Source organism: Lathyrus oleraceus, chromosome 3 (genome assembly GCF_024323335.1).
Source record: "Lathyrus oleraceus cultivar Zhongwan6 chromosome 3, CAAS_Psat_ZW6_1.0, whole genome shotgun sequence".
NCBI classification, from domain to species: Eukaryota; Viridiplantae; Streptophyta; class Magnoliopsida; order Fabales; family Fabaceae; genus Lathyrus; species Lathyrus oleraceus.
In genome coordinates, this window is record NC_066581.1 from 317695650 (window position 1) to 317984007 (window position 288358).

General features: G+C 37.1%; 3 protein-coding genes, 1 long non-coding RNA gene and 1 pseudogene across 7 annotated transcripts; 3 read left to right on the top strand and 2 right to left on the bottom strand.

Annotated features, from left to right (window-relative positions):
- Nucleotides 1–43847: 43847 nt before the first annotated feature.
- On the bottom strand, nt 43848–202213 carry LOC127127371 (uncharacterized; annotated as a pseudogene).
- Nucleotides 63713–67372, top strand: LOC127127374 (uncharacterized). Its single transcript, XM_051056548.1, has 4 exons — nt 63713–64188; nt 65337–65406; nt 65503–65589; nt 67024–67372. The coding sequence occupies exons 1-3, from the start codon at nt 64006–64008 to the stop codon at nt 65550–65552; spliced, it is 303 nt and encodes a 100-aa protein (XP_050912505.1). The 5' UTR covers nt 63713–64005; the 3' UTR covers nt 65553–65589; nt 67024–67372.
- LOC127127373 (putative GDP-L-fucose synthase 2) lies at nt 75106–78265 on the bottom strand. 4 transcript variants are annotated; one of them, XM_051056546.1, is made up of 4 exons: nt 78035–78265; nt 77860–77932; nt 76493–77489; nt 75106–75472 (listed from the first exon to the last, which is right to left on the bottom strand). In XM_051056546.1, exons 2-3 carry the CDS (start codon nt 77879–77881, stop codon nt 76534–76536), a joined length of 978 nt encoding a protein of 325 aa, XP_050912503.1. In that variant the 5' UTR covers nt 77882–77932; nt 78035–78265; the 3' UTR covers nt 75106–75472; nt 76493–76533. The 4 variants fall into 4 exon arrangements, with proteins under 4 accessions (XP_050912503.1, XP_050912504.1, XP_050912502.1 ...); XM_051056547.1 differs by having other exon boundaries at nt 75106–75544; XM_051056545.1 differs by having other exon boundaries at nt 75106–75586.
- On the top strand, nt 167485–169411 carry LOC127127372 (soyasapogenol B glucuronide galactosyltransferase). The gene has a single exon (XM_051056543.1). It carries the CDS (start codon nt 167552–167554, stop codon nt 169046–169048), a length of 1497 nt encoding a protein of 498 aa, XP_050912500.1. The 5' UTR covers nt 167485–167551; the 3' UTR covers nt 169049–169411.
- Nucleotides 178033–179279, top strand: LOC127127375 (uncharacterized). Its single transcript, XR_007805335.1, has 3 exons — nt 178033–178474; nt 178848–178971; nt 179092–179279. It is a non-coding gene; the product is annotated as an uncharacterized LOC127127375 (long non-coding RNA).
- Nucleotides 202214–288358: the final 86145 nt, after the last annotated feature.

A 288358-nucleotide genomic window follows, 5' to 3' on the forward strand; every position in this document is an offset into this window, starting at 1 on the left:
CTGGTATGTGGTAAGGTAGCTTGTGGTTATATGTGCCCTCCTTACAATCACGGGCTATTAACCGTGATAAAAATACAATAACGTGTAACATACCACATACCACTACAGTTGTTTAAAGCAACTGTAGTAAGAGATTGAGGTCAGGTGTTTGATTCCAAGTGTCTACATTATTTTCAAATTTCACACATTTTACCATGGTTCTAGAAACCATCCTTGATTACAACTGTGGTGATATGTTTACTTGAGTTTATTATAAATTATGTGGAATGTTTATTTCACCAATTGGTATAAAGTTGTATTAGAAGAACAAGTTATACTAATCAATGTTGTCCAAGTTTTCTATAGCCCATTATTTTCATTTCACTATTTAATCATTAGAACTTGTTTAAATACTTCTAGTTCTTCAACTACCCATTCCTTCACCTCTATTTTGTTTGCAAGTTATAATGGTTAAAGAGCGAAATATGGATAATGGGATGAAGAAATTCTATATAACATTGATTAGAGTAATTTGTTTTCTAATATAACTTAATATCTCATTATAATTTTCTAATTCAATTAGAAAGGTTACATATTCACTAAGGGGTTGGAAAAACACTCAAACCACATACATAGTAAACTCATCTTCTATGACATGTTGACCGAATGTAATGAAGCTGCAAATTAGAAGGCATATCATTTAACAAATCTTACCAACAACAAACCTTAAACAACATAGGGCATAAAACATATAACTTTATAACAAAAATAAAATCATCAACAACGTACAAATTTTATCACCCAACATACAATTTTATCAACAACAACATATAACATATATCAACCGAAACAAAATCATCAACAACATACAAAATACAACATACAACTATTATCAACAACAACATGCCTTAAACAACATAAAACATACACCTTTTACTAACAAAAACAAAATCATAAACAATATACCTTAAACAACATACAACATACATCATACATTACCATTAACATACAATTTTTTTCAACAACAACACACAACACACAACATAAAACATACAACTTTTATTAACAAACAAAAATCATCAACAACATACCTTAAACGACATACAACACACAACATAAATTACCAACAACATACAACTTTTATCAACAATAACATACAACATAAAACATACAATTTTTATTAACAAAAATAAAATCATCAACAACATACAACATACATTACTAACAACATACAACTTTTATCTACAACAACATACCTTAAACAATATACAACATAAAATATACATTTTTTATTAACAAAAACAAAATCATCAATAACATACAACATACAACATACATTATCAATAACATATAACTTTTATCAACAACAACTTACCTTAAACAACATACAATATATATCAACAAAAACAAAATCAACAACATAAAATGTGAAAACGTCTCACGTACCTGAAATGTGACGAGGAAGTGAAAGAAATGAGTTTCGTGTAACATATTCCCTTGATACATAAGAGATGAAGAAGATGTGTTGGAATTTTGTGAAAAAGTGGTATGTAACCATTCATGGATTTAGGATTAGGCGTGAGAGAGTGTTAGGGTTTATTTTTTAGAGAGACGAATGTGTTATGTCCTAAATGAGCGAACTTTCGCTTAAGTATATATTATGCTTTTCACCACGATTGATATAAATGACTATGATTACACACATGTACATATAACAATAGTTGCTATTCTAGACCATGGTGAAATGTATTTTAGTTTAAAAATAAATATTATGATTATAAGTGACACACCCATTTTGTAACAAAAAAATAAGGAAAACTACTGGTGTTGGGATTCGAAGCATGTATGCCTTAACATATCACTACATTTACTAATATAGACCGTGGTGAAATGGATTACTAATAAAAGAAAAAATATTACACGCGTCTAAATAAGAGCTCTTACTACGTTTGACTTAATGACCGAGATAATAACATCTTACGTTAGATACTTTTTATAATAGTGACGACACGTCTAAAAATAAAAAATATTCAAGCATCATTTGAAAAAAGTGCACATTGCATAGAGCATAGTAACAACAATCAATTTTACGAGAGATTGCATGGGTTTATATCAAGGAAGTACTTGTGTCATATTGCTGAAGAAGAAGGCTAAGTGAGCTTGGCATGCATTGGCAAAAAATCATGGTATTTCTTAATTAGAATAACACATATTTTACATTTTTCATGTGAATTGGAGCAATATACGATGGAGGGAATTCTTATCTCATTGGACATGGTTCATGTGCATTGGAGGAAATTTATGTTTAAAAGTAAACCATAGGATGGAGAGGTAGATAAAGTATTAAAGTTGGACATTAAGTCATATGTGGATGCATTGTGAAAACAATGAAATATAGATAATGTTATTGTTAAAAGGGTATTGACGAGAAATATATAAGAACCTACATATTCAAATACAAATTCTTTGTGTCCATCGACTAACAATGTAAAAACCAAAGGGGAAGTAAAAAAGAAAGGTAGAAAACCTCTGTATTGGGAGCATATGGATAAGCTTTGTTTAGATAATATAGGTTCACAAGAATCATGCAAGCAAGTACCCAAATTTCCATCCAAGTAAACCTTTAAGGATCCATCAAAGCAACCTTCTCATATATCCTCTAAACAAATCATTAAAATTACATCCAAGAAACTCAGTGGTAAAGTACTTGGCATAGTTTCCCAAACTTATTTGAGAATATGTTGATGACATAATCATGTAAGGTATGATATAAATTGTTGGTTTTGTGTCATTGCAACATTAGTTGAGATGACAGGGAAGTCTTGGTCAATTTTCTAACATCAATTGGATAATGAGATTAGTTCTCATGATGATATGTATGGTAAACTACTTGAGAGATGTGTTAAAGAAGTGAAATAATCTTTCAAGTGTGAAAATATGAGTTCCACCATATGGAGAAATGGATTAGTATATTGGATATGAGATATGTCATAACAACAAGGTTTAGTGTTGTTCTAGTCCCACTATTAACGATATTTAGTTTGATGTTCATTCTATTGAGAGGTTCACAATCCGAGCATAACTGAAGTGAACAAATCATTGCCATTAATTTTGTAAATATTGATCATTAGGTACATGCAATTGTCTTAAGTTTAATTAATATTATCCGTGCATTATTTTATTATGTTCTTAATATAAATAATCCATAAATTAACTATTGTGGTTTAGGTGAAATTGAGGGCAGACATCTGATGCCCCTACATCATGGTGTTGATATGATTTTTGTAGTCTATAGTCAACATCATGGTCAAATTATTGCATGTGGTGACTGCAACAATGGACATGGTTTGGTTTTTCCCAAGTGCTTGTCACTCTACCATCTACGCCCCTAACCATTTATTCCTCGACCATGTGTACCAGGTGGAGATTGTATTTCATTGTCCGATGATTGATTTATTTTATGGGATATACACTTTTTGTATGGTCGAAATTGCACCGACACTTTTGTATGGTCATAATTGCATAGACCTATTTTATATGGTCAGGTTCAAAAGGACCTCTATATAGATACATGTCTATAATTATTTACTTTTGTAATGTTTTTAACTTCCTATATTATTTAAATTTAGTCTACTTCAATAGAGGACATCAAAAAGAGTTTAAAGTGTGTGAGAATATAAAACTCTACGACCCAGAAAGAAAACTTAACAGTATCATTGATTATGGTGAATCTACGAGGATGGTACATATTATCTCTTTTAGTTCACCAATCGATGGTGATAATTGTCTTAATTTCACTAACCTCCATCTTTAAAATTGTGAAGATATAAAGGACATTTTCACCATATTCCATTATTGCAAAACAAAAAAATCTAGAGTTGGACGCAACATTAGTAAGATTTATCCATGTTATTTTGGATGACTTGATTCATACCATAAGTTTTGCTTAGATAATGGCATTCCTTGTTGAACTTGATGAAATTTTAACTAGCTTGGCTTGACCGTGTGACATCATTAAATTCTTATGCATTTAGAAAATTTTATTTTTTCGGTGTATTGTGATGATGGTCATTATGTAATATTTTTTAATATATTTTTCATTTATGTGTTTTAATTTTATGTTAATAAAGTGTGCATATAAAAATGATAATAACATTGGCCAACTTCTAACAAAATGCAAGGCATTAATATTGTGTTTGTAAAACTCATGATCAATTGACTACTTCCCTTAGCCATACAAGATCATATCTTTTACCGTCTATAAATTTGTCTTAATCAACGAGAGACAGTGCAACAAAAGTGGGTGGATTGTTGATGTGTGGATCTGCTCTTGAAAAACTAGAGGGGATGAGCATACCAAGCATCCTAAGTGGGAGAGCCAAATGCAGATGAAAAAATTGGTAGTACTCCAAAATATATTCCATATCACACTTATCTGCATGCGTTTTTTAACATGCTCTAATGCAAACTATGAAACACAGATTCTGATACATACACCGAGACACGATACAGACACTCCAACATGGATAATGTCAAAAATATAAGACATCGACATCGTTATATATACGATAATATTTGAACTTCATTTATTCATCTATTATTAAAAAAGTTAAAAATATCTTAATCAAAATTATCGTCTTTAATGTTTTTATTGGTAACACTGCTTCAATGCATGTTTAGTCCTTTTAAATGCGTGTGAGATGTGTTTAAAAAATGTATAAGGTGTGTTGGAGCAAAGAAAAAAACAAATTCTTTTTTAAACATTTATCTAAATTGTCTGACACGTGTTGTATGACTGGCAAACGAGTGTCGAATATCGATTTAAAAAAATATTCAAAGCAAAGATTTAAAATTAACATTTAAAATAAAAAATGTACCATAAATAGTGACAAATAATCTCCAAGATTCATACACATATGCATGACATCATATGAAAGATGATTGTTTAAGATTGTGAGAGCATTCACACCCCATGTGTAAGACCCAATTGTTTATATGCTAATGAATCGAGACAAATACTTGGCAAAAATCATTGTCCCTTTTATTTGTCCAAATCGTGCATCCTACTAGATTTATACATGCCTTCTCAAAGAATTTGTATCCCTCAACCTCACGATGTTCCACAAACAAATCTCGCACGCAATCTAGGTGATAACAAGCATTTCCAAGTTCATGGTCTCTATGTGCACTCGATCTTCGAAACAACCAAATAATCAATACCATATAAGTTTCTAAGTTGATATTCATATCTAGCTCTATAAATAACTAGCCTCAAAATGGTATAGTCACGAGACATGAAACTTTATCCAAAATGATAGATATTTCACTAAATGAAAGGTGAAATGAATCAATCTTTCGATACCATCTCTCAAAGAAAGTCGATAGGAAGTTTGCAATAATATATATAAAGTTACAAAATGCCACAAAGTTCAATATGTTCAAGATGATCAGTTAATTAGTCTCTATGAGGACATGGTTGAAGTGAAGTGCTTCAATGTATTACTAACACCATTTTCGAGAGAGAGTGTCATTGTCGAAATATTGTGTAAATTTTGTATAGATGTCGAAATGTCGAAGAATATCTCGACAGAACTTTAAACTTAACTCTAGTTTATAATTTTTTTGAGTTAGGTTAGTTGGATATTGTTTGGTGTACAAGAAATCTCAACCTATAAATGAGGAGGTACCCTATCATTGATTATATTGCAGTTGCATAGAAAAGATGAATAAAAAGTTTCAGTTTGAAAGCAGAGAAGTTCCTCTGCATAATCATTCTTCTTCTTCTTCTTCTTTCTCTTGTTGAAAACCTAATTTTTCTTTTCTTCCCCAATTCATATTTTCGATTCTTCTTCAATAATCATAGTGCATCGAAATCATCTTAAAACTAAGGTGTGATTGGTTCACTTGAGTGAAAAGTGAAGAACAAGATAATTAATCAATCATAAAGATTGATTCTTGTTCATCAAGATTGATTCGGAATTCTCCAAGATTTGGTGAAATTCCACATTATAATTCGTCATAATTTTAACAACTACCATGTGAGGCTAACTTGGATAGTGTGTTTCTTCATGAGATCATTTTCCCACTTAAAGAAAGAAACCCCCTTTTATGAACTCTCGAGTTGAGCCTCCATAATTTTCTTCTACTCAACACTAATAGAAGCCAAAACATCGACCATGTTATTCTCTTCATCCAAATAATGAGCATGATTTATAAGATATACTTTTGTCACTTAATGATTCTTGACAACCATTTTCTAAACTTTCATGAGAGCGACATAGCTATAGATCCCATTTAATTGATCGTTTGTTTGATTCTTCCAACTTAACCTGAACCGATCAAGAGAACCTCAATATCCCTCTGAGTCACCAACTTAGCTTGATTTAAATCACCACAAAGTAAATTTTCCCTTGATAACTGAACAACATCAGGTGCAAGAGAATGGCAAGTTAAATCCATTAACTTAGCCATATAAGGTGTACAGTTCACAAGAACGGATTGAAAACTAATGAGACTCAAATCACTACTCAATTTTCATGAATTTTTGGAACAAATGCCTGAATCTTCGATGAATTAGAGGGGACAGAAGTTGCAAATGAAAAAATAAACCAGGAATTACTCTCATCATCATAGATAATAACTTTTAGATGGTCCTTGGCAGACAAGATCAGACCTAGCTTGTTTGAAAGGTAGATAACTTCCTTTGTTCTGAAGATATCTGACATATTCCATAGTTTTTTAGAATTAACGGACATAGTTGATCGCAGTCTCTTAAAATCATAACTCAAAGATCCATATGTACACTCCATTATCCTTTTGAGAATATTTCCACCCATCATTCTAGCTACAAAACAACAAATAAAGAAACCATAAAAAAAGAAATCATATAGCTACACCTTCCCACATTGTAATGATCATTCATAAACACAACAAAAGTGAGTAACTATTAATTACGCCTCATACCTAGAATCCATATGAGTAGACCCATAGAGTATATTACATCTCACAAAATTTAAAAGGCCAAGAACAAAATAACCCAAAATATCCCTAACCAATGCAAAGGTTTTCTTATAACAACTTAACACGGGCCGAGATCCAACATCACTTGAAGGCCATTTAATATTCAACAAATGAAGGTTAACATCAAGGTATAACAAAGCCATGATATATGAATCACGGATGTGCTACGCCAAAAGAGTCGTCCAACATCCCACTAGTAAAGAAACATCCTTTTGAATCCTAATTTAGAAGAAAGACAATAACTAATGATTAAGCCCAAACAAATGAATTATGACCGACAAAGTCCATTGAGACATAAAGGCACAAGGAATAAGTGAGAAAAGATTGTCTAAGATTACAAGCCAAACCCCTGTTACATCAATCAAACTTGGCATGGGGCAATTGTTCCCATCTAGTCTGATGATATATTTAGTGGCCCAACAAAATGTCTGGCCCATAACAACATACGAGGCCCATTAATCACTACAGAGACTAAGGGGTCATATGGTCAAGAAGATAAGACCATTGTCCTGACATCAGGCAAATGACATAAGATAAAGATAGTGTTCCACCAACTATGGACCGAAACAAGGTTTTATGATCTCAAGAATAAGCGTGATTCTATCCTAGAAAAACACATGATCTAAGAAAATGATTGATAGATGTCTCTCAGATTGCAAAATGAATAATATTTCAACAATTATCCCTTTGTACAACTATCTTACACAAGATGGACCTAGGCCCTATAAACCTTATAATTCACTTGTAAAATTAGAAACAAATGTCAAATCTAAGTACACATTTTTGAAAACTCAAAAACATCCAATTACTTCCGATAAACACTTACTTTGAAGTCAAAGTACATATTGATACCATCTCGCCTGAAAATGCCGAACCAAATTCGCAGTCCACTTTTTCTCTTCATAAATCACCTGAACCTCATCATCTTCACATCCTTGTGAACAACTCCTTTCAATAATAATCACTAACTAAATACATAAATAATTTATTGAAAATTAATTAAGTATACAACTACCTAAATAATTAATTAAAGTATAAACTAATAAGACAACTGAATAAATAAATAAATATCTAATTAAATATCTAAATAAATAAATTATAAGTTAAATAAATAAGCACCTAAACAGGGGTGGAAATAGGCTAGACTATGCTTTAGGAGGCCTGAGTCTAGCTTACGATAGACTTACAAGGCCTGAGTTTGGCCTATGGCCTACTATAGACTTTTTTTTGTATGACCTGGCCTTATTAAAAGCATGGTCTGGCCTGAAAGCCTATTTAAAAGCTTGTTTCTTATTAAGGTTTTCAATTAATCCATATTACCTAGGAAGCCTTATACGTCGGTGATGACAGTTTGTCATTACATGACTTTTATGAGTATATGCAATGAATTCGATAAAATCTCAAGTTAAAGATGAGCTAAATATGAAGAGGTATGAAGAAAATGAAGAAGTCGAAGAAACATAGCGAAACCAAGAAATCGGGAAGAAATTATGAAGAAACGAGTAACTTTCAGCATAATTTACATCTTGACGTTTATCTAGTAAATTTATCATAACCGGGGTTTCGTAAGTCGTTTTAACGTAGGGTTTTTGCAAAATGAATATAAGAGAAATATATTCATTCTGGAATAATCACGCATGTGATGGAAAGTATCATGAGTGCTATGCAGCATGTTCAAAATCATGTGCGTGATGGAATAGTGATGCTCGCGATGGTACTTGTTTTGGCATTTTTCTGACGCGTTTATGATCCATTTTGACCGCTTTAAAAGGGGATTTTTTGCACTTTTTTAAGAGGAGAGAGCAAGGGTTACGAAAATTAGATATTGAAGCATGAATTAGAGAGCACAAGGTGTGAAGAAGATTTCTTCTTGTACTTGGTTATAATTTTGATGAAGACAAACACATCAACAAAAAGAAGAAGTCAAAGCTTGAAGACTAGAGCAATCAAGTTCAAATTACCAAAAAGCTTAGGAAAATTAATGGAAGAATCAAGTATATATATCTTAATTGCTCATAAAAATCATTCATATTCATCTTAAACCTTTCATGCATCTTTAAAATAATTTTGAAACTAACTTTCTGTTTTTGCTAAATTGTGGCATTTGAAACCGACCTAACAGAACCTTAAACCCGCCACAATTTTCACCATTTACTCAAAATGTAAAAATACCTTAATTTTTGAAAATGTGTGAAGTGTAACCGGTTACACCATTTCTAATAACTGGTTACACATTCAAAAATTTCAATTTTTGAGTACCGCTTCAGGTGTAACCAGTTACGCTCTTTTTGGTAACTAGTTACCACTGAAGTGGTGGCATTGGTTCACTCATTTTCTAATCCAAATGAGTTTTTGAATGCTATTATCAACCATGTCATCTTTTCATGCATACACTCACTTTCATAGATGTGTTAAGACACTATATATACCATGCACTTCAGAACATGAAACTGATCTCCTTTTCATAACAATTCAAACTCATTACACTCTTATTTTCAAAATAAGTGCCTTGTGACTTAACTTTTTGTTTGAAACTTTTTGCATACATTTTGATTCATCTATGAAAGTTTCAACACTATAATCACTAAGCACTTGTGTTATATATTGTGAATTACCTACTTGATAGAGAAGATCAATTCTTGGAATTGATATACATTGTTATACAACTTTAAACACTTGTAAAAATTCATATTGTTCTGATTTCCTTGTTATCCAGGATTGTTGGAAGCAAGAGAGTGAATAAGGGAGAATTGTTCTCTTGTTTCACTTTGTAAAGATCATAAAGGTATTTTCCTTATTTATTGTGTTGCTTATGTTAGAAGATTGTAGGATAGGTCTTGGTGGAAGACTTGTACAAAGATCTGACATAGTGGAAAATCTCTCACAAGGAGTGAGGGGACTAGAGTACTCTCAGGTTATGAAGGGAACCAATATACATCATTGTGTCCTTTACTTTATACACTTATTTTTCAGCATATTTACTTTCATATTATTTCTGAAAAATAACAAAACCAGTGATAACGCTTCAAATTGAGAAAAGTCCAATAAATCTAATTCACTTCCCCCTCTTAGAGACTGCACATAAACTTACAATTGGTATCATAGTAGGTTCAATTAATTTGCTCTTGTAATCCATAAATACTTCCGAAAACCCCGTGTTTAGAGATGGTGGGAACAATAACAAGCCTCCATTGTTTTGTGGTGAATACTTTAATTTTTGGAAAATTTGCATCAAGACTCATCTAGAAGCACAAGGAGAAGATATATGGGATGTTGTACAAAATGATCCATTTGTTCCTACTATTGTTGTTAATGGTGTTGAGACAACAAAGATTAAAAGTTCATGGAATGAAGATGATAAGAAAAATGTACTTTACAATAAGAAAACAATCAACATACTTCGAAATGCACTTAGTATGGATGAATTCTTTTGTGTCTCTCAATGTATAGCGACAAAACAAATATGGGATACATTGGTGGAAACTCATGAAGGAACCGTTGAAGTAAAGAGATCAAGATTGAATACGTTGACCCAAGAGTATGAGTTATTTAAAATGCATCCCAGAGAATCAATACTTGCTCTATAAAAGAGATTTGTTCACTTAACCTAACACCAGATTGCTCTCGGTAAGACTTTTATAAACAATAAATTAAATCTTAAAGTTCTTATGTCTTTAACCAGGGAATGACAACCAAATGTGACGGTAATATTAGAAAAGAAGAGTCTTTCTACCATGATGTTTGCTTCCTTGTTCGGAAAACTTCAAGAGCGTGAAATAGAACATGAAATATTATAGCAACATGAAATACAAGTAAAAGATTCAAAAGATGTTCTATTAAAGACAAGAGTCAAATTTCATGATAGCAATCAAGAGGAGGAATCCTCTGATGATGATCTTATTAAAAAGTTTGAAAAGTTCTTGAGTAAAGAAAGGAAAAGGGAGATCATTCACAAAGAATCACAAATAAGGAGAGTTACATGTTTTGAATATGGAAAAAGAGTACATGTCAAGACTGAATGTCCTACACTTGAAAATAAAGAAAAATTCAAAAACAAGAATCACAAAAAGGAAAATAAAGCATATGTAGCATGGGATGACAATGAAATAAGTTCATATTCAAATGAATACCATGCATGTAAGGTATTGATGGTCTCACATCATTCAAGTGATGAAGAACATCAGAAAATTGGGTCTCTAGATGTAACTAATTGTTTTTGTAGGTACTTGAAGGTCATATGCAAGCATTGTCAAATCAAGATTAATCCTTCCAGATACAAGATCATATGATATGGTAGTTTCTAAAAGTTTCATTAATTTAAAAGATGTTTTGAAGAAGCATCAACATTGATATCAACTTTGACATCAAATCCTTGAAGGAGATAAGTGTCTAATTTTGTGCTATTAATTTTCAATTATAATATACCCTTCCTATGTTATCACATTGCTTTGTACTTTATTCTACTTTGTCTTCTTTTTGATGATGTCAAAAGGGGGAGAAATAATAGGTATTGTATTTATTCTTGTTCATAACTCTTTTAGAGGATAATTCCTTGAATTGCAAAAGCAATGGGGAGATATACAAGAGAGTGGGAGATTCTAGTTGTTACTTAACATTTCAAAAAGTCACATATTGAAGCAACTCTTTGATGAACAAGTTAAATTTCAAAGGATGATTTATCATCATCAAAAAGGGGAGAATTTGAAGAAGAGTTCTTCTTGTCCTTAATTATAGTTTTGATGAAGACAAACACATCAATAAAAAGAAGAAGTCAAAACTTGAAGACTAGAACAATCAAGTTCAAATTATCAAAAAGCTTTGGAAAATTAATGGAAGAATCAAGATGGTTGAATATGCATTACAATTCAAGTATATATATCTTAATTACTTATAAAAATCATGAATATTGATCTTAAACCTTTAATTCATCTTTTAAAATGATTTTGAACTAACTATTCTGTTTTAGGCTAATTGTGGCATTTGAGACCCATGTAATAGCACTTTAAAACCTACATAATTTGCACCATTTACTCAAAATGTAAAAATCCTTAATTTTTGAAAATGTGTCGGGTGTAACCGGTTACACATTCGAAAATTTCAATTTTTGAGTACCGCTTCAGGTGCTACCGATTATGTTCTTTTTGGTAAGCAGTTACCAGTAAAGCAGTGGCAAGGGTTCACTCATTTTCTGATCCAAAATTTTTTTTGAATGATATTATCAACCATGACATCTTTTCATGCATACACACACTTTCAGAGATGTGTTAAGACACAATATATACCATGCATTTCAGAATTTGAAGTCGATCTCTCTTTCATAGCAATTCAAACTCATTACTCTCTCATTTTGAAAACAAGTACCTTGTGACTTAACTTTTTGTTTGAAACTTTTTGCATACATTTTCATTCATATCTGAAAGTTTCAACACTATAATCACTGAGCACTTGTGTTACATATTGTGAATTTCCTACTTGATAGAGAAGATTAATTCTAGGAATTGATATACATTGTTATACAACTTCAAACACTTGCAAAATTTTAGATTGTTGTGATTTCCTTGTTGTCCAGGATTGTTGGAAGCAAAAGAGTGAATAATGGAGGATTGTTCTCTTGTTGCACTTTGTAAAGATCATAAGGGGATTTTCCTTATTGACTGTGTTACTTATGTTAGAAGATTATAGGATAGGTCTTGGTGGAAGACTTGTACAAAGATCTGACATTATGAAAAATCTCTCACAAATAGTGAGGGACTGGAGTACTCTCGGATTGTGAGGGGAACCAGTATACATCATTCTGTCCTTTACTTTCTGCATTTATTTTTTTAGCATATTTACTTTAATATCATTTCTAAAAAATAACAAAACCAATGATAACGCTTCAAATTGAGAAAAGTCCAATAAATCTAATTCACTCCTCCCTCTTAAAGACTGTGTAACACCTCAAAATTTGCCCTCCTCTCTTGGGACTAGTTTAACATATTACATATCATTTTTAGGTCATTAGGCATTGCATATTGCATATCATGTGGTTACATTGTGCAAGTCATCCTCACAAGTCTTGATCAGAAGATGAAGAAGACAAAGTGCAAGCTAGGGTTTCATTGGACTGGTCATTAATCATCTGAGGATGTAGAGGTCCAAATTAGGGTTTCATGATTCTCAAAGGAGATTGGTCTTCATCTTGATTGCAATGATTCATCATCATCATCATGGTTTGATATCATCAAGTGTTGAAGCAGATTCCTTGAGATTAGGGTTTTGACCACTGGTCAACCCTAATCAGTTGCATTGGGCCAATCAGGGCATAATCAGGAGATGGGGTCTATGATGTATATGGGGATCATCACATGATTATATGGAGCTTATTGAGGCTAGGGTTCCATCCTTGAGCCATTTCATCAGAGGATTGGAGCTCAGTTGGATCAGTGCATGGCCAAATTCATCTATCAGTTGAAAAAGTCAACTGTGGTCAACTGTGCATGATTTTATGGATTTGGAGGTGGAAATGAGTTGGATACACTTCAATCATGTTGAAACAAGTGTTATTTGACATGTCAAAGCTCAAGAATGGATAAAATCAAGTCAGAACAGAAATTGCCAAAAATAGAAAGTGACTTGTAATGGAAGTTTCCAAAAATGGAAAGTTTTTCACCTCAAGACCACGTGTCCAAGGAAGCTTCAAATGAAAATTTGTTCAACATGAAAGTTGTAGATCTTGGTCTCACCTTTCCAAAAAGTCCAAGAACTTGAAAATCCCATGTATGGTTGACAAGTTATGGTCCATTCAATTTCAAAAATGACCCATAATCAGAGGGGCATAACTTCCACATGGAGTGTCCAAATTGGATGATCTTTTTATGCACAAACTCCATTTGACATGTACTTTCATGGTGCATAATTGGAATTCTTCAAAAATGGTCAATGCAAAAAGTCAAATTTCAAGTGTACAGTTAAAGATCCAGGGGCAAAATGGTCCAACTTGTGAAATAATGGGAATTTTTGAATGGGGATTTTTGTAACACCTCACAAATGCTATTTGGAAATGGTTTGAATCATCATAACAGGTCAAGGTGCAATGGTTGAAGAAGTCACTTTTGAAATGAACTTGAAAAATGAACAAAGTGCCATGACATGGTGAAAATCAAAATTACATGGCCAATGAAGATGGGACAAGTTGCAACAGCTCATGACAGATATTTTGAGAGTGTATGAGCTGGCAATGAGCTGTCACAAGGCCCATGGGAAAATACCATTTTGCCCTTGCCTTTGAAAGTGACATTTTGCTAATCATATTTCATTTTGCTAATTAAGGTGATTAAGGCTTGATTAATGGGAGGTATATATTCCTAATCATAACTAACTTCTAACAGAATCATCAATCACAAGAAATCACAACCTCTTTTCCCTCCAATTTCCCAAATTCTCTCAAGAACACATCAAGCAAAATTCCAAAAATCTCTTCCAATTCTTCATCAAATTCGAAATTTCTTTTTGCTGCTTCTTCCTTGGATCTCCTTCTTCAACTGTTTTGGTAGTTTGGATCCAAAGAGCATCAAATTCTCCACTGTCCAAATTATGCTCATCAATGCCATTTGGAGATTTCTTCCACTAGAAGCGAATTCGAGCCAAGCTACAAGTTGCATTCACCTTCTTATATCTTCTACTTGATCTGTTTTTGGAATTTGCACATCAAAACATCACGAATCACGGCTGTCATCAAACAAAGGTGCGAATTCGAATCTCATGGTTTTGTAAATTGTTATATGCATTGTGTAGATCGTTCATCGTAGGTTAGCGTGAAACTTGTGGTTTATGAAATGATTAAGTATTAAGAGAGATATCTTGATTTCAAGTTTTGTGTTCATTCCTTTCCAAGCTCGATTCGTGATGTACAGTGGAAATTAATAAAAATCGTTAGCATATTAGTGATGTGCGTTAGGAGACGAAGAGAATGGTATAGGATTTGCGCGTTTTGGTTGAGATTTGAGCGGAACCGCATTTGAAGAAGAAGAACACGTTAATGGCGCGGGAAAGACGATTTGCTGGAGCTGTTTTCTCTGTTTGATCCGTCACGTGGCCTGGAAATTTTGAAAAGTTGTTTCCCTCCATTACAAACCAATTACACACCGCCACGCAGTAAATGAGGCGCTGAGTTGGACCGGCTGGCTGGATAATTACGGGATTGCCATTACTTCTAATTAATTAAATATAACATCTAAATAATTATTTCATTTAATTAATCAAGCTTAGAAAATTCATAAAAAATAATTGGCTAATCCAAAAATTATGAGGATTTTTTTGATAGCTTCCATTTTTTCCTTAGAATTTTATGAGTATGATTTTAGAAGTTGTGCATGGTGAATTGTTGACTTGACCTATTAAACTTTGACTTATGTGTATTTTTTGTACATGTTGCCATTTTCAATGTGAAATGCTCATACCTTAAAAGAAATGTCTGAAATTTTTTGAGCTCATTCTAGACATGTTGATGGTGAATTACATATGAAGTTTGTGAATTTTGGATACCTGATGATTGAGTTATGAATTTTTGAATCTAGGTGTGACAATTTGTGTCACACCTAGCTAGGTCAACTTTCTGGATTTATTTTCATGACCTAGAGATGTTGGAATGGAGTGAAATTTTGCATGAATGTTTATGGATATGTTGAGGTGCTATGTGAATTTTTATGGATTTTTATGTGGCATTTTCAATTTGATTGATATTTTTCATCTCTGTATGTCAATTGTGCAAGCTCATGTGACACATGTTTGTGTTATCTTTGTGAAATGCTCATATGGTTTTAGATGAATGTGAAATTTGGTATGATGGTTGTAGACACATTGTAGGACATCCCTGTTTTGGTCCCATTCATTTCTTAATTGTTTTCATTGACTTATGAATTTTTGAAGTGAATGTATGTGTTGATGCTATGGTTTGGCTTGAATAATTGTGTCTGTTTTTCTTGATTTTCATTGACATAGTTCCGTTTGTCCAATTGAGCTGAAAATTGACATGATATACCTTGAATATGTCCTGTTTAGGTGTGAATTAATTGAGGATTTTTGGAATTGTTTTGGTATGCTTTTGATTGAAGTTATTCTGTTTGGACATTGGATGTTGCATTTGACCTAGTTTGTGATGTTTTGGTCATGAAATGAATATGGTGAATGGTATAAACATGGGATCAATTGCATTTGCTTTCTATTTGCATTAATTTGGTTTTGGTTGAGAATTGCTTGCTGTTTAGAATTTTTTCTCCCTTTTGGACCCTAGGCTTGGCCTAGTGGTCCAGTTTCTCACATTTGGTTTGACTTTTCAGGATGAAATGCACAAAGTTTAAGGAGAATGATTCAAGTCAATAAAATTGAGATTGTTGGATTGTTTTGAACTAACATGAATTTGTTTTGTAGGTTGTGAAGCTTGAGCTTGAGCTTGTAGCTTGCATTTATGTGCTTGCATTAATCTGTATAGTCTGACTGATTAACATTTGCTGTTTATTGTTGTCTGTCTGAGTGCTGATGATACTTGATTGATTTCAGGAACATTTAGTTGCTTACAGTTCTTTAAGAACTTGCTTGCTGCTGCTTGGTTTTTAAACCACTTGAGGTAGGACTTCTATTCTTCATGTAGTCTGGAGACCCGGCCTGTTACTTGGCCGGGCAAAATGTCTGAAGTCCTCCTTAAGAGGCGATGTTTGTGATTGTTTAACATTTGTGCCAAGCAGGTAAAGACCTCTATGAGGCAATTGGTGGATCAAAGGGATATGCAATCTATCCCCCACTATTCTGTGAGTCGTCCCTCTGCTCGCACGGCTGTGTGTTGATGCATTGGGACACAAGCCCAAGATCTCGTGTTGTTGCACAATCGAGTCAGAGTCTTTGAGCGTAGAAGGATCCCTCCATTCTGGACCCACGCTCCTTTGTCTAAAGCTCTCCCTGGTCAGGGATAAGAGCTGTGAGGTCTCATCCTCACTTCACCTTTTCATCTGCTTCACCTTAGCCTCGTAATGGCAAGGTTAAGAGCGAATAATACCCATGTACAGATGACTTGCTTCGGCAGTCAAACCCATTGTGTGAGCCTCACTTGATTGGTTATAGTGTGTGCTATGTGAATATTTGTTTGAAATGCTTGGGTTGTTTTGTTTGTATGCTTGTATGCTTGCTTCTTTCTTGGATAGGATTAGTTTGCAATTGTGCAAGTAGGTAGAAACCTGAACGTAGGGTAACGATGCATGACAACACTAGGCTCGAGTCCAGCTCCCTGGTAGTGTGTCTTCCCTCGGTTTCTGGCTAGATTTTCTTTCCCTTGAGGGGGAACTACATCGCCCTGATCCTTGTTCCAGACGAGGTATGTAGGCAGGTGGTCGTGCGAGACCACTCCGGGCACTTTTTTTCTTTTTTGTGTGTGTTTACCTGTTATCTGATTGCGTGTTTGGTTCGGATGCCGACGTAAGCCCAGTGATTGGCTGTCGGGCTCCACGTTTGCCCTTTTGAGTGTGTTTTGGTTCGGATGCTGACGTAATTCCATCGAGTGGTTGTCGGGCTCCATGTTTGCCATCTGTTTGTGCGTTTTGTGTTGTTTGGCGTGCGTAAGCCGAACTACAGTGGCTCTGATTCTCGTTCCAGACGAGATATGTAGGCATAGGACGCGACGTCCTATCGAGCTCCCTTCTCTTAACCCCACCTGCGTTCCCTTGTGTGTGTGTGTGATGTTTTAGCAACCTATTCTTTATTTTAGAACGTGGATCCCGTCGAGTACGACGGACGTGAGGGGTGCTAATACCTTCCCCTTGCGTAACCGACTCCCTTACCCTTTCTCTTTGGTCGCGAGACCATGTCCTTTCCAGGTTTCTCTGAGCGTTTCCTTTCCCTATCTTGGGATAAATAACGCGCAGTGGCGGCTCTGTGTTGTGTTTTTATTTGAGCCTCGCCGGTTGATTTTCGCAGGATGCGACAGCTGGCGACTCTGCTGGGGAAGCATCGGATGTAGACCTGTGCTGGTCCATCTTTCCTAAGCGAGTCCTTCCTAGCGTTTTAGGATAGTTTAGGTTGCTTGTTTTGTTATTTATTGCATTTATTATTCTAACCAGTGTATGTATTTGCATAAATATTTGCATGCATCATACTATCATGTTGTTGCCGTCCTCTGTGCAGGTGGTTCCTCTGTTTGGGGTGGGTGTTCTGAGTGGGGCTAAAACCCAGGCCCGAGTATACACCTAGGATTAGCGTGGTCTCGCGTCGCTCACATGTCGGTTGGGCATGATGTTGCGATGTGACATACCACAAGCCGGACGAGGTTCATCTGAGAAGTGCTCTTCCAGTGGGGTTTTCCACTTTGGTTGGGTTATCTCTTTTGAGCTATTGACTCCGGTGACCGATCATTTCCCGGATCTTTGGATTAGACGATCTCAGGAGAGCTACAATGGCACACCCGAAAGGGCAAACCCATTGAGTATCTCTGCCCGATTGTCGAGACTATTATCCGCCTTAGGATGACCTGTTTAGAATTTACCTGTGAGGGGAGGGTGATTCTTTCAGATGCATGTTCAGATGGTGACTTTTGTTCCGTGGATCAGAGTCATATTTATAAGTCGGATTTATGGCCATTTATTGCCGTGACGCCGTAGTGCTGTCCGAGTTATTTATCAGTGGGGATCCGTTTATTTCAGGATTCCCCGGGCCGATGTTATCAGTGGGGATCCGTTTATTTCAGGATTCCCCGGGCCGATTCAGAGGTTATGGGTATCTGATCAGAGATTGATGATGATGATGATGATGATGTATCTGTCTTCCGTTTATTTCGGAACCCTTGAGTTGGATTTGTGGTTACATTCTCCCTCGGATGGTTATGATCAGTTCAGAAACCAGGCTTCAGTACAGATGATCAGATGACTTGGAGGATGGCCCAGTGCATTGCATACATCTGCATCATTCTCATTTTGCATTCATCTGCATCGAACCTATGTCTAGCCATATGGGGAGTATTATTGATTGAGAATCGGGTTGAGAGACATCTTGAATTTCAGAATGTGGATGTCAAAATATTATCTGTCTCGATGAAGCCAGGATCAAAAGACAGAATCTTCCTCATATGGATAGACGTTGCATTCATGCATATTAACCCATTTGCTGTTTTGTAGGTGTCAACCGGTGCGCATAGCTTGTTTGCTCAGATATCCTGCTAGGGGCAACGAATCCAAACTGATGGATCCTCTCAACGCCGACATCCTCGAACTGAAAGAGATGGTGAGGGATTTGTTCAGTGTTGTGCAAGGGCTTTCCTTGGGGCAGAAAGTCATGGCCGAGAGATTAGAAAGGATTGAGGGCTGGTTGACAATGGATAAAGTCCAGGGAAAGGCTCCGTCATCCGAAGTAACAAATCCCTCTGGCTCTGTGGTGAAGAAATCCCTTGACAGTGGTCAGCCCAAGAAGAAGGTTGAATCGGGTGGTGCGCAGACTAAAAGAGAATGCGGTAAGGATCGTTACCACCCTTATGCTGCCACCGTAACCATTCCTGTTGGTAACTCATCTGCACCCCAGCGGCAACAGCCACCTCAACAGAGGACACAAAGAGCTGTGGGCCAATTGAGAAAGAGGATGACAGATCGTCATTTCAATAAGCCGCCCGTGACTTACGCCTCTCTGTTTAGAAGGTTGAAGGATCTTGGGTTGGTGCAGTCGAGGATGTTGACTCTGTTGAAACCTGATCAGAGGCCTGCCAGTTACGATGAGAATGTCAGGTGTGAGTTCCATGCTGGGGCACCCGGACATCATGTTGAGGATTGCAAAGCTTTTAAGCATGTGGTCCAGGACTTGGTGGACTCTAAGGCAATCAATTTTGCACCGACGACAGATGATAGTGCTAACCTCGTGACAAGGCATGGTCCTGTAAAAGTGAAACTGATGTCGAAGGACAAGAAAGGGATAGAGGTGACTGAGAAGGATCAGTCAAGAATGCCCATGTCTGTGGTCCCAAAACACCCGACGAAAAATGGAGCTTTCCCTCGTGTTGATGATTGTTGTGCGGCCATCGCTACAAAGGGGTGTGTAGTAATTGGGGAATCGGTCCAGAGAAAGATGAAAGCAGAAATGGATGATGTAAGACGTAACGCACCCAGTCTGGCCGCTGAAACCATCCAGGTGAAAAATGCCGTTGGTGTTGAGAAAGAGAAAAAGCCGTCCATTTCTTCTTACAAACAGGCGGTGGAAGTGGTGAGAAATGGAGGGATCCCAGGCTGGGGACAGATCATAGGCATTGTGGTAAAGGCGGATATGTTTGGGATTGGTTATCATCCAGGTCAAGACTCGTCTGAGCAGAACAGAGGACGTCGTCCGTCGTTCACCTTTGTCAGTGCTGGAATGCTAGATTCAGATCACGCCTATACAGTGGGTGAAGAGAGTGACAACGACCGCGAACTGGAATCGTGGATAAAATCGTGCGTACCAGGAAGCTGGAAGGCCTAACAGATCAGCACTGTCACTCTACTGAAAGAGTAATATTTCTTGTTTTTAGTTCTTATTTGCATGAAAGCCATACGTGTTGCCCGACACGTAATGGTTCATTGTAAGGGCCACCTCATGTTTAAATTGGCATTTTCTGCAGCATTAATAAATGGATGTTTTTCAGTCAAAAAGCGGTGTTCCCTGTTTTTCATTTATTTTTGCAGTTTAAAAACGAATAAAAATGGCAATGTTTATTTTCATTTTTCTCTTTTTGATTTGTCTCGTTTCGAATTCAAAAATAATTCTCCGGATCTCGTTGATAACAATTTGGTTACACCTCATATGACTTCGACAATCCAATCTATCTTGCTGAAGAAGAAGACGAAGAAGATTGTGATCTGCTGGAATTAGCCAGGTTGTTAAAACAAGAGGAGAAGGTGATTCAGCCGCTCGAGGGCGATGCGAGATTGTTACTCCAAATACCGCCGAGGTCAGAAAGGAAATGAAAATTGGAGCCGCTTCAGAGGCAAGTCGAGAGCAGAATGGTAGCCTTGTTGAAAGAGCATGTGGATGCCTTCACCTGGTCATGTCAGGATATGCCAGGGTCGGATACCGGTGTCGTTGTGCACAAGCTACCATGGAAAGGAGACTGTCCTCTAGAGAAGCAGAACGCCAGTGCTACTTATCAGAGAGCCATGGTGACTTTGTTTCATGATATGATTCATCATGAAATTGAATGCTATGTTGATGACATGATAGCAAAGTCCCAAGCAGAAGAGGGGCATCTGGTGGATCTGACCAAGCTGAGTAAACTGGTGGAGACAATTCAAACTGAGGTTGAATTCAGATAAGCGCACTATCAGAGTGCAGGCCGGTAAGCTGTTGGGGGTTCATTATAAGAGAGGAATCGAGGTTGATCCTGCTAAAAAAAAAAAAAAAAAAAAAAAAAAAAAAAAAAAAAAAAAGAAAAATGCCTGAACCGAGAAAGAGAGAGGTTCGTGGTTTCTTAGAAAGATTGAACTACCTGTCATGGTTCACATCTCATCTAACAGCCACGTGTGAACCCATATTCAGGATGTTGAAAAAAATCAAACGGTCAGGTGAAATAATGATTGCCAAGGGGCATTGAAAAATAAAAGAATATAAGTTGCAGGAACCTCTGATTCTGATACCTCATGTGGAGGGAGAAATTGTTAATCTGGTACTTGACGGCCTTCGAGGGGTCTGCGAGGTGTATTGGGTCAGCATGACTAGTCTTGTCGAAAAGAGCATGCAATTTACCTTAGCAAAAAGTTTACCGACTGTGAAACAATACATTCACTGCTCGGGGAACTTGATGTACTTTGGCATAGGCTGCTCGCCGACCGAGACAGTATATGCTGGTTCATACCACTTTGTGGATTTCGAGATGGATCCGATCAAGTATGTGTTTGAAGAACCAGCAATGACCGGTCGGGTTGCGAAAGGGCCAATGATTTTGATTGAATACGATATTCAGTACATCTCTCAGAAAGCAATCAAGGGGAGTGTATTGTCTGATTACCTCGCCCAACAACCCGTGGAGGATGATCAATCGATGAAGTTTGAGTTCCCTGATGAGGACATCTCGAGGTGCTCCAATCGAAAGATTGAGAGTAACCGATCCCGGAGGAGGGGCCTGACCCTGAATCCGAACGGATTCTGATGTCTGATGGGGAGGTTAAGGTGTATGAGCTTTTGTTGCCCGGATAACGTTTGAATGCACCGACGGTGTGATTGTGTAGAAAATAGTGGTAACCTACAGAGACTGGCATGAGATGTTGCCGTTTGCATTGCATGGGTATCGCACGTCGGTACGCACATATACTGGGGCAACTCCTTTCTCATTGATATATGGAATGGAGGTTGTGCTACCTGTTGAAGTTCAGATTCCCTCTTTGAGAGTCCTGATGGACGCGAAATTGCAAGAGGTTGAATGGGTAAGGACCCGATATGAAGAGTTGAGCCTGATTGAAGAAAAGAGGCTGGCAGCCATCTGTCATGGGCAATTATACCAGCAAAGAATGAAGCGTGCTTTTGACAAGAAGGTGCGACCTCGGGTGTATCACGTGGGTGATATGGTGCTGAAAAGGATCCTTCCTCCTCAAAATGATCGAAGGGGCAAATGGACACCGAATTATGAAGGTCCATTCGTGGTCAAGAAGGTTTTCTCCGACAAGAGCCTTGTTGTTAACGACCATGGAGGGCGAGGATTTTCCATCCCCTGTGAATGCGGACGCGGTTAAAAAATACTTCGTATAAAGAGACCCGCTGGACGAAAAGAATAAAATAGTCCAGGCAAAAATGGGTATCCCGGCGAACCAAAAAACAGAAAGAAAGGTTCGGGCAAAAATTAGGGATAAAAGAAAAAACTGTACACCCGGCAAGTCGAAAACCTGAAAAGGCGACTTGGGCAAAAAGGGGTATCCCGGTGGACTGAAAACCTGAAAGGGCGGTCCAGGCAAAAGAGGGATTGAAACGAACAACTGCGTCCAGCATGATCGTTTGCGCTTTGGTTAAAGCATCATGGATAATACCCGACAGGGATCAGTCAGAAACGTCTTGTTCAGAAGGCAGAAAGCACGGAGAGTCTGAGGACATAGGGGGTGTAACCGAGTTGGAACTCGATGAGATCACGGGTTTCACATTGCCACTAGGATAGATTTTTCCTTTTGTGCAATTACCTCTTTTCAGGAATTGCTTCCTTTGTATTGCTCATTTGAGCCACACTTTTCCAATCAATAAAATGCATATTCAGTCAAATAATTTTGTTTTGTTTTTCATTACCGCTTTGATTGCAAAAACATCCGATTATTTTGATAAAGAATCTTGCATTTTAATACATACAGGTTCCTTCCAATGCATGTTTATAAGATTGAAAACTTGAAATCTTATTTGGAAGGTCGAGTGACCCAAGTGTTGAAATCTTGACACGCCTGGGGCACGGTTTTATCTAATGATCTGTTTTGCAGGAACTGTTAGATATTTTCACTCACTTGTAGGTTGTGATGTGGAAGCTGGTGGAAAACAAATCCCCATGAGAGTTCAATCAAGGACGAGTGCACGAAAGAATGACAGAGACGTTGAGACGTACGACGATCCTTGAATGATATCAAGAAGACTCTTCAAAATCGGAAGATTGGAAAGTCTGTAGAAATTCCCCGCAGGGTCCAGTCAGGGACGTTTGAATGGGTAGAGAAGCGATGAGAATACGTCGAGACGTCCGACGGCCTTTGGGATTAATCAAGAAGACTCTTCAAAGTCGAAAGATTGAAATTTCTGTATAATCCCCAGGAGTACGCTTTCCGTCGAGCGCGGGGCGATTGGGAATACAAGATGATGGAGCAGAAAAGGTCCAGACGAGTCTGGGAGTTCTCAAAAGTGGAAAGCTGATACGAGATCGGGAGGTGGATACCGTGGTTCGACGAGTCGACGGGTGTTTTGTACCAATCTTTCTCATTTCCCAGCTAAGTCCCAAGCAGAATCATAGGACCAAAACTCCATGCAGATCCAAGATCTGTGACTTCTCCAGCCGAGTCGAGATGATTATCCCCGGCAGGTTTAGATGGTGTTTCTCAGCAGCCAGGCCAGAAGGTTGCCATTCCCCGAGTGGAGCGGGTTTCAATGAAATATATCTCCAGCAGTGTTCATCCTACCAGTGGATTGAATGGGTTCCCGTAGCAGACGGATATTTGCATCCCCAGCTGAGTTGATTCTACCTATGGATTGCATGAGTTGTCCCCAGCGGAGTAGCATTCGCTTCCCTAGCAGGGTCTGGATGGTTATCCCCAGCAGGTGTCAGATCGGTGCTTCCCCAGTTGACATGCCTGGAGGTTGCTGTTTCCCCAGCGGAGCCCTCTGCGAGCGCTTCCCCAGTAAAGTCGTCAGGTATCTGTGAGGGTTCCCAAAGCAGAGTTGGGATTGATATCCCCAGCAAGTCAAAAACTGTTGTATCCCCACAGAGTGTTGGTGGTGCTTATCCCCAGCAGTTTCTCGAGCGGATTGGGTGCAAAGGAGGTTCTTCCCCAGCAAGGGTTACCTTATCCCAGCAGCAGTGATATTCCCCAGCAGGGTAGAGATCGGAGATTGTCGAGTTCCTAAACAGAGTGTCTCGTGATCTTCAGGAGAGTCCCTTGAGGGGGACATTTTTTATACATTCATCATGAAAAAATAGCATAGCATGTTGCATAAAAGATAATAATAAGTCGCGTAGCATTTCCATAATTATGGAGCATTACGCAGAAAAAATCAATCATGCATCATGTTGCAAGCACAAGCTAGTATCGAGCCGTGGTTACCGTTTGAGAGGTGGTTTTACCAGAAGTAGAGGTGTTACTCCGAGGAGTTTGGCCTCATGATTTGATCAAGGGTATTTCCCCAGTAGTGCGATACTGGAGGAGTTTTTCCGTCGGGCAGAGATGGAAAGGTTACGTGATCAGCGCAATTCAAGCCGTGGTTACCGCTTGAGGATTGGTTTTGCCGGATAGTGAAGACGATACTCCGAGGAGTTCAGCATTGTGAGCAACAGTATTTCCCAGTCATCAGTAAGTGTCTGGTCGAGTTTTCTTTGGTGTCAGTAAACATCATTGATTCGATGTCCAGTAAACGTCGAGTTATTTCCCAGTCATTGTTTAATGTCGGGTCGATCATTGTTTGATGTCCTGTCAACATCATTGTTTGATGTCCTGTCAACATCATTGTTTGGTGCCTGTAAACATCATTGTTTGATGCCTGTAAACATCATCCTTCGATGTCCTGTCAACATCATTGTTTGATGTCCTGTCAACATCATTGTTCGATGTCCTGTCAACATCATTGTTTGATGTCCAGTCAACATCATTGTTCGATGTCCTGTCAACATCATTGTTCGATGTCCTGTCAACATCATTGTTTGATGTCCTGTCAACATCATTGTTCGATGTCCGGTAAACGTCGTGTTTCCTCTCAGTCATCTGTAAGTGTCTGGTCGAGCTTTCTTTGGTGTCAGGTAAACATCATTGTTCGATGTCCAGTAAACGTCGAGTTTCTTCCCAGTCATCAGTCAGTGTCTGGTTGAAAGTGTTACTCTGAGGAGTTTGGTATCATGACGTCAGATCAGCAGTGTTCCCCAGTAGTGCGATATTGGAGGAAATGTTTCCGTCGGACAGAGATGGAAGTGAAAACAAGGACGTTACGCGATCAGCGCGATTCCGAGGTTCAAATGGAGAAAAGGAAATGCTGAGGCATTTTCTGGGGTTCAAATAGAGATTGGAGTTGAAGATTACATCCGGGATGAGGTCCTTAGGATTTTCTTCTGTTCATGTGTTACCTTAGACTCTGGCTGAGGCCAATGGAGGTCGTTATAGGTGTCTTCTGAGGAAGAGATACACATGCTACCTTCCTTTGTGAAGGTATACCCTCTGACATGTCGCCCTCAAAGTGGTTGGTGTTATTTCCGACGTTGCCAGCGGAATTATCACGAGAGATTGGAGATCGGGGTTCAAATGGAGAAAAGAAGATGTTGAGGCATTTTCTGGAGATGGGGTTCAAATGGAGAAAAGGAGATGTTGCGGCATTTTCTGGAGAACGGGGTTCATATTGGCGATCGCAGGTTATCGTCAGGCGACTGGGGTTCAAATCGGAGAACGGGGTTCGTTATTTTGGCAAACAGGAGAACGGGGTTCAAATGCGGTGATTTGAGGATCATTGGCGCAAAAGAAAATTTCGGGGTTCAAGAAAATGAAAAAAGCGATTATCAAAAATTCGGGGTTCAAGAAAAGCATAAAAAAAAGAAAGGGATAATAATCCCGAGCGGATGAGTGGTGTTCAGGCCATAGTTATCCCTGTGTTACCATTTATTTTGGTATCCAGGTCGACAGTTTCATTTCGGTGATCAGGCCGACTTTCTCCGTACCAGATGGATTTTTTCTTTCAGAGGAGGTTCTCTGCCGATGCTGACAGGCGTTGGTAATTATTTTCCCATCAGAGTGCAAATTGTTCGTCTGTTCTTGGTATTCAATCACTCTTCATCCTGATCATCTGAAAGCCGAGGCTATTCATATCGACAGGTTCACAGTGGATTGAATAGGGGCAGCTGTAACACCTCAAAATTTGCCCTCCTCTCTTGGGACTAGTTTAACATATTACATATCATTTTTAGGTCATTAGGCATTGCATATTGCATATCATGTGGTTACATTGTGCAAGTCATCCTCACAAGTCTTGATCAGAAGATGAAGAAGACAAAGTGCAAGCTAGGGTTTCATTGGACTGGTCATTAATCATCTGAGGATGTGGAGGTCCAAATTAGGGTTTCATGATTCTCAAAGGAGATTGGTATTCATCTTGATTGCAATGATTCATCATCATCATCATGGTTTGATATCATCAAGTGTTGAAGCAGATTCCTTGAGATTAGGGTTTTGACCACTGGTCAACCCTAATCAGTTGCATTGGGCCAATCAGGGCATAATCAGGAGATGGGGTCTATGATGTATATGGGGATCATCACATGATTATATGGAGCTTATTGAGGCTAGGGTTCCATCCTTGAGCCATTTCATCAGAGGATTGGAGCTCAGTTGGATCAGTGCATGGCCAAATTCATCTATCAGTTGAAAAAGTCAACTGTGCATGATTTTATGGATTTGGAGGTGGAAATGAGTTGGATACACTTCAATCATGTTGAAACAAGTGTTATTTGACATATCAAAGCTCAAGAATGGATAAAATCAAGTCAGAACAGAAATTGCCAAAAATAGAAAGTGACTTGTAATGGAAGTTTCCAAAAATGGAAAGTTTTTCACCTCAAGACCACGTGTCCAAGGAAGCTTCAAATGAAAATTTGTTCAACATGAAAGTTGTAGATCTTGGTCTCACCTTTCCAAAAAGTCCAAGAACTTGAAAATCCCATGTATGGTTGACAAGTTATGGTCCATTCAATTTCAAAAATGACCCATAATCAGAGGGGCATAACTTCCACATGGAGTGTCCAAATTGGATGATCTTTTTATGCACAAACTCCATTTGACATGTACTTTCATGGTGCATAATTGGAATTCTTCAAAAATGGTCAATGCAAAAAGTCAAATTTCAAGTGTACAGTTAAAGATCCAGGGGCAAAATGGTCCAACTTGTGAAATAATGGGAATTTTTGAATGGGGATTTTTGTAACACCTCACAAATGCTATTTGGAAATGGTTTGAATCATCATAACAGGTCAAGGTGCAATGGTTGAAGAAGTCACTTTTGAAATGAACTTGAAAAATGTACAAAGTGCCATGACATGGTGAAAATCAAAATTACATGGCCAATGAAGATGGGACAAGTTGCAACAGCTCATGACAGATATTTTGAGAGTGTATGAGCTGGCAATGAGCTGTCACAAGGCCCATGGGAAAATACCATTTTGCCCTTGCCTTTGAAAGTGACATTTTGCTAATCATATTTCATTTTGCTAATTAAGGTGATTAAGGCTTGATTAATGGGAGGTATATATTCCTAATCATAACTAACTTCTAACAGAATCATCAATCACAAGAAATCACAACCTCTTTTCCCTCCAATTTCCCAAATTCTCTCAAGAACACATCAAGCAAAATTCCAAAAATCTCTTCCAATTCTTCATCAAATTCGAAATTTCTTTTTGCTGCTTCTTCCTTGGATCTCCTTCTTCAACTGTTTTGGTAGTTTGGATCCAAAGAGCATCAAATTCTCCACTGTCCAAATTATGCTCATCAATGCCATTTGGAGATTTCTTCCACTAGAAGCGAATTCGAGCCAAGCTACAAGTTGCATTCACCTTCTTATATCTTCTACTTGATCTGTTTTTGGAATTTGCACATCAAAACATCACGAATCACGGCTGTCATCAAACAAAGGTGCGAATTCGAATCTCATGGTTTTGTAAATTGTTATATGCATTGTGTAGATCGTTCATCGTAGGTTAGCGTGAAACTTGTGGTTTATGAAATGATTAAGTATTAAGAGAGATATCTTGATTTCAAGTTTTGTGTTCATTCCTTTCCAAGCTCGATTCGTGATGTACAGTGGAAATTAATAAAAATCGTTAGCATATTAGTGATGTGCGTTAGGAGACGAAGAGAATGGTATAGGATTTGCGCGTTTTGGTTGAGATTTGAGCGGAACCGCATTTGAAGAAGAAGAACACGTTAATGGCGCGGGAAAGACGATTTGCTGGAGCTGTTTTCTCTGTTTGATCCGTCACGTGGCCTGGAAATTTTGAAAAGTTGTTTCCCTCCATTACAAACCAATTACACACCGCCACGCAGTAAATGAGGCGCTGAGTTGGACCGGCTGGCTGGATAATTACGGGATTGCCATTACTTCTAATTAATTAAATATAACATCTAAATAATTATTTCATTTAATTAATCAAGCTTAGAAAATTCATAAAAAATAATTGGCTAATCCAAAAATTATGAGGATTTTTTTGATAGCTTCCATTTTTTCCTTAGAATTTTATGAGTATGATTTTAGAAGTTGTGCATGGTGAATTGTTGACTTGGCCTATTAAACTTTGACTTATGTGTATTTTTTGTACATGTTGCCATTTTCAATGTGAAATGCTCATACCTTAAAAGAAATGTCTGAAATTTTTTGAGCTCATTCTAGACATGTTGATGGTGAATTACATATGAAGTTTGTGAATTTTGGATACCTGATGATTGAGTTATGAATTTTTGAATCTAGGTGTGACAATTTGTGTCACACCTAGCTAGGTCAACTTTCTGGATTTATTTTCATGACCTAGAGATGTTGGAATGGAGTGAAATTTTGCATGAATGTTTATGGATATGTTGAGGTGCTATGTGAATTTTTCTGGATTTTTATGTGGCATTTTCAATTTGATTGATATTTTTCATCTCTGTATGTCAATTGTGCAAGCTCATGTGACACATGTTTGTGTTATCTTTGTGAAATGCTCATATGGTTTTAGATGAATGTGAAATTTGGTATGATGGTTGTAGACACATTGTAGGACATCCCTGTTTTGGTCCCATTCATTTCTTAATTGTTTTCATTGACTTATGAATTTTTGAAGTGAATGTATGTGTTGATGCTATGGTTTGGCTTGAATAATTGTGTCTGTTTTTCTTGATTTTCATTGACATAGTTCCTTTTGTCCAATTGAGCTGAAAATTGACATGATATACCTTGAATATGTCCTGTTTAGGTGTGAATTATTTGAGGATTTTTGGAATTGTTTTGGTATGCTTTTGATTGAAGTTATTCTGTTTGGACATTGGATGTTGCATTTGACCTAGTTTGTGATGTTTTGGTCATGAAATGAATATGGTGAATGGTATAAACATGGGATCAATTGCATTTGCTTTCTATTTGCATTAATTTGGTTTTGGTTGAGAATTGCTTGCTGTTTAGAATTTTTTTCTCCCTTTTGGACCCTAGGCTTGGCCTAGTGGTCCAGTTTCTCACATTTGGTTTGACTTTTCAGGATGAAATGCACAAAGCTTAAGGAGAATGATTCAAGTCAATAAAATTGAGATTGTTGGATTGTTTTGAACTAACATGAATTTATTTTGTAGGTTGTGAAGCTTGAGCTTGAGCTTGTAGCTTGCATTTATGTGCTTGCATTAATCTGTATAGTCTGACTGATTAACATTTGCTGTTTATTGTTGTCTGTCTGAGTGCTGATGATACTTGATTGATTTCAGGAACATTTAGTTGCTTACAGTTCTTTAAGAACTTGCTTGCTGCTGCTTGGTTTTTAAACCACTTGAGGTAGGACTTCTATTCTTCATGTAGTCTGGAGACCCGGCCTGTTACTTGGCCGGGCAAAATGTCTGAAGTCCTCCTTAAGAGGCGATGTTTGTGATTGTTTAACATTTGTGCCAAGCAGGTAAAGACCTCTATGAGGCAATTGGTGGATCAAAGGGATATGCAATCTATCCCCCACTATTCTGTGAGTCGTCCCTCTGCTCGCACGGCTGTGTGTTGATGCATTGGGACACAAACCCAAGATCTCGTGCTGTTGCACAATCGAGTCAGAGTCTTTGAGCGTAGAAGGATCCCTCCATTCTGGACCCACGCTCCTTTGTCTAAAGCTCTCCCTGGTCAGGGATAAGAGCTGTGAGGTCTCATCCTCACTTCACCTTTTCATCTGCTTCACCTTAGCCTCGTAATGGCAAGGTTAAGAGCGAATAATACCCATGTACAGATGACTTGCTTCGGCAGTCAAACCCATTGTGTGAGCCTCACTTGATTGGTTATAGTGTGTGCTATGTGAATATTTGTTTGAAATGCTTGGGTTGTTCTGTTTGTATGCTTGTATGCTTGCTTCTTTCCTGGATAGGATTAGTTTGCAATTGTGCAAGTAGGTAGAAACCTGAACGTAGGGTAACGATGCATGACAACACTAGGCTCGAGTCCAGCTCCCTGGTAGTGTGTCTTCCCTCGGTTTCTGGCTAGATTTTCTTTCCCTTGAGGGGGAACTACATCGCCCTGATCCTTGTTCCAGACGAGGTATGTAGGCAGGTGGTCGTGCGAGACCACTCCGGGCACTTTTTTTCTTTTTTGTGTGTGTTTACCTGTTATCTGATTGCGTGTTTGGTTCGGATGCCGACGTAAGCCCAGTGATTGGCTGTCGGGCTCCACGTTTGCCCTTTTGAGTGTGTTTTGGTTCGGATGCTGACGTAATTCCATCGAGTGGTTGTCGGGCTCCATGTTTGCCATCTGTTTGTGCGTTTTGTGTTGTTTGGCGTGCGTAAGCCGAACTACAGTGGCTCTGATTCTCGTTCCAGACAAGATATGTAGGCATAGGACGCGACGTCCTATCGAGCTCCCTTCTCTTAACCCCACCTGCGTTCCCTTGTGTGTGTGTGTGATGTTTTAGCAACCTATTCTTTATTTTAGAACGTGGATCCCGTCGAGTACGACGGACGTGAGGGGTGCTAATACCTTCCCCTTGCGTAACCGACTCCCTTACCCTTTCTCTTTGGTCGCGAGACCATGTCCTTTCCAGGTTTCTCTGAGCGCTTCCTTTCCCTATCTTGGGATAAATAACGCGCAGTGGCGGCTCTGTGTTGTGTTTTTATTTGAGCCTCGCCGGTTGATTTTCGCAGGATGCGACAGACTGCACATAAACTTACAGTTGGTATCAGAGCAGGTTCAAGTAATCTGCTCTTGTGATCCAAAATGGCTTCCACAAACCTCGTGTTTAGAGATGGTGGCAGCAATAACAAGTCTTAATTATTTTGGGGTGAATACTTCAATTTTTGGAAAATTTGCATGAAGGCTCATCTAGAAGCACAAGGAGAAGATATATGGGGTGTTGTACAAAATAATCCATTTGTTCCTACTATTGTTGTTGATGGTGTTGAGACAATAAAGATTAAAAGTTAATGGAATGAAGATGATAAGAAGAAGGTACTCTATAATAAGAAAGCAATCAACATACTTCGAAGTGAACTTAGTATGGATGATTTCTTTCGTGTCTCTCAATGTATAACGATAAAAAAAATATGGGATACATCGGTGTAAACTCATGAGGGAACCTCTGAAGTAAAGAGATCAAGATTGAATATGTTGACTCAAGAGAACGAGTTATTCATAATGCATCCCAGAGAATCAATACTTGCTATACAAAAGAGATTTATTCACTTAACCAATCACCATATTGCTCTCGGTAAGACTATTACAAAAAATGAATAAAATCTTAAAGTTCTTATGTCTTTAACTAGGGAATGGCAACCAAAGGTGACATCAATATTAGAAAAGAAGAGTCTTTCTACCATGATGTTCGCTTCCTTGTTCGGAAAACTTCAACAGCATGAAATAGAACTTGAAAGATTAGAGCAACATGAAATACAATGAAAATATTAAAAAGATGTTGTATTAAAGAGAAGAGTCAAATTTCATGATAGCAATCAAGAGGAGGAATCCACTGATGACGATGATGATCTTATTAAAAAGTTTGAAAAGTTCTTGAGTAAAGAAAGGAAAAAGGAGATCATTCACAAAGAAGCATCAACAAGGAGAGTTACATGTTTTGAATATGGAAAAAGAGGACATGTCAAGAGTGAATGTCCTACAATTGAAAATAAAGAAAAATTCAAAAAATAAGAATCACAAAAAGGAAAAGAAAGCATATGTAGCATGGGATGACAATTAAATAAGTTCATTTTCAAATGAAGACCATGCATGAAAGGCATTGATGGTCTCACATCATTCAAGTGATGAAGAACATTAGAAAATTGGGTATCTAGATGTAACTAATTATTTCGTAGGTACTTCAAGGTCATATGCAAGCATTGTCAAATCAAGATTGATCCTTCAAGACACAAGATCATATGATATGGTAGTTTCTAACAGTTTCATTAATTGAAAAGATGTTTTGAAGAAGCATCAACATTGATATCAACTTTGACATCAAATACTTGAAGGAGATAAGTGTCTAATTTTGTGCTATTAATTTTCAATTATAATATATCCTTCCTATGTTATCACATTACTTTGTACTTTATTCTATTTTTCTTCTTTTTGATGATGTCAAAAGGGGGAGAAATAGTAGGTATTGTATATGTTCTTGTTCATAAATCTTTTAGAGGATAATACCTTGAATTGCAAAATCAAGGGGGAGATATACAATATAGGGGGAGATTCTAGTTGTTACTCAACATTTCAAAAAGTCACATATTGAAGCAACTCTTTGATGAACAAGTTAAATTGCAAAGGATGGTTTGTCATCATCAAAAAATGGAAGAATGTGAAGAAGAGTTCTTCTTATCCTTGGTTATAGTTTTGATGAAGACAAACACGTCAACAAAAAGGAGAAGTCAAAGCTTGAAAACTAGAGCAATCAAGTTCAAATTATTAAAAAACTTTGGAAAATTAATGGAAGAATTGAGATGGTTGATTATGCATTACAATTCAAGTATATATATCTTAGTTACTCATAAAAATCAGGCATATTCATCTTAAACCTTCCATGCATCTTTTAAAATGATTTTGAAACTAACTATTTTGTTTTTGGTAAATTGTGGCATTTGAAATCGTCGTAACAAAACTTTAAAACCGTCAGAAGTTTCACCATTTCTGTTACACATTCAAAATTTTCACTTTTTAAGTATCGCTTCAGGTGTAACCGATTACGCTCTTTATGGTAACCGGTTACCACTGAAGCAGTGACAATGGTTCACTCATTTTCTGATCCAAACGAATTTTTGAATGCTATTATCAACCATGACATATTTTCATGCACACACACACACACACACACACACACACACACTTTTAGAGATTTGCTAAAACACTATATATTCCATACATTTCAGAATTTGAAACTGATATCTCTTCATAGAAATTCAAACTCATTACTCTCTTATTTTCAAAACAAGTGCCTTGTGACTTAACTTTTTGTTTGAAAGTTTCTGCATACATTTTCATTCATATCTGAAAGTTTCAACATTATAATCATTAAGCACTTGTGTTACATATTGTAAATTTCCTACTTGATAGAGAAGATCAATTCTAGGAATTGATATACATTGTTATACAACTTCAAACACTTGTAAAAATTCAAATTGTTGTGATTTCCTTACTGTCCAGGATTGTTGGAAGCAAGAGAGTAAATAAAGGATGATTATTCTCTTGTTGCATTTTGTAAAGATCATAAGGGGATTGTTCTTATTGATTAGGTTGCTTATGTTATAAGATTAAAGGACATGTCTTGGTGGAAGACTTGTACAAAGATCTGACATAGTGGAAAATACTCTCACGGGGGGTATGGGGACTAGAGTACTCTCGGATTGTAAGGGGAACCAACATACATCGTTGTGTCCTTTACTTTCTACATTTATTTTCCAGCATATTTACTTTCATATCATTTCTGATAAATAACAAAACCAGTGCTAACGCTTCAAATTGAGAAAAGTCCAATAAATCTAATTCACCCTCATCCCCTCTTAGAGACCGCGCATAAACATACACAAGGGGTAATTTTTGGAGCATTTGAAGTCATTGGAGGCCATCTCTTTAAGGGATTTCTTATGTTATCTTTGTCTATCAATTGTGGTATTTTTAATTGCACTATGAGTAGTTAAATTTCTCTAGGTTAGATTGTGTTAGGATGAACAAATTTCTATATTGTTGGATTCTATGTTGATTTGACCATTGTATGAACCTATTCATCTATAATCTTATTCAATTATTTCTTGTTCGTAATGCTTTTATGTAAGATACTCTTTTAATCTAATTTAGGGCAAATAGGGAATATTGATTATTAGTTTATGTGTTGTACCTAGGGCAATTGTTGTACTTAGGCTGGTTGAATAGGGATAGGAGACCCTGAGTAGTGACATAGAGAAATAACGTTCTATACATCGTCTAACCATGCTTACGCTGGTGGACTAGGGATAGAAAGCTCCGAGTAGTGGTTAGTGAGTTATTTCGTGAGGGATCAGCTATAACAGTTTTGTTAATTTGTCGTGGGGTTATATTGATTAGATCATCCATACAAGGCATCAAACTTCAATAATAGAGGAATATGGGGATTCTATAACACAACCTAACCACTTCCGTGACATTGTTTACTCGTTTATTTACTTTTCATACTGAAACTTGAAACCCCCTTTTTTTTACTAGTTTTTATACATTGCACATATTTTGTCTTACTTCGAGGCAGTTCTTGTGGATTCCATCTTTTTTTATTACTTCGGCATTATCAGTACACTTGTCGAGAAGTCATCAGTCGATCTATATATGCATATATAGGGAGACCTATTTATCCTTTTTTCTAATATATATGCATATGTAGTCCAAAATATTTAGCATTTTTTTCTAATATATATGCATATATAGGTCAATCTATTTAAATTATTTTTAATATATATGAAAATATAGGTTGACCTATAAGGCTTCATAGGATCTTTTAATAGCCTAAACCTGGCCTATTTAATTAAATAGGCTTTTAAAAAGTCTAAGCCTGACTTTTTTATTAAATAAGTTTGTCCTAACCTAACCTTAAATAGGCTAGGCTATAAGCCCTTGTAGGTCAGTCTTGCTTATTTCCCATCCCTACACCTAAATAAACATGCATATAAATAATTAACTAAATAAATAAATAACAAACTTACTTTTACACACTATATCTTTTTCCACAAGATGCTCCTGATAACATGTAAAGCACACACAAACTCTTAAGACCTTCCGAAATATAAGAGTTGTTGCTACCGCTGCATCGACTCTTGTTGCGGCTCCACATGCACCTCATAGGTGTGTTGGTCATACATATTCCCCGCTTATGACTCATATCTATGTTGTTCGTGTTGGGCATATGACTCCACACACAAGAAGGGAGAGTGAATTATGTGTTTCAGAAAAACTTGAGTTTGAAAAACATTTATAAATACTTTCAGAGTTTAAAAAACATTTTAAAATTGTTTTAGAAATTTACAATATAATGAATAATATGCAGAAAATAAAGAGTTAAGGGATATAGATAACACTAGAAATTATAGAGGTTCGATAAAAAAAAAACCTAATCATCTCCCTGACATTTTTTCTTGAGAGTATCTAGCAAATCTTAAGAGTTTTTAGTAGGTTGAACTCTCGAACCCCTTTATACAAGGAAAACAAAGTTTTTGGCTAACTTCCAACCAAACAACAAACAAGGAGAGATGTAGTGAGTCTTCATTCCAAATGACAAATTGAAGTGGTGAGTCTTCTTTCTAAACAACAACTTGAAGCGGTTAGTCTTCAAGTTTTAAGTCAAGATTTTACACAAGATGATATCCAACCCAGACCAGCTTTTAATATGGGCTTAACTCACGAACCAAACAAGGGTTTTGACAGGCTGACCACAAACCTATGAGATTTTAAATCGGGCTTATATACAACCTTAGTAAGCTATTAATCGGACTGAGCTTACAAATCAAATCGATGTTTTACATAGGATAACCACAAACCATATTGAGATTTTAATACGGGTTGATCTTGAAAAAATGAAAGCTTTTGAATAGGCCGAGCCTTCAAACTGAACCGGCGACTTAGTAACTAAATCCCCAAACCATAGCTTTTAAAGGCTTTAGCTTCAAACCCAAATAAACAATCCGTAATTGGATCAATTTTTAAACCAAGGTTAAAATGTTCCTTAGTGAACTTACAATACTATCCTTCCAGAATTACACAAATGTCTCACTTGCAAAAGACCTTTCTCAAAATACTATGACTCATTTCTAAGGTAGAGAAAGTGAGAAACAAAAATTTAGAAAGGAAGTGACAAGTGAGATATGAGAGCTCACAATTCTGGATGTGAAAATATAAGGGAAGGGACATATGTTTATATGCAAGATTTTGGCAAAAATAAAGAAAAAAAATTATGGCCAAAATTTGAGTCAATCGATTGACATCATGCTCCAATAGATTGGTTGACCTAAAATTAATTGTTTAAAAGGTTTTAAAAGGAAAGAATATATATATATATATATATATATATATATATATATATATATATATATATATATATATATATATATATTATATATATATATATATATATATATATATATATATATATATATATATATATATATATATATATATATATATATATATATATATATATATATATATATATATATATATATATATATATATATATATATATATATATATATATATATATATATAATATATATATATATATATATATATATATATATATATATATATATATATATATATATATATATATATATATATATATATATATATATATATATATATATATTATATATATATATATGTGTGTGTGTGTGTGTGCGCGCGCGCGTGCGCATCTTTGCACTAACTGTTGGAGACAGTTTTTAAGTGTCGGGTTTTGTTATCGTATCCACAGAGATTGTAAGATATCACTGCCGTTCAATGGTTGAATTAATCTTAACTTAATGTAACACTAGGGTTTTGGTTTTAATCAAGTTATCTTGCATACAAAGTAATTAATTGCGGTAAAAGTTATGTTTTGATTAATATGAGAAATATTGTCAAAGTTAGGTTTCAATGATTACATTTGCTTTGCATGTTTTTGCACGGTCAACAATATTATAAACTCCTTTAGATGATAAATTATTTCACAAGGTCCTCTCAATGCGTTTCTCTCGAACACCCATTGTGAGTTTTGTCATTTTGATCCATTGTTTCTCTCGAACACAATCTATCAAAAAGACAACGTTTTGGTTCAACCTTATGGTGAACAAAATCATTCGTTACTATCTCTAGCTAACAAACAAGTTTGGATGAAAACCTAGGTCAAGAATCGGTAAACATCTCTCGATCAAATACCAACACAAAGAGTTTTAAATAGAAACAAAGTTTTCATCATATATTTACCGTTAAAGAGTTTACAAATGAGGATCCTTACATTTACACACAAAGCTTGGAAATCACCTACATCTAACCTTGACAAATGGAGACTTAGCTACTCATTTTCATGGTAGCTTGGTCGGCAAGTAAGAAAAGAGGGTTGATCAACATCCAAGTCGAATGATCGAGGTTGGATGGGAATCCACCTTCTTTTTGTGGAAGATGGTTGCTAGATGAAGAGAAATGAAATTAGGGCATAAAAAATCCCTCCAAGCAATGCTGTAAAATATCTAAGAGAAAGTACAAAAAATGGAAAAGTTGGTAAAAAGTGGTATGGGCTCAAAAAGTGGCACCTGCTACTTATAGACAAGTGCAGAACTGTCACGCTCGCTAGGCGAGCAGAATGGCTCGCCTAGCGAAGGCCAAAAATGGGCACAAAATGCCCCTGCGCCCAGAGAAACTGGGCCTGTGGAACTGTCATGTTCGCCTAGCGAACAGACCTTCGCCTAGCGAAGAACTCGCTTCAACCTTCGCCCCAGCGAGGTTGAGAGGTTTTGCTACTGGAATGCTCGCTGGGGACTCGCTAGGACCTCGCCTAGCGAGCTAGTGCTGGCTGCTCTTTTCACCAAAACAGACTGAATTCGCTGCCACTTCGCCTTCAGTTCGCCTAGCGAATTAATTAACCAATTTACTGGAGCCTTTCGCCAGGAGCTCGCCTAGCGAAGGCTTTGCTTCGCCACAACCTCGCCTAGCGAGCTGGCAGATAGAATGCTTGTGAACTTGGTTCCTTTGCCAATTTTCTTGTGTCTTCATTTTCAATTAGTTCATGCCTTTTCCTGCACAATAACACACAAATCAAAGGCACCAAGCTTGTTTATCAATGTACGCATTCCATGTAAAATAAATGTGACTTTGACAATTTTAGCAGGGTAAAAGAGTGTTAGATGCCCACATATGATAGCTCAAATAAACACTTTTGGGCATCTAACAACTCTCCCCAACTAGATTCTTGCTTGTCCTCAAGCAAAGTATGCCTCTTGAAAGACAAGAGGATTTGCTTAAAGAAACAGTTTCTCCGAAGTTGGATAAACGGCTCAAACACAAGCGAAATCCGCAAATACACGTTTCCAACGGTTTTGAATGAAATAATACATAAGAACTAAAACTTAAATAGTAATGCAAAATATTTATCTATCTACAACAATGCTATTCTGAATGAATCATCCTATCTCTCCTCTTCGAATAAGGAATGAAGATTTTGCGCGTTTGCAACCGCGGGAATAATCTCACTCTCTAACAAATAATGAAGAAATCAAACAGATTCATACAATGTCTAACAATTATAAGTTGTACTGTGGAAGCAAAAAGATCACTAAGGGCTTTTCGGTTGAAGCTTGGTCAGGTTAACAAACAAGGGTCATTTCTAAGGCCATTGAAACGAAAGTGCCGATGCAAAAGAGACATTCACAGTATTATTCACACTACTCGACTTGTTTCATCTGTTTCTTATTTGTAACCTTCACAACACATATTCCACAACTCAACTCTTATTTTTCACTATTTTTCTTCCAAGCAAGCATTCATTTTCTATTTTTGTTCTTTTCTTTCACATCAAATATACAAAACAGATGTTTATTTTCTACATTTTCTATACATATCTTTTTCTATGCTTGCTCGGTTTTTCTTTTCTTTTTCAAGAGTTGTGGAATTTACCAATTCTTTTTCGTTCTCCCCAACTTATTTCTTCCACACCCTAAGTGAATGCTCTTAACTTTTTACAGCAAAAGAACAATAATCAAGATTTTTCGGGTTGTAAAAAAAATATTTTTGAGATCTCGCTTTATTTCAAGCCGAGATTCAACAGTTTAGGCTCAAAGGGGTTAACAAATACTCTCTCTGCTCACAGGTAAGTTGTTTTTGGATGTAGTTGTGCTCGAAAGAAAACAAGTGCCTTGATCATTTCTAATTGCTTCCACAATTTCACAATAATAAAAGACAAATAATGAATCAAATGAATCAACAAAACTTATTAGACTCCAGCATTTAAGTGTACAATGGAGGTTTCCTCACAATATATGGTTCTAAGTTCTAGATGAAACATTCATTCAATTATGTTGCAAAAAGACAATATTCTATTTACCAAAAAGAGTAAAGTTCCTAATGCATTCTAAAATTCTAGCCGACGGTAACCATGTACCTTAGCTTCATTCACTTGTTATTCTTATCATTGCCATCCAAGCTCGGATGCACCTTCATTGGGTACTTCTTGAGGAGCAACCAATCTAGAAGGGTTTGCCACTCATTCAACCAAAAATTTATTAAACACACAAAATTAAAAACATAATTAAATATCATTACTGAAAAATAAAATTTTGTTCGTGGGGGACAAAACACCCCAAAAGTACAACCCATGGTCAAAATACAAAATTCAAAAGTACAAATAAAAAATGCCATAATAAAAACTGAAATACAAAAACAAAAACTTAACCCACAAAGGGCTCAAGACTCCTCCTCACTACCGGCCTCAGAACCGGTCGCCTCATCATCATCCTCATCATCATCATCAGCGTCAGCTCCCACCCCCTCAGAATAGACTGGCACGTCCACGGGCCAATTTGCATTAGCCAGAAACTGCTCCCGTGTCATCAAAGCATGTGCACCACTACCCTGCAGCTGCAAACGCTGCATCGAGTCGTGCAAGTCAATCATAGCCCTCTGCGATGCTGCCATCCACTGGAAATTGAATTCACACGCAGCCCGCAGGTATGGATCGACCCTGGGAGTAGAAGCACTAGGACCATCAGAAACCCTAGTGCTTCCCGAGGCCGCACTGCTGCCGGTGGCCTTAGCTCTGCAGTATTTTGCCACATACCGGTCATCAATTGGAGCCGGGATCCTAACCTGACCCCGAGACGGAAGTCGCACTCGTGCCTTAATGCACAGACTCATAATCAAACAAGGGAATGCAAGGGGGCAATTCACCCGAGCCCCCGACTTCAGTCCGCTCTCTATTACCGTCTTCAACTCATTGGCAATGATCCTCGCCACATCAATCTCAACATTGGCGAGGATGGAATGTACTAAATGTGCCACTGGGATCGGCACAGTGGAGGTGTGGGATTTGGGTTGTATGTTGGTCAAAACCAGAAGAAGAATCAGCTGAGCCATGGGAGTCATGTCCTCCCGATGATATCTCATAGGAACCCCAGATGGGTTCGGCTCAACTGATTTCCCTGGTAAAAGCAGGGCGGCCGTAATTGCTGGGACATCCTTGTGCAGCCGGAGGTCAATATGGTACTGGTCTCTCTCATCAGCACCCAGCTGAAGCGGCTCCCCGAGGATTTGGTTGATTGTATCCCTGTCAAAAGGAACTGGCCGACCGGCCACTCTAGAGACCCAAGTGAAGGGCTCATCATCATCTGGCAATGCGTTAGCGTAGAACTCCCGCACTGTAGCGATGTCATAGTGTTCCAAGGGATTTATCAACCTATCCCATTTCTTTGTATCGATCAACCCGGCAAAACTCCGATACGTGCCCTGTGGGTTAATCAGAAAACGCTTCTCAGGCAAAATTTTTCGCTTCTCCAAAGCGATGTACCGTGCCGCTTGCTTTGCACCGACAAACTTGTCGGTATCGAATTGGATCGGCACGGTTCGTGAAGTAGTTGCCGCACCCTTTCTTTTCTTGCCAGCACTAGATCTTGACTCCATTCTGCAAAACAAGAGATAAAACAACAAACACGAAACAAACAGATTAGAACCAAAACAGTTTTTATAAGGGACTGGTTTGCTCGCTGCTGCTTCGCCTAGCGAAGTGGCAGCGAATGCTCGCCCCAGGTTCGCCTAGCGAGTGCTAGCGAACCTTACGGGTTTTGGGGTTTTCTGCATTTTCAAAATTGTTTCCCCCAAAACCTGTACATTCAAGGTTTCCACAGCAAAACCCAATGATTTCCCAAGACAATGAATTGTTCTATGCTATTGGGGATACCTAATTTCATGGAAAACCTAAGTAAGAGTAAATCCCCAATTTAAAAACCTAAATGCACAACATTGCAAACTCCCAAAATTGCATGCAACCTCAAGGTTCCTATCACACCTATCCTATTTACCATTCAAATTTGGAAATAAATAATGCAACAAAAGAAACATGCAATAGGGCAAACCTTGAGGTAAACGGATTTGGAAAGGAGAAGTGGGAAGTGTTTGCAATTGACCGACACACAAATGTTGTTGATATGGATGCACAGTAGAGAATTTGAGAAGGCAAATCGCACGCTTCAGCAGAGCAGTTTAGAAGAATTTTGAGGGTAAGGGCAAAACTGCCCTGCTGAACTGTTTAAATAGAACAGTACTGGTGCGCTCGCTACTGCCTCGCCTAGCGAGCAGCCAGCGAGAGCGCTCGCTGCAGCCTCGCCTAGCGAGCTGCAAGCGAGCATGACAGCAAGTGCTTTTGCAAATGCAGCACTTGCATGTCATCCAGCCTGAAAAAGCACACAATACTCATACAACATCAAACATAAAACAGGAAATACTTACAATGTTGGGGTGCCTCCCAACTAGCGCTTGTTTAACGTCGGCTAAGCTCGACGGTGCGATGCTCACAGAGGAGCATCGAGCGGCTGAGCACAACTCTCACGATCCACATGACCGCCGAGATATACTTTCAATCGTTGGCCGTTCACGGTCCAACTGTCTTTTTCGTCCATATCTTCAATGATAACGGCCCCGTACTCTTTGACTTCTTTCACCCGAAATGGCCTGGACCATTTCGATTTCAACTTCCCGGGAAACAACTTCAACCGGGAGTTGAACAATAAGACCAATTGTCCGGGCACGAATTCTTTGGTTCGGATCTTTTTGTCATGATACTTCTTGGCTTTTTCCTTGTACAACCAACTTGAGTGGTATGCGGCATTGCGCATCTCCTCCAACTCAAGAAGTTGTACTTTCCTTTTGTTACCGGCCGACTCATTCTCAAAATTTAAAAATTTTAGGGCCCACAAGGCCTTGTGCTCCAATTCAACCGGCAAATGGCAAGTTTTACCAAATACCAATTGAAACGGAGTTAGGCCAATTGGAGCTTTAAAGGCCGTACGGTAGGCCCACAATGCTTCGTCCAATTTTTGGGACCACTCTTTTTTAGAATTGGACACGGTTTTTTCTAGGATTCTCTTAATCTCTCGATTAGAGACCTCCGCTTGCCCGTTAGCCTGAGGGTGGTACGGAGTTGTCACCCTATGCGACACACCATAATGTTTTAGAATTGTTTCCAAAGGTGCATTGCAAAAGTGTGACCCTCCGTCACTTATCAACACTCGGGGTGTTCCAAAACGGGAAAAGATGTTTTTCTTTAAAAATTTTATCACCGTTTTGGCATCCGCCCGAGGTGAGGCAATCGCCTCAACCCACTTTGAGACATAATCAACAGCCACAAGCATGTACTCATTCCCGTAAGAGGGTGGGAAAGGTCCTACAAAATCTATGCCCCAACAATCGAACACTTCCACTTCTTGGATATTTTGGAGAGGCATCTCATCTCTCTTACCTATCCCACCACTTCTTTGGCAACTGTCACAACTTTGCGCATGGGTATGTGCGTCTTTGAAAATAGTTGGCCAATAAAATCCCGATTGAAGAATTTTAGTGGCCGTTCTAACCCCATTATAATGACCGCCATAAGGCGAGTTGTGACAATGCCAAAGGATGCTCTGGGCTTCATCACCAGTTACGCATCTCCTTAACAGGTTATCGCTACCCAACTTAAACAAGTATGGGTCATCCCAAACATAATACTTCGCATCCGAAAGGAACTTCCTCTTTTGGTTCGAAGTTAGATCGGCCGGCACACAACCACTAGCCTTGTGGTTTGCAAAGTCTGCAAACCACGGCCTAACTTGAACCTTAAACAATTTTTCATCAGGAAATTCTTCCCGGATTTCCTTTTCAGATGCGGTAACCTCGACATTAACCAAGCGGGATAAATGATCCGCTACCAAGTTTTCCGACCCCTTCTTGTCTATAATTTCGACATCGAATTCTTGTAACAAGAGGATCCAACGGATGAGCCTTTGCTTCGAATCCGGCTTGGTCAGCAGATATTTAATCGCCGCGTGGTCGGTGTACACCACGACTTTAGACCCTATAAGATAGGACCTAAACTTTTCTAGCGCATACACTATTGCGAGTAGTTCTTTTTCCGTTGTGGCATAATTTATTTGAGCCTCGTTAAGAACCTTGCTCGCATAATGTATAGCATGAAAAGTTTTGTCCTTTCTTTGGCCAAGTACCGCTCCAACGGCATAGTCACTCGCGTCACACATTAGTTCAAAATTTTCATTCCAATCGGGAGCGACTATTATTGGAGCGGTAACCAATTTTTCTTTTAAAACCTCGAAAGCTTGCAAACAATCGTCGGTGAAGAGAAATACCTGATCTTTGGCGAGTAAATTGCTCAAAGGTTTAGCCACCTTTGAGAAGTCCTTGATGAAGCGCCGGTAGAACCCCGTGTGCCCCAAAAAACTACGGATGCCCTTCACATTGACCGGAGGGGGTAATTTTTCAATTACATCAACCTTAGCTCTATCCACTTCAAGCCCCCTTTTAGAGACTTTGTGGCCTAGCACAATCCCCTCGGTCACCATAAAGTGACACTTTTCCCAATTCAGCACCAAATTAGTCTTCACACACCTTTCCAACACCGTCTTCAAATTTGCCAAGCATAGACTAAACGTCCCACCAAACACCGAGAAGTCATCCATGAAGACTTCCATTGTTTTCTCTATTAGATCGGCAAAAATAGCTTGGACACATCGTTGGAATGTCGCCGGCGCATTGCAAAGCCCAAAAGGCATTTTTCTGTATGCGAACACTCCAAACGGACACGTGAAAGCCGTCTTCTCATGATCAACCGGGTCAACCGCAATTTGGTTGTACCCGGAGTAGCCGTCTAAAAAACAGTAGTATTGTTGGCCCGATAGTCTTTCAAGCATTTGATCCATAAATGGGAGTGGAAAATGGTCCTTACGAGTCGCGGTATTCAACCGTCTATAATCTATACACATTCTCCATCCCGTGGCAACTTTAGTCGGGATCAATTCGTCTTTGTCATTACGGATTACGGTCATTCCACCCTTCTTCGGAACCACGTGCACGGGACTAACCCACGGACTATCCGAGATCGGGTAAATCATTCCCGCATCCAAAAGCTTCACCACTTCCTTTCTTACAACCTCTTTCATCGTAGGATTTAAGCGGCGTTGTGGTTGAGCCACCGGCTTGAAATCCTCCTCCATCAAAATCTTGTGCATACAATAGGATGGACTTATTCCTTTTAGATCGGAAAGAGTCCAACCCATAGCTTCTTGATTGGTTTTTAGCACAATGATTAGACGGGCTTCTTCTTCTTTGGTCAAAAGGTTGCTTATGATGACCGGCTTTGCCTCGGTCTCATCTAAAAACACATACTTTAAAGTCGAAGGTAACTCTTTTAATTCAATTGGCGCTTTCTCGTCAATGACCTCCTTCTTCAAGTTGTCTTCCTCTACTTCCCACGGTTGTAGGTCTTCCAAACTATCAAGTTCCTTTAAGCATTCCTCAAGAGCTAGCTCCTCTTCAACAGTGAAAACCTCCAATGAGTCGTCAAGAGCTAACTCCATAGGAGATATCTCATGAATGTGCTTTGAAACTTCCATAATAGCGTCTTCGATCACATCGATGCGAAAGCTATCATTTCGATCCTTGGAATGCTTCATCGCCTCGAATAGATCAAATGTGACCTCCTCATTTTGAACACGCACCTTCATTAAACCGTCATCAACATCAATCATCATTCTTGCGGTCTTCATGAATGGTCGGCCCAATATGAGCGGAGCATCATCATCTTCCTCCATATCAATTACAATAAAATCCACCGGGAAAAAGAATTTGTCGACCTTCACCAACACATCTTGGGCTACGCCATGAGGATGGGTCGTCGATTTATCCGCCAATTGCAATGTCATTCGGATGGACTTAATCTCGATGTTGCCAAGCCTTTTGATAATTGACAAAGGTATAAGATTTATGCTCGACCCCAAGTCAATAAGTCCCTTTCCAACATACACATCACCAATTTTAACCGGCAATGTAACTCTTCCCGGATCAACCTCTTTCTTAGGAAGCGTCCTTTGAATGATGGCACTACAGCTTGCATCAAGGACGATGGTCTCCGGTTCCGTATACCTCCGCTTTTTGGTTAGTATGTCCTTCATGAACTTGGCATACTTTGGCATTTGTTCCAAAGCTTCAGCAAACGGAATGTTTATTTGTAATTGCTTAAAAATATCCATGAACCGGGCGTAATGTCGTTCATTTTCCCTCTTTGAAGGAGCATGAGGGTAAGGAAGATTTTGGACCGGAGTAGCGCTCACTACCTCCTTTCCTTTTGCAATTCTCGCACTTTTCCATCGAGGCTTCTTCACTACCTCATCATTTTTATTTTCCTCAATCTCCACACCTTTTTCTTTTTCAACTTCACCATTCTTTTTATTATTTTCAACTACTTCCTCATCACTCCACACTCCTACTTCACCATCAACATTTTCATCCACCATTTCCTCCTCAATCTCCTTCTCTTTCTCTCTTTTTTCACTCTCCACTCTTTTTTCATTTTCGCTACCCAACTCCCTTCTACTTCTCGTCATAATCGCCTTACAATGCTCCTTAGGATTTGTTTGCGTATTAGCCGAAAAAGAAGGACCGGTTTGTTGTTCAGCGAGTTGCTTGGCAAGTTGCCCAACTTGAGTTTCAAGATTTTTTATGGCCGCGTCATTACTCTTTTGATTTGCCATTGACATTTGCATGAATTGCGTCAATGTCTCTTCCAATTTAGAATTGACGACCGGCGGTTGTTGAGGTTGATAGGGATTTTGGGGAGGGTTTTGACGGCTAGAAGAACCACCTCCATAACCTTGGTTATGATAATAGTTGCTTCTAGGTTGGAACCCTTGGTTCCCTTGGTATTGTTGTTGTTGTTGTTGTTGTTGAGGGTGCGGTTGATAAGGTTGTTGTTGTTGTTGTTGTCTCGGTTGATAGTCCCGTTGATTAGCCATGTAGTTTACTTCGTCAAAACCGGGAGGTGGACAAAATCCGGTGTCATGTTCACCTTTACAAAGTTCACAACAAGCTATTTGTTTAGCTTTTGACGGTTCTCTTAACTCTTTGATTTGTTGCGTTAAAAGTTCCACTTGTTGTGAGATGAGCTTGTTTTGGGCAAGTATGGCATCATTCGTCCCTAACTCAAGCACTCCCGCCTTCTTCAAAGAATTTCCACGACTTTGACTTTGAAGATCATTCAAAGCCATACGGTTGATAATGTTGGTGGCTTCTTCGGCACTCTTTGACATCAACGAGCCACCCGAGGTGGCATCCAACAACGTCTTACAGTTTGGTTGAAGTCCATTTCGGAAGATATGGATTTGAGTTAATTCATCAAATCCATGCCCTTTGCATTTCCTAAGCATGGACTTGAATCTCTCCCACGCTTCATTCAACGATTCACTGGTTCCTTGAGAAAACACCGAGATGGCCGTCTTTGATTCCATGAATCGGTTATGAGAGAAAAATCTTTCAATGAATTTCTCCTCTAACACATTCCAGTCGGTCATTACAGCAGGTGTTTGATCGAGATACCAATCCTTCGCTTTACCGAGCAAAGCGTGGGGAAATAAACGTCTGAACAACGGAAGCTCCTGAGCCTGATCCACTCCGGCAGCCAATGCTATCTCATAGAATTTTGTGAGAAAAGCAAATGGGTCTTCATGGTCCATTCCGGTGAATGGACTCCCATATAATAAATTCAGAGTTCCCGTCTTCATCTCAGCTTGCCTTCCTGTGTGGTTAGCAAACTGAGCGGTGTTCCTTGGACTGTTGATACATGGAGTAGAAATCGGTGGTGGTGGTTGTGGCTCCATGTTTGGTACGAATGTGTGTGGATTGGTGGTTGAAGAACTTTCTCCTTGCTCTTGGCGTTGCCTAGCCTGTTGCCTCCTACGTCTTGTTTTGCTATTGAGCCTCCTTGCGGTTCTCTCGATCTCAGGATCAAAAAGAAGTTCGTCCACAGGGATTTGTCCTCGCATAAAACGTAAGCTGCACACTAAACCAAACGAATTACAAGCACAAGTCAAAAATTCACAAGCTAAAACTTAAACTACCATTGCGATGCTTGCAATATCAATTACAATCCCCGGCAACGGCGCCATTTTTGTTGGAGACAGTTTTTAAGTGTCGGGTTTTGTTATCGTATCCACAGAGATTGTAAGATATCACTGCCGTTCAATGGTTGAATTAATCTTAACTTAATGTAACACTAGGGTTTTGGTTTTAATCAAGTTATCTTGCATACAAAGTAATTAATTGCGGTAAAAGTTATGTTTTGATTAATATGAGAAATATTGTCAAAGTTAGGTTTCAATGATTACATTTGCTTTGCATGTTTTTGCACGGTCAACAATATTATAAACTCCTTTAGATGATAAATTATTTCACAAGGTCCTCTCAATGCGTTTCTCTCGAACACCCATTGTGAGTTTTGTCATTTTGATCCATTGTTTCTCTCGAACACAATCTATCAAAAAGACAACGTTTTGGTTCAACCTTATGGTGAACAAAATCATTCGTTACTATCTCTAGCTAACAAACAAGTTTGGATGAAAACCTAGGTCAAGAATCGGTAAACATCTCTCGATCAAATACCAACACAAAGAGTTTTAAATAGAAACAAAGTTTTCATCATATATTTACCGTTAAAGAGTTTACAAATGAGGATCCTTACATTTACACACAAAGCTTGGAAATCACCTACATCTAACCTTGACAAATGGAGACTTAGCTACTCATTTTCATGGTAGCTTGGTCGGCAAGTAAGAAAAGAGGGTTGATCAACATCCAAGTCGAATGATCGAGGTTGGATGGGAATCCACCTTCTTTTTGTGGAAGATGGTTGCTAGATGAAGAGAAATGAAATTAGGGCATAAAAAATCCCTCCAAGCAATGCTGTAAAATATCTAAGAGAAAGTACAAAAAATGGAAAAGTTGGTAAAAAGTGGTATGGGCTCAAAAAGTGGCACCTGCTACTTATAGACAAGTGCAGAACTGTCACGCTCGCTAGGCGAGCAGAATGGCTCGCCTAGCGAAGGCCAAAAATGGGCACAAAATGCCCCTGCGCCCAGAGAAACTGGGCCTGTGGAACTGTCATGTTCGCCTAGCGAACAGACCTTCGCCTAGCGAAGAACTCGCTTCAACCTTCGCCCCAGCGAGGTTGAGAGGTTTTGCTACTGGAATGCTCGCTGGGGACTCGCTAGGACCTCGCCTAGCGAGCTAGTGCTGGCTGCTCTTTTCACCAAAACAGACTGAATTCGCTGCCACTTCGCCTTCAGTTCGCCTAGCGAATTAATTAACCAATTTACTGGAGCCTTTCGCCAGGAGCTCGCCTAGCGAAGGCTTTGCTTCGCCACAACCTCGCCTAGCGAGCTGGCAGATAGAATGCTTGTGAACTTGGTTCCTTTGCCAATTTTCTTGTGTCTTCATTTTCAATTAGTTCATGCCTTTTCCTGCACAATAACACACAAATCAAAGGCACCAAGCTTGTTTATCAATGTACGCATTCCATGTAAAATAAATGTGACTTTGACAATTTTAGCAGGGTAAAAGAGTGTTAGATGCCCACATATGATAGCTCAAATAAACACTTTTGGGCATCTAACACTAACCCAATCAATTGGATATAAGTGTCAATTGATTGGCCAGTATAAAAAGTTCTTAGAACTTTTCTGACAGCTCGTAATTCATCTGACATGAGAAAAACCTTATGCTTTTACAGTATATTGTTCGCTCAGACATATTAGGGCGAGCTTTCACACTTTGAAGCTTCAAGATTTTTCAGATAAATTAGTCATATAGACACTTGCTTGAATTCTTCTTGGAGATAAGGCTTGAGATATATTTCAAGTAAGTGTCATCATCATAGGATCAAACTCATCCAACCCTATTTAGTCAGCTTGCATCTTTAATCGCTTGACATTAATTGTTATCATCAAAAACTAGTTGTCATCATAAAAAATATTCATCTTCAAGAGAACTTTTTTTATTAATAGCCTACAAAAATGGTTCCATAACTCTACACAACATCTACATTTATATCTTATTGCACTAACTTATGTCGAGGCTTTGGTGGAGACATTCACTCTACCTATGGGAAGAAACACAATATCACATTGGTTAAAAATAAAATCTACAAAAGGTTAATATAGAATGACACTATCATCTTACAAGTTGATTTTATAGGGATATGTTATACAAAACTCTAATCTTAATATGGTATGAGTGTTAGATTAATTATTTAATTAATCAAATGTGAATTGACATAATTAATTATTAATAAATTATATTATGATCAATTCTATAAAATACTGATTATTTATGAATAACTTGATTGAATTTTGTAATTGAATTGATTATGATAGGTTGGACCATTCAATTAAGCCCAAAACCCAATGAGAGATCATGTCCTCAATCTTATTTAAACGTTGTCCATTACACGATTAATATAAAGTGAAAACTCTAAACGACAATTAGGATAATAATTTTCTGATATCCATGGAACTAAATCCCATATCATATGTGCTATCCATTATATTTCTCTGGATGCTATTTGTTACATTGGATTTATGGAGTATATTTTGGTATACATGTAATGAGTATAGTTAATTATTATTTGTTTGATACAAATTTTATGTAGATCAAATATACTGCAGCTAGTCTGGTTCAATATAATTTATGACTATTATTATTTTTGAAATCGAAATGAAATTGTGAATTGTTGATTTATTTTCAAAATCAGATTACAAGAAATGTGATCTTGAATATCAAGAACATTATATTTGTTTTTTTTTTCAAACGTTGATTCATGTTAACCTAGTTAATGCTAGTAAATTGTTCTAAGTGCTTCCTATTTTGTGTTGTTAAACAAATTATTATTCTTTTCCGTGCATCAACATGCTTTTAGTTAGTTTTAAAACAGTACTCTACATTCCGTAATTATCGGGAATATGATTGAGGGTTAATTATTGAGATCAACAAGTTGAACAAATAGGACCTCCTATTGGTATTTGCAACAAGTTTAAATAGTAGCACACAAATCTTCATTTTTTTTTTGCTAAATAATAGGCAACTACTAGTATTATTCTAATAATTTTGGCATTGAAATTTTGTAAAAAAGAAACATATTCTATAAAGATTAAAAATATTGATAATAAAATTATTAGTCTTTTAATTTATTATTTACATGAATTATATTGATTTATTATTAGAGTTTTATAGTATGATATAAGAATTCATTCTTGATTTAAAAACTATTTGGGAGAAGAATATGGACATTAACACCCAAATTACTGATTATTATTAATGAAATCAATTTATTTCTTGATTTTTACCTTTTACTCATGTAGATCCTGTTGTCAAATATAATACATGATAAATGTTATGATTAATTATAAATTCTTCATGGAATTATTGTCATTTATATTCCTGATTATTAGTTATTACTAATACAAATTATTGAGAATTATTTGATATAATTAAAACTATCATTACTTTAATTTGTTATTATATATTTTGATATAAAAATTTATTCTTGATTTATTAATCGCTGATATAAGAATTTAAAAAAATTATGGTGATTTATAGTTAGAGTCTTATAATATGATATAAAAGTTACTCTTTGACTATGAATCATTTTTTGAGATGATATTGCAATACTCTATAAATGATCAAAGACTCAAAGACTCTACAAAGGATAAAAGTCAAACTCTTCAAGGTTAGTCATATTTTTATTATCATTTTTTAAACCTCCTATAACATATTATATAATTGCATATATAGATAAATATGGATAATCTGTATATAATATTATTATCCATGATTTTCTAATTAAAATTGTGCAATTAATATAAATTAAATATTGTATTTTTCATATTATTCTAAAATTAAAACTCTATATCTATTTTCATAAATTGATTTCTTGGTATATACTCAAATAAATAAATATAAATCAAACTTTATGAGTATAGTAAAAAAATTATTAATTAAGAGTTTTATTATGGATAATTAAATAATCACTCTTAATTTGTATAATTGTAATCACATATATCGTGGGTGCAATTATACAAATTTTACTATTTTACATAAAATATAATCAATCTTAATTTGTGTGATTGTAACTGACGTATCCAGGATACAATTGTAAAAAATTTGTTTAGTAAAATAATTAAATTTATTTTATTTATAATAATATTATATTGATAATAATTATACCTTATCGGTGTGTTATTATTGATATAATTTATTTTGTTTAATGTATTTTATAATTTTATATTTATGTCAATTATGTTTCGAATACCCTATCAGTGTTTGATTTCTTTTTGACATAATATTTGTACGTTATTATATTTCTTATTTAATAATGTTAAAATTATTATTTAATAAATAAATAATCATTTTAAAGACATATAATATTTTATGAAATTTAATAATTTATTTTAATATTTTTATTAAAATAGATTTCAATTCTCTATGTATTATGTAAGTGATGAATATACCCTATTGGTGTGACGTTATTTGACATGATTATTGTGTGATAGGGAAAATAGTTGAATATTTGTTTAAATTTTTTTTAAAATTCTTAATCTTAGTTCAAATATCATTCTCTATTAGGTGGGAGAATTTAACATGTCAATTGTAAAAAATTGAGAAACAAATATTATTTATTTATAAATTTATAGAGACTTATGTTGAGGATATTATATTTTTATGTTAGTAATAAAGTTTATGACTATTTGTGATATGTATTCTTAATAATAGTTAAAATTGAGTCTCATATTTTATCACTGCGTATAAAATAATATATTTCTCAAATGTGTGTCATTATAATCGTAACATTGAGTTTTGAGTGAGTTATTAAGATATTGTATATAATCCTATATTTAAAATTTTAGGAATTTGATTTCACTCAAATGAAGATAAATCTTTTATATGACCATCATATTCTTTCATGTGAAATTATTTATAATATTCTATTAACGTGCAAAATATATGGTTGGATTCTAATAATGATAGTATTATACAACCACTTCTCTGTATAATTTTGCAATAAAAAAAAATTAGTATCTCATAATAATATATAATATTAGTACACTCTGATAAATCTTTTTCATACATGTTGTCATACATTCTCGCATGCAGTATAAAATATGACATATTTTAAGAAGACTTCAAAATATTAAATAACTTTAAGAAGTCTTATTCTATTATACTGAGATATATATTATTCTCTTAATCTCAAAAAATGTCATAATTTGATGTTTAGGTCGATATTGAAAAGATACAATAATTCTTTAGCATGCAATATATTATGTTATTTTATCTTCAATAGTCCATATTTGTCATGTCATAATATAAAAGTACAAGTAAATATCAATACTCCTATAGAGTATAATATTGTGTTATAAAGGTACTTATGATTAATGTAATTACTCTTATAATAGGGTGTGCTTATATGTAATTACTATTCTTAGACCTATGTGGATATTCTATGACATTTAATTTGAAAATTCATTAGTAAAATCATTAATGAGAGACTTATATGATAGAATAGTGTATATATATTCTATTCAGATAAATGAGAAGGACATGATTTCCATTATCTTACATTATACACATGAGTAAGTCTTATGGTATTTTGGGTTACTGGGAGTTTATCATTAGCATATTCATATGTATGGATCATTTTTAATAACACATTTCTCTTAACTTAAATATGTTACCCTAAATTCATCATTCTCTATATAATTTGTAAGTTATAACATGTACTCTTTTGATTAATTAGTGTTTTTGACAATTATTAATATTTTAATATTAAATTAATTTGATTTAATTAATTAAATATGAATTGACATAATTAATGAACTATATTATGTTCAATTCTTATAAAACACTAATTATTGATGAATCAATTGATTGAGTTTTGTGCTTGAATGGACTATGATGAGTTTAACCATTCGGTTAAGCCCAATGAGAGGTTTCTGGCCTCAGCCCTTTAGTTATTTAAGTGTTACTTCATTAGACGATTAACATACAGTGAAAATCCTAAACGACAATGAGGGTAGTAATTCTTTCATACTCACTATCATCGATGATAATCTCATTAACTTCTACAAGGTACACGGTTCTTATTATTATTGATTATTTTATAATATAACAATATGTTATAATTTGTATCTATAGATTATCAAAAGTTTATCTTAAATCCTTCAATCATAACATATCGATTCGGCCTACCCAACATTTATATTTGTACACCAAGTTTAATAGTGTTGAATTTGAAGAGGTGTATTGAGAAAAACTCAAATCCCACGTTGATTAAAATTAAAAATATCACATAGACACACATTTCACTTTACATGTCGATTTTATAAGAATGAGTTAGACTGAAGTCTAATTCTAATACTGCAACGTAGTATCATGATGCATAGATTAGCTATTTGAACCTCGTCATATCTCCTAATTACTAATGTCAATGTGATCGTGATGAGGAGCTAGAATTTTATAAATGACTCATATCCTTCTCTCTTTCTTAACACAATTAAAAAAACAAAAGTTATAATAAAAATATATTCATAAATTTCTATATGAATAAATGACTCATATCCTTCTCTCCTTTTGAACACGTTGATAAAAAAGGCAAAAATAAATGGATTCAAAATAAATAAAAATCGGGCGCAAAAGTGTCAGAAAAATTAAACTGAATGCACCAAAATGATCCGTGCGAAATAAACTTCTCGGAAACATACAAGTTTTGATCAAATTTTGAAATAAAAAATGACCAGATAAAAGGCTCAAACTGATCAAAATATGACTGAAAAAGTAGTCGAAAAAATAACACGAGCACGCCATATTAAACTACGTAAACCGTAGATTAACAAATTGACGTCTGCAAGCTCGATTTTGAAATTTTTTGCCCGCTAATTTCACGTACATTTGAGAATCAATTCAACCGGTTTACATGTAAATCCAAAAATTTATTTTGATCGATATTTTAGGTATTATGTAAGATGAAATGCATGATATGCTATACAAATGAGGTGAATGTCATGATAACTGTATCGATTTATTGAATTAGGGGCAAAATTGGAGTATTACAAAACTCATCATTAAAATAAGAACAGACACTTTCATACACCAAGAAAACATTTAAAACAAACCCATAAAATTCAATAGTGTTCATCAACACCTTCAAACAAGTTCATTTGTACCATGGAAATTTAACATTCATTTTCTCCATTTTCATTTATCTCTAGTGAACCGCCATTTACGATGCATGTAGAAGAAGGTAGATGCGTTTATGCAACTTCATCAGGCTATTGTTCATTGGTAATTGAGCAATCATCAACATCGTCATCACATGTTAAAGCTTCCATTAGAAGAAGATTCCTTAGATACTTTCTGCTTTCAAATTTCAGATTAAAAAAAATATTGATAAAAAATGAAAGATAAAAGTTGAATCGTGTGTTTTCTATACAAGAAATAAATTAAATTCGAATTAAAATTCAAGTCTCGCGACTAACACTCTTGAGATATGCAACGAACACAGATAATCAATCATTCATCAAAATACCTCCCAAAATGAGAGGAAACAGATCATGAAGTCTCAGTTTCACCCGAACTCTTCTTGGAAGACTTTCGCTTCCATAACCATCGCTTCTTATTTGTCATTACGTCTACAATTCCAACATTAACAACAACATATAAGAGCATTCATGTACACACATTAGTACAAAAAATGACCGTAAAACCCAATGCAAAATCCTGTTATTCCAAAATGTTTCAATACTATATAAAGAATTAAAACATGAACAAACCCAAGTCTTCAACTTGTTATTGAACAAACAGAAAACCAAAAACAAAACGCACTCCCTCTTCAAATATCTCAATGATTCATAGATCAACAGAAAAAATCCCAAAAATTTCAAAATTTATAAAATAAAAAAGTTCAATTTAGTATTACTCTCAACAACTTTCAAAGACACATATGTTTCATCATCATTGTTTTAATTGGGTTACTCAAACAATTTTCCACATGTTTAGAAACCTCATCTTCATATATCTAAATGGTGTTTTACAAATGGGAAGTTCATATGAATTGACCGAATACCCATTTTGAGATCTTTGAGATGAAGTGACTAAAGAATCAAATGGATCAAATCCATCACCAGGTTTACGAGCTTTTTCGATTTTGATATTATCTGAAATAATAAGTAGAATAGGTTTAGGTTTAAGATTAGAAATAGGATTGGAATTATGAGAAGGCGAAGGGTGAGGGGTAGAAATCGATTTGGCTGGTGTAAATGATGAAGAAGATGAAGAAAAGCATATGACTCTACCTTGGCCTTTGAATTTTCCAGAGGATGAGGATGAGAAAGGGTTGTTGACTTTCTTGATGAACCCTTTCATCTTGTCTTTTACATCGTCCTAAAAATCCACTATGGGAACTCCAAAAACTATCAACATAGCAAAAAAAAAAAATTGTACTGCCATGTCACCTTCTGTTACTCAGATCTAACACCAGGAACCAAAAGTGTGGACGACAAATATTAGGAGGGTGATTCTTTAATGAAATTATTTAGAGGAACAAAAAGTGGAAATGCCTAACTTTAGAGGGACTAAATACATATTTGACCCTTATATATTATATGAGAATAGTCAATTAAGAATTATAACACTCATTGACTGTCATTCACTTTATGAATGATTCCTTTCGCATTTACTTTATTAAAATTTAAACCAGGTATACCAAAAAGTGTTTCATCAAGTAGAACTTTCTGAACTACTCATGCACTATTATCAATGTAGATGGAAGTTGTAATGGAACACTAATTCAAACTAGCTTTGACATTAACTTTTATAGTTCATTTAGGACATGAGAATGTTGCTTTTATGGTTTCATCCTGAACTTTTCAAATATACTCCACATAGAACTTTAGGTCAAGGGCTTTCACTAGTCAAATATATTAGCATTATTGGTCTGATTTATTACGTAAAAAAATTCCTTAGTATCTCATTGAGACAATCTTTAACAAGCATCATAAACATGTGATTTTGATAAATAAAAAATATTAAAGATATGTTGCTGGAGAACACTCTTTTTAGAGTTATCCATACCATTTATAAAGGCACTTAAAGTGCATATTATATGGAAAATCAAGACACATCTACTAACGAGAATCTTCTAATTCACACACCTCTTCCTTCAGAATTCAGTGGACATCCTTATAATTGATGATGTAGGAACTTTATGTTTAAGAATCTAGTTTTTTCCCCACTTTATTTCTTAGTTTTGGTTTGTAATTGTACTTGTAAGGAGTACAATAATAGATGCTCTGCTAGTCATATGTGAATCTAGAGGTCTTTTATGGTTAGTGATATGTGAATACATGATCCTTAACCTAGCTCTTTGGATGGGTATATAAGAGTTATGTTCCCCTTGAGGATGTTGATCTTGTTGAATATATCATGACCACACAAAGTTAGAATTGTGCCTTAGTTTAATGTGGTGAGTGACTCACTCTTTCAATACATATGATATGTTATAGCCAACTTGAGACTTGGAATTGTTTGCTTCACATAGGGTGGTTTCACTAGTGTTGAAAAACGCTTGATGAGTCATTTTTGGCCGCGTCATATGATATGGTGAGCTCGAGGCTAACGTGGTAGACTGAAACAAATGATATCAAAATGAGCTTATGTTATGTTAGAACGATCCACAATTCCTAAACACGAGGTTTGCAAGGGCGAAGTGGTTTAAGAAAATAAATAGTAAGGGTGATGTCATGTATGACAATGATAAAATTGTGAGTTTAAGATTGAACTTAATCGTGTCCGCCTAAATATTCAAGATAGATGGTTTTCTAATAAATGGACCTAATTAGAAAACTAAGTCCATCATTAATGGTGGGTTTATTTTGGGTATTAGAAAACCAATTTTTGAAGAAAATCCTTGTGTTAAAATTGAAATTGGAAGAGATATATGGATAGTATCACAGGTAATGATAGCAATGAGCGTGTTCCTTTGACAAGTGTGGTAGTAGATTGTGTGAAGCGATGGTTTAAGGATACTCTAATGGAGGCTAAAGGTGGTGATGTTAATATACAAATTTTGGTTGGTGATATGTATTATAGTGGCTATGGTGTCCTAAAAGTTTCTCAAAAGGTAAGTTTTTTTGTTTTTTTGTGTGATTTGAATTGGTCTTTTTTAAATCAACTTTCATTGGATTATGGTTTGTTTGTTTGGTGATTATTTTTAGAGTTATCTTGTGATTAAATAAGTTAATATTGATTGATAATAGAGATAAGAACAAGTTGGTGACTATAAAAAGATTATGTTAGAATAACAACTAGTAGTAAAATAGAAAATAGAAACGCAAATCACGAATAATGAACATCATTGATTTCCTTTTTCAGAGAGATACATGTCTCACATGTTTCTCTTGAGTTTCTAATTTTATTTATTTCTATCTTGAATGATTTATTGATTTCCTCAAGATACTTTAAAGATTCCTTAAGAGCTAAGTTGTGTTCTTTCAATTTATCATTTTCTTTAATTAGTTGAGCAGTCGTTCTAAACATTTGTTCGTAAGATGATTTAGTTACCTGAATAGTATCTTTCTCGTAAGTTGCCTTTAAGAAAAATTGACTGGCTAAGACAAAAATTTGCTCAGAGCTAAGACAAAAAATTGCTCAGGGATAAGGTGCCAATCGATTGGCTAAGACAAAAAATTGCTCAGAGCTTTTCAAACAGCTTCCAACTCATCTGACATGACTTCAAGACATTTTGAAAATATTTTCTTGAGAAAAATCAGTTTGAAAAAGTGTTTTCATGTGTGCGTCATTTAGCCATCACTTTTATGAGAACGCCTTTAGGCTTTACAAATAATTCACTCAAACTAATTGAGGCAAAGATTTCTTGTACTTTAAGACATTATCAAATTCTTTCTTTCTTTTAGACACTTGCTTGAGTTAAATTTCATTTGGTTGCCATCATCGGATAGTCAAGTCCAACAAACCCTAATTATTTGGTTTGTATCTTTAACCTCTTAACCGCTTATACTTGACTTGTCATTAAGGACCAGTTGTTGCCATTAGACATTAGTTATTATCATCAAAAGTTGTTATCCTTGTTAAAAGCATATCACCTGTAAAATAGGGTTTCATACAATAAACTTCGAGGGAAGACCTCTCTAGTTTGCACAGAACCCAAAACTCTACACTCATGATCATACAAATATACCTCATACACATTATACAACACTTCATTATAAATATATGCACATATATTTTTCCATTACAAAACTACTTTACATATAGTACGCAAAAATGCAGGGCTACCCCGGTACTCCATCTTTGAGCTTTTGATCCGGTCAAACATACTCTCATAATACATGCAAGAGATGGTGAAAATGCTCCACTCACTGCAAGGCGTTCTCAAACGACTACAAAACCACCCTAAAGCTATAAGTCGTATAATCGGTCAAACACTAAGACAAAGAAGCATTCTCAAGGCACAAAGCCTCTAATTTCCTTGAGCTGCTAAAAGAGGCGTCTGAGTAGACTTCAAAGTGTCCCAAACAGAAGTTAGAGACTTGTCCTACCTTGCCACTCTCCTTACCAGAAGATTCTCTTGGTCGGCAAGAGAATCAGGGATGTTAAGGGGCAACAAAAAGTCCCTTATCCAAATAAGAAAGGTTTAAGTTGTTTGTATTTCTAGTGGATATGTATCTCGTTGAGGCTTTAGATTGCAAACACTTTCTTCCGACTGATGATTTTCATCACGTTGGTGGTCAAACTAAAGAGCATTTTAGTGATCAATTCCAATGAGGTCTAAAGCAGCATAGGCGCAATGAGTATATCATGTCGGAGTTGCCATTCCTTCCTCCAAGGCACATCCGAACATATTGGTAAGATACGAACAATCCTTCTTCGAAGGAGGAACCTTACGTTCCCTAGAGGAGTGTGGGCCTGAACCCATCATCAAGGGAAGTGCCAAAAGACCGAAACACTTTGTGACCTCTAAAGAGTATTTAAAGCAGCAACACTTCTGGAAGGCTCAAAAGTATTTAAAGGGCATGCCTCAGTTCCTACTAGCCATATTCCCCGCCTTAAAAGTTAAAGCATTACTTCATCCTTCACCGAATCTGCACACAATTATTATTAAAGCAACCATGTCATGAGTAAGCAAATTGAAACCAAAGAGACCAATAATATCCAAAACTTACTGAAATCAATATTCCTTTCTTCACGGGTATGGGCCTTCATCAACAATCATGTATCAATGAGGCGTTTAAAGCATTTCCGATCGGCCTCCTCCGGAGGAACATCACCCTCAAAGTAACCCAAGTCGTTGATGAAACTAACTAGCTACTTCTTCGGATACACTTCTTCTAGGGAAAGGTATTTCTCTGTATATACATATAGCTCATTTTCCATGCGAAAATGGCTCTCGGTCTAGTACTTGAGGAAAACTCAGCACATCCAATCTTTTCTAGATAAAAAAAAAACAAAATATCAAAAGGAAGAAGGATAACTGCAAACTGGGAAAGATAACTCAAAGAAATGTGAAGCCGACTCTTTAAGAATTGTATGCTAGTATGCAAAAGAAGGTAGACTCTATCAAACATGTCAATTCAATCACACGACACACTCAAGTGTTTTAGTTTCCAAAGTCAAAATGAGGGTACCATGAAGAATTAAAGGCGTGAATCCCCAAGAAACTAAAACATATCCTTTTTCTCTTCCAAGATAAATGAGAGAGCGATCGAAAACCAAGGCTAATACGACAAACCCTTACCTTGTTATGCATAAGCAAAGGGTTAAGGCAACTGTTATGGGTTGACCATATCGATCTCGTCCGACCAGTTTGAAGGAGATGCAATCCTTATAGAATCTTCTCAGCACAAAAGAAATATCCTCTGAATGAATACATAGGATCCAAACTTTAGGTGCCTTCAACGATTCTCCGCATTTCACGCCTAACAAATAACAAGTTTGTTATTTCCTCTTTACTTTACATTGAGAGCGCACCAATTCATGTACTCGATTTCAAATTCAATTTCAATTTACTTTCCTCCCTCATATATTAAATTGAGAATTATAGTGCTAACCTTGCAGGTCAACCCCTACTCTATCGCACTGAAAGCTCGTATTTGCCATTATATTTTATCCTCAATCTATTTTTGGTTCTAGTACGGAACAACAACCATATACGAGGATAACACTGCATGCACCCCTCAATTAAAAGATGGTTGGTTACATTAAAGCATTACTACAAATAATATATTTCATGATGACGATTTCACCTCACGTATTGAAATACTGAGGTCAAATACCTGAACGCATCCTGTATTTTTTTTATAAAAAAAATACAATATATTTCGTCGGTTATTTGGAAAATCGAGGGGTAAACCTATTTAGTCTACATGCTTCGAATCTCAGCAACCTTAGTTTATGTTTTTATCTCATTAAAAGTGGCACATTATTGAATATTTTATTTTTAATTTAAAGGTACCTACTTTTCACCTCAATTTTCTTACCAACCGATATGTATATGTTTCTCTAATATATATATATATATATATATATATATATATATATATATATATATATATATATATATATATATATATATATATATATATATATATATATATATATATATATATATATATATATATATATATATATCTTTAGCTTGTAGCATTCAGTTTCATTTGTCTAAACAACACAAATAGAACCCTAACGAAGAATCCTAAATAACGAGAGTCATAAACACATACCATCTTCAATACGAAGATGTTATATGTTTATGGCTCTCTTTTCTTCTTCATAGATCCAAATCATTTTCTTTTATTTCTTCTTCAGATATCTGGTACGTCAAACATCACTACTAATATTTTTATCATATTGTTGTTGTTGTTGAGATCCGATACCTTAAAGTTTTTGTTGTTATTATTGATGTTGTTTTTGTCGATGATGTTGTTCTTGTTGTTGAGACCCTAAACCCTAGAGGTTATTTATTGACGTTGTTGTTATTGATATTGTTGTTTTTTATTGATGTTGTTGTTCTTGATATTGTGTTTGGTGTTGTTGTTATTTTCTTGTTGTTTTTGTTGTTGATATTGAGATTATATTTTTTGTGATTCTTTGTGCAACTCTCATCTTGTTTTGTCTAGTTGAGTTTATTATATCTAATGTTGATTGTTTGTTTCACTAACCCATTTTTGAACATATAACATAGTAAATTGATTTTGAAAATAATCATATGCAAAATTATGTTGTATCTGAAACTTATCTTACATTGATTAATGATTTTCTAGCATTCTGCAATTCATCATTCATCTCAAGTTGTTTTATTGTTAAAATCTCTCAAATACTTCTAGTTTTCGTTCAACTTTCTTCCATATTTGTTCATTTTTTAAAGCAAATGTTGAATAAATAAGTTAAAATATTGGATAAATTTTAACCATAAAACAACGTGAGAAGAATGATGAGTTGCAGGATGCTTCAAAATCACAATCAATGTAAGTTGTTCTTCAAATATAATACAATTGTTCATATAATTATTTTTCTAACCAATTTTTAGAAGTTATATGTTCATTATAGGGTTTAGTGAAATGAGTCATCCACATTAGATTTAATAAACTCAAAATTGTTTTACCCCTCAGTTTCATGAGATGAACGAGGTGAAAATATGGTATATCCGTCGGTGACATTACAAAAATCGAGAGGATACGTGTTTTCGCCATTGCAGAATTCCAAAAAGGTCTCCATAGGGATCAAACTCGGATCTTTTCACATACCCGTCAATTTTTTAAAATCCGAGAGGTAAAATTTGCAATTTTCATGACTCCATTCGTTACATCGCTTTTGTAGTCGAGATTAAATGTATTTCGCGTCCGATGTTAAATGTGTTTTTTCTAATAGTGAAAGGGACCGAACAAAACGCATTACTTCAAAATTTTGTGTCACTCATGATCTTTAAAAGAGTAGTAATATAAACATCCAATAAATTTGCTCATGTGATAATCTTCCGGATCTTATCACGATGTCACTCCTAATTAAAACTTTTAGTTGATTAATACAAAAGATTGACCTTCAATGTCGAAGAAATGAGCGTTTCGTTGAAGGGAAGAAATAAATTTATTTAAAAAGATATTAAAAAAAATATTATACCTTTTTCTTTCATTAATTTTGTTTTTCACTCATTTTTTAGTAAAGTTTTAATGAGACATGTCTCAACAAATATTCAAAGAAAGTGTTATGAATAATGGATGTTGAATTCTTTTATCTTTTGGTCACCCAATGAATTTTCTCCACTTATTCATATTTATAATATTGTCTAATTTTTTCCTATAAATATGATTTATTTCATTGTATTATAATAAAATAATATTAAATTTCTTAATATTATACTAGCTTCTTGTGTCTATATGTTTTTTAAAGAATATTTATGCGAAAATATAAAGGATTTTTTTATGTATTTAGTTTTAATTATTTATAAAATAATATAAAATAATAAGATGAAAGAGATATATAAAGTTTTAAATAAAAATTAACAAGAGAGAAGTTTGTAAAACAAAAATGGAAGAGATAGGAGTAATTGAAAAAAATATATTACACCGAAATTATGTTTTCCCTGTATATAATATAGATTATAAACAAACTCAAGAGTTGGGAGTAACAAAAAGAGATTAAATATAAAACCAACGAAGCAACAACTTAACAAAATTAAGGTTAAAATCTCCATATGAATATTCATAAAACTTAAAAATAATAGATTTCTAATCGATAAATTTCGTAAATTGGTTTTCGCGTTAAAACTAACACAAAGTAAACAACTTTGCTATACGCCGAACTGCCTTTTTCTCCGATAGCGCTCTCTCTCTCTCTCTCTCTCTCTCTCTCTCTCTCAACCCTTTATAATTTCTCCATTGAAATCCTTCCATGTTCTCTATATAGCATCACTCACAGCTTCCAAAACCCTAGAAAGTTAACAATTTCACAATTTTTGGGTTTTTTTTAGGGTATTGGAAAACCAGTTTTTGAAGAAAACCCTCGTGCTGAAGTTGAAATTGGAAGAGATACATGGAGAGCAGCATAGGGAAAGATAGCAACGAACGTGTTCCTTTGTCAGGGGTGGTAGCTGATTGTGTGAAGCGTTGGTTTAAGGATACTCTAAGGGAAGCTAAAGGTGGTGATGTTAATATGCAGGTTTTGGTTGGTCAGATGTATTATAGTGGCTATGGTGTTCCTAAAGATGCTCAAAAGGTAGGGTTTTTCTTTGTTTTTCTGGTGATTTGAATTACTCAATACTTTTATTCAACTTGCATTGGAATGTGGTTTGTTTGTTTGGTGTTGATTTTTAGGGTTCTCTTGTGATTAAATAAGTTAATATTGCTTGATAATAGAGATAATACGAACAAGTTGGTGACTATAATATGTTAGAACAACAACTAGTAATAAAAGATAAAATAGAAACGCGAATAACGAAAAATGAACATGATATTTGTTTACTGTTGTTCGATTCAACCTGCTGTGACTAGGTCTTTGACTAGAGAGAAGCTGCACCGAAGCTCCGTGTTAATACTTCTATCCACATTACAAGAATACCTTTAAACCGCACGGGGGCGAGCTCGCGCAACAAGCAATTGGTCCTAACCACATTTAAGTCAAATGCTAGGGCTCCCTCACCCCTGCCTCTTTGGTTTGCATATGAAGCACAGACTCGGACAACACACTGACAAATAAACATAATGATAACTTTAGAAAATAAGTAGTGATTGTATGTAATTAAGAGTGTCGAGTGTCAGTAATGTGTTGGTCACAGAGGGGTGTCTTTAATCTATTGTGTCGGTGCTACATATGTGATTCTATCGTGTATATGCTAATAGTGTTATGCTTGGAATTGCATTGAGATGCAGTTGATAGGGCCACAATTGTGGTTGCGGTCGGGAAGCATAAAAGCTTCGATATCATGGCCTTGATTGCTGTTATGAACCGTTTATGAAAACATGTATACCAAAATTCACACACATGCATATGAATTTAATTGAAAGATTGTGTTCCTGTCTATATATGTGAAGAGCAACATTAGAAGTTCTCTTGTGGGTGGATGTGATAAGTCTTTTAAAGTTAAACATAAATTTATAAATCCAGTTAATTTTTTTAATAATGTTAAAACTTAATGCTTTGTGTTTTGGATTCCTTTAAATGTATAATATGCAGAGATTATATCAGAAATAGATGTGAATAGTTTCTATTGTAAAATATATTGATTTCATGAACCTCTCTTTGAATATAAAGAGTAATAGTGTGATTATGAAGTATGGACAATGATTGGATTCTCTGGAGTGTGGATATACTTGTTTGTCTGTCTTTTGGTTTGGGACGCTAATGTTCTTTGTTTCGAAATGAAGAGTAAATTTTGGCTAACGAAAGCATCAAGGGTTAGATCTTCAGTTTGGAAAGTTGGCGATAAGCGTCCTGGTAAACCCTCCGCTGTTGTTAGCAGCTTGTCAAAATTATCATCTCTCTTTTCCTTTGTAATTTTGCGTGACTTTTTTGTTTGGGGCGTTTTATTAGGTTATAATGCAAGTGATTCTGACTCTGACGAATTGGACGAGGACTCTTAACCAGACTAAATTTGGTCCCATCCCTAAATTCTGAATGGTGAGTTTATCCCATTCTTTTGAACACTCTTTGTGTTGTTTCTCATTAATTACTTGTTTTTTTGTGTCACATTACCTAATGGAAAATCTTGAGCCTTGAGCTTTATAAGATGTGATTTATATTGATGTGTTTTGTATCAGGTGCTTCAAATTTATTTTTGATTTGGAAATTTTATACCCCGCTTCTTATTGGTTTTGTTTGTGTAATAATTTAAGAATGGCGAGGGTTATTGAGATTTGAGCACTACTGTATCTTTTAAGCAACATGTGATTGATGAAATTTATGTTCTGTGATTCAGATTTTTTTTTGCTGTAATGAAACATGTGATTTGACTTCATGTAAAATTCAGTAGTTTGTGTCAAATCTAGTTGGAAAGGAGTTTCAGGAATTATAGATGTCAGAATTTTCTTTATTTTTACATGGTAACCTTTGGAGTTGAATTTGAAAGCTTAAAATAGCCTAATAGTTTGTTTGTTGTTCCATACTGCCTTACCGGAGTCTCATGCTTATAAAATGAAATGTTATTGCCACAGAGAATGTTAACATGCTAAGCTTATGCTTATTACTTTGAATCCTTAATTGCTTTGGTATCATCAGTTGACTGTTGTTGATGTCAACATTCTTGTGAGAGAAATCTTTCAATTCCTCATAAAATATATAGATAATAGTTCAAACTTCAAAGCAACACTTTGGTATTTGGTTTATGGCACTTTTCTTTTTAACCTAAAACTTAGGTAGTGTTTTTGGGAAAGTTCACTTAAAGTCTTAGTTACATTACTAGGCTTTGGGTGAACACACATTTCATTTATTTGCACAAAGGAAGAGAGTGGCAGCAGTGGATAACATTGGAAATGTAACACAGACTAGCTCTTGTTGCAGTGACGCAGTAAAGCTACATGTTAAAAATAATTTATTCATTCACTTGTGAATATATTGCAATATAGTATGAAAATATTTAATGGTGATTCTTCCATTTGGAAATGTAACATACATTGTTGTGAAATAGTGTGTATAATAACATAATGGAATTTCAACAAATTGCTAGTGTTCCGTAATATGCTTAGTTAGTACAAAGTGTTTCCAAGTAGTGGCGGCCATAGTACTATATTGTTGAGGAATTTGAGCAACCTGTTATTTTCTGCTATCTGTGATTAACAACATTGTTAGCATACTAATATGAAAATACTTGGTGAAAGGTGTAAGGGAAACCGATGTTGTACCATACAACAAACTAACTTTACTGCATACCCTGAAGTTGTGTTCCATAAGTCATATTTTTCAACAATTGATGTTTTTTGCTGCGAATTGATGGATTGGCTGAAATTTTTAACTACCTCAAGTCTTTGCATTACTGTCATTCACATTCAAAACAGACCATTCTTGATTTTCAGGTTAAATTTCCCTTTCTGATAGACCGATTCCTTTGTTTTGCAGGTATATGCATTGTGCGACATCATGCTTCTTCATAGGCACCATATGGATGTTTTTCCTGTTATACGTTTGCTTTGTGATTAATGTATGGTTTGCTACATTTTTTTTTATCAATCAATGAAAAAGAAAAGTGACATTATTGGATTGTTGAGCAAATTGTTTGATGGTAGTCGAGGTTTCTTTCGCACGTTCCATGATATGGCACCATATCATGCAAATAGAATAGGGACGAGTCTAGAATTATATAGTTTATATGATTTTTAAACTTGTACTATATATCATTTTATTTACTCATTTGTCTATGAAATGATGTAAAACCCTTCAGTTTTATAGACTCATTTGTCTGGCTTCATGGCATGTTCATTGTCATATGTTTTAGTTAATCTGTTACATTAAGTTTGGATATAAGCATATGTGGAGGCTTCATCGCACGTGGTGTGTAACTACACACCACCTGGTGATAACTATATGGAAATCCAAATATGCTCTTTGTCACTATTCAGATATAGAAATTTGGATGCACCATTATACATCAAATTTCTTCATCAGAACGACACTCGATTCAAGTAAAAAAATGTGTCCGAACTTATCCATAGAACAATATTCCCAATATGTTTTAGTTGTGTGTTAAACATACGAGTGAATTTAGATTTCAACAATGAGACATGTCTCTAGCCGAATTTTATGCATTGGTCGGGTCTTTATTTCAGAATAGTGGGGTAGATTTCAATTTCAAAATTCGGATAAACCAAATGACGTTATTATGAACCCCTTGACAATATTTAAGAAGAAATTTTCATATCATTTAACATTGCATACATTATTCACACAATAAATCAGTTTATAATTCATTCGGATATCATATATTAGTCATCCATAAAATATAACTAATCATACAAATTTTCAAATTATTTAAAAAATGCAAATAAAAATACCACTTCAACCGTCTATATCTAACACCATGGTTCCTCGTTTGCCTCTCTCTCTATATTGCAATGCATGTCAGACATATAATAAGATTGCCTATAGGACGACCTTCTAAAAGTGTATTCTTGAAATCTCCTTTAGATAAGACATTTCTCTTAATAACAATAATACACTAACATATCAGCAGTACATCCATAACATGGTCCGTCCTCACCTGTTCCTCTTCAAATAACTCTTGATAAACTGACATAGAGAGATCTCCTTGTGACTCTAGTGTCATATGAAACACGTTATAAAATCATTGGATGTAACTGTATATCATACTCCATGGACGAGGAGTTGACAAAATGCATACATCCTTTGATACCAGATGCTCATGGTAGTCCACAAGTATCACATCGACATCTCTGCAGAGGACAGTTGCATGAGCAACAACTATGGGGTCCCTAGGTATACCCTGCAAATATCCGAACTGCTGTGGTACTCACTCCAGTAAATGAAGGTACATAAGTCGAGATCCACAAGCCAACCATATATAGTACCAATATACCACCTCCAACGACTGTGTTTGACAGTGCTCACCGTCCAGTGTGAAATAGATATCATCCTCCAAGATGTGGTCAAGAGCAAGCATGTACGACTCAATCGCCATATTATCCCTGGGTGGGATAATCGAGCAGGCATGTGGTAAATCCTCAGAGTAGTCGTCAACACACTTCCAACCGATGATACCTGAAAATGCTGGAAGGTATATGACTAAAAATGGTTCAGATGAAATATTAGTAACTGTGTAGCATAAGTATTGTGAAATTAATATTAGTAAATGTATAAAAAAGTTACCTGAAATAGATAGTTGCTTCATGTCATTTGTCTTGTCTTCCATAAACTACCTTTTAACTAACTTGGAGTAGAGGTAAACTAAACAAAATGTCCCCCAGTTGTACTCGTGAGTCATTTCCAAGTCCGTGAAGTATTTAATGTAGACATCATCGACATAAGTCACACTTTTGTCCATAAAAATGCCAGTGCCAACCAAGACCCAGAAGTATGTCTTCAATGCACACACTCTATGATAGGAAACATGTTCCTCATCACCCGCAACATCCATAACCGCATTCAGCTGCTTAATATAATTTTTCGATAGGAATGAGAATCTAGCATAACATCCTCTGGTGTCTTCTATCTCCCCATGGGCTTTACCCGGATCAACACAAAATTGTGTCACCATCAAGTCGATGGCCTCAAGTCTACTAATTCTTGAGTGATCAAATAGTTTTCTTATGATCGACAAACGTAGGAGGCATGATACATCATCAAGGGTGATCGTCATCTCAACGATCGGAAGATGAAATGACAATGTCTCTGTGTGCCATCTCTCAACGAATGCAAACAATAGACCATGGTCTATTTAACCATATATAGTACTATTGAATTCTTCACTTGGGATAACTCTAAGACTTCGTGAAACCGTGGTTCATCAGGCTGCGACATCTTTGATATCTTATTGCCATGGTTTATACATTTCAATGTATCATAGTACTGCAAAAATGTATACATCAACGCCAGGAAGTTTAATTAGTATACAACAAATGTTTTAAAAATCATCAAAACATTTATGTTACCTCCCCCACCACCACCACCATCACACACACACATGGACTGCAACATGGTGTGCATATAAAGGAAGTAGTGAAGTGTCTTTAGGGTCTCCCACAAAACTAGAAGGTGTGGCATCATCAGATCCGAGTGCAGGATGTGGATCATGCACATGTACATCAACATGAATGGGAGCGACAAGTACTTCGCCATGAACCAAAGATACATTACCCCAGGAAGATGATCCATCAGCAATACGTGCATTGAAGTATGTTGGGCCACCCGACCATGCTTGCATTTGTGTTGTTCATCAGCCATTTTTTCTATAATCAAACAAGAAAAGAAATATCGAAATCAAAGAAGCGAAAATAGTGTTGTATCAGCAAACAAAATTACAGAACATAATGAAAAATAGAAAACTCCATATTTTTTTATCTGTACCAAGGGTTCAAATTTCAAAATTTGAACTAAAACACACCATAGCAAAATGCGTTCATGCAAATACTCTAATCCTCAAATATCTCAAATTCACACCAAATCATATTAAGAACAAACAACATGTACATTTCTATTTGAATGTTGTATCCTAATATAGTATAACTATAACCTTTAAGGAATTATATGCATCACAAATTTAAAAAAAAGTAAGGATATGAGAAACTTACCAAATGTGAGAGATGTTTATGCTTAACTTGAATCGAGAGGAGTATAAGTTGATAAAAGATCCTAGGTTTCAATGTACACGAGTAGAACTCAAGAGAAATTTTAGAACAATGTGAGAGATGATGAGAGATGATAGTTCTACTTCTGTTGGTTTTGTTTTGTTTCAAATGGAAGGGAAATAATATGGAAAGACAGAGTGCAACTACTTAAATGAAAGCGATTGAATTTTGAAATCCTTAAGTTGAATCTGAAGTTTGAAATCTAGACATTTTTTTACTTTGGTTTGGTCGTGGTTCTGAGGTTGGGTTTGTTTTGGTGAGTTGCGGTGCATTCAAATTCCAAAATCCATACATTTTTACTTGTATTTGACATGTTTTTTGGTATGTCCGGATTCCAAAATATGGATTTTAGGGGTATTTTAGAAATTTTGCCAGGGTTTGTGAGTAAGGCATGAGGTGTAGTGAACAATCTAGCTTTTATAGAAGTCAAATCGACTCATTAACCCTGCCATTTTAGGCTGAACAAGTTATAATCTTGAATTCGAGTATTGAAGTTGGTCCATTATTTATAATTTGCTAAAAAACCAGAGCGTTGATGTGGTGAGTTATAGTTTTTTTAAATGTGATACATTTTTATATCGATCTATTACATTTTTTGCCATGGTGTGTGAGTAAGGCCTATGGTGTAGTGAAGAATCCATTTTTTTATAGAAGTCAAACTGAATCATTAACCCTATCATTTTAGGTTGAACACTTTATAATTTTGAATTCAAGTATTCAAATTGGTCTATTCTTTATAATTTGTTAAAAAAATCGGAGCGTTGATATGGCGAGTTATAGTTTTTAAAATGTGATATTGTTTTACATTGATCAGATCACTTTTCGGATAATTTTTTTTTAATTTAAATATTCATTTTACTTTTTACAAATTAATTTTGTTTTAAGTTTATTTTGTTAGTTTATTTGATATTATTATTTTTACTTGTGATAAATATAATGACGTGAAACCCTGCTCACGTGTATGAATGCAATGAGGTTTTATGTATGCTCATTCTATAAAGAGTGAATCTCTCCACCAACACTAAGGATTGAGATATTTATAGCAACGATCCATGAGTCAAGTTGTGGCCGAATAACCGAATCTAACCCATTTGCTTGACTGAAACGTGGGGATAAGGAGATGCAATCCTCCCTCCTTCATAGGGAGAACATTTTTCTCCTTAAAGTTATGGTAATGACAGGTTTTCTCCTATGATGTGACATGACATGTTTTTGTGTACCTTCGGTTAGACCCATACAATATTAGGCTAGGTGACCCATACCCCAAGCAAAATGGTATGGATTAGGAACATTCATGTGCTTTTAGTGTGAGGTCGTCTGAGTTTTCCCTATGCCATTCTGAGGATGAATATGAAATGGGCCAGCCTCTTCATGAGTCTAATCAAAGTTATCTCAGTTCACAGTACCTTAAGCACAAGACCAAAGAAGGTCAAAGTGATTTAATCCAAGTAAATAATAATCCATTTTTGAAGGAACGAATACCTCAAGCGAGACTTGGAGGGCAAGTCCCCTCAAGCGTGACTTGGAGGGTGAGTCTCTTAAGCATGACTTGAACGGAAAGCGCCTCGAGCGGGAGAGGTATGTGAAACATTTAATGCTTTATTATGGTGAGTTTTTCTCAGGAAAATTTAAATGATGTGAGCCATCGATTAAAGTGCATGTGCAGAATCTGGGTCGTGATGTTCTGCCATCCATTAGTATCCACAAACGTATTGGCTAGTAATAATGACCTATTCGACCTAGGTGCCCGGATTCATAAATAGGTGAATCTCAAAGTTCTTTCGACTTCCTTTTCCACACGCATTCTACATTCCATAAATGAGATCTCTTCTTCATTTTCATCCTTAACATCATCATTAACTCACATATTCTGGCATTAAATACTTTCTTCTCATTTATCTTTTTTTGGGGAATGGTGATTATTAGAGAGCTAGATGAAAATAACGTTATAGAACTTACTATCCACGAGGGAGTTTTGGAGATGTGAAGACATTGTGTAGAGAATGTGAGGCGGTCAGATGGATGATTGAATATAATATTGTACAGTTAGGAATGTTTGAAAGTTATCAAAATAGTACCGATTCCATTTTTCCAGGTGATTCCATTTTTCCTATTCTCTCAGAACAAATAAAACTACTCTAATTCTTCAAAACGTTTGGGCATCAATGATTGTGAAACTCTTTATATAACTTGGAATAAGGCGATTTCCTTCCGTAAGAACATAAATCTATTTGGTTTAGGTGATGAAATAGATGTTGTACTAGAACACTGTTCCGAATAGGAAATGGTTAACATGGAGGCTCTTGCTCACTTTAAGGCGAGTTCTTATATATGCATCTACTCGTTATATATGACTTATGAGGGATACATATTCCTTTTACCATGTTTGAGTTTGAGGTCCTTAAGACCATTATTTTTTCCCTCCAAAATATGGCCCAATGAATGAGCCTTTATTAGGGAATTTGAGATCCTCTACAATCATCTCGAAGTCATGTCTATTGTAGGCATCTTCTTCTTGTTCTACGACCCTAAGACTGTCAACAATGGAGGATGGGTGACCTTAGGCGCCCTTCCTGAGAGGGTTCTCTTCACTCATCATTAAAAAAACTATAATAATTAGAAAGATATGCTTATGAGAGTACAATGGCAAACTAATCTTTCAACGGTGATAGTTTGAGGAGACCGATGAAAAATGATTTCTACAATAGATTTTAGAGGACTTATGTATTATGAGATCTAGGGAAATAGTGGAGTATGATTAAATAATTACAATGAGATGAAGATCAACGATTATTTGTGTAAGTTTGATGCACATCTGGGCATTGTATCAAACTATTTATTGTGATTAATGTTTTTTTTTGCTTGAAGGGAGGATGGTTCTAATGACCATTATTGAGAGGAGGGCTCTTCATGCTAGGAAGAAAGCTGAGTTGGGTAATGACAACTAGAGTCACCTCGATGATTTGTTGTACAAGGGAAAAAGTAGATCGACAAAAGGGGAAATTATTTTTTCTTCCAAGCCTATGAAGACTAATAAGTCCGACTTGGTTGAAAATTTGTGTGTGTGTGTGGGGGGGGGGGGGGGGGGGTCATCTTCTATTCAAGGTAAAAAGATATAAATACATCCAGTCATATGAGACTATAGATCTGGATGCCCAGAAAATCTTGAACCTCGATGGAACACCCGCGATAGGAACCACTTCCTCGACTCATTATGGGATCAAGGCACTTTCATCCATATATAATGATGACTTTGATGCCAAGAGTTATGTGCGGGGGACTTCAACTTTCCAGCCAATTTACTCAATGATCATAATATGACAACTCAACTAGGATATGGACAAATGGACAATGTAATAAAGACCCATCATCTACTAAGAGGGATCGTGATGGAGCGTCTAATGTTTGATACCTACAACCAGTCAGATAGATTTGTTGTGGGTCTAAAGACTAAAGCTGAACATCGAGCGAGAGACGCTCACCTGAATCCATATATCATTGAAGTTCACTACTAAAGAGCGTGATGAGGCACAACAATCTTTAGACAAGCTGGAAGAGTCACAAAAGAAGATAGATGAAGTAACCAAGAAGCTTGGAGAGGAAATCTCCCAGGTGAAAGACGAGTTTAAAACATTGAAAAAGTCCACATAGGCTCTCCTCAAGAAAAAAACTGGAAAAGGATTTGGCTATTGCCAAGCTCGAGGTAGTTGATACTTTTGATAAGATATCTGAGAGAGCCAAATCACAAGTATCTCACCTCTACCCATACCTGAATTAAGCGAGCTTAACTTGTTCAAAATCTTGAAGGATGGTCAACTAATGGATAAGGAGGATGAGTCGGTTTAGGAAGTAGTCCTCTCCCATGAAAAGGAGAATTACAATACCCCGAAGACTAATATTATTAATAAGGAGGGGCTCACTCAAGAAGAAGACAAGTCCACCTTGTCCAACTCATAGGTCTTGCTTTGTTGTTGTAATTTGGCCCGTATAAAATCCTTCTGTATTTTTATAATTTACTTGTATTGTTGCCATTTAGAGGTATTTTTTGTAATATTTCTCTTTGGGATTTTCAAGTAAAAATGTTTTCTCTTTCAGGCAATATGTTTACCAAGCCTTGGTGTTATTGCTTTCCTATTATTTGTAGGATCCTTAAATCGTCGATGACATTTGATAGAACGTAGCCCTGAGAGGCGGTGTGAACTTTCATTCTAATAACATTTCCCTTTAGGGAGGCCTCGTCTCCTTGTCAGAAACCCAACAAGATAGCCTATTGAGTCAACAATGATTTCTCATCGGGATTCAACTGAAATAGCCTACTAAAGGGGTAATGATTCTTCATTAGAAATCAAGCAAAGTAGCCTAATAAGACAAAAACAATTCCTCACTGAGAATCAAGTGAAATGTCCTAATAAAACTTCAATGACTCATCATAGGGAATAAAGAAGAATAGCATATTGAGGCAACATTGATTCCTCATTGGGAATCAAGCAAAATAGCCTATTGAAGCGACAATGATTTCTCATTGAGAATCGGGAAAAATAGCCTATTGAGGTGATAATGACTCCTCATTGAGAATCAAGCAAGATAACATATTGAGATGACAATGATTCTTCATTAGGAATCAAACAAGATACTATTGAGGTGACAATGACTCCCCATTGAAAATCAAGTAAGATAGCTTATTAAAGTAGCAATGACTCCTCATTGGGAATCAATCAAAATAACATATTGAGGCGACAATAACTCCTTCTTAGAAATCAAGTAAAATTATGCAACATATAAAGAATTTATCAGACAAGTTAAAACAATAGGACACCTCACTAAAAATCCATGCCCCTACAGAGAAAAGAGTGTCATCCTACTTATGTTATTTATTGAACGAGTTTTGGAAACACTTACATTGACCGGATGAATGTCATTGCCTTATTTGATCAACAAGAAATAAAATATTAACTATAGTAATGCTTATGATTCACTAAGTTTCATGTTTTAGGAACGACTCGTCCATCCAACTCTTCTAGCTTGTATATGCCATGATGAACTATGTATGGACCTTTCTATTTAGGGAATAATTTTTTAATCATGATAAGTTCAACCACATGCTTGAGCATAAAGTCACCCTTCTTGAGCATAAAGTCGCCCTTCTTCGTATCACTTGAGACTACTTTGGAGTTCTTTCTCATGACAACTCTTTATTTGGTTGCAAACTATTCAAATTGTTAAATGACATTCTTCCTCATAACAACTCTTCATTTGATTGCTAACTCTTCACTATCAAACTATTCAAATTGTTGAATGACATTACCATACATGGTTTGGTTCTGATAAAACAAAATCAAACATTACTAGACATGGTTTGGTTCTTATAAGACCAAGTCAAACAGTGATTTAGATTTTTTTAACTTATGAGATTTTCTTAATTAAAATAAGTAGGTTTAAATAATCTTTTGATTTCTGGTATCTTTTTCCGTCTCTATATTTTTTTTTAAGTCTTTAAATGTTGAATTTCATTTAATTTTAATTTCTCAAGTTAAAATCCATAAATTTCTTGCAAATATTTCTTCGATTTTTCCTATGGATTTTAACTTTAAAGACTTAAATAAATAAAAAATCTTTTAACATTCAGGAATTATTTTCAAAAAAAAATACAGAGACAAAAAAAACTATTTAATGTTCTACTTATTTATGAAGAAGTCCTAACTTTAAAGACTAAAATCAAATAAAATTTAACATTCAAAAATTATTTTTAAAAAAAAATACTATATAAAAAAACTATTTAATATTTTACTTATTTATGAAGAAGTACTTATAAGCACTAGGAGTTTACGAAAAACACTAAATGAGATTACTGATTCCTAACATATGAGAAATTATTTATTGTAAAACTCTTCTACTATTTACTGCTGTAGATTTCAACATCAAAACTAAAATGACTCAAACTAAGCAACAAATGGCACATGAATAATTTGGTAGAACAGAACACCAAAAAACTGCTAATGGAAACACACTTTTGAAACAAAAACCATATGAACATGAAATAACTTCTGTTCATGGTCTTTAACAATGGCTCTTCATTACCATGATATCTTAAACAAGAAAACCAAAAACAAAAATAGCACTGAACTATTCATCCCACATAATTGGTACAGAAAAATTGTTCATACACTGTTACCGAATAATAATTATTTTATAAAAATAACTCTTCATCATAGTGAAAAATGACATACCTATAAAATATAATATGACACATTCTGCTTAACCAGGAGAATCATTGTTTGACATTCTGTAAATACCATTTATAGGTATCCACAAGCCCGTCCTTGAGAGAGACTTTTGGTGTCCAACCAACGGCTGCAAGTTTCGAGCTATCCATCAGTTTTCTTGGTGTTCCGTCCGGCTTAGTACTATCCCAAACAAGATCGCCTTCAAATCCTACCACTTCCTTCATCGACTCCGCCAATTCCTTAATAGTAACCTCTTTTCCACTCCCTACATTCAAATGCTCAAGTCCACTATACTTTTCCATCATAAAGACAACTGCATCAGCCAAATCGTCAACGTGCAAAAACTCCCTCAATGGACTCCCCGTACCCCACACCACTACCTCCTTGGCATTGTTGACTTTCGCTTCGTGAAACCTCCTCATCAAAGCAGGTAAAACATGAGAATTCTCAGGATGGAAATTGTCATTTGGTCCATATAAGTTGGTCGGCATCCCTGAAATTGCATCCCACTTATGCTGAATTCTGTAAGCTTGGCACATTTTGATCCCGGCAATCTTGGCAATTGCATACCATTCATTTGTGGGCTCCAATGGGCCGGTAAGCAAAGCGTCCTCCGGGATCGGTTGTGGTGCAAATTTTGGGTAAATGCAAGAGGAACCCAAAAACAATAGCTTCTTAGCACCATTATGATAGGCAGAATCGATGACATTGGTCTGGATTTGGAGGTTGATGGCAATGAAATCAGCAGGATAGGTGTTGTTGGCATGAATTCCACCAACTTTAGCAGCAGCTACAATCACAAACTCAGGCTTTGTGGATGCAAAAAAGGCTTCAACATCAGATTGTCGAGTGAGATCAAGCTCCGCATGAGATCTCACGATAAGATTACTGAACCCAAGTTGAGTCAGCTTGCGAACAATGGCCGAGCCAACAAGACCCCGGTGACCGGAAACAAAAACCTTGGCAGATTTGTCATCTAGAAATGAACTTGATGACAATGCTGCAGCAAATACATACACAAAAACCACAAATTCAGATACCAGAATTCTAAGTAATAATTTACTTTCTCTTTTTTCTTTTTATAGGGTTAGAACCTATGAAGCAGCACACAGACACCGGAAACACGACACCGGCACTATTTTTCCAAAGGTGTCGGTGCTACCAAGGTTAGAACTTTTGCCAGAATGAGTTAGCATTGTTATTGATTCTTGGATCACTATGATTCATCTAAACAATCACTTCTGAATCTGGTAAAACTCAGCATTACTATTACTAATTACTAATCTAAGAATGAAAGGATTCAAACAGTTTCAGTTTTCAATAAACAGAATCAACTAGAGGAAACACATGAATAAGAGAAAAATAATAACCGTTGTTGTCTTGGCTACCCATTTGTGAAGATTGATATAAAGCTATTCCCGCTTCCAAATTCCAAATCAAATCCTGAAAAGAATCAATTTTTGATTACCATTACAAACTTTAACAAAAACCCACTTCCAAAATAACGAAACAACAAGAGGGGTGAAGAAAAAATTGAAACTTCACCTAAAATTTGAAGCGAGCAAAAGGAACTGATAGGCCAAAATGAACGAATCGATGGATTGTTGGGTAAGAGAGAATCCGATCCAACGGCTGAACTAAACTCCGGTGAATCGGACTCAGCTAGTGGAAGCTTAGATCTGACTGATTCCGATTTCCCTTTCTCTCAGTTTTATAGTTTTATGCTATTGTGTTCAACTGTGTAAATTGGATTTACTTGGCTTATCAATTTTTTGTGTTGGGTGAATAAGAATTGTGAATTCTTATTTACCTTAACATTTCCTATTCCTATTGATTCCATGGTTAAAAAAACAAATAAATCAATTTGATCTTTATATAGTAGTACTATATTTAATTTCTAATACTACAATATTATATATAATATATGATTGGATCTTTTACTTAATGAAGATGGTGATAATAAGCATCTTAGTTTTGGAGGAATTCTATCTGCAAACACTTTAACGATCAAATTAAGGGAGATGGTGAGTGTGATGTTTAAGATTTTGAATAATTTATATATTTGTCTTAGGATTTAAAGATTATATAATCGTTTTTGAGACATATGTCATATCCGAAGGTCTCCAGAGGCTGGTCAACATTGATTTGAGATGTCTTTAAAGAGTTTCTATTTTCTGATCTATTTTGTTTCCTAAGACTTTGGTGACCCGATTTTCTACGGCTTCAGCCTTAACTTAGTTCTAAACAGTTTTCTCCAAGTCTTAGCTAACTAAGTCAGATTATGGCCTATCATCGACTTCATGGCAGTAATGTGTCCATCGACATATATGGACATGCTTATCTTTCATTGCAGGTTAGGACTAGCTGTTAAGGACTCACATTTAATAATCTAACACATCAAATTTAAATTGTTTAGAATATAATTCTTGGAGTTTCATATTGATAGAGGATAATTGAAATTACATTACTTCATGTATTACATGTTGTAAATTCTAACTTGAAAAATAAAATGTTTACACTTGACTAATTCATTAGCTCAAGATTCACAAAAGATATTACAACTAATGTACGAGATACATAAGTTCCACGGTAAATGGTTCAAAGAACCTTTTGCACAAAAAAACTTAAATAGTAATACAAAAGTTGGATCATAAAGATTCTCCGCTCCAATGAGTTTAACTAATGAATTTCTTACCCTTTGAAACCTGCTTATCTAAAGAGAAAACTTAAACGAAATGGGATGAGATTACATCTCAGTGGATTCCCTACTAAAAAACCATAAATGATCTCCACCAAAGAATCTCATTTTTACATTTGTCACGACGACTCACTCAACGTAAGCATGGTCCTAAATTTCAGTAATCATAAGATCATATATTTTTCACCACTGATAATCATAACCATATATTAACACTTATGCAACCAACCATAACTAGATAAATACATAATAAAATAGGTTTCTTTTAATTAAATTATGCAAATATTGTCAAGAGTGAGAAACTCAACAATGTGAGTTGCAATTTGGGTTGTTGGTCATAACCACTGCTTTATCACAAGATTCGTCCATTGCTTTTAGAAGCTTATGTGATAGATGCCACATGTTTCTCGCCCTTTAAAATTTGTGGGACTCGAATGCCACATTTGCTTCTTCCTCCATGCCTATTTTTGTTCATCATCAAAGCATGATATGGACTTATCTCGACCTTTAGGTCTTCCCCTTCTACCACATTGCTCCTAGCTCGGAGTTCATGTGTCCTAGGGTGAGGCGCACAATAATTAATTTACAGAGGTTAATCTGTGATGAGGATTTCTACGAAAATTAAAATTTCTTTTTGGAAATGACACATCATCAATGTATTGGGCCTTTGCGGACTTTTGAACTCTTAGTCTCATAATTATTGAATCTTTTGGCTTTTGATATTATTGGATCAGTTGGGAATGTGTATAACACGGGGATCCTTCCTACGTTATTCCTTTTTCCTTTGTTTTTGTCTTAATCATTTCTTATATTTCTGCTATTTTATTACAGAGAGCTTCAGCTCACACCGAGTTTGTTTGTTGCTTAGATAATTCCATTGTGCAACAAAATTTCATCTTTCTTTAACTGATAAATTCTTTTCTTTGAAATTCTTAATCTATTACGCATACTAACTTTGTTGTGTTTTTGCTATACTACCATCATTTTTCCTTTGCTTCCGTCTTCAGCATTTCTTGTATTTTGTCATTTTATTACAGAGAGCTTCAGTTAACATCGAGTTTGTTTGTTGCCTAGATAATTCCATTGTGCAAAAAAACTCCGTCTTTCTTTAATTGCTCAATTATTTTCTTTTAAATCCTTGATCTATTACTCATAGTAACTTTGTTGTGTTTATTTATGTATGATATACTACCATTTTTTAGCTATATTTTGTTTATCACCTATAGTGGTGTTTATTCATAGCCATAGGTATTCCTATGTTGTATGGTATTATGATATGAACGTTAGTTGGCTACTTATGCTTTAATAGTTGGTATTTCTACCCTAGGTGGTGATAAACTAAATGCATGTTGGTTGCGTCTGGCTGAATAGATGGTGGCGCTACCCTAGGTGCTAACACCAAATCTGAGGGATGAGAGTGATCAACTAATGTTGATTGTAAAATCTTTGGAATAACCCGGTTAAATTTATGATTCGTGTAATGGGAAAGTAGGTTCTAGGATCCTAAAGGGTGGGTAGATGGAACCTTTCCTTGGACTCGCCCATTCTTTGTGTGAACAAATTAGAAATAGGAAAAGTGTTCAAATACCCCCTAGTGGAGCGATCATGAACCCATGAATGGTTATCCTTCGTCTTCACATACACAAAAATATTTGAGGACACCCTATATATAGTATGAACCATTTGAACATTACCTGTATAGTTCCTTCTTGGAATTGGGGAACCTTGCAGACTAGGGTGTAGACATTACAACAATTGGTGAGCGTATATGCAGTTGATACCCAAATTGTGTATTCCCTTTGTACAATATTATCTTTTGCGAGATGATGTACTTATATCCCCTCTTGAAATTAGAATGAGAGACTCTTGAAACATATTTCTCATGCACTTCCTTAGTTGTTACCTAATTGTTGGGGGTTTATATCCATGCCTTTTAATACCTTCACGCGTACTTCAAAATTTTAAAACATCTTCTCGTCTTCTTTAAAATTTTATTTTGAAAATCCATTTAAGATCTTCTAGGATTTCAGTGACTCCCTTGAGGATTTCAAATATCACTACATTATCATCAAACCCTTAAAGGCAATGACCCATTAGGTGGTATGTGTTTAGACTATGTTATCAACTACTGAAGTAACTTTTTCTTTCCTGTTCAGGCAAAGGTTCCCATAGTTCTGGTCAGGGACTACTTTAGGTGGTGTCAGAGAAGGATGACTTATGAGGAAATAAATTTATGTGAGTATCATCGGACCTACAGAAGCATGATTAAGGAACTTAGAAAATATTTTGATAAAACATCTTCTATTATAAATAAATAAGTAATGTGGTGATGAAAGATATCTATATAGATACCCAAAATCTAGTGATTATTGTGAATTATGACAAAGCAAACTCCATTCTTGTTCTGCAATATGTTGTGAACTCATGCTTCACGATATATTATAGATCAACATATTGAATGTCTTCTTTCACCACCACTTTATTTATTTTTAGGATATATCTAGAAGAAGGAGGTGGAGGGCAGGGAGGTGCAACAAACTTTTACAATGATGTTTGCCTCATAGTGTGGATTATATGCTCAACAATACTATTTGTAATTTAAACATTTAACCAAGATAGATCCTAATCATTAAAACCAAACCAATTGAGTTTGTACTTCACCATATTCAACTCTAATCGACCACTATATATTAGTATCAATATCATTTATGAGCATATGATCAATCACATCATCACTATCATGGTATTTTTTCAAAGCCTCATTGTACTTAAATGGAAACCAAGTTTTGCAACATCTAATGTTCTAGGACTGCATAAAAAAAGGCAAACATGTAACAAACGGTGTCGCCGCCCCTTTTTGAATGGTAAAATCAAACATCTTAAACACTACGTCTATAGTCCTAGGAGACACAACATTGTTATGCATGAGCCTTTGGATACTCTATAAAATATCCACTGCATATGGTGGTAGGAAACTAAAAATGTAGAATGAAAAAGGTATAAAATGATATTGATTGTCAAAACATGTTCTTTCATGTTTGGCCACTTCATTTAAAGCGAATTTGAGGAATTATTTCCCCATAGTAAAACCTTTTGTCCTCAGTCATTCAAGTTGGTAAACCTTAGCAAAGTTTACATATGAATGTTTCTCTATTATTCACTCGTACACGAGAACATCTGTCGGCCTAAGTGTTGATTTTCCCTCTCGTGGGCCGATCAAGAATTTAGCAGGTGTCTATTTCTTCATAGATACTCATTCCTTATGAAAAAGAACACCCTTAACAAATTTATTCAGGTATTTGAAGCTCGAAAGCTCCCTAGAATTAATTGAGTGTTCCCTAAAGGTATCTAAGCGCTCCTTGTGAAAAACAAGACATAACTCATCAATTAAAAATAGGATTATCATAAGGTGATATCTAACGATAATATGATACTCTACCATTGATATATACTGGCTTAACCCATCAATAGAAATATATAGAGGGGGGATTCTAATCATGTGTTATTTGCAAACAACAAAAAACTGATTTTAGTCTTATGGTCATGTTAGACTTTACTTCCATGTTCTGAACACTTTTATTAAAAAAGGGCACTCGACAAAACATTTTGAACTTTAAGGGTGATAATGTGCTTTCTAGAAAAACTACTAAGGTCAAAAATTGGAATGATACCATTAAGACCATCCAAAACTATGAAGTTTATACCATATATTTCTTTGTCTCTCAATATCAAGCATCAACTACTTATATGCTCAAAATTACCCTAATTACGTTCAAACTCAATATTTTAATGGTAAGCAACTATATATTTGGTGTTTGTGTTCCATATCTCTTCCACCACTTAACAACAACCAAAATTAACTCTATAACTGATCTTAAATCAAGGGCATAATTATATTTAGGGACAATGATGGTTGTAGAGGCCCATTTATTTTGTCCTATATACGATTCAGACCACTCTCACCTCTACATTAATCGAAGAGGCACTAACTTCATTAATCAAAGATGTACTAAAGCATATTAAGGAAAAAGACATTTGTTTCACTCCAACACTATCACGACTGTTTTGCCCACTAATGATGCCAAATGATATTCTTACTTGTAAAGCTAAAGTTATACCTTTTATTTTGACAAAAAAAATAAAGTTGGATAAATAGAATAAGTTATATAGTCATTATACTAGTATATGATAGATCTCAAGCATATGATTATACAAGAGTAGTAAAAATATCGTTCTGCTAGAGATTGTTTGGATTATTGATTTTTACTTATTCTATGACTTACTCATGTAAACTCTCATTTTTTCTCTATAACGAGAACTCAAAAACTCCAGAAATAAAATAGATTAAAATAACCACATCTTCTTTCAGAGCATGTGATTGTACTCTAAACCAATGAATAACCTACTTTCATAACGTTGATTCATTCGTCTATAATTCTTAAGAAAAGTTATCTTTTTAAAAGTATATATTTTTTCTCGATCAAATCAGAGACACTATTGTGGCTCTGATTTAATTGTTCGACCTTTTAGCTCGAATATTAGTCCTCACCTTTCATAATATCGACTAATATCTTACGCTTTTCTACTTTCATATAGATATATGTGAAAAACACTAAAAGTTCAAAGAAATCGTGTATTTTCTAATAACATAATTCGAACTAAAAGTCTGCATGATGTCCATTGTTTGGACAATCCTCATGATCCTAAGTCTATAATGAAATTACTCACTCGTGGTAATAGGAAATGTAAAACTAATTATAAGCTTACACATTTTGCATAAAGTAAAAGACCAAGTAAATAAAGGAAAGAATTATATAACTTGTCATTATATGCAGAAAATAAAAGCAACAAAGCTTGTTCTTCAAATTACAAAGGAAATGGAATTGCAAAGAAAACTAAAGTTATGCAGTATGTCTAGAGTGTGAGTTAGAGCTAAATTGATGTTTACAACATGATTATATAGCCTTTATGACCTATAGTGCCCAATAATTTACAGTTAAATATCTGATTCTACGTACTTGCAGGTATGACCATCGATTAGGTTTTGATGATGACAACTGATGAAGTAACACCTTTGAAAACAACAACCCTATAAGTTAAATGGCATGTGGGTGTTTATAGTTTTATGTAACAGAGGGAGTTAATTTTACCTAATAAAATTAAGTTTTTAATGATGATACCTGATCAAGAAGATATCTCAAGCATCATAAGTCATAAGACTCAAGTTCTAGTTGAAGTGCTAAGTCATGGTTGTATCCATCAAGGGAACTCGAAAATATGAATTTGTGAAAGTGTGAAAGCTTGCCTTATCCTGCACTTCGTGTCTTTGAGTGATTATTTAAAATACAGACACACAAACACACACGCACGCACATTGCATACACACGCGCGCGTGCACACACACACAATCTCTCTCTCTCTCTCTCTCTCTCTCTCTCTCTCTCTCTCTCTCACACACACACACACACACACACACACACACACACACACACACACACACACACACACATGCACACATACGCACGCACGCGCGCACACACACACACACGCACGCACGCGCACACACACGCACTCGCACACACACACAGTCCAATCAATTATGGTAAGGTAAATGACCTCTTTATTGATTAGAAAATATTTTCATCAATTAACATATATAGTCATTTTAGGTTTCCTTTTTTGGATCAAGGTTGTCATATTTTGAAAGGTTTAAATCACTTACTTGGTAGGGTTAATCGATTAAAATGTTAAAACGGTCCATAAATCATTTCTTTTTTGAAAACCTTATATTTTTGTACTATATATATTTTCATGTTTGCTTTTCACGAAGATTGTTGTAGTGCCAAAAGGTCGAAGAGCTCTTGTGAGATTTTTGTTGTAATTGATATTGTGCTTTGATTTGTTGTATCCAAGAGTGTGATTCTTATGTAGAATTATTTTATAGATGTTGTAATTTAATCATTTATAAAAGTTTGGTTGTAGGTCCTAGTAAGAGCTTTGCTTGAAGAATCCTGAACAAAGCCTATGTAAAAGCTCAGTTTGTTGGTTCTTGAGTTCAACATGTGTAAAGTTCAGTTTGTTGGTTCTTGAGCTCAACCTATGAAATGCTCTAGTTGGTTTTAAAGTTAACTTGTGTAAAAACTTTCGTTTGATTGTAAGAAGGTTCATGTGCATAACCTGTGAAAAACTCAAGAGAAAACTCATTAGGTCAAATGATTAGGTTGAATATGTATAAATCTCTTGTGTATGTTCTCTATTAATTATTTCTCTATTTTCCATTACTTTTGTTTCTTTACGCGATATTTCTTTCTCTTCATCTCCCCACTTCTATTTCTTTTACTTACTTCAGTGTTTAATCTCAATTTAATTAATAAAATTAATTTAAATATTTTTATAACTGTTTTTTTTATAATTGATCTTCGATTTTCAATTAAAACAATTCATTCACTCTTATGTTTGAAGTCACATGACTAACAAAACCTTGACTCATAAAAAATTTCAAGAGTCACCGACTACTTCAACTACTTCGATCACCATCTTAATTACTCTCTCATTTTCAAAATAATTGTCATAGTTGGTCATTTCACCCGGATTAAAAAATACAATAAACGGAAAAAAAATTTTTTTACCAAATTATTCTTATTTATTATTGATGTATTCGAATTATCATAAATGTAATGCAAAATAAGAGAATAATAAATTATGAGTATTAATTAGATGGTATAATATGAAGATAAACATTAAAATATAACACTTATTTTAGGACTAAATAATTTTATAAAATACAACAATTATTATGGAACAAAGAAGCTGTTCATTAATTTGTGTTGTGTCATCTTCATTCAAAAAACTTACAATTTCAAGTTTTGATGAGTTCTTTAAAGTATTTATTAATATTTTTTTTACAATTAAATATTAAAATTTGAAACGAAAAAAAGAAGATAGTATTAAAATATCAATACACAAATTAGACATATTTTATACCGTATTCAATTTTTTTTTGTAAATTATATTTATCACGTAATCATGAAACATGTTTGGATAATAAATATAAATATTTTAAATATAAAAAATTATAACACCTCTCCACTTCTTTTACAAAGAGTAGAGGTAGTAATTAAAAAGTTACGTAGAAACGTAGAAACTTCCTTAAATAAATGTACTTGAAAAGTGCACTTACAAATGAAGGAAGATTCACAGAATATCCTGCCAACCAAGTTAGCTTCCTCCCTACTTGTTTTCTTGTTTTTTTGTTTTTTTTTGTTTGTCCTTCACGAAACTGCTACATCTTATTACTCCTTTCCTTTTAAAATAAATATTATATTTGACTTTCGTGTAATAAATGAAATAGAATAACAATTTTATTAAATTATCTTTATTGATTATTGATATATTTTAATTACCATTAATGCAATATAGGAAAAATAATAAATTAAGATTATATTTGGCACAAATTTTTTTAATTTATAAATTATAGTTTATAGATTATAGTTTAGAAATTCATATATAAAAGAAATTGTTTGATAACGGTCTTTTCATTATTACGGACTTAGAGTTTATTTTATTAGTTTATAGCTTATTTTTTAAACGCTATTTTAAATAACATTTTACTTATAATTTATAGCTTATTATTTTTTCTTTCATTTTTATCCTTATTATTTTAATTAAAAATCACTTTTATCATTTATACTTTATTTAAATTTAAAATACAATAATTATATATTAAATACAAATAATTATAACATTTTATATTTATTAATTATTTGAAATTTTAATTTATTTGAAATGAAACACTTCAAATAATTTATCAGCTATCAGTTATAAGCTATAATCTATCGATCATTAGTCATTAGGCATAAGATATAAGTTATTAGATAGCTTATCAATCAACCACTATTTTTAACAAACAGAGTTTAAGAGTATTAATTAGAAAATATAATTCAAAGATTAAAATTAAAATTATATTGAAAACACTTATTTTAGAATAAATCATTTTTATTAATATGATATTTATTTTAAAATAGAGGGAGTAATATTTAAGTTGTAGTTATTCCTTAAACTTTTATGAAAGTCTTTTTTTTATTCTGGGATTTCAGATATTATAATAGGTTGAGATTTACAATGATAGCTTACCACATGTATTATCCACTCACTAATTATGTCATCATTCGATCTTAATCCAACAATTTAAATCTTAAATTTAGCAATTTTATTCAAATTTTATGCAATTAGTTGTTACACGAATGCATGATGTCAGTGACATCAATAAAATTTAACAAAATTTAATAAAGTATTTTCTATCCTTTGACTAATGATATCACATGTCACAGGCGAGTCCTTAAGTTATTATCACGGAAAGGGCATCATAACTCTGTATATTCTGATCGATAAATTAACAAGTGCAGTAATCTTTCAATGTAGTAATAAGGGAAATTTATACCGAGTATCGATCTTAAGGACTGCTTGACGATACAAAGTTCGGGTTCTAAATTAGTTAAACAAAAGCTTTGGGAGTTTTCGATTGTTGGTTTGAAAAGTAGAAAATAACATCCAATAGAAAGTAAAGAAAACAATTGAACAATTTACAAGTTTATCAGTGAACATGTTAGGGAAGGTGTATGATTGAATTCATCAACAACATCAAATTAACATTGCCACAATTTAATTCAATAACATTGACTACCAATTCTTAAGGGTGTTTACTCCTAAGTCCTTAATGAGAAAACCTTTAATCATTCAAATTAATTCATATGTCCATAATAAATTACAGATGAAATTAAGCATTATTTTAATCAATAATATTCTGGTTTCCACGGGATATCCCTAGGCCTAGATGATATCTACTATGAATTACTCACAATTAAGCGTTAACACTGGCGGACCAGCCTAAATATTAACCACAAATCAATCTCAATTTTTTCGAAAGAGAAAATATAAAGCACAAATGGTAAATAAGTCAAATATCATAAAATCAAAGTCATTACAAGATAAAAATCTAAAATTGCATCATAAATCTGAATCAGGGACACCCCCTAGCATTAGGGAGTTTAGCTACTCGTAATAGTAAAGAAAAACATGATAAAAGGTGTAAACATTATAAATCAATGGAAGAAAAGAGGTCTTCAATCACAAAAGTTCATAAAAATCTTGATCCACCACGAATTCTTCGGTACTCCATCCTTTAAAACGCGATCTTTGTACTAAAAAATCGTCAAACCCTTAGAAATTCGTGTTTTCCAGCTAAATAGACAAATTTTAGGTTTTTTCAGATCTGGGATGTGTCATACGCGTATGGGCACTTTTTACACTAACTCATACGCGTATGGCCCAGGGTATGGCATATGGCCCAGTTGGAGCCATACGCGTAAGGCTTCTGCTGCATATAGGGGGCATGGTTGGTTGGTCTCATGCGTGTATTAGCAGATACTTGATTTTCATCCCCCTCCTATTGTTACGCATACGTTAGGGGTGATGCTGAGTGGCCATACACGTATGAGAGGTCTCATACGCGTATGGGCATGAAATTTTATTTTTTCTCCTTTTTCCTCTTTTTCACGCGTTGTCATTCAATTTCTTCTCTGATTCAGCTCCTTTTTACCTTTCATCCCTGCAAACACATAAACCACTACCTCAAGCATGTAAAATAGCTTAGAATTATTAAAATCTTAGCAAATTAAGTTATTGTAAAAATCTACCAAACTACACTTAAATTATTTCCCAAAATCACAATAATTCACCTGCTTTTGACATTCAAATAATATCAAAACTAACATAAATGATGATTGATCGCAACTCCAAACTGAGCTTGTTGTTTTCCCTTAAGAAAATTTTATCACCACAACATCAAGTCACAAATCATCAACAAAATAAAGTTGTAAACACATACCTCTGAGATCTTCCATGGTTCTCTTTCATTCCTACCTTTAGTTCGGCCTGATCATCAAGATTGAATGGTCTATCACACTAACACTTGAGAACATTATTTCTCCGGTCATCCCTATTCACATTGTTACCATGAGAAATCTCTAAGGCATGTTGAAGGCGTAATTGGTGAAAGGGTCTTGTGAATTTGGGGTTTATACCCCATCAAAGGATGAAAATGTGCCTGAGATAAGCAAGAGTTGAGAAAAAAATAAGTCATCAAGGGATGAAGCCGACAGAAGAAGCACGTTTGGTCGACAGGCCATTCCGTCGACTAAAATGAAGCTTGGGACTTAAAGAATTTTGGATCGTGCCAAACACCTAGAAGACAGTGTCGCCCTAAATATCTGGGCGGGAGAAATTTGAAATTGGAAAATGACTAGCAGTTACAAGAAGAATAAAAGCGCCAGAATATAGAGCAGTTTGCAAAACGTGGGTAGAGCGGTTTGTAGATCGTGTGGCACGACGTCTGCTAGTTTTTAGGAGTTTTTAGCCTGTAGGTAGTTTTCTTTAGTTTAGTATAAATAGGATATCCCACGAGGGACTCGAGGTGTTCACCTTGTACTAAAAATCACTTATAAGAAACTTCTCATTCCCAGTGCGAGGAAGCAAGAGTTTTTAAGAGTGCTATGTACGTGAATCACCACATTTATTTCAATGCAACTTCCTTACTTTTCAATTGTTTCCGTTGAACATTTTATTTTAATTTCATTTACTTTCGAGTTATCACTTTATGTTGTCGTCTACGCTGTCGACACTGATTCTATTACGATAATAGAGTTCACCAAAAGCGTGTTCGTCGTGTACGTCTTTTGAATGTTGTAGCGCTGTCGGTCACGAGTCACCCATAGGCTATAGCGTCGTTTAAACCGTTCGTGTGGAAAAACCTGCGCTTGTTCAATACTTTGTCAGGAGTCGTTTCTCACAAAGTTGTTCCGTCGAATTGAATAAGCCACACTTGCACTAGCACATGTCCTAGGATCAACTGGTCAATCCTGCAAGTAACCCTTAGTCTCAAGGCCTAGGGAAGACCAGCGGTTGTTTACCAATTTCCACAGTAAACATGACACACCCGGTGGGACGGTGCTAGCGCAGTTGCGAAATTACATGAAACTTAGAAGTGGCAAACTATATAGTAAGCCACGAGAAACTTTGAAAATGTCAGATTCCAATACAGATGAAGTACCACGAGGAACTTTATCCACTACGGAAACAGTAGTCTCACAGGTTGCCACTTTGCCACCGATGACAGGTGCAGCCTCAATGGTGTCGACTACAGGTGCGGTTGGAACATCAATTCCTCTACCTCCACCGGGGGGTTCAGGATCAACGATAACGACATTCAGACCTATGTGCCTCGCTTTGGCACCACAGATCCTCTTTATGGAATGTCGTATTCCTTAATGCCAGGATATCAGTCGACATCAAGTGCAGCATTGTTTTCAGACAACGCTCAAAACACAAATCCATCCTTGCAAGGATCAGCGCAAGGGGGCAACATTAGGAATAATACTCAGAACAGAACCATGCCGCTGTCGAACACTTCAATAGCGGTGTTGAGACAACATATGGATGATAGTAACCATGAGTTGGTTAATATGTTGACCAATCAAATGGGTACAATTTTTAATCCAGTTATACAGGAATCTGCTAAAACAAATAGGCAGGTGGCGAATCAATTGACGCGCTTGTGTAATTTTCTGGGGGCACCGGCTCGACAGATGGCACAAGTGGTTAGGCAAACTGTTCCTGTTCAGATGGAGATAGGGGCAGCAGAAGATGAGACGGTCCACGAAGGACAAATCCTTAGACCCCAGCAAAATCAAGGCGTTGAATCAGGAGTCGCAGGACGTAACCAGATGGTATTAGTTAACCGACACCAGGATGCTGATCAAATTGTCGATCAATATCGACAAGAAGACTTAACAGTAGAAATTAATTTGACAACTATTGTCGAAAGGATTATGGCTAGAAATGGTATGGGCGCCACATTGCAAAGGCCACTGTACGCCTCCCCGTTGGCTGAATTTATTCTCCAAGCCGAGGCACCCAGGGGAATGAAAGTGCCCAAGTACATTAAGTTTGGGGGAGAATCTGGTGAATCGACAATAGAGCATGTTGCCAGATATCTAACAGAGTCAGGAGATTTAGCTCATAATGAGTGTCTGAGAGTAAAGAACTTTCCTTCCTCTCTGACTAAGGCTGCCTTCACATGGTTCACTTCTTTGGCCCCAAGTTCAATCGATTCGTGGGTCAACTTAGAACAGAAGTTCCATGAACAGTTTTACGAAGGACACTCTAAAATTAGTTTGGCAGAATTGTCTAGTATCAAGAGAAGGTTTGCTGAGAGCATCGACGATTATCTGAATCGGTTTAGATCATTAAAGGCCAGGTGCTTTACGCAAGTGCCAGAACATGAACTTGTTCAGATGGCTGCAGGGGGGTTAGATTATTCCATTAGGAAGAAAATAGACCCAACTTTTGTGAAAAGTATGCCACAATTGGCTGATAGAGTTCGACATCTCGAACAGCGAAGGTTAGAAAAAGTTTGACACAATAAGGCTAAGAAAGAAAAAGTAGCGTTTGTCGACTACGATGTGACAGATCCAATATATGAGGCTGATTATGCTTCATCGACCGAATTAGAAATTGATGTGGCTGAGTTAAAGCCAAGATCTGCCTACGAGTGTCGATCATTACTTCCTGTGCAAGGAAAAAATCCTGTCGAAAACAATCCAAAATTCCCTTCGAAAACTTATACTTTTGATGTGACAAAGTGTGAGGAAATTTTTGATCTGTTAGTCATAAATGGTCAAATGGTGGTGCCGCCTGGTACTAAAATACCACCATTAGAACAAAGACAGAAAAAGGGTTTTTGTAAGTATCATAACTATCTTGGTCATAATACCTCTAATTGTTACCTTTTCAGGGATCTGGTTCAGAAAGTGATTCAAGAAGGCAGGCTGAAATTTGTTGGCCGCAGAATGAAGATCGACGCTGACCCTCTCCACCAGGAGGAAGCTTTATTCGTGGAGCCAGTCGAGACTAACATGGTCGAGATCACCGAATACGATGAGGCCGACATGCTGGAGCAAACTGGTGAAAGCCCAGATATCGACATAGCTGAAGTTTACCCAAGGGCTGATGAAGACTTGATAGGCTTCCTGTATCGCTGCAAGAACAAGGGTTCACAAGTTTGCATGTGCCCTAGATGTGGTGCTGTCACCGACAAAATAGCCGCGGAAAATTTCCAGAAGCTGCAGTTGGGCAAGAGCAAAAGAAACGGGTCGACCAGAGAGCACCAGAATGAAAGGGGCTCAAAAAAGGTTGTGGAAAATACTCAGGCGAGGCCTAGGAGCTTTGTACCGTCGGCAAGTGTCCCTAGAGGCACTTGGGTCAAGCCTCAGGAAAAACAAGAGACCCCACAAGGGGTTGTTGCTGCTGCTAGATGAGGTTTAGCAATTAATTACAGGTGTGAGTTCAAGTCTGAAAAAAGGACTCATGTCTCTGAAAATTATTTGGGGAAGAACCCCATGTCGAGGAATCAATGGAGACGCTTCCAGAGGCATAAGCAGGCCAAAAGAGAGGCTGCTAGAGGAATAGCTGGAAGAGGCATGGCCAGTGGGGCGAATGCTGGAAAGAAGGTTGTTGTGAAGGTTGACACAGCAGCAAAAGAACGGATCAAAGAGTATGTCCTTCGACCAACTAAGAAATGTTCTGATGAAGTTACTGATGACTTCAATTCAGAGTCTGAAGCAAGCCTGGACATCTTGGTCAATGTGGTGTCAATTCTACCACAAGAATATAATTGTGTGACTGAAGTGGAGGAGTCGGTAGACGATGCTGACGCTGAAGAAATGGCTTTGCACCAGCCAAGATGCTATTTTGTGCTAAACGATGGTTCTGCTGAAAGCCAAGAAGCAGTTTTCGAAAGGCCCACGATGACTATGAAAAATCATTTGAAACCATTGTTGATTAGAGCCAAAGTGGAAGGCGTAACTATCAACAAAGTCTTGGTCGATTGTGGCGCCACTGTCAACATCATGCCGCACCATATTCTGAGGAAGATTGGCAAGTATGATACTGACATCAGATCCAATAACATGGTCTTGTCGGACTACAGGGGAAAAACGAAAAGCACCATGGGTGTGATTATGGTGAACATCACGGTGGGTTCAATAACTAGACCGACATTGTTTATGGTGATAGACGCCAAGCCAAGTTACAACTTGTTATTTGGCAGAGAATGGCTCCATGGTGTCAGAGCCGTACCGTCTTCAGCACATCAGAGATTGGTGATTTGGAGAGAATATGGAGTGGTCGAAAATATCGAGGCCGACCAAGGGTACTTCATGGCTGACGTGAATAATGTCGGCAAGAAAGAATTCGAGAGAAAGCTGGCCAACATTTCTCCTTGTTTTCCAGCTGAGGATGTATATGCTAATTTGAGTGAGGCTTTCGTTTATCTAACTTTACACGAGACTCATGGCTTCATCTGGGATGTGGAACATTTGGATGATCCACCCTACAGGTATCCAGCCAACGGGCTGGGGAGATGTCACTGATGATGACTGAGCTAGAAGCTCTAAGAAGGATTTCGGCATACGTTACCGAGAACAAAATAAAGTCGGCTCTAGAGGTTGAAGAAAACATGGTTGTCGAAGCCTATGTGTTAAATAAAGAGGGTTATGTGACTATTGGGTCAAAGCCTCCAGATAAGCCAGTTTTGGCTAAAGGAAACATCAACATGCAGCGTTTGGACTGTATTTATGACGATGAACCTTTAGGGTTTGAAAAAGACCCAAAGGCACCAGAGAAAATGCGACCAAAAGACCCCTTGGAGGAAGTCAACCTTGGCGAAAAGAGGCCAACATACATCAGCGCCAACATCGACAAAGAACTAAAGTCTGAGGTAATATCCGTACTTAAAGAATTTAGAGACTGTTTTGCTTGGGATTATAATGAAATGCCTGGTTTAAGTAGGGATTTGGTCGAGCTAAAGCTGCCAATAAAAACTGGAAGAAAGCCAGTAAAGCAAACGCCTAGGCGTTTCGCCCCAGAGATCATGGCAAAGATAAAAGCAGAAGTAGAAAGACTCCTGAAAAGTAAGTTTATACAAACTGCAAGGTATGTCGAATGGTTGGCCAATATTGTGCCAGTAATTAAGAAAAATGGGTCTTTAAGAGTATGTATTGATTTTAGAGATCTAAATGCTGCTACCCCCAAAGATGAGTATGTCATGCCCGTTGCGGAAATGCTGGTCGATTTGGCCGCTGGTTTCGAATATTTAAGTATGTTAGATGGTTATGCTGGATATAACCAAATTTTTATTGCAGAAGAAGACGTGCCGAAGACAGCGTTTCGATGCCCATGAGCCTTGGGAACATATGAATGGGTTGTCCTGCCATTCGGCTTGAAAAATGTCGGAGCAACATATCAGAGGGTAATGAACTCAATGTTCCATGATTTTATTGAAGATTTCATGCAAGTATACATTGATGATATTGTGATAAAATCAAATGGTCGACATACTCACGTCGAACATCCCCGAAAGGCCTTTCTAAGGATGAGGAAATGTGGATTGAAAATGAATCCATTAAAGTGTGCTTTTTGTGTGCAGGCAGGCAATTTCCTTGGCTTTGTGGTGCATAAAAAGGGTATTGTAATAAACCAAAGCAAAACAAAAGCCATTATGGACGTCAAGCCTCCGTCGACCAAAAAGGAACTACAATCTTTGTTGGGCAAAATAAATTTTCTTAGAAGATTTATATCTAATTTAAGTGGCAAAACAAAAGCCTTTTCCCTACTACTTCGACTGAAGGATGAGGATTTTAAGTGGCAAAAAGAGCACCAAGAGGCTTTCGACAAAATCAAAGAGTATTTGACCAGGCCTCCAGTACCGGCCCCTCATGTTAGGAATAAGCCAATGAGGTTGTATATTGTAGCCTCAGAATCGACTATAGGAACTATTTTAGTCCAAGAGGATGAAAAATGTGTCGAAAGACCTGTGTATTACCTTAGTCGAATGCTTAATGACCCTGAAACTAGGTATAGCGATATAGAAAAACTATGCATATGCCTGTATTTCTCTTGTATGAAACTAAAGCAATATATTAAGCCTGTTGATGTGTACGTATCTTCTCACTTTGATATTATTAAGCACATGTTACCTAAACCAATTTTACATAGTCGAATTGGGAAATGGGCTTTGGCATTAACAAAGTACTCTCTGACATACGTACCCTTGAAAGCAATGAAAGGGCAAGTAGTGGCAGATTTCCTTGTCGACCATTCAATGGTCGAAATGGCGCAAAATTACGTAGATATAGTGCCATGGAGATTATACTTCGACGGTTCAAGACATAAGCATGGATCTGGGATAGGAGGAGTCATAATTTCTCCAGATGGAATTCCAGCAGAGTTCAAATACAGAATTGAAGGGGTATGCACAAATAATGAAGCAGAATATGAGTCGCTGATTACAGGACTTGAACTATTGCTAGAATTAGGGGCAAGGAATGTCGAAATTATGGGAGACTCTGAGTTAGTGATTAAGCAGGTATCAAAAGAATACAGGTGTGTTAAAGAAAATTTAATCATGTATTTTGTGGTTACCATCAGATTACTCAAGAGGTTTGAGCAAGTCAACCTCCAGCATATACCACGGAAAGAGAACCAGAGAGAAAATGATTTGGCGCATGAGGCTTCAGGGTACAAAGCGTCGAAAGACCAGGATGAAGGGGTCCAAGTAAGAGAGAAAGTACGAGCGACATTGTTATCACCATCAGATTTGTTGATTATAAAGTTGGGAGTTATAGATAAATATCATTTTGAAATTCTGACCGTCGACGACGAGGGGGAAAGTGATTGGCGTAAACCACTAGTCGATTATTTACGTAATCCTGTAGGGTCGACAGATCGAAAGATAAAATATATGGCCCTTAGCTACGTCTTGGTGAATGATGAACTATTCAAAAAGACAGTTGAAGGAGTGTTACTAAAATGCCTAGGATAAAGCGAGGAATATGTGGCTGTGTCTAGCGTACATAGTGGAACGTGTGGGGCGCATCAAGCAGGTTTGAAGATGAAATGGCTCTTGATACGCTCAGGAGTTTATTGGCCTTCAATGTTGAAAGATTGCATTGAATTTGCTAAAAGCTGTCAGGAATGCCAATTGCATGGGGGCATATAGCATGTGCCTGCAAGCGAGTTGCATACAATTATGAAGCCCTGGCCTTTTCAAAGGGTGGGCACTGGATGTTATCGGAGAAATAAAACCAGCCTCGTCGAAACAACAAAGGTATGTTTTGGTCGGTATCGACTATTTCACAAAATGGGTCGAAGCCATGGCATTAACAAATGTAGACCAAGAAGCTGTGATGGATTTTGTCCAAAGTCATATCATCTGCAGATTTGGCATCCCAGAAACAATCACAATCGACCAGGGGTCAGTTTTTACTGGTCGAAAAGTGCAAGATTTTGCAAAAGAAATGGGAATCAAATTACTGACTTCTACCCCCTATTACGCACAGGCAAATGGCCAAGTTGAAGCTGCCAATAAGGTGATCATCAGCCTAATAAAGAAACATATAGGCAAGAAGCCAAGAAATTGGCATAAGACGTTAGATCAAGCTTTGTGGGCATGTCGAACGTCACCAAAAGAAGCAACTAGAACAACTCCATTTCGACTGGTATATGGGCACGACGCAGTGTTGCCAGTAGAGATTCAGGTTCAGGCAGTCAGAACCCAAAGGAAATATGAAATACCTTCTGAAGATTATTGGAGCATGATGACAGACGAACTGGTCGACTTAGATGAGGAGAGAATGTTAGTCTTGGATTCACTACAAAGGCAGAAAGAAAAAGTCGCCAGAGCGTACAATAAAAATGTGAAAGGAAAAATGTTCGCTGTCGACGATCTAGTTTGGAGAGTGATCTTGCCTATGGATAGAAATGATAGAGTTTTGGGTAAATGGTCCCCTAATTGGGAAGGACCGTTTAAGGTTTTGCAGGCCTTCTCTAATAACGCCTACGAGGTCGAGAAATTGGCACCAGATAGGCGAATCTTAAGGGTAAATGGAAAGTACTTGAAAAAATATAGGCCTCTCCTTCAAGAGGTCAAGATTTTGACAGACTAAATGACTGTCGAATAAACTATGTTGGAGAAAACTATGTTGGAAACCAGCTACAAAAGGCACAGAAAATAAATACACAGTGCTAAAATAGAATGATAACATTAAATTGGCAAGAAGCCATTGTTCAAATATTACACAAAAATAAAAGCGGTCAAAGTTGGCCGAATTTGGATTGAAAAGATTTAAGCTCAAAGTTGTAATGTAGAGACGTAGGCTCCAAGGTGTCGGCCTGGGCTTTAAGCTGTTCAAGCTTCTTCTCAACAGTCGAAAGCTCTTCAGCTACCTCTAAGGCATCGCCGGTGGTTTGCTCCACAGTGGCCTGGGCAGGTTTTAGAACTTCGTCGATAAAGCACGACTCCTCCTTTGTAATTGACTCCAACTCACTGTCCAAAGTAGCAATTTGACGCCGAAGGGCATCAATTTGTTGGCGTATCTTAGTGGCGCTTATTTGTTTGGAGATCAACTCTTTTTTCTTCTCCTCCATAGTCCCCAGCAGTTTGGTGACCTCCGTGTCGGCATTCATCACCAACTCCCACTTTTCCTTCACAAAGGCCTAAGTAGATGCAATTTGGCGTTCAGTTTCCCTAAGGCTGTCGAGATGGCGCAGCATGGGAACCAGAAGTTGTTCTAAAGCGGCCGTTGCACGCTTGGCATATTCTGAGAGCTGAAGATCTTTAAGTTGGGCAAGCACGCGCAAGATCTCTGGACCGACAGCAGGTTCATGCATGAGCACAAAAGGGAGGTCAGGATTCAAAGCGTGAAAGTGAACTTTGTCCATTAGAGCTTTGGTCTTCGTCGCCTCAGAACCTATTTTGCCAGAGTGGTGAAGCTGCTCAGAGTCAGAAGAAGCATCACACGACCTCACTAGGTTACGGAGCCTAGCAATTGCTTTAAGGCAGAAGGCTTTATCGCCAACCCCGGGAGAGATGAAGGAGAAGCCGCCGATAGAGGAGTAGTTTGAGAAGGTGGGCTCTAAGTGGTGTCGACATCCACTGGTCCCCTTGGATCCTGCAAAGGCAAGGAAGCTGAAGAAAGACTAGAGTCAGAACTAGTCAAACTGGAATCCGTGTATGTTGCATGACTAGTGACTGAGTCAGAGTCACTATCACTAATCTGCATAGGGGAGCCAATGAACTCACCAGTGGTGTCGACAGATTGTAGTGGGTGAGCTAGAGAAGAAGCCGACGACGAAGGAGTATAGCCGGCGACAGGTTGAGATGGCTCAGCAGAAGCATCAGTATGCTGTAAGGACAAAGAAGTTTGTAAGAGAAGTACAATAATCCAAGGGAATAGACAGTAAAACAAGTGATTACCTATGTCGACGCAGGGGAAACGACATCTGGATTTTCTTTCCCCAAGGCAGCAACAGCGAGGGTGCTAGTCGACTGTGAAGCCCCCACAGCTGGATCAGGGGCCTTGTTGAGAATGGAAATGTCGACCACAATAGTGTCGGCATCTAAAGCAGGAGCCTCTGGAGTGAGCACCTTATGGTGTTTCTTTTTCTTGGTTTCGCCACTCCTAGAGGGAGAATCGTGCTTCTTCCTTTTGTGGCCATGGTGGCTTTTGGATTTGTGGGAGTGCTGATAAGATGGTTGGGAAGTTGGCTGAAGACGTGAAGAGAGGTTATAACCAGATATTCTGGTCAGAAGATCAGACAAGCCGACAAGAAATACCTCAGATCCTGTGGCGGCAGAGCGTTTGTGTTTTTTGGATTTTTTGGAGTGAGGGGAGACAGTGGGGTCTGTCGAACGTGGTTGACCCTACACATAAGTAAGAAATTAGAGACCACATAGTGTTTCCCTTAAAATATCACAAGAGTAAATGAGACTGCTTCATATAGGTGCATACCGAAGAACTGGTTTTTTTCAAGACTTGAGAAATAGGGCGCTCATCATCATCAGAGGATTTCTCAAGAGCAGCCTGCAAAAGAGGAAATGACGGCTACGAATAAAAACCAAGGCAAAAGAAAACGGCAATTCAGCCAGAGTCGAACCTGAGCCTCTTGTGTCGAAGGGGTAGGTTCTTTGGCAGGAGCATGATCCACAGGGTCTAGAGGGATCGCTGCAAATAAACAGAAGAAACACAAGCGAGCGACGAAATCCAACTGAAATGAGGTGTTAACTTTCTAGAAAAGTGTTACCAAGTTGTGTGGATTCAAACACGCTAACATATTGAGGATCAATATGAAGTGGCCCTGAGTAGTTAGGCAAATAATGCTTCGTCGGGACCACTCTGTGGGCTTTTTTCTTATAGGCATTTTGTACGTGTGAAATGGGACAATAAAACCACTCTGGGACCGAATGGCCAAAGGCCAAAGCCAATGGGCTAGATGGCAAAGGAGGGAACTTGATGTTTCCAAAATGAAGGGCGTAAAGATACTTGTCTTTCATGTAACCAAGGATTTTAAGTTTTGGGAGCCTGTCGATTACTTTCTCCTTTAGTTCGGTCGCGGCCTCAAAGATGGCCCGACGAAGATTATCTGGTCGATACACAACTTGGAAATAGTTATGGAAAGCGCGAATTTGTTTGGCATGGAGAGCCTTACACTTGGTCGACTTCGCCTGCAAATAAACAAAAGCTTGAGTTAGTTCAGATAGTTTGGCCTCAGGAGCGCCAACATAAACAGCAAGATATGACTGCCACCAATCATCAAACTCTTTGGTGCAGAAGAAGGTTGGTCGAAAGGGAGTGGAGTGGAGTCGTGGTCGGTTTTCCCAGATGGTTTCAAAATCTTCATGGATCACACTCCAGGGCTGACCACAAAGGACATTTGTGAGTAATTCAGGAGAAGAAAACAGGGACTTGGGAATTAATTGGCAAAGGCCAAATTGTCTGGCCACCAAGTTAGGCTGATAAGCCACTAGACCAGGGTTGCTACTGGAGATTTCAGCCGACAGGAATCGAGGGACCAGAAGACGTCTCCAGATGAGGAAGGTTTCATATCTATGCTCATATTCAGTCGGAGGAAAAGCCCTGGTGAACCATGCAGGACCTTCATTTCGGCGGCTGAAAGGGACCATAGAAGGGAGAAAGTTGGCATGGGTCAGCATGATGTTGAACAAGAGGCAAAACACCTGGAGGTCAGGGAAGGTTTTGTCGATGGGCGTCAAAGGGATCAATCACTTTCAAATAAGGTGTCGTTCCTCTAGGGGACACGCAACCCTTCTCATCCCATAGGGGGCTATATCTTTAGAGAAAGTGGCATTGAGCCACAACTCTAAGAACCAAAAAGGTCCATGGACCAACACGTTTTTCTTCTTTGAATTCTCAGGGTCATAGAGTTTGATTTGACAGACGACCTCAGACAGAGATTCATAAAGAGAAGCTAAAATTAATTGGCCCAGGGCGATATCACGCTCTTGGTGCAGTTGAGTTGCCAGGAGAGCAAAATGCTTGGCTATTTGCATAGATCTGGAGCAGAAAATAAAGCGAGATAGCCAAAGAGTCAGGAAAGCCACATGTTCTTCGTCGGTCACAGGGCCTGAAGAGGTGGCATGGTGATCAATGAAGTTGTTGTACGTCGGCTTGCGAGAGTCACCAACGTTAAACCGCAGAGAGATTGGCGCTACAACTTCATAGTCGAAGACTTCGCGAGTCAGTTTTAAGCCAGTGATGGCAGCAATATCCAAGAGTGTCGGCGTGGTCATGCCACACTTGGTATGGAAAGAGTTGGACGAACTATCCCAAAATTGGAGGGAAGCTAGTAACATGCCACAAGACTGGGGAGGGCCACAACGGGCAATCTGTAGAAGGGTGTAGATGCCTGTCCTTTTTCAATGGTTGATTTTCTCTGATTCTAATCGATCCATCCAGGCACAAAACTTAGGACAATTTTTGGGAGGAGCAGTCTTGAAGTTCCTGTCGACATAGCGAAGGGAAAAAGGCTTTTGGGCAGAAACCAAGGGTTCAGAGATATGACTAGTGGGGAAAAGGTAAGAATCTGTTCTGGTGATCTCAGGGCGGCGATTTTTTGGAAGAGGACCTAAGAACGCTAAAGGTTCGTCAGCCAAGGAGAAAGGGATCAATACCTGATAACGCCAGATTTTTGCCTTCTCTTTTGCAAACGGAGGCTCAAGAACATACTCCTCACTATCAATGGTGAAAAGATGTGTGAGTTTAGCAGCGAAGGGAGATGCTTTACTTTTGCTGGAGCTAGCCATGGAAGAAATGGAAGTTTTTTGGAGAAGAAGAGTTTTTAAACAGAGTGCAGGAGATGATTGTGTGCTAAAGCAAAAGGGCGAAAAAAGGGAAGAAGAAGAAAGAACAAGGGTTTTATATGGGTTAAACCTTGAGAAAAGAAGAGTGAACGTTTGATCTTCCATTTTCGACACGTATACCCATGTTCCCACGTCTGCAGACACGTGGAGGAGAGAAGGCAATTCTGATAGTAAACACGCTTAAGTCATAAAGACGTGAAGTGATGGGGACGTGATTTTGTACGTCTCGAGGGAAAAAAGGAAACGTTCGTCATGATTATATGACATCATCAGCGTGGGGAAAACAGGTGTCCCACTAAGTAGAAGTGGAAGCAGTAAGGGGCAAGTCGACATCTCAAAGATGCCATCATCTCACCAACGTCGACATTCGAAAATGGCATCTCTGGGGGGCATTTTGTTACCACGAGAAATCTCTAAGGCATGTTGAAGGCGTAATTGGTGAAAGGGTCTTGTGAATTTGGGGTTTATACCCCATCAAAGGATGAAGATGTGCCTGAGATAAGCAAGAGTTGAGAAAAACATAAGTCATCAAGGGATGAAGCTGACAGAAGAAACACGTTTGGTCGACAGGTCATTCCGTCGACTAAAATGAAGCTTGGGACTTAAAGAATTTTGGATCGTGCCAAACACCTAGAAGACAGTGTCGCCCTAAATATCTGGGCGGGAGAAATTTGAAATTGGAAAATGACTAGCAGTTACAAGAAAAGAACAAAAGCGCCAGAATATGGAGCAGTTTGCAAAACGTGGGTAGAGCGGTTTGTAGATCGTGTGGCACGCCGTCTGCTAGTTTTTAGGAGTTTTTAGCCTGTAGGCAGTTTTCTTTAGTTTAGTATAAATAGGATATCCCACGAGGGACTCGAGGTGTTCACCTTGTACTAAAAATCACTTGTAAGAAACTTCTCATTCCCAGCGTGAGGAAGCAAGAGTTTTTAAGAGTGTTACGTACGTGAATTACCACATTTATTTCAATGCAACTTCCTTACTTTTCAATTGTTCCCGTTGAACATTTTATTTTAATTTCATTTACTTTCGAGTTATCACTTTACGTTGTCGTCTACACTGTCGACACTGATTCTATTACGATAATAGAGTTCACCAAAAGCGTGTTCGTCGTGTACGTCTTTTGAATGCTGTAGCGCTGTCGGTCACGAGTCACCCATAGACTATAACGTCGTTTAAAACGTTCGTGTGGAAAAACCTGCGCTTGTTCAATACTTTGTCAGGAGCCGTTTCTCACAAAGTTGTTCCGTCGAATTGAATAAGCCACACTTGCACTAGCACATGTCCTAGGATCAACTGGTCGATACTGCAAGTAACCCTTAGTCTCTGATCAGTCACCATTTATGCTAGACATTCCACTATTTAACCGTAAATAAGTCAGGTAAACTGTGTAAACTGAAGCATTTTTAGTTAGATATAAGCTCAATTCTATAATATTAAGTGTGTTGTTACTTATGAGTTTCTTGAGGATATTTTACACTTTGTGGTATGTTAGCAGGTAAAAAGCTAGTTTGGAAGCTCAGGAAATCAAACGTAAGATGCGAAATCGAGCCCGAGCAAGAAAACGGAAGAAAAAGCTAATTTTTGGAGAACCTGCTGTCCATACGCGTATGGCCTTACATGATACGCGTATGGACCTTCCCAGTACGCGTAGCATACGTAAATGACCAGAGGGAAGGAAAATTCAGCCAAAAGACAAGCTTCTGGTGATACGCGTACCAGCCTGGGCAATACGCGTACCGGCCTGGGCAATACGCGTACCAGAGGTTGTGTTACGTCCAATACGCGTTTCATACTAGGCAGTACGCGTATGGGACAGCGCAGTACGCGTATGGAGCACAAATTCAGGAAAAAGCCAACTGAATAGCTATTAAGAGGCCAGACCACGATTTTCCGGGGGTTGGACATTTTTTGGAGAAAGAAGAAGCGTTTTGAGAGCTGGAGACTCAACGAATATCAAAGGATTCATATGTTCAAGAGTTTTCCGACTATTGAAGATTGATTCCTCACGAAATTCTGTAATGACAACAATATTAATCTTTGTTTTTACTTCTATTATGAGTAGCTAAACCCCCCCATTGCTAGGGGGGTGACCCTGATTCTGAATGTGACAGATTTGATGTTTATGAATGTATTGCTTATTTCTTCTTTTCCATTGATTTGTTCTTATTGCCGTTCTTTATGCTTTATTCGTCGGACCAACGAATGATGATTAATATGAATAGTTTAAGCTGGACAGCGATTATTCATTGACCTGGATAAGAACTTTGGATAGTAAAAATAACCTAGGACTAGAGATTTTCTATCTGACCGGTAATTCTTGATATTTGAATGCTTGAGTATGAACCTCATTGTTTATGGACATAGTAATTAGGTTACATAATCAAAGGTCTGTTACTAAGGACTTAGGAATAGATGCCCTTGAGGACCGGAATTAATTTGACAGGAATATTGTCTAAGTCTTCATAAATTATATCTGTTACAGGAAGTTTCATTCACCGAACCCTAGCAATCCTCTCTCATTTGTATCTCGTTCAACTTCTTTACTTGTTTTCTTTATTTGAAATTGGTAGTATAATTACTCACCACACAAAAACCAAAGGCTTTTGTCTAATTGAAACAATCTATAAACTCTGTATCGTCAAGCAGTCCTTGAGATCGACAAACGGGGAATTTCCCTTTTATTACTACAGTGAGAAAAATAGTACACTTGCTATTTTCTTATCAAGTTTTTGGCGCCGTTGCCGGGGACTGCCAAAGATAATAGAGTTTATTAATTTATCTTCAATTAGAATTTTGTTGCTCTGCTTCCAAAATTTTATTTACTGTTAGTTTTAATTTTTATTTTTATTGTATTATAACTAATTTCTTTCTAATCTGTGTATGCGAGGTAAGGCCTCAGCTGATTTTCATTTTGACGCAGAACCAGAGAGAACATTGCGTGCAAAGCTCAGAGAGGCTAGAAGAAAGAAACTGGAAAACTCTGACACCGAAGAACCGGCCACACCGAGAACACCAGTCTCTGTTCACTCCGAAAAATCTGAGTCAGACACAGATTCACATCCAGACACTGTACACATGGCTGCAGAACCACCCCCAGCGGAAAGACTTTTAGGTGACTATGGCAGACAGAATAACCCAGCAGTGCGGTTGACCATTGTTAACCAACCTGTTAATGTTGCTCACTTCCAGTTACACCCGTCAACTATTCGTCAGTTAGAAAGCAAACCTTTTGCAGGAAAGATCAATGAGGATGCAAACAAGCATCTGCAGAGGTTTCTGACTATGACTACATCCTTAAAAATTGATGGGCATTCTGAAGAGGCAAAGAGATTGGTCATGTTCCCATTCATGTTATCTGAGGACGCTGAGGAATGGTTCTATTCCCTACCCGCAGGAAGCATTACTACTTGGCAACAAATGGAAACAACATTCTTGAACGAGTATTTTCCTGCTTCTGTGTATATCCGTAAGAGGTATGACATTGTGAATTTTAAACAGAAAGACGGAGAGACACTTGGAGATGCATACAAAAGATTCAAGAGATGTTTAGTTGCATGTCCTACACATAATCTGGATGAAACTGAACAAATGCAGAATTTTGTAAACGGGCTGAAGATGAAGACTAAGCAACTCATTGATACAGCTGCTGGTGGCTCATCTAATTTTTCAACAGCAACCGGTATCAAAAAGATCATCGAAGCTATTGCAGCGAATGAGCATTTGGAATTATATGACCGGACTGTGAATCAGCCGGAGGGAAAAATTGACTTGAAATTAGCAAATCAGGTAGTGAAAATGGAAGACCAGATTGCTACTGAGGTTGAAAGAAGATTGAAAGCTATGAATTTAGGTACCCAGACTGTTGCTCAAGTGCAACCGGTTCCAACAATGATTTGTGAGATTTGTAGTGGACCACACTTTACCATGCATTGTGTTGCCACCGCAGAACAGGTGCAAGCAATAAATTACCTGAGGCAGAATAATCCTTACTCAAATACTTATAATCCGGGGTGGAAAAATCATCCTAATTTCTCTTGGAAAGATCAGCAAGGTAATATTCAGAACCAAGGACCTCCACAACAACAACCATCGTACCAACAGCAACCTTATCAGCAACAAGCTCCAAAGAAAGCTGATTGGGAGATTGCTATAGAGAAGATGGCTACCCAGAGTATGCAATTTCAGGAAGAAACCAGGAATAATCAGAAGAGCACCAATGCATCCATTAAAAATCTGGAGATTCAATTGGGTCAGATAGCACAACAGATAACAAATTCCCAAACACCAGGTGCATTACCTAGTGCAACAGTGACAAATCCGAAGGAGCACAATAATGTGAGTGCGGTAACAACAAGAAGCGGGAAATCTGTTGCAGATCTTCAGAAGAAGGATGAAGAAGAAGATCAATTGCTTGAAGTGGACCTGGAAATCTTAGAAAACAAGACACCAACTCAGGAAGAAAGTGTGACACTGCCGGTGGTGCAAGAAAAGCTACCTGAACCAAAACCCATCATTAAGCTTCCATTCCCACAAAGAAACAAAAAGAAGAAGCAAGATGAGAAAAATTTTCAGAAATTCATGGAGTTGTTCAGGAAACTAGAAATCAATATTCCATTCTCTGAGGCACTCGAGCAGATGCCTATCTATGCGAAGTTCATGAAAGACATCATCTCCAAGAAGCGCACCACTGACACTGACCCTGTTATATTAACTGAAACTTGTAGTGCTATTTTGCAGGGTATGAAGATTCCAGTAAAGAAGCCAGATAGAGGTTCTGTGACCATCCCGTGTACCATTAGAGATAGGTCTTTTAAAAGGGCGCTGATTGATTTGGGGGCTAGTGTTAGCCTTATGCCTTTGTCTATTTACAAGAAGCTAGGAATTGGAAATGTTCAAGATACCAGAATGACACTTCAATTTGCTGACCACTCAGTGAAGAGACCTTTTGGGGTAGTTGAGGATGTTCTGGTCAAAGTTGATAAATTTGTTTTTCCTGTTGATTTTGTAATTTTGGAAATGCCAGAAGATGAAGAGATACCTCTGATTCTGGGCAGACCTTTCTTAGAAACAGGTAGATGCATGATAGACATTGAGGGAGGTACCTTGACCCTAAAGGTATATGATGAAGAGCTCAGAATTGATGTCCGAGATACTATGAAACATAAAGAGGAGATGTGTACAAACCACTCTGTGGAAGTAATTGATCAAATGGTAACAAGCACAATGCAAAGAAAGTTTCCTGAATTACCGTTGGAAAGAGTTCTGAGTCTGTCGGTCAGAGAGGATGAAAAGAATGATGATGAAACAGAAAAAGAAGTGATTGCCATGCTGGATACACAACCTCTTTGGATGAAATCCAAACCACGCCGGTGGGAGGATCTGAGATCTGCACCAGAATCAGAAAATGAAAAGGTAGGTAAACCAGGTATAAATTTTGAATTAAAACAATTACCTGTAAATCTTAAATATGTCTTTCTAGGATCAGGAACAAATTATCCGGCTATTATCAGCTCTGAGCTAAATGCCATAGATGAGGAAAAGTTGATACAGGTACTAAAGAAGCATAAAAGTGCTATTGGGTGGACTATTGAGGATTTAAAAGGTATTAGCCCCACAATATGCATGCATAAGATACTGATGGAGGATAATCAGAAACCAGTAGTGCAACCACAAAGGAGGTTAAACCCGGCAATGAAAGAAGTGGTAAGGAAAGAGGTTGTAAAGTTGTTAGATTCGGGAATGATTTACCCCATTTCTGACAGCTCGTGGGTGAGTCCAGTGCATGTGGTACCAAAGAAAGGAGGAACCACAGTAATTTTAAATGAAAAGAATGAACTGATCCCAACTCGCACAGTGACAGGGTGGCGAGTATGCATCGATTACATAAGACTGAACACAACAACAAGAAAGGATCATTTTCCTCTCCCTTTTATTGATCAAATGTTAGAAAGACTTGCAGGTCATGAGTATTATTGCTTTCTGGATGGATATTCGGGATACAACCAAATTGCTGTAGCCCCGGAAGATCAGGAAAAGACTGCATTTACATGTCCTTATGGTATTTTCGCTTACAGACGGATGCTATTTGGGCTGTGCAATGCCCCAGCTACTTTTCAGAGGTGTATGACATCTATATTCTCCGACATGCTTGAGAAGTATATGGAGGTGTTTATGGATGATTTCTCTGTGTTTGGTTCTTCTTTTGATAATTGTTTAGCTAACTTGTCTCTTGTTTTGCAAAGATGTCAGGAAACTAACCTTATTCTCAATTGGGAGAAATGTCATTTCATGGTGCAGGAAGGAATTGTGCTAGGACACAAAATTTCCCACAAAGGAATTGAAGTGGATAAAGCCAAAGTGGAGGTGATAGCTAACCTCCCACCTCCTGTGAATGAAAAAGGGATAAGGAGTTTTTTGGGTCATGCAGGTTTTTATCGCAGGTTTATCAGAGACTTCTCAAAAGTCGCCAAACCGTTGACTGATTTGCTAGTCAAGGACAAGCAATTTAATTTTGATAAAAACTGCATGGTAGCTTTCGAAACTTTAAAGAGTAAGTTGATCAGTGCACCTGTTGTAATCGCCCCCGATTGGTCCTTGCCTTTCGAAATAATGTGTGATGCAAGTGACCTTGCTGTGGGGGCTGTCCTAGGACAGAGAAAGGACAAATTATTGCATGTGATTTATTATGCTAGTCATGTCCTTAACCCGGCCCAAATGAATTATGCAACTACCGAAAAGGAGTTGTTGGCCGTGGTTTATGCTTTTGACAAATTTAGATCATATTTGCTTGGTTCAAAAGTCATTGTGTATACTGATCATGCTGCTTTAAAGTATTTGTTTGCTAAGCAGGAATCAAAGCCGAGACTTTTGAGATGGATCCTCCTCCTTCAGGAGTTTGATTTGGAAATCAAAGACAAAAAGGGGTGCGAGAACACGGTCGCGGATCACTTATCTCGCATGTCCCCAATCAAAGAAACTGAGGAGGAACATCCTATTCGGGACACATTCGTTGATGAGAAAATACTTGTTGTTCAGGAGATACCATGGTTTGCTGACTATGCGAACTATGTGGTAGGTGGGGTTATACCTGATGACTTTAATTCTCACCAAAAGAAAAAGTTTCTTTATGATTGCAGGTTATACCTATGGGATGATCCATTTCTATACAAAAAGGGAGTGGATGGTTTGATAAGAAGATGTGTTCCAGAAAGAGAGCAAGCCGACATTCTGAAAGCTTGTCATAATTCAGAGTATGGTGGACATTTCAGTGGAGATAGAACTGCAGCAAAAGTCCTCCAATCGGGTTTGTATTGGCCGTCGCTATTCAAGGATGCAAATTCTATAGTCAGAGAATGTGATAGGTGCCAACGAATAGGTAACATTACAAAACGGAATCAGATGCCGCAAAACTCCATGCTAGAAGTGGAGCTGTTTGATGTTTGGGGAATTGATTTTATGGGACCCTTTCCGCCATCATCTGGTAAGAATTACATATTGGTTGCGGTCGATTATGTGTCAAAGTGGGTAGAAGCTGTGGCATTACCAACAAATGATGCTAAAGTGGTGGTGAAGTTCTTGAGGCATAACATCTTCTCTAGGTTTGGGGTACCACGGGCTTTAATTAGTGACCAAGGTACGCATTTTATAAATAAACTCTTGGAGAATCTGTTGAAGAAGTATAATGTCAAACATAAGATAGCCACACCATATCACCCCCAGACGAGTGGGCAAGTGGAAGTATCCAACCGTCAAATAAAGCAAATCTTAGAAAAGACGGTAAGTGCTTCTCGGAAAGATTGGTCAGTAAAGCTGGATGATGCATTGTGGGCATACAGGACTGCATTTAAAACACCAATAGGTATGTCTCCCTATCAATTAGTTTACGGTAAGGCTTGTCATTTACCACTCGAACTCGAGCACAGAGCCTTCTGGGCCTCCAAATTCCTTAACTATGATCTTTTCAAAGCTGGTGAATCCCGAATTCTTCAACTTCATGAGTTGGAAGAATTCCGGAATCAAGCTTATGAAAATGCCAAAATTTACAAAGAACAAACAAAAAAGTGGCATGATCAAAAGATCCAGAAAAAGGAATTTCGGGAGGGACAACTTGTACTTTTGTTTAATTCCAGGTTGAAGTTGTTCCAAGGGAAATTGAGGTCAAGATGGTCTGGACCGTTCGTCATTAACAAAGTACTTCCGTATGGAGCAATAAAGCTTAAAAATGAGAAGAATGGCGACACTTTCAAAGTTAATGGTCAGAGGTTGAAACCATACAATCCCGGTGAAGGGGGACCAATTGAAACTGTTACACTCATCTGAGTATGAGGTGTCCCGTCGAGCCATGCGACGTTAAACGAAGCGCTGCTTGGGAGGCAACCCAAGGGAGGTTTGATTGTTTTTGTCATTTTATTTTTGCCGAGTCAGTTATTGTTAAGAAAAGAAAATTTTTTAATAGAAAACAAAAAGAAATTTTTTTTTTGTGAAAATGAACCTGCCAATACGCGTATGGGTCTTATGATACGCGTATTGGACACCAAAAATGCACGCCTCTGGTGAAACGCGTATGATACGCGTATAGACGAAGCATACGCGTATGATACGCGTAAGGGACCAGGCCATACGCGTATTACCTTATGATACGTGATCTGTTACGCAGATCACTTTTTACACTTGTTTCAGCAGCGTATGATACGCGTATGGCACAGTGATACGCGTAAGGTACGCGTAAGGGAGCCTGATACGCGTATTGGCAGCGTATCATACGCGTATCAGTTTTATGGGGCTGCATATATAGTTTTTGTCCGTACGGACTTCATTTTCTCACTTTTTCATTACGTATTTTCTGCGTATTACTGTGATTTTTCTCTGTTTTCTTCTTTTTCATTCAATCCACAGATCAATATCATGTCTCAATCACCAAACGAGGTCAACACATTCCGTACCACCTACCATGAAGATAGATATGAGAAAATCAAGAGTCGCAACATGGTCGAAGAAAAACATTGGATGTATCAGAATGACACGTATCCAGAGGTCACTAATATTCTGAAAAAGCAGAAGCTGATATACTTCAATGACAAAATCCAACCGGTTTCACTGGATCTGATCTGGGAGTTCTATGCCAATGCACTACGGGTAACATCTGATGAGGAAGACCCCACAGGGAATGCATCGTTCGTTTCATGGGTAAGGGGCAAAGTGATCAAATATGATGGGAAGACGATTAACAGTGTGCTGAAATGCAAATTCTATGATTCCGTTTGCCCGTTTGCCGAAATGAAACGGTCTGACAAGAACTACTGGCCTTACACTGATATGAAGAACTCACTGATTAGGCCAGGTCACGATTGGGCACCCACGTCAAAAATTTCTCCGGCGAAGATTATGGTGGTTGATCTCGCTCCGATTCCGAAGGCATTGGCCTATTTCATTCATCATAATCTGAGTACTAATCGAAGCGGGTCAGAATTGATATCCGAACGTGCCCTACTGCTCCATCAGATCCTACATCAGAAACAAGTGAATATTGGACAGATCATCGCTGCTGATATGGATGACATCGCTCAGTCGCCTAAGAAATCCTTAGGCCACGCGACTGTGATTTACCTGCTGTGCAAGAAAGCGGGTGTTCCGGATTTCTCTGATTCGCTGATGTTGCGACCGGCTGCACCGCCGAACGCCCATTGGATGAAGGAGAGGACGGTCACAGATGATCCGCCCCGACCTCTGAGGCAACCACGAGACAGGGAGGGAAGCACCAGTTCTCCGCACCAGGAGGCTCAGCCGAATGCAGCAGAGACACAGCCACCTCAGCCTCCTCCAATTGATGAGAACTCCAGAGAGTACCGGATGCAGATGTTATAGTTTTGTGTTATACAGGACTTCTGCTTTCAGTATGGGCTATCAGGGAGAGTTCTGACTCATCAGACGGATCTGTGGGAGGAGGCACAGCGCTTCAGAGATAGATTCTCGGGACCGCCTCCAGCACCTCATTTTGGCCAGTTCACCTTTCCTTGGTGGAACCAGCCAGTTCAGATAGGGGGAGAGATTCCGCAGCAGCCACCGCACCAGACACCACCTCAGCAGCAGCATACTCCGTCGGGTCACACAGAGACGTTGACGCCTATCTCTGCCTTCGCACGAGGGCACACTATGTTGGATCCGACAGATATGATTGACTTTGATACCCATATGCAGGACGGTGGACGGAGTGATTGAGTTTGATTATGTTTGTTGTACTTTTGGTTTTCTTTGTGTAACTTTTGTTTTTTTATTTATTCAGTTGTTAATTTCTGTTGCTTTGATGTAACCACCTATTATAGGTTGGCTTATTCTAATGAATTTGATTTGGTTTACCTCCAGTTTCCTGTTTATTTCATTAGATACGTGACTATGTCTGGCTATTGGTTTTCTTGATCATTTACACCAACTACTTGGGGCGTCCTCTCTTTCAGTCCCCTGACTGTAGATACTGTTGTTTATGATTGGACGCACTGGTTAAGATTAACATCAGAACCACGAGCATGAGCTTTGAACTCAGAGGTATGATAGAACAAGTCAGCTTAACCCGTCCTGGTGAGTTCATAAAAAGCCAAACACTTATCATCATATGAGAGATATCAGGTATGTCTTTATCAATCTTGGTTTGCGTACGTTCTTTTGTTATTATTAGCTGTACGAATACACACACTGAGGCATGTTTTTGTTTATCACCTAGAGCCTTTCTAGCCATCCCATTATAATTATTATCCATTATTTTACCCTATTGAGCCTGTTAATCATTTATTTTTGATATACCCATTTTTTTTCCTAAAGCCATGACCTTGGACCTACCCTACCCTGTTCAGAGTATGTGAGAATTGTTTTCAGATCTACGTTTCTATCTAAGTTTGGGGTTGTTGTTGGAATAGCAACCTTTAAGTTTGGGGTAGCTGTGCAGTACATGAATAGTAAGTGAATGTTGTATAAAAGAAAAAAAAAGAAAAAAGAAGAAAAGAAAAAAAACAAAAGAAAAAAAAAAACAACATGAAAAGAAAGAAAGAGAAAAGCGAAAAACAATAAAAGAACAGCTTTTGAAAAGGCGACATGCACTATAGAGATAAAAGGAAAAGAGGATTGCATAACCCTACAGGAATAATAGAAAAGAAACGTAGTGAGAGAATGATTTCATGTACTCTAAACCAAAAACCTTTGTTCAATTTCATAGCCTATCTAAACCAAAACCCCGTTACAACCCAAAAGAAAAAACAAAAACCCCCTTGTTCCAATTTCATACCCTACCTAAACCAAAGCCCAAAGCCCCGTTACAACCCTAAAAAGACCTCAAAAAGTGTGTGTGATTGTACATGTTGATAGGATGAGAGAATTTATTCAAACTTCTGATTTGATATTGCATATTGTGATTTGAGAGTAATAACACTTTAACCCCGAGAGACTTGGTGAGAGTGTGATATAAGCTGACAGGTAAAGTCATATCTCTGAGGGAAAGAGTTTCTAGCTCGTTGGCTATGTGGAAGAATCAGAAAACCTCAAAAACATCAAGAGGTCCAGTGCGAAAGATTTCAGCAGTATTGTGGTAAGAACTGTTTTACAGTAAGTTTGGGGTGACATGATCTTTGATGGTAATGAAATGTTACTTGAGGACAAGCAACAAGCTAAGTTTGGGGTTGTGATCAGTCACCATTTATGCTAGACATTCCACTATTTAACCGTAAATAAGTCAGGTAAACTGTGTAAACTGAAGCATTTTTAGTTAGATATAAGCTCAATTCTATAATATTAAGTGTGTTGTTACTTATGAGTTTCTTGAGGATATTTTACACTTTGTGGTATGTTAGCAGGTAAAAAGCTAGTTTGGAAGCTCAGGAAATCAAACGTAAGATGCGAAATCGAGCCCGAGCAAGAAAACGGAAGAAAAAGCTAATTTTTGGAGAACCTGCTGTCCATACGCGTATGGCCTTACATGATACGCGTATGGACCTTCCCAGTACGCGTAGCATACGTAAATGACCAGAGGGAAGGAAAATTCAGCCAAAAGACAAGCTTCTGGTGATACGCGTACTAGCCTGGGCAATACGCGTACCGGCCTGGGCAATACGCGTACCAGTCTGGGCAATACGCGTACCAGAGGCTGTGTTACGTCCAATACGCGTTTCATACTAGGCAGTACGCGTATGGGACAGCGCAGTACGCGTATGGAGCACAAATTCAGGAAAAAGCCAACTGAATAGCTATTAAGAGGCCAGACCACGATTTTCCGGGGGTTGGACATTTTTTGGAGAAAGAAGAAGCGTTTTGAGAGCTGGAGACTCAACGAATATCAAAGGATTCATATGTTCAAGAGTTTTCCGACTATTGAAGATTGATTCCTCACGAAATTCTGTAATGACAACAATATTAATCTTTGTTTTTACTTCTATTATGAGTAGCTAAACCCCCCCATTGCTAGGGGGGTGACCCTGATTCTGAATGTGACAGATTTGATGTTTATGAATGTATTGCTTATTTCTTCTTTTCCATTGATTTGTTCTTATTGCCGTTCTTTATGCTTTATTCGTCGGACCAAAGAATGATGATTAATATGAATAGTTTAAGCTGGACAGCGATTATTCATTGACCTGGATAAGAACTTTGGATAGTAAAAATAACCTAGGACTAGAGATTTTCTATCTGACCGGTAATTCTTGATATTTGAATGCTTGAGTATGAACCTCATTGTTTATGGACATAGTAATTAGGTTACATAATCAAAGGTCTGTTACTAAGGACTTAGGAATAGATGCCCTTGAGGACCGGAATTAATTTGACAGGAATATTGTCTAAGTCTTCATAAATTATATCTGTTACAGGAAGTTTCATTCACCGAACCCTAGCAATCCTCTCTCATTTGTATCTCGTTCAACTTCTTTACTTGTTTTCTTTATTTGAAATTGGTAGTATAATTACTCACCACACAAAAACCAAAGGCTTTTGTCTAATTGAAACAATCTATAAACTCTGTATCGTCAAGCAGTCCTTGAGATCGACAAACGGGGAATTTCCCTTTTATTACTACAGTGAGAAAAATAGTACACTTGCTATTTTCTTATCAGTCTCAAGGCCTAGGGAGGATCAGCGGTTGTTTACCAATTTCCACAGTAAACACACACTTTCACGATTTCTCTATGCTGTTAGTGCATATACTCTCATAATTCACGATATGTATTACCATACCATAGGCTTACATAAACTATCTTTCAATTACCATATACACACTACACACTTTTTGAGGTCTTTTACGGTTGTAATGGGGCTAGGGCTATGGTGGGATACTATATAGATAAGTAGGCTAATGGTTCAGATTATTGCAATCATTCTTTTCACTATGATCACTCCAAAGTATCACTGCTGAAATTTCTTAAACATTGTTGTTATTTGGTCAATTGGTTTGGACTCCTCAATTTATCAACTGAGTCTTCCTGCTGATGAGTGCTCCTGTGTATTATTGTTCTTTTTTTTCTTCTTCTTCTTTTTTTTAAAGCTTTTTTTAAGTTGTTTTTTTTATTTTCGTATGCACTCACCTTTAGTACTGTTGCACAGCTACCCCAAACTTAAAGGTTGATATTCCAACAACAAACTCAAACTTAGAATGAAACACAGATTCAAAAACAAAATACAACACTATGAACAAGGTAGGTAAATGTTTGGGCCATGAGCTCATAATGTGGTGAAATAATAACAAACAATGGAGATATATGCTCAAAATGGGTTAACAAAGGATATATTAATATAAGGAATGGCTAGAAAGGCTTAGGGCTTTAAACAAACAACATGCCTCAATGTGTGTAAGCATGCAAAGGATATAAAAAAAAAGCGAACACAAGTTCTAGATTATAAAAAACATACCTTAACGCTCTCTTATATGATGAAAATAATGTTTGGCTTTTTATATTCTCACAAAGTTGGTAAGGGCTAACAATGTCTATAATGCCTCTCGTGTGATGCAACTTCACACGCTTTCAAAATGGCCATGCACATCTTCCAGTAAAACTTCTAGAAAACCACATCAAATCATTTCAAAAATATTATAATTAAGTGGTATTGTTATGAGTAGGGCATACAAACTTTATATGGGTGCTCATAGTCAGCCACTCATGCTAGTCATCATCACTTAAATAACATAAACATAAAAAATGAATTAACTGAAAATAACAGTCATATTATAAAACTCGGATTTTGGGGCAATACATAAACATAACCAAAAATGAAAGTACATCAAACTCATCAAAAACAAAGCTAAAAATGGAAATAAAAATAAACTAATCCTCCTTCGCATCCCTGTCTCTGTCCATCATCGGAGTGTCATAGTTGATCATGGCATTCGAGTCGCCATGATGCACAAAAGCAAAAATAGGAGAATTTTGTCCCGGCCGGCCTCTCTGCTCTGGACTCCTGAAGGGACTCTGGTGTTGTTGAGGAGTGGGCTGTAAGAAGGGTGATTGATGGTGGTGGTGCTACTGGACAGGTCCTCTAAGCTGGATCGGTGTGTCCATCCTAGGATATTGATAGCATCCATAGAATGATGCTGGAGGTTCGCTGAAGAATCGATCTCTAAAGTGTTAGGAAGCTGCCTACGTATCCTCCTGATGGGTGAGATAACGTCCGGGAAGTCCAGTGTGCGCATATAAATCATGCATAAAACAAAACATAGACATTCGATATATGTGCCCCTAATAGTCCTCATCAGCAAGAGGAACTCCCTTAGATGGATACTAAGGTTGGGGTCTGTTGCGTCCAATAGACTCTGTTGGACGCTCATGTGCCTCTAGCGCCTCCTCAACATGTGTTTTCCTCATAGGGTGCTCTACTATCCATTCATCACCCAATAGTCGTGTCAGGTTCATAATGTGGTCATCAGTAAACTTAAGTACCCTTGTTTTCCCGCACAAAAGAAGTATGACAGTAACATGTCCCATAGACTTCTTAGTCTTACTCTGGGCCATCTCATCCATATAAACAGAGACCGATGTTTACATCACGTCATTTCAATAGATAATATAAAGCCAGAGCTCGCATAGTGATGAGCTCTGACCACTCCGATTAGTGTCCAGAGTGTGGTGTAAAAAGTAAGTCCACGCCTTCGGGATAACATCCAGATCCATAATAGCCAGCTTCCTAGGAATAAGAGTAGAAACAGGCTGCCAATCTCTTCCCTCAAATGCCAAGCGATCCAACATCGCTCAATAAGGCCAACCAGCCCTAAAGGACATCTTCATTAGCTGATACTCGCAATTCGGTTCCCTAAACTTCATCTTCAGCAACATGTTCACCGTTTTCCAGTCATACTGGATTTGTTTCCCTATGACTCAAGAAATTAATTCAGGTTCTACAACAGCATCCTCAGAAGGGGGTCGGTAGGCATTTGCATAAAACTCTAATACCATCTCCTTATCCACTGGCTATATCTGACTATTCAGATAAGAAAGTTTATGGTACTTTAGGACATCATGCATGTCATGGTGTTGGTCAGGGTAAAGGTTGAAGGCTCTCTCCTATATGATTTTCCTGTCTAGTAAGGAAAAATATCGTTCTTCGTGTTCAGCAGAGAAAAACCTGTTAAAGTCATGAGATGACGAAGAAAAAGTACCCATTTGTTGCTAATTAGCAGATATCTGACTTGTGGCAGATGAAGTCTATGGAAAAACAAGAGAAAACTCAGAGAAAATGGTCAGAGCAAACAATGCAGCGTATGACTCGGGGTGGAAAATTTCATAAAATGTAAGAAAAGATATATATATATATATATATATATATATATATATATATATATATATATATATATATATATATATATATATATATATATATATATATATATATATATATATATATATATATATATATATATATAGAGAGAGAGAGAGAGAGAGAGAGAGAGAGAGAGAGAGAGAGAGAGAGAGCCCTATACAAGTCATACGCATATCTTACATGCGCTGCCAGGTCAGTACGCGTATGGGCCGAAGGAAAAACTAGTTGAAATTTTGAATCACGCATCATACCGTATGCTGCCAAGTGATCCTTGCGTACGTGTATCACTTGGCCTTACGCATATGGGCCTTTTTTTTTAAAAAAATGGCCTGACTCTTGACATTCCCCATACGCGTATGGGGGCTTTCATATGCGTATGGGCAGAGGCCCTTACTTTTGAAAAATATGTGTGGCTCCATACGCGTATGGACCAGACCATACACATACGGATATATGCCTTCCAAAATAGGGAAAAACAAGGCACCTCATACGCGTATGGGCTAGGCCATACGCGTATGAGCAGAAGGCTGAACTTTTTTATTTTATTTTTCTTTTTATCATGCCCTTGCTGTGCAATTTTTTCCTTTCTGTTTGACTCTGCAACACACGACTCTTGACAAATAAAATAAACACACTATAATGTAAAACACACAATTGAAATTTAACTTTTGTTACCTCCCTTGGGTTTCCTCCCAAGAATTGATTTTTTACATCCATAGCTCGACGTATGACCAGTCTATGGTGCTTTGAGATGTGCCTCATCCACCAAACCAGTTTATCCTTGGTAGTAAGGCTTCAGTCTTTGACCATTGACCTTGAAGGTATCCCCAGTGGTGTTATTCTTCAACTCAACTGCCCCATGCGGGAACTATTTGTGTATAGTGAATGAGCCAGATCATTTAGACTTCAGCTTTCCAGAGAACAACTTTAACCTGGAATTGAACAAGATAACTAACTATCCTTCCGAAAATTGAATCCTTTGATCATGCCATTTTTTGTTTGTTCTTTATATGTTTTAGCATTCTCGTAAGCGCGATTCCTAAACTCTTCCAACTCATGGAGCTGAAGAATTCTGGAATCCCCTGCTTTTGAGATATCATAATTCAGGAATTCTGTGGCCCACAACGCCTTATGTTCTAGCTCTAAAGGTAAATGACACACCTTTTGATAAACTAACTAGTAAGGAGACATACCTATGGGTGTTTTGAACACAATTTTGTATGTCCATAATGCATCATCCAATTTTGTTGCCCAGTCCTTCCTGGAGGCATTCACAGTTTTTTCTAAGATTTGCTTGATTTATCTATTTGAAACTTCTATCTATCCACTTGTTTGAGGATGGTATGGGGTGGAAATTTTGTGCTTCACATTATATTTTCTCAGCAAGCTTTCCATAAGGAGGTTCAGGAAATATGTACCTTCATCACTTATTAGTGCTCTTGGAACTCCAAAACATGCAAATATATTCACTCTTAGAAATTTCACTGCCACTTTAGCATCATTTTATGGGTAATGCTATAGCTTCTACCCACTTAGACACATAATCAACCGCCTCCAAAATGTAATTTTTGCCAAAGGATAATGGAAATGGTCCTATAAAATCTATTCCCCATACATCAAATAGTTTTACCTCTAACATAGCATTACGGGGCATCTGATTCCTCTTTGAGATGCTACCAGTTCCCTAGAACCTATCACATTCTTGTACCATGACATGAGCAATTTGAACAAAGTATGCCAATATAACTCAGATTGGAGGAGTTTGGTTATTGTCCTATCTCTACTAAAGTGTCCTCCATATTCTGAATTATGACAAGCCTTAAGAATTTCCCTATGCTCTCCTTCGGTAACACATATTCAAACCAACTCATCTATCCCTTTTTTATAAAGGATTGGATCATCCCATATATACAACCTGCAATCATGTAAAAAATTGGTCTTTTTATAATCAAAATCATCAGGTATAACTCAATCTACCAAATAGTTCACAAAGTCTACAAACCATGGAACACCAGTAATGGTCAAGATGCTCTCATCAGTAAAGGCATCATGAATAGGGTGTGTCTCTTCTGTTTCCTCATTAGAGGACATGCGGGATAAGTGATCCGCCACGGTGTTCTCACACCCCTTTTTGTCTCGGATTTCAAGATCAAACTCTTGAAGAAGGAGTGTCCATCTTAAGAGTCTTGGCTTTGATTCATGTTTAGCAAACAAATACTTCAAAGCATCATGGTTAGTATACATAGTAACTTTTGACCCTAGTAAATAAGACCTAAATTTGTCAAAAGCATAAACAACTGCTAATAACTCCTTTTTGGTAGTTGCATAATTCATTTGAGCAGGATTAAGAACATGACTAGCATGATATATCACATGAAATTTTTTTTCTCTTCTTTATCCTAACACAGCCCCTAATGTAATATCACTAGTACCATACATGATATCAAAAGGGAGAGACCAATCTGGGGTTATCACAATTGATGTATAAACTAACTTACTCTTTAAAGTCTCAAATGCCACCTTACACTCTTTGTCAAAAGTGAAAGGTTTGTCTTTCACAAGCAAATTAGTCAATGGCTTGGAAGTACTTGAAAAATATCTTATAAACCTATGATAAAAACCTGCATGTCCTAAGAAACTCCTTATCCTCTTCTCATTCACAGGGGGAAAGAGATTAGCTATAACCTCCACTTTTTCCTTGTCAACTTCTATTGCTTTGTGGGAAATTTTATGACCTAACATTATGCCTTCTTGTACCATAAAATGGCATTTTTCCCAATTCAGAATCTGGTTAGTTTGCTGGCACCTTTCTAAAACAAGAGATAAGTTTGTTAAATAGTTATCAAAAGAAGAACCAAAAACATAAAAATCATCCATAAACACTTCCATGTGCTTTTCAAGCATGCCAGCGAATATGGATATCATACACCTTTGAAAAGTAGCAGGGGCATTACACAAAATGGCATCCTTTTGTAGGCATTACACCTTTGCATGATATCTTCTCTTGATCCTCTAGGGAAACAATAATTTGATTGTATCTCGAGTATCCATTCAGGAAACAATAGTACTAATGACCGGGGAGCCTCTCTAACATTTGATCAATGAAAGGGAGAGGAAAATGATCCCTCCTTGTAGCGGTGTTAAGCCTCCTGTAATCAATACACACTCTCCTTCCAGTTACTGTGCAAGTTAAGATCAGTTCATCTTTCTCATTTAGTATCGTCATTGTTCATCCCTTCTTTGGAACTACATGTATGAGACTTACCCATGAACTATCAGAAATCGGATAAATAAAACCTGATCCAACAGCTTCACCATTTCCTTTATCACTACCTCTTTCATTGCTGGAATTAGTCTTCTTTGGTGTTATATGTTGAAAGTATATTTCGTGTCGGGTTTTTGTTATCGTATCCACAGGGATTGTAAGATATCACCGCCGTTCGATGGTTGTATTAATTCTAGCTCAAGTAACAATAGGGTTTTGATTGGTTGTCACGTTATCTTGCATAAAAAGGTATTAAATTGCGGTAAAAGTTTTGGTTTGTTTAAATGAGAAATATTGCCAAAGTTAGGTTTCAATGATCACTTTGCATGTATTTGCTCGGGCAACAATCTTATAAACTCCTTTAGATGATAAATCATTTCACAAAGTCCTCTCAATATGTTTCTCTCGAACACACATTATGAGTTTTGCCATTTTGATCCATTGTTTCTCTCGAACACAATCTATCAAAATGACAACTTTTTGGTTCAACCTTATGGTGAACAAAATCATTCATTACTATCTCTAGCTAACAAACAAGTTTGGATGAAAACCTAGGTCAAGAGTCGGTAAACATCTCTCGATCATAAACCAATACAAAGAGTTTTAAATAGAAACAAAATTTTCATCATATATTTACCATTAAAGAGTTTACATATGAGGATCCTTACATTTACACACAAAGCTAGTAATCACCTACATCTAACCTTGACAAATGGATGACTTAGCTACTCATTTTCATGGTAGCTTGGTCGGCAAGTAAGGAAAGAAGGTTGATCAACATCCAAGTCGGATAATCGAAGTTGGATGGGAATCCACCTTCTTTTTGTAGAAGATGGTTCTAAGATGATGAGAAAAGAAAATTAGGGCATAAAAGATCCCCTAGAACAATGCTGTAAAATATCTCTTCAAAGTACAAAAGTGGAAAAAGTTGGTAAAAATGAGGTATGGTGCTCAAAAGTGGCACCTGCTACTTATAGACCTCTGCTGGGCTGTCATGATCGCTAGGCGAGCAGAATGGCTCGCCTAGCGAGGGTCTAATATGGGCACATAAGGCACCTGCGCCCAGAGAAACAGGGTCTGCTGAACTGTCATGTTCGCCTAGCGAAGGACACGCTTCAACCTTCGCCCCAGCAAGGTTGAGAGGTTTTGCTACTGGAATGCTCGCTGGGGACTCGCTAGAGCTTCGCCTAGCGAGTGAGTGCTGGCTGCGCTTTTCACCAAAACTGAACAAACTCGCTACCACCTTCGCTAGGAGCTCGCCTAGCGAATTTATTGACAATTTACTGGAGCTTTTCGCTTGGAATTCGCCTAGCGAAGCAGTGCTTCGCCACAGCCCTCGCCTAGCGAGCTGGCTGATGAAATGTTTGTATTCATTGGTTCCTTTGCCACTTTTCTTGTGTCTTCATTTTCAATTAGTTCATGCCTTTTTCCTGCACAATAACACACAAATCAAAGGCACCAAGCTTGTTTATCAATGTAATGCATTTCATGTAAAACAAATGTGGTTTTGACAATTCTAGCAAGGAAATAGAGTGAAAGATACCCTTAATTGATGGCTCAGATAAGCACTTTTGGGTATCTAACAACTCTCCCCAACTAGATTCTTGCTTGTCCTCAAGCAAAGTATGCCTCTTGAAGGACAAGAGGATTTGCTTTAAGAAAATTGTTTCTCCGAAGTTGGATAAACGGCTCAAACACAAGCGAAATCAGCATATACAAGTTTCCAACGGTTCGAATAAAATAATACACAAGAACTAAAACTTAAATAGCAATGCAAAATATTTATCTATCTACAACAGTACTATTCTGAATGAATCATCCTATCTCTCCTCTTCGAATAAGGAATGAAGATTTTACGCGTTTGCAACCGCGAGATTAATCTCACTCTCTAACAAACAATGAAGAAATCAAATAGATTCATACAATGTCTAACAATTATAAATGGTACTGTGGAAGCATAAAGATCACTAAGGGCTTTTCGGTTGAAGCTTGGTTAGGTTAACAAACAAGGGTCATTTCTAAGGCCATTAAAACGAAAGTGCCGATGCAAAAGAGACATTCACAGTATTATTCACACATCTCGACTTTGTTTCATTTGTTTCTTATTTGAAACCTTCACAACACATATTCCACAACTTAATTTTTATTTTTCACTATTTTTCTTTCAAGCAAGCATTCATTTTCATTCTTTCTATTTTTGTTCTTTTCTTTCACATCATATATACAAAACAGATGTTTCTTTTCTATATTTTCTCTACATATATTTTTCTATGCTTGCTCGGTTTTTCTTTTCTTTTTCAAAAGTTGTGGTACTTACCGATTCTTTTTCGTTCTCCCCAACTTATTTCTTACTCACCCTAAGTGAATGCTCTTAACTTTTTACGGCAAAAGAACAATAATCAAGATTTTCCGGGTTGTAAAAAAAAGATTTTTGAGATCTCGCTTTATTTCAAGCCGAGATTCAACTGTTTAAGCTCAAAAGGGTTAACAAATACTCTCTCTGCTCACAGGTAAGTTGTTTTTGGATGTAGTTGTGCTCAAAAGAAAACAAGTGCCTTGATCATTTCTAATTGCTTCCACAATTTCATAATAATAAAAGACAAAGTGTCGCACCTCGAAAAAATGGGGATACGACTTCAAAGCGAAGCGCGATCGCACGCTCGCAATGATGGACTGAACAGAGTCGCCACCGAACTTTATTTATTCCTAAAAAGGAAAGGGGAAATATCGATAAAACCCAAGAGAAATGAAAGGATAAGATATGGTCATCGCAACCAATATCAGGGTTCGGGAGTCGATTACGCAAGGGGAAGGTATTAGCACCCCTCACGTCCGTTGTACTCAACGGGAACCATTAGGTCAATTGTGTGCGTTAGTGTTAGTTAAAATGTTAGGCTTTTCAATTTATTAGGTGGGAAAGAAAGGAAGGATGAGAAGAGATGTTTTTGGATTTTTGACGAAGGACTAAACCTAAGTTTTTTATTAGTGGGCCTGACAAGATTTAAAAATCCTGCTCCTACGTATCTCAAAAGAGAAATCAAGGCTTACGTAGTTCTGGGTAGAAAAATGTTTGTGTGTTGGTCGATTTTAGCGAAAGCTATATTGTATTAATCGACGAAAACATTGTTTTACCCAAAACAGATGAGGAGTGGACGCATACCACACATCGAACGGATTTATAAATCTACATTCGGAAAAGCGTCATTTATCTCTACTCAACAATCGTGGTCGAAACATTGTTTTGTATCACTTAAGACAATATATCTTTCGTTTATGAAAAAGGTTTTTGATTAGTCGCACGGCGGCGAGAAAAGAGTTTGATCGGTTGGATGTATTTTGAGTGATGGCGAGAACTTGGATGAGCGAGATATACATCTCGAATCCTAGCCTCAGGAGTGCATGGTATACACCATGTTCCATTTCCATCTTATTTGCAAGGATGTTTAATAAAGATTAGGTATTTTAGAATTTGATTGAGAAAGGGTTTGACGAAACCGCATTAACAAATTTTAGACGATGGCGAGAGTTGAGATTGGCGAGGCATACGTCTCGAATCTTAACCTCAGGAGTGCATGGTATACACCATGTTCCATTTCCACCTTTATTGAAAGAGTCTTAAATAAGATTTAAGTATCTTAGATTTGATTGAGAAAAAAAGTTTGACGAAACCACATTGACGATTTTAGATGATGGCGAGAGTTAAGATTGGCGAGGCATACGTCTCGAATCTTAACCTCAGGAGTGCATGGTATACACCATGTTCCATTTCCACCTTTGAAAAAGTGTTTAAGTAAGAATTAGTTATTTTGGTTTTTATTGTGAAAATGACTTGACCTAGATCAAGTATTGATTGGGCGTTTGAGAAAGATTTGAATGAATGTTCGAGAAAACAAAGTGGATAAACTTGGATGATGGCTAGAGCTAGGATTGGCGAGATATACATCTCGAATCCTAGTCTCAGGAGTGCGTGGTATACACCACGTTCCACTTCCATCTTTATTGAAAAGGTCTTGAATATGAATTAATATTTTTTGAGTTTTTATTAGAAAATGGCTTGACGTTGAATCAAGCATTTGATGAAAGTTTGAAAAAGATGGGATGGAATAGGATGGAGAAATGAGTTGGTTCGTTTATTGAGAAAGTACTCGACGTTGGATCGAGTCATATTTTTTTGTATTTTTGAAATTTGTTGATTTTAATCTTGTGTTAGTATCTAATTAAACAACCAAACAATAAAAGAAATAAAAAGTACAAAATTATTACACATTGGGGGAGTGGGGGTACATTTGTCAAATGGGGATTAGAAAGTCATGAAATAAATAAAATCGGGCCCAAACAAATAATGCATGAGTGTAAGTGCAAGAGAACCGGCTCATTGTAAGAAAGCCCAAGAGTAAGCTATGTGAGGTTGACGGCGATGCTTTAAAAAAAGCAATCGACTTACAAGGGTGTGAAAAAGGGCTCGATATTAAATCGAGAAAATATGATTTTTATAAGTTAAAAAAAAAATGGTTTCGAATGCATGATGAAATTAATAAAGAAGCATGGACATAAAAAAAAAAAAAAAAAAAATATTAAAAGAAACAAAATGCTAAAAGACAATAAAATATTAAAAGAAACAAAATGCTAAAAGACAATAAAATACTAAAAATAAAAGCTAAAAGAAAATGAAATACTAAAAAAGTGCTATGTATGAGTATTGAACCCCCTCCTCTTGGGACTATGGAAACCACCCTCTCCACCAGGCCACTTAACCTACTGATAATTTACTGCTAACTTAAATACATAAACTAAGGTAAATTAAAAAAAGGATTAAAATAAAAATTAAAATAAAAGAAAACTATTGGTCTACTGGTAATTAAACCCAGCCGCATGGCTGTTGGGTTTACCAAGAGGAATAAATTGGAAACCTAAAACCTTTATCAACTAACTAACCTTAAAGGAATCTTTTTTTATAATGCTTTTTTTTGTTAACTACTTACTCTATTTAATAAAAAAGAAAAAAAAGAAAATAAAGAAAGAAAAACAAAAACGGATCTGTCTCTCTCACAAAGCTCGCTCTTCTCTCCCTCGCGATGCTCTCTCTCCGTCTCACTTCCCTGCGTCTCACTCTCCGTCCCACTCTCTCTCGAAGCTCCCTCTCAAACGCTCTCACTCAAACGCTCTCACTCAAACTCTCAAACCCTCCCGTCGCTACCATTTCGTCCCAAACCCAAACGCCCATATCTCAATCAATCATGTGAAAAAAGCGAGGTCTGAAACGACAAACTCACCTTCGGCGATGACTAACGGCAACGATGAAGCTCACAGATTTGTCCTTAATTTGGTGATTAGGGTTTTTCGGTTTGGCCGCCTCCCTCTCAATTTTTCCCGTCCTCGATTGATTGGGGTTTTTGCTGAGTTTCTGCCGTTCTCTCTTTTCGCCTCTGATTCATTAGGGTTTTTTCTCTGAATTCCCTCCTATTTATCCTCTTCAAATTAGGGTTCAGATTGATGCTCAAAGGTTCCAAAAGAGAAAGCTTTCAGAAGCACTTTTGGATGCTCAGAAGTGCTTTTCCTATCTGATGATAGATTTCGAAACGGTAATCTGCACTTAAGCTTTTCCAATCGCTTTTTGTCCCAATTCCAATTTGGGAACTTTTTGAAACTTTAACTGACTTGGTAATTATTCGTGTTTTACTGCAGTGACAATTAGCAACAATTCATGGGCAACTTCGGTTATTTGCAAAGCTCCGATTATGAACACGGGTGAAGTGTGTTATTGGCACTGTGTTTGCTATTATACAATGCTGTAAGTGACTTCACATCAGTTTCGGCAAAATCAAGAAAACTCTTCAACACCTTGCGAAATCCTGAAGATATAGAACCATCATTTTCAGAAGCAATAAGTTCTTGCTCAATCTTCTCTGAACCTTTATGCACAACTTGCATCTTTTCAGCTAATGCTTCTAGTTGGATCTTAGAAGAAAACCAAATTGAGAAGATTCTTATCAAAAATCTATCAGTTATGGCATTTTTCTCAGCAAGAAGCTTACACACATAATGTACTAAAGTCATTTTGTTGTTTATTGCACAGGTATCAGATAACTTGAGAAGACTGTCCAATTTGAATCCTACTGCTGATCCTCGGGCTGCTCCCTCCTTACCATATCCACATGAAGGCAATGCCGGCATCAATGGCCAATATTTTTCATCCTAATCAGTTCGGTCTCCCTGGAGAGCTTTACCAATGTGAAACGCCAAGGTTCTAATCGTCCTCACCACTTGATTCTTATGTTCAAACAGCTCTAATCTCTATTGATCCTGTATTCTTACCTGCATAAGATTGCTCTGCTAGATTGACATGCTTAACCTTTGCTGCAGGTTTTGGCTCAAAAGTGAATCAAGTCGATCTTCCTTTCCATTGTAACTCCGACACCCTAATCCATCACAGGCTGCCAAACAAATCCCAAGCCATTTCTTCTATTGCTGAAGACTGAATGGAATCGCAAGATGTATGCTTGATGCTTGCAGGTTATGTGGGCTTGGACTTTTGTTTCTGCAGGACTTTATTGAAGAAAATTCTGAGTTGTCTGCCGAATCCGACGATCATCCTCAATGAAAACAAACTGCCTCGAGGCTCTATGGATTACTTCTTCTTGGTTTCCTGCACTGGGCTTTGTGACTAACACAGACGGTCAAGACAACAAAAAGTAAACGGGAAGAAAACTCTACAGAAGCACACGATTCTAAAGAAAAAGTGAATGGACCATAGTGCGAAGTTTTGCCACAGCAAGGTTTTTAGATACTGAACCAATGTCAAAGAGATAACTTGCTTTTCTGTTTTGTTCTCTACTCGATTCAGGCGGAAATGTTCTCCGAAGAATGGTTTCCAACGTAGCAAGCAAATATTTTCACGAGACATGCTTCCGACGGGCTTCCACGAGAAAGAGATTCCAAGACCTTAAGTAAAGGTATATACAGATTCCACGACAGCCGCTGTTAAAATAACAGTTCCATTACGAGCAACTTCATCATCACAAACACTGAATATAACAACAGCCCATCTTGGAGTCGAAGGCACGAGTTGAGGATGTTTCCCAGAACCACGAGAAGAGGCAGTCAACGGAGGCTTGAATTCTCCAGCAGCATATTTGCCCATAACACCACTGCGCCACCGGAAATAGTCACTTCTTATAAAATTGCGAATGGAGATCCTGCTTTGTATTTCTTCTTCATAGTTGGTAGGATAACTTGGTGAGTTCATTCATAGATTCATTGATTGCAATTCTAATCTGTTGAGTGAAATCCAGCATTGACACCTTTTTCCTTGACATCAATTTGCAGAGAGTCAAGCGTGATTGTGCCATCAGTCAACGGGAGTAGCTCAAGCTTAATAGTGGATGTGGATTGAGATGGGATGCATCCCAGTGGAACTCTACTCTGGAGCCACAGATGTGTACAACTCATGCCAGAATTTGGGATGACATCATCATTCTTAGAAACTGTTCGAGGTCTGCCATCGCCATTTATCCTTCCCAAAAATTCTGTGAAACCAATAAAAGGACTCGATGGAGTGGCTGGTGAACTCAGTGAAACCACTGAAGGGGGTGAAATAAAAGATGCTGGAGCAAGCATTCTGTCAAGACTTATGGAAGGAAGACTTGATTTTGATGCCGAGCTTCCAGATTGCAACTTTGAAAAGCGAGGACTTTCATCCAGAACCTTTAGATGATTACAAACAGATGTTGCAGGTTTAAGGACAAAAGAATGCTCCTCACCTCTCCCGAGGGATAAATTTGGTAAAGAATGGTCGTTTCCAGCTTCAATACATGCAAATGGTAATGATGACGGTGGTCCAGCTTTTGTTGCTTCTTCAAATATAATGGTAATGGCATCAATAAATAAGACAATATCCGGAGCATGTACAGGAGCAACATTCTTTATTTGAACACACAGCAGATCCTCTGAATTGCAGTCAGCGGCAAAAGAATGAATCTCTACAGGTTGAATTATTTCAAGTCTCCTTCTCCGCCTTCTTCCTGGGGTATAGATACCTTGCAACCCACAACAAACAGAAAATCTTTCTCGCTCCAATGAGACACCTCGAAAAGATAAAAGTTCTTCAGCCTCATTTTTTTTCCTTAAAAACTTCTGAGATGAGATCTGGTCCCACTCGTCAGTGTCAAAATCTGGCTTAGAACTAGCTGCTTTCAAAGGACCAGGCGGCGGAAAAGTATTTTGAGGTAATGATGACATGGAATAACTTCTAAAAGGGCCAGATGAGGGTGCTGTTGTGGATCCTGAAAAGGTTGGAATGTTTGAGAAGAGTACAGAGGCCCGCTTGGTATATGTGCCGTTTGTGAAGGGCTTGCACCTTTGATTGATGAATATGATGATTTCTATAAATGACGATCTTGATGTAATTTGAAAACCATAATCATATTTGTGAAATCCGACCAATTCATTTGTCCCTTCTATGTAACCACTGTTGACTTTAGCCAATGAAACCGTTGTGGTATCCTTAAGAGCTTCAAGTGCTTTTCTCAAACTATTATGCGTTCCACCAGACATGTTGTTGTTTTTTTTGTTATGATATTTAACAGTGGCTATTGGCGCCCTATTATGCCGTTATTGCCTTTTTTATGGATATGCAAATGAACATAAAATGTGGATAATTGAGAAGTTGGTTTATAAAATGGAAAGGATTTTTAGGCATAATCTAAAACTAACTTAAATATCAATTTAAATAATAATAAAAAATCAGTATAAAACCCAATTAAAATCAAATTAATCCAATAATTTGTTAAGATTACTTTTGACATCAATTCTAACATCTATTTGAAAATTAAAATCAATTAGAGTTTTGAATCATTAGTAAAGATAACAATTAAAATTAAATTGAAATTTGGCTTTAAACTTGATTTGAAATTAAAATCCAATATTGAAAAATTACAAAAGTCAAGTGATTCAAAACCATTTTATACTGATGAATGTATGCAAATGCAAAAATAAAAGAAAAAATGAAAAAATTTCAGGATCAAAATCGGGGTATGACACAAAGCATGAATCACATGAATCAACAAAACTTATTAGAATCCAGCATTTAAGTGTGCAATGGAGGTTTCCTCACAATTTGTGGTTTTAAGTTCTAGATGAAACATTCATTCAATAATGTTGCAAAAAGACAATATTCAATTTACCAAAAAGAGTAAAGTTCCTAATGTATTCTAAAATTCTAGCCGAAGGTAACCATGTACCTTAGCTTCATTCACTTGTTTATTCTTATCATTGCCATCCAAGCTCGGATGCACCTTCATTGGGTACTTCTTGAGGAGCAACCAATCTAGAAGGGTTTGCCACTCAATCAACCAAAAATTTATTAAACACACAAAATTAAAAACATAAATAAATAACATTAACTGAAAATATAAATTTGTTCATGGGGGACAAAACACCCCAATAGTACAACACCAAAGTAAAAATACATAATCCGAAAATACAAATAAAAATAACATAAAAACTGAAAAGTACAAAAACTTAACCCTCTAAGGGCTCAGGACTCCTCCTCGCTACCGGCATCAGAACCGGTAGCCTCATCATCAACATCATCATCATCATCAGCATCAGCATCAGCGCCCACCCCCTCACTATACACTGGCGTGTCCACAGGCCAATTGGCGTGTAGCAGAAACTGCTCACGCGTCATCAAAGCATGAGCACCACTTCCCTGCAGCTGTAACCGCTGCATAGAGTCGTGCATATCAATCATAGCTCTCTGGGATGCCGCCATCCATTCCAAACTGTAATTGCACACAGCTTGGACGTATGGATCTAGTCTAGGAGTAGAAGTACCAGGACCATCAGAAGCCCGGGTACTTCCTGAAGCAGCACTGCCACCGGTAGTCTTAGCTCTACAATATTTGGCCACATACCGATCATCGATAGGTGACGGGATCCTTACCTGCCCACGAGACGGAAGTCTCACCCTTGCCTGAACGCATAAACTCATGATCAAACACGGGAAAGCTAGGGGACAATTAACACGAGCCCCCGACTTAAGCCCGCTCTCGACCACGGACTTCAGCTCATTTGCGATGATCCTCGCCACATCGATCTCGACATTGGTGAGGATGGAATGGACCAAATGTGCCACTGGGATCGGCACTGTAGAGGTGTGGGATTTAGGCTGGATGTTGGTCAAAACCAAGAGCAGTATCAGTTGAGCCATGGGAGTCATGTCCTCCCGGTGGTACCTCATTGGAACCCCAGATGGGTTCAGCTCAACAGATTTCCCTGGTAAAAGCAGGGCGGCAGTAATTGCTGGAACATCTCGGTGAAGCCTTAGGTCAATGTGGTATTGGTCTCTCTCTTCAGCTCCCAGCTGGAGCGGTTCCCCAAGGATTCGGTTGATAGCATCCCGGTCAAATGGAATTGGACGCCCGGCCACTTTAGATACCCAAGTAAAGGGCTCGTCGTCGTCGGGCAGTGCGTTAGCATAAAATTCCCGCACTGTCGCTATGTCGTAATGCTCTAAGGGATTAATCAACCTATCCCATTTCTTCGCGTCAATCAACCCGGCAAAATTTCTGTAAGTGCCCTGTGGGTTGATCAGAAATCGCTTCTCTGGAAGTATTTTTCGCTTCTCCAGAGCGATGTACCGTGCAGCCTGTTTTGGACCGACAAACTTGTCGGTATCGAATTGAATAGGCACGGCTCGGGAAGTAGCTGCTCCCTTTCTTTTCTTACCCGCTCCAGACCTTGACTCCATTCTGCAAAATATGAGAGGAAACAACACACACCAAACAAACAGATTAGACATCAAAGCATAATTTAAAAGACTGCCATGCTCGCTGCTGCTTCGCCTAGCGAAGTGGCAGCGAACGCTCGCCCCAGGCTCGCCTAGCGAGTGCTAGCGAACCTTACGGGTTTTGGGGTTTTTCAGCATGTTCAGATGGTTCTCCCCCAAAACCCATACTCAATTGGTTCCAACATCAGAACCTAATGATTTCTCAAGCAAATAATTGTTCTATGCTATTGGGGAATACCTATTTGCATGCAAAAACTAAAAATCCCCAATTCCTAAACCTAAAATCCCAATTTGCAAAACCCTAAATACCACATGCAAAGCTAAAGTTTCCCATACTCCACTCATCCTAATTGCTATTCACATTGGAAATTTAGAATTCAAACAACAAGAAAAATGTAGTAGGGCAAACCTTAGTTACACGGATTCGGAAATGTGAAGAGAGTAGAGTTTGCAAATGACCGAATAGAGCAAGTGTTGGTGATAGAGATGCAAATGAGAGAGTGTGAAGAGCTTATCAAAAATTCCTCAGCAGAGCCGTACAGAAATTTTTTGAGTTTGGGGTAAAATGGTTGCCCTGCTGAGATTTAAATACAAACTGTCATGCAGCGCTCGCTGCTGCCTCGCCTAGCGAGCAGCTAGCGAACCTGCTCGCTACTGCCTCGCCTGGCGAGATGCTAGCGAGCATGACATCAAGTGCTTTTTCAAATGCAGCACTTGCAAGTTCATCCAGAACAGTTTTATTACAAGGTAACCCAACACAACACAACACAAAAACAGTAAATACTTACAATGTTGGGGTGCCTCCCAACAAGCGCTTGTTTAACGTCGGCTAAGCTCGACGGTGCGATGCTCACAGAGGAGCATCGAGCGGTAGAGCACAGCTCTCGCGATCCACATGACCGCCGAGATAAATTTTCAATCGTTGGCCATTCACTGTCCAACTATCTTTCTGGTCTATGTCTTCAATGATAATAGCCCCATATTCCTTTACTTCTTTCACCCGAAATGGCCCCGACCATTTTGATTTTAACTTCCCGGGAAACAATTTCAACCGGGAGTTGAACAATAGGACCAATTGTCCGGGCACAAATTCTTTGTTACGGAGCTTCTTGTCGTGATACTTCTTTGCCTTTTCCTTGTACAACCAACTTGAGTGGTATGCGGCATTGCGCATCTCCTCCAACTCCAGTAGTTGCACTTTCCTTTTGTTACCGGCCAACTCATGTTCAAAATTTAAAAACTTTAGGGCCCACAAGGCCTTGTGCTCCAATTCAACCGGCAAATGGCAAGTTTTACCAAATACCAATTGAAAGGGAGTTAGGCCAATTGGAGCTTTAAAGGCCGTACGGTAGGCCCATAATGCTTCGTCCAATTTTTGGGACCACTCCTTTTTTGAATTAGACACGGTTTTTTCGAGGATTCTCTTAATCTCTCGATTAGAGACCTCAGCTTGCCCGTTAGCCTGAGGGTGATACGGAGTTGTCACCCTATGCGATACACCGTAATGTTTTAAAATAGTTTCCAAAGGTGCATTACAAAAGTGTGACCCTCCGTCACTTATCAACACTCGGGGGGTTCCGAAACGGGAGAATATGTTTTTCTTCAAAAAATTTATCACCGTTTTGGCATCCGCCCGAGGTGAGGCAATCGCCTCAACCCACTTAGATACATAATCGACAGCGACAAGCATGTACTCATTCCCATAAGAGGGTGGGAAAGGTCCTACAAAATCTATGCCCCAACAATCAAACACTTCCACTTCTTGTATATTTTGGAGAGGCATTTCATCTCTCTTACCTATCCCACCGCTTCTTTGGCAACTGTCACAACTTTGCGCATGGGTATGTGCGTCTTTAAAAATAGTGGGCCAATAAAATCCCGATTGAAGGATTTTAGTGGCCGTTCTAACCCCATTATAATGTCCGCCATAAGGCGAGTTGTGACAATGCCAAAGGATGCTCTGGGCTTCATCACCAGTTACGCATCTCCTTAATAGGTTATCACTACCCAACTTAAACAAGTATGGGTCATCCCAAACATAATACTTCGCATCCGAAAGGAACTTCCTTTTTTGGTTCGAAGTTAGGTCGGCAGGCACAAAACCACTAGCCTTGTGGTTCGCAAAGTCTGCAAACCACGGCCTAACTTGAACCTTAAACAGTTTTTCATCAGGAAATTCTTCCCGGATTTCTTTTTCAGACGCGGTAACCTCCACGTTCACTAATCGGGATAAATGATCCGCTACCAAGTTTTCCGACCCCTTCTTGTCTTTGATTTCCACATCGAATTCTTGTAACAAGAGGATCCAACGGATGAGCCTTTGCTTCGAATCCGGTTTGGTTAGCAGATATTTAATCGCCGCGTGGTCGGTATACACAACGACTTTAGACCCTATAAGATAAGACCTAAACTTTTCTAGCGCATACACTATTGCAAGTAGTTCTTTTTCCGTTGTGGCATAATTTATTTGAGCCTCGTTAAGAACCTTACTCGCATAATGTATCGCATGAAAAGTTTTGTCTTTTCTTTGGCCAAGTACCGCTCCAACAGCATAGTCACTCGCGTCACACATTAGTTCAAAATTTTCATTCCAATCGGGAGCGACTATTATTGGAGCGGTAACCAATTTTTCTTTTAAAACCTCAAAAGCTTGCAAACAATCTTCGGTGAAGAGAAATACCTGGTCCTTGGCGAGCAAATTGCTCAAAGGCTTAGCCACCTTTGAGAAGTCCTTGATAAAGCGCCGGTAGAACCCCGCGTGCCCCAAAAAGCTACGGATGCCCTTCACATTCACCGGAGGGGGTAATTTTTCAATCACTTCAACCTTAGCTCTATCCACTTCAAGCCCCCTTCTAGAGACTTTGTGGCCTAGCACGATCCCCTCGGTCACCATGAAGTGACACTTCTCCCAATTAAGCACCAAATTGGTCTTCACACATCTTTCCAACACCGTCTTCAAATTTGCCAAGCATAGACTAAACGTCCCACCAAATACCGAGAAGTCATCCATGAAGACTTCCATTGTTTTCTCTATCAGATCGGCAAAAATGGCTTGGACACATCGTTGGAAGGTCGCCGGTGCATTGCACAGCCCAAAGGGCATTTTTCGGTATGCGAACACTCCAAACGGACACGTGAAAGCCGTCTTCTCATGATCAACCGGGTCAACCGCAATTTGGTTGTACCCGGAGTAGCCGTCCAAAAAACAATAGTATTGTTGGCCCGATAGTCTTTCGAGCATTTGATCCATAAATGGGAGTGGAAAATGGTCCTTTCGAGTCGCGGTATTCAACCGCCGATAATCAATACACATTCTCCACCCCGTGGCAACTTTAGTCGGGATCAATTCGCCTTTGTCATTTCGGATTACGGTGATTCCACTCTTCTTCGGAACAACGTGCACAGGACTAACCCATGGACTATCCGAGATCGGGTAAATCATTCCCGCATCCAATAGCTTCACCACTTCCTTTCTTACAACCTCCTTCATCGTAGGATTTAAGCGGCGTTGTGGTTGAGCCACCGGCTTAAAATCTTCCTCCATCAAAATCTTGTCCATACAATAGGATGGACTAATTCCTTTTAGATCGGAAAGAGTCCAACCCATAGCTTCTTGATTGGTTTTTAGCACAATGATTAGACGGGCTTCTTCTTCTTTTATCAAAAGGTTGCTTATGATGACCGGCTTTGCCTCGGTCTCATCTAGAAACACATACTTCAAAGTTGAAGGTAACACTTTTAATTCAATTGGCGCTTTTTCGTCAATGACCTCCTTCTTCAAGTTTTCTTCCTCTACTTCCCATGGTTGTAGGTCGTCGAAACTATCAAGTTCCTTTAAGCATTCCTCAAGAGCTAGCTCTTCTTCCACAGTGAAAACCTCCAATGAGTCGTCAAGAGCTAACTCCATAGGAGATATCTCATGAATATGCTTTGAAACCTCCATAATAGCGTCTTCGATCACATCGATGCGAAAGCTATCATTTCTATCTTTGGAATGCTTCATTGCCTCGAATAGATCGAATGTGACTTCCTCATTTTGAACTCGCACCTTCATTAAACCGTCATCAACATCTATCATCATTCTCGCGGTCTTCATGAATGGTCGGCCCAAGATGAGCGGAGCATCATCATCTTCCTCCATATCAATAACAATAAAATCGACCGGGAAAAAGAATTTGTCGACCTTCACCAAAACATCTTGGGCTACGCCATGAGGATGGGTTGTCGATTTATCCGCCAATTGCAACGTCATTCGGATGGACTTAATCTCAATGTTGCCAAGCCTCTTGATAATTGACAAAGGTATAAGATTAATGCTCGACCCCAAGTCAATAAGTCCCTTCCCGACATACACGTCACCAATTTTAACCGGCAATGTAACTCTTCCCGGATCAACCTCTTTCTTAGGAAGCGTCCTTTGAATAATGGCACTGCAGCTCGCATCAAGGACGATGGTCTCCGGTTCCGTATACCTCCGCTTTTTGGTTAGTATGTCCTTCATGAATTTGGCATACTTGGGCATTTGTTCCAAGGCTTCGGCAAACGGAATGTTGATTTGCAACTGTTTAAAAATATCCATGAACCGGGCGTAATGCCGTTCATTCTCCCTTTTGGAAGGAGCATGAGGATAAGGAAGATTTTGGACCGGAGTAGCGCTCACTACCTCCTTTCCCTTTGCAATTCTAGCACTCTTCCATCTAGGCTTTTTCACTACCTCCCTTATTACCTCATCACTTGTATTTTTTTCCATCTCTACACCTTTCTCTTTTTCAACTTCACCATTATTTTTATTCTTTTCAACTTCTTCCTCATCACTCCACACTCCTACTTCACCATCAACATTTTCCTCCTCAATTTCTTTCTCTTTCTCACTACCCAACTCCCTCCCACTTCTCGTCATAATCGCCTTACAATGCTCCTTAGGATTTGTTTGCGTGTTTGCCGAAAAGGAAGGACCGGTTTGTTGTTCAGCGAGTTGCTTGGCAAGTTGCCCAACTTGAGTCTCGAGATTTTTTATGGCCGCGTCATTGCTCTTTTGATTGGCCATTGACATTTGCATGAATTGCGTCAATGTCTCTTCCAATTTAGAATTGACGACCGGCGGTTGTGGAGATTGATACGGATTTTGTGGAGGGTTTTGACGGCTAGAAGAACCACCTCCATAACCTTGGTTATGGTAATAGTTACTCCTAGGTTGGAACCCTTGGTTCCCTTGGAATTGTTGTTGTTGATTTTGAGGGTGCGGTTGATAAGGTTGTTGTTGTTGTTGTTGTCTCGGTTGATAGTCCCGTTGATTGGCCATGTAGTTTACTTCGTCAAAACCGGGAGGTGGACAAAATCCGGTGTCATGTTCACCTTTACAAAGTTCACAACAAGCTATTTGTTTAGCTTTTGACGGTTCTCTTAACTCTTTGATTTGTTGCGTTAAGAGTTCCACTTGTTGTGAGATGAGCTTGTTTTGGGCAAGGATGGCATCATTCGTCCCAAGCTCAAGCACTCCCGCCTTCTTCAAAGAATTTCCACGACTTTGACTCTGCAGATCATTTAAAGCCATTCGATTGATAATGTTTGTGGCTTCTTCGGCACTTTTTGACATCAACGAGCCACCCGAGGTGGCATCCAACAACGTCTTGCAGTTTGGTTGAAGTCCATTTCTGAAGATATGGATTTGAGTCAATTCATCAAATTCATGCCCTTTACATTTCCGAAGCATGGACTTGAATCTTTCCCACGCTTCATTCAAAGATTCACTGGTTCCTTGTGAAAACACCGAGATGGCCGTCTTTGATTCCATGAATCGGTTATGGGAGAAAAATCTTTCAATGAATTTCTCTTCTAACACGTTCCAGTCTGTCATTACGGCTGGTGTTTGATCTAGGTACCAATCCTTTGCTTTACCGAGCAAAGCGTGGGGAAATAATCGTCTGAACAACGGAAGCTCTTGAGCCTGATCCACTCCGGCAGCCAATGCTATCTCATAAAATTTTGTGAGAAAAGCAAATGGGTCTTCATGGTCCATTCCGGTGAATGGACTCCCATATAATAAATTCAGAGTTCCCGTTTTCATCTCAGCTTGCCTTCCTGTGTGGTTGGCAAACTGAGCGGTGTTCCTTGGACTATTGATGCATGGAGTAGAAATAGGTGGTGGTGGTTGTGGCTCCATGTTTGGTATGAATGGTGGTGGATTTGTGGTTGAAGAACTTTCTCCTTGCTCTTGGCGTTGTCTAGCCTGTTGCCTCCTACGTCTCGTTTTGCTATTGAGCCTCCTTGCGGTTCTCTCGATCTCAGGATCAAAAAGAAGTTCGTCCACAGGGATTTGCCCTCGCATAAAACGTAAGCTGCACACTAAACCAAACAAATTACAAGCACAAGTCAAAAATTCACAAGCTAAAACTTAAACAACCATTGCGATGCTCGCAATATCAATTTACAATCCCCGGCAACGGCACCATTTTGTTGAAAGTATATTTCGTGTCGGGTTTTTTGTTATCGTATCCACAGGGATTGTAAGATATCACCGCCGTTCGATGGTTGTATTAATTCTAGCTCAAGTAACAATAGGGTTTTGATTGGTTGTCACGTTATCTTGCATAAAAAGGTATTAAATTGCGGTAAAAGTTTTGGTTTGTTTAAATGAGAAATATTGCCAAAGTTAGGTTTCAATGATCACTTTGCATGTATTTGCTCGGTCAACAATCTTATAAACTCCTTTAGATGATAAATCATTTCACAAAGTCCTCTCAATATGTTTCTCTCGAACACACATTGTGAGTTTTGCCATTTTGATCCATTGTTTCTCTCGAACACAATCTATCAAAATGACAACTTTTTGGTTCAACCTTATGGTGAACAAAATCATTCATTACTATCTCTAGCTAACAAACAAGTTTGGATGAAAACCTAGGTCAAGAGTCGGTAAACATCTCTCGATCATAAACCAACACAAAGAGTTTTAAATAGAAACAAAATTTTCATCATATATTTACCATTAAAGAGTTTACATATGAGGATCCTTACATTTACACACAAAGCTAGTAATCACCTACATCTAACCTTGACAAATGGATGACTTAGCTACTCATTTTCATGGTAGCTTGGTCGGCAAGTAAGGAAAGAAGGTTGATCAACATCCAAGTCGGATAATCGAAGTTGGATGGGAATCCACCTTCTTTTTGTAGAAGATGGTTCTAAGATGATGAGAAAATAAAATTAGGGCATAAAAGATCCCCTAGAACAATGCTGTAAAATATCTCTTCAAAGTACAAAAGTGGAAAAAGTTGGTAAAAATGAGGTATGGTGCTCAAAAGTGGCACCTGCTACTTATAGACCTCTGCTGGGCTGTCATGCTCGCTAGGCGAGCAGAATGGCTCGCCTAGCGAGGGTCTAATATGGGCACATAAGGCACCTGCGCCCAGAGAAACAGGGTCTGCTGAACTGTCATGTTCGCCTAGCGAACATACCTTCGCCTAGCGAAGGACACGCTTCAACCTTCGCCCCAGCGAGGTTGAGAGGTTTTGCTACTGGAATGCTCGCTGGGGACTCGCTAGAGCTTCGCCTAGCGAGTGAGTGCTGGCTGCGCTTTTCACCAAAACTGAACGAACTCGCTACCACCTTCGCTAGGAGCTCGCCTAGCGAATTTATTGACAATTTACTGGAGCTTTTCGCTTGGAATTCGCCTAGCGAAGCAGTGCTTCGCCACAGCCCTCGCCTAGCGAGCTGGCTGATGAAATGCTTGTATTCATTGGTTCCTTTGCCACTTTTCTTGTGTCTTCATTTTCAATTAGTTCATGCCTTTTTCCTGCACAATAACACACAAATCAAAGGCACCAAGCTTGTTTATCAATGTAATGCATTTCATGTAAAACAAATGTGGTTTTGACAATTCTAGCAAGGAAATAGAGTGAAAGATACCCTTAATTGATGGCTCAGATAAGCACTTTTGGGTATTTAACATTATACCACTAGTTTGTGATCATCATCCATTAATATCTTATGCATTCATAATGTGGGGATAATCCCTTTTAAGTCTCCAATGGTCCATCCCATAACACTTTTATATTTCTTCAGTACCTGTACCAATTTCTCTTCCTCTTTTTCTTGTAGCCCGAAGCTTATTATTTCCGGACAATTCTTCTTAGAGCCTAAAAAGACATACTCCAGATTCTCAAGTAACTGCTTCAATTCTCTACCTGTTTCAGATTCCTTTTTGCTCTCAGCTCCAACGGAGCTCTGAAATCCTCCCACTGGTGTGGTTTTGATCTTGCCCATTAAGGTTGTGCTTCCAACATGGCTAACACTTCTTTCTCTATTTCTTGGGCTGACAAACCAAGAACTCTTTCCAAAGGTAATTTGGGGATTTGGCTCTTAACAAATTGAGCTACCATTGTGTCTAACACTTCAACTGACCTACTTGTCCCCTTATTATCTTTGTACTTCATAGCATTCCTAACATCATTTTTTAGCTCTTCATCATAAACCTTGATGGTCATGGTTCCCTCCTTAATATCTATCATGCATCTCCCTGTTTCTAAGAAAGGTCTTCCTAGAATCTGAGGGATCTCTTCATCTTCAGGCATCTGAAGAATAACAAAGTGAACAAGAAACACAAACTTATCTATTTTCACCAGAACATCTTCTATTATTCCATAAGGTCTTTTTATTGAGTGATCAGCAAACCGAAGTGTCATCCTGGTATCCTGAAATACACCTATTCCTCAACTTCCTATAGATGGGAAAAGCAATAAGACTCACACTGGCTCCCAAATCAATCAATTCCTTCTTGAATTTTCTATCCCCAATTGTTCATGGAATAGTGACCGAACCCCTATCTTTCTTTTTTATCAGAATCTTCATACCCTGCAAAATAACACTACAAGTTTCAATCAGAGGTATAGGTTCAATATTAATGGTGCATTTTTTGGAGATGATATCTTTCATGAATTTGGCATATATATATATATGCATTTGCTCAAGTGCCTCAGAGAATGGGATATTGATTTCAAGCTTCTTAAACATCTCTAAAAACTTCTCAAATTTTTTCTCATGTTGATCTTTCTTCATATTTCTGGTAGGATATGAGAGTTTGATGGTTGGCTTTGGCTCTTTTGGTTTTTATTTCTCAACCACATTTTGTGTGACTACTTTTTCAAAAACCTTATGGTTCTCTTTAATTTCTAGGTCCACTTCTAGAAAATGGTCTTCTTCACCTGGTTTGTCTTTGAAGCTCTCAGTTGACTTACCACTTCTAAGTGTCACCGCACTCACATTATTATGTTCTCTTGGATTAGTCACTATTGCACTAGGAAGAGACCATTATGCCCGAGTAACTGATATTTGTTGTATTATCTGACTCATATGAACTTCCAAATTTTCAATAGAGGGTGTAATGTTCCTTTGATTGTTTCTTATCTCTTATTGAAATTGGGAATTTTGAGCTGCCATATTTTCAATGGCTAATTCCCAATCTGCCTTCTTAGGAGCTTGTTGCTAATATTGTTGTTAGAACTGATTCTGATAGTTTTGCGGAGGTGGAAAATGTTGTTGATTCTGATACCGAATAAGACCCTGCTTTTGAACATTCCCTTGTTGGTTTTCCAGGAGAAGTTTGGATGGTTATTCCAACCTGGATTATAGTATTAGAGTAAGGGTTGTTCTGCTTCAAAAAATTCACTTCTTCAATTTGTTGCACATTTGCAACATAATGCATGGCATAATGAGGTCCACCATAAATTTCATAACTCACAGCTTGAACTAGTTGAACTTGAGCTACATGTTGGGTACCTATATTCATTTCCTTGAGTCTTCTTTCAACTTCGGCAGCAACTTGGTCTTCCATTTTTATACTCCAAGCAGCTAGTTTCAAATCAATTCTTCCTTCTGGCTTGCTTACACTCCTATCATACAACTTTAAATGTTCATTTGCAGCAATGACTTCTATTATTTCTTGATACTGATGGCTGTTGTAAAGTTAGATCAGCCACCAACATCTATATCGATTAGTTGTTTATTCTTCATCCTGAGGCCATTAACAAACATTTGCATCTATTCAGTCTGATCTATATTATGAGTAGGACAAACAACCAACAATGTGTTGAATCTCTCGTATGCATCACCCAATGATTCTCCCTCCTTCTATTTAAAATTAATAATATCATATCTTTCACTGAGAAAAGTAGAAGCGGGAAAATATTCATTAAGAAAACTTGTTTCCACTTCTTCCCAACTAGTGATACTTCCAGCAGGAAACGAATAAAACAATTCTTCTGCATCTTCAGCTAAGGTAAACAGAAACATTTTTAACTTTTTGGCTTCTTCAGAATGCCCATCTATCTTCAAAGTAATACTCATAGTAAGAAACCTTTGCAGATGTTTATTTGCATCTTCATTAATTTTTCTTGTAAGAGGTCTCTTCTTAAGTTGTCGGATAATGGTCGGATGTAACTGAAAATTTTCCACATTTACCGGTTGGTTAACTATAGTCAAACTACCTCCTGGAGAATTTGCTCTCTCATAGTCCCCAAGAAGTCTTTCTTCAGTTGGTTCAGCCATAACCGGTTCCTCTCCTTCTATGTACGACTTTGTATATGATTCAACTAAGTTGTCTACCTCTTTATCTGCCAGTCTTACTTGTCTAGCTTGTCTAACTCGAGCGTGCAATGTTCTTTCTGGTTTTGCGTCAAAAGGAAAATCAACTGAGGGATTTCCTTGTATACAAATATTAGACAGATGTTAGTAGTAACCAAATAATAATAAAACTAAAATAAATGCTGAAATAAGATTTTAGTTGCCAAGCAACAAAATTTTAACAAAAAATAAAACTGTGAACTCTATAATCTTTGACACTCCTCGGCAACGACGCCAAAAACTTGACTGATAAATTAACAAGTGCACTAATCTTCCGATGTAGTAATATGGGAACATTTTCCCAAGTATTGATCTCATGGACTGCTTGAAGATAAAAAGTTATGGTTCTAAATTAGTTAAACAAAAGCTTTGGGGGTTTTGGATTGTTGGTTTGAAAAGTAGAAAATAACATGCAATATAAAGTAAAAAAAAAGTTGAATAATTTAAAAGTATTATGAGTGAACATGCTATGGAAGGTGTATGATTGGATTCATCAACAACAATAAGTTAACCTTGTCATAACTTAATTCAATAACATTGACCTCTGGTTCTTAAGGGTGTTTACTCTTAAGTCCTTAGTGAGAAAACCTTTAATCATTCAAACTAATACATATGTCGATAATGAATTAAAAATAAAATTAAGCATTATTTTAATCAAGAATATTCCGGTTTCCACATGGTATCTCTAGGCCTAGGTGATATCTACTATGAATTACTCACAATTAAGCGTTAACACTAGCGGTCCAACCTAAATATTAACCACAAATCAATCTCAATTTTTTCGAAAGAGAAAGCATAAATCACAAATTGTAAATAATTCAAATATCATAAAATCAAAGTCATTACAAGTTAAAAATCTAAAATTGCATCATAAATCTGAATCAGGGACACCCCATAGAATTAGAGGGTTTAGTTACTCATAACAATAAAGAAAAACATAATAAAAGGTGTAGAGATTACAAATCAATGGAAGAAAAGAGGTCTTCAATCATATAAGTTCATGAAAGTCTTAATCCACCATAAATTCTTTAGTGCTCCAGCCTTCAAAATGTGTTCTTTGTACTAAAAAATCGTCAAACCCTTGGACATTTGCATTTTTTCGACTAAATAGACAAATTCTAGGTTTTTTTCAGATCTAGGTCGTGCCATATGCTTATGACCTCCTCCTATATGCATATTGACACTTTTTACACTGACTCATACATGTATGTCCCAGGGTAGGACGTATGACCCAGCTGAAGCCATACACATACGACTTCTACTGCATATAGAGGGCCTAGTTGGCTGGCCTCATACGCGTATGAGCCTTCCCGTATGCGTATGATCAACAACTTGATTTTAACCCCCTCAAACTATTACGCGTATTCTAGGGGGTGAGGCTGAGTGCCCATACGCGTATGAGAGGTCTCGTACGCGTATGAGCAGGAAACTTGATTTTTTCTTCTCATTTTTCCTCCTACTCATGCATTATCGTCTGGTTTTGATTCAACTCTTTTTTACCTTTCAGCCATGTAAACACATAAAACACTACCTCAAGCATGTAAAATAACTTTGAATTATTAAAACCTCAGCAGATCAAGTTATTGTAAAAATCTACCGAACTACATTTAAACTACTGCCCAAACTCATAACAATCACCTGCTTTTAGCATTCAAATAACATTAAAACTAACACAAATGGTGACTTATCATATTCACAAATATAACACTACATGGTTAATGACGATAGACAAAATATACAAATATTATCATATATACACATTTATAAACAAGACTTAAAATGATAAAAACTATGTAATGTCATCAAATCTAGCACAATTCCCTGACAAAAGCTCCATTTTTTTGCTGAGCAAAAAAATGAGTTTTATAATTATCGTATTCATAAAGACTGGTAATTTCAAAGACCTTTCAATAGTTTTTAAGATTCTAAGTAGAGAAAGATTTTATATTTTTTTTATGCGTGAAAGTAAATGACATAAAATAAAATGGAGATTTCAGTGTTAACGGTAAGAAAACTTGCTAAGGGTAGATTTCATCATTACGTATTTATCATGCATAACTATATGTCAATAATATGCTCCTATAGTTAATTACTAATATTACCACCAGTTACTCTCATTACCTAATAACTAATATCTCAGTCTATTAACCAACATAAAGCATTACGATCTAACAATTCTAAAGTAGCAAGACACCATAACAATCCCACTACAGTACGTCTGAATATTGAACACAACCCTATGTTTATGCATTAACATAAAATAAATGATTATCTTGGATCTAGTAATCACAAAAACCTTTCAAATGTCAAGTCATACCATGAAAACAAGTTTTAGGTAACAAATCAAAAACACACATTAAGATTAAAGAGTCATCAGTACTAAAGCTTGAGTAAACTTACATAAAAATTCATGATATATTTAATACATGAATATAATGACTATAGATAACCCCCAACAAAGAGATTTTTAGCCACACTTACTTATTGTAGTTTTTTTCGATAATCTTGCGACACTGAGCTTTGAAGCTTATTAGCCCTGTAACTTGAGTAGCACTCCTGCCTTTAATCTGCCTCTTTTATTCTCCTATCACTCCACCAAAACTCCTTTTGAACTAAATCGGAAACCTCTATTCATAGGCGTGGATTTAAGGGCCTCGCTAGGCGTACTACCCATACACCTAGCGAGTATGCTTTCCTCTAGATTAAATAATGCTAGTTGTCTAACATGTGGCGATAGTTATCTTGCCTCGCTAGTCACACCGCCTCTGCAATTAACGCATAAACCCTTACTCACCATGAGGTACTTTAACTTGGAAGTTCCTTCTGGCCTCCTGAGCTCGCTTAGTGCGCCTATGTCTTGGCCTAACGAGCCTTGATTTTCAAGGTTTTGCTATGGTTTAGTCTTTGCATGCTGAATCGTGGTTTTCTGGTCCTTTTTTACCCGCTTTAGTTAGTACATGCTAGGAAATTCCAAACATGTCTTATATCACTTTTTATAAACAAATTGAGGATTTTTTTATATTTATTGCTTGTAAAATAAGTTAATAAGTGTCTACGTATTTTACATAAGTATGGAACTTATCAAGCATCTTGTATGGGGAGACGGAAAATAGGTTCGTGTTGGTCTTAATGTTGGTGTAAGCCCTAGAGGCCAATACATTTTGGTACTTGTATCGAATAATAAAAGGCATTCTCTTTATTATGGTTGATTAATAAAGTCCCTGGAATAGATAGTCCGTTTAATGTATTAAGTGTGACTTAATCATGAGAACACATTAAACATAAGGACACTATTCCTAAAGTATCCGTAGTCGAGCTTTAGTGTGAAGTGGGATAACATTAAAGCATTGAGACTATTATGTTTGTAGACTGATGATCACATCTCATGGATCATGGATAAAGAGTTATCAAGTCTTAAACATAGGTATGAATATTAGGAGTAATATTTATACCGGATTGACCCGCTATGAGAATACTATATAGAAAGTTATGCAAGGTGTCATAAGTTATTCTCATGGTGATAATAGTGTATTCCACTCTTCGACCTGAAACCACTATGGATCCTAGATGTAGAGTCGAGTGCTTTATTGCTGATCCAACGTTGTCCGTAACTGGATAACCATAAAGACAGTTGATGGGTACTCCACAAAGCATGCTGAGGGACATGAGTGACCTAGATGGAATTTGCCCATCCTGCATAACAGGATAAATGTCTATGGGCCCAATATTGAACTGGACAAGGATGACACGGTCTATGCCTTGTGTTCAATATAGACATAAGGGCAAAAGGGTAATTATACACATAAGTATTATCACAGAAGGTTTTGTCAGATCACTTGACATTTTCGTGTCTTGGGTAGCAGTGATGTGTTGCTAGATACCGCTCACTGTTTATTATATTAAATGTGTGATTTAGTATAATTGCCAACGTCACGAAAACCTACAGGGTCACACACAAAGGACGGATTGATGAGAGATAGAGTAACTAAGGAATACCGTAAGGTACGGTGCCCTTAAGTGAGTTATAGAACATCGTAAGGTACGGTGTACTTGAGTAGAATACGAAATATGGTAAGGTACCATGAGCTTAAGTGATTTTGGGCATATTATAAGATATGGGCCAAAATACACTTAAGTGGGCTTTTAGCTTGAAGCCCACACAAGTGGTTCTATAAATAGAACCCTTGTGCAGAAGCATTGTTGGCGGTTGCATTATTTTCGTTTTCTCTCACTCTCTCTCTCTCTCACTCAAAGCCTTCATTCGTACCAGCTAGCACTGAGATTGAAGGAACCCGTTCGTGTGGACTGAGTAGAGACGTTGTCATCATTCAACGTTCGTGATCGCTTCGTGGATTTGCATCAAAGGTTTTGATCGTCACAAGAGATCTGCACCAAAGGTTTCGATCATCACAAGAGGTAAATATTCTATCACTGATCATGACCATTCGTAAGGATCTCTAAAGGAGAAATTTTAATTTCCGCTGCGTTTTGGACCGCAATTCTCCTTCACTTAGTAGTGTGATCGGTCGCCGAAATTTAATTTGGTTTTAATTAATTAAAGGAATTAAAATTTAATAATAACAATGTGTTTATTATTATTGCCTTGTGGTGATCAGTTATGGCCTTAGTTGTCCTTTATTTTGTTTTGGGTTTTTAAATATGACCTGCGTGTCGTGCCTCTCCTTTTGATCTCTTAATGTAACTTCTTTTCTCATCTCAAACCCTCGTATGTAAAACGAGTTTCTTCTGGAATGTAATATTATGAATAAAGAGAAGAAGACAATGTTATGAAGAAAGAGAAGATTTCAATATCAAAAGAGGACAATCTTGAAGATCTTGCTTGGAGAAGCTTAGAGAAGAATTCAATATTAAAGGAGGACAACCTTGAAGATCTTGCTTGGAGAAACTTAGATCGTTATTAGGTTAGCTTAGGTTCTCTCATTGGCTTGGGAGAACAATTGCGCTAGGGGCCATAACTGTTTCATTGTGTATGTATGTTGATGCATGTGAATGTATGTTGATGCATGTGAGAGACGATTTATATGATAAATAAGCCGGTGAGATCATAACAATTACAATTCCCTCAAACTAAATATTAAGTTTATGCTTTCCAAGTTTTAACACTCATCAAGACTAGTAATGGATAATGTAGGTTTCGCCTACGCGAGGTGCATGATCTATATATTAGTAAGGTGCGATGGGATAATTGTAATATCCAACTGTTAAAACAATGGGTCAAACTTAACTAAACAAATTATGAGAATATTATATGTTTGATTTCCAAGTTTTAGCATTCATCAAGACTGGTATCGAATAATGTAGGTTTCCCTACGTGAGGTGCATGTTTTGTATTAGTTAAGGTGCGATGGGATAATTGTAATATCCAACTGCTAAGACAATGGGTCAAACTTAATTATAATAATATCATATATGTTTTAGAAGCAAGAGTTGGGAATGATCCATATGATGGATTGGAATAAGGAGTTATTCACCCAACTGAAATTTTCGAGAGTTGTATGAGATACAATTGGAAGGAGTTCCTACCTAAATAACCTAGTTTTGTGTAATCCGCCTACGCGGACTTAGAACGAAGTGAAATATGGATCTCGACCCACTAGAAAATCTTCCAACGGGATTTTCCGAATCAAATGATGAGGGTCATTTGTTTTGAGTAAAATAGTGGCAGCATATTTGATTAAAGGCCTAATTAAATATGTCAATGATACTTAAACTTTCTTAATCCTTATGTAGATAACCATGACAGCAAACACCTCTAACAACATCTTGCGATCAATCCTTGACAAGGAAAAATTGTCTGGGACAAATTTTATGGATTGGCACCGAAACCTGAGGATTGTCCTCAAACATGATAAGAAGCTGTATGTCTTGGAGACACCTGTTCCTGAAGAGGAACCTCCTAGTTCTGCACCTAAGGCAGAAAGAGATGCTTATAAGAAGCATGTCGATGATGCCAATGAAACTGCTTGTCTCATGCTGGCTACCATGAACTCAGAATTGCAAAAGCAACATGAGAACATGTCAGCGTTCGATATGATCGAACACCTGAAGCTGCTCTATCAAGAGCAAGCAAGGCATGAGAGGTTTGAAGTTTCAAAAGCCCTTTTCCAAAGCAAGTTAGCTGAGGGAGCCCCTGTAGGTCCCCATGTACTCAAGATGATTGGGTATGTGGAAAACCTTGAGAGATTGGGTTTTCCCCTCGAAAAGGAACTTGCGACTGATTTGATCTTGCAATCGTTGCCAGATAGTTTCAGTCAATTTGTCCTAAATTTCAATATGATTGATATGGACAAATCTCTTTCTGAACTGCTCGCCATGTTAAGAACTGCCGAGCAGAATTTGAAGTCAAAAGGGAAGTCCATTCTGATGATCGGAAATGGAAAGAGACAGAACAAAAGGCCCACCAAGCAGGGTGATAAAGGGAAAGGCAAGGAAGTTGCCAAACCCAGACCCACCGTTGCTGCTTTGAAGCCTAGTGGAGGCATAGCAAAGGCAGGCACCTGCTTCCATTGCGGTAAGACCGGACACTGGAAGAGAAACTGCCCAAAGTACCTGGAAGATACGAAGAATGGAGTAGAGACTTCAACTTCAGGTATTTTTGTTATTAAATAAATTTATCTACTTCTGCATCATGGGTATTAGATACTGGATGCGGTTCTCACATTTGTACAAATGTGCAGGGGCTGAAAAGGAGTAGAGATTTGGCAAAAGGTGAAGTTGACCTACGAGTTGGCATTGGAGCAAAGGTTGCTACTTTAGCCGTAGGATCTTATGTATTGACTTTACCTAGTGGTTTTATAATTCAGTTAGAGAACTGTTATTATACACCTGCAATTAGCAGGAATATTATTTCCATTTCTTGTCTGGACAAGTTTGGTTTTTCATTTATAATAAAGAACAATTGTTGCTCAATTTATTTGAATGATATATTCTATGCTACTGCACAAATGAGCAATGGACTATATGTCCTTGATCTCAAAATGCCTATTAATAACATTAATACTAAAAGGGTGAAACCTAACGAGTTAAAACCAACTAGGTAAGAATATTAAAACTCTTCGATCAGATCGAGGTGGTGAGTATTTAAGCCTAGAGTTTGATCCATCTGAAAGAGTGTGGGATCCTATCCCAACTTACTCCTCCTGGAACACCCCAATGGAATGGTGCATCTGAGAGAAGAAATCGAACCCTGTTAGACATGGTCCGATCCATGATGAGTCACGCCGATCTTCCAAACTCCTTTTGGGGACATTGACAGCAGCATACACACTTTAACTATATTCCATCCAAAAGGGTTGAGAAGACACCATATGAGATATGGAGTGGTAAGAAACCACATATGTCTTACATAAAGATTTGGGGTTGCGAGGTTTATTTGAAACGACAAATTTCAACTAAGCTTGAGCCCAAATCTGACAAATGCTTATTTGTGGGGTATCCTAAAGAAACAAAAGGGTATTGCTTCTACAATCCTTCTGAGGGCAAAGTGTTTGTCGCTCGAACTGGAGTTTTCCTAGAAAAGGATCTTTATTTCCAAAGGAACCAGTGGGAGGAAAGTAGAGCTTGAAGAAATTCAAGAATCACAAAGCATCGACACACCTATGGAGGAATTGGAGCAGGAAACACAATTAGTTGTGTAAGAGCAACCTGCTCAAGTAGAACAAGACCAGCGTAGGTCAGGCAGGATACGTCACCTACCTGAGATATATGGATATCTGATCAAGGTGATGTATTACTCATGGATCAAGATGAGCTTGTGACCTACTCATGGAATCTTTGTTTTGATGAAACAGTAAAACAATATGGATTCATCAAGAACGAAGATGAGCCTTGTGTCTACAAGAAGGTTAGTGGGAGCATGATCGTATTCCTGGTATTATATGTAGATGACATATTACTTATTGGAAACGATATCCCTACCCTGCAACGAGCAAAGTCTTGGGTGGGGAAATGCTTATCTATGAAGGACCTAGGTGAAGCAGCCTATATATTAGGAATAAGAATCTATAGAGATAGATCATAAAATGCTTGGCCTAAGTCAGAGTACATAGACAAGGTGCTGAGACGCTTTAATATGAATGATTCCAATGGTTATGTGTTTTGCTGAAATGGTGGCGCTGTGAGCTTGAAAAGTTCAAAGCAAGATACAGTTGCTGATTCTACAACCGAGGCCGAGTATATTGCTGCCTCAAATGCAGAAAAGGGAGTTGTTTGGATCAAAAAGTTCATTAGTGAACTTGGCATAGTCCCTAGCATTGTGGATCCCATTGGTCTCTATTATGATAACAATGGTGCTATCGCACAAGCCAAGGAGCCTAGATCTCACCAACGATCCAAACACATACTTAGGCGTTATCATCTCATTCGAGAGATAATAGATAGAGGAGATGTGAAAATATGTAAAGTACCTACACTTGACAATATAGTTGACCCACTGACAAAGCCTCTTGCGCAGCAGAAGCATGATGGCCATACTAGATCAATGGGCATACGGGGTATGCCTGATTGGCTCTAGTGCTAGTGGGAGATTGTTGGTGTAAGCCCTAGAGGCCAATACATTTTGGTACTTGTATCGAATAATAAAAGGCATTCTCTTTATTATGGTTGATTAATAAAGTCCCTGGAATAGATAGTCCGTTTAATGTATTAAGTGTGACTTAATCATGAGAACACATTAAACATAAGGACACTATTCCTAAAGTATCCGTAGTCGAGCTTTAATGTGAAGTGGGATAACATTAAAGCATTGAGACTATTATGTTTGTAGACTGATGATCACATCTCATGGATCATGGATAAAGAGTTATCAAGTCTTAAACATAGGTATGAATATTAGGAGTAATATTTATACCGGATTGACCCGCTATGAGAATACTATATAGAAAGTTATGCAAGGTGTCATAAGTTATTCTCATGGTGATAATAGTGTATTCCACTCTTCGACCTGAAACCACTATGGATCCTAGATGTAGAGTCGAGTGCTTTATTGCTGATCCAACGTTGTCCGTAACTGGATAACCATAAAGACAGTTGATGGGTACTCCACAAAGCATGCTGAGGGACATGAGTGACCTAGATGGAATTTGCCCATCCTGCATAACAGGATAAATGTCTATGGGACCAATATTGAACTGGACAAGGATGACACGGTCTATGCCTTGTGTTCAATATAGACATAAGGGCAAAAGGGTAATTATACACATAAGTATTATCACAGAAGGTTTTGTCAGATCACTTGACATTTTCGTGTCTTGGGTAGCAGTGATGTGTTGCTAGATACCGCTCACTGTTTATTATATTAAATGTGTGATTTAGTATAATTGCCAACGTCACGAAAACCTACAGGGTCACACACAAAGGACGGATTGATGAGAGATATAGTAACTAAGGAATACCGTAAGGTACGGTGCCCTTAAGTGAGTTATAGAACATCGTAAGGTACGGTGTACTTGAGTAGAATACGAAATATGGTAAGGTACCATGAGCTTAAGTGATTTTGGGCATATTATAAGATATGGGCCAAAATACACTTAAGTGGGCTTTTAGCTTGAAGCCCACACAAGTGGTTCTATAAATAGAACCCTTGTGCAGAAGCATTGTTGGCGGTTGCATTATTTTCGTTTTCTCTCACTCTCTCTCTCTCTCTCACTCAAAGCCTTCATTCGTACCAGCTAGCACTGAGATTGAAGGAACCCGTTCGTGTGGACTGAGTAGAGACGTTGTCATCATTCAACGTTCGTGATCGCTTCGTGGATTTGCATCAAAGGTTTTGATCGTCACAAGAGATCTGCACCAAAGGTTTCGATCATCACAAGAGGTAAATATTCTATCACTGATCATGACCATTCGTAAGGATCTCTAAAGGAGAAATTTTAATTTCCGCTGCGTTTTGGACCGCAATTCTCCTTCACTTAAGTCACTTGATATAGTCCATTTCTATAAAAGCAAGAGGGTTGACTCTAATCTTTATCGTTATAGTCGGGTTTTCGTCGATCTTGACAAAAATGAAATCACCATATGGGACCAACCTGGGAATCTTCATTCTAGTTTCTATGAAGAGGGATCCCTGGGGCCATGCTCATAGTCTAAAGTGACGTCTTCTAGGTGCACGTCAAAATCTATGATGTTGAGGTCCATGGGGCGCTACTTGGAAGCATGGAATTTTTTCACCCTTTTTTTCTGCTAGACAATTGTCATGGCATGGTTCTTTAGTATCACTTCATGTACTTAATGAGTTTTTGTTAGGTTGGCATAGATGATCACAGATTCATCGTGAATGTTGTGGTATTTCATATTCAGTTGGATGGTGAAAGTGATAATATCAAGGGTTGCATAGAAGGGCCTTAAAAAATAAAGTTGTAAACACTCTTACACGGGAGCACCAGGAATTGCAAGTCTACCATCCTCATACCCCTTCTTTCTCTAATGGTGACCATAAGTTTTATGGATCCCCAGGGGTGGGTTACATAATCATAGAATGCTTGCAAAATAATGCCCATATAAGGTGATAACTTCTCCTTCTTCAAGTCTAACTTCTGAAAACATTTGGCGCACATAATGTTGTAGAAGCTTTCCTCATCAATCAAGATCCTTGATTCCTTAAAGTTGTCTATTCTAGCCGTAATTACCAACTGAAACACCTCTTTGGGAGTTATGTCTGCTTTCTCATTGTCTTTAAAACCTAAGATGGTCCTTTCATTCATCAATGTCTCCCTATTCTCCTTTTCCTTTTCCATTTTCAAGATTTTTCTCTTCGTAGTTTCTTTGGAGAGGGATAACCATCTCGTGATAGAATCAAAAAATATGTGTTCTTCTTGCTGAAGGTGGAGTATGAGGGAAGCCACGTCGGGGATAGTTCCTAGATAAACGTCTTCTGGTGCCTCTTGTTGAGTCATGACCAGATTGGTTTATACCTTGCATCCCAAAAGTGGCCTAGGGTTGTGGAGGTTTTGAGACATTTCTAGGTTTGACAACTTAAGTCGCGACAATGAAAATGATGACATGACTTGAGAGTTTACTAGATATTTAACATGTACTTCAGATGGAAGAGATAATTCTACATATGTGAAAAGGAGGGTTGGTGCGATGGTGTTGCGAGGTGTTATGAATAAAATCACTTTGGACGCTACCAATGTTGAAATTTATAGAAGTTATTGATAACCAGATAATTTAACAAAAATGGTTTTTGTGCGTAATAGAGGAAATCGGAAAGGTCATACGTGGAATTTCATAAGAATTAAAAGACGATTGCCATAGATGTCACCACTATTTTGATGTTGGATAAAAAATTGATAGCAAGTTGGCAAAGTCCACCATGGAAGGTCTCTCGCACAGTGGTGAAGGTCTACAATAGACAGAGAAATGGGTGTACATGCAAGGTTAACACTCCAACATTCAAGTTAGTGAAGTTAGAGAGAAGGAACTTACAAATGTGTAATAAATTGTACCTTGATATGACATAAAGTCACACTTATATATGAGCAACAGTTAGAATTGATCTCGATGATTGCAAAGCTATGTGCAACAGAAGTTTGGATGGATTCCAAATAACCTGATTTTTTTTTCATTCTATACACACTTGTTGTATGTCGACCAAATTACATGAATGCTTTCCTAATCTCATTATGAAATAAACGAGTCCCGCAAAATTGACTTGCAAGATGGTATGCTTTATTATAAAGAATACATGAACCGTCTAACCATTTAATTATAGCGGACTATATATCTCTAAAAAAATCGCATTTAAAAAATAGATGATTAACATTTTCTTCTAATCTACAATTCCTTGAACATATATAAAATAATTTTGATCTACACCACCACAAATTTAGTGTCAATTTATAAAAGAGATAGATACAAATAAAAATTAATGATTTGCATTAGTATAAATAATTAATGTATAGAAAGGTTGGTCTTATTTTCAAAGTGGTGTTTATCTATTTTTTTATAAAAGAAAGTTTCATTAAAATAGAGTACAAGGGGTACTCTTTCCCAAATACATAACACAAAAATAAGAAATTCCCAACCAACACCACCTATCTTAAGCACAAGAGGCCAACCAAATTACAATCTTACTGTCTTTCTTCCCTTAACTATTAGATAAATGCCACCAAGATATAAAATGGTTCCAAGAGTTTCCTGCAAAAAGAAACATACCAACCAGACCAAACACCCACCAAATCCCAAACTTTTGAAGCAAATGGACAGACAAAAAGGAGATGATCCATATTTTCGAAAGATTAAGAGCATAAGACACACAGATCATCGTTACTAGAAAGACACAAACCTCTCTTTTTCGGTTGGTCTTTCATTTCCAATCTGTATAAAAAACCTTCCAATAAAAGAATTAATCTATTTTTAAGGAAATTAATTTTCAAACCTAAAACTAACTCGAATTCCCTTAAGTTTAGCTATCGATTTAGTACTTATTATACTCATTAAATTTAGTTAAAGTCTTAGAGCAGTTCTATTTTGACTCTAGTCAGCCAGTATGGCATCCTCTTTCCACACATTCTCATTGGAGTTTAACAAAAGATAGCCATCATCGTTAGAGCTGTCAATTTAAGGGGCCAATTAATTTAGGCCCCAACCCCCAAAATAAGGGGGCCTAAAAAAATTAAAGAATAGTAAGCCCTCAAATACATAGGCCCTAAAGTTAGATGGGCCCAAAATTTAAAAGAGGGCCATAAGGCCCCAAATAAAATAAAAAAACTTAATTTTGAAAAACAAAATAAAATAAATTCAAAAAATAAAAAAACTTTATTTTGATAATCAAAATAAAATAAATTCAAAATATAAAAAAACAATTTTTAAATAAATGGAGATAAAATTAAGAAAACAACTTACAAGATGTTTACAAGTTGTTTTCAGTTTATTTCCATAAGCTCACCTGAATAGCTTATAAAAACAACTTATGGCCTATATAAAAATAATTCAACTATTTTATATTTTGTTATATAAATAGCTTATGCATAAGTACTCATAAGATAAACATTTAATTAAGTTGTTTATCCAAACAGGGTCATAAACAACTTAAGTCCCTTCTCACATGCTATAAAATATTGTATTGTGACCTTAATATCTAGGTTTCTGATATCTTGGTGACAACACCAAAATTGCATTTACAGCTGCATATATAGCACAATTTCACAACAATTTTCTGCAACATTAAGACCACAAAGCGCACGCAACATAAAGATTGCAACTTGTATATGATCTATACCAATTTGGTACCTCATAAAGAAGATCAATAACACGCTTCATCTGAGCTCCAACAGGAGCTTTACGTATACTGTTTATATGCTGAAGCCTCTCCGTATCAGTTGAGAATTTGACAGGAACAATTGTTACAAACTCAAGTCCAAATTTTGGGAATAAAATAAGGCCCCTCAATGGGGCCTAAAAAAAATGCATTATATAAAGGGCCTAAAATTTTAGGGCCTAAAATAAATCTCAATGATAAGGGGCTTAATATATTGGGGCTTTAATAGGGCTTAATAATTGGGGCTTTTAAATATAAGGCTTATTTGACAGCTCTAATCATCGTGGTACTATTATGATTGCTTTCTCAAGCAACATATTGTCGCATAGCAATGATTATATATATTCCATCCCTTCCTTTTTAAATGTTTCTTTTTTTTTAAGAAAAAAATATTTCTTTTTAAGTGTCACTTATAAAATTCAAGGTATTATTAATTGCATTTTATCAAAATTATCCCAAGATAATTATTATATAGAGAGAAAAAGTAAAACGAATGTAGTAATAAATAATTAAGGATATTATAGGTAAAAGAAAAATTGTTGTTGAAAAAATAACAATAATGATTAGTTTGGTATCGATAAAAAATTAAAAAATACATTTAAAAAGAAAGTCGGGAGTAAAAGTTAATATTTGTTCCAATTTTAAACTTTAAAATTTAAAGACTTGTTCTAACATGGGACATTAAAAATTGGAATCACATATAGTGACGAGTAAAAAATAAACTCGCTTACGGTTGCGCTAACTAATTTATTATTAAAAATATTTATATATGACCTGTAAAAATATATTGTTTTATTGTTAATATACTGATTTTAATATTAAAAAAATATTTGTATTAATATTTCCAAGGAGTAAACCGTCATCATTTAAAGTTAATTCATTTAATTGTTTTTAACAAAGAGGGCTAAATTCTCGTTTACACAAAAAAATCTAATGTTGATGACCGAGATCACCTAACCGACCTCTGGTCCCACATCCCCTAGCTACCCGAACCCGTGGCCCTAACCCACGTTGATGATTCACCACTGGTGTTTGAGCATCTAAGGGGCCAGAAACATCACTACCAACTACAGGAGATGAACTGTTGAGATAGTCACACAAATCAACATAGTCTTCAGTATGCATCGAAGGTGTACCCCCATAGCTGAGTTCATGACCCATGCCAGAGTAGTTGGGTTGTGTTTGACTCATTGCTGGGCAACCGAGACGGTTGAAGGGAGACATGAATGTGAATGATGCGTCGAGGAAAGGTTGGAAAGATTGTTTGGGTGTTTAATAGAGATAGGGTTGTTGGAGGTTTCAGTTTTGCGAGGTTTGGGCTTCTTGGATATGGTAGGAGGAGGGACGGTTGGTGTTGAATGATCGTTGAGTGTTCTGGCTAAGGCGACTTTGGTAGGGTGATGTGTTGGGTGCGAAGCGATGTTGGGTCTCTGGTTGATGATCAATTTGTTGGTGGTGGTATGGGGTATGCTCTTGGTATTGTGGTTGGGTGTATGACATGTTTGGGTTGTATGTTTGTGTGTGTGTGGAACGGAAAGTTTGACGGACAGGGGGTTGTGTGTATCCGGTCTGACAATGTTGTTAGGGGTTAGATCTGGTGTGTAAGTTTGTTGGCGTGGGTTGTACAAGTACATATCCTCGGCGATGAACTCAAAACCAACCGATCTGTATTAAGCCATATAAGTACGACTTGGTTTTTCTTCATTTGGCATCACTGCGTCAGTTAACACATGGTCATGGCGGTGCTTCCATTTGCGACACTCGGATCTTGAGAAGCTTTGCCATGGATTGAAGTTCCATTGGTCGTTAACTTTGCGCAAATGCCATTCTCCTAGGCTTGCTGGGGGATCTGGGATGTGTTGAAGCATATCGAACTGCAACTTCACACGATCACTGTTGTGAAGTGTGCATGCAGTCCATACGGCTGCGTCTTCTTTGTTGACTTCATGGTCATGATCCAAATTTAGGTATGGACGCCAAATGAACTGAAATGTGAAAGTAACTTGGATTATAAACTTGGTAGAAGAAGTTAACAAATTATAACGAAATTATGAGGTTATTATCCATACGTTTGTCGGTCGAAGGTGATCTAAGAGATTGCGATACTGGGTAATACAGTGTCTAGGATATCTATTATAACTCATACCACATGTCGACCATCTGCACCATAAAGGTAAAAATATTAGCTAGAGATGATAATCGTTAAAGTAAGTAAATATATAGCATTTTAAACAACTTACTTTTGTGCATACGGGAATGTGAAAGGGTTGTTGTTGACGGGCGCTAGGGACGGTAGTCTTGACCAACCCCATGCTTGGAGCAAAACAGCATATCCAGAAAAGGTAGATGTGTCTTTGTGTGAATTTTTACACAAAGAGCTATAAAGATAGGTCAGACAAGCGGATCCCTAACTATAACTTCCTATTTTATCTACATGTCTTAGTAAAGGTAAATACATAATATGCATACTAGAATCACTACCTTCGGGAAAAAAAACCAATTAAAAGCATAATGTAACACCTAGTTTTTATTATTCGAGCCTCTTCGGTAGAATGCTCATCTAAATGTAAACTGTTATAATATGACTTAAGGCGTGAAAGGAGTATACCTTGACCTCTTGAGTTATCATCTAACAAATCAGTATCCAAGAGGTCCATGCAAATTGAATTCACATAGTTGGTTTTACCATTTACAACTTTACCTTCAATAGGCAGTCCCAATAGAATGTAGACGTCTTTTAACGTCACGGTACACTCACCGGTTGGAAACCAGAATGTGTGTGTCTCGGGACGCCATCTTTCGTATAACGCAAGAATGAATTTATCATCCACCGAAACATATGTCCCAGGAACTGTGACAATTATGGAGACATTGACAGCAATGACGCCAGACGGAACCTGTGTTACTGGTAATATAATCTTTCGCCGTCTCTTTTGGGCTTTGACCCATGCATCAAAGGTTTTGCATTCTACAATCCTATTATTCAGATTGATGGAACATGGTTATACGATAAATACAATGTGTCATACCCCGATTTTGGTCCTGAATTTTTTCCATTTTTTCATTTTTATTTGGCACTTGGCCTAAAGTTCATTTGCATACATTCATGACCAAAGGCAATCATCCATTCCCAAATCCATATTTTTTAAACATTGGTCATTATTTAGTTTTTCTTTATCATGGTGTTTTGATTATGAAATGGATTCTAAATATTTGACTTTTTTATTTTTTTTTCAATTTTAATTTCAAATTAAGTCTAATTCCAAATTTCAATTTAATCTTAATTGTGTTTTACTAATGATTCAAATTCTAATTGATTTTTAATTTCCAAATAAATGTTAGAATTTGACATCAAAGTAATTTTAACAAATTATAGATTAATTTGATTTTAATTGGTTTTATTTGGCTTTTTTTTGATTTTTTTTAATTGACATTTTGATTAGTCTCGGATTATTTCTAAAATCCATATCCATTTCATAACCAAACATGATCCATTTTCCATCCATAGCTCATTTTAAATCAAAATATGGTGCCTCCTACAAATATTAGCATGCAAGATTCAGCAAGTCACTGGTTAGTAATGAATGTTGCAGTATGCAATATTTTCATTGGAAGATGCTCGGATGAAAAGCAACTCGTGGAAGACACAGGTGAAGAATTTGTAAAGTTTTTCTTGATGAGGTCATTTGCCAAGATGCAAAAGTGGGTGAAGATGGTGATATAGTTAGTTTCGAAATGCATGATTTAATGCATGATCTTGAAATGCAAGTAGCTGGCAATGTTTGTTGTTACTTAGACAGTGAGACAAAAAGCCGTGTACAAAAACTCATGCATGTATCATTGGAATCCAAGGCAATTCATTTGTTGGACTCATTAGATGGAAGTAGGCTGCGAACTTTGATTTTACTGTCTTCCAGTGAGGAAGAATTCAATGAGGATAAATTGTCAATCATTTCAAAATTCAAACACCTGCGTGTCTTGAAGCTGACGGATTGTTCTTTAAGCAAGTTTTCTAGATCAATTAGAAAATTGAAACATTTAAGATATTTTAACTTGTCAAACTGTAAAGGACTGGGAAGTCTTTACAAATCCTTAAGCAGTTTTGTTACAAACACTAACATTGAGACCTAATGAAAAAATGGAGCTTTCTACAAAGGTTGTATCAAAATTGATCACTTTAAGACACCTCCACATCTTTAATTAGGAAGCCTCCAGAGACAGAATACCATTTGGATTTGTAAAATTGAGCATTCTGCAGCAATTTGACTACAGTATAACAACACGGTCGACCTTAGTCTTGGCACCAACGTGTCTATGACTTCTTCCGGCCGCCGCAGCCCAAACTTCAAATTGGAATGTTTCTGCTACAACACCACCTGAAATCGGTAAAGGGACTCAAGTTTTAAACTCATAAAAGCAAGCTTGCAATATACGATATAAGCCATGAAGGTTTTGATCCAACCATGCGCCTATTCACGCCATTGAAGTAAGTCAAAACTCAGATCAATACTAACCTTATAAAACAGTCTGTTCATTAGCCGGCGCACCGGGAAACCTGCCTTGCCAAATATGAGAAGTTCCAAGCACATCGCAGAACCATATCAAGTGCAATGAGACCTCCAAATCTGGTTTACCTAAAAGCTTCTCGGCGGGCAACTCAGCATGTACTTGAAATAAAGAAAATGGTGTTCTTGTTACAATAAGGAAATGAAGAGCAAATGGTGAAAATTCTTGGAAGAAACCAGAAAGGAAATTATTGCAGTGTTCAACAAGTACAGAAACAGTTGCCTTTTTGCTTCCATCAATTGAAGTTGTTGTGAAGTCTCTGCCAATTGGTCGTGGTCAAAAGCGGACACCAATTCTTGTTCTTGTCATATGTCCAACTCGAGAGCTTACTTGTCAAGCTGCTGCAGAAGCAACTCATCATAGTCATACAATCAAATACTACGCATACATTGACCAAATGGACAAAAGAATGCACTTGGATTTGGTCTTGAACTTACCATGACAAGCCTTACACTTGCATCCTGTCATCATCCTGCAACAACCTACAAAACCAACTGGAAACAGGCCAATGATGCTTCCATAATCCAAAGAGCATGAGCTATTGGTTAATTTGAGAAGGGCTAGCTACTACCTTCCCAAGTCAGTATGGAATTTCCTTGCAGCACATCATGAAAACCTGCCCTGGATTGTGTTAGCATACCAGCCATTAACAATATAACAGAATCAAGAAAGGCTTTACAAACTAAGGTCATAAGTAGCAGGAAATATCATCATTGCCAAGCTTGTCAAAATCAAACCTGAAATGTAACAGTGTGTCAAAACTTGCCAGCAAGAGCAATGAACATTATCTCCTGTAGTAAGCCAGCAAACCATGAACATACCATATCAATCTGCCAAGTGATGCACCAGGAACCTAGCAGTTTGATCCATCACCAACACTCCCGATCTTCCCGGTTCTATCAGGGCATTGCATCCTGGCGGATCTCACGGTAGCTCACGGTCTACTACTACCAACACAGAAGAGGAATGGGATGCAGTCGCAACAGCAGAAGACATAAAAGTTCTGAAAGGTGAACTCGCCGCACTAAAATTATCAGGTGGAAGTAGCCAGAGTAGTGACAGAAACAGCAGCAACAGTTCAGGCAGCATGCATCATCAAACCAAAGCTCACCGAACATTAAAGCAATGTCGCCTTTCTCAGTAGGATTCAACCTAACAGAATAACTCAATTCATTCCTGTTAAGTGATGCCCCTGGTCCATAACCAATCATACCGCCATAATTCATGTTAACCGTGGACCTGCATAACCCAAACCATAGCAATCCAAAGCTGTGATCAAAACCGAAACCACCTTTGAATCTTCAATATTTTTTCACTGCAGTAACACAGAGCAATTAGCAAGGCAGTAAATTTCAAAAAAATACCCAAAACAGAGTTAAGACAAAAACGAAGAAGAAAGCACATGCTCAGATTACCTGTTCCAAATCCAAACATCAAGTAGGGCGACCAAAACCTGACAACCCAAAAAGAGATTTTGCAGAGATACTCTTTTGAACTCCATATGCCAATCTGAAAACCCTAATTCGTGAAAGACAAATAGTGAGGAAGCGAATCAGTGAGGGAGAGGAAAAAAAATTGAGAGGCGGAACAAAAACACCACAAGAAAACCCTAATCCCGGAATAAAAAACAAACCTGTTTTGAAGAGGCGAAGAAGGGAGGTTTGAGCTTCATCGTTGCCGTCGTCACCGCCTGAGGTGAGCTCTTTTTTTTGTTTCAGCCATGATTTCTTGCATGATTCAGAGTGATTGAGTGAGACGTGAGCGATTGGGAACGAGATTGAGAGAGGTGAACGCGTTTGAGAGAGGGTTTGGATGAGAGAGAAACAAGGTTTAGAGAGAAGTTGAGAAAGTGAGATTGGGAGAGAACGAGGAAAGGCTTCTGTTACGCTATTCCAATTTTCTTTTTTTTAATTTATTTTAAACAGAATAAATCTTTGAAACACGTTTAAACTTCCTAAGTCTTAGTTAATAAATGTTTTTTATATTTTCAATTCATATCCCATTGAAAAACCCAACAGCCAAGCGGCTGGGTTTAATTTTCTTTTTTTCTTGGTAGTCCAACAGACTGTTTTTTATATTAGTTTTTATTTTAATGCTAATTTTTAATCTATTCTGGTTTAATATCTACATTAGCATTAAATTATAACTAAGCATAAATGGCCTAGTGGAGAGAGGGTAGTTTCATAATCTTTAGTGGAGTGGGTTTGATACCCATATGTAGCATTTTATTTCTTTTAGCATTTTTTTATGTTTATGTTTTATTATAATTTCTCCTATACTTATATTTTCATTATTGTTTAATAACACAAATTTGATTTCTTTTAATTTCATCATCCATTCAAACCGCTTTAAACTATTAAAACCACACTTTTCTCGATTCAATGTCGAGCCCATTTCCATACCCTTGTAAGTCGATTGCTTTTTTAAGCGTCGCCATCAACCTCACATAGCTTACTCTTGGGCTTTCTTACAATGAACCGGTTCTCTTGCACTTACACTCATACATTGCATTATTTGTTGTTTGGGCCCGATTTAATTATTTCATGATTTTTGAATCCCCATTTGACAAAATGTACCCCACTTCCCCGATGTGTAATAATTTTGTACTGTTTTATTTCTTTATTTGTTTGACTGTCTAGTTAGATACTAACACAAGAATAAAATCAACCATTTCCAAAAAAATACAAAAATATGACTCGATCCAATGTCGAGTATTTTCTCAATAAACAAATCAATTCATTTCCCTCTCCTATTCTATTCCATTTCTTTCAAACTTTCATCAAACGCTTGATTTCAACGTCAAGCCATTTTTTCTAATAAAAACTCAAAAATTATTAATTTATAGTTAAGACCTTTTCAATAAAGGTGGAAAGGGAACGTGGTGTATACCGCGCACTCCTGAGACTAGGATTCGAGATGTATATCTCGCCAATCCTAGCTCTCGCCATCATCCAAACTTATCCACTTTGTTTTCTCTCAAACACTCATTCAAATTTTCAAATTTCTTTTAAACGTCCATCAATACTTGATCTATGGTCAAGTCATTTTCTCAATCAAATCTAAAATACCTAAATCTTATTTAACACTTTTTCAATAAAGGTGGAAATGGAACATGGTGTATACCATGCACTCCTGAGATTAAGATTCGAGACGTATGCCTCGCCTATCTTAGCTCTCGCCATCGTCTAAAATTGTCAATGCGGTTTCTTCAAACCCTTTCTCAATCAAATTCCAAAATACCTAATTCCTATCTTAACCTCTTTCAATAAGATGGAAATGGAACGTGGTGTATACCACGCACTCCTGAGGCTAGGATTCGAGATGTATATCTCGCTCATCCAAATTCTCGCCATCACTCAAAATAAATCCAATCAATTAAACTCTTTTCTCGCCGCCGTGCGATTGATCAAAAACCTTTTTCTTAAACGAAAGGTATCTTGTCTTAAGTGATACAAAACAATGTTTCGGCCACGATTGTTGAGTAGAGATAAGTGACGCTTTTCCGAATGTAGATTTATAAATCCGTTCGATGTGTGGTATGCGTCCACTCCTCATCTGTTTTGGGTAAAACGATGTTTTCGTCGATTAATACAATATAGCTTTCGCTAAAATCGACCAACAAACAAACATTTTTCTACCCAGAACTACGTAAGCCTTGACTTCTCTTTTGAGATACGTAGGAGCAGGATTCATAAATCTTGTCAGGCCCACTAATAAAAAACTTAGGTTTAGTCCTTAGTTAAAAATCCAAAAACTTTTCTTCTCATCCTTTCTTTCTTTCCCACCTAATAATTCGAAAAGCCTAATATTTCAACTGACACTAACGCACACAACTAACCTAATGGTTCCCGTTGAGTACAACGAACGTGAGGGGTGCTAATACCTTCCCCTTGCATAATCGACTCCCGAACCCTGATATTGGTTGCGATGACCATATCTTATCATTTCTTTTGTCTTGGGTTTTATCGATATTTCCCCTTTCCTCTTTAGGAATAAATAAAGTTCGGTGGCGACTCTGTTCAGTCAATCATTGCGAGCGTGCGATCGCGCTTCGCTTTGAAGTCGTATCCCCATTTTTCGAGGTGCGACACAATGATACTTTGCTTATGGCGGTTGCACAAGACGGAAACAACAATGTATTTCCCATTGCCTTTGCTCTGGTTGAAGGTGAAACTGCCGGTGGTTGGGGTTTCTTTCTTCGACATCTCAGAACGCATGTGGCTCCACAAGCCAATCTCTGTTTGATTTCTGATAGACATCCTGCCATTGAGAGTGCCTACAATAACCAGGACAACTGATGGCATGATCCTCCTTCTACCCATGTCTATTGCATTAGACATATTGCACAAAACTTCATGCGTGTAATAAAAGATAAGAATCTTCGCAAGAAGGTGGTGAATGTTGGGTATGCTCTAACACAACCGTCATTTCAATATTACTGTGAAGAGATTAGACTATCTAATGAAGATGCAGGAAGATGGCTGAATAACATACCAGTAGAGCAGTGGACAAGGGCATTTGACGGAGGCTGTTGATGTGGCCACATGACAACAAACCTCGTGGAGTGCATGAACGACGTATTCAAAGGCATTAGAAATCTGCCAATAACCACCTTGGTCAGATCGACCTATTATAGGTTGGCTTTTACGTTCGCAACCAGAGGTGAAAGATGGAGTGCAGTGTTAATGTCTGAGCAAGTATTCAATGAGTGTTGCATGAAAGTCATGAAAGAGGAGAGCATCAAAGCTAGCATACACGATGTAACAGTCTTTGACCGTCATAGGCAAAATTTCAGCGTCCAGGAAACAATGGACCACAACGAGGGGAGACCAAATTTAGCCTATGCTGTCAAACTAAACAGGAGTTAGTGCGACTGTGGAAAATTTCAGGTCTTCCGCATTCCTTGCTCCCATGTCATTGCAGAATGCGCACATACTCGCCAGGATGCTTACAACCATCTATCTGATGTGTATAAGGCCATCACTTTCATGAATCTTTATAATAAAAGCTTCTCGGTGCTACCAATGGAGGAATACTGGCCTCCATACGAAGGTGACATAGTTTGGCACAACGACGAGATGCATAGAAAGAAAAAAGGACGGCCAAACAACACATGTATCAGGACAGAAATGGATACGACAAATAAAATGATAAGACTATGTAGTATCTGTCGTCAGCCTGGACACAATAAGAACAATTGTCCCAATCGAGGAGCATCATCTGGATCATAATCTTTTTGTAACATTGGATTTTTGTAACCTTCAATTTTTATATAGCATTAAGTTTTTGTTACTGATTACAGAATATTTCTAACTAAAAACGATGTCACTACAACATAAGCAAACTGAAAATAAAATATTTCTAACTGATTACAACAATCAAAGTGATGTCATCTCGTCCGAACATCATTTCCCTAGCATCCTTATCAGTTTTCATTCACACCCAACAAAGATATTGTCGAGTCTCGCAATACTTCTAATATTTTCCCCTTCTGGTATTTTCCCATCTAACCAACAAACCAGCTCATTCTTCAGTTGATCGAACGTTGTGATGTTCCAGAAGAGCATCAACATCTGAGGTTTGTCTCTCGCATAAATCACCTTTCCATAGGGGCGACGAACACCAAACATGATTGCCAAATGATGAAATGAGATGTTGAAAAATGATTCATACAACACCTCTATTTATAACAAAAAGAATTGCAAAATACATTGAGGTGTCAATCCAATTGGCGCCTCCTTTGAAAAAATACACATGGACGCCAATTGAATTGATTGCACCATGTACCCTAGCCAATCCAATAGGCGTCTGCACTATATTTTTAAGAGGAGTCGACAATTGGATTGACGCATCCACCTAAAAGTGAGGTAGTTTGAGAATTTTTTTGAAAACATGATTATTTTAAATTTTTTATAAAAAATATTGAATTATTTTGATAAAAAATTCTACATCACTATAAGATGATAAATTTGTTTGATCAAAGAATATCCATTTATATTGGTTACTTTTCTTGACTGCAATATTTTAGTTCATTTATTTTTCTAAAATATAATTTTATATCTTTACTCTAAATTGTACATTCAATGTCTCCCTTTCATAATTATAATTATATAATGAGATATATGTATTATTTAAATTTTAATATTAATGTTGGTTAAAAAGGTTTAAATTAATATTTTAAAATACAATAAAAAAAATAAAAATAAAAAATATCAATATTTGAAATAAAATTATAGAATAAAATAAAATAAAATAAAAATAAAAGTCTATCATTAAAATAAAATAAAAATAAAAGACTTATTTCAAGATGATGTAGTTGAATGAGAGACTTATTTTAGATTGCATGATTGGAGATGCTATTAGTACTCTATAATATTGTAAGAATAGTCTCTAACTTTAGTCCTCCATAAATATAAAAATATAATTTCTTGGATTTCTATTTTGTTTTTATGCTAAATTTTAAAATTGGTTTGGCCTAAAGTTGAGTGTTGACCGCATGAACACAGCAGCCCTACTTGGCTGCTTGCAAATATGTAAGCATTAAATCAATTATTCATTGAACTATAATGGAAAAACAATTTTGTTACATTCTTCTAGATCAAGTTTTAAAAAGGAAAAACAATTTTGTTTTGTAGCACATCCACATAATTTGAGCTTTCCATCACCCTTTATTATTAACTACTTAAAATATTTCATTAACAATTAAAATATAATACATCAGCCATTTAGATATCATGATTTTTATGTTTGGCAAAAAAATAGAGTCGTGCATAAGTATGGGTTATTTTATTTGTGTCAATTTAGTGTGTTTAAGTTATTTATTTATTTATATATTTACACGTTTATAATGGATGATTTATAGTTTATAGCTTCTAATCTATTGAATGGGTGATAGTAAACAAATTTTAAATTTTAATTATTCACTATTTAAATTAAGTGAATTCAATTGTAACTACTAACTATACATTAATAATCCATTGAATGGTATTTTAACTTTAAACTATTAGACTAAAAACAATTATAATAATAATAAATTAATAAAAATAAACTATGAACTAATGAATAAATAACTATTATCATTTTTTTAATTTATAAATTATAAATAGTAAACTTAAATATGATTTTATCAAATTGAAGTATATAATTTAAAGAAATATTATAATTCCCAAATAAATAATGTCATGCCTCATGATGTGTTTTCTCAATAGTAGCTATTGAATGTGGATGCTGATTCCTTCCTACGTTCAGAATCGGTTGATCTTAATTAAATAGTTTTAAAAAATTACGTATTTAACTTTTATTTTATGTAAAAAATATCAAATTTAAATTTCCTAGTATGAAGAGAAACAATAAGACACAATTACGCTACTTTAGACTTTTAAATCATGCGTGTGTTGGGAGGCTTTTTCAGAATTTCAAATGAAAAAATATTTATTAAAAAGACGAGTTGTTGTCCCTCTCTCTTTTTCACAATAAATATTATTTTAATAAAGAAAATTATTTTAAAATAAATATTATTTTCATTTCTAAAACTAAAATTAATTATTTTTTAATTATAATATCTAATTAACATTATACGCACCACTTTCAAAATTTTATATTTACATCAACAACAAGGCCTTAGAATAATAATAAAAAATTACATCAATAACTAGTAATATTAATTTAATTAAAAACTAATGGGAGGAGAAGTTTGACTTACTTTCTTCCTCTCACTCTTAAATATCAACTCTCCAAAGAAAAGAACCACAGATCCACCTCAAAGATTTCAAAAGAAACAATGAAATCTCAACATTCCCATAACCAACTTCATGTTGTTTTTCTTCCATATCCAACTCCAGGCCATATGATTCCCATGATTGACACAGCAAGGCTATTTGCCAAACATGGTGTTAATGTTACCATCATCACCACACAAGCCAGTGCCTCAACCTTCCAAAAAACCATTGACAGTGACTTCAATTCTGGATACTCCATCAAAACTCATCTTATTCACTTCCCTTCAGCTCAAGTTGGTCTCCCTCATGGTGTTGAAAATCTCAAAGATGGAACTTCACGTGAAATTTTCTCTAAAATTTGCCATGGAATTTCAATGCTCCAAAAACCAATCGAGGTTCTGTTTCAAGATCTTCAACCAGATTGTGTAGTCACTGATATGATGCATGTTTGGACTGTTGAATCAGCTGCAGAACTCGGCATTCCAACAATTCACTATTACAGCGCAAGCTACTTCTCCAATTGCGCCTTTCGTTTTATCGCCAAGTATAGACCTCATGATGATTTAGTTTCTGATACACACAAATTTACTATTCCTGGTTTCCCTCATACCATTCAGATGACTCCTCTGCAGATTTCTGATTGGTTAAAGGTTAAGAATACAGCCAATTCTAAACTAATTTTGGATTTGGCACCAACTTTTGAATCAGAGGAAACAAGTTATGGGACACTATACAATAGTTTTCATGAACTTGAAAGTGATTATGAGAAACTTAGTAAAACTACAATAGGGATCAAGTCTTGGAGTGTAGGACCAGTTTCAGCTTGGGCTAACAAGGAGGATGAAAGAAAGGCTAATAGGGGACACATGGAGAAGAAATTTGGAAAAGAGAAAGAATTGTTGAATTGGCTTAACTCTAAGCCAAATGATTCTGTGTTGTATGTAAGTTTTGGAAGCTTGACTAGGCTTTGTTATGCTCAGATTGTTGAAATAGCTCATGGACTTGAAAATTCACGTCACAATTTCATCTGGGTTGTTAGAGAAAAGGATAAAGATGAGGATAAAGAAGGTTTTCTTCACGATTTTGAGAAAAGGATGAAGGAAAGCAACAAGGGATATATCATATGGAACTGGGCACCACAGCTTCTGATACTGGATCACCCTTCAACGGGAGGAATTGTGACTCACTGTGGTTGGAACTCAATTCTCGAAAGCGTGAGTTCTAGTTTGCCAATGATCACATGGCCAATGTTTGCTGATCAGTTTTTTAATGAGAAGTTGGTTGTTGATGTTTTGAAGATAGGAGTTTCTGTCGAATCAAAAGTGAACAAGTTTTGGCTTGGCATTGTTGAAGAGATAGTGGTGAAAAGGGAAGAGATAGTGAAGGCTGTTGAGATTTTAATGGGAAATGGTCAAGAGGGAAAAGAAATGAGGATTAGAGCGAAAAAGCTTGGTGATGCTGCCAAGAGGACTATAGAGGAAGGTGGAGACTCTTACAACAACTTGATTCAGTTGATTGATGAGCTGAAATCATTGAAGAAATCTAAGCAGATTAGATGATAGAAGTGAGACAGATAAAGCAATCTTGGTGCTTCGATGAAAAAACGTCGAAGTTTTTTTCTCCAGCTATTTTTTGCTGTGATTTGGAGTTCAAGAAAATGAAACAACATCCAATCAATCTTGTGCACTGCAATGATGATAAAAACAAGTTAGTTTTTAGAATGAAATTTACATATTTAGCTAAGAAAAAGATGTTATGATGAATCAAATATCCTTGTCTACTTTGGTTTGCCTAGTATTTATCATTGGTAATATTAACTCATGACTACAAATATTTAGTGTTTTATCACACCATGTGCTATATTATACTGTATAACTCTAGTTTGCAATAAAGATGATATAAATGAAACTGATATCCCTTCATTGGATCCTAACCAGAGTTCACAAGCAAAATAACAAACTAATGAACATACTAATTAACTTCTACTAACTAACTCTTAACCGCTCTAGTTATCCAATATTCTATACCCTAACCGCACGACACGAATTACATATCATAAAACCGATTAATGAATATGCAATGTTATCAAATCACAAGACTTTTAGAGCCCATTTTTTCTCTGAATCTAAACTATATAGAACATAGATACATGAAACTAAATTTCCTCAACCTTTTCCTGGTGTTTCTTTGAGTGTTCAGCACTGGAACCACAATGCCTGCTTTTATCTTTCTGATGCTTCTCTGTGCCTGTTATGCTTCTTCTCCCTGTCTATCTCACTTTTTCATTTTCCTGCTATTCATCTCTCTGGCATATAAGGGAAAAAACAAGGAACCAGCAAGAAACAAGTGTAGAAATCAAACAACACATTATCAATCTTTTTCAGTTAAAAATATACTAAGATAGCATGCCAATGATTTCACTGATAGTTCCATAAACCTACAATGTTTGAACCTAAAATCACATCACCGAATATATAACTAAGACTACCCTTAACCATATACATAGCCTATATACAGTTCTACCTTTATTAGTAGCAGTATTATGCTTGAATTTTTACTTCTATAGAACCTAAAAGCATCAGAGTTAGCATTGTTCCAGTTTTCTCATGACACACCCTGAATCAGAACTCAATAACCACACACTATTTTGTTCCAGATTTCACTTTTTTTTTTTGGAGGGAAAGAAATCTAAACCAATCTTCTTACTTATCTAGAGACTAGAACTGAATCAACCATTGCCTAAAAAAAATAATCACTCCATTTGGGCATTTCATCAAACATGTGGTTACCTCTCAGAAACCTAGAAAGACAATCAAAATAAAAAACCTATTATATTGTAGGGATTTTCTTACGCTATATACAAAAACAATAAGAAAAATTATAAATGTTGATTGTGGGTTGGTAATTTTGTTTTTAGGATGTTGCGTGCAAGTGATTTAGTAATTTTGTTGGGGGGTTAGATGTTTAAACTTGTTGGCAAATGGTTTCGTGTGGTTAGTATAAATATCTATCTTCGGAAAAAAAAAATACAATTGTAACCGATTTATATCAATCCATATAATTGTGAATTGGTTTAGTTTCTGTTAGCATGATATCATCGCTTAAGACTCGTTATGATGGTGCCTCCATTGACAACACTAGTCTTTAATGAAGTCTTTCCAATCTTCAAAGACCTATTATTCATTAACTTTATAGTGATGTCATTGTCTGAGGCATCTCATACGATTTAAGATTTGTTGATGCATATTGATCTGCAATTTCACACTGTTACTATGGTGTGGTGAACAAGATAATAGATGTTGTTATTATCCAAACTTTTGCATATTATTGTTGATGTCGTGCCAACATATTAGAATTCATAGTAGTGAAGAACTTTTCATTATCTGTTATAACAGAATTCTGTTATGAGTTCTTTACAAACAGTAGCACACAGTTGCATTTATAGTAGCAACTGTGTGACCTGCTACAGCAGGTTACCTGTTGCTGAGACTTGACACATGTCAGTCATTACAAGGTAAACTAGACTTAACCTCTCTCTCTTAGTTATACTCTAATACCCCCCCCACAAACTCAAGGGGAGCTACTGTTAGCAACTCTGAGTTTGTGCCGAAGTTCCAGGAACTTTGTAGAAGAAAGAGGCTTAGTGAGGGCATCCGCAATTTGATCCACACCAGGAATGTGAGCAACTCTGATTTGCTTTGCAATAACCTTTTCTCGAACAAAAAAGAGATCAATCTCCATATGTTTAGTCCGCGAGTGCATGATGGGATTATGTGCCAGCATCACTGCAGATTGATTGTCACAGAGCACCACGGGCTGTTGAGTAGAAACACACAGTTCAGATAATAAAGTCTGAAGCCACAGTAGGTCAGCAGTGGCTTGAGCTAAGCTTCGATACTCAGCTTCTGTGCTAGACCTAGCAACTACAGGTTGCTTTTTAGACCACCAAGAGACCAAGTTGCCTCCAAAATAAATGGCTGCACCAGAGGTGCTTCTTCGGTCATCTGGGTCAGAGGCCCAGTCAGCATCACAAAAGACTTGAAGAGAGGGAGGACTAGAGGAAGTGTAAGGGGACAGATGAAGCCCATACTGAATAGTGCCCTGGAGGTACCGTAGAATTCGTTTGACAGCAACCCAGTGTGATTCTAGAGGATGAGACATAAATTGACAAACTTTATTGACTGCATAGGCAATATCAGGCCTGGTGATAGTGGCATATTGGAGGGCACCAACAACAGACCTGTACATGTATGGATCAGCAAGGGCAGGTGACCCAAGTTTGGTGAGTTTACAAGAGGACTGCATAGGAGTGGTTACAGAACTAGAGCCAGCCATGTTAGTTCTCTGCAGTAAATCTCTAACATATTTGGTTTGAGTGAGAAACATGGATCCTTGAGCAGAAGGCTTGACTTCAATGCCAAGAAAATAATCCAAATTACCAAGATGTTTGAGGGAAAAATCAGAGTTGAGTTTGTTGATAATGGAGGTGAGCAGAGTAGTATTGTTGCTAGTGATGATTATATCATCAACATATACTAACAAGTAAACAGTGCTGCCATGGGAGGCAAAGATGAACAAGGAGGGATCACATTTGCTGGGTTTAAATTGCAACTTGAGCAGGGCTGCCTGTAGTCTTTCAAACCATTGTCTAGGGGCCTGTTTTAAGCCATAAAGAGCTTTGTGTAGCCGGCACACCAGAGAAGAATCAGAGGTAATAAAGCCTGGGGGTTGATCCATATACACCTCTTCATGGAGCAGCCCATTGAGGAAGGCATTATTAACATCAAGCTGCTGGATTGACCACTTATGTGTGAGAGCCATGGTGAGGATGAGTCTGATGGTTACTGGTTTTACCACAGGGGAGAAGGTCTCATTGAAATCAAAACCCTGTTTCTGGTGAAAGCCTTTGGCTACCAGGCGAGCCTTATACCTGCTGATTGAGCCATCGGGATTTTCCTTGATGCGAAAAACCCATTTGCAACCAATAGACTGCCTGTTGGGAGGAAGAGGGACCAGAGACCAAGTGTTATTTTTACACAATGCATCAAATTCAGACTGCATAGCAGCTTTCCAATTATCATCAGTGAGAGCTTGTTTGACAGATTTGGGCTCAGTGTGAGTGAGTAACAAAGTGAAATGCTGTCTAGGTTGAATAAACCCTGATTTAGCCCTGGTTTGCATAGGGTGTTGGTTAACAGGTTTGGAGTTAATAGGTACAGCATTTGTGGGGAGTGAGGGTGGTGTGAGAGGCAAAGGAGACACTGCAGGTGCAGGAGTGGACTCAGGAGAGCTGACGGACTGCCTTGGAGAGGTAGTAGAGGCAGGTGAGATGTCTACAGCAGGGGAAAAGGGCACTGCTGTCAGAGGAACAGGCTTAGGCAGAGAAACAGTAGAGAAAAGTGACTCTAAGGAAGATGCACAATGTTGTGTGGCAGGGCTGTTACCACTGCTGGTAGGAGGGCTAGGCGGTGAAAACAGTTCAACGTAAGGAAACCTGGACTCATTAAAAAGCACATCCTTGGAAATGTATAATTTTCCACAGGGAGAAAGATACTTGTACCCCTTGTGAGAAGTGGAATAACCCAAAAACAAGCACTCTTGAGACCTAAAATCCAGTTTGTGGGAATGATAAGGTCTCAATAAAGGAAAACAGGCACAACCAAATACTCTCAAGAATTTGTAGTCAGGTGTAGTGTGAAACAACATAGAGTAGGGTACTTGAAATTGAATGGCTGCAGAGGGAAGCCTATTGATAAGAAAAACAGCAGTTGGAAAAGCATAATCCCAGTAGGTCAGAGGTAAGGATGCTTGACTCAACAGTGTTAAACCTAAATCCACAATATGCCTGTGCTTTCTTTCCACCACACCATTTTGGTGATGTGTGTGAGGACAAATAACTCTGTGGACTATGCCCAAGTCAGTCAAAAATTTGTTAAAAGGACGAAATTCCCCACCCCAATCAGTCTGAACAGCTTTAATGGAAAAGCCAAGTTGCAGTTCAACAAGAGACTTAAACTGTTTAAAAACACCAAGAGCTTCAGCTTTGGATTTCAGTAAGTATAGCCAAGTAAACTTGGAAAATGCATCAACAAAGGATATATAATATGCGAACCCTTGTGTAGAGGGTTGAGGAGAAGGTCCCCATAAGTCACAGTAAACAAGTTCTAAAGGATGATTATAAGTGGTGTGTGAGGATGGTGAATGCAGTCTATGAGCCTTGCCCATACAACAGGCAGAACAGAAAAATTCATGAGTTTTATTGCTGAAAGAGAGATTACAATTTTGTAGCACCAACCTCAAAGTATTAACATTGGGGTGGCCTAATCTTAGATGCCAAACATTTGATAAGGAAGGGGAAATACTAACAGAATTAACAGAAGGTACAATTTTATTTGAAGAATCTAGAGACATGGCAGACTTGGAAACGTTAAGCAGACTTGGAAACTCATAGAGCCCATCAGAACCAACTTTACCAGCTAGCAGGACAGCATTAGAGACCTGACATTTCACAAAGCATGTATCAGCTGTGAAAAGAAAATAAACACGATTGTCACGACAAAACTGACTGACACTTATGAGATTTTTGGTGATTGAAGGCACATGTAATAGATTATTAAGAGTGAGAGGTGTGTGTGGATGATTTTGAGATAAAAATTGACTAGAACCAGCAGAATTAATAACCAAACCTTGACCATTGCCTATGTATATCTGTTCATGTCCCTCAAAAGGAGTAACTTGTTGCAAGTTATTGGCATCATTGGTGACATGATAGGAAGCACCTGAGTCAGGGTACCAAGAAGCAGCTGATGTAGAGGGAGCAGTATTGGCAATGAAGGTGCTTGGAGGAGGATAGGCACTTGATGACCTAGGTTGAGGAGCTTGAGGTCTAGTCCACACATTAGCAGGAAATTGACCATAAGGCACTGGAGGAACAAGCCATGGAGTTGCAGTGTAAGGATTGCTGGGATGAACAGTAGGTTGGAACTGTTGATTGAACCGATGCCAACAATTTAGAGCAGAATGTCCAACTTTGGAGCACACCTGACATTGAACATTGGAGTTTCTGCCACCTCTACCTTTTCCACGACCTCCTCTATTAGACCTACCACCTCTGAAACTAGAATATTCAGGTTCAACATAAGAAGGTGGCACCTGAGGGTTAGGAGAGTCAGTGCTGCCAGATTGAGGCGCCTCAGGGGAAGTAGATTGAGGCGCTGTGTGTGTAAGGTTTAGAGAGCCAAGATCAGGCACAGTTGATTTCTTGAACTTGTTTAGCCTTAGTTCATGAGCAGTGAGAAGAATCTCAACTTCATCCAAATCCATATCACCAAATTTACTTTCAACGACGGAAACAACAGAAGCATATTCACTGGGAAGTCCCTCAAGAATAACATCAATGTGATGTGAACTGGGAATAGGATCTCCAATGGAGGCTAAAGCATCCACAACCATACGAATCTTCAACAAATAATCAGATACAGATTGTGAATCAAGAGTTAGGGCACGCAATTCAACACGTAATTGACGAGCACGCGCACGAGTTTGTTTTTGAAAATAAGTGAACAAACGATCCCAGAGCTGATGCGAATGAGAGCATCCAAGCACTCGCGACAAAATTTCGCTCGAAAGTGTGGATTGAAGCCACGATAACAGTAACTGATCTTTCTGAAGCCAAATCGAGTACGTAGGATTGACCGTACCTTTACGACGAGCTTCATAAAATGTAATAAAAATTAATTCATATGGATAAAACTAAAAAAGTAATTTACAAAATAACATATCTTATTGGGAATAAAACCCATTTAAGGAGTCTTAATATGTTTGATCCTATATTTTATATATAATTGTACTTTTTGATCCAAATCTTTTTGTATATATATATTATAATTTTTTTTTAATTTGTTAAATAATTGATGTGTCCGATATATATATATATATATATATATATATATATATATATATATATATATATATATATATATATATATATATATATATATATATATATATATATATATATATATATATATATATATATATATATATATATATATATATATATATATATATATATATATATATATATATATATATATATATATATATATATATATATATATATATATATATATATATATATATATATATATATATATATATATATATATATATATATATATAAAAATAAATCAGATACATTAATTATTTAATGAATTTAAAAAACTAAAATTTTCTTATAATATAAAATGGAAAGAGTAATTTTTAAATTTTCTTTTTTTAAATTAATTTGAGTTAAAATCAACACAGATACTAGCTTAATTTATAATTTTAAGCGACAAATTTTAAATGCATTCATAACATTAGTCATTAGTGACATTTAATTAATAGTTAAATATATACTTTATTCTAAGAAGAATGGGTTCTCTGCTAGGGCAAATTTCTAAGTTCAATGGGAGCAACAGAGATGAGGATGATCTTAAGGGGAGAAATACAACAAAAGTGAAAAATAATGGAAAGTAAGTCGAAGAGGAAGAAGGAGTAATGCACCAAGGAAACATGAGGGGTAGAACATACAAGGAGATGGTTCTAGGTTCCTTAAGGGATAACATAGAAGATTGGGTGTTAAGGAAGTGATTAAGGTGTCAAACCCTACTAGGCCACCAGATGGAAAAATAATGTGCCATGCAAGAACCTTATCCAACCAATTTTAAGAGAACATATCCCACCAAGAACATGAAGGAGACAAATGTGGAGGTAGTCAGAGAGAAGTCTTAGTCCTTGATGAGTTGAACATGGATGTTATGGAGGAAACCCCGCAATAATTGTCTTGGTGCATGGCTCCCGTTTACCCTTAGCTTTATCCATGATAAAGTTCAATCAAGATATATTTGTCTGGACTTGCAGAGGTGTAGCCAGCACACACTTTTTAAGATATTGCAAACAATATATGATGACTCATAAGCCAAAAATCTTAGTCATCCTTGAAACTTGCTGTGCGCCCATGAAACTCAAGAAAGTCTTGAAGAAACATGGCTTTTAGGGGTTCCTTGCAACTGACAACCAAGGATATGCAGGGGGTATAGTTATTGACTACATAAAGGGAGATGTCAGTGTTTCCTTGGTTCACAAGAATTTCCAGTCCATGCATATTGTTGTGCAGTTTACTCATGGGCAAGCTTGGAATTTTATTGTTGTCTATGCTAGCCCTAATGCTAAAAATAGGAAGATTTTATGGGAGGCACTACGCCAAAAATGACTTTTAACAGCGCATCTTAGACAGCGCTTTTAAAAGAAAGCGCTGTCTAAGGTTAAAATTAAAATAAAACACGGAAAATGTTCCAAAAAAATAATGAAAGCGCTGTCTAAGGGGGGGTATTAGACAGCGCTTTTAGAAAGCGCTTTTAAATATAGACCTTAGTCAGCGCTTTTGATAAAGCGCTGTCTAAAGTCTTTAAATTAAAAAAAAAATTAAAACCAAAAGCGCCCAAGACCTCAAAATCATCGTCGACGGTGGTGGAGCTCAAACCAGGAAACAAAATGACTCAAACCCTTCGTCTTGTCCTCCTAGGCATAAAGACCACCACCCCAAGACCTAACTCTCAATCAAACAGGAGAATCGAAAGGAAGAAATCATGAACCCTAAAATCCTAAAGATAAATTAAATGGCCATGAGAGAGAGTCAAAGTCTCAAACCATAGGGATTTGACTCCATCAGGCGAGCTTTACATGATGGGAACAAAAAAAGGTCAATCGAGGAACTTGAGTCACTACCTCGTCGGAAAAGATGACCAGAGTGAGGGCAACGACGACGAAGATTTCAGGCGAGGTCTCCTCTCTTACTTTTCTATGCTTTCTCTTCTTCTTCCTCTATTAAAAAAATAAGTGAGGGTTGAGAGGGATTTTGGGCTAGCTCGAGACTTGAGATTTTGAGGTTTGGTGTTTCAACTGTTTAGGTTTAGGGCTTGAGAATAGTGTTTGATGTTGTGTGTTTTTTCAAACTCTGATGTTGTCTCCCCTCCTTTAACTTTGAGTGTGCTCTTCTTTTATATTGAAGAGTAAAGGATTTTTGTTGGGTTTTGATTTATAAAAGGGAATGGAATTGGAAATGCTAGACCATGTTTTTCCAAATGCATGTTTGCTCTGAAAAAGCATTGCGCCCTTGTACCTTGCTTGTCTGCTTCTTTTGGATTGTTATGCTCTTTTTACTATATTACATTTGTTAATGTTACTTCTTTACTGTAGTAAAATGTGAATTGAGTGGAATTGGCTTACTATACATTAATGTGGAATTGCAGTTATGCTTCAAATGCGTGAATGTTATGATGCCTTGGACTTGTTGTTGTTGACTTGGACTGCTGTTGGTTTTGGTTGCATGGTTTGGAATTTGTTGCAAGTTTTATGTCCATTTATATGCACATGGTTAGGTTGCATTGGATGCTTGGTCTTCTTGCAGGTATGAAGTTGTTAGGTATTTTTGGAATTGTTTGTATTTGTTGGGTTTTGCTGCAACAGTTGAATTGGTGCAGGGTGCTCATGGATTGATGCTTGCTTGCTATGGCTTTTTGCAGCTTGATGGAATTGGATTGAAAGTGTGTTTGTTCATATGAAATTGCACTGAACTTTGCAGGTTTGTTCTAGTTTGATGCGGCTGAAATTGAATTGATGCATGGTTGAATTGTGAAGGTCTGTTGCAGGTTTGTATGTTGACCTGCCTTGCTTGATGTTTGTGCATGTTTTGGAATGCATTGTTGTAAATTTGGTGATGGCAATATGGTGAAGGTTGGTTGGAATGAGTGATGCATTGCAGAATTGAGGGTATTTGGCTATGGACAGCAGGGCATTTGGTACAGGAAACAATGTGGACTATTTGTCCATGTATTTGGATGTCGCAGATTCAACTAGTTTGCCCTATGGTTGGAGTAGATATGCACAGTTTAGCTTGGCAATTGTTAATCAAATCCATAATAAGTTTTCTGTGAGAAAAGGTATCCCTTTCATTTTGAGCATTGCTGGAATTACACTTGTCACATGATGGCACTGGCTAGTCATAACTGTAAGTAGGATAGAGCATTGCTGGAATAAAAAGTGTTTTTTTTTTTTGCAAGATGTCAAGATGTATGTTGCAATTAATGGATGCAAGATCATTTGATACTCAAATAATCTATAATTTGTTATAATTAATCATTTGACACCTCTTTACACACACACACACACTGATTATTCTGCATTTGGCTCTTATTTATACGGTATCAATTATGTTTTTTCAATTACCGATACTATTTACACACACACACCTCTTTACAGTGAATTTCTTGATGATGCTTTATTTACTGATTTTGGCTACTTGTGTTGGTTCAGTTATTTCAACTTGCGAGTTTGTGTTCCGTTGTTCTTTGTTGTCGAGTTGCTCCTCTGCAAAAAGCCGGTATTGTTTCCCTTGTGAAGAAGAGAACATCTGACATGACACTAGCCATTGGAGACGGTATGAATTCTTCTCTCGATTTCGTTTTAGTCAGTAAATTTTTTGTTCATTTTGTCGCCATTATTTTGTTCTAGTTCCTGTAATATACTAGTCTGATTATGTATATGCATGTGTTTACAGGTGCTAATGATGTTTCAATGATTCAAATGGCTGATGTCGGAGTCGGCATCAGTGGACAAGAGGGCAGGCAAGCTGTAATGTCATCAGATTTCGCAATGGGACAGTTTAGGTTTTTAGTTCCTCTCTTGTTGGTTCATGGTCACTGGAATTACCAAAGGCTTGGTTACATGATTCTATACAATTTCTACAGAAATGTTGTCCTTGTTCTTGTCCTATTTTCTATAACTGTTCTGTACTTACGTGTACATCTCTATTTTTTTTCCATAATCATGAAAAAAAGTGATTAATTTGCTCTAGTGAGGTTTGAATGACTGCAACTGTAACCTGCTAGTGAAATATTGCTGACAGTATTTGTTTTGAACTGATTTTGTAACTTTAGTATGATTGTTTTGTGCTGAATTTGTTTTATAAAATGATCTTCAAAGTCGAATGGCCTTAACTGTAACCTGTTAGTGAAGCGTCATTGACGATGGTTGTTTTCTACTGATTTTTAACTGTAATAATCTGGGAGAAATGTAACCATTAACATCACTGATAAGAGTTGCTTCTTTACTAGGCTGAAGCCGGGGCTTCTGCCGGTGGTGGTACTAGACGGATGACTGCACAATCTGGGGGTGATGAATTTTCGATGCAAATCCCAAACAATAAGGTGTGCAAAGTTGCCCGAAATATGTACACCCATGTACTTTCTACAGTGTTTTGTTTATAGTTGATTTGGTTTCTTAGGTCGGCCTTATAATTGGTAAAGGAGGAGAAACAATTAAGAGTATGCAAGCTTCTACTGGAGCACGGATTCAGGTTATCTCTTGTTCTTTGTTTTCTCTGCTTCTTTTGTTATATATTTTCAAAATCATAATTATGTTTGAAGTTGGATGGTGTTAAGGTTAACAGCTGACTGCCCAAACTCTCATGTCTCAAGACTTGGATTTTCCATTGTTAGTAACTTTTGACAACTAATGCCTTATAATTGAACAGATTACTTTTAATGTTAAACACCAATTGCGAATGGAAGATCGAATTTGGATCCAACTCCAATCCGGCTCAGAATTCCGGTGCGGTGGATTTTCAGAGAATCGCAGGTATTAGCTTCTCTTCCTCTTGTTGTGTCACTCGTTATGTATCTTATTCTTCTCAACTGTGATTGCGATTCTTCTTCTTCTTCAACTCTTCTGAACTGTGTTATGGAATTGCAGAGTCATCACTGCGGTGGTTACGTGGCGAAGTGGTCACGCGAGAGGGAAGTGAAGTGAGCTTCTCAGAGATGAACTGTGAAGAATGAGCTCTAATCTTTGAGCAAAAAGCAACCGATTCTGAATATGAGGGTAGAGAGCTTGAGAGTGAAGAGTGAAGATTGAAGGTGAGGAATGAAAAAACTAGAAAAGCTTCTGATTGCACTGTTATATACATGGTATTCTCAACCAAATCGGGCAACGGATCGGGCAGGTTAGTTATGTTAGGGCAGGTTGTTAGGATTTTTGTTAAAACTCTGTTAGTTGCAAGTTAATTTTATATGTGAATTGATTTTCTATTAATTATTTCTATCAGTTAAAATAGTTGTATTGCTTGCAGGGATAAGTCAAAATTGGACCTTAGCTTGCAGTTCAGCTGGATTTGCACGTTACTTCTATGAAGGTTTGTTGTGGTTGGAAGTTCTGCTGTTAAAATGTTAGTTTGTTTTGTTAGTTACAAGTCTGTCAAATCAATTTAAAATTAGTTAGGTTAAGTTAGAGAACTAGTTAGTCATGGTTATTATGAAATTAGAAAAAAAAACTTAACTGTTAGTCAAAGTCCTGCTGTTAGTTATTTCCCATTTTTTGACTCTGTTGGTTTTATTTATAATCGATTGCTTTGAAATTATGTTACTACAAAAGGTTAGATTGATGTTAGTAAATCTGTTAGCAAGTTGATGGTGAGATCTGTCATGGCCTATTAGTATCAGAAACATTATTAGTGAAGGCCAAGACCATGACCAAACACTTGCCTGATTATTTGATGTAGAACTTACTTGCTGATACTTTCCGCTATGCTAATGATTGTCTTGGTGCATGACTTGTCATTGGGCATGAGCGCCGGGAGCTGTTACCGCAGCAAGTTGTATCAGTTAAGTTGTTATGACTAATTTTGGGAATCTGCTAACGACTCGTTTTAGACAGCACTAGCTAGTGTGTTTTGAGTTGCTCACTTGCCAACAACTTAATAATTGTAATGGATTTGAAGTTAATTGAGAATTTTGCCACCGATACTTAGTAAAACTCGATTAAAATGTCGTTTACGATGGTTATAACATACTGCTATGTTGTTAAAAAGCTGTTTGAATGGTTTGAATTGTGAGTTGTTTAGAAAACCATGTTAATAACTTGAAGTAGGGTTAGTGACGGTATTACATGATTATGTTAGATTCAGTTATATTGGTTAATGTTAACTTACAACATTCGTTCTGTTGTGATAATTATGCAGGATGTACTACCTTGGTTTCGAACTGATTTCAGAATTTGCATCTGTACCGAATTGGGGTGGGCTGCCACGGTTAATTCTTGCACTTTTGGTAATTTTTTATTAGCGAGTTTCAATGATGTCTATGTGTAATTATTAGGATTTAATTAAGGGTATACTTATTTTCCTGTGGAATGCTAACTGTGGCGTTGTTATGTATGTTCTAAAACTTTTGATTTGTGCCGTTTCTGACTTGTGGAAAATTCATGGATGAATATATGACAATTCTGCTTCATGAATGAATGAAGAATTTCTTCTGTGAAACTGGAATTTTGTGAATGAGTGAATCTTTAAAAATTGGAATGGATGAAGAAAATTGCTTTTGTGAAACTGGAATTTCGTTTATATATCCTTCAAAATCTGTTACAATGCTCATGAAATTAATGCTAAACTTATATGAAATGCAATGGTTAGTTACAAATCAAAATGTTAGTTTCAATTTTCGTATACCTTAGACAGCGCTTTTGTAAAAAGCGCTGTCTAAGGGGGGGGGGGGGGGGCTTAGACAGCGCTTTTTGAAAAGCGCTGTCTAAGGTATACCTAAAAGAATTAAAATAGGAGGGTCTTAGAAAGCGCTTTTGGCCAAAGCGCTGTCTAAGGGGGTGGGGCTTAGACAGCGCTTTTCAAAAGCGCTGTCTAAGGTATACCTAAAAAATTTAAAATAAGAGGGTCTTATAAAGCGCTTTTGGCCAAAGCGCTGTCTAAGGGGGGGGGGGGGGGGGGGCTTAGACAGCGCTTTTAAGATTTAAAAAAGCGCTGTCTAAACCTTTAGCAGCGGAGGTTTAGACAGCGCTTTAAAGCGCTGTCTAAGGCTAAAAAAAGCGCTGTCTAAGGTCTTGTTTGTTGTAGTGAGGATTTAAAGAGTATCAGTAGAGCAATGAGGGGGCCTTGGCTAATAGTTGGGGATTTCACCGATATTGCTTATGATCATGAGAAAAGAGGTGGTGTCCCCTTATCCCAAAGTAAATGTAATAAACTCAAGAACAAGATAGGGAAGTGTGGTTTACTTGATCTGGGAGCTATTGGATCGATATATACTTTGAGAGCTCCAATCTATAAAGGAGGGTGACACGTTTATGAGTGCCTTGATAGGGCTATGTGCAATGATAGTTGGAGACTCCAATTTCCTGAATTTTATGTGAAGGTTCTTCCCAGACTTGACTTCTCTGACCACCACCCTCTTCTTACTTGCATCCTTAAGTCGAGTGAGAGAGTTGGAAAGCAGTGCTTTCGTTTCGAGAGTGCTTGGTTAGCATAAGATTATATCATTCCATGCTTGAGGCCAGCTGGAGCAATGACAAGTTCATTCTTCATAATTTAGAACAAATCAAAGTAGGAGTCAAAACATGGAAACTTAACACCCTCACTCAGGTTACCATACATAAGGAAAAGATCATACGTCGCATTTGAGGCATCCAAAAGAGCATTCAAACAAGACATAATAATGGAGGATTAAGGAAGCTGGAACAAAAACTTCAATCTGAAATGCATGATCTACTTAAGAAGGAGGAGAAAATATGGTTTCAATGTTCAAGGGCAAAATGGTTAGTTGATGTAGACAAAAATACAAGATATCATCACCTCAAAACTGTCCAATATAGAAGAAGGAATTCTAAGAACAAAATTAGTTCTACAATAGAATTCTAGGATTTTGATGATAACAAAGGATGAAACCAAAAATGACACCGTAACAAAAATTCTCTAAGTGTGCAGGACTCTGAACAGCAACAAAGGAACCTGATCGTTTCATTAGATACAAACTGTGATCAGATACAAAGTCTAGAAGATCAGAAGCATCTAAGGAATAAGTGCGCCCAAGAAGTTCCGAATCTGAGCAAAGCAACAGCAGAAAGAACCAGAAGCTCTAAACATCCACGGGTCTTAGTTCTGATGATCTGAAAGACCAGCACTCTGAGAAGCTCTGATGTAACCTCAACGTAATCTCCTTCTGACGTAGAACTCCGAGATAACAACGACTCTGATGAAGATTCTCCTAATCCAGAAAGAGTAACGGAAAGAATTTATTCAAATGGAAAGGAAGTATTTTTAGAAAGAAATCATTCAGGGAGACAAATTGGTTATGGCAAGAAACACAAAAGTAATGACATTGAATGCTCATCAAAGGCCAATATTCTGTCATCACTCCAACGGTCATTCTCACCACTATATAAAGGACAACCTACTTCATTGAGAGACACACAACAACGCACAGAAAAATTCTTTACATTCTCTCTCAATTTTTCACGAGTTGCTGCTCATACGTGAAAACGCCTGGTTAATTATTCTGCTGTAATATTTGCTTACTCTTAGAAGCACTCTCTATTACAAATTTATTTTTCTAAATTATTTGTGTTCCTCAAGTGACTCTGCGCAGTCTGTATACTTGGGAGGACTAAGAGATCATTCTCTTAGACGTTTGGTTATATTAATCTTTCAAGATTAGTGGATTAAGTCCTTTTTGAAGGCGAAATCACCTTGGCCGGGTGGACTGGAGTAGCTTTGTGTTATAAGCGAACCAGTATAAAATTCTGTGTGTTCTTACTTTTGAAAAAGCTTTTAATTTCTAAAACAATTCAAAACCCCCTTTCTTGTTTTTCTCACCTTTAGTTGGTATCAGAGCTTCGGCTCTGTTATTGATTTTCTAATCAAACACTTAACAGTGTAGAGAGATCCAGAACGAGAAAAACTATGGCCAACACCAATGAAAGAGATAGTTAAAACGCTAAACCTCCAGTCTTTGATAGAGAGAAATTCGATTACTGGAAAGATAGAATTGAAAGTTTCTTTCTGGGCTATGACGCTGATCTCTGGAACATTGTCACAGTTGGATACAAACCTCCTGTAACAGATGTTGGAGTTGCCATTCCCAGAAGCAAAGTGACAGATGATCAGAAGCGCGAATTCAAGAATCATCACAAAGCCAGAACGATACTTCTCAATGCCATATCCTACAATGAGTATGAAAAAATCACCAACATGGAAACAACTAAAGACATACTCAACTCCCTGAGGATGACTCATGAAAGAAACTCTCAGGTCAAAGAAACAAAGGCTCTGGCTCTAATCCAGAAATATGAAGCCTTCAAAATGGAGGATGATGAAGCTGTAGAGGTAATGTTTTCTAGATTCCAAACTCTAATTGCAGGTCTCAAAGTGCTAGACAAAGGATACACAACTACGGACCATGTCAAAAAGATAGTCAGAAGCTTGCCAAAGAAGTGGAGACCCATGGTCACAACCTTAAAGCTATCAAAGGATCTGAACAACATCAGCCTTGAAGAGCTTGATGGTTCACTCATAAGTCATGAGCTAGAACTGGAGGAAGATGAGCCACAGAAGAAGATCAAGTTTGTAGCATTAAAGTCCAAATCTGAAAGGCGCAAGTCTGACAGAAACAAAGCCTTCCAAGCCGAAATAGAAGACGCTGATGACTCTGAACAGGAAGATTCTGATGATGAAGAAGAACTATCCCTTCTGACCAGAAGAGTAAAACAACTCTGGAGAAAGAGGAATAACAACTTCAGAAAACCAAGACCCAGAGGGGACCAATCCGAATCAACCTCAAAAGGTAAATCTAACAAAGATGTTACGTGTTATGAATGTAAAGAAACGGGTCACTACAGAAACGAATGTCCCAAGTTAAAGAAAGACAGTTCCAGAAAAGAGAACTTCAAGAAAAATTCCCTCAGAACCAAAGTTGATTCATTCTTCTTTTATAAAAATTCCGGAATCGGAATAGATTAAAGTGATCGGCATCTAACAGGTAAAAAACTTTATTCATTCTTCTTTTATAAAAAGTAACAAATTAAAGTGATTGCTTGATTTGTGTTTTTGAGATTTTTAGGGTTCTTCTTTCTTGATGTGTTAAAATAATCTATATGAGGTTTATTAAGCCAATTCATAACACTGTAATTTACAAATATAGTTATACAATGTAATAAGATTTATTTAATCATTGTTGCTGCTAATTTCTAATAGTGAAGTTGCCGGTATTTGAAAACGGATTAAAGTTGATTAATTAAATTTATTAATTTTTTTCTCTTTTAATTTTTATGTTCTCTAAATTGATGTTTGGATCTGATATGATATTATAGGAAGAGTAAAGATGAATAATAGGAAAATTGATTCTTTTTTCAAAAGAAAAGCATGTGAAATTGAAAGAGAAGAGAGAGATGGAGAAATTATAATCCCGACATCCGAATCTGAAACAGTTCTTGAGAATCCAACAATTGAAGAGCATCATGGTTTTGAAAATTCTTTGGAACGCGATCCTGGAAAGCGTCCTCCGATTTGGCAATATCCACTAAATCTAGTGGATGCAATACGAAGATCTTATCTAAAATGGGGCCCATATTAAATTCATTTAGAAAACTATCCTTTGTCCGATAACGAGGATCATCCGAGAAGGTTTCAACATACTTGGTTTAGCATATTTCCATCATGGTTAGAATATTCACCATCTGAAGATGCCGCATATTGCTTACCATGTTACCTTTTTAGCAAAAAACTAAGTGGACGTCCCGGATCACTTGTCTTTATTTCTATGGGTTTTAGAAATTGGAAGAAAGTTAGGAATGGAAAACATTGTTCCTTTCTTAAACACATAGGGAAGGATCCTTGCTTACCACACAACAATGCAATGAAAGCTTGTCAAAACTTGTTGAATCAAGATGGTCATATTAGAAATGTTATTCAAGTGCAAAGTTCAAGTCAAAGAATGAATAATCGATTACGACTCAAGACTTCAATTGACACTGTTCGTTGGTTAACACTACAAGCTTGTGCTTTTAGGGGTCACGACGAAAGTAGCAAATCAAGAAATCAAGGCAACTTTCTTGAGTTATTGAAACTTTTAGCATCCTACATAATGAAGTTGCAAAAGTTGTGTTGGAAAATACTCCACAAAATTGCAAGTATACTTCACATCAAATTCAAAAAGAGCTCTTGCAAATTCTTTCTAGTAGGGTGAAAAAGAGTATTCGTGAGGAAATTGGTGATTCCAAATTTTGTATCGTTGTTGATGAAGCTCGTGATGAGTAAAAAAAGAAACAAATGACTCTTGTATTAAGATTTGTTGATAAAGTTGGTTTAATACAAGAGAGATTTTTTGATGTGGCACATGTTAAAGACACCACGTCTTTAACTCTTAAGGAAGCAATATGTGATATACTTTCTCGACATAACCTTGATGTTTCTAACATTCGTGGCCAAGGGTATGATGGTGCTAGCAATATGAGAGGAGAATGTAATGGTTTACAAGCCCTCTTTATGAAGGATTGTCCTTATGCATACTATGTTCATTATTTTGCTCATTGATTGCAACTTGCATTAGTTACATCATCGAGAAGTCAAACCTGTTCATAAATTTTTTGAGAAGCTGATCTTTGTTGTGAATGTTGTTTGTTCTTCTACAAAGCGTCGTGATGAGTTACAAGCTGCCCAATTAGAAGAAATTTCTTATTTGTTAGAGATTGATGAGATTGTAACTGGTAAAGGTGTAAATCAAGTTGGTACATTGAAACGAGCTGGAGATACTCGTTGGGGATCACATTACGATTCAATTTCTAGCTTGATAAACATGTATGAAGCAACTTGTTTAGTTTTAAAAAAAATTACAAAAGATAGAGGGAGTTATGCTACACGTGGGGATGCAGATAGTTGTTACAATTACTTGAAGGCATTTGATTTTATATTTATTTTGCACTTGATGAAAGAAATCATGGGAATAACAGATATGCTTTGTCAAGCCTTACAAAAAAATCAAGATGTAGTTAATGCTATGAACTTGGTTCGTTCAACAAAACATCTTATTCAAGGTTTGAGAGAAAATGGTTGGGATATATTGTTTACTAAAGTGGTATCTTTTTGTGAAAAACATGGTATTGAGATTCTTGATCTTAATGATGTTCATCCAACAACAAGATTTGGACGCTCCCGTCTTGAAGAGAATCAAGTCACAATGCAACATTACTTTAAAATTGAAATCTTTTTCACTATCATTGACAAACAATTACAAGAGTTGAATAATAGATTCAGTGAGCAGGCAATGGATTTGTTAACTCTTTCTTGTTCTTTATATCCTAAGGATGGATATAAAGCTTTTAGCATTGATACTATTTGTTCTTTAGTTGAAAAATATCATCCTATGGATTTTAGTGATCAAGAGAAGAATAATTTGCAATTTCAACTCCAACATTTTCTATTTGTTGCTCGTCAAGCATCAAACTTGAATAATTTATCAACTATTCAAGAACTATGTTCATGTTTGGTTGCATCTGGACATGCTAAAACTTACTTCTTGATTGATAGACTACTTCGTCTTATCATGACTCTTCCCGTTTCTACGGCCACAACTGAGAGGTCTTTTTCAGCAATGAAAATTATTAAGACTAAGTTGAGAAACAAAATGGATGATGGGTTTCTTGGAGATAGCATGACAATATATATTGAAAGGGAGATTAGTGCAAGCATTAGTTCAGAGTCAATTATTGACGATTTCAAGTCACTCGGAACGCGTAAAACATTACTTTAAGGTAGTTTTAAGTCATGTAATTTAAATTTTTAGTAATTAACTTTGTATTTATTTTAACTTTAATGTTTTATTTAAAATACTATTTACATTTTATTTATAATCTTTATTTTACGTTAGCGGTCATCCTAAATTTTTTTATCTGGCTCCGCCACTGGGTTCATGTCTAAAAAAACTCAATTATTTTAAGGTAGATTGCTTTATTGGAAACCTTTAGAATTTTTTTTATATTTTGACCATCCATTTTATTATATGTCAATAGAAACCACAAAGAAAGACAAAGAAAAAGAAGAATTGTGACAGACACACTCTTCATTCATTGTATACAATATCTAAAAATGTTCTGGCATGGCGACACCTAGGGTTTGAATCATGAAGCACCAATTTACTCATATTGTGGTTTCAGTCATGAAGTAACAATTTGCTCCTGACTCTGACCCCAGTAATAATTTCGACACCGATGATTTTAATCGTGAAGTATCAATTTACTACTCATGTAGTTTCAGGTATGCCCTATCAATTTATGCATGAATATCGTGATATGATCATTTCTTTTACCTCTTATCATTTACCCCTCATAACGTGTCAGACTTGAATGTTATACTAGAGTATATTAACAATATGATTTTTTCAAAAAAGATGGATGTGTATGTCAAAACGACAATATGAATGAGATATTTATATAAATATATAATAAAAATATTATATATATTTAAAGATTATCATTAATCACTTTTGTTTATTATGTATTTTTAGAAAAAAATAAATTTTATAAATGATTTGAAAAAAGAATTTAGAATTTCAAAGGATGAAAAGATAAAAAATTTCAATCAAATTAAAAATGATAATAATGTTCATCTCAATAGTTATTGCCACACACAAAGCAAATGAGATGGACATTATTATCATTTTTAATCTGATGAAGAATTTTTATCTTATCATCCTTTAAAATTTTTAAAAAAAAAATTAAGACCTAGGTTGTCCAAACTAAATGTTTCTTTTATATATATAAAATAAAGAAACACAGAAAAGCTAATGAAAAACTAAAAGAAACAAACAATGAAATATGAAAACAGAAGGTGAAAATAATGAAATATGAAAACAGAAGGTGAAAACATAGTGTACTTTATAATTTGTATATTTTTTTATACAATTTCATAACAGTACTAGTATATGTAAACACATTTTGTATGACTGATATTAAAACTATAGTTTTTATGTTATTTATGTTAGACATGAATTTGTTATTTTTATGTAGTTATATCATTTAGTGTTTATGAGTAAATATTATTTTTTATATAATCATGCTATGTCAAAAAAAATAAAAGTAAGCGATCGTACAATTCATTATCAATTAAACATGAAGGACTTTAATTTAAGTTTTTTAAATGCTTAGTTCCAAATGAAAGGAATTTTTAAGAAAATAATACAAAGATTATATTTTAGAAAATTATTAAATAAAAATTAATTAATTAAAATTAAAATATAGTGGATTATCACTCAAATAGTATTTATTTCTCGTTTTATCTCTAGAACTATTTGTCTTTGACCTTTAAAACAGGCTTTAATTTATCTTTTTTATGAAAAAGTCATTTCCTTATGAGATGAAGGATTTAATATATTTAATGTAAAATTTATTTATATAAGTATTTTTTAAGATATTAGATTCATTTTTTTTTTAATTAATTTTGACTCGGATATTCAATTTATTTTAGTGACATGCTTTCCATAAACACATGCATCAATATCGACTCGCAATAACTATGAGTGAAAGAGTTACTAGAAACATACCATTGCCATCATCACAATCATAATTTTCTTTACCATGATTCTATGGGTGGAAATCATGGTTTTAAATTGCGGATGCGGTTGTGGCTAGGGTGTCGTGATTACGATAATTGCGCTTGTTACGATACGCATTGCGGCCGTTGCGTTGTGAATTTTTATATGTAGGTGTTTGAAATACAATACTGAAAACACTTAACGTTAAGTTTTTTTATACATATGAAGTAAATTGAGTTTTACGATTCTAATATTTCGATTTTTGATTCGAGTCAAAGAAAAAAAAATGATGATTTGAATATACTGAGAGAATGATTTGAATTAAGATGAGAAAAATAAATAAAAAATTCTTGTTTGATTCGAGTCATGACTCGAGTCAAGTAATTCAAATCAAACCAAATCATAACTCGCCACATTTTTAAAGAGAAATTCAAAATTGAAAATCTCGTTCATGATTCAAATCAAACCATATAAAGATTTGATTCATAACACCTCATGATTCGAGTCAAATGAGAGTTTGATTCGAGCCATATATCCTGTGCCGAATTCCACTTTCTCAAACTTGTTCATGATTTCAGTCATGGCTTTTTCGTTAGTCAAGTCATGTTTTCCGAAGCAAATTTCTAGGAAAATAAAAAATTCATAATTCGAGTTAAAGAGTTGCATGATTTAAATAATGCCTACTCGAGTTTCTTGATTTAAATCATAAACTTTATTTATTTGACTTATCTTACATTGACTTCTAGTCAAGTAGCTATTTTTTGCATACAAAATACATTTAATGAATAAAAAGCTTTTATAAGTATAGAAGTATGTCTTAAAAGCTTTGAATGAAGAAAATAAATAAAATATGTTTCGAGGTTGTCACAAATCAGAAAGCCGACAGGCGAGATTGTGAGTTCAATCTAGGAGGTTTGCGTGTATGGTTTTTGATCGATTGGGTTTGTGGACCCGTTTATTAATGATATAACATTTTATATTGATTTAGAGATACTCTAGATATTCTAAATTAATATATAATATATTATAATATATTTATAATATTTTAAATTAATATAAAGATATTATAAGATATTTAACATATTATTTTTTAATATAAAAGATATTATAAAATATTTAGAATATTTGAAATTAATATAAATGATATTATAAATATTTATAATATTTCTATTCTAAAGATTAATGGGTTATGTTTTAGGCTTATGATTCGTTGGAATTCAATAGTTATAAATATATGTCTCTATCATTCTTTTTTTCACAATATTCCGAACTTTATCAACGAAAGACAGAGAGAAGGATTATAATCCTCGATAAACTTAAAAAGGTGAGTATTGAAATTCCTTGGAGTTCTTGGAATTTATAAAAAACGTTGGAGGTATCTAAGGGCACGAGGAAACACTTAGAAACATCTTAGACTTGTGTGATTCATATATTTAGAGTTTGAGATATTGAGAAACACTTGAGTAAAAATATCCTTTGGTTTATGAGAATTCAAAAGGCTTTTTTTCTTCTTGTAACTCATTTATAATCTATTGTGACAATTTTTGGAATTATAGTGAATCAAAGAGCTTATCTCTCCCCCAATATAGATGGTTTGATCAAACTAGGTAAACAAGTTAATGTGTTATTGTCTTTTATCTCCTTATGACTTATGGTGGTTTTGCTTTCATTTTTAGCAGGTTATTGTGCTTCTTTAGACCATTTATTTTGGTTGTCATTGTTCTTTGTTCCCACACATCAAATTTCTTGGTGTGTTTGAACGCTGAATAATTCATCATAATTGCTTTAAGTTATTCTACTTGTTTTTCATAACAAGTGGTGCCCATGATGGGATAAATGGGTATTGTTTACAAGTGAGCACCATGGATAAATGGGAGATCGAGAAGTTTTCTGGAGACAATAATTTTGGATTGTGGAAACTGAAGATGCAAGCAATCTTAACACAAGAGAAGTTTATTGAAGCATTGAAGGGTGAGTTATCGATGCCTGCATGCCTAACATAAGTTGAGAAGACCGAGATGGTTGATAAGGCCAAAATTGTCATTATCTTGTGCCTCAGGTATAAAATTCTAAGGAAGTTGCTAGGGAGAAAATTGTGGTTTTGATGTGGGTAAAATTGAAATATTATATATGATCAAGTCATTGGCTCACATGTTCTTCCTATAACAACATCTCTACTCATTATGAATGGTTGAGAACAAATCCATATGGAGAAGTTGGCGAAATTTCAAAATGTTATTCATGATCTTAAGAATATTGAAATGAAGATTTTAGATGAGAACATGATTCTACTCTTGTTGAGCTTATTACTCATATCCTTTGAAAACTTTTAGGATCCCCTTATTTATGGTAAAGAATGTAATATTACTTTGGATGAAGTCCATATGGCTTTGAGATCTAAAGAATTTTCAAAGATAAAAAATTTGAAAATTGACGATAATTGTGAAGGCTTGAGTGTCACAAGAGGATGAATTAATCCTATATGGATGTCCATATCAAAGAGTTTAGACAAGTCAAAGGTAAAATGATTTATTTGTGAGAAAACATGTCATTTCACGAGGGATTCTCCCTAGAGGAATGATAACGACTATTCTATTCAAATTGTAGTTGCTTCAGATTAGGATAGTTATGAGAGTGTTGGTGCATTAGTCGTGTCAAGTTTGAAGACTAAACATGGTTGGGTCATGGACTCGGGTTTCTATTATCACATTTATCTAATAAAAAAATACTTTGAGATTTTGTACATGGAGCAAGGTGGATTAGTTCTCTTTGGTAAAAATAGGGCTTGTAAGGTTTTTGGTATTGGCACAGTCAGACTTAAAATGTTCGATGATCGTGAGTTTCTTCTTTACAATGTAAGGTATGTTCCAAAACTCAGGTGAATATTTTTATCCATAAACATGTTTGATGATCTAGGATATTTCACTATAGTTTAACATGAGGTGTTGAATATTTTCAACGGTGAAATGATCATAGCTAAAGGTTCTAAAATATGTGGTTTATATATTTTAAAAGGATTCAATGTTGTTGTTCATTCATCATCGGCTACTGAAGACACTCATGACAAGAATAAACTATGGGATTTGATTTCAAGGCACGGTGAATGCTTGAAGGTTGCTTCATAGAGATTTAATGAGTTTTGCATAAGACAAGGGATAAATATACATTTGAGTGGTGAGTTCTCATTGAGCTTGTGGGGTAAGAGTGGTGCCAAAACACCTTATATGGTAGGCAATTGTTCATTTATAAGAATAAAAATCCAAATACTTATGATGGTTTGTAGTAAAAAAATCTAAAAACTGATCTTATTCGAAGGTCGCCAAAACTTTGGTTATTGATCAAATCAAGTTCAATCAACTTGATGATAAAGTTGTGGATTGTGCCTTCAATGAATATCCAATAGAAAGGTAGGTTTATGAGTTGCTAATGACGTCGTTCTCTTATGATCTGCATATGAGTATTCAAGATAAGTGTTATTTTTAATTGATTTAATTTTATCTTTTTTATCCAAAAAAATATTTTTTATTAACTTTGTGACTAAATTGTTGTTAAAAGATGTTTTTTTTTTTATTTCTTGAAGAAGCGATGGAGAATTTTTTTGTGAAATTTTATTATAAATGTAATAATCTTAGATTTGATATATTTGTCTTTGAAAAAATATTTAGTTTGTTTTCAATGTAAATTAGAAATATCATAATTTGTGAATAATTTGAGAATATTTTGATTAGTTATAAATGTAGTTACTTATACTTAAGATATTTTCCTCTAAAAGTCAAAAACAAAAATATCTGGTTTATTTGAAATATGTGTCTTCTTGCTAAAAAACACTAAAATATTGACTTCCTCGTTATCAGTCAGGGGGCGTCTAAAATGATTTGTTTAAGTGTCTGTTTATGTATTTTCTTAGATGGTTATTGCTTACCTTCTTTATCAAGGGAATATCCTATTTATATGGATTAACTCATCCATGATCAATTAATGTTTACCCCCTCATATCCCTCATAAAGGTAGCCTTAAATAACGTTTGTCACCCCTATAATTGTCAGGTAATGTCTTCCCCATCAATATATGTAACTCTCACGCCATCATGGGGCAGTATGTAACGGTCTCTTATGACTTTTCATATGTATCCTAACATTGACATCGGATCCGACTTATATGTATGAAGTCACTCCCCTCATACTTGTTTTAGTGCTCTTAACAGGTTTCTGACTTGGCTATGGGGAATTCCATGATGTACATAAGCCCCCCGATCACGAGGTCCTACTAGGTTGAAGTGTTTGAACAAAACTTTCTCTCTCTTCATCATGATGATTTTTATGGGAACTCCCACTTGTCATCATTACTCTTTTTGATAGAAATTTTTTACCGTTACAAACTTGTTGTTTAAAAGACTTAGTTTTTTCATTTGGACGTCTCCACTTTCCAAGTGATCTTCTTCCTAAGTGTTTACAAACGAATCTCCCTTTCATTCGTCGCTCATTTCTTCAAGCTTCAGGCATCACTTTATTTTTTATTTTTTATTCTTTTTATTATGTCTTCATTTCGAAACTATAGTTACTCAGGAGAATGTTCATTTTCTCTTACTTCTAGTGCTAGAAATAGGATTTGGAATGCATGTATGCGTGAGTGTGAGGGTTATTTGAGTAGAGTGAATCTTGATCGGATTATTCACCTATTAGTAACACTAATTCAGAGGCTTCTTCCTCAGGTTTCTTGAAATGTTTTTGCAGTTACAACTAAATTCAAGGGACTATAGTGTCACCACCAACATATTCAAAGATCGAAATCGCGGTTTACTCACATTTCTATTTAAGAAAATCCACAATGATAATGTACTTCCAGAATCCATCGAGACTATAACCATGACTATGCAAGTCCTAAAATGGAAAATAGGGAAACCCCATCATAAAGGGTAAGGAATTTTAAGCCATGAAGAAGTTGAGACTGCATTTGATACATCAGCCCTGCAATGCGACATGTTTTTTTTTAAAATGGATATTATTTATTGATTTGATACTCTATATGTTTTTTTAAATGTGTCATTTCTCATGTCTGCCGTAGATCCCCAATGGAAACATAGTTTAACACATGACAAAATTTGCTATGAATATTTTAAAGGTATGAAAATATTTGAACATAAAAGAAAAAGAATGAAGAGTCCATATAATTTTTCGAAAAGGAGGCTAAAGAAGACAATGAAAACCATTTAAAAAAAATCATTAGAACGATGTTAACCGAATCCGAACCGATGGATTGTTATAGAAATAACAAATCAAAATCACTCAAATGAGATAACATAATGGACAAAGAGCAAAGAAAAAAAAACTAAGTCCTAGGTTGTCCAAACTAAGGTTCATGCAGTGGCGGAACTGAGGGGGACGTGGGAAGGCCACGGCCACCCCTCAACTTTTTATTTTTTTTAATTCATATATATTAAATTACTAAAACATCCTTATTTTAAATTAAAATTATTTTTTATTTTTTATTTTTCATTCAAAGTTAGGTTAAAATACAGATAAGGTAAAAAGCTCATACCTTTCCTTTCTTTCTCATATGGGTTTGCTACCGACACCGGAATCGGAACAGATTAAAGTGATCGGTATCTAACAGGTAAAAAACTTTATTCATTCTTCTTTTATAAAAAGTAACAAATTAAAGTGATTGCTTGATTTGTGTTTTTGAGATTTTTAGGGTTCTTCTTTCTTGATGTGTTAAAATAATCTATATGAGGTTTATTAAGCCAATTCATAACACTGTAATTTACAAATATAGTTATACACTGTAATAAGATTTATTTAATCATTGTTGCTGCTAATTTCTAATAGTGAAGTTGCCGGTATTTGAAAACGGATTAAAGTTGATTAATTAAGTTTATTAATTTTTTTCTCTTTTAATTTTTATGTTCTCTAAATTGATGTTTGGATATGATATGATATTATAGGAAGAGTAAAGATGAATAATAGGAAAATTGATTCTTTTTTCAAAAGAAAAGCATGTGAAATTGAAAGAGAAGAGAGAGATGGAGAAATTATAATCCCGACATCCGAATCTGAAACAGTTCTTGAGAATCCAACAATTGAAGAGCATCATGGTTTTGAAAATTCTTTGGAACGCGATCCTGGAAAGCGTCCTCCGATTTGGCAATATCCTCTAAATCTAGTGGATGCAATACGAAGATCTTATCTAAAATGGGGTCCATATCAAATTCATTTAGAAAACTATCCTTTGTCCGGTAACGAGGATCATCCGAGAAGGTTTCAACATACTTGGTTTAGCATATTTCCATCATGGTTAGAATATTCACCATCTGAAGATGCCGCATATTGCTTACCATGTTACCTTTTTAGCAAAAAACTAAGTGGACGTCTGTTGAAAGTATATTTCGTGTCGGGTTTTTGTTATCGTATCCACAGGGATTGTAAGATATCACCGCCGTTCGATGGTTGTATTAATCTTAGCTCAATGTAACAATAGGGTTTTGGTTTTAATCAAGTTATCTTGCATAGAAAGTAATAAATTGCGGTAAAAGTTTTGGTTTGAATAAATGAGAAATATTGCCAAAGTTAGGTTTCAATGATCACTTTGCATGTATTTGCTCGGTCAACAATCTTATAAACTCCTCTAGATGATAAATCATTTCACAAAGTCCTCTCAATATGTTTCTCTCGAACACACATTGTGAGTTTTGCCATTTTGATCCATTGTTTCTCTCGAACACAATCTATCAAAATGACAACTTTTTGGTTCAACCTTATGGTGAACAAAATCATTCATTACTATCTCTAGCTAACAAAAAAGTTTGGATGAAAACCTAGGTCAAGAGTCGGTAAACATCTCTCGATCATAAACCAACACAAAGAGTTTTAAATAGAAACAAAGTTTTCATCATATATTTACCATTAAAGAGTTTACATATGAGGATCCTTACATTTACACACAAAGCTAGTAATCACCTACATCTAACCTTGACAAATGGATGACTTAGCTACTCATTTTCATGGTAGCTTGGTCGGCAAGTAAGGAAAGAAGGTTGATCAACATCCAAGTCGGATAATCGAAGTTGGATGGGAATCCACCTTCTTTTTGTGGAAGATGGTTCTAAGATGAAGAGAAATGAAAACTAGGGCATAAAAAATCCCAAGAACAATGCTGCAAAAATATCTAGAAGAAAGTACAAAAGTGGAAAAAGTTGGTAAAAATGAGGTATGGTGCTCAAAAGTGGCACCTGCTACTTATAGACCATTGCTGGGCTGTCATGCTCGCTAGGCAAGCAGAATGGCTCGCCTAGCGAGGGTCTAAAATGGGCACATAAGGCACCTGCGCCCAGAGAAACAGGGTCTGCTTGAACTGTCATGTTCGCCTAGCGAACATACCTTCGCCTAGCGAAGGACACGCTTCAACCTTCGCCCCAGCGAGGTTGAGAGGTTTTGCTACTGGAATGCTCGCTGGGGACTCGCTAGAGCTTCGCCTAGCGAGTGAGTGTTGGCTGCGCTTTTCACCAAAACAGAATGAACTCGCTACCACCTTCGCCTTTAGCTCGCCTGGCGAATTAATTTGACAATTTACTGGGGCTTTTCGCCTGGAGCTCGCCTAGCGAAGCAGTGCTTCGCCACAACCTCGCCTGGCGAGTAGGCTGATGAAATGCTTGTATTCTTTGGTTCCTTTGCCAATTTTCTTGTGTCTTCATTTTCAATCAGTTCATGCCTTTTTCCTGCACAATAACACACAAATCAAAGGCACCAAGCTTGTTTATCAATGTAATGCATTCCATGTAAAACAAATGTGGTTTTGACAATTTTAGCAAGGAAAAAGAGTGAAAGATGTCCACATATGATAGCTCAAATAAGCACTTTTGGGCATCTAACAACTCTCCCCAACTAGATTCTTGCTTGTCCTCAAGCAAAGTATGCCTCTTGAAGGACAAGAGGATTTGCTTTAAGAAACTGGTTTCTCCGAATTTGGATAAACGGCTCAAACACAAGCGCAATCAGCAAATACAAGTTTCCAACGGTTCGAATAAAATAATACATAAGAACTAAAACTTAAATAGCAATGCAAAATATTTATCTATCTACAACAATACTATTCTGAATGAATCATCCTATCTCTCCTCTTCGAATAAGGAATGAAGATTTTACGCGTTTGCAACCGCGGGATTAATCTCACTCTCTAACAAACAATGAAGAAAACAAATAGATTCATACAATGTCTAACAATTATAAATGGTACTGTGGAAGCATAAAGATCACTAAGGGCTTTTAAGGTGCAGCTTGGCTAGGTTAACAAACAAGGGACATTTCTAAGGCCATTGAAACGAAAGTGCCGATGCAAAAGAGACATTCACAATATTATTCACACTACTCAACTTTGTTTCATTTGTTTCTTATTTGTAACCTTCACAACACATATTCCACAACTCAATTTTTATTTTTCACTATTTTTCTTCCAAGCAAGCATTCATTTTCATTCTTTCTATTTTTGTTCTTTTCTTTCACATCAAATATACAAAACAGATGTTTCTTTTCTATATTTTCTATACATACATTTTTTTATGCTTGCTCGGTTTTTCTTTTCTTTTTCAAGAGTTGTGGTACTTACCAATTCTTTTTCGTTCTCCCCAACTTATTTCTTACTCACCCTAAGTGAATGCTCTTAACTTTTTACGGCAAAAGAACAATAATCAAGATTTTCCGGGTTGTAAAAAAAAGATTTTTGAGATCTCGCTTTATTTCAAGCCGAGATTCAACTGTTTAAGCTCAAAGGGGTTAACAAATACTCTCTCTGCTCACAGGTAAGTTGTTTTTGGATGTAGTTGTGCTCAAAAGAAAACAAGTGCCTTGATCATTTCTAATTGCTTCCATAATTTCACAATAATAAAAGACAAAGCATGAATCTCATGAATCAACAAAACTTATTAGAATCCAGCATTTAAGTGTACAATGGAGGTTTCCTCACAATTTGTGGTTTTAAGTTCTAGATGAAACATTCATTCAATTATGTTGCAAAAAGACAATATTCAATTTACCAAAAAGAGTAAAGTTCCTAATGCATTCTAAAATTCTAGCCGAAGGTAACCATGTACCTTAGCCTCATTCACTTGTTTATTCTTATCATTGCCATCCAAGCTCGGATGCACCTTCATTGGGTACTTCTTGAGGAGCAACCAATCTAGAAGGGTTTGCCACTCAATCAACCAAAAATTTATTAAACACACAAAATTAAAAACATAACTAAATAACATTAACTGAAAATATAAATTTGTTCATGGGGGACAAAACACCCCAATAGTACAACCCAAAATCAAGATACAAAATCCGAAAATACAAATAGAAATGACATAAAAACTGAAAAAAATACAAAAACTTAACCCACTAAGGGCTCAGGACTCCTCCTCGCTACCGGCCTCAGAACCGGTAGCCTCATCATCAACATCATCATCATCAGCATCATCAGCATCAGCACCCACCCCCTCACCATAGACAGGCCTGTCCACAGGCCAGTTGGCGTTAAGCAGAAACTGCTCACGCGCCAACAATGCTCGAGCACCAGAGGGGTCATTACCTTGCAGTTCCAACCTCTGCATACTGTTGTGCATATCAATCATAGCTCTCTGGGATGCCGCCATCCACTCAAAACTGTAGTCACACACAGCCCGCAGGTACGGATCAAGTCCAGGAGTAGAAGTACCAGGACCATCAGAAGTCCGGGTACTTCCTGAGGCTGCACTGCCACCGGTAGTCTTCGGTCTACAATATTTAGCCACATACCGATCATCGATAGGTGACGGGATTCTTACCTGCCCACGAGACGGAAGTCTCACCCTTGCCTGAACGCATAAACTCATGATCAAACACGGGAAAGCTAGGGGACAATTAACACGAGCCCCCGACTTAAGCCCGCTCTCGACCACGGACTTCAGCTCATTTGCGATGATCCTCGCCACATCGATCTCGACATTGGTGAGGATGGAATGGACCAAATGTGCCACTGGGATCGGCACAGTAGAGGTGTGTGATTTAGGCTGGATGTTGGTCAATACCAAGAGCAGTAACAGTTGAGCCATGGGAGTCATGTCCTCCCGGTGATACCTCACTGGAACCCCAGATGGGTTCGGCTCAACAGATTTCCCAGGTAAAAGCAGGGCGGCAGTAATGGCAGGAACATCTCGGTGAAGCCTTAGGTCGGTGTGATATTGGTCTCTCTGGTCAGCTCCCAGCTGGAGCGGTTCCCCAAGGATTCGGTTGATAGCATCCCGGTCAAATGGAATTAGACGCCCGGCCACTTTAGATACCCAAGTAAAGGGCTCGTCGTCGTCGGGCAGTGCGTTAGCATAAAATTCACGCACTGTCGCTATGTCGTAATGCTCTAAGGGACTAATCAACCTATCCCATCTCTTCGCGTCAATCAACCCGGCGAAATTTCTGTAAGTGCCCTGTGGGTTGATCAGAAATCGCTTCTCTGGAAGTATCTTCCGCTTCTCCAGAGCGATGTATCTGGCGGCCTGCTTCGGGCCGACAAACTTGTCTTGGTCAAACTGGATAGGCACTGTCCGAGAAGTAGTCGCTCCCTTTCTTTTCTTACCCGCTCCAGACCTTGACTCCATTCTGCAAAATATACAAAGAAACAACACACACCAACAAACAGATTAGCCATCAAAGCATAATTTAAAAGACTGCCTTGCTCGCTGCTGCTTCGCCTAGCGAAGTGGCAGCGAACGCTCGCCCCAGGTTCGCCTAGCGAGTGCTAGCGAACCTTACGGGTTTTGGGGTTTTTCAGCATGTTCAGAGATTCTCCCCCAAAACCCATACTCTAATGGTTCCCACATCAGAACTTAATGATTTCTCAAGCAATTAATCGTTCTATGCTATTGGGGTTTGCCTAATTGCATGCTAAACCTAAAAATTCCCCAATTCAAAACCTAAAATTTCCAAAAATTGCAAACTCTAAAATACCACATGCAACCTCAATGTTTCCCATACCACACTCATCCTATTTGCCATTCAAATTGGAAATTAAGAGTTCAAACAAAAAGAAAAATGTAGTAGGGCAAACCTTAGTTACACGGATTCGGAAATGTGAAGTGAGAAGAGTTTGCAATCGACCGCAAAGAGCAAGTGTTGGTGATAGAGATGCAAATGAGAGAGTTTGAGAAGCTTAGCACAAATTTCTCAGCAGAGCCGTTCAGAAAAGTTTTGTAAGTTTGGGGCAAAATGGCCCTGCTGAGGTTTTTATAGAACACTGTCCTGCAGCGCTCGCTGCTGCCTCGCCTAGCGAGCAGCTAGCGAGCTTGCTCGCTACTGCCTCGCCTAGCGAGCTGCTAGCGAGCATGACAGCAAATTCTTTTTCAAATGCAGCACTTGCAAGTTCATCCTGAATGGTATTAGCACAATGTAACCCAACATAACACAACATAAAAACAGTAAATACTTACAATGTTGGGGTGCCTCCCAACTAGCGCTTGTTTAACGTCGGCTAAGCTCAATGGTGCGATGCTCACAGAGGAGCATCGAGCGGCAGAGCACAACTCTCGCGATCCACATGACCGCCGAGATACACTTTCAATCGTTGGCCATTCACGGTCCAACTATCTTTCTTGTCCATGTCTTCAATGACAATGGCCCCGTACTCCTTCACCTCTTTCACCCGAAATGGCCCGGACCATTTTGATTTTAACTTCCCGGGAAACAATTTCAACCGAGAGTTGAACAATAGGACCAATTGTCCGGGCACAAATTCTTTGTTACGGAGCTTCTTGTCGTGATACTTTTTTGCCTTTTCCTTGTACAACCAACTTGAGTGGTATGCGGCATTGCGCATCTCCTCCAACTCAAGTAGTTGCACTTTCCTTTTGTTACCGGCCAACTCATGTTCAAAATTTAAAAACTTTAGGGCCCACAAGGCCTTGTGCTCCAATTCAACCGGCAAATGGCAAGTTTTACCAAATACCAATTGAAAGGGAGTTAGGCCAATTGGAGCTTTAAAGGCCGTACGGTAGGCCCATAATGCTTCGTCCAATTTTTGGGACCACTCCTTTTTTGAATTAGACACGGTTTTTTCGAGGATTCTCTTAATCTCTCGATTAGAGACCTCAGCTTGCCCGTTAGCCTGAGGGTGATACGGAGTTGTCACCCTATGCGATACACCGTAATGTTTTAAAATAGTTTCCAAAGGTGCATTACAAAAGTGTGACCCTCCGTCACTTATCAACACTCGGGGGGTTCCGAAACGGGAGAATATGTTTTTCTTCAAAAATTTTATCACCGTTTTGGCATCCGCCCGAGGTGAGGCAATCGCCTCAACCCACTTAGAGACATAATCGACAGCGACAAGCATGTACTCATTCCCATAAGAGGGTGGGAAAGGTCCTACAAAATCTATGCCCCAACAATCAAATACTTCCACTTCTTGGATATTTTGGAGAGGCATCTCATCTCTCTTACCTATCCCACCGCTTCTTTGGCAACTGTCACAACTTTGCGCATGGGTATGTGCGTCTTTGAAAATAGTTGGCCAATAAAATCCCGATTGAAGAATTTTAGTGGCCGTTCTAACCCCATTATAATGTCCGCCATAAGGCGAGTTGTGACAATGCCAAAGGATGCTCTGGGCTTCATTACCAGTTACGCATCTCCTTAATAGGTTATCACTACCCAACTTAAACAAGTATGGGTCATCCCAAACATAATACTTCGCATCCGAAAGGAACTTCCTTTTTTGGTTCGAAGTTAGGTCGGCAGGCACAAAACCACTAGCCTTGTGGTTCGCAAAGTCTGCAAACCACGGCCTAACTTGAACCTTAAACAGTTTTTCATCAGGAAATTCTTCCCGGATTTCTTTTTCAGACGCGGTAACCTCCACGTTCACTAATCGGGATAAATGATCCGCTACCAAGTTTTCCGATCCCTTCTTGTCTTTGATTTCTACATCGAATTCTTGTAGAAAGAGGATCCAACGGATGAGTCTTTGCTTCGAATCCGGCTTGGTTAGCAGATATTTAATCGCCGCGTGGTCGGTGTACACAACGACTTTAGACCCTATAAGATAAGACCTAAACTTTTCTAGTGCATACACTATTGCAAGTAGTTCTTTTTCCGTTGTGGCATAATTTATTTGAGCCTCGTTAAGAACCTTACTCGCATAATGTATCGCATGAAAAGTTTTGTCTTTTCTTTGGCCAAGTACCGCTCCAACAGCATAGTCACTCGCGTCACACATTAGTTCAAAATTTTCATTCCAATCGGGAGCGACTATTATTGGAGCGGTAACCAATTTTTCTTTTAAAACCTCAAAAGCTTGCAAACAATCTTCGGTGAAGAGAAATACCTGGTCCTTGGCGAGCAAATTGCTCAAAGGCTTAGCCACCTTTGAGAAGTCCTTGATAAAGCGCCGGTAGAACCCCGCGTGCCCCAAAAAGCTACGGATGCCCTTCACATTCACCGGAGGGGGTAATTTTTCAATTACTTCAACCTTAGCTCTATCCACTTCAAGCCCCCTTCTAGAGACTTTGTGGCCTAGCACGATCCCCTCGGTCACCATGAAGTGACACTTCTCCCAATTAAGCACCAAGTTGGTCTTCACACATCTTTCCAACACCGTCTTCAAATTTGCCAAGCATAGACTAAACGTCCCACCAAATACCGAGAAGTCATCCATGAAGACTTCCATTGTTTTCTCTATCAGATCGGCAAAAATGGCTTGGACACATCGTTGGAAGGTCGCTGGTGCATTGCACAGCCCAAAGGGCATTTTTCTGTATGCGAACACTCCAAACGGACACGTGAAAGCCGTTTTCTCATGATCAACCGGGTCAACCGCAATTTGGTTGTACCCGGAGTAGCCGTCCAAAAAACAATAGTATTGTTGGCCCGATACACTACGCCAAAAATGACTTTTAACAGCGCATCTTAGACAACGCTTTTAAAAGAAAGCGCTGTCTAAGGTTAAAATTAAAAACAAACACGGAAAATGTTCCAAGAAAATAATAAAAGCGCTGTCTAATGGGGGGGTCTTAGACAGCGCTTTCTAAAAGCGCTGTCTAAGACCCCCCCTTAGACAGCGCTTTTAGAAAGCGCTTATAAATATAGACTTTAGACAGCGCTTTTGGTAAAGCGCTGTCTAAAGTCTTTAAATTAAAAAAAAAATTAAAACCAAAAGCGCTGTCTAAGGGGGGGTTTAGAAAGCGCTTTTGGAAAGCGCTGTGTTAGGCATACCTTAGAAAGCGCTTTCCACAAAAGCGCTGTCTAAGGTCTTATTAAAATAAAATTTCAGACCACAAAAGCGCTTTCGTTCTCTGTTCTTTTGTTTTCCCTCTTCTTCACTCACCTCAAAAACTTACGCCATTTCCTCTTCCCCTCAATCTCCATCAGCCGTAACCTTCTTCTCAACTCACACAATAACCATACCTTCTCACTCTCGGCGGCCGTGCTCACGTATTTCTCTCTGGAAACAAACCCTAAATAACTTTGGTACCGGCGGTGCTCACGTATTTCTTCTCACTATACCGGCAGCGAAACAAACCCTTCCTTCTCACTGTACCGGCGGTGCTCACGTACTTCTCACCATAACCACACCTTGGTAAGTCTCTTTCTCAAACCCTAAATAACTTTGGTACCATATGCATGTTGAAGTAGAGGTAATGACTACATTGTATTCATTCTTGCATATGTGAATGCTTATGGTTTGTGAGTGATATTTGATTTTATATAATGTGTTATAGATGAACATTATGTGTGAAAACTCTTGCCCCATTTTATATTTTTCTGTATTTTTCTGTATCACCAATGTGCAAGATCTTGTGTTTTTGGTAAAGAATATCAATATGCAAATTCTGCACTGTACAAATCATCTCATATATAGTACACTGTTCTTTACTAAATAGGAATGAATTAAAAACCACTCTTTTGTACATGCTGAAATGAAGGCACACCATAAGAAAATCGATGACAGTGAATAATCCCATTTCTTATCAAATACAGAAAAGCAGTTTTGTAGAAGTTTAGTATAAGTCCTTGGAAGAAGCAAGATAAGTACTAAATAATCAATTACATAACATAATTCCAGGAGACAAGCCAGCAAATAATAATTTAAAAGTACTGACTAAGCGGTTAAATCAGGTATAGCATAAAAAGGGAACCAGGATCATTGTGGTAAACTCAGTCATATAAAATGACCCAAATTTTGAGATTTTGAAGTTTATTCTGTTGCCTTAGGGTTGAATGTTGGTTTTGAAGTTGAATCAGTTAGTGTTTAGGGAATTAAAATGTTAGTTTGAAATGTTAGTTAAGTTAGTAAGTTAGTGAAAAGTAGTTAGTTGGTTAATGATAATATGATTGTTAGTTGAGTTGATTCGATAGTTAGCTATGAAACTGTTAATTATGTGTCAGAGACTGTTAGAGATTAATTAGAACAGTTTTGTTAGTAGGACTGTTATGAAATTTGAAATGTGATTCAGTTAGTTATTTAGGAAAGTTGGTTAGTCATGTTTGATATCGGCAAATAAAGTTAGTAAGTTAGTTAATATTGAATGGACAAGGTTTATTAGTGTATTTTGAAATCAGTTATTGAAATGCTAATAGGAGTTAAAGTAGTAGTTAGTGTATCAATTTAGTAACTCATGCTAGTCTGAAAAGAACAAGCTACAAAGTTTGGTGACAGGTGAATACTAGTTAGGATGTTAAATGGATTTTGGTGAATGTATTTTGAAATCAATTTGAATGTTCATTGAAACTACTATGGAATAATAGTTTTGACCAGTTGAATGTTCAAAGATACTACCTTAGTTATGTATTTTCGTCTGGATTAATTGTTTACTTTAATAAGTAGGAAAACCATGGATAAAACATGGATCTGTGCCGATCGAATGACCAAAGAGTACGAGAGTGGGGTTTTGGAATTCGTTAAGTATGTTGTTCAACACGCTGAAAACCCCAGACGAATGCATTGTCCTTGCTTGCGTTGTTGTTATATTGGTAAGGTTGACGCACATGGATTGAAATCGCATTTGCTGAGGCATGGAATTGATCAAAGTTATCAGTGTTGGATATTTCATGGTGAGAAAATTAACGAGAATGTTGAATCGAGTGGAAAAAGTAATACGACCTATGCTTCATACGACAAAGACACGGAAACATACGATTGTGATCGAGTTGAAGAGATTGTAGAAGCACTGGAAGAAGATCTTCATGATTGTCCTGAAATGTTTGAGAGGATGGTAAGCGATGCAGAGAAACCGTTGTACAAAGGTTGCACTAAATTCTCAAGACTTTCTGCGGTATTAAAGTTGTACAACTTAAAGGCGGGCAATAGATGGTCGGATAAAAGTTTCACAGAGTTGTTGGCCCTTATGAGAGAAATGCTACCGGATGATAATGTTCTTCCTAATCGAACCTATGAGGCAAAAAAAATGTTGTGCTCTATTGGCATGAGCTATGATAAGATACATGCTTGTCCTAACGATTGCATTTTGTTTCGTAACGAATATGCAATGTTAACTGAGTGCCCTAAATGCGGTTTGTCTCGATATAAGAAAAGATTATCTCCCGCAAAAGTCTTATGGTATTTTCCGATAATTCCGAGATTTAGGCGCATGTTTCGTAGTGAAACCGATGCAAGACATCTTACTTGGCATGCAGATGAAAGAATTATTGATGGAAAGTATCGGCATCCGGCTGATTCACCATAGTGGTCGAAGATTGATAATGATTATCCTGAGTTTGGATCAGAAGCAAGAAACCTTCGATTGGCATTATCTACTGATGGAATGAACCCACATGGTCTTCAAAGTATCTCACATACCACATGGCCTGTGATTCTTATGATTTATAACCTACCTCCGTGGCTATGTATGAAGCGTAAGTACATGATGTTATCTATGTTAATCTCTGGGCCTAAACAACCAGGGAATGACATAGACGTATACTTGACACCTCTGATCGAAGATTTAAAGATTTTGTGGGAGAACGGTGTGGAGGTTTATGATGGATATAGGAAAGAAAGTTTCAATTTGAGGGCGATGTTGTTTGGCACAATTAATGATTTTCCAGCATACGGGAATCTATCTGGGTATAGCATTAAAGGTCAACGTGCGTGTCCTGTTTGTGAAGACGGAACCGATACGATTCGATTGGAACTTTGCCAGAAGAATGTGTTTCTCGGTCATCGTAGATTCTTACATTCTAAACATCACTACCGTGGGTGGAGAAAAGCATTCAATGGAGACACCGAACATCGTAGAGCTCCACCCGCATTGTCAGGTGAACAAGTTTTTGAAAAGGTGAAAGATGTGCGTACTGAGTTTTGCAAGCCTTTTGCACATAAGATTGTGAAAGGTGGGTGGAAGAAAAGGTCGATATTTTTTGAATTGCCATATTGGAAGTCTTTGTACGTGAGACATTTTCTCGATGTTATGCATATTGAAAAAAATGTATTTGAAAGTGTTATCGGTACATTACTCAATATAAAAGGCAAGTCTAAGGATGGCCTTAAAGCAAGGGAGGACATGTTAAAAATGGGAATGAGAACTGAATTAGCACCCGTGAAGAAAGGAAGACGAACATATCTACCACCTGCTGCTTTTACTTTATCTAGAAAGGAGAAAAAAAATTTGTGTAAGTCTCTGAGTGAAGTTAAGGTTCCAGAAGGATACTCATCTGATATCAGAAGACTTGTTTCTATGAAAGACCTCAAGTTGAAGAATTTGAAGACACATGATTGCCATGTTATAATGGAACATTTTCTACCGATAGGTATACGTTCTATTTTGCCAGAAAAAGTAAGAAGTGCCATAACTAAATTGTGTTTTTTCTTTAGGTCAATTTGTAGTAAGGTGATCGATCCCGAGATCTTACCAACACTACAAAAAGAGATTGTAATTACCTTGTGTGAGCTTGAAATGTATTTTCCTCCGTCTTTTTTTGACATAATGGTTCATTTAGTTGTTCATCTTGTGAAAGAGACACAGTTGTGTGGACCGGCTTATATGAGATGGATGTACCCTGCTGAACGGTATATGAAAATATTAAAAGGGTACGTGAAATCCCGAAGTCGACCAGAGGGTTGTATTGTTGAACGATACATTGTTGAAGAAGCTGTTGAGTTTTGTACTGAATATTTGTCTAACGTTCAATCGATTGGACTCCCCAGAGCTCAGATTTTCGACAAAATGGAAGGTAAAAAATTAATTGGGAATAAAATTGTGACAATATCAAGGGATGAACGGGATCAAGTTCATTTGTATGTTCTGCACAATAATAATGAGGTTGAGCCATATGTTGAAATGCACAAGGATGTACTCCGAAGGTTAAATCTGAACAGAAATGAAAATTGGATAGTTATAGAGCACAATCAAAGTTTCATACAATGGTTGAAGGATCATATTTATTTGAAGCGCTCTTCAGATCCTTCTTCGGTAACAGAAAGGTTGAGATGTTTGGCATATGGTCCAAGTTTGCATGTGTTTTCTCATAGCGCATATTCAATTAATGGATACACATTTTATACCAAAGAACAAGATGATAAGAGTACTATGCAAAATAGTGGTGTCACCGTGCTAGCTGAAGCAATGCATATATCAAGTATGAAGGACTTAAACCCCAAATATGCAAATTTGTCATATTTTGGAGTTATTGAGCACATTTGGGTGTTTGATTACGAGAAGTTTCAGATTCCCATCTTTGGTTGCAAGTGGGTGAATAGTAGTGGCATACGAATGGATAAGTCTGGATTTTTGCAAGTTGATCTTACTAGGGTGGGGTACAAAGATGAACCTTTTATTCTAGCATCTCAAGCTAAACAAGTGTTCTATGTGAATGACCCGAAGAGTACAAAATGGTCTATAATGCTTTTCTCTAACAAAGTGACTGATGATAGCGGTGTCGATCAATGTGATATTGATGTTGAGAATGAGTCATGCATTAGACGGAATGAGTTGAATAGAAATGATGAAGTTGAGGATCTTATACCGGATGAGTCATATATAAGAAACGATCATAATGAGGGAATTTGGATCAATTCATCCGTACGCATTGCTAAGAAACAAGTGATTAATATTCCAACAAAGAAAAGAAAGAGATGTTAGTGACTTAGGTAAATTATCCATGGTTTCTTTATTTTATTTTTTCATTTGTTTTGATTATAAGTTATATGTGATAATGCATGATTTCATTATATTTTTGTATTCAATTGCTTTGATTATAAGTTATATCTGATAATGCATGATTTCTTTATTTTTTTGTTTTCAATTGTTTTGATTATAAGTTATATTTGATATTTGATGGTTTCCTTGGTTTATTACAGGTTAGACATGGCTGATGACCAACATGAGGAAGTTAGTAAAGTATCCGCGGAAGAAGAAATTCGAAGAGGCATCACAGTAATGCGAAGGGTGGTCCAAGGAAGATCTCGAGGCATCATACTAGATGTCTCTTGGAACAACCAGGGACAACTTATAGAACCTAATGGGCATACCTTAACTAGTTTCATCGGTGCACTAGTAAGGAATGAAATTCCCATTACATGTGATGATTGGAGAAATAAAGAGTTGAAAGACTCCAAAGAAAAAATTTGAAGTGAGATAAAGGTACAATCATTTGGCCCTTAATTATACGGTATCAATTATGTTTTTTCAATTACCGATACTAACTATCAATCTGTATGTTTTTCTTAGCGATGTTTTAACATCGAAGAAGAAAGAAGAGGGTTTTGTATGAAATTGGCCGGAAAGCTTCTTAGAGGGTTTCGGACATTTTTATCATCCAAGTTCCTTAAGGATGCGGATGGTAATTTTGTGGATGCGGAGCTTCCTAGAAAATATGAAAGTTTGATATCGGCTGAAGAATGGGAAGCTTTCAAATCCAAAAGACAAGACCCGACTTTTCAAAGAATAAGTGCTACAAATCGGGAAAGAGCATCAAGTCCCGCATATCCGTACCGAAAAGGACGTGTCGGATATGGACGCTTAGAACAATCCATGGTAAGTATTTATAAATTGCGAAAACAAATTTGTTCATCATATATTAGTTTTATCTGATCAAATTGTATGACTTAATGTGTAGCTGCAGAAGGAGGAAAGTTCAGAAACATCTCTTCCTGCACATGTTTTGTGGAAGGAAGCCCGTGTGGGCAAATCTGGAGTTCCTCAAGAAGAAGTTTTAAACGTATACCAGAAATGTGTAAGTATAACATTTTTTCATTAATTGAATAACATTTTTATACACAAATATTTGACAAGTATACGGTATTCATCTGATTTTTCAGGAGGAGCTATCTCAGTCTCTATCTCCCGATGATACTAAGAGCATACTTAGTCGGGCATTAGATGTCCCTGAGTATTCTGGTCGGGTGAGGGGTAAGGGATTTGGAGTCACTCCGACCTCCCTCAGTGTTAAAAAAGGAAAGGCTCCTAGTAATCGGGAGCTTCATGCAAGATTGGAAGCCATGCAAGCTGAGCTTGATGCATTGAGGAGAGAAAGAGAGGCTAGCGCCTCAACGGTATACAGAGATGCTTCGGACAAAAACAGTATCAACTGTACCTTTCAGCCGAACATTCCAGAGGTAATTACATATAATTGTCTTAAATTGAACTATTTGCTTAAATTATGTATTTGACATATATACACATTAACGATTTCTTGTTATTATTGGTTTTAGGGCATTTCCCATTGTCAGCTGTATTTGTCGTCACCATACTATCGGATGGTTGGCAAGGGAAAAGTGCATAACGTTAGCGGAGTATTACTCCATACTAGAGAGCTCCCTGCTGGATGTTTGAAGGTATCAGTTGATATTGCAGTTGACCCGAATGCAGCATTACCATATCCTAGCGATGATTCGGATGCAACAACGGTGCACGAAGCAGTAGGTTCGTTTGTTGCATGGCCGACAAACCTCATATGCGTAGGATATGAGGTATGCTTAAAACTTATGTTAACTTTAATGTGTATATTCAAAGTTTAAAATTTATGCTTAAAATTTTACTTACATATTTTCCTTGGTTATGTTAAATAGACTCCCACAAAATCCAAATCAAGAAAAGAGGTAATATACAATTATATGACATATATTCATGGAAGTTGTTACATTCTTAATTTGATCTAACTATTTATATGACATGTAGGTTCAAGAAAATGAGGTTAGCAATGCCTCCGCACAACAAAAAAAGGAGGTTAGGAACGCCTCCGCACGGGTAAAAAGTTCTGGTGCTAAGAAGACCGTAGCTAGGAAAAAACCTACCACCAAGTATAGGTCGTGCCTCAGGAAATTTCTAGAGATGACCGATATACCGACCGGAGGTGTTCGGACTGTACATATGGAGGAAGGGATTTTCGGCTTTGATCACGACCAAATGATTGGTAATGAAGACTTCATGCAAGTTTTTAGTCATGAAGAAATCGGCGTCACCGTTGTCAATACATATATTAGGTAAATCCGGTCTACTTTGTTTTATTAATTAAACAACTTATGTTAATGATGTTTACTTTATGTTAATCCGGTTTACTTTATGTTTCAAAAGAGGTGTTAATGATGTTTTTATATTAGGTTTTTGTATGACAAATTGATGCGCCCCAATGGTTTGGACGAGTCATTCGGATTCTTAGCACCCGCGACCGTCAACTTAGGTTTAATCTTAAGTAGACCGCATACCGTGACGGAGTATGTTCTTCGGATCCTCATGGACAATAAAGATGCGGAGAAGTTGTTTTTTATACCGTTTAATACTGGGTTAGCATTTCATTCTAAATTCATCTATTATAATTATTTTCCAAGTTACCATATAACATTTGCCTAATCATTACAGTGGACATTGGTTGTTGCTCGCAATCAATCCTATCCGAGAAATTGTGTATTATCTTGACTCGTTAGGAAATGATTGGACAACATACCCGGATATGAAGGTCCTAATTGACACGTAAGTGAGAATGTTCAAAAATTTTCTTAGTTTATGTGAATTGTTCTAATTGCTTCATTTTTATTTTATTAGCGTCCTACAAGCTTTTCGGGCCCAACGAGATATCCAAACCTCAAGGAGGGGCGCCAACTGCATTACATGGATTAAAGTGGCGGTATATTTTTAATTACCACATTTTTTATTATATTAGTGATGACACTTGATAAAACTTAGGATTTATAATCCATATTTTTTTTTCATATGTAGTGTCCTCAACAACGTAATCAAATAGATTGCGGGTATTTCGTGTTGAGGTTTATGCGAGATACTCTTGCTTTGGGCCGATTAGTGATTCCCACCGATGTATGTATTTCTAACTTATGAGTTATTTTTATATTTACACATATCTCATATAATTAAATAGTTGGAATTAATTCAAAATATGTTATATTATTATGTAGTACTTTGAGGAATTCAAGTGTGCATTTTATACAAAGGATCAAGTGGACGAAATCAAAGAGGAGTGGTGTCAATTCATGATAGAGCTCAATGTTTTTTCATAAATTTGTGTAATTAATGTGTACATTTGTAGTATATGTAATGACTTGTAAATGTGTACATAAATTTGTATATATTTTGATACATTTAAGGCAAAATTGGTTTGAATTGGTATATATATATATTTGTTAGCCAAAAATTGGTAGAAAAAAGGCCAAAATGGCATGTATAAAATGTGATAACTGTCTGTCAAAATCTGGTTGAAAACAGGTAGAAATTCTGGTTTATAAACCTGGAAAAAATGTGGTTTAAAACAAAAGCTTCAAAAATTTTCGTATACATTAGACAGCGCTTTTGTAAAAAGCGTTGTCTAAGGGGGGTCTTAGAAAGCGCTTTAGGCAAAAGCGCTGTCTAAGGGGGGGGCTTAGACAGCGCTTTTCAAAAAGCGCTGTCTAAGCCCCCCCCCCCCCCCCCCCCCTTAGACAGCGCTTTGGCCAAAAGCGCTGTCTAAGGTATACCTAAAAAAATTAAAATAGGAGGGTCTTAGAAAGCGCTTTTGGCCAAAGCGCTGTCTAAGGGGGGGGGGGGGGCTTAGACAGCGGTTTTAAGATTTAAAAAAGCGCTGTCTAAACCTTTAGCAGCGGAGGTTTAGACAGCGCTTTAAAGCGCTGTCTAAGGCTAAAAAAAGCGCTGTCTAAGGTCTTGTTTGTTGTAGTGATAGTCTTTCGAGCATTTGATCCATAAATGGGAGTGGAAAATGGTCCTTTCGAGTCGCGGTATTCAACCGTCTATAATCTATACACATTCTCCACCCCGTGGCAACTTTAGTCGGGATCAATTCGTCTTTGTCATTTCGGATTACGGTCATTCCACCCTTCTTCGGAACCACGTGCACGGGACTAACCCACGGACTATCCGAGATCGGGTAAATCATTCCCGCATCCAATAGCTTCACCACTTCCTTTCTTACAACCTCCTTCATCGTAGGATTTAAGCGGCGTTGTGGTTGAGCCACCGGCTTAAAATCTTCCTCCATCAAAATCTTGTGCATACAATAGGATGGACTAATTCCTTTTAGATCGGAAAGAGTCCAACCCATAGCTTCTTGATTGGTTTTTAGCACAATGATTAGACGGGCTTCTTCTTCTTTTGTCAAAAGGTTGCTTATGATGACCGGCTTTGCCTCGGTCTCATCTAGGAACACATATTTCAAAGTAGAGGGTAGCACTTTCAATTCAATTGGCGCTTTTTCGTCAATAGCCTCCTTTTTCAAGTTTTCCTCCTCTACTTCCCATGGTTGTAGGTCATCTAAACTATCGAGTTCCTTTAAGCATTCCTCAAGAGCCAGCTCTTCTTCAACAGTGAAAACCTCCAATGAGTCGTCAAGAGCTAACTCCATAGGAGATATCTCATGAATATGCTTTGAAACCTCCATAATAGTGTCTTCAATCACATCGATGCGAAAGCTATCATTTCTATCTTTTGAATGCTTCATCGCCTCGAATAGATCAAATGTGACTTCCTCATTTTGAACTCGCACCTTCATTAAACCGTCATCAACATCTATCATCATTCTCGCGGTCTTCATGAATGGTCGGCCCAAGATGAGCGGAGCATCATCATCTTCCTCCATATCAATAACAATAAAATCGACCGGGAAAAAGAATTTGTCGACCTTCACCAAAACATCTTGGGCTACGCCATGAGGATGGGTTGTCGATTTATCCGCCAATTGCAACGTCATTCGGATGGACTTAATCTCAATGTTGCCAAGCCTCTTGATAATTGACAAAGGTATAAGATTAATGCTCGACCCCAAGTCAATAAGTCCCTTCCCGACATACACGTCACCAATTTTAACCGGCAATGTAACTCTTCCCGGATCAACCTCTTTCTTAGGAAGCGTCCTTTGAATAATGGCACTACAGCTCGCATCAAGGACGATGGTCTCCGGTTCCGTATACCTCCGCTTTTTGGTTAGTATGTCCTTCATGAATTTGGCATACTTGGGCATTTGTTCCAAGGCTTCGGCAAACGGAATGTTGATTTGCAACTGTTTAAAAATATCCATGAACCGGGCGTAATGCCGTTCATTCTCCCTTTTGGAAGGAGCATGAGGATAAGGAAGGTTTTGGATAGGAGTAACGCTCACTACCTCCTTTCCCTTTGCAATTCTAGCACTCTTCCATCTAGGCTTTTTCACTACCTCCCTCATTACCTCATCACTTGTGTTTTTCCCCATCTCCACACCTGTTTCTTTTTCAACTTCACCATTATTTTGATTCTTTTCAACTTCTTCACCATCACTCCACACTCCTACTTCACCATCAACATTTTCCTCCACTATTTCCTCCTCAATTTCTTTCTCTTTCTCTCTTTGTTCACTCTCAACTCTTTTTTTATTTTCACTACCCAACTCCCTCCCACTTCTCGTCATAATCGCCTTACAATGCTCCTTAGGATTTGTTTGCGTGTTTGCCGAAAAGGAAGGACCGGGTTGTTGTTCCGCGAGTTGCTTGGCAAGTTGCCCAACTTGAGTCTCGAGATTCTTTATGGCCGCGTCATTGCTCTTTTGATTGGCCATTGACATTTGCATGAATTGTGTCAATGTCTCTTCCAATTTAGAATTGACGACCGGCGGTTGTTGAGATTGATACGGATTTTGTGGAGGGTTTTGACGGCTAGAAGAACCACCTCCATAACCTTGGTTATGATAATAGTTGCTTCTAGGTTGGAACCCTTGGTTCCCTTGGAATTGTTGTTGTTGTTGTTGAGGGTGCGGTTGATAAGGTTGTTGTTGTCTCGGTTGATAGTCCCGTTGATTGGCCATGTAGTTTACTTCGTCAAAACCGGGAGGTGGACAAAATCTGGTGTCATGTTCACCTTTACAAAGCTCACAACAAGCTATTTGTTTAGCTTTTGACGGTTCTCTTAACTCTTTGATTTGTTGCGTTAAGAGTTCCACTTGTTGTGAGATGAGCTTGTTTTGGGCAAGGATGGCATCATTCGTCCCTAACTCAAGCACTCCCGCCTTCTTCAAAGAATTTCCACGACTTTGACTCTGAAGATCATTTAGAGCCATTCGATTGATAATGTTTGTGGCTTCTTCGGCACTTTTTGACATCAACGAGCCACCCGAGGTGGCATCCAACAACGTCTTGCAGTTTGGTTGAAGTCCATTTCTGAAGATATGGATTTGAGTCAATTCATCAAATCCATGCCCTTTACATTTCCTAAGCATGGACTTGAATCTCTCCCACGCTTCATTTAAAGATTCACTGGTTCCTTGAGAAAACACCGAGATGGCCGTCTTTGATTCCATGAATCGGTTATGGGAGAAAAATCTTTCAATGAATTTCTCTTCTAACACGTTCCAGTCTGTCATTACGGCTGGTGTTTGATCGAGATACCAATCCTTTGCTTTACCGAGCAAAGCGTGGGGAAATAATCGTCTGAACAACGGAAGCTCCTGAGCCTGATCCACTCCGGCAGCCAATGCTATCTCATAAAATTTTGTGAGAAAAGCAAATGGATCTTCATGGTCCATTCCGGTGAATGGACTCCCATATAATAAATTCAGAGTTCCCGTTTTCATCTCAGCTTGCCTTCCTGTGTGGTTGGCAAACTGAGCGGTGTTCCTTGGACTATTGATACATGGAGTAGAAATAGGTGGTGGTGGTTGTGGCTCCATGTTTGGTATGAATGGGTGTGGATTTGTGGTTGAAGAACTTTCTCCTTGCTCTTGGCGTTGTCTAGCCTGTTGCCTCCTACGTCTCGTTTTGCTATTGAGCCTCCTTGCGGTTCTCTCGATCTCAGGATCAAAAAGAAGTTCGTCCACAGGGATTTGCCCTCGCATAAAACGTAAGCTGCACACTAAACCAAACAAATTACAAGCACAAGTCAAAAATTCACAAGCTAAAACTTAAACAACCATTGCGATGCTCGCAATATCAATTTACAATCCCCGGCAACGGCGCCATTTTGTTGAAAGTATATTTCGTGTCGGGTTTTTGTTATCGTATCCACAGGGATTGTAAGATATCACCGCCGTTCGATGGTTGTATTAATCTTAGCTCAATGTAACAATAGGGTTTTGGTTTTAATCAAGTTATCTTGCATAGAAAGTAATAAATTGCGGTAAAAGTTTTGGTTTGAATAAATGTGAAATATTGCCAAAGTTAGGTTTCAATGATCACTTTGCATGTATTTGCTCGGTCAACAATCTTATAAACTCCTCTAGATGATAAATCATTTCACAAAGTCCTCTCAATATGTTTCTCTCGAACACACATTGTGTGTTTTGCCATTTTGATCCATTGTTTCTCTCGAACACAATCTATCAAAATGACAACTTTTTGGTTCAACCTTATGGTGAACAAAATCATTCATTACTATCTCTAGCTAGCAAAAAAGTTTGGATGAAAACCTAGGTCAAGAGTCGGTAAACATCTCTCGATCATAAACCAACACAAAGAGTTTTAAATAGAAACAAAGTTTTCATCATATATTTACCATTAAAGAGTTTACATATGAGGATCCTTACATTTACACACAAAGCTAGTAATCACCTACATCTAACCTTGACAAATGGATGACTTAGCTACTCATTTTCATGGTAGCTTGGTCGGCAAGTAAGGAAAGAAGGTTGATCAACATCCAAGTCAGATAATCGAAGTTGAATGGGAATCCACCTTCTTTTTGTGGAAGATGGTTCTAAGATGAAGAGAAATGAAAACTAGGGCATAAAAAATCCCAAGAACAATGCTGCAAAAATATCTAGAAGAAAGTACAAAAGTGGAAAAAGTTGGTAAAAATGAGGTATGGTGCTCAAAAGTGGCACCTGCTACTTATAGACCACTGCTGGGCTGTCATGCTCGCTAGGCGAGCAGAATGGCTCGCCTAGCGAGGGTCTAAAATGGGCACATAAGGCACCTGCGCCCAGAGAAACAGGGTCTGCTTGAACTGTCATGTTCGCCTAGCGAACATACCTTCGCCTAGCGAAGGACACGCTTCAACCTTCGCCCCAGCGAGGTTGAGAGGTTTTGCTACTGGAATGCTCGCTGGGGACTCGCTAGAGCTTCGCCTAGCGAGTGAGTGTTGGCTGCGCTTTTCACCAAAACAGAATGAACTCGCTACCACCTTCGCCTTTAGCTCGCCTGGCGAATTAATTTGACAATTTACTGGGGCTTTTCGCCTGGAGCTCGCCTAGCGAAGCAGTGCTTCGCCACAGCCTCGCCTGGCGAGTAGGCTGATGAAATGCTTGTATTCTTTGGTTCCTTTGCCAATTTTCTTGTGTCTTCATTTTCAATCAGTTCATGCCTTTTTCCTGCACAATAACACACAAATCAAAGGCACCAAGCTTGTTTATCAATGTAATGCATTCCATGTAAAACAAATGTGGTTTTGACAATTTTAGCAAGGAAAAAGAGTGAAAGATGCCCACATATGATAGCTCAAATAAGCACTTTTGGGCATCTAACAACGTCCCAGATCACTTGTCTTTATTTCTATGGGTTTTAGAAATTGGAAGAAAGTTAGGAATGGAAAACATTGTTCCTTTCTTAAACACATAGGGAAGGATCCTTGCTTACCACACAACAATGCAATGAAAGCTTGTCAAGACTTGTTGAATCAAGATGGTCATATTAGAAATGTTATTCAAGTGCAAAGTTCAAGTCAAAGAATGAATAATCGATTACGACTCAAGACTTCAATTGACACTGTTCGTTGGTTAACACTACAAGCTTGTGCTTTTAGGGGTCACGACGAAAGTAGCAAATCAAGAAATCAAGGTAACTTTCTTGAGTTATTGAAACTTTTAGCATCCTACATGATGAAGTTGCAAAAGTTGTGTTGGAAAATGCTCCACAAAATTGCAAGTATACTTCACATCAAATTCAAAAAGAGCTCTTGCAAATTCTTTCTAGTAGGGTGAAAAAGAGTATTCGTGAGGAAATTGGTGATTCCAAATTTTGTATCGTTGTTGATGAAGCTCGTGATGAGTAAAAAAAGAAACAAATGACTCTTGTATTAAGATTTGTTGATAAAGTTGGTTTAATACAAGAGAGATTTTTTGATGTGGCACATGTTAAAGACACCACATCTTTAACTCTTAAGGAAGCAATATGTGATATACTTTCTCGACATAACCTTGATGTTTCTAACATTCGTGGCCAAGGGTATGATGGTGCTAGCAATATGAGAGGAGAATGTAATGGTTTACAAGCCCTCTTTATGAAGGATTGTCCTTATGCATACTATGTTCATTATTTTGCTCATCGATTGCAACTTGCATTAGTTACATCATCGAGAAGTCAAACCTGTTCATAAATTTTTTGAGAAGCTGATCTTTGTTGTGAATGTTGTTTGTTCTTCTACAAAGCATCGTGATGAGTTACAAGCTGCCCAATTAGAAGAAATTTCTTATTTGTTAGAGATTGATGAGATTGTAACTGGTAAAGGTGTAAATCAAGTTGGTACATTGAAACGAACTGGAGATACTCGTTGGGGATCACATTACGATTCAATTTCTAGCTTGATAAACATGTATGAAGCAACTTGTTTAGTTTTAAAAAAAATTACAAAAGATAGAGGGAGTTATGCTACACGTGGGGATGCAGATAGTTGTTACAATTACTTGAAGGCATTTGATTTTATATTTATTTTGCACTTGATGAAATAAATCATGGGAATAACATATATGCTTTGTCAAGCCTTACAAAAAAATCAAGATGTAGTTAATGCTATGAACTTGGTTCGTTCAACAAAACATCTTATTCAAGGTTTGAGAGAAAATGGTTGGGATATATTGTTTACTAAAGTGGTACCTTTTTGTGAAAAACATGGTATTGAGATTCTTGATCTTAATGCTGTTCATCCAACAACAAGATTTGGACGCTCCCGTCTTGAAGAGAATCAAGTCACAATGCAACATTACTTTAAAGTTGAAATCTTTTTCACTATCATTGACAAACAGTTACAAGAGTTGAATAACAGATTCAGTGAGCATGCAATGGATTTGTTAACTCTTTCTTGTTCTTTATATCCTAAGGATGGATATAAAGCTTTTAGCATTGATACTATTTGTTCTTTAGTTGAAAAATATCATCCTATGGATTTTAGTGATCAAGAGAAGAATAATTTGCAATTTTAACTCCATCATTTTCTATTTGTTGCTCGTCAAGCATCAAACTTGAATAATTTATCAACTATTCAAGAACTATGTTCATGTTTGGTTGCATTTGGACAGGCTAAAAGTTACTTCTTGATTGATAGACTACTTCGTCTTCTCATGACTCTTCCCGTTTCTACGGCCACAACTGAGAGGTGTTTTTCAGCAATGAAAATTATTAAGACTAAGTTGAGAAACAAGATGGATGATGGGTTTCTTGGAGATAGCATGACAATATATATTGAAAGGGAGATTAGTGCAAGCATTAGTTCGGAGTCAATTATTGACGATTTCAAGTCACTCGGAACGCGTAAAACATTACTTTAAGGTAGTTTTAAGTCATGTAATTTAAATTTTTAGTAATTAACTTTGTATTTATTTTAACTTTAATGTTTTATTTAAAATACTATTTACATTTTATTTATAATCTTTATTTTACGTTAGCGGCCATCCTAAATTTTTTTATCTGGCTCCGCCACTGGGTTCATGTCTAAAAAAACTCAATTATTTTAAGGTAGATTGCTTTATTGGAAACCTTTAGAATTTTTTTTTATATTCTGACCATCCATTTTATTATATGTAAATAGAAACCACGAAAAAAGAAAAAGAAAAAGAAGAATTATGACAGACACTCTTCTTTCATTGTATACAATATCCAAAAAGGTTCTGGCATGCCGACACCTAGGGTTTGAATCATGAAGCACCAATTTACTCCTATTGTGGTTTTCAGTCATGAAGTAACAATTTGCTCTGGCTCTGACCCCGGTAATAATTTCGACACCGATGATTTTAATCGTGAAGTATCAATTTACTACTCATGTAGTTTCAGGTATGCCCTATCAATTTATGCATGAATATCGTGATATGATCCTTTCTTTTACATCTTATCATTTACCCCTCATACCGTGTCAGACTTGAATGTTATACTAAAGTATATTAACAATATGATTCTTTCAAAAAAGATGGATGCGTATGTCAAAACAACAATATGAATGAGATATTTATATAATTATATAATAAAAATATTATATATATTTAAAGATTATCATTAATCACTTTTGTTTATTATGTATTTTTAGAAAAAAATAAATTTTATAAATGATTTGAAAAAAGAATTTAGAATTTTAAAGGATGAAAAGATAAAAAATTTCAATCAAATTAAAAATGATAATAATGTTTATCTCAATAGTTATTGCCACAAATGAGATGGACATTATTATCATTTTTAATCTGATGAAGAATTTTTATCTTATCATCCTTTAAAATTTAAAAAAAAAAATTAAGACCTAGGTTGTCCAAGCTAAATGCTTCTTTTATATATATATATATATATATATATATATATATATATATATATATATATATATATATATATATATATATATATATATATATATATATATATATATATATATATATATATATATATATATATATATATATATATATATATATAAAATAAAGAAACACAGAAAAGCTAATGAAAAACTAAAAGAAACCAACAATGAAATATGAAAACAGAAGGTGAAAATAATGAAATATGAAAACAGAAGGTAAAAACATAGTGTACTTTATAATTTGTATATTTTTTTATACAATTTCATAACAGTACTAGTATATGTAAACACATTTTGTATGACTGATATTAAAACTATAGTTTTTATGTTATTTATGTTAGACATGAATTTGTTATTTTTATGTAGTTATATCATTTAGTGTTTATGAGTAAATATTATTTTTTATATAATCATGCTATGTCAAAAAAAATAAAAGTAAGCGATCGTACAATTCATTATCAATTAAACATGAAGGACTTTAATTTAAGTTTTTTAAATGCTTAGTTCCAAATGAAAGGAATTTTTAAGAAAATAATACAAAGATTATATTTTAGAAAATTATTAAATAAAAATTAATTAATTAAAATTAAAATATAGTGGATTATCACTCAAATAGTATTTATTTCTCGTTTTATCTCTAGAACTATTTGTCTTTGACCTTTAAAACAGGCTTTAATTTATCTTTTTTATGAAAAAGTCATTTCCTTATGAGATGAAGGATTTAATATATTTAATGTAAAATTTATTTATATAAGTATTTTTTAAGATATTAGATTCATTTTTTTTTAATTAATTTTGACTCGGATATTCAATTTATTTTAGTGACATGCTTTCCATAAACACATGCATCAATATCGACTCGCAATAACTATGAGTGAAAGAGTTACTAGAAACATACCATTGCCATCATCACAATCATAATTTTCTTTACCATGATTCTATGGGTGGAAATCATGGTTTTAAATTGCGGATGCGGTTGTGGCTAGGGTGTCGTGATTACGATAATTGCGCTTGTTACGATACGCATTGCGGCCGTTGCGTTGTGAATTTTTATATGTAGGTGTTTGAAATACAATACTGAAAACACTTAACGTTAAGTTTTTTTATACATATGAAGTAAATTGAGTTTTACGATTCTAATATTTCGATTTTTGATTCGAGTCAAAGAAAAAAAATGATGATTTGAATATACTGAGAGAATGATTTGAATTAAGATGAGAAAAATAAATAAAAAATTCTTGTTTGATTCGAGTCATGACTCGAGTCAAGTAATTCAAATCAAACCAAATCATAACTCGCCACATTTTTAAAGAGAAATTCAAAATTGAAAATCTCGTTCATGATTCAAATCAAACCATATAAAGATTTGATTCATAACACCTCATGATTCGAGTCAAATGAGAGTTTGATTCGAGCCATATATCCTATGCCGAATTCCACTTTCTCAAACTTGTTCATGATTTCAGTCATGGCTTTTTCGTTAGTCAAGTCATGTTTTCCGAAGCAAATTTCTAGGAAAATAAAAAATTCATGATTCGAGTTAAAGAGTTGCATGATTTAAATAATGCCTACTCGAGTTTCTTGATTTAAATCATAAACTTTATTTATTTGACTTATCTTACGTTGACTTCTAGTCAAGTAGCTATTTTTTGCATACAAAATACATTTAATGAATAAAAAGTTTTTATAAGTATAGAAGTATGTCTTAAAAGCTTTGAATGAAGAAAATAAATAAAATATGTTTCGAGGTTGTCACAAATCAGAAAGCCGACAGGCGAGATTGTGAGTTCAATCTGGGAGGTTTGCGTGTATGGTTTTTGATCGATTGGGTTTGTGGACCCGTTTATTAATGATATAACATTTTATATTGATTTAGAGATACTCTAGATATTCTAAATTAATATATAATATATTATAATATATTTATAATATTTTAAATTAATATAAAGATATTATAAGATATTTAACATATTATTTTTTAATATAAAAGATATTATAAAATATTTAGAATATTTGAAATTAATATAAATGATATTATAAATATTTATAATATTCTAAAGATTAATGGGTTATGTTTTAGGCTTATGATTCGTTGGAATTCAATAGTTATAAATATGTGTCTCTATCATTCTTTTTTCACAATATTCCGAACTTTATCAACGAAAGACAGAGAGAAGGATTATAATCCTCGATAAACTTAAAAAGGTGAGTATTGAAATTCCTTGGAGTTCTTGGAATTTATAAAAAACGTTGGAGGTATCTAAGGGCACGAGGAAACACTTAGAAACATCTTAGACTTGTGTGATTCATATATTTAGAGTTTGAGATATTGAGAAACACTTGAGTAAAAATATCCTTTGGTTTATGAGAATTCAAAAGGCTTTTTTTCTTCTTGTAACTCATTTATAATCTATTGTGACAATTTTTGGAATTATAGTGAATCAAAGAGCTTATCTCTCCCCCAATATAGATGGTTTGATCAAACTAGGTAAACAAGTTAATGTGTTATTGTCTTTTATCTCCTTATGACTTATGGTGGTTTTGCTTTCATTTTTAGCAGGTTATTGTGCTTCTTTAGACCATTTATTTTGGTTGTCATTGTTCTTTGTTCCCACACATCAAATTTCTTGGTGTGTTTGAACGCTGAATAATTCATCATAATTGCTTTAAGTTATTCTACTTGTTTTTCATAACAAGTGGTGCCCATGATGGGATAAATGGGTATTGTTTACAAGTGAGCACCATGGATAAATGGGAGATCGAGAAGTTTTCTGGAGACAACAATTTTGGATTGTGGAAACTGAAGATGCAAGCAATCTTAACACAAGAGAAGTTTATTGAAGCATTGAAGGGTGAGTTATCGATGCCTGCATGCCTAACATAAGTTGAGAAGACCGAGATGGTTGATAAGGCCAAAATTGTCATTATCTTGTGCCTCAGGTATAAAATTCTAGGGAAGTTGCTAGGGAGAAAATTGTGGTTTTGATGTGGGTAAAATTGAAATATTATATATGATCAAGTCATTGGCTCACATGTTCTTCCTATAACAACATCTCTACTCATTATGAATGGTTGAGAACAAATCCATATGGAGAAGTTGGCGAAATTTCAAAATGTTATTCATGATCTTAAGAATATTGAAATGAAGATTTTAGATGAGAACATGATTCTACTCTTGTTGAGCTTATTACTCATATTCTTTGAAAACTTTTAGGATCCCCTTATTTATGGTAAAGAATGTAATATTACTTTGGGTGAAGTCCATATGGCTTTGAGATCTAAAGAATTTTCAAAGATAAAAAATTTGAAAATTGACGATAATTGTGAAGGCTTGAGTGTCACAAGAGGATGAATTAATCCTATATGGATGTCCATATCAAAGAGTTTAGACAAGTCAAAGGTAAAATGATTTATTTGTGAGAAAACATGTCATTTCACGAGGGATTCTCCCTAGAGGAATGATAACGACTATTCTATTCAAATTGTATTTGCTTCAGATTAGGATAGTTATGAGAGTGTTGGTGCATTAGTCGTGTCAAGTTTGAAGACTAAACATGGTTGGGTCATGGACTCGGGTTTCTATTATCACATTTATCTAATAAAAAAATACTTTGAGATTTTGTACATGGAGCAAGGTGGATTAGTTCTCTTTGGTAAAAATAGGGCTTGTAAGGTTTTTGGTATTGGCACAGTCAGACTTAAAATGTTCGATGATCATGAGTTTCTTCTTTACAATATAAGGTATGTTCCAAAACTCGGGTGAATATTTTTATCCATAAACATGTTTGATGATCTAGGATATTTCACTATAGTTTAACATGAGGTGTTGAATATTTTCAACGGTGAAATGATCATAGCTAAAGGTTCTAAAATATGTGGTTTATATATTTTAAAAGGATTCAATGTTGTTGTTCATTCATCATCGGCTACTGAAGACACTCATGACAAGAATAAACTATGGGATTTGATTTCAAGGCACGGTGAATGCTTGAAGGTTGCTTCATAGAGATTTAATGAGTTTTGCATAAGACAAGGGATAAATATACATTTGTGTGGTGAGTTCTCATTGAGCTTGTGGGGTAAGAATGGTGCCAAAACACCTTATATGGTCGGCAATTGTTCATTTATAAGAATAAAAATCCAAATACTTATGATGGTTTGTAGTAAAAAAATCTAAAAATTGCTCTTATTCGAAGGTCGCCAAAACTTTGGTTATTGATCAAATCAAGTTCAATCAACTTGATGATAAAGTTGTGGATTGTGCCTTCAATGAATATCCAATAGAAAGGTAGGTTTATGAGTTGCTAATGACGTCGTTCTCTTATGATCTGCATATGAGTATTCAAGATAAGTGTTATTTTTAATTGATTTAATTTCATCTTTTTTATCCAAAAAAATATTTTTTATTAACTTTGTGACTAAATTGTTGTTAAAAGATGTTTTTTTTTTAATTTCTTGAAGAAGTGATGGAGAATTTTTTTGTGAAATTTTATTATAAATGTAATAATCTTAGATTTGATATATTTGTCTTTGAAAAAATATTTAGTTTGTTTTCAATGTAAATTAGAAATTATTAGATTTAATTATTAGATTTAATTCATATTTAAGTTTGTTAGATATTAGATTTAAATATTAGATTTGATTCATATTTAAGTTTGTTAGATATTAGATTTAAATATTAGATTTGATTCATATTTAAGTTTGTTAGAGGCTTATAAATAGGGTGTCAATCATTGTAACTTTTAATCCTTTTTGTAGCCATCATTCTCTGAATAAGAATATTTCCATTCATCATATATTCTACCTTTGCACCAACAATTGGTATCTAGAGCTCCGGTTCAGATTCATTGGGAAACACGGGAAACACGAGTGAACGTGAGGTCTTGTGTGTTTGATTTTGATTCTTAGATTCGTGTTGAATCTTGAACAAAATCTGATCAGAATTTTAATTCTGTGGGTTGGGAAACACTGTGTGAGAAATCTGAGTGTATTGTGCAAGGTAGAAAGATGAACGGAAACGGCAACATGAACACCAAACTTCCAGTATTTGACGGTAAAAACTGGAATCGTTGGATGATCCAAATGCGTGTACTGTTCGGTGCTCAAGATGTTCTAGATCTTGTCACTGATGGTTATGTTCCGGTAGCAGCAGATGTGACGGATGAACAGAAAAACACGCAGAAGGAAGTAAGGAAGAAGGATCAGAAAGCATTGTTCTTCATTCATCAATGTGTTGATGTAAATGTGTTTGAGAAGATTGCAGATTCAACGACAGCAAAGGCTGCGTGGGACACACTGGTTAGATGTTATGGTGGTGACGCATCAGTGAAGAAGGTGAAGCTTCAGTCCTTGAGAAAGCAATATGAGAATCTCAACATGAAGAATAATGAGAAAGTTTCTGAATACATCTCCAGAGTGATTCTGATCACTAATGAGATGAAAGCGTGTGGAGAAACTCTTTCTGAAGAAACAATCATGGAGAAGGTATTGAGATCCCTTACCTCTCAATTTGATTACATTGTGGTAGCAATAGAACATTCCAAGGATCTGAGCACAATGAGAATTGAAGAGCTGCAGAGCAGTCTAGAAGCGCAAGAGTTGCGTTTGACTGAAAGAACTTCTGAAAGGGAAGTAGAGCAGCAGGCTCTGAAAGCAACTTCTGATAGGAGGTATCAGAAGCAGTCAGAAGCCAGGAGAAGATCTGATGGTGGTCAGAAGTCAGAAAGCTCAACCTCTGATAGACAAAAAAATGCTCAGAAGGGAAAAGAGAAGTATGACAAGAAGAAAATCCAATGTTACTGCTGTAAGAAGTTTGGTCACTTTGCTAGAGACTGTTGGTCAAACAAGGAGAGAAAATCAGAAGAAGCAAATATAGCCAGAAGTTCTGATGACGAATCTGTGCTATTGATGGCCTCTGAATCTGATGATATGGATCTGATAGACTGGTGGTATATGGACACTGGTTGTTCAAATCATCTTACTGGAAACAAGAAATGGCTGGTTGACTTTGACTCTGAAAAGAGGACAAAGATCAGATGTGCTGATGACAAATATCTTAATGCAGAAGGTATGGGAAATGTCAGAGTGACTCTGAACAATGGGAAAACAGCATTGATTCAGAACGTGTGGTATGTACCTGGCATCAGAAGCAATCTGATGAGTGTGGGACAATTAATTGAGAAAGGTTTCTCAGTTACCATGAAGGACAATCTTCTGAAGCTGTACGACTGTAATCAGAAGTTGATTATGGAGTCAGAACAGGGAAGGAATAGAACATTCAAGGTGAATGTCAGAACTGCAGACTCAGAATGTCTTAGTGCAACAAGTGCTGAGAAGGAGAGTGAGTTGTGGCACAGAAGATTTGGTCATTTGAATTTCAGAAGCTTAAAACATCTGAATTCAAAGAAGTTGGTACATGGAATTCCTGCAATTAAGAAGCCTGAAAAGTCATGCAAAGTTTGTATGGAAGGAAAACAACCACGATTGCCATTTGCGTCAGAAACTACTCCAAGAGCAAAACATGCCTTGGGAGTTGTACATTCTGATGTGTGTGGTCCATTTCCAGTAGCATCGATGGGAGGGAATAAATACTTTGTGTTATTTGTTGATGAATTCACAAGAATGACATGGGTATCCCTTATTAAGTTCAAACACGAGGTGTTTGATGAATTCAAGAAGTTCAGAATGAAGGCTGAGAATCAGAGTGGTCAAAAGCTGAAGATTCTTAGAACTGACGGTGGAGGTGAGTATAACTCCAAAGAGTTCCAGAAGTTCTGTGAGGAGAATGGAATTGAGCATGAGGTTACTGCTCCTTATACCCCTCAACACAATGGTCTTGCTGAAAGAAGAAACCGAACTTTGCTTGATATGGTGAGAAGCATGCTAAAGGAGAAGAAGCTTCCTCAGAAGCTCTGGGGAGAAGCTGTTGCCACCGCAACGTATGTACTCAACCGATGTCCTACGAAGAAGTTGAAGGAAATAGTTCCAATACAGAAGTGGACTGGAGATAAGCAAAGTGTTAGTCATCTGAAGGTGTTTGGTTCTGTTTGCTATAAACATGTTCCAGAAGCCAGAAGACAGAAGCTGGATGATAGAAGCAAAGTGATGATTCTGATAGGGTACCACAGTACAGGTGCATACAAGCTCTATTGTCCAGAAACCAATAAAATTGAATTCAGCAGAGATGTGATTGTGAAGGAATCAGAAGTTTGGAATTGGGATAAGTCTCAATCTGACTCTGATGTTAGAACCTCTGAAGAAAGGTCAGAGTTCAGAATTTCTGAGGCTGGAGTAAACTCTGATATTGATTCTGATTCTGATAGTGATTCTGACTCTGGAGAAGACTCAGAAGATGAAGGTGACTCTGATGATCCAGACTCTGATGACCCAGACTCTGATGGTAATCCAGATTCTGGTGGCAATTCAGACTCTGGAAATATGCCAGACCCTGAAGATGGTCAAAGCTCTGGAGGAAGTCAACCATCTGAAGCTAGAAACTCTGAAGCTCAAGACTCTGAACAAGTTCAGAGACCACAAAGAATCAGAAACATCCCCAGAAGATATGCAGAATTTGACATGCTGAAAGACACTGAAGTAGACTCTGAAGGAGAAGTTATTCAGTGTGCCATGTTAGTAGACTCTGAACCCATAAGTACAGAAGAGGCTCTTAAGCAGAAGCTCTGGCTGAAGGCCATGAAAGAAGAACTTGATGCTATAGAGAGAAACAAGACTGGAAGTTCTGAACAAGAGATAGCCAAGTTCAAGAAAGTTCTGATGAATGAATTCGAAATGACTGATCTAGGCAAAATGACATACTTTCTAGGGATGGAGTTCAGATACTCTGAGAAAGGTATTATTTTGCATCAGCTCAAGTATGAATTAGAACTTCTGAAGAGATTTGATCTGAAGAATTGTAAGATTGCTGTTACTGCATGCCAAGCTGTGTGGATTCTGAATCTATTGCAGGATCTGAAGATTAAAGTAAACAAACCTCTGAAGCTGATGATTGACAACAAGTCTGCAAACAATCTTGCCAGAAACCCAGTGTTGCATGGGAGAAGCAAGCACATTGAGACCAAGTATCATTTTCTGAGACATCAAGTTCAGAGGGGAGTGTTAGAAGTTGTACACTGCAGCACTCAGAAGCAGTTGGCAGATGTTCTGACGAAAGCTATCAAGACTGATCAATTTCTCAGATTAAGGGATGGAATTGGTGTTACAAGTTTTGATGGAATATGAATTAAGGGATGGTATTAGATTTAATTATTAGATTTAATTCATATTTAAGTTTGTTAGATATTAGATTTAAATATTAGATTTGATTCATATTTAAGTTTGTTAGATATTAGATTTAAATATTAGATTTGATTCATATTTAAGTTTGTTAGAGGCTTATAAATAGGGTGTCAATCATTGTAACTTTTAATCCTTTTTGTAGCCATCATTATCTGAATAAGAATATTTCCATTCATCATATATTCTACCTTTGCACCAACAGAAATATCATAATTTGTGAATAATTTGAGAATATTTTGATTAATTATAAATGTAGTTACTTATACTTAAGAGCAAGTTCTAGACTGTTTGAATGATTGTTACTGTTGTTTGAATGTCACAAAAACAATTCTTAATATTATTGATATTTTTAATGTTTCAACATCTGAATCCAATTCATATATATTGCTGAAAAAATATAGATGAATATGAATTTTACTCTGAGCTGAAGTCTGAGTTGAATTTTATTATGAATAAGTTGAATTCTATTTGAATGAAATGTAGTTATGGTGTACTGAGTTTTATTGGCATTGCAATGCTTGAATGTTTCGGGTTTAATGAATGAGATGATAATTTTAGAAGTTAACATAGTTTGACTTAAGTTTCAACTCTTGAATCCACAAAGTAAAGTGCTAAGTGGTAACTATTAGTCTCCGATCCTTCTACTCTTTATGTTATCGTTGATGATAAGTATGATTTTCATTATTAATTAGTTTCCAATTTGAAGAATAAAATGTGTTGGATCTATTATATTTATATGGTTTAGTATTCATTTGAGTTAATGTGTGTATAATGATAGGCTTAGTGTATTATATGAAAGCATTGTTCTGTTGTTGTGTTGTTAATATGCTTTTATATATGATGGAACGTAGATGTATGGGTTTATCACAGTTGTGAAAAAGTTATCAAACATGTTTCATTATTATATGTTGCATAAAGTTGGACATATAGAAACTATCTATAGAAACTATATGTTAACATCATGGATAATAACCAACTAGAAGTATTTTATAAACCAAAAGCTTACTGCACGTCACCACACTAAGTGTAGTTTTTTTATTATATTTTTTATATTAATTGTTATTTTATTTTATTAATTAATTGGTGAATGTTACAAAATAATTTTTAAAACCATTTTATCAATCTTTTTAAATGTGAATAAACAATCTATCAACATCAAATTTCATTTCCGTTTAAGTATAATAATTAAAATATTTTCTTAATTAAATAGGAAAGAAATTAAAATATTTTCTTAATCAAATAGGAAAGAAATGAGTTATTGGAGTCCTGCATTCCTTGAATCTTTAAATGATTGCTCTCGAGACATACGATTTGAGTTAGTTTTTCATTCACACTTTTGTTTCTGAGAAACATAATCTAAACTTAGACGAAAGAAAGGTCATTGGAGTCTAGCATTCCGATGCAATCTTTGAACAATCTTTTGAATCTTCATCCTTCATTAAACAATTTCTTGAATACATTGAATGAAAAAGGTAGTGTTTAAGTCTAGCATTCCGACAATATCCCGATTAATTGGTTCCGAGGCTCACGTCTCGTTCTCATCAAATATTCGTCATTCATCCTAAAAATCATACAACATATCAAACCTACAACCTTTCGATCACAAGAGTACATTTGTCTAATCCTTTCAAGCGCCTACAAACTTGCACTTAAGTCTTCATCGCGGGTAAGCAAACCATGTTTTATCGTTAGAATGCGATCTAGACATGTGGTCAATCCTAACAAACTTTAATCAATCAAACTTTTTTTTTCTCAAAAATAACATTGCTTAATCCCCTCTAATGTGTATAACAAACTAGCACTTAAGTCTCCACCGCGAGCATGCAAGTCAATGTTTAACCAATAGAATGCGATCCAAACACTTGTTCATTAAAACACATTTTAACCAATCAAACCTCTTTTCTCGTCCCAATGCGACCAAAACCACTTTTGTAAATACATTTCGTTGCCACTGCATCATTTCAACAAAGTTATGGTAACGATTTTGCTCAAAAAGTATCGTTACGTCATATTCTATTTCATCTTCACTTCGAGTTTGTGTCATTTACATTGTAATTTATGTTGCTATTGTATTTTGAGTATGGGTAGCATTGTAGTTTGAGTTTTTCATTTTGAATTATAGAGTTTCGTTTCATTTTGCTGCCTTCTGTTTACAGAAGAAAAGGGGATTTTATGTTCTTTTAGTTGTTTTGTAGTTAATAATTTGGTGTGAAAAAGTCAAATCGGATTGTATTATTATTACTTTATTCTAATTCATTTTTTTAATCATATGTTGTTAGTGTAAAATGAACTTAGATCCAATATTGGTTTGATGTTCTTTAAAGTCCATTAACCATTAACCATTGTATACCCCTAATGAGCAATGTAAATAAGTTTGTGAGGTTGTAATAATTTTGAATGGTTGTTGTGCGGTTTTGTTGAAGTTGATTGCTATCACTATATTTTTGTTTCATTGCGTTTTGAATTCAGAATTTTTATGTCGTCATGCCGTCGAAGTTTCATTTGATATATTATTACAATTTCTCCGTGTTTCAGTCCGGTACGTACGACACTTCGATTCCGTTGTCACTATGTACAAATCGGTTTTGAGCATATTGTGTGTTAATTTGCTTCGATTATTTTATATCCAATTTTGGTTGTTTATTTCATTTTCATGTTAATTTAATTAATTAATTAATTAAATTTTGTTTAGATTTGTTAATTTGACTTAATTAATTTTTAATTAACTCGATTATTTGACTTAATCAAATAGCTGTTATAATTGATCTTAATTAGCTTAATTATTCGATCTAATAAAACTTTAATCAATTAATTTTTTTAATTAAAAAATCGATCGACTTATTTCACCATCATTTCAAATTCGTTTCAGTATCATTCCAAAATTCATTTGTTTCAAACCATCAATTCAATTTCATTCATAATCAATACAATGTCAAAACCATTTCGCAAACCGCTTTCATAATTCATATCCGCAATGCAAATAAAAACATCGATCAACATCGAGTAATTTTCTCCAATTCAAATTAAAACGTCTAATCAAACTCATTTTCACAACAACTTGGATGAAAAAAGAATGATGGGTGTAGACTTTATCCTTCCTCGAATGGTTAGGCAAGGATGTCTGGACGTTCGTCCTCCATATTAAAACACAATAATTACATGAATTAAGTTGGTTCTCCTATAGAATAAAAATAAGGATGGATGTAGACCATCTTCCTTCCCAATTATTTGGGCAACGTTGTAGAGCTCCCTGTGTGAATAATCGCCTTCCGTTAAATGAACCTTAACTCAACTCGCCACAAAAAATTTATGATCAATGAGAAGAAAAAGCAAGGATGGTGTAGACTTTCCACTTCCCCGAATATTTGGGCAATATTGTCGAGCTTTATGTCCGGATACTCGTCTTCCGCCTAAAATATACTCAACACATCAAACTTATCTTTTCTCGCCCTCGTGCGATTGAAAATCCTTTTCATAAACGAAAGACGTTCAGTCCATTCCATGATGATGCAAATAGAGCTCCCCCATGAGAATATCAAATGTTTTCTGCTTAAATGTGATGATGGCATAAATCTGTGTTGATCCAGATTAAGTCATCCATTCTTGAAGTGATACAAATGTTTAATTATCCATGTTTTGGGAAACAATGTTTTCCGTTCGAATGCAACTTGAGAATCTTTCAATAAAATTGACTAACACACAAACATTTGCTACCCCGAACTACGAAGCTTTGAGTTCCTCATTGTATCAGAGGATATGTAGAAGTGAGACCCGCAATCTTGCCAAGCACGTTAATAAAAAAAATTGCAACTTCTTTCCTTTTCTCTTTTCTCTTTTAATAACTCGAAGAAAAATAAATTACATAAGCTAACATTCAATCGCAAATTTAACTAAAAGGCTCTCGTTGATTACAACAAATGTAAAGGGTGTTAATACATTCCCCTTGCATAATCGACTCTCGAACCTGAATTTGGTTACGATGACCATCTTCTTTTTATCTATTAAGGGATTTATTGATATTTTCCCTTTCCTACATTGGAATAAATAAAGTTCGGTGGCGACTCTTTTAGAATCATTTTTCTGCGAGCGTGTGATGCGCCTCACGAAGGATCGTATTTTTCGAGCTACAAAAAATACCATTACTAGAAATCACATAACCAAGGTGAAGGAGAAGAGCGATCCAAAATGCAGCGGGATTTAAAATTTTCTCCTTTAGTGATCCTTACGAATGGGCATGATCAGTGATAGAATCATTACCTCTTGTGACGATTGAAACCTTTGATGCAACTCTACGGAGCGATCACGAACCTTGAACAGTGACAACGCCTCTACTCAGTCCACACAAACGGATTCCTTCAATCTCAGTGCTAGCTGTTACGAATGAATGCTTTGAGTGAGAGAGAAGAGAAACAAAATTGTAACTGCACAAATGCTTCTGCACAAGGGTTCTATTTATAGAACCACTTGTGTGGGATGCAAGCTAAAAAGCCCACTTAAGTATATGTGGCACATATCTTATAATATGCCAAAATCACTTAATCGCGTGGTACCTTACCATATTTCATATTCTACTTAAGTGCACCGTACCTTACGATGTTCTACAATCCACTTAAGTGCACCGTACCTTACGGTGTTCCTTAGTTACTCTATCTCTCATCAATCCGTCCTTTTGTGTGTGACCCTGTAGGTTTTCGCGGCATTGGAAATTATATTAAATCACGTATTTAACATAATAAATAGTGAGTGGTATCTAGCAACACATCACTGCTACCCAAGACACGAAAATGTCATGTGATCTGACAAATCCTTTTGTCATAATACTCATGTGTACAATTACCCTTTTGCCTTTATGTAGGTGTTTAATTGGCTGCATTATATGGTAAAACACTAGCTGGATTCTAATGTCTTGACTGATGTCATGACATGGTGTGTATGTGTGACTGCATTGTAGGTTAGAATATCTAACTGTACTCTGATGTCTTGACTGATGTCATGACACACTTGAGTAGTTACTGCAGGATTAGCTAATACAGGATTTATTGAATGTCAAACTGGATGTTGTGACATTCATCCCTGTCAGCAGATACTAAGGAATAGAACAACTGGTGTTCTGTTAGAACTTAGTATTTATTTCCAGTCTGGTTATCAAGGAAATACCAGACCTGGCATAAGGCCTACTGACTGAATGTCAAACTGGATGCTATGATATTCATCATTGACAGCATATACTGAACAATAGACAGAGTGGTGCTCTGCTATACTTCAGCATGTTTCTTAGTCTGTTCTTCAAGAGGATAACAGAACTGACTTAAGGCCAAATGCGTAAATGTCAAATTGGATACTTTGACATTTATTAATGTAAGATGTTACTGTAGTATGGTCATTTTGGTCATATACAGGTCAGCAAAATTATACAGTCTGTTTTCTGGAAAAACAGACTTAGCATATGATCCTTGTTGTCAAGCTGAATGTCGTGACATTCATTCCTGACAGCATATGCTATATTGTAGGTTGTTGAGTTTTCTGTTTCAGCTTTTTCTCAGGCTATTCTTCAGGGATTCAACAGCTGAGAGAAAATCCAGGAAATCAACAACCAAGCTACATTTAATGAACCTAACAAATAGCCTATTTGTTAGTAACCTAGATGTGGAATTTAGGGGAACTCGCGTGACCTTAAATTCAGGAGAATACAAGTGCAAAGGCCCAAGTACTGCAATATAAAAGGAAGTCGTTCCTTCATTCAAAACTGGGGATTTTGAGGCGTGAAGATTTAGTGTGTCCATCATACTTCACTGCTGTATTTTTATGAGTCTTGTATTAGACATATCTTGTAAGCCAAGCCATTATCACGTAGATGATTGCTTTGGCATAGGGTGTTCATTGAGTTGTAAGTGTTGTGTCGCTCTAAGCTTTTAAGCGTGAGTGCTGTGTATCTTGATTAAAGTTGTTAAGCATAATCAAGAGTTGTTTGAAGTGTGACTTCAAAATTGTCTTTAATATTGATTAAAGGTAGTAATCACTGAGGTGATTGAGGGGGAGTGAGTAGGAACTCTGATCTTAGAGTAAGATTGAAATTGCATTGGGTAGGGATTAAGTGAAGAGTTGTAAACGGGTGAGTTTAGCTTTGAATTAATACTACTGATAGTGGATTTCCTCCCTGGCTTGGTAGCCCCCAGATGTAGGTCATGTTGGATTGAACTGGGTAAACAATTACTTGTGTTATTTACTGCACTTACTTTTAAGTTCTGCATAATTCTTGTCTGTGCAGAATTGGATGTCATAACAACCCGTGTGACATCTAAAGTCTGATAACTAGAATTTCAATTGGCATCAGAGCAGGCACCCTGCCTGTAAATTTCTGGGTGAGATCTAGGGAAGTTACTTTCTAGTACCATGGACAAGGATATAGGACACTCAAATAGACCACCCATGTTGGATGGCTCTAACTATGATGACTGGAAGCCTCGTATGATAGCCTTCTTAAGGTCTCTAGATAGCAAAGTCTGGAGAGCTGTCAACAAAGGATGGGAACATCCAACAAAGACAGGTGAAGATGGAGTCAGTGTGCAGATTCCTGAAGAAGTGTGGGACAAGGAGCAAGAGGCATTAGCTCTTGGAAATTCCAAGGCCTTGAATGCATTGTTCAATGGAATCAGTAAGAACATCTTCAGGCTGGTGCACCACTGTGAACTAGCTAAGGAAGTTTGGGATACCCTCAAGGTAACTCATGAAGGTACTTCCAAGGTGAAGATGTCCAAACTTCAGATGCTGACCACCAAGTTTGAAAATCTGAGGATGAAAGAGGATGAGACTATTCATGACTTTCACATGAATATTCTTGAAATTGCAAACACCTCTGGTGGACTAGGTGAGAAAATGGCTGAAGAGAAACTTGTAAGAAAGATTCTCAGGTCCTTGCCTAAGAGATTTGCTATGAAGGTCACAGCCATAGAGGAGGCGCAGGACATCTGCAATATGAAGGTGGATGAGCTAATTGGTTCTCTCCAAACCTTTGAAATGGGCTTGTGTGAGAATGCTGAAAAGAAGAACAAAAGTGTAGCTTTTGTATCTAATGCTGAAGAGGAGTCAGAAGCAGGATACACTGGAGGTGATGAAAGCATATCAGAAGCCTTAGCCATGCTTGGGAGACAGTTCAACAAGTTCGTGAAGAAGATTGATCAAAGAGGTAGACCTAATGTCAAGAACATCCCGTATGACATTAAGAAAAGATCAACTTCTGAAGAGAAGTTCAACCACGGCAAGGGAATCCAGTGTCATGGTTGTGAAGGGTATGGACACATCAGAGCTGAATGCCCTACTTACCTCAAAATGCAAAATAAGGGGCTAGCTATCACATGGTCTGAAGGAGATTCTGAAAGTGAATCTGAAGGAGAATCTGCTAAACACGTCACTGCACTAACCAGTGTTTGTGCCACTGATGATGACTCAAGTGCAGATGAACTGACCTTTGATGAACTTGCTGCAGCTTATAAGAAGCTGTGTGTCACCAGTGCAGAAGTACATGTACAAGGAGAAAAGCAGAAGAAACTCATCAAGGAGCTGGAAGATGAGAGACTGAAGCATCTGACGGCCATAGAGGATCTAAATGGTGAGATAACCCTGCTGACCTCCAAGCTGAATCAGATGACTAAATCCATCAGAATGATGAATAAAGGAACTGACACCTTGGAAGAGATCCTAAAGGTAGGACAGAAGTCTGGAACCACATCTGGTTTAGGCTTTGGGAAAAGATCCTCAGCTGAACGCAAACGCCCAAAGGCTAAAGTTCAGAAATCCAAAGGGAAGTCACATCCAATGTCTCAACATCGGGGAACCAGGATGACTAACCATCAGAAGAGGAAATTCCAGAAATGGAAATGTCACCACTGTGGTAGGCTTGGGCATATAAAAGCCTTCTACTACAGGCTTCATGGTTACCCGAACCAAGTCCCTCATGTCAGACCTAAGCATAAGACATTTAGGCACCATGTCTCCAGCAAGAAGCGACAATGGTATGCTAGGTTAGCCCACACAGCTCTAAGAGCTTCTACCAAAGAAGACTGGTACTTTGACAGTGGATGCTCAAGACATATGACTGGTATGGAAAATCTATTGGCAGATATCCAACCTCACACTACCAGCTATGTGACCTTTGGTGATGGTGCTAAAGGAGAAATAAAAGGTGTGGGTAAGCTGGACTGCTCTGGAGTTCTAAAACTGAATAATGTGTTGCTAGTAAGAGGACTAACTGCAAACCTCATCAGCATAAGCCAGCTGTGTGATCAAGGGTTCTATGTTCAGTTTACTAAGGAGCTATGTATTGTGACGAACGGTGACAATCAGGAAGTTATGAGAGGATCTAGGTCCAAAGATAACTGCTATCTGTGGGAACCTAAAGTCTCAAACTTCTCCACAATATGCTCTTCAGTCAAGGAAGAACAGGAGGTGAAGCTGTGGCATAGACGCCTTGGACATCTCCACTTACGGGGAATGAAGAAGATCATATCCAAGGAAGCAGTCAGAGGAATTCCAAAGCTGCTTATTGATGAAGGAAGAGTCTGTGGAGAATGCCAGGTGGGCAAGCAAACCAAGATGTCACATCCGAAGCTGGGACATCCTACTACTTCCAGAGTTCTGGAACTGCTGCACATGGACTTAATGGGACCTATGCAGGTTGAAAGTCTGGGGGGAAAGAGATATGCATACGTGGTGGTTGATGACCATTCCAGATACACGTGGATAAGTTTCATCAGAGAGAAGTCAGATACATTTGATGTCTTCAAAGACCCGTGCATCAGACTCCAAAGGGAAAAGGACAGCTGTGTTGTCCGAATTAGGAGTGATCATGGTACGGAATTCAAGAATTCCAAGTTTGATGAGTTTTGCTCGTCTGAAGGAATAAGTCATGAATTCTCTTCCCCTATAACTCCCTAGCAGAATGGGATAGTTGAAAGGAAAAATAGAACTATCCAAGAATCTGCCAGAGCTATGATTCATGCAAAGAAGCTCCCTATGCACTTTTGGGCTGAAGCTATGAATACCGCGTGCTATGTTCACAACAGAGTCACCTTGAGAAAAGGAACCTCCTCCACTCTGTATGAAATATGGAAAGGCAGAAAACCCACTGTGAAGTACTTTCATATCTTTGGAAGTAAATGCTACATTCTCACAGATCGTGAACAGAGAAGGAAACTGGATCCCAAAAGTGATGAAGGTATATTTCTAGGATATTCCACTAACAGCAGGGCGTACAGAGTGTTCAACTACAGGACCAATGTTCTGATGGAATCATAAATGTCATTGTGGATGATAAAGAGGAAGGAATCGATGTCATAGAGGATGTTGCAACATTCCCTGACAGTTCAACAGACATTCCAGTCAAGTCTGATGAGGAACCTCCTCCTGAATGTGAAGTAGATGCAACCACCAAAATGCCATCTATCAGAATTCAGAAAGACCACCCTAAGGATCTTATCATAGGGGATCCCAATAGTGGTGTGACTACCAGGTCAAGGGGAATAAGCTCAAATTCCTGTTTTGTTTCCAAGGTTGAACCCAAGAATGTGAAAGAAGCCCTGACTGACGAATACTGGATCAATGCCATGCAAGAGGAACTTGAGCAGTTCAAAAGGAATGAAGTGTGGGAGCTAGTTCCAAGACCTGAAGGGACCAACATCATTGGTACCAAGTGGATCTACAAAAACAAGTCTGATGAGAAAGGAGTAATCACTAGGAATAAAGCAAGACTAGTAGCTCAAGGATACACTCAAGTTGAAGGGGTTGATTTTGATGAGACGTTTGCTCCTGTGGCTAGGCTTGAGTCCATCAGATTGCTGTTAGGTATAGCATGCATTCTGAAGTTTAAACTGTTCCAAATGGATGTGAAGAGTGCATTCTTGAATGGCTACTTGAATGAAGAAGTCTATGTGGAACAACCTAAAGGGTTCTGTGATCCTAACCAACCTAAGCATGTATACAAGTTGAGGAAAGCCTTGTATGGGTTGAAGCAAGCACCTAGAGCATGGTATGAAAGGTTGACCGAATTTTTGACCTCAAATGGATACAGAAAAGGTGGAATAGATAAAACCTTGTTTGTGAAGGATGAAGACGGCAAAATCATGATTGCTCAAATCTATGTGGATGATATAGTCTTTGGTGGTATGTCAGAACAAATGGTAACACATTTTGTTTAACAAATGCAACCTGAGTTTGAAATGAGTCTGGTTGGGGAACTAACCTACTTTCTTGGAATGCAAGTCAACCAAATGGAGGACTCTATGTTTCTCTCCCAAAGCAAGTATGCCAAAAACATAGCTAAGAAGTTTGGTATGGATAATGCTAGGCACAAGAGGACTCCTACTCCTACTCATCTGAAGTTAACCAAAGATGATGGAGGGCCTAGTGTTGATCAATGCTTGTATAGAAGCATGATAGGCAGTCTACTATACCTAACTGCAAGTAGACCTGACATTTCTTATGCAGTTGGAGTGTGTGCTAGATACCAAGCAGAGCCTAAAGTGAGCCACTTGAATCAAGTCAAAAGGATTCTCAAGTACATCAATGGGACTTGTGACTATGGGATGCTGTACTCACATGGGTCTGAGCCTGTCCTATCTGGGTACTGTGATGCTGACTGGGCTGGGAGTGCTGATGACAGAAAAAGCACATCAAGAGGATGTTTCTTCTTGGGAGACAATTTCATATCTTGGTTCAGCAAGAAGCAGAATTGTGTATCTCTGTCCTCTGCAGAGGCTGAATACATAGCTGCTGGAAGTAGTTGTTCCCAACTGGTTTGGATGAAACAAATGCTCACTGAGTACAATGTCACTCAAAATGTCATGACATTGTTCTGTGATAATCTTAGTGCCATCAATATTTCCAAGAATCCCATCCAACACAGCAGGACCAAGCATATTGACATTAGACATCACTTCATCAGAGATCTGGTGGAAGACAAGGTGATCACCTTGAAACATGTAGCCACTGAACTTCAACTGGCTGACATATTTACAAAGGCTCTGGATGCTACTCAGTTTGAAAACTTAAGGGGCAAACTGGGAATATGTCTCTCTGAGAACTTATAGCAACCACTGATGTTTGGGATGTATTGTTTAATATCTCTGCCTATTAAACAATTGGAACTATGCTCTGATTGGTCAACAGATCATAGCTATGCCACTTGCAACAAGTGTGGCAACAAGAGGGTAAGGAGACACCCTAACGTGAGAAGGCCTATGCACCTGCAGGAATTCAAGGATGTTGTTCATGCAGGAGTGGTTCTGGATGTCAGAAACAAAGTCATGGCATCTGATATGGCTGTACCTACAGTAAAGCAAAAGTGGGTGATTACTTGATCAAAGCTGTGAAGCAAGATCAAGTGGGTGCTAACTTGGTTGAAATTGTGAAGTAAAACCAAGTTTGTAATTCTGTCATTTTTTTCTGTTTATGTTGTTGGCTTTGGCAACATTTTTGACAAAAAGGGGGAGTAACAGGTGATACCCCAGACAATAGATTGGTCTGTTACAACAGACTCTTATGACAGATTCGAAGATTCCTTCCCCTGTAGCTGATGTGTGTTGAAGTTTTTATTTAACTTCTGTATGTGTGCTGTAATTAGAAGTTTTTATTTAACTTCCATGTGTGTGAGTGTGCTGCCACTCTGAGTGTATTAGCTAGGTCTATTTCCTGCTAGATGTATGATTCCGCTGCTATGAACTCTGTTATGGGGATCAAAGTGTTTTAGCCAAAAATTTGCCAAAGGGGGAGTTTGTGGGTGTTTAATTGGCTGCATTATATGGTAAAACACTAGCTGGATTCTAATGTCTTGACTGATGTCATGACATGGTGTGTATGTGTGACTGCATTGTAGGTTAGAATATCTAACTGTACTCTGATGTCTTGACTGATGTCATGACACACTTGAGTAGTTACTGCAGGATTAGCTAATACAGGATTTATTGAATGTCAAACTGGATGTTGTGACATTCATCCCTGTCAGCAGATACTAAGGAATAGAACAGCTGGTGTTCTGTTAGAACTTAGTATTTATTTCCTGTCTGGTTATCAAGGAAATACCAGACCTGGCATAAGGCCTACTGACTGAATGTCAAACTGGATGCTATGACATTCATCATTGACAGCATATACTGAACAATAGACAGAGTGGTGCTCTGCTATACTTCAGCATGTTTCTTAGTCTGTTCTTCAAGAGGATAACAGAACTGACTTAAGGCCAAATGTGTAAATGTCAAATTGGATACTTTGACATTTATTAATGTAAGTTGTTACTGTAGTATGGTCATTTTGGTCATATACAGGTCAGTAAAATTGTACAGTCTGTTTTCTGGAAAAACAGACTTAGCATATGATCCTTGTTGTCAAGCTGAATGTCGTGACATTCATTCCTGACAGCATATGCTATATTGTAGGTTGTTCAATTTTCTGTTTCAGCTTTTTCTCAGGCTATTCTTCAGGGATTCAACAACTGAGAGAAAATCCAGGAAATCAACAACCAAGCTACATTTAATGAACCTAACAAATAGCCTATTTGTTAGTAACCTAGATGTGGAATTTAGGGGAACTCGCGTGACCTTAAATTCAGGAGAATACAAGTGCAAAGGCCCAAGTACTGCAATATAAAAGGAAGTCGTTCCTTCATTCAGAACTGGGGATTTTGAGGCGTGAAGATTTAGTGTGTCCATCATACTTCACTGCTGTATTTTTATGAGTCTTGTATTAGACATATCTTGTAAGCCAAGCCATTATCACGTAGATGATTGCTTTGGTATAGGGTGTTCATTGAGTTGTAAGTGTTGTGTCGCTCTAAGCTTTTAAGCGTGAGTGCTGTGTATCTTGATTAAAGTTGTTAAGCACAATCAAGAGTTGTTTGAAGTGTGACTTCAAAATTGTCTTTAATATTGATTAAAGGTAGTAATCACTGAGGTGATTGAGGGGGAGTGAGTGGGAACTCTGATCTTAGAGTAAGATTGAAATTGCATTGGATAGGGATTAAGTGAAGAGTTGTAAACGGGTGAGTTTAGCTTTGAATTAATACTACTGATAGTGGATTTCCTCCCTGGCTTGGTAGCCCCCAGATGTAGGTCATGTTGGACTGAACTGGGTAAACAATTACTTGTGTTATTTACTGCACTTACTTTTAAGTTCTGCATAATTCTTGTCTGTGCAGAATTGGATGTCATAACAACCCGTGTGACATCTAAAGTCTGATAACTAGAATTTCACTTTATGTCTATATTGAACACAAGGCATAGACCGTGTCATCCTTGTCCAGTTCAATATTGGGCCCATAGACATTTATCCTGTTATGCAGGATGGGAAAATTCCATCTAGGTCACTCATGTCCCTCAGCATGCTTCGTGGAGTAACCATCAACTGTCTTTATAGTCATCCAGTTACGGACAATGTTTGATCAACAATAAGGCACTTGACTCTACATCTAGGGTCCATAGTGGTCTCAGGTCGAATGGTGGTATACACCATTATCACCATGAGAATAACTTATGACACTTTGCATAACATTCTATATAGTATTCTCATAGCGGGTCAATCCAGTATAAATATTACTCTTAATATTCATACCTATGTTTAAGACTTGATAAATCCTTATCCATGATCCATGAGATGTGATCATCAGTCTATATACATAATAGTCTTAATGCTTTAATGTTATCCCACTTCACTATAAAGATCGACTACAGATACTTTAAGAATAATGTCCTTATGTTTAATGCGATCTCATGATTAAGTCACACTTGATACATTAAACAGACTAGCTATTCTAGGGACTTTACTAAACAAACATAATAAAGAAAAAGCCTTTTATTATTAATAAATAATTCGATACAAGTACCAAAAGTATTGACCTCTAGGGCTTACACCAACAATGTCCCACTAGCACTAGAGCCAATCAGGTATACCCCTAATGCCCATAGATCTAGTATGGCTATCATGCTTCTGCTGCGCAAAAGGCTTTGTCAGTGGGTCAGCAATATTGTCAAGTGCAGGTACTCTGCATATTTTCACATCTCCTCTATATATTATCTCTTGAATGAGGTGATAACGACTAAGTATGTGTTTGGATTGTTGGTGAGATCTAGGCTCCTTAGCTTGTGCAATAGCACCATTGTTATCACAATAGAGACCAATGGGATCAACAATGTTAGGAACTATGCCAAGTTCACTAATGAACTTTTTGATCCAAATAGCTTCCTTTGTTGCACTTGATGCAACAATATACTCGGCCTCAGTTGTAGAATCAACAACTGTATCTTGCTTTGAACTTTTCCAACTCACAGCGCCACCGTTTAAGAAAAACACATAACCAGATTGTGATCTAAAGTCATCCTTATCTGTATGGAAGCTAGCATCGGTGTATCAAATTACAACAAGCTCTTCCTGACCTCCATATATCAATAATGAGTCCTTAGTCCTTCTCAAATACTTAAGGATATTCTTGACAGCTACCCGATGAGCATCACCGGGATCAGATTGGTACCTACTCGTTGCACTTAAAGCATATGAGACATCTGGTCCAGTACATAACATGGCATACATGATAGATCTTATTGCAGATGCATATGGAATCTTATTCATGCGATCCCTTTCTTCCTTAGTTGAAGGGGATTGTGTTTTTGATAGACACAGGCCATATTGCATAGGTATGAATCCTTTCTTGGAATCATGCGTATTAAAGCGTCTCATTTCTCGCAACCAGAACTCGAACTTAGAAAACTTTGCATATAACTTCTTCTCTTTCAAGCTCTTCATCAGACTTAGAATATATCAATATGTCATCGATAAACACAACCACAAACTGATAACATGAAATAATATCACATTTTTGGACTCGATTTAATTAAATTATATTATTATTTGTTTCAATTTTTTTCATATTATTCGATATTACGTGGTATTTTCCCTTCTATTTGTCTCAGGTAACTTATTTGAAGCTTAAGTGAAAAAGGAAGAAAAGGAGGTGCAAAAAGAGGATGAAAGAGCATTCCACTAAAGCCCAGCCCACAACTACAAAGGAGATGCGTTGAGAGGTTGTGACGAGCGCCACGCATGGTGTGACGAGCGTAACACATGGTGTGACGGACGTCACACCCCACTCCTATATTTTTGGCTTTGACGCATCCACGAAGTACGCTTTGAAGCAGTCAGCCAAACGTGCCAAATTTTGCTCCAACAAACTTTTCTCCACGGATCCCTCATTTAAAACCAAGTCTCCCTTGATTTTCTCAACCACCAAAACCAAGTCTCCCTCGATTTTCTCAACCACTAAGACCAAATGAACACTATATAAAGGACCCAAATGGGAAAAATTGGGGACGACCTACTTTTACATTTTTTTTTACGCTCTGCAATTTAGTTTCCAGCTTTCTAGCTTTTAGCATTTTTATTTTTATTTTCTTTTCCAGTCAACCTTTCAGCACTTAATTAATTTTTCACACAATAGTTTCTACACTAGAAACTATTGTGTATCTTTCCCTAGATCTAACCTTACGTTAGACCCTAGATTTTTATTCCTTCACTTTTATTTTTCTGTCTGATTGAAGAATTCAAGAACAAATCCAACCGGTCTATGGTGGAGTGTTCAAGACTGCTATTTAATTATTCAGGTTCTTTAATTTATTGTTTTAATTTATATATGCTCTGCACTGCTGTTTATCTATATTGTTTGCCTGATATGGCTTTAATTAAGCGTAATAATTGTTTAGATCTGTTTAGCATGTCTGGCTAATTTATTTAGGTATCGGTATGTAAAGTAAGCGGAATGAAGGAATCGAAACTAAGTTGGTTTAATTTTATTTAAAAATAAAGTCACTCTTTTTATGGTCTCAATTTACAGGTTTAATAACAAAGTTTTTGTACGAGAGTAAAAGACATAAAGAAGTTAAATTCAATAGAACGAGAGTTTGAGTTTTTAACTGGACATAGTAAATTGAGCATTAATTCTAAATCAGGGCGAAAACAATTTTTAGAGTTAATTAAATTCTAATCTTTTTCAAAAAGTATTTTTAAAAGTTAAATGTGAGGACGAGAGTTAAGCATTTGAATTTAATTATATAATCTAAGTCAACAGAGCGAGAGTTTGAGACAAGGGTGTTTAAACGATTAGTACTTTTCTTAAAAAGAGTTTCTACGGATCCTATTGTTTTCAAAGAGTGGTTTTTGACTTAACTAATAAGTGACAGCTACGTTAATATAAAATCATAGTTTATTCAACAGAGCGAGAGTTTGAGATAAGACTTTTAAACAATAGTGTCAACTGAAAGGATTTATTTTAAAACCAAGAAACCAACGAAGAATTGATTCCCTAATTACGACGAACTGCATACCGATATCCGCTTAATTGATATTTAATTTAGATCTCATTTTTAGTTTCAGCTTTTCCCCCAAACAATCAAAGTATTACCTGCCTTAGCTTTACGAAGTAACCTTAGAAAACGGTATATCGGTTCATAAGTCCCTGTGGGATCGATATCTTTTAAAACTACGCGATAGAACTGTGCACTTGCAGTTTGTACCCCAAATTCGACTCATAAAGTCGCGATCAAGTTTTTGGCGCCGTTGCCGGGGACTTTATTTAGTCGATATCGTAACTCTTCTGTTACGCTGTAGAGACTAAGGTAATTTTTTTCTCTATCACTATGTATCACCCAAACTTTCTCTACGATTATCACTCCCAGTATTTTGAGGAATCGCAAGATTCCTATAAATCCAACCTGGAAATATTAATGGAGGATTTCATTGAGACGCAAACTCACTCAAGGATAGAATCTATGATGGAACGCTTTGTGGCTACACAAACTCTTCAGAATGAAGAATTTAGAAAACAAATTCTCTATACCAATGAAACCCTTACGCAACTGAACATTGTGGTCGAGTCCCTCGTCACTCACAACGAGGCATTGGAGACTCAAATCTCCCTACTTGCGCAGACACCTCTAGGACTTTTCCCTGAGAAACATGCGGATATGGTAACAACCACCAGTGAAAGATTTATCGAAAATCCTAAGGATAGTGATAATGAGGAGGGTTCAAGTGAGAAAAAAGTAGAGATTGAGAAAGTTCCACAAACACCACCCGAAAGGGGGATTGTCAAAAAGGTAGAGAAGGAAGAGCTATGTGTTGTCCCTCCTCCCTATAAATCACCAATTCCTTTCCCGCGAAGGTCTGTGGAAGTTAAGGTAGACCCCAAATCCGAAAGAAATGAGGAGCTATCAGAAAATATCCACACTAATGCACCTTTATCTGCCACCCTGAACAAGAAGAGAGATATTGAAGCCTATGAAATTAGGGAACTAATTAGTATAAAAAGGGCCAAACCAGACTTTGAGGTGGTGTTTTCAAAAATTGAACCTAAACCTGAAAAGCTAGCTCCCAGAATAGAGCCAGAACCACCACCACAAGTTCAGGAGGATAAACTACCTCGCAGAAGAAAAAGAAGAAAAAGTGACGGATATGAGAGATGGATTGATAAGTGGCCATGGAAATCAAGGATAATTAAAAGTTTGACTGAGGATTCATCCTCGAAAGAACCACCATGAGTACTTACACTCCTGAGTCGCCGCGCTATCGACGTAAAACATAGCGAATATTTCCAGTTCTATTAATGTCAATTTTTCTCTCTATCCATTTTTTTTCCTTCCCTTTCATAAAGTCAATCCGTTTTTTTTCTTTAATAACCATTACTGACTTAATGCCAATATCTACTTGAATTCATCGAGCTACTGACTTTCATCATGCAACCAGTAGATACCATTTTCAGAGGCAGTATTCAGAGAAGACGGTATGATTATCTAGCCCAGAAGGATATGGCACTGACCATATATTATGATGTACCGACCATGGATAAATTAGGCATCTGAGATATCATCCTGTTTATGTTTGACCAGCTTGGGTGGGAGAACGCAGCCATTAAGAGACGGTTTGTCACGTACCGTGCGCTAACCTTAGAATCCCTGATTTCCCTTGTATACATCCCTGAACATGGTTACGGACTTAACAAAGGGTTAATATCCTTTAGGTTATTTAGCATGGACTTCACCTACACCCGTCGAGACCTTGCTGACCTCTTAGGATTCCCTAGCGGCCCTTTCGTCTTTAATACCCGCCAGGAGGACCTTATTGATGACATTGATCTCGATGACTTCTGGGGTTGCAATATCCGGAGAACCCAACCCAAACCCGAATGAGATGCACTCACAAAAGATCCATAACCCTGCTATCCGATATTTTCATAAAATACTAGCCCACACCTTATTTGGTAAGGAAGAGAATAACACCTTAGTGGCCCGACTATTTACCTTGCCTAACCATGAGAGAACGAGTGTTCACAACCACAATAGTTGACTTTATGACTTAGATGAACACCCTATTGATCCACCTCCATCCTCCCGACGTCGTCGCAGAAGGAGGCCAGCAACTAATGAGGATATCATGAACGCCATTGATACCATGCAGGCGCAGAATGTCGAAGTGATGCAACTGATGCGCCAGATGCAACAACAACAGGAAGCAAGGAATGCAATAACCGACCAGCGGTTCACTGAGTTGCTTAGCAGGTTTGACGACTTAGGAGCACGTCAACAATCACCAGGTCCCAGAACACGAGGCGGAAGGCAACATTGACTTTTTCTTTTCTTTTTCTATTCATTTTCTTTTGTTTTTCTTTTGAACCATTGGGGACAATGTTTCATTTAAGTATGGGGGGGGAAAACCGTGTTCTTTCTATCTTCCCTTTTTCAAGTATGTACTTTTCTTTTCATTGTTATTTCCCTATAAATTTTTTTTTATTATAATATAGATTTATTTTAAGTTAAGTCCCTAGTGTGAAAAATTTCTATTATCTATTCCCTCAAAAATTTTCATGAGCCATAACAAAAAATTCAACACACTCAGTAAGTATAAAGGTCGCTTATTTTATAAAACTTGAGTGAAATCAAGACAAAAATTATTACCATAACAACGCTCTAAGAACCTCAACATGTTAGATCAGGATAAGTACCTATTATACCAAACCCTTGAAGTTTTAGTTTTATAGTAACCCCGAGTAGTTTATACGAGAAGTCAGCACCATCTTAATAGCAAACTACGTGGAGAGCCGATGAGTATAAGTGAATGATTCCCAAAGTAACATAAAATATATATATATATATATATATATATATATATATATATATATATATATATATATATATATATATATATATATATATATATATATATATATATATATATATATATATATATATATATATATATATATATATATATATCAGGAAATGCACTAATTAAGTTAGGTGATCCTTACCAGATCATTTAATCTAAAGGTTGCAGATCATACAAAAGCATAATATGAAAGATCCATTATGAGTTGGTTCAGCAGGTATCTGGTGCTGAACTTGGTAGGGAGGACTACGGTCCGATCCCCCGCAATTTGCAATGGACTGAATAACGAAGTTATCCGACTTATGTACCAGAACTTCTAGCTAAAAGGGGATCAGAATCACTAACCGGTTACTCCACTATGTGCGCGAAAAGATAAAGGGCTTAATGTGATTTCGCTAGAATGAAAACGGGTGAAATAAGAGTAAAGGAACTAGGATAGCTATTATGGCATTACTCGAACTGGTTTGCATAAGGTGGGGTTATCTGAGGTTGTGACGGTGGTTGTTGATGTCAAGATTAAACTCAAGTTACTTCTAAACAAGGTTTACATGCAACCTAGTACGAATTGATGTGTGTTTTAAAATTTCATCTGGCCAAATTTTTAAAACGATTTCTATACTGTATCTTGCTTGAGGACAAGCAAAGGTCTAAGTATGAGGGAGTTTGATAACATGAAATAATATCACATTTTTGGACTCGATTTAATTAAATTATATTATTATTTGTTTCAATTTATTTCATATTATTCGATATTACGTGGTATTTTCCCTTCTATTTGTCTCAGGTAACTTATTTGAAGCTTAAGTGAAAAAGGAAGAAAATGAGGTGCAAAAAGAGGATGAAAGAGCATTCCACTAAAGCCCAGCCCACAACTACAAAGGAGATGCGCTGAGAGGTTGTGACGAGCGCCACGCATGGTGTGACGAGCGTAACACATGGTGTGACGGACGTCACACCCCACTCCTATATTTTTGGCTTTGACGCATCCACGAAGTACGCTTTGAAGCAGTCAGCCAAACGTGCCAAATTTTGCTCCAACAAACTTTTCTCCACGGATCCCTCATTCAAAACCAAGTCTCCCTTGATTTTCTCAACCACCAAAACCAAGTCTCCCTCGATTTTCTCAACCACTAAGACCAAATGAACACTATATAAAGGACCCAAATGGGAAAAATTGGGGACGACCTACTTTTACATTTTTTTTACGCTCTGCAATTTAGTTTTCAGCTTTCTAGCTTTTAGCATTTTTATTTTTATTTTATTTTCCAGTCAACCTTTCAGCACTTAATTAATTTTTCACACAATAGTTTCTACACCAGAAACTATTGTGTATCTTTCCCTAGATCTAACCTTACGTTAGACCCTAGATTTTTATTCCTTCACTTTTATTTTTCTGTCTGATTGAAGAATTCAAGAACAAATCCAACCGGTCTGTGGTGGAGTGTTCAAGACTGCTATTTAATTATTCAGGTTCTTTAATTTATTATTTTAATTTATATATGCTCTGCACTGCTGTTTATCTATATTGTTTGCCTGATATGGCTTTAATTAAGCGTAATAATTGTTTAGATCTGTTTAGCATGTCTGGCTAATTTATTTAGGTATCGGTATGTAAAGTAAGCGGAATGAAGGAATCGAAACTAAGTTGGTTTAATTTTATTTAAAAATAAAGTCACTCTTTTTATGGTCTCAATTTACAGGTTTAATAACAAAGTTTTTATACGAGAGTAAAAGACATAAAGAAGTTAAATTCAATAGAACGAGAGTTTGAGTTTTTAACTGGACATAGTAAATTGAGCATTAATTCTAAATCAGGGCGAAAGCAATTTTTAGAGTTAATTAAATTCTAATCTTTTTCAAAAAGTATTTTTAAAAGTTAAATGTGAGGACGAGAGTTAAGCATTTGAATTTAATTATATAATCTAAGTCAACAGAGCGAGAGTTTGAGACAATGGTGTTTAAACGATTAGTACTTTTCTTAAAAAGAGTTTCTACGGATCCTATTGTTTTCAAAGAGTGGTTTTTGACTTAACTAATAAGTGACAGCTACGTTAATATAAAATCATAGTTTATTCAACAGAGCGAGAGTTTGAGATAAGACTTTTAAACAATAGTGTCAACTGAAAGGATTTATTTTAAAACCAAGAAACCAACGAAGAATTGATTCCCTAATTACGACGAACTGCATACCGATATCCGCTTAATTGATATTTAATTTAGATCTCATTTTTAGTTTCAGCTTTTCCCCCAAACAATCAAAGTATTACCTGCCTTAGCTTTACGAAGTAACCTTAGAAAACGGTATATCGGTTCATAAGTCCCTGTGGGATCGATATCTTTTAAAACTACGCGATAGAACTGTGCACTTGCAGTTTGTACCCCAAATTCGACTCATAAAGTCGCGATCAAGTTTTTGGCGCCGTTGCCGGGGACTTTATTTAGTCGATATCGTAACTCTTCTGTTACGCTGTAGAGACTAAGGTAATTTTTTTTCTCTATCACTATGTATCACCCAAACTTTCTCTACGATTATCACTCCCAGTATTTTGAGGAATCGCAAGATTCCTATAAATCCAACCTGGAAATATTAATGGAGGATTTCATTGAGACGCAAACTCACTCAAGGATAGAATCTATGATGGAACGCTTTGTGGCTACACAAACTCTTCAGAATGAAGAATTTAGAAAACAAATTCTCTATACCAATGAAACCCTTACGCAACTGAACATTGTGGTCGAGTCCCTCGTCACTCACAACGAGGCATTGGAGACTCAAATCTCCCTACTTGCGCAGACACCTCTAGGACTTTTCCCTGAGAAACATGCGGATATGGTAACAACCACCAGTGAAAGATTTATCGAAAATCCTAAGGATAGTGATAATGAGGAGGGTTCAAGTGAGAAAAAAGTAGAGATTGAGAAAGTTCCACAAACACCACCCGAAAGGGGGATTGTCAAAAAGGTAGAGAAGGAAGAGCTATGTGTTGTCCCTCCTCCCTATAAATCACCAATTCCTTTCCCGCGAAGGTCTGTGGAAGTTAAGGTAGACCCCAAATCCGAAAGAAATGAGGAGCTATCAGAAAATATCCACACTAATGCACCTTTATCTGCCACCCTGAACAAGAAGAGAGATATTGAAGCCTATGAAATTAGGGAACTAATTAGTATAAAAAGGGCCAAACCAGACTTTGAGGTGGTGTTTTCAAAAATTGAACCTAAACCTGAAAAGTTAGCTCCCAGAATAGAGCCAGAACCACCACCACAAGTTCAGGAGGATAAACTACCTCGCAGAAGAAAAAGAAGAAAAAGTGACGGATATGAGAGATGGATTGATAAGTGGCCATGGAAATCAAGGATAATTAAAAGTTTGACTGAGGATTCATCCTCGAAAGAACCACCATGAGTACTTACACTCCTGAGTCGCCGCGCTATCGACGTAAAACATAGCGAATATTTCCAGTTCTATTAATGTCAATTTTTCTCTCTATCCATTTTTTTTCCTTCCCTTTCATAAAGTCAATCCGTTTTTTTTCTTTAATAACCATTACTGACTTAATGCCAGTATCTACTTGAATTCATCGAGCTACTGACTTTCATCATGCAACCAGTAGATACCATTTTCAGAGGCAGTATTCAGAGAAGACGGTATGATTATCTAGCCCAGAAGGATATGGCACTGACCATATATTATGATGTACCGACCATGGATAAATTAGGCATCTGAGATATCATCCTGTTTATGTTTGACCAGCTTGGGTGGGAGAACGCAGCCATTAAGAGACGGTTTGTCACGTACCGTGCGCTAACCTTAGAATCCCTGATTTCCCTTGTATACATCCCTGAACATGGTTACGGACTTAACAAAGGGTTAATATCCTTTAGGTTATTTAGCATGGACTTCACCTACACCCGTCGAGACCTTGCTGACCTCTTAGGATTCCCTAGCGGCCCTTTCGTCTTTAATACCCGCCAGGAGGACCTTATTGATGACATTGATCTCGATGACTTCTGGGGTTGCAATATCCGGAGAACCCAACCCAAACCCGAATGAGATGCACTCACAAAAGATCCATAACCCTGCTATCCGATATTTTCATAAAATACTAGCCCACACCTTATTTGGTAAGGAAGAGAATAACACCTTAGTGGCCCGACTATTTACCTTGCCTAACCATGAGAGAACGAGTGTTCACAACCACAATAGTTGACTTTATGACTTAGATGAACACCCTATTGATCCACCTCCATCCTCCCGACGTCGTCGCAGAAGGAGGCCAGCAACTAATGAGGATATCATGAACGCCATTGATACCATGCAGGCGCAGAATGTCGAAGTGATGCAACTGATGCGCCAGATGCAACAACAACAGGAAGCAAGGAATGCAATAACCGACCAGCGGTTCACTGAGTTGCTTAGCAGGTTTGACGACTTAGGAGCACGTCAACAATCACCAGGTCCCAGAACACGAGGCGGAAGGCAACATTGACTTTTTCTTTTCTTTTTCTATTCATTTTCTTTTGTTTTTCTTTTGAACCATTGGGGACAATGTTTCATTTAAGTATGGGGGGGGAAAACCGTGTTCTTTCTATCTTCCCTTTTTCAAGTATGTACTTTTCTTTTCATTGTTATTTCCCTATAAATTTTTTTTTATTATAATATAGATTTATTTTAAGTTAAGTCCCTAGTGTGAAAAATTTCTATTATCTATTCCCTCAAAAATTTTCATGAGCCATAACAAAAAATTCAACACACTCAGTAAGTATAAAGGTCGCTTATTTTATAAAACTTGAGTGAAATCAAGACAAAAATTATTACCATAACAACGCTCTAAGAACCTCAACATGTTAGATCAGGATAAGTACCTATTATACCAAACCCTTGAAGTTTTAGTTTTATAGTAACCCCGAGTAGTTTATACGAGAAGTCAGCACCATCTTAATAGCAAACTACGTGGAGAGCCGATGAGTATAAGTGAATGATTCCCAAAGTAACATAAAATATATATATATATATATATATATATATATATATATATATATATATATATATATATATATATATATATATATATATATATATATATATATATATATATATATATATATATATATATATATATATATATATATATATATATATATATATATATATATATATATATATCAGGAAATGCACTAATTAAGTTAGGTGATCCTTACCAGATCATTTAATCTAAAGGTTGCAGATCATACAAAAGCATAATATGAAAGATCCATTATGAGTTGGTTCAGCAGGTATCTGGTGCTGAACTTGGTAGGGAGGACTACGGTCCGATCCCCCGCAATTTGCAATGGACTGAATAACGAAGTTATCCGACTTATGTACCAGAACTTCTAGCTAAAAGGGGATCAGAATCACTAACCGGTTACTCCACTATGTGCGCGAAAAGATAAAGGGCTTAATGTGATTTCGCTAGAATGAAAACGGGTGAAATAAGAGTAAAGGAACTAGGATAGCTATTATGGCATTACTCGAACTGGTTTGCATAAGGTGGGGTTATCTGAGGTTGTGACGGTGGTTGTTGATGTCAAGATTAAACTCAAGTTACTTCTAAACAAGGTTTACATGCAACCTAGTACGAATTGATGTGTGTTTTAAAATTTCATCTGGCCAAATTTTTAAAACGATTTCTATACTGTATCTTGCTTGAGGACAAGCAAAGGTCTAAGTATGAGGGAGTTTGATAACATGAAATAATATCACATTTTTGGACTCGATTTAATTAAATTATATTATTATTTGTTTCAATTTATTTCATATTATTCGATATTACGTGGTATTTTCCCTTCTATTTGTCTCAGGTAACTTATTTGAAGCTTAAGTGAAAAAGGAAGAAAATGAGGTGCAAAAAGAGGATGAAAGAGCATTCCACTAAAGCCCAGCCCACAACTACAAAGGAGATGCGCTGAGAGGTTGTGACGAGCGCCACGCATGGTGTGACGAGCGTAACACATGGTGTGACGGACGTCACACCCCACTCCTATATTTTTGGCTTTGACGCATCCACGAAGTACGCTTTGAAGCAGTCAGCCAAACGTGCCAAATTTTGCTCCAACAAACTTTTCTCCACGGATCCCTCATTCAAAACCAAGTCTCCCTTGATTTTCTCAACCACCAAAACCAAGTCTCCCTCGATTTTCTCAACCACTAAGACCAAATGAACACTATATAAAGGACCCAAATGGGAAAAATTGGGGACGACCTACTTTTACATTTTTTTTACGCTCTGCAATTTAGTTTTCAGCTTTCTAGCTTTTAGCATTTTTATTTTTATTTTATTTTCCAGTCAACCTTTCAGCACTTAATTAATTTTTCACACAATAGTTTCTACACCAGAAACTATTGTGTATCTTTCCCTAGATCTAACCTTACGTTAGACCCTAGATTTTTATTCCTTCACTTTTATTTTTCTGTCTGATTGAAGAATTCAAGAACAAATCCAACCGGTCTGTGGTGGAGTGTTCAAGACTGCTATTTAATTATTCAGGTTCTTTAATTTATTATTTTAATTTATATATGCTCTGCACTGCTGTTTATCTATATTGTTTGCCTGATATGGCTTTAATTAAGCGTAATAATTGTTTAGATCTGTTTAGCATGTCTGGCTAATTTATTTAGGTATCGGTATGTAAAGTAAGCGGAATGAAGGAATCGAAACTAAGTTGGTTTAATTTTATTTAAAAATAAAGTCACTCTTTTTATGGTCTCAATTTACAGGTTTAATAACAAAGTTTTTATACGAGAGTAAAAGACATAAAGAAGTTAAATTCAATAGAACGAGAGTTTGAGTTTTTAACTGGACATAGTAAATTGAGCATTAATTCTAAATCAGGGCGAAAGCAATTTTTAGAGTTAATTAAATTCTAATCTTTTTCAAAAAGTATTTTTAAAAGTTAAATGTGAGGACGAGAGTTAAGCATTTGAATTTAATTATATAATCTAAGTCAACAGAGCGAGAGTTTGAGACAAGGGTGTTTAAACGATTAGTACTTTTCTTAAAAAGAGTTTCTACGGATCCTATTGTTTTCAAAGAGTGGTTTTTGACTTAACTAATAAGTGACAGCTACGTTAATATAAAATCATAGTTTATTCAACAGAGCGAGAGTTTGAGATAAGACTTTTAAACAATAGTGTCAACTGAAAGGATTTATTTTAAAACCAAGAAACCAACGAAGAATTGATTCCCTAATTACGACGAACTGCATACCGATATCCGCTTAATTGATATTTAATTTAGATCTCATTTTTAGTTTTAGCTTTTCCCCCAAACAATCAAATTATTACCTGCCTTAGCTTTACGAAGTAACCTTAGAAAACGGTATATCGGTTCATAAGTCCCTGTGGGATCGATATCTTTTAAAACTACGCGATAGAACTGTGCACTTGCAGTTTGTACCCCAAATTCGACTCATAAAGTCGCGATCACAAACCAATCAAAATACGGATGAAATATTCTATTAATGTACTCCATGAACACTTCAGAGGCATTAGACACCCCAAACGGCATCACACAATACTCATAGTGACTATATCTTGTCCTGAACGCAGTCTTCAGAATATCTTTTGACTTTACATAAATCTGATGATAACCCGAACACAAATCAATCTTGATAAACACACAAGAAAAAATCAACTAACCCATCAGATCATCAATCCTTGGAAGTGGATACTTATTCTTGATCGTACCTTTATTCAGTTGTTGATAATCAACATGCAACCTCATGCTACCATCTTTCTTATTAACAAACAACATCGACGCTTGCTCGAAAAAACTTCTTTTCAAGCAACTCTTCCAATTACTTCTCCAGAACACTCAACTCTAAAGCAGACATCTGTCGCATTACGCGAAAAACCGCCGGGAAAAAGACACAGAGCCGCCACCGTGCGTTATTTATCCCAAAGGAGGGAAAGAAAACGCTCGAAGTAAACCTGGAAAGGAAATGGTCTTACGACCAGAGATGCAAGGATCGGGAGTCGGTTATGCGAATGGAAGGTATTAGCACCCCTACGCATCCGTCGTACTCAACGGGATCCACACTCAGAAAGAATAGAAGAAAGGTTGCTAAAGAAACTGCTCAAAACTGCACAAAACTGGAATGAAACACGGGAAAGACGGAAGAAGCGGACTCGATAGGATATCGCATCCTGGTCCTACGTAGTTTGTCAGACACAAACATCAGAGTCGACGTAGTTCGGGGAAACGTGAAACGTGCTCGCTAGGATATCGCATCCTATGCATACGTATCTTCTCTAACCAGAGAAAGAATCAGAGCACTCGTAGCTCGGCTAACGCACGCCAAACAAAACACAAACAGGAAACCGACTGCCAATCGCTGGACTTACGTCAGACTCCACACAAACAAACCACACACAAGAAATCGACTGCCAATCGCTGGACTTACGTCAGACTCCAAACGCACAACCACACACAGGAAACCGACTGCCAATCGCTGGACTTACGTCAGACTCCAAACAAACAGACACACACAGGAAACCGACTGCCAATCGCTGGACTTACGTCAGACTCCAAACACACACAAAGGGGGTTGCAAAAGAAAAAGGGGCGCCCAGAGAGATCTGCTCATCTCCTGCCTACGTACCTCATCTGGTATGAGGATCAGGGCGACGTAGTTCCCCTTAACAGGGAAAGAACTTCTATCCTAACCAGAGACTAGGGAGATAACAAGCTGCTAGGGATACTACGACTCGAGCCTAGAAGTTGTCATGCATACGATCCCTATGTTGAGGTCTCTAGTCCTAACTCGCACAGGAAGCAAGCTAAACAGCAAATAAGCAAACACGAGCACAAGAGAGCAAGCACACACACTATATGCAAACAAGTGGCTCATACAAGGCTGGGCTTTAGTCAAGGGGTCAAATCAACCTCGACAAACAAGCCAACTGGAAAGGGGTGTTATCAGCTCTTAACCCTAACATTGAGAGTTAGAGTGAAGCAGATGAAAGGGGAAATGAGGGTAAGACCTTGTCGCATCCGCGAAAAACAACCGGCGGGCTAAAACAAAAACAACACAGAGCCGCCACCGTGCGTTATTTATCCCAAAAGAGGGAAAGGAAACGCTCGAAGTAAACCTAGGAAAAGCATGGTCTCGCGACCAAAGAGAAAGGGTACGGGAGTCGGTTACGCAAGGGGAAGGTATTAGCACCCCTCACGTCCGTCGTACTCGACGGGATCCACGCTCTAACGATAGAAAAAGGTTGCTAAAACAAACATCACACACACGCTGAAAACAACACAGGTGGGGGGAAGAGGAAGAGGGCTCGCTAGGATATCGCATCCTATGCCTACGTATCTCGTCTGGAACGAGAATCAGAGCTGCCGTAGTTCGGCTCACGCACGCCAAACAAGACACACACAAACACAGGCAAACCTGGAACCCGAACGCCAATCGCTGGACTTACATCGGCTTCCGAACCAAACAAACACAATCAGGATACAGACAGCCAATCGCTGGGCTTACATCCATATCCTGACACACCAGAAGAAACAAGCAACAAGTTGCTAAGGAGTCAGGCACTCGAGCCTAGCAACTGTCAAGCAAACACACACAAAAAAGAAAAAAAAAGTGCCCGGAGAGACCTCGCACGGTCTCCTGCCTACGTACCTCATCTGGTATGAGGATCAGGGCGACGTAGTTCCCCTGAAAGGGAAAGAAATTCTAACCAGATACAAAGGGAGACACACTACTAGGGAGCTGTACTCGAGCCTAGATGTTATCATACATCATTGCCCTATGTTATGGTTTCTATCTACTTGCACAACAGCAAGCTAATCCTAACCAAGAAGAAGCAAAGCATGCAAGCATAAACAAAACAAATCAAACATTAACAGTTAGCACACGCTATATCCAGACAAGGCGGGCTCAATCAAGGGGTAAGTTGCAAAAGCAACACAACTGTGTCAGGTGATATTAGCTCTTAACCCTGACATTGAGAGTCAGGGTGAAGCCAGATGAAAGGTGAGTGAAGATGAGACTTCACAGCTCTTATCCCTGGCCAGGGAGAGCTTCAGACAAAGGAGTGTGGGTTCAGAATGGGGGAACCCTTCTACACTCAAGACAATGACTCGACTGTACAACTGTACAAGATCTTGGGTTAATGTCCCAATGCATCAACACAGTGGTGTGAGCAGAGGGACGACTCAACAGAATAGCGGGGGATGGATTGCACATCCCTTGGGTTCCGCCAATTGCCTTAATCAAGGTCTTTTCCTGCTTGGGGACAAAGTTAAACAATCACAAACATCGCCTCTTAAGGAGGACTTCAGACAGTTGCCTGGCTAAATAACAAGCCAGGTCTTCCAGACTACATGGAGACAAGAGAGTCTACCTCAATTGGTTTATACAACCAAGCAGCAGCACAGCAAGTTCTTAAAGAACTAAAGCGACTATGGTACCTGAAATCAATCTAATTCAGTCAGTATACCAATCACACAGTCAAAACAGACAAGATAAGAATCAACAGTCAATGTACAATCAAACAATGCAATGTGCAAAGCACAATCAACTCAAGTGAGCCAAGCATCCTACAAAATAAAACAAGTTAGTCCACAACAATTAACCAAATCAAACTCAATTAACTTGCATTATTCTCCTTTAAAGCATTTGCATCTCAACCTGAAAATCACATTCAAACGTGAGAAACAAGACCACTAGGACAAGCCTAGGGTCCAAAGGAGATGAAAAATTCAAAACAGCAAGTGAAAATTAATCAAAACCAAGATTTATCAAGCAAAAAGAGAATCCAATTGGTCTCACACCAAAACTATGCACCAAATCCATTTTATGAACAAAACATGTCAAACTATGCATTTTGGAAACACATTAGAGCAAACAGAATGATCACAATCAAATCAATATCAAAACAGCTCAATAAATTCCACAAAAATTCCAGCCTAAACAGAACACATTCAATGAGTAGCATATCAAATTTCATGCTATTTGGACAAGTGGAAGTAGGAAAATTAAATTCATAAAGTCCAGACAAGTTAAAGCAAGCCAACACAAGGCATTAAAACAAGCATCAACTCCCATCAATCATAAAACAGTGACAAAACATGATAAATGAATGGGACCAAAGCCAAAATGAAGTTAAACATGTTAATAACCACTCCACAAAATTTCATCTTCATATGATAATGAATGAGAATTTTACAAGTCATGTAAGTTGATCACTCAAGAAAAACCTAAAAATGACTAAACAGTAAACAAAAATACCAATCAAATAGGAAGTGTATCAACAAATCCTACAAAAAATCATGGTGAAACTAGACATAAAGAAGGAATCACATGCAAAAATCCAGGACAAATGGCATTAAATAAGCATGGAAACAAAATTCAAGAAGTGGATATAACATAGTGTGACACACATTGTCACACTCAACTTGATCACATCATATCTATCAATCCAGAAACTCAAAATTAGCAAACCATACATCAAACTCACCAGAAAAGAGTCAAGAATAGGCATGTAAAATTTCATGAATTTCTAAGGAAGAATCAAGATTTAATGATTAATATGGCAAAACATACACATAAATGACACATTCAAACAATCCCTAGGCATTTTATTTTTTCACCCGTGCACAAAAATATTAAAAATCACCATAAAAAACTACACATCACAAGGAGAATGGTGAAAAAACTCTCATCAAATTTGGATCAAAAATGAATTAGATATGGATTTTTGATGTTGAGAAAAAAATAAAAATAAAAGTTGAACAAGCAAGTGAAGCACATGAAAACATAATGAAAATTAATGGAAAGGCAAAGTGGAAAAGTGACATAGCACAGACTTGAACCCTGTATGCAGTGGTCACAGGCGCTCTCACCAACCGCTAGGCCAAGGAGGCATGCCGTACAACAGGACCGAACAGTGGTCTAATAAGGCAGCGCGCACAAACACGGGATTTCATGCACAGTACCGCGCGAATGGATCTAACACATGTTTTTTTGAAATTTTTCAAGTTCTTCATGACATTCATACATTCATAGGCTCAAAAACAAATGTTCATCAAATTGGACAAACTTTATATCAACGGAAAGGTCTTTCAACGTACATCATGAATCCATAATTATTTTGATCTAATTCTTGATAAATAAAAAAACATCGAAGCAAAACATGTTTGTGCACAAAACTTCAAATCATCATAACTTCCTCGTTTCTCAACCAAATTTAGTGGTTCAAATTGCAGAATTCTCTACATTCAAAGATCTATCTAAAGCATCAAACCAATTCAAGAATTATTGAGGTTGAAAAATCACCTTCAATGATGTACAGTTGTGAATTCGTGCGTTTTCCACCTTGTAATGCCAAAATAGATCTTCTATGATGCTTGAGTTGATGAATGAAGCAAGTCTTGGATGTTAATTGTGCACAATCTTGATGAAATCTTGAATTGCCATTGTTGCACCTCACTTTAACAGTCCAAAATTTGGCTTGGAAATGAGGAAATCTTGCTTCAATTAGCTTCAATAATGCATATAGATGATGAATGGATGAAGATCAATGCAAAGTTTTTGAAGAAATTGCAAATTTTTGGAAAAAAAAGTGAGAGAGAAAGTGAAGAGGTTTTTGAGATTTTCAGATCTAGAATGAAATTTTGTTATGATTAATCAAAAAACAGTTAGGATTATGTTTATATATGTATTATTAAACATGTTAGTAATCACAATTAGTGCTAATGAAGTGGATTAGTGAAAATGCAAATTCATGCTAAATGGCAATTTGGTAATTTCACCCACACTTATGCAATGCAATGTAACAGTGGAATTTTTTTGTTGCAGCAAGTTTCAAATGGTGTATGTGAGCTAATGCAATTGGAATTATGTAAAAACCATGAATATTTCTCAAAATCACTTTTTCCCTCTACTTTTTAAAATTAATTCACTTGAAAAATGGACTTTTTATGTGATGAGTTTTCATGACATGTGATGATGGATCATGATAGTACATGTCAAATGGAGTTTGCTCAAAGAAACCTCACTCAATTTGGCCTTGTGAATCAAAAGTTATGCCACTTTGAAATTCAACTTTTTTGGACAATGATCAATCCATAAATTGCCAACCACACATGAGAAATTCATATTCTTGGACTTTTTGGAAAGGTGAGAGCAAGATCTACAACTTTCATGTTGAACAAAATTTCATTTGAAGCATTTTTGGACACGTAATTTTGAGGTGAAAAACTTTCCATTTTTGGCAGTTTTCAATTACAAGTCACTTTCTATTTTTGGAAAGTTTCCATCTGATTTTATTTTCTTCATTCTTGATGTTTGAAATGTCAAATGAAACTTGTTTAGACATGAATGAAGTGTCTCTTACTCTCTCCCACCTCCAAATCCATCAATTCAGGCACAGTTGACCACTGTTGACTTTTCTGACTGATAGATGAATTTGGCTATGCACTGATCAAGTTGAGCCTCAATCTTCTGGTGAAATGGCTCAACCATGTAACCCTAGCTTCCATAAGCTCAATATAATCATATGATGATCCCCATATCCATTGAAAACCCCATCTCCTTGACAAGCCCTGACTGGCCCAATCATGATGAATCTCAAGGTATCTGATCAAGCATGATGAATCTCTTGGTGATGACAAAACCATGATGATGATGATTTACCATTTCAACCAAGATAAAGCTCAACCCTCCTTGAGGAACCATGAAACCCTGATTTGAATCACCAACCCTCAGATGATTAGTGATCAGTTCAATGAAACCCTAGCTTGCACCTTAACCTCTTTATGTTCTGATCAAGACCTGGGAGGATGACTTGCTTGTTGCCACATGATATGCAAATATGTAATGCCTAATGACCTAAAAAATGCAATGCAATATGTTAAGCTAGTCCCAAGAGAGGAGGGCAAATTTTGAGGTGTTACAGCTGCCCCTATTCAATCCACTGTGAACCTGTCGATATGAATAGCCTCGGCTTTCAGATGATCAGGATGAAGAGTGATTGAATACCAAGAACAGACGAACAATTTGCACTCTGATGGGAAATAATTAACAATGCCTATCAGAATCGGTAAAGAAGAAATCTTGAAAGAAAACCCGTCTGGTACGGAGAAAGTCAGCCGGAATACCGAAACAGAAATGTCGACCTGGATACCAAAATAAATGGTAACACAGGGATAACCATGGCCTGAACACCACATCCGCTGGGGATTATTATTACCTTTTTTACTTTTTCTGCTTTTCTTGAACCCCGAAATTTTCTGATCGACAATCTTTTCCCTTTTCTCTGATTGAACTGTATTTTCGCGCTGATCGCGTAACGTCCTTTGATTTTATTCCCATCTCCGCCCGACGGAAAAGTTTCCTCCAGTATCGTACTACTGGGGAACATTGCTGACCTGACGTCATGATGTTAAACTCATCCGAGTAACATCTTCACCATCCGGTGAAACCAAATCTCAAGCGGTATCCACGGCTTGAATCGCGCTGATCGCGTCATGATGTTAAACTCATCCGAGTAACATCTTCACCATCCGGTGAAACCAAATCTCAAGCGGTATCCACGACTTGAATCGTGCTGATCGCGTCATGATGTTAAACTCATCCGAGTAACATCTTCACCATCCGGTGAAACCAAATCTCAAGCGGTATCCACGGCTTGAATCGCGCTGATCGCGTCATGATGTTAAACTCATCCGAGTAACATCTTCACCATCCGGTGAAACCAAATCTCAAGCGGTATCCACGGCTTGAATCGCGCTGATCGCGTCATGATGTTAAACTCATCCGAGTAACATCTTCACCATCCGGTGAAACCAAATCTCAAGCGGTATCCACGGCTTGAATCGCGCTGATCGCGTCATGATGTTAAACTCATCCGAGTAACATCTTCACCATCCGGTGAAACCAAATCTCAAGCGGTATCCACGGCTTGAATTGCGCTGATCGCGTAACATTTCCATCTCTGTCCGACGGAAAAGTTTCCTCCAGTATCGCACTACTGGGGTACAACAAATCTCAAGCAGTAACCACGGCCCGAGTAACTGATGCTTGCAATGCTGATGTTGATCTTTCAACCAGCGAAACCACTCCTCAAACGGTAACCACGACTCGAGTAGCATCTTCACCCACTGGCAGAACCATATCTCAAACGGTAACCACGACTTGAGACTATCCTATGCTTGCGATGATGCATGATTGACTTTTTCAGCGTAATGCTCCATAATTATGGAAATGCTACGCGATTAACTTTTTTTTAATGCAATATGCTATGCTTATTCTACATGAGGAATGTATAAAAAAGTATCCCCCTCAAGGGACTCTTCTGAGGAGCTCGAGACACTCGGCTGAGGAACTCGCCAATACTCCGATCTCCACCCTGCTGGGGAATAGCACTGCTGCTGGGAGAAAGGCAACCCTTGCTGGGGAAAAACCTCCTTTGCACCCGATCCGCTTGGGGAATTGCTGGGGAAAGAACCACCACCGCATTCTGTGGGGATACAACAGTCTTTGACTTGCTGGGGATACAACACTCCAGGCTCTGTTTGGGTAACCACCGCACACAGATACTTCCGCTGGGGAAATCGCAACCTTCAGGCCTGGCGACTGGGGGAAGCATCAATCTGAAACCTGTTGGGGATAACCATCCTGACCCTGCTAGGGAGGCCACAGACCTTGAATCTGTTGGGGGATTAGTCATTCCGACTCTGCTTGGAGAGATGAGGAAAGTCTGGTACTGAACACCCGTCGACTCGTCGAACCAGGGCACTCAATATCCAACTCCAATTGTCAGCTTTCCACTTTTGAGAGCTCCCAGACTCGTCTGGACCTTTTCTGATTCATCCCCTTGTATTCCCGACCGCTCCGCACTCGACGGAGAGCGAACTCCTGGGTTTTATACAGACCTTTCAATTCAGACTTTGAAGAGTCTTCTTGATTAATTTCCACGGATCGTCATACGTCTCGTCGTCTTTTCACCGTTCTTCCATTCATTTGTCCCTGATTGGACTCCATGGGGATTGTTTAGTCAAAAGCTTCCACATCACAACCTGCAAGTGAGTGAAAATATCTAACAGTTCCTGCAAAAGAGATCGTTAGATAAAACCGTGCCCCAGGCGTGTTAAGATTTCAACACTTGGGTCACTCAACCTTCCGAATAAGATTTCAAGCTCTCAATCTTATAGGCATGCATTGGAAGGGACCTGTATGTCTTAAAATGCAAAATTCTTTATCAAAAATAACCAGGATGTTTTTGCAATCAAAGCGGTAATGAAAAACAAAAACAAAATTATTTGACTGAATATGCATTTTATTGATTGAAAAGCGTGGCTCAAATTGAGCAATACAAAGGAAGCAATTCCTGAAAAGAGGTAATTGCGCACAAAAGGAAAATCTATCCTAATGGCAATGTGAAACCCGTGATCTCATCGAGTTCCAACTCGGTTACACCCCATATGTCCTCAGACTCTCCGTGCTTTCTGCCTTCTGAACAAGACAATTCCAACTGATCCCTACCGGGCATTATCCATGATGCTTTAACCAAAGCGAAAACGATCATGCCAGACGCAGTTGTTCGTTTCAATCCCTCTTTTTCCTGGACCGCCCTCCCGGGTTTTCAATCCACCGGGATACCCTTTTTTGCCCAAGTCGCCTTTTTAGGTTTTCGACTTGCCGGGTGTACATTTTTTTCTTTTTATCCCTAATTTTTGCCCGAACCTTTTTCATTCTGTTTTTTGGTTCGCCGGGATGCCCCTTTTTGCCTGGACTATTTTATTCTTTTTCGTTCAGCGGGTCTCTTTATACGAAGTATTTTTTAACTGTGTCCGCATTCACAGGGGATAGAAAATCCTCACCATCCATGATCGTTAGCAACAAGGCTCCGCCAGAGACAACCTTCTTGACCACGAATGGACCTTCATAATTAGGTGTCCATTTGCCCCTTCGATCGTTTTGAGGAGGAAGGATCCTTTTCAGCACCATATCACCTACGTGATACACCCGAGGTCGTACCTTTCTGTCAAAAGCACGCTTCATCCGCTGCTGGTACAACTGCCCATAACAGATGGCTGCCAGCCTTTTCTCTTCAATCAGGCTTAACTCTTCGTACCGGGTTCTTACCCATTCCGCCTCTTGCAATTGCACGTCCATCAGGACTCTCAAAGAGGGAATCTGAACCTCAACCGGTAGCACGGCTTCCATCCCATATACCAACGAGAAAGGAGTTTGCCCTAGTAGGCGCACCGAGGTACAATACCCAGGATACAAGCTTCACACTTGCCCATACTGTCAGTGCATTCGAATACTAACCTGGAAACAAAGGGAACATGGGATCCCTTTGGCGTAACCAAAGCACTAACTCGTCCACATTAACCCCATCAGACATCAGAATCCGTTCGGATTCAGGGTCAGGCCCCTCCTCCGGGATCGGTTACTCTCAATCTTTCGATTGGAGCACCTCGAGATGTCCTCATCAGGGAATTCAAACTTCCTTGGTTGATAATCCTCCGCGGGTTGTTGGGCGAGGTAATCAGACAGTACACTCCCCTTGATCGCTTTCTGAGAGTATCATAAATCGTATCAATCAAAATCATTGGCCCTTTCGCAACCCGTCCGGTCATTGCTGGCTTCTTCAAAAATCTACCTGATCAGATCCATCTCGAAATCCACAAAGTGGTATGAACCAGCATACACTGTCTCAGTCGGCGAGCAGCCTATGCCAAAGTACAGCAAGTTTTCTCGAGCAGTGAATGTATTGTTTCACAGTCGGTAAACTTTTTGCTAAGGTAAACTGCATGCTCTTTTCGACAAGACTCGTCATGCTGCCCCAGTACGCACCTCATAGACCCCTCGAAGACCGTCAAGTACCGAATTAACAGTCTCTCTCCATAGGGAGGCAACAGAATCGGAGGTTCCTGCAACTTATTCTTTTATTTTCCAATGCCCCTTGGCCATCATTATTTCACCTGACCGTTTGATCTCTTTTTTTTTCAACAGCTTGAGTATAGGTTCATACGTGGCTGTTAGAGGAGATGTGAACCATGACATGTAGTTCAATCTACCTAATAGACCACGAACCTCCTTTTCTGTTCTCGGTTCAGGCACTTCTTTTTTTTTCTCTTTTTTTTTTTTTTTTTTTTGCAGGATCGACATCGATTCCTCTCTTACAATGAACCCCAGCAGCTTACCGACCCGCACTCTGAAAGTGCACTTATTTGAATTCAACCTCAGTTTGAATTGTCTCAACTGGTCCATTCAGCTTGGCCAGATCTGCCAGATGCCCCTCTTCTGTTTGGGACTTTGCTATCATGTCATCAACATAACATTCAATTTCATGATGAATCATATCATGAAATAAAGTCACCATGGCTCTCTGATAAGTAGCATCGGCGTTCTGCTTCTCTAGAGGACAGTCTTCTCTCCATGGTAGCTTGTGCACAACGACACCGGTATCCGACCCTGGCATATCCTGACACGACCAGGAAAATGTATCCACATGCTCTTTCCACAAAGCTACCATTCTGCTTTCGACTCGCCTCTGAAGCGGCCCCAATTTTCATTTCCTTTCTGACCTCGGCGGTGTCTGGAATAACAATCTCAATTCGCTCTTCCTGCGGCTGAATCACCTTCCCCTCTTGTTTTGACAACCTGGCTAATTCCAGCAGATCACAATCTTCTTCGCCTTCTTCTTCGGCATGATAGATCGGATTGTCGAAGTCATATGAGGTGTAACCAAATTGTTGTCAATGAGATCCGGAGAATTATTTTTTGAAGTCGGAACGAGACAAATCAAAAAAAGGAAAAAATGAAAACAAACATTGCCATTTTTATTTGTTTTTAAACTGCAAAAATAAATGAAAAACAGGGAACACCGCTTTTAATTGAAAAACATCCATTTATTTATGATGCGAAATGTTGCAAAATGAAACATGAGGTGGCCCTTACAATGGACCATTACGCTTCGGGCAAAACGTATGGCTTTCATGCAGATAAAATCAAAACAGAAATCATTACTCTTCTGGATGAGTGACAGTGATGCTCCTTTTTAGACCTTCCAGTTCCCTGGTACGCACGATCTTATCCATTGATCAATTTCACAGTCACTGTCAATTTCCTTACCCAACGCACTAGTGTGACTTGAGTCTAGCATTCCCGCACTGATGAAGGTAAACAGCGGACGACGTCCTCTGTTTTGCTCAGACGAGTCTTGATCTGGCTGATAGCCAATCCCAAACATGTCCGCCTTTACCACAATGCTTATGATTTTTCCCCAGCCTGGGATCCCTCCATTTCTCACCACTTCCATTGCCTGCTTGTAAGAAGAAATGGACGGCTTTTTCTCTTTCTCAACACCAATGGCATTTTCCACCTTGACGGTTTCAGCTGCCAGACTGGGTGCTTTACGTCTTGCATCGTCCATTTCTACTTCAATCATTCCTCGAATTGTTTCCCCCATCATTGCATGCCCATTTGTGGCGACAGCCGCACAACAGTTATCAATACCAGGGAAATCTCCATTCTTGATCAGAGGCCTCTGAACCACAGACATTGGAATCTTTAATTGATCCCCATTTGTTTCATCCATTTTCCTCTTGTCTTTGGACATCACATTCACCCCCATAGGGCCATGCCTCGGCATGGGGTTAGTATTAACATCCGACATCAGCGCAAAATTGATGGCTTTAGAATCCACCAAGTCTTAGACCACATGCTTAAAAGCTTTGCAATCCTCAATGTGATGCCCGGGTGCCCCAGCATGGAACTCACACCTGACATTCTCATCGTAACTGGCAACCCTCTGATCCGATTTCCCTGGAACCAATATCCTCGGCTGCACCAACCCAATATCCTTCAACCTTTTAAACAGCGAGGTGTAAGTCACAGGCGGCCTATTGAAACGACGGTCCGTCGTCCTTCTTCTCACTTGGCCCCCAGCTCTTTGTGTTCTCAATTGAGGTGGTGGTTGTTGCTGTTGTGCAGATTGATTACTAGTAGGGATCATTGTCGTATCAGCATATGGGTGGTAACGATCCTTACCGCGTTCTCTTTTGGCCTGCACACCACCTGCTTCAACTTCCTTCTTAAGCTGACCATTGCCAGAGGGCTTCTTTACTACGAAGGACGGAACCTCTTCCTGAACTTTCCCCTTTATCATCCAGCCTTCCATTCTTTCCAATCTCTCCGCCATGGCTTTCTGTCCCAAGGCCAGCCCTTGCACAACCATGAACAACTCCCTCATCATCTCTTTCAGTTCGAGAATGTCTGTGTTGGGCGGATTCATCATTCCTGATTTGCTGAGTCTGGGAGGGTATCTGGGCGGAAAAGCCGTGCGCAGCGGTTAGACACTGATACCTGCAAAACAGCAAACAGGTTAACATGCATGAATGCAACGTCTACCCATATGAGGAAGATTCCGTCCTCTGATTCTGGTTTCATCGAGACGGACAATACTTCATCAATTACATTCTGACATCCGGATGTCTCTCAACCAGATTCTTAATCAGTAATACTCCCCATATGGCTAGACATAATTTAGGTGCAGATGAATGCAAAACGGGAATGATGCAGATGTATGAATGGAATGCGTTGCCATCCTCCAAGTCATCTGATCACTTGCTGCACTGAGTTACGACCTCTGAACTGATCACAACCATCTGAAGGAATATGTAACCACAAATCCGACTTGGGGTTCCGAAATAAACGGAACGGAATGATACATCACCATCATCACCAGACAATCTCTGAGCAGATAACCACAATCCTCTGAATCGGCCCGGGGAATCCTGAAATAAACGGATCCCCACTGATAAATAACACGGACAACACTCCGACGTCTCAGAAATAAATGGCCATAAATCCGACTTATAAATAGGACTCTGATCAACGGCTGAACCAATAGTCACCATCAAAGTCACCATCTGAACATGCATCTGTAAGAATCACCCTCCCCTCACAGGTAAATTCTAATCAGGTCGTCCTAAGGCGGAAAATAGCCTCGACAATCGGGCAAAGATACTCAATGGGTTTGCCCTTTCGGGTGTGCCATTGTAGCTCTCCTGAGATCGTCTAAACCAAAGATCCGGGAAATGATCGGTCACCGAAGTCAATAGCTCAGATGAAGTGACTCAACCAGAGTGGAGTACCCCACAAAGGAAGAGCACTATCAAATGAACCTCGTCCGGCTTGTGGTACATCACATTGCCAAGCACATGTTAACCTAACATGAAGGAGGCAACATGAGACCACACTAATCCTAGGTGTATACTCGGGCCTGGGTTTTAGCCCCACTCAGAACACCCACCCCAAAACAGTGGAACCACCTGCACAGAGGACGGCAACATGATAGTATGATGCATGCAAATATTTATGCAAATATATACACAGTCAGAATAATAAATGCAATAAATAAAACACAAGCAACCTAATCTATCCTAGAACGCTAGGAGAGACTCGCTTAGGGAAGATGGACCAGCACAGGTCAACATCTCTTGTCCCCAGCAGAGTCGCCAGCTGTCGCATCCGCGAAAAACAACCGGCGGGCTAAAACAAAAACAACACAGAGCCGCCACTGTGCGTTATTTATCCCAAAAGAGGGAAAGGAAACACTCGAAGTAAACCTGGGAAAAGCATGGTCTCGCGACCAAAGAGAAAGGGTACGGGAGTCGGTTACGCAAGGGGAAGGTATTAGCACCCCTCACGTCCGTCGTACTCGACGGGATCCACGCTCTAACGATAGAAAAGGTTGCTAAAACAAACATCACACGCACGCTGAAAACAACACAGGTGGGGGGAAGAGGAAGAGGGCTCGCTAGGATATCGCATCCTATGCCTACGTATCTCGTCTGGAACGAGAATCAGAGCTGCCGTAGTTCGGCTCACGCACGCCAAACAAGACACACACAAACACAGGCAAACCTGGAACCCGAACGCCAATCGCTGGACTTACATCGGCTTCCGAACCAAACAAACACAATCAGGATACGGACAGCCAATCGCTGGGCTTACATCCATATCCTGACACACCAGAAGAAACAAGCAACAAGTTGCTAAGGAGTCAGGCACTCGAGCCTAGCAACTGTCAAGCAAACACACACAAAAAAGAAAAAAAAAGTGCCCGGAGAGACCTCGCACGGTCTCCTGCCTACGTACCTCATCTGGTATGAGGATCAGGGCGACGTAGTTCCCCTGAAAGGGAAAGAAATTCTAACCAGATACAAAGGGAGACACACTACTAGGGAGCTGTACTCGAGCCTAGATGTTATCATGCATCATTGCCCTATGTTATAGTTTCTATCTACTTGCACAACAGCAAGCTAATCCTAACCAGGAAGAAGCAAAGCATGCAAGCATAAACAAAACAAATCAAACATTAACAGTTAGCACACGCTATATCCAGACAAGGCGGGCTCAATCAAGGGGTAAGTTGCAAAAGCAACACAACTGTGTCAGGTGATATTAGCTCTTAACCCTGACATTGAGAGTCATGGTGAAGCCAGATGAAAGGTGAGTGAAGATGAGACTTCACAGCTCTTATCCCTGGCCAGGGAGAGCTTCAGACAAAGGAGTGTGGGTTCAGAATGGGGGAACCCTTCTACACTCAAGACAATGACTCGACTGTACAACTGTACAAGATCTTGGGTTAATGTCCCAATGCATCAACACAGTGGTGTGAGCAGAGGGACGACTCAACAGAATAGCGGGGGATGGATTGCACATCCCTTGGTTTCCGCCAATTGCCTTAATCAAGGTCTTTTCCTGCTTGGGGACAAAGTTAAACAATCACAAACATCGCCTCTTAAGGAGGACTTCAGACAGTTGCCTGGCTAAATAACAAGCCAGGTCTTCCAGACTACAGGGAGACAAGAGAGTCTACCTCAATTGGTTTATACAACCAAGCAGCAGCACAGCAAGTTCTTAAAGAACTAAAGCGACTATGGTACCTGAAATCAATCTAATTCAGTCAGTATACCAATCACACAGTCAAAACAGACAAGATAAGAATCAACAGTCAATGTACAATCAAACAATGCAATGTGCAAAGCACAATCAACTCAAGTGAGCCAAGCATCCTACAAAATAAAACAAGTTAGTCCACAACAATTAACCAAATCAAACTCAATTAACTTGCATTATTCTCCTTTAAAGCATTTGCATCTCAACCTGAAAATCACATTCAAACGTGAGAAACAAGACCACTAGGACAAGCCTAGGGTCCAAAGGAGATGAAAAATTCAAAACAGCAAGTGAAAATTAATCAAAACCAAGATTTATCAAGCAAAAAGAGAATCCAATTGGTCTCACACCAAAACTATGCACCAAATCCATTTTATGAACAAAACATGTCAAACTATGCATTTTGGAAACACATTAGAGCAAACAGAATGATCATAATCAAATCAATATCAAAACAGCTCAATAAATTCCACAAAAATTCCAGCCTAAACAGAACACATTCAATGAGTAGCATATCAAATTTCATGCTATTTGGACAAGTGGAAGTAGGAAAATTAAATTCATAAAGTCCAGACAAGTTAAAGCAAGCCAACACAAGGCATTAAAACAAGCATCAACTCCCATCAATCATAAAACAGTGACAAAACATGATAAATGAATGGGACCAAAGCCAAAATGAAGTTAAACATGTTAATAACCACTCCACAAAATTTCATCTTCATATGATAATGAATGAGAATTTTACAAGTCATGTAAGTTGATCACTCAAGAAAAACCTAAAAATGACTAAACAGTAAACAAAAATACCAATCAAATAGGAAGTGTATCAACAAATCCTACAAAAAATCATGGTGAAACTAGACATAAAGAAGGAATCACATGCAAAAATCCAGGACAAATGGCATTAAATAAGCATGGAAACAAAATTCAAGAAGTGGATATAACATAGTGTGACACACATTGTCACACTCAACTTGATCACATCATATCTATCAATCCAGAAACTCAAAATTAGCAAACCATACATCAAACTCACCAGAAAAGAGTCAAGAATAGGCATGTAAAATTTCATGAATTTCTAAGGAAGAATCAAGATTTCATGATTAATATGGCAAAACATACACATAAATGACACATTCAAACAATCCCTAGGCATTTTATTTTTTCACCCGTGCACAAAAATATTAAAAATCACCATAAAAAACTACACATCACAAGGAGAATGGTGAAAAAACTCTCATCAAATTTGGATCAAAAATGAATTAGATATGGATTTTTGATGTTGAGAAAAAAATAAAAATAAAAGTTGAACAAGCAAGTGAAGCACATGAAAACATAATGAAAATTAATGGAAAGGCAAAGTGGAAAAGTGACATAGCACAGACTTGAACCCTGTATGCAGTGGTCACAGGCGCTCTCACCAACCGCTAGGCCAAGGAGGCATGCCGTACAACAGGACCGAACAGTGGTCTAATAAGGCAGCGCGCACAAACACGGGATTTCATGCACAGTACCGCGCGAATGGATCTAACACATGTTTTTTTGAAATTTTTCAAGTTCTTCATGACATTCATACATTCATAGACTCAAGAAGAAATGTTCACCAAATTGGACAAACTTTATATCAACGGAAAGGTCTTTCAACGTACATCATGAATCCATAATTATTTTGATCTAATTCTTGATAAATAAAAAAACATCGAAGCAAAACATGTTTGTGCACAAAACTTCAAATCATCATAACTTCCTCGTTTCTCAACCAAATTTAGTGGTTCAAATTGCAGAATTCTCTACATTCAAAGATCTATCTAAAGCATCAAACAAATTCAAGAATTATTGAGGTTGAAAAATCACCTTCAATGATGTACAATTGTGAATTCGTGCGTTTTCCACCTTGTAATGCCAAAATAGATCTTCTATGATGCTTGAGTTGATGAATGAAGCAAGTCTTGGATGTTAATTGTGCACAATCTTGATGAAATCTTGAATTGCCATTGTTGCACCTCACTTTAACAGTCCAAAATTTGGCTTGGAAATGAGGAAATCTTGCTTCAATTAGCTTCAATAATGCATATAGATGATGAATGAATGAAGATCAATGCAAAGTTTTTGAAGAAATTGCAAATTTTTGGAAAAAAAGTGAGAGAGAAAGTGAAGAGGTTTTTGAGATTTTCAGATCTAGAATGAAATTCTGTTATGATTAATCAAAAAACAGTTAGGATTATGTTTATATATGTATTATTAAACATGTTAGTAATCACAATTAGTGCTAATGAAGTGGATTAGTGAAAATGCAAATTCATGCTAAATGGCAATTTGGTAATTTCACCCACACTTATGCAATGCAATGTAACAGTGGAATTTTTTTGTTGCAGCAAGTTTCAAATGGTGTATGTGAGCTAATGCAATTGGAATTATGTAAAAACCATGAATATTTCTCAAAATCACCTTTTCCCTCCACTTTTTAAAATTAATTCACTTGAAAAATGGACTTTTTATGTGATGAGTTTTCATGACATGTGATGATGGATCATGATAGTACATGTCAAATGGAGTTTGCTCAAAGAAACCTCACTCAATTTGGCCTTGTGAATCAAAAGTTATGCCACTTTGAAATTCAACTTTTTTGGACAATGATCAATCCATAAATTGCCAACCACACATGAGAAATTCATGTTCTTGGACTTTTTGGAAAGGTGAGAGCAAGATCTACAACTTTCATGTTGAACAAAATTTCATTTGAAGCATTTTTGGACACGTAATTTTGAGGTGAAAAACTTTCCATTTTTGGCAGTTTTCAATTACAATTCACTTTCTATTTTTGGAAAGTTTCCATCTGATTTTATTTTCTTCATTCTTGATGTTTGAAATGTCAAATGAAACTTGTTTAGACATGAATGAAGTGTCTCTTACTCTCTCCCACCTCCAAATCCATCAATTCAGGCACAGTTGACCACAGTTGACTTTTCTGACTGATAGATGAATTTGGCTATGCACTGATCAAGTTGAGCCTCAATCTTCTGGTGAAATGGCTCAACCATGTAACCCTAGCTTCCATAAGCTCAATATAATCATATGATGATCCCCATATCCATTGAAAACCCCATCTCCTTGACAAGCCCTGACTGGCCCAATCATGATGAATCTCAAGGTATCTGATCAAGCATGATGAATCTCTTGGTGATGACAAAACCATGATGATGATGATTTACCATTTCAACCAAGATAAAGCTCAACCCTCCTTGAGGAACCATGAAACCCTGATTTGAATCACCAACCCTCAGATGATTAGTGATCAGTTCAATGAAACCCTAGCTTGCACCTTAACCTCTTTATCTTCTGATCAAGACCTAGGAGGATGACTTGCTTGTTGCCACATGATATGCAAATATGTAATGCCTAATGACCTAAAAAATGCAATGCAATATGTTAAGCTAGTCCCAAGAGAGGAGGGCAAATTTTGAGGTGTTACAGACCTCATATCTCTTATCCCTGGCCTGGGAGAGCTTCAATCAATGAAAGTGTGGGAGTCCAGAATGAGGAACTCTACTCCACATGACTGACTCAATATACAATGATCTTGGGTGTTTATTCAAATGCATCAGCACATAGTGCGAGCAATATGAAAGACTCAACTGAATAGCAGGGGATGGATTGCACATCCCTTCTATCTGCCAATGCCTCTTCACTTAGGAGGTCTTTTAATGTACAAGGCACAAAGATAAACAACCACAAACATTGCCTCTTAAGGAGGGCTTAAGACAGATGCCTGCCAAAATAACATGACAGGTCTTCCAAACTACATGGAGAATAGGAATTTACCTAAGTGGTATGCCAACCACAAGCAAAGCAACTCAAGAAATGAGTTAAAGCGGCTAAAGTACCTGTGTAAACAACCAAACAATCAGTATAGTATTCAGATAAACAGTCAACAGACAAACAACAGTCAGACAACCAATATACACAATGCAAGTCAAATGCAACTCAAGTGAGTCCACCCAAGGACCTACAACACAATCAAATGTTAGCAAGAAAAATCAAAATCTCAAATGAGGAAGCAACATCAACCATGGAGCTAAAGGCTTGATCCTGAAATACAAAAGCTCAGATGTGAGTCTAAACCCCTAGGGCAAAGCCTAGGGTCAAAAGTGAATCAGAAAGTCAAAACAACAACCAATACTCAACATGAAGCATGTATAAACAAGTAAGAAGATGTCCTAAAAAGGACCAAATCAAAAGCATTAAGCAAAGTCATTTCATGAGCATGAGAAGGCAAAGGCAATTTCAAAGCATGCAATTGATCATCAAGAATCAAAATTCCATATTAAAACAGAAATGACTCAAACAATTCTGGAAATTTTTATGAGCAATCAACATGTCTAACATAATCACCATGCCAAAAATCAGGATCAACATAACTCAAATGACCTAGAAATAAAATGCACAAGCAAGACATCCAATTATGTGACACACATTGTCACACCTAAAGTTCATGTGTCCAAAACAGGGAAGACAATAGCAAAAAATGCCAAATAAAATCACACAAATCCATCAAAATGTTAAGAATCATCATGTAAAATTTCATAGCAATTGGATCATTTAGGAGCATTTCACAACAATTTGAATGAGGCAATGTCATAAAAGCATACATGTCCAAAGGATCAAGCACATTTTAATTTCCAGAAATGACAAAATCATAAAATCACAACCAAAAAATAATAGACATCTCAAGGATCATGTAGAAAAAAGTTGGGAATTAATTGGATTATCATACTATTTTTGGTGATTTTTTGAAGATCATGGAAAAAATGAAATAAACATTGAAATATCATGAAAATAATAAAAAGAAATGAATAAAATGGCAATGCATGAAGCCAGGGTTCGAACAGGCCACACAATGGTCATTGGCGCGTTACATGAAATGCTGGCGTTTCATTAATCTGATGTGGAAGCCACATCGCAGTCCAAGGCTAGCGTGGATGAGTCAAAGGTATAGAGGCCAATGAAAGTGCCAGCATGATGCACACGTAAGCACTGGCAAGTAAATGAATTAAACGAAACAAGTTGCAAGCAGGGATCGAACACGCGAAGTAAATGTAATAGGCGCTTCTACAGTGCGCTTTCATGGAACGAACCAGAGATGCCCTAGCCTGGCCGTGCACGGTGGAAACCACCGTCTCCTACCTTGAGACGGTGGTGAACAGTAACCACCTCCAAACAAAATTTTGTAGAATCATGCAATATTTATATCATTAGAACGCTCATGCTACGTACATCACAGATCAATCAATATTTTGGCCTAATTCTTCCTAAATCGAGAGAATCGAAGACAAACATTATTGGATACAAAACTTTAATCAAGCATAACTCATGCAATACTCAACCATTTCACACGAAATTTATATCAGATTGATCAGCAAGAGTAGACCTACACTATCATGGCAAAAGTTTTGAGAATTAGGAGCTTAAAAAAACCTACCTCTTGAAGATCAACTTCTGGAATCAGCAATTTCAAGGCCTGGCAAGCTTCAAATCCACTCCTCTATCACTGTTATGAAGCTTTATGAAGAAATTGGAGCTTGTAGTGGCTTAGATCTTGCTCAAATCTGAATTTCCATGCTTGTGTTCTTGAGCTTCATGTGATGGATTCTGGCTCGATTTCTTCAAATGAATGCTTGGATCTTCATCTATAACACTCAACAAACCAGATTATGGAAGAAAAATGCTATGCTATGTGAAGAAATTTTGAATTTGGATTGAGAGAAATTTTGGAGGGAAATTTTCAATCTAGATCTAGAATAGTGTATTGTGAAAATTCTGTTATGATTAGCTATTTATATGACATGTTAATCCATTTCCTAATCATGCTTAGGCTTGGCTAATTAAATTTTAATGAGAAAAGAGGTGTTATGCAAAATTTGGTTTTTTCACCCCATGCATGCAATCCCACGTGAACAGTAACAAGGACCATGCAATTTCACTTAAAATCCTCTTATGAACATGTTGGAATGGTTAAAAAGTCCACATGATGCACCAATTTTGAATTCATGATTTTCCCTCCAAAAATCACATGTATGCACAAATGACCATATGATGAAATTTCATGTAATGTGATGAATGATTTGGAAACTACATGTCATGAGAAGAAATATGCAAAAAGAGGCACTCATTTTGGAGTTATGAGTCAAAAGTTATGTCCTCTTGAAGTTCCATGCACACTTGGCAATGATCTGATCATATCTCCTCAACCATGCATCAGATGCTCATAATCTTGGACTTTTTGGAAATGGGAGAGAAAGATACTTAACTTTCATGTTGAACAAAATTTCGTTTGAAGCTTATTTGTTGTTGGAAAGTCAAGTTGAAGTTGGTCCAAAAACTTGCCATTTTTGGAAACTTGAAATTACATGTCACTTTCCATTTTGGGAAACTTTTGATCTGGCTTCAAAATCTTCAAGGTAGATGTTTGACATGATGAATAAACCTCTTTGGGACATGAATGAAGTGTCTCAAACCATTTCTCCACCTCCTAGCCCTCAGTTGACTTGCAGTTGACTTTTATGGGCCCCAGATGACCTGAAACTGCACTGATGACTTTTGAGCCTCTAGCACTTGGTACAATGGCTTCAAAGTGAACCTTGGTTCACATAAGCTCTCTAGAATACTCATGTGGCATTTATCTCATGGAAATGCTTGGTCTCTTGCACTCTCCTGATGCCAGTCTTGACTAATGAGATGCAATGATACAATGTACTATGCAATGATAATGTAATGTTAGTGTCCTAAGAATGAAATGAATGTACAAATGGGGGGGGGTGCAAATTTGAGGTGCTACAACATCCTATAAGGAGCCATCAATGCATGACTAGTACCAGGTACTAATTCTATGGCGAACTCAACTTTGCGCTCTGGTGGCAAATCATTGATATCATCTAGAAACACTTCTAGAAAATCACACACCATAAGTAATTCACCCACTGTGGGTTTTCTTTCAACCTTAATAGAAGTTAATATATAAACACCTCAGCCTCATCCTTCATGAACTCATCCACTTTCTTAGTAAACACAAACAAATTGTCACTTGCATCAAACTCTGGAATTGACACTGACTTGTCGAAACATTTGATATGAACATGGTTGAACTCTAACCAGTTTATACCAAGGATAACATCGAGTTTATTCAACGATTGACAAACTAAGTCCATCCCAAAACTCTTACTGTAGATAGTAAGCAGATAATTCAAACAGACCCACGACGTCATTACGAAACTATTAGATGGGGTATCAATAACCACAGCAGACAACTTTAATCCCAACCTCTCAGCACAATCAAGAGAAATAAACAATGTGTTGCACCTGTGTCAATAATAGCAAACAACAGAATACCATTAATAAAACACGCATCTAAAATCAATTAGTATGAGCTAGTAATCTCTGACCCAGTAAAAGCAAAAACTTTCCCTTGAGACTAAACCTTCTTTGGTTTCTGACAATGAGTACTAATGTGACCATGTTCTCTGCAGTTATAACAAGTCAACCCATCACTCTTGTAATCTGCAATACTGTGACATGTCTTTCCACATTTGAAGCAACTCAGAGCATTGTTCGTTCATTAGAACGGTGGCCCGACTCACCACACTTAAAACACTTGATAAAAGTGGGTGTCTCTCCCCCACTTGGTTTTTTCTCATCTAAAGCCTTATACTTCCCTTTGTCAGCTGGAGCATTATATGTTTTTCCACGATACTGATTTTTCCCTTTCTTCTCACGAAGACTCTTATAGTGAGCTGTTTATTTTCTGTATTTTCTATATTTTCTGTATTAATACGACTAAAATGTAGAATGAATTAAATAATAAACGAGTAATTAAATTTGGCATCATGCGTGTACGATTTGGATGATTGATGTTGATTATGCTTCGGAATCCGACGTTAGTATGGTGAAGCAGCGATACATTGATCGTCCATATGATACACAATTGAGATCGATCAAGTTATATATATGATATAAGTAATTCTGATGCAAAATACGGTATATGTGATATACTGTTTCTATTTCGTTCATTCAAACACTTAATGGTTGATATTCCTTTGAGGGATCAATGGTCATTTTCTTCGGAATCCGACATTAGTATTATAATCTTATTCTTATCAATTGGTATTGTAATTTTACCAGTATGAGTAGCTAAACACTCTTAGGTTAGATTTTGTCTGATGAACCTGTTTCAAACCTGTTGGGACATATGTTTAATTTGATGTTGCATGAATTATCTTAGTTATGTTTCTATTTAATTGCTTCTCTTACTTAAAGCGTATTATTTGAGATACTTTGTTAATGTGATTATGGACGTATAAGGAATACTAACCCTTAGACTATGTGTCTGATATAAGTTAGTTATCGTACTTACGCCAGTTGAATAGGGATATGAGACCTATAGTAGGAATCATCGAGTTATACACCAATGGATTGGGTATAGTGGTCTTGTTAAATCGATGTGGAAATATAACGATGCTTGATTTATGTAATGAGTTAGACATCAACATGAGAGAAATATGGGATTCTAGGTAAAACCTGACCACTTTCTCTAAATTTCCATAACACTTCTTTTATTTTCAACTGCAACTTGAACCCCCCCCCCCCCAACTATTACTTTTTATACTTGCATAACTATTGCTTTATTAAATAGCAGTCCTTGTGGATTCGATACTTTTTTTTTATTACTGTGACATTATCAGTATTGATCTGTGAGATGTATATCTTATGGGGTTAATACAAGAATCTCACTCATAATAGATTCCCATGGATGTATTATTGTTTGGTAAGTAATTTACCATAGACAACAATATTTTCATGTCAAATCCATGATTTTGGGAACTGTGTCTAGAACCTTGAAGTCAACGGTTACGTAGTGTTGGCCATGATATGTATATCTCGTGTGATTGGCATGAAAGCCTCGCCTATAAGAGATCCTCATGAGGATATTGTTATCTGGCAAGTAATTTGTCGTAGACGACAATATTTTCATGTTGGATCCATGACTCTATGAACCTTTATTATAACCCTAGATCTGACATGGTGAGAACCTTATATGAAAAGCAATCAGAATTATTTATCATACATACCCGGACCTTTAAAACGATATTGCCTAAAAACCAAAAATATGCATAAACATGGCATTGCATTTTTTGGATATAAAAAACAAACAAAAATCATGCATCTGCATTCATCATCATGCATATCATTTTTCCACAAACCAAAAAAACTCATTCCGACTTTGTCCAAAACCAGCAAGCTGACTGCCCGACACTCATATCAAACTCGCGATAGTTACTGAAGGGCAACAGAATGATTGAAACATAATCAAGTGGAGCTGAGAGAGTATATGAACATCATGAAAGGCAAGATGGATCAAATGTTGGAATCTTTGCTAGCTAAGTCGAAGAACAACTTTCAGCATGCTACTACGAAGAATGTCAGTTAGACTTATTTCAAAAGAGCAACAAATCCTTCAAGAAATATGCACTGTTGGTGTAAGCCTTAGAGGTCAATACTTTTGGTACTTGTATCAAATTATTTATTAATAATAAAAGGTTTTTTTCTTTATTATGTTTGTTTAATAAAGTCCTTATAATAACTAGTTCGTTTAATGTATCAAGTGTGACTTAATCATGAGGTCCCATTAAACATAAAGACATTATTCTTAAAGTATCTTTAGTCGAGATTTGTTGTGAAGTGGGATAACATTAAAGCATTAAGACTATTATGTATATAGACTGATGATCACATCTCATGGATCATGGATAAGGAGTTATCAAGTCTTAAACATATGTATGAATATTAGGAGTAATATTTATACTAGATTGATCCGTTATGAGAATACTATATGGAATGTTATGCAAAGTGTCATAAGTTATTCTCATGGTGATAGTGGTGTATACCACCCTTCGACCTGAAACCACTATGGACCCTAGATGTAGATTCGAGTGCTTTATTGCTGATCAAACATTGTTCGTAACTGAATGACCATAAAGGCAGTTGATGGGTACTCCACGAAGCATGCTAAGGGACATGAGTGACCTAGATGGAATTTGCCCATCCAGCATAACAGGATAAATGTCTAAGAGCCCAATATTGAATTAGACAAGGATGACACAGTTGATGCCTTGTGTTCAATATAGACATAAGGGAAAAAGGGTAATTGTATACACAAGTATTATCACAAAAAGGGATTTATCAGATCACATGACATTTTCGTGCCTTGGATAGTAGTGATGTATTGCTAGATACCTCTCACTGTTTATTATGTTAAATATGTGATTTAATATAATTATCAATATCGCGAAAACCTACAGGGTCACACACAAAAGGACAGATTGATTAGAGATAGAGTAAATAAGGAACACCATAAGGTATGGTGCACATAAGTGAATTGTGGAACATCATAAGGTACAACACACTTAAGTAGAATACAAAATATGGTAAGGTACGATGCACTTAAGTGATTTTTTGGTATACCATAAGATATGAGCCACATACACTTAAGTGGGTTTTTTAGCTTGCATCCCACACAAATGGTTCTATAAATAGAACCCTTGTGCAGAAGCATTTCATTAGATGAAATTTCGCTTCTCTCTCTCTCTCTCTCTCTCTCTCTCTCTCTCTCACACACACACACACACACACACACACACACACACACACACACACACACACACACACACACACTCAAAGCCTTCATTTCTAGCAGCTAACATTGAGACTGAAGGAATCCGTTCGTGTGGACTGGGTATGGGTGTTGTCATCATTCAACGTTCGTGATCACTCTTTAGATATGCATCAAAGATTTCAATCGCCACAAGAGGTAGAGATTTCTATCACTGATCATGCTCATTCGTAAGGATCACTAAAGGAGAAAATTTTAATTTCCGTTGCATTTTGGATCGCCATTCTCCTTCAGTGGTATCAGAGCCACTTACGAAACCATGCATCTGATAGCTATTTATTTTCTGTATTAATACGATTAAAAGATAGAATGAATTAAATAATAAATGAGTAATTAAATTTGGCATCATGCATGTAAGATTTGGATGATTAATGTTGATTATGCTTCGGAATCCGATGTTAGTATGGTGAAGCAGCGATACATCGATCGTCCATATGATACACAATTGAGATCGATCAAGTTATATATATGATATAAGTAATTCTGATGCAAAATACGGTATATATGATATACTGTTTCTATTTCATTCATTCAAACACTTAATGATTGATATTCCTTTGAGAGATCAATGGTCATTTGCTTCGGAATCCGACATTAGTGTGGTGAAGCAACGACGTGTTGATCAATCATACTGAATTATCAATCGAGGTGTGTTTGACGGTATGAAATTGCCGCATTAGGGTTCATGACGCTACAAGGGTTGTGTTGCATAGTGTGATCAATCGCCGAAATTTAATTTGGTTTATTTAATTAACATAATTTAAATTAATAATAATAATAATGATGTGTTTATTATTATTGTCTTGTGGTGATCGGTATGACCTTAATTTTCCTTTATTTTGTTTTTGGGATTTTAAAATACGGTCTGCGTGTTGTGCCTCTCTTTTAATCTCTTAATGTAACTTATTTTCTCATCTCATTCCCACGTATGTAAAGCGAGTTTATTTTATGTAATGTAATGTTATGAAGAAAGAGAAGAATACAATATCAAAGGAGGACAACCTTGAAGATCTTGCTTGGAGAAGCTTAGATCGTTATTAGGTTAGCTTAGGTTCTCTCATTGGCTTGGGATAACAATTGCGCTAGAGGCCATAACTATTTCATTTTGTATGTATGTTGATGCATGTGAGAGACGATTTATATGATAAATAAGCTTGTGAGATCAAAATAGTTACAAATTACCTCAAATTAAATATTAAGTTTATACTTTCCAAGCTTTAGCACTCACCAAGACTAGTATCGAATAATGTAGGTTTCGCCTACGCGAGGTGCATGTTCTATATTAGTAACGCGCGATGGGATAATTGTAATATCCAATTGCTAAAACAATGGATCAAACCTAACTAAACAAATTATAATAAGATTATATACGTTTAGAAGCAAGAGTTGGAAATGATCCATATGATGGATTGGAATAAGGAGTTATTCACCCAACTAAAGTATTCGAGAGTTGTATTAGATACAATTGGAAGGAGTTCCTACCTAAATAAGCTAGTTTTGTGTAATCCACCTACGCAGACTTAAAACAAAGTGAAATGTGGATCTTAACCCACTAGAAAATCTTCCAACGGGATTCTCCGAATCAAATGGTGAGGGTCATTTGTTTTGAGTAAAATAGTGGGAGCATATTTAATTAAAGGCCTAATTAAATATGTTATTTTAGTGATACTTATATTTTCATATTTTTCATGTAGATTACCATGACAACAAACATATCTAATAAAATTTTACGATCAATCCTTGATAAGGAAAAATTGTTTGGGACAAATTTTATGGATTGACACTGAAATTTAAGGATTGTCCTCAAGCATGATAGAAACTTGCATGTCTTGGAGAAACCTGTTCCTGAAGAGGAACCTCCTAGTTCTGCACCTAAGGCAGAAAGAGATGCTTATAAGAAGCATGTCGATGATGCCAATGAAGCTCCTTGCGTCATGCTAGCTACCATGAACTCAGAGTTGTAAAAGCAACATGAGAATATGGCAGCGTTCGATATGATCGGACATCTGAAAATGCTCTATCAAGAGCAGGCAAGGCATGAAAGGTTTAAAGTTTCAAAAGCCCTTTTCAAGGCAAGTTAGCTAAGGGATCCTTTGTAGGTCTTCATGTGCTCAAGATGATTGGGTATGTGGAGAACCTCGAGAGGTTGGGTTTTCCCCTCGGAAAGGAACTTGCGACTGATTTGATCTTGCAATCGTTGGCAGATAGCTTCAGTCAATTTGTCCTTAATTTTAACATGAATGATATGGACAAAACTCTTCCTGAATTGCTAGGCATGTTAAGAACTGTTGAATAAAATCTAAAGTCAAAAGGGAAGTCTATTCTGATGATCAAAAATGGAAAGAAACAGAACAAAAGGTCCACCAAGCAAGGTGGTAAAGGGAAAGGCAAGGAAGTTGCCAAACCCAAACCCACTGCTTTTTCTTTGAAGCCTAGTGGAGGCATATCAAAGGAAGGAATTTGCTTCCATTGCGGTAAGACCGGACACTAGAAGAGAAACTGCCCAAAGTACCTGGAAGATAAGAAGAATGGAGTAGAGACTTCAACTTCAGGTATTTTTGTTATTGAAATTAATCTATCTACTTCTGCATCATGGATATTAGATACTGGATGTGGTTCTCACATTTGTGCCAATGTGCAGGGGATAAAAAGGAGTAGAGATTTGGAAAAAGGTGAAGTTGACCTACGAGTTGACAATGAAGCAAAGGTCGCTGCTTTAGCCGTACGAACTTATGTATTGACATTACCTAGTGGTTTAATAATTCAATTAGAGAACTATTATTATGTACCTACAATTAGCAGGAATATTATTCCTGTTTCTTGTTTGGACAAGTTTGGTTTTTCATTCATAATAAAGAATCATTGTTGCTCCATTTATTTGAATGATATATAACCTACCGTGAACAAAGCTTAAGCCTCCATGCGTGAGGAAGTAATGTTTAACTGCTAGATTGTGATCCAAGCGTATCCATCCTACCGTAAATAAACAAACACTTAATACTCCCATGTATGAGCATACAAGCAAGTGAACAGTAGCACGTGAACGTCAACACTGCCCATAAAAACAACCAAAAAATACTCTGTTTGTGAGCGGAACTACGGAGCTCTAACTTCCCCATTGCACGTATGAGGATACGTAGGCACAAGGATCCAAATCCTTGGTGAGCACACTAATTTAAAACATATTTTCTCCTCCCATCTTATTAATCTCATTCACCGATAGCAAGCAACATTCAGATAAACAACATTCATACGCATTGGTATAGGTAAAGTGGTTTCCATCAAGTACGATAGACGTGGGGGTGCTAATACTTTCCTCTTACATAATCGACTTTCGAATCCGCTCTTGGTTGCGAGACCATTCTCTTTTTGGGTTTTATCGCTATTTTCCATTTCCTTTGGAATATATAAAATCTGACGGTGAATCTGTATTTTTCGCGACGCGACATTGTCAATATAATTTATAAATCAAATATTATCTTAACATAAGGCACCAACATATTTTATTAATTTATAACTTTTATATTGTCGCCTTATCAAAAGGCATCAGCAGGGTTATCAAATCACAATCAACAAATCAAACACAATTATCCAAATTTCACTCTTTTTGCCTTAAGGTGCAACCATCGATACTTAACAATAACAATAACACATCACATACATCATAATTAAAAGAAAAATATTATCATTTATTCGCCTAAAAGGTTTTTCTCAAACCTCTTTGGCAACAAACATCAAATACAAAGATAAAGGAAGGAAGAAGGCATGAGGGCAAGGACCCGTCGCTATCCACCTGTTTAACTATCCATATATGAATAAATATCTCTCTCTCTCTCTCTCTCTCTCTCTCTCTCTCTCTCTATCTATCTCAAATTCACAAAAAGGATGAAACTACGGTAATGGAATTCCTCTTTGCCTTTAAAAGCTCTCATATGGTTACCTTTTTCTCTCCTTAGCTTTTTCTCACAAAAGCTCATAGTGACAACTCCCTCACTATTTTTCTCTTAAATAAAACTCTACAAACTCCCATTAACTCTTACTAATTCTACCCACCTCCCTAGTTTAATTAAAAATCTATTTTAATGCCCAAAACTCATTTTCTCACATTTCTCTATTTATTTAAATTATTAAAACCATAATAAAATTCTAATTTAATATTAAACTATTTTCCTCACTTCTACACTAATTTAAATAATTCTACCCATACTCATATTTTAAATTAAATTAAATAAATAAATAAAAAACACTCCAAAACTCAATCAAAAGTAAAATAATCAAAATCGGGGTGTTATAACTCTCCCCCACTTATAAAATTTTCTCCCTCGAAAATTAGCTAAAGGAAGCAACTCTCCATAATACTTTCTCCTCTGGTTCGCTAACCCCCTCGTCACGCTAAACCTAACTGATCCTCCCCCACTTGTTTCAAACCCATTCCTGATGGCTAGCGGTTAAAAGAAAAAGAGTGTCAATAGTGTTTCACAACATGTCGTACACCAGGATACAAACAAGTTCACAAAACCTAGGCCAAATGATTCGACCTTCTCTGATACCAACTAAGTAACACCCTAAACCCCAACATACGATTTTAAAACATAATGCGGAAATAATTCTCAAAAAGGGTGTCACATTTTCTCAATATAAACATCTTTCTAAAAAAATATAATTGCAGCAGAAATAAACAATTAAAAGCATCTCCAATTGTTTCATAGAATAAAACTCAACTTTATTAAATTCTTAATTCAGTTAAACTCAACAACTCACAGAAAATATAATTAAATAAGGTAACCCCATTTCGATGTTACACTATCAGAACGACTCGCAGAAACTAAAAATGCAAAAACATTAAATGAAGAAGGCCATCTACGCCATCCTTCAACATAAGCAACATTTAATGTTCCTTGGGCTCTACCTGAGTATTTGCACCATAGGCGTAAATAACACATGAAACAAACAGGGGGTGAGAATACATTCACATATGTTAATGGCGGATAAAACAGGAAGGATAATCTACATCAACATATAATTAATCCACACAATGTATAACATACAATCATTATGCAATGAGTAATTCCTCTACTCTTATGCATGTGGTATCATCCTACAACACTCGGTATCAGAGTTATGTTACTAAGGGATCCTCAACACTAGACCAAAGTCCTACAACATTGGGCCAAAGTCCAAAGCTAATCTCCGATAACACATGATGCATGATGCTACAAACAAATGCAAACAATTTCCACCCGAGCATACTACTCCAATTATCAAATATAAATCACAACATTTGATCGAAGTCTTGCAACATTAGACTAAAGTCATACAACACTGGTTCCTCTCTGAACCTAAAACTCAGTATAACTCAACACCTTTCATCATGAATCAACATAATAATCAAAAATATATTATCTTCTCATCAATACTCATCAACAACATCAAAACCGCATTAAAATCATGTTTCCAAATAATCATACCTCATATTTGAATAATTATTTAATATACTAAACGAAGTCCGAATCTAGAAAATGAATATGATATGGAACTCTTAGAATGTCTATTTTTAGAATCTAATTTTTATTTGAAGACTTGATACCCCAACCGATTCAGTCTAACTCAACTGACGACACCCCAAACGAACTTATGAAACTCTAGTTACATGTGAAACATGATGGTTAACGTATGACTAAAATTGAATAAGCATCTGATATAAAAACCAGTAAATTGCTACTATTGTAAAACTCCTAGACCAAATTTCCTCACATCAAAAGAAATATTATCGCGTTAGCTTTTCAACACAACTGACGACACCTCAAACAGACTTACGAAACTCAAGTTACGCCTGAAATAAGACGGTCAATCCTGTTCTATGTCTACCTGCAATTTTTCTGTGTTTTTCTCCCTATTAAACAGATTCAAAACTCGCCTATTTGAGTCCCAACCACTCCCAACCACTCAAAAAATTCGACCATGAAAATCATCAACACATTTTTTAATTTAACAAGACTTATCAAATACTCCAACAATAATCAACTCACAAGTACTATTATGATACTCATCCCCTTGCCTTATGTTATTATAGTTGAATCCCTATACTATGAGATAACCTTTCTACTCTCGTATTATCAAAAGGAGTCAACATAATTTATCAATCAAATCTCTATTTAACATAAGGCACCAACATATTTTATTAATTTATAATGTTTATATTCTCGCCTTATCAAAAGGCATCAGTAGGGTTATTAAATCACAATCAACATATAAAACATAATTATTCGAATTTCACATTTTTTGCCTTATGCACTAACAATAACACATCACATGCATCATAATCAAAAGAAAAATATTATCATTTATTCGCCTCAAAGGTTTTGCTCAAACCTTTTTGGCCACAACCATC

What these genes read in the sequence shown, in the direction of transcription:
- LOC127127372 (XM_051056543.1), top strand. Translation starts at nt 167,552, where the DNA reads ATGAAATCTCAACATTCCCATAACCAACTTCATGTTGTTTTTCTTCCA.
- LOC127127374 (XM_051056548.1), top strand. Translation starts at nt 64,006, where the DNA reads ATGGAGAGCAGCATAGGGAAAGATAGCAACGAACGTGTTCCTTTGTCA. An exon ending in TTCCTAAAGATGCTCAAAAG is followed by an intron (nt 64,189 to 65,336) that starts GTAGGGTTTTTC and finishes TTCGAAATGAAG; the next exon opens with AGTAAATTTTGGCTAACGAA. An exon ending in AGTTGGCGATAAGCGTCCTG is followed by an intron (nt 65,407 to 65,502) that starts GTAAACCCTCCG and finishes GCGTTTTATTAG; the next exon opens with GTTATAATGCAAGTGATTCT.
- LOC127127373 (XM_051056546.1), bottom strand. Translation starts at nt 77,881, where the DNA reads ATGGGTAGCCAAGACAACAACG. An exon ending in GGGTAGCCAAGACAACAACG is followed by an intron (nt 77,490 to 77,859) that starts GTTATTATTTTT and finishes TATTTGCTGCAG; the next exon opens with CATTGTCATCAAGTTCATTT.